At 44.9% G+C, this 288,358-nt stretch overlaps 2 protein-coding genes and 3 long non-coding RNA genes across 10 annotated transcripts in view; 2 read left to right on the top strand and 3 right to left on the bottom strand.

Annotated features, from left to right (window-relative positions):
- Positions 1–22,469: 22,469 nt before the first annotated feature.
- On the bottom strand, positions 22,470–42,594 carry LOC308581756. Its single transcript, XR_014005254.1, has 3 exons — positions 42,578–42,594; positions 25,878–26,073; positions 22,470–23,025 (listed from the first exon to the last, which is right to left on the bottom strand). It is a non-coding gene; the product is annotated as an uncharacterized lncRNA (long non-coding RNA).
- Positions 42,595–80,062: 37,468 nt separating this feature from the next.
- LOC308581684 lies at positions 80,063–110,542 on the bottom strand. The gene is made up of 3 exons (XR_014005150.1): positions 110,348–110,542; positions 89,505–89,657; positions 80,063–81,379 (listed from the first exon to the last, which is right to left on the bottom strand). It is a non-coding gene; the product is annotated as an uncharacterized lncRNA (long non-coding RNA).
- ADAMTS9 (ADAM metallopeptidase with thrombospondin type 1 motif 9) lies at positions 105,481–243,888 on the top strand. Of its 5 annotated transcripts, none has more exons than XM_081183925.1 (40): positions 105,482–107,409; positions 108,528–108,937; positions 112,558–112,720; positions 135,123–135,412; positions 136,581–136,664; positions 140,488–140,612; positions 142,612–142,652; positions 142,797–142,902; positions 144,494–144,640; positions 147,453–147,594; positions 149,034–149,141; positions 151,840–151,985; positions 158,122–158,303; positions 159,081–159,217; positions 161,574–161,691; positions 161,968–162,063; positions 166,191–166,354; positions 166,461–166,590; positions 169,794–169,920; positions 173,777–173,987; positions 174,935–175,099; positions 176,714–176,878; positions 179,437–179,556; positions 182,042–182,137; positions 182,300–182,467; positions 183,280–183,570; positions 184,425–184,586; positions 187,678–187,854; positions 210,185–210,352; positions 221,008–221,181; positions 228,566–228,736; positions 231,893–232,087; positions 233,716–233,848; positions 234,450–234,544; positions 235,324–235,418; positions 235,520–235,653; positions 237,050–237,141; positions 238,690–238,794; positions 241,077–241,171; positions 242,156–243,888. In XM_081183925.1, exons 1-39 carry the CDS (start codon positions 107,304–107,306, stop codon positions 241,164–241,166), a joined length of 5,829 nt encoding a protein of 1,942 aa, XP_081040051.1. In that variant the 5' UTR covers positions 105,482–107,303; the 3' UTR covers positions 241,167–241,171; positions 242,156–243,888. The 5 variants fall into 5 exon arrangements, with proteins under 5 accessions (XP_081040054.1, XP_081040051.1, XP_081040053.1 ...); XM_081183926.1 differs by having other exon boundaries at positions 105,483–107,409; positions 149,037–149,141; XM_081183927.1 differs by lacking the exon at positions 210,185–210,352.
- On the bottom strand, positions 213,651–240,195 carry LOC308581705. 2 transcript variants are annotated; one of them, XR_014005195.1, is made up of 4 exons: positions 239,985–240,195; positions 233,662–233,812; positions 220,991–221,156; positions 213,651–215,242 (listed from the first exon to the last, which is right to left on the bottom strand). It is a non-coding gene; the product is annotated as an uncharacterized lncRNA (long non-coding RNA). The 2 variants fall into 2 exon arrangements; XR_014005196.1 differs by lacking the exons at positions 233,662–233,812; positions 239,985–240,195 and adding an exon at positions 226,299–226,599.
- A 32,078-nt stretch (positions 243,889–275,966) lies between the features above and the next one.
- The window catches only part of PRICKLE2 (prickle planar cell polarity protein 2), a 252,106-nt gene continuing 239,714 nt past the window's right edge, over positions 275,967–288,358 (top strand). Inside the window, exons 1-2 of the mRNA XM_081184051.1 lie at positions 275,967–276,657; positions 277,336–277,421. Coding sequence (XP_081040177.1) covers positions 276,616–276,657; positions 277,336–277,421 — 128 coding nt within the window. The 5' untranslated portion in view covers positions 275,967–276,615. The remainder of the gene's footprint in view (positions 276,658–277,335; positions 277,422–288,358) is intronic.

Genomic DNA, 288,358 nt, shown 5'->3' with positions numbered 1-288,358 from the left:
TGTTGTTTACTACAAATACAAATTGGAAATGTAAAGAACTGAACTTAGGAGTGGAAACAGAGAAACAAAAATGGTCAGAGTCTCCCCACTCCCTCCCATTAAATGTTGCTGATGGTTCTTCTCTGCCTGCTATATCCATTCACTGTGTACTGGCCTATGCTTCACTGTTCCCAAAGCAGCATGTGTTAAGTAAACCGGCCAGCTTATAAACAAGCACATTGGCCTTCCAGATCCATAAAAGGAAAGTTGAGTAACGAGAGTCGGTGATGTGTATCGTCCAGGGCTAGCCCAAGGCATTTTGCTGCCTGAGGTCCAAGTCCGTGTACAGAAGCCAGCCAGGCTGACAGCATCCCTTGCTGCATTTCAGGCCAGCAGGCTGCCTTGGGAGGTGTATGGCAAGCCACGCACAATGTACACAGTCCTGTGCTCCAACGCCTCTTCACCATTCCCTGTCCTCCAGCATCTGCCGTCTGAGGCAGCTGCTTCACTCTGCTTAATGGTAGGGCCAGCCCTGGTACCTTCTTGGGAGCCATCTTGCCTTTTACCTATCCAAATTTCCATGACACAATCCTGTTTCTTCCCCACACTTTGTATAGGTGATTTAATTTTGGCAGATACATCCAATACACTCGTTCCCTCTGCCCTCCCCCCGGTCCCAAGTTAAAACAGAAGTCCCATACGTCCTCCCTGGATTTTCACACATCATTCTTCATATTCTTGGATCGGGGCCACCATCCTCTGTGTGCCAGTATAAACCTCCAGCTTTCTATTTTTCTTTTTTAATTGCATTCAGGGTTTGTTTCTGATTTGCAAAACAAAGTAGGAATCCAGCTGTAGGAGTACAGTACATTTTTGAATGGTGATTTTATTCCAGGAGACCCCTGGGTCCTACTTAGCAATACATGGCAATGTGCTTGCAAAACATGTTCAGACCACATCCAAAAGGAGGAGCAGGCCTTCACTCAGAATTTAATGACATAACAAGCGGTGCAGTATGAAATCAACTAATCACGTGGCCTTCACTTTAAAAAACAGAAAAACAAAGCCCTGCACAATTATTTATTTATTTTCCAGTCATTTCACTCACAAGTCTCCCAAACTACATTCCACTAACTCTTACCATGAAATTATCTCATCATTGGCAGATCCTGTTGAGTGCTGTCAGCTCTGACTGGTTATGGCTTTCTGGGATCTCTAGTGGAAAGGAAGGACCTCCAAAAATTTGCTCCCCAAAATTCTTTGGGTTAGCAGTTGAGCCAAGCAATTTCTCTTCACAAAGCATGTACCCCACCACTGAACTAAGACCCTGCACTAATCAGACTATGGAGCTGGACAAACCTCAAACCCCCAGGCCACCTTGGGGACAGATTTGGGGCTCGTCTGAACCAAAGCAAGACTTCTTCCCCTGCCCCAGTGTTTTTTTTATTGAGGGGGGCCCTGAATGTTCAGAGGGTGTTCGGCTACACCCCCTGGCTCCTTGTGATGTCATCAGGATGCCTCACCACATCACACATATGACACTGGGACATTGCATTGGGTCCCCTCAATCATCTTGAGAAGATTGTGCCTCTGCCCTGAACTATGTAACGCTCACCCACCTGGCACTAACATGCTTGTCTTTTTCCAGCAATTTGCTGAGTATCAACGTTTCCCATGGAGCATATGACTAAATTAACATATGAGGCCGCTGTGTGAGGTTTCCTGGAGTCTTGGATTTTGGTACCCCTAATATGCTGATGACACTCAAATCTGCTTCTCCTCTCTGCCTAGGTTTCAGTGGGGCACAACTAAGGTTAGGGTACCAAGTACACTCTACCGGGCTATAGAGTTTACTGATGTTTTAACTGCCTGTTTGTTATGCTTTTGGTTATTATTTTGTATTTTTACTTGGTATTTTACTGCCGTTAGCTGCCCTTGCTGGGATGACAGTCCACAAATATATATATAAAAAGTACGAAAATAAATATATAAATAAACAAATAGTTCTTTGCCGGGTATTTCCTGATTCCTTCCTTTAAAAGTTGGGGCAGGGGCAACCAGAGAACTTGATGTGATGCGAAAGAAATGTGTATATGTGAGGATTATGTGTACACACTATTTATTGAGGGAAAAGACGCCGCAGAAGAATGTTAATAATGCAAGGCAGCAGTTGGCACTCAACGGGCTTAAATCTAGCTTTCCTTTTGGCTTTCAGAAGCAGCTGAATCTCCACGTTGTTGCTGGGACAGCTGGCTACATGTGGACGATTCAGCCCTCTGAAAAACAACAAAGTATGTGTACGTCAGGCTTTTTATTCAGAGCAAAGGGGCTTGCAAAATGTATACAGTACTCAGAAAATAAGAACTAAATGCTTAGCCAAAGTAAACACCGTGATCAACATTGCGAAACCAAATAAGGCCCATATCCCATTTTAGCATGTACTGTGACAGTCTTCACATAGGTTTGTATGTTTGTTTTCAAACCAATATTGTCACAGCCATTTTGTGATGTGTCTTGGGCGCAGAGCCTCTTTATAGCCTGATTGTCGCCGGTACGTTTAATGAGCCCTTGGGCTTCTCTTCTTTCTCTACATGCCTGGAATGTGAATCACGTCCTCAAGGGAAAGCAGGAAACCATTTTTATCTGAAGGCAACTGCTCATGGTGCAAGAACCGAGGAAAGAAATAGTTTTGCAGTAGGTAGGCAGAATTGTTAAAAGATCCAAAGATATGAGGGGGCCAAATTTACAGATGACAGCAAATTATTTGGGAGTGTGAATAAACCAAACTAGATTCTGAAAAGCTGAGAAAGCATCTTTTTTTAAAAAAGGGGGGGGGTGGATAGGCAAGCAACTGGCAGGTGTGGCTCAATGTAAGGAAGTAGAAGATGGTGTAAAATGGGGTACGTAAATGAATAAATTCTAGATTAGGCCTGTGTGGTGTGATCTGAGATGCCCAGGAAAGAGTTATTGGTATCATGACAAATAACTCAATATATAGATCTAGAGTATGGCAGATATGTGTGTGGGGGGGTGGACTTTATGCTAAGACTCATTTGGAAAGAGATAGAAAATGCAAATATCAAAATGGCTTTATAGAAATCTATGGTGCGGTCACACTTGGAACGCTGTTTGTACAGTTCTGATTGTTGCCTCTCAGGAAGAATATTATAGAGCTGTAAAAGGTGCCCAAAAGGGGAACAAAAATGATCAAAAGGTTAAAGCAATTTCCATATGAGGAAGAGGTACAATGTTTGGGGGTTTTTTTAGTTTAGAAAAAAAGAAGGAACCCTATACAGTGGTACCTTGGGTTAAGAACTTAATTCGTTCTGGAGGTCCGTTCTTAACCTGAAACTGATCTTAACCTGAGGTACCACTTTAGCTAATGGGGCCTCCCGCTGCCACCATGCAATTTCTGTTCTCATCCTGAGGTAAAGTTCTTAACCCAAGGTACTATTTCTGGGTTAGCGGAGTCTGTAAGCTGAAGCATCTGTAAGCTGAAGCGTCTGTAAGCTGAAGCGTGTGTAACCTGAGGTACCACTGTACTACTACTACTACTACTACTACTACTACTACTACTACTACTACACTATGGTACCACTCTATATCATCATGGTTTTGCCCTAACAATTCAGGGAGGTATAGTTTTGTTTAAGGTGCTGAGAGTTGTTAGGAGACACCCCCCCCCTATTCCCCACACAGAAATACAATTTCCAGAGGTACCACTGTATAGTCAACCAGTGTGCCGTGGCAGATGGACAGGGGTGTCGCGGGCAACACTGGCCCCTGGCCCTCTTTCCATTCCTCCCTCCTCTGATGCCCTCTTGTGTCTCTGCCTCCCAAAGACTTGCACAGCTGTTTGTTGCAACAGCCCTGGCTACAAGCTCCCCAGGCGAATGGTGCCTCTGGGACTGGCTTCCAAGGCCCCTGTGGGGCAGTGGGAGGAGGCACCTCTCTTTGGGGCAGGGGGGCAGCTGTGGCTGCCCAGAGGACTCCCGAGGAGAGGGAAGAGGAGAGGATGCTAGGGAACACTCCACAAGGATGCTCTCCAGGCAAGGGGGGACACATCTGGGCTTCTGAGCCCCACAGGGGTGCCGCAGAAAGAATGCAGTTGGTTGAGGGAGCCATGGACTCAAAAAGGTTGAAAACCTCTGGCTTACAGAATTGTGCATGGTTTGTAGCAAGCTTTCCCCAAAATACTTAGAATCATCCAATGAGGCTGGCAGACTAAAGGAAGTACTCATTCATGCAATGCATTGGTAATTGATGGAATTCGCTTCTGTAAAATTTGGTAACAGTCCTAACTTAAGATGGCTTTAAAGAGAGAGTAGAGAAATTTGTGGACGACAAAGCTATTTGTGGCCACTAGTCATGATGTCAGTCTGCTAACTCCCAACTCTGTGTGCTTGTTTCTGTGCCCACATAATGCTTGCGTGACCTAGGCATTAATAAACAAACCAGAGTCTGCTTCCAAAATTATTCCTCCACGTTAAAAAAATAATGCAAGGAGGGGAAGTGAGGCTCTGCACATTGGACATGCCCCAAATGTTTCCATCCATGCTCATCCCACCCCCAACAGTCCTCAATGTGACTGTAAATCCCAGTTCTGAGTTTTCAGTTATGTGGTGAATTCCAAATACCTTCAGCCAAACATATGAAGATTCCTGCATTAGATCTTTTCACTCAGTGCATGAAGGTCAGGAATGGAACTGGCAGGGATGCTGGGCCTGACAGGAACACCAACATTGGGAGTGAGGCATAACTGTGCCCCCACTTGCTCATTCAGACATTTAAGCTGAATGCCTGTAGAGGGACCACAATTCTCCCGCTTCCTGCCCTCCAGAAGGAAACTGGCCTCTTGAAACGCTGGCTCGGACTTCCTACCACTCAGCAAACTGGTGGCATGAAACATTATTCTTAAAATGACACGCCTGATTTTGCCAAGATTGGATTAGAAGTAACACCTGCTTTGAGGTTATCTATGGTTGTTCATAGAGAACTCACAGATTAAATTGCTTGAGCCTAATCTTTCTTGATCCCCCCCCCAGGTCAGCTGAGGCCAGACAATTCACAGAAGCCTCCATTGATCAAAAGCACACATAGCAAAGGACCAACATGACACATTCATTCAAAATGGCGACTCCATCACTTGGGGTGCCTGAGTACTTTCAGCAGTAATTTATGATTTTTTGAAAAATAGGAGGATTTTTAGAGCTAGGGGGTAAAAATATGGCTTCTTTCCTTTCGAACTGAAGACACAAGCTCGCTTCAGGAGTTTGGGCCACGTCTCTTGAATGTCATAGCATGAAGTGTGGTTGAGTTCCAGCTGCCTGCTGTAGACATGTTCTTTGGCATGTTGCAGACATCCCTTCACATGTATACTTATACACACATAAGCAAGCTATACGGACTGCATAAAATAAATAAATGAGCTTTACGTTCAGCTTCTTGTCTTCAGAGACACATTGCGTTTCCGGAACCTGGGTTGGTCAATACAGCTCTCCCCTTTGAAAAACCCCAACTACTTTTCCAGAGTGTAGCTGTGTTATGATAGACCACTCGACATGCAAAGAATGCACGAGGAGAAAAGGGCTAAAAGAAACAGGCTAGGTAAAATCTGATTAACATAGTCAAGTCTCCAGGATTATTTATGAAGCTGCCTGACAATCAAGCCAGAGAATCAATAATTCACTGTTTTACACAAACATCAAAGAACAGGGCCTGAATTTTGAAAACATAACCTGCCTGTGGGATGGGGCTTTCTTGTTTTTGATGTCCTTATGTAAGCCGCTGTGGGAGCCTTTTCACCAGCTGGAGAGCAGGATAAAAAAAAAATATTTCACACCAGCTTTCCCCCCCAAGCTGATGTCCTCTAAATGTTGTGCATTCCAATGTACCCATCAACGCCAGCCAGTAGGATACAGAACATAGGTACAAGCTGTTCTCCACACGTGTTTGTGTGAAAGAGTCTACACTTGTTGATTTGTGCAGGTAAACTATTGGGCGCACCGGCTGCACACATAGGAAGTTACATCTCTATATGTGTGTGTACTCAACTACTGTGTATGCAGGTGCACATGCTCATTGAGTGCACTGTGTGAACACCTCTAATATGGCCCATGCTCAAGAGTTGTGGTCCAGCAACATCTGGAATGTGCCAAGTTGGGAAAGGCTGACTTAAACAACTGAATCAGCTTTTTTGCAACCAAGTGTCCCCAGATGTTGTTGGACTACAGCTCCCATCAGTGCTGGCTGGGACTGATGGGAGTTGTAGTCAAGTTGGCAAAGAGTGAACGAGATAAACCTAGGAGCAAATATTTGCCTGTTACCTCCCATCTGAGGTTTCCTGTTTTCCCATACGTAACAAATGAAAATGTGTATTTTTTATGCTTGCACAATCTAGTATAACAGATGCTCAGAAAACATCAAAGACAGGAAGAAATCCAGCTTGAGGTTGTGCCAGTGCCCTTGTGTGGCACTTCCCAGGTTTCCTGGGGTGTCACCCATTCCTGCCAAATCTACAGCCATTTCTTCTGACAAGCGGGCAGGTGTCTGTATTGTATCTGTCAGGCACATCGAAGACCTTAATCTTCTTCTGTCTGAATGGGAAGGGAGGGCAAAGAAGGTAAACGATGTTACACATCACCTCGCTGCTTGCATCTGATGGACAAAGGCAACAGTGTTGATCTTCTGTGCAATGTCACAGAAACCCTTTCAAGCATGCTGGCTTTCTGCAGTGAGGAGACTGGGTTGAAAGCGGAGAGGGAAATGGTGCTTTTTTTTGTAGGCAGCATTTGCATAATGCATGTCTCATGGTTCAATTAATATCCAAGCGTTTTCAAAGAGGCAATTATTGTTTTCATTTCTAAATCACAAGAGAGAGGTATGGAGCAATTGCCTTGCTTTATGTGGCTTTTGCAAATGAGGGCTGGTTGGCTTCCTGGTGGTGTAATCCTATCTGGTCTCAGCCTTCTGTACAGATTGCATGCCAGTGTGATTAGGTATTTCTCTCTCCCCTCGGCTGCCAAAATTGCACATAGCACAGTATTTGCAATTTGACCTCAAGTACAGGCTATAGAACCGGGGGGGGGGGTCCTTTCCCACTCTCTCCAGACATTCCACATCTTATCCTACCCACAGTTAGTATCTCCCAACAATGATCGTTCCAAAAACCACATGGATTTCATGAAATATGCTAATATGGGAAGGCTGAATCATTCATGGTAGAACCTCAGGTCTGGGTGCAAGAGACTATATGGTCCTGGCTCTATGATGTTCTGGCTGAGATCTAGATGCATGAAACCAATGCGCCTTCTTATAAACCCTGTGGTTTAAGGAACAAGTTTTTGTCTCTCCTATACATTTTGTACTATTGGTTGTGAATGGTTTTCTAAAAGATACAGTAGATTCTCTGTATTCAGACACCGACTTGAACTCCTCCCACCCCACCCCACCCCAGTGCATGAGACCTGTAACATCAAAGGTCACCCACCACAATTATTTTTAAACAAAATAATCTCAGTTCGCACAAACCAGACTGCATGCATGATGAGATGCACAGGAGGCATAGAATAATGTGAATTACCGTCTTGGTTTAAGGAGAGAGCTTCCGCCTTGGGTCTTACATTTTTCAGCTGACATCATGAAAAGGGACAAGAGTTAAGAACGAGCTGTCAAATCAGCACGTGAAATTCAGCCTCGCTGCCTCTGGTTCTTGGCTTTCATTGGCCCCTTGAGTTTTCCAGGTTATAATGCTGCAATGGCAATAGCAACCACAACGGACAGAACTCCCTGCTGATAGGGCTGGGTGAATATGTCAGCTTCTCATTTTTCCAATCTTAAGTTCAGTTTTCCACATCAGTTGAATTTTATTTTAAGGTCCTCATGAAAGTTCACCAGCATGTTAGTGTGGATTTCTCCGAATATACACATTATTTTTTAGGCAAAGGAATTTCCCCAAATATGATGCATTTTGTTATTTTTCCTAATATATACCTTTTAATGCACATTTTGCCTTAATATATGTGTTTTTGTACACATCACTTGGCTGGAGAATTGCACCCTGCTGGAGAAGAGCAACTTTCAAAGGATGGCTGTGTTTTGCTCCGTGCGTCGTTTCAGAAAGCGTGAATTAGGCAGGTTCACCTTGAAAGGTGAACTGAATTGAATTCTTCCCCCATTCCTACCTGCTCAGAGTTCAAGCTTGAAACTTTTGCTTCTCTGCTTCCTTCCTGTCACAGTGCACAACCCATCCTAAGCCCCATATGAATTTTTGTAAAGACCCATTATTGTGTATGCTTGTTCCACCATCTGGGAACCACTTTTCATTTGTCTTCTCAGTGGATTGCATTCTGAGGCATCTTTGCCCCATGAGTCAAGGCAATTCCAGTGCTGTGGAAAGCTCCAGGTGAGCAACTAACTCCAATTTAGGCTGGAGATGCAGTGAGTAAGACCATATGGATGCTTTAGCTGAGATTCTTGCATTACAGGGGGTAGAACCTTGGGATCCCTTCCAACTCTACAATTCTATGAGTTTCCCACGCTCCACTCAGGGCTGGCGCAAGGCATTTTGGCACCTGAGACGGACCCCAAAATGGTGCCTCCCTCCCCGTCAGGGAAGAAGGAGTGAAGGAAGATCTACAAAAGGAATAAAGCGGAGAAAGAAAGATTGACATCAGGATCTGCTGCCCCGGTGGATCCTGCAGTCTGAGGCAGTCCCTCACCTTGCCTCATGGGTGGGCCAGCCCTGGCTCCACCGCTTGCCTGAAGGGTGTGAATCCTTAAAGGGCCAACCCCCTGGCCTTAAGATGAACATTTCACCTTTTTCTGGCTTTCCTCATGCTGTACTACCTGCCAGCCTTCCGATCGGCAAGCCCAAAAGGCTCAGTGGTTTAGACCACAGTGCCACGTGATGGGGTGAGCTCCCGTTACTCTGTCCCAGCTCCCGCCAACCTAGCAGTTCGAAAGCACACCTGTGCAAGTAGATAAATAGGTACCACTGCAGCGGGAAGGTAAATGGTTTTTCCGTGAGCTCTGGTTTCCGTCACAGTGTCCCGTTGTGCCAGAAGCGGTTTAGTCATGCTGGCCACATGACCCGGAAAGCTGTATGTGGACAAATGCTGGCTCCCTCAGCCTGAAAAGCAAGATGAGTGCTGCACCTCATAGTTGCCTTTGACTGGACTTAACCATCCAGGAGTCCTTTACCTTTACTTTTTAACCTGCTCCCTGCACTGCAGGGCAGCTACACTGGGGAAGGGGGGGGGCTTTATTCTAATCTGCTGAATTGAGCTCAAGGGATAGCATCAACAATGGCTTGGCTGCTGACCACTAGCTTCAGGTTCGGTATCAGGAATCCAGTCTAGCTCTTCAGCCAGTGAAACAGCAGTCTTTCCATGGCCAGCTCATCCTCCTTTGACTCAAAGCTCAGGGTCAGGGTCACAACACACTATTCTTTGACTATACGGTAATGTAAAATTCCATCTGCAAAACTGCAGATGACCTATCTCCAGGGTGTAGGACACTCTGAAGAGTGCAAACCTACTTAGCACTTTTTGTCCTCCATAGATGTATGGATTCGTTGTTACAGCTTTCATACTTTTCACCTAATTTGGTACAAAGAGGGGTCAAAATGTCTGAATGAGATCAACAGTGTAATGAAATAATTATTGGAAGCATTAAGCAAAAGAAAAAAGGGAAGGAAGGAATACTGAGAAAATGGTGCCAAACAAGTTAAGCATGGGGGAGGGGGGGTGCAAGATTTTGTTTTCAGGTTTTTTTGATCTAGATTTTTATTTTATACATCTATATAGTGCCCTCCAGCCAAACGGTTTCCAGGGCAGTTCACAATAAAACACAGAACAATACGTTCAGTATAACAAAACCAAATCGCATTGGAAACCAGCAATTAAAAGAAGGAGATAAACAGCTTTATCCACAAAAACTGTTTTATGGAGCACAGAGTTTTGATCCATATGCTGCACATTAAATCCTAAAATGCCCTCTCTCCCCACCCCACCCCTATTGGTATTGTGAAACACTACTCACTTTGCAGATATGACTTTTTATAACATGAAAGAATGGAACGGCTCAGCCATGTTATGTTCCGTTCTTACTTGGAGAACAGCCGCTTTTCTGTTCAGAAACTGTTTTTTGCCATGAGGTTCTGGAGGTTACAAGAGGTCCAGAAAGCTATAGGAGGTATGATAGGTCAGCCAAGGAAACCGAAACCTAAAGGGGAAAATAGAAACAAAAGAAGCTCTGCTGCCCTTCTGGCTGGCCAGGATGTTGGGAGAGGGAGGTACGAGTAGGGAATACATGGAGAATTGGCAAGCAGGGAAGAGATTTGTTGGGAATTTCAGAGAAGAGTAAGGAATCACAACAAGGGAGAGTTCTGTTGCACTCATGCCCTGCTTGTGAATTTCCCATAAGCAGTCGGTTTGGGCCACTTTGAGAACATGGTGCTGGATTAGTTGAGATTATGTAATCTCCTCTACCAGTAGCGGTCCCCAGGAGAAGGAGAAATCAGGCTCCTTTTCACTAGACCTTGGTCTGACCCTACGGGGCTTGAACTCAGTAAAAGTCAGGATGGAAAGCATTTTGCTGATGCCTGTGAGAAACCTGGAGGCAAGACCTGAGCACAAAAGCACTCTGTCCTCCTGTGCTTTCTGGCAACTGGCCTTCAGATACATTATTGCCTCTGACTGTGGAGACAGGGAACCAGGCAGAGGGCCTTCTCCATAGTGGGGCCCGCCCTTTGGAACGCCCTCCCACCAGATGTCAAGGAAAACAACTACCAGACTTTTGGAAGACATCTGAAGGAAGCCCTGTTTAGGGAAGCTTTTAATGTTTGATGCATTACAGTATTTTAATATTCTGTTGGAAGCTGCCCAGAGTGGCTGGGGAAACGCAGACAGATGGGAGGGGTATAAATAAATTATTATTATTATTATTATTATTATTATTATTATTATTATTATTAATTACTTATACCTCGCACATCTGGCTGGGCGGCTTCCAACAAAAGATTAAAAATACATTAAAACATCAGTCATTAAAAACTTCCCTAAACAGGGCTGCCTTCAGATGTCTTCTAAACGTCACATAGTTGTTAATTTATTTGACATCTGATGGGAGGGTGTTCCGCAGGGGAGGCACCACTACCAAGAAGGCCCTCTGCCTGCTTGCTTGTAATTTCGCTTCTTGCAGTGAGGGAACCGCCAGAAGGCCCTCAGCGCTGGATGATGGGGGTGGAGACGCTCCTTCAGGTATACTGGGCCGAGGCCGTTTAGGGCTTTAAAGGTCAGCACCAGTACTTTGAATTGTGCTCGGAAACGTACTGGGAGCCAATGCACATCTCTCAGGACCAGTGTTATGTGGTCTCGGCGGCCACTCCCAGTCACCAGTCTAGCTGCTGCATTCTGGATTAGTTGCAGTTTCCGGGTCCCCTTCAAAGGTAGCCTTATCCCCCATAAAGGTGATTCTTCTCGTACCAAATAGCTGCTTTAGGAACTGGGCAATATTCATGAAGATGGTGGTGCAGGAGCAAAGCATTGCCCCTCCCCCCTGCATGCTGCCATGCTTGTACTACTCCGGCTCCGATACTAGGTACATTCAGAATCAACATTTAAGGGGCTGTATCCAACCATAGATCCACTGAAATGAATAGATATGACTAAGGTAGGCAGATTGGTGCTGTTAGACCACAGCACGACAACTTATTAAAGATAAATTTATTAAAGATAAATTTCTCCTGCTCCTTGGGAGCACTTTCATACCATCCACACAGTGTCCATTGGTCCTTTAGCAAATCCCAGTAATTTCCTTCTGTGCAGGAATAAAGATGAAATTACCACAGAACTGCTGACAGGGGGGTTCAGGTAGAGAAAGGAGCTCCAGAGATTTGGCAGGGAGGATGTTTTTCAAGTCCCACACATTTTGGAAGAATCTTTCTTCTGGGGCAGTATAAATATAGAAAATACACGCACAGGGAATGGGGTAGTGAAGGTTCATACTAAATAAATAGAATGGAAAATTACCAAATTACTTATGGATTATTTTTTTTTAGCTTCCCCAAAACCAGAGCACTACGTCAAGGACAGCAAAATGTATGTAATACACCATATTAATAAACATGAGACTGTAGTATACTTTATGATCCCATTTCCTCTGTATAGAGAAAGAGAGAGAGAGAGAGTATTTATAGCAGCCCTGAAGAAATTCTGAAATGCATCAAGCTTTAAATAAAACAAAACTATGCAACAGATAGTTATAATAATTTTTGATGGCACACTGCTTATTAAAGAACTACAATATGATGCTGCCACTGAACAGAATTAGGCTTGCATCAAAGTACTTTAGAATAAAATTATAAGATATAAAACATATTGGTATGCAATACGAAAGCACCGTACAACAATCAAATCACAAGACATTATAAAATATATTATAAATAAGGATTGAGGTAAAAACCACAAACAGAGTACAGTGGTGCCTCGGGTTACATACACTTCAGGTTACATACGCTTCAGGTTACAGACTCCGCTAACCCAGAAATAGTGCCTCGGGTTAAGAACTTTGCTTCAGGATGAGAACAGAAATCGTGCTCCGGTGGCGCGGCAGCAGCAGGAGGCCCCATTAGCTAAAGTGGTGCTTCAGGTTAAGAACAGACCTCCGGAATGAATTAAGAACTTAACCCAAGGTACCACTGTACAAGTAAACCACTCTTTGCCAACCAGGTGCCATCCAGATTTGGTTGGACTACAACTCCCATCAGCATGTGTTGGCTGCAGCTGATGGGAGTTGTAGTCCAACAGCATCTGGAGGGTGCCAGGTTGGTGCAGGAGTAAAACCAATGAATACATTAAATAACACTGGGCAGAACAACATTTCATTAGGCTCGGCCTCCTAAAGCATCACAGGAAAAGAAGCTCTTGAGATACTTCTGGAAAGATAACCAGATAGGAAGGCCTCCCAAAGTTCAGGAGCTAAAACAAAGAAGACCCTGTGCTTCTTGGAATCTGACTTGACCTCAACATAGGATGGTGTCTGCAGCAGGGCCTTCGATCTTAAATTTCAGGGCAGGAGGCGAGGAGTCACGCTGGAAGGGACATTTCCTGAGATAATCAAGCCCCAGACTGCTTAGGGCTTTGGCACAGATTGGTATCTTGCTATCAAGGGAAAGAATGTGGGGTGGTGCCACTGAACAGCTGGTTTCCCCCCTAGCTATTAAAATATTTGGAAAGGAACACAAACCCACAAAAAACCCCACAACGACCCACAGAGAAGTGGAAAAGCTTTCTTCGTGATGATGAGAACGAAGACACACATAATCAATCCTTCTCACGCTCTATGTGGAAAGAGACAAATCCGCCTTTGAAATCCTTGGCCCTTAGTTTTCTTAACTCTCAGCACTTCTTCTTCACTTGCACCACCCTGGAAGGTTTTAATTGTGTTGGGTGATAGGAAGGAAATTGCCTTAAACTGATCCATCTAGATCAGTATTGTCTAAGCTTGACTGGCGGTGGTTCTCCAGGGTTTCAGACACTTCCGGCCCCACCTGGAGATGTTGAGTATTGAACTTGGGACCTTCTGAATGGAAAGCAGATGTCCTCCACTGAGTTATGGCCCTTCCCAGATCCTAATGAAACAAACAGCTTTCTGTTCCCTCACAGAACCTGGACTGCAAAATGCCGTGTGTCTTGGGCAACTGGTTATTCACACCAGTTCATCCAATCAGCAGATGACATGTGATTCATAGGTCAGGTGCATGTGAGTCACTAACTATAGTTCCCTGTAGGTCCCTCTGGACTGGCCTTAATAAAGCTCCAAATTTCCCTTAACTTTATGAAAGTCAGATTGAATGGATTCTTTTAATAACCGGAAATCATTTTCAGATTTTGCATGGCAAAGAGCCAACGCCAGAAAAAAAATGATCTCATATCAGTGCAGGTTGATAATTTTGGAAGCTTAGCTATGTTGTTATAAAATTCCTGTAAATATCCATCAACACATTAGCTATTGAAGCACAATATTTGCTTTTACATGTCAAAACTAGGAACATTATTCAAATCCTCTTCTTTGCACGTTTTCCTCATTAACTCGTTAGAAAAATATTGCTGCTTCTGTACAATCTGCTTAATTCTATCCTTCCTGATTTTTCATTTTCTTTCCCCATCTCTGCAATCTTCTGAGCAGATTTTGATTTTAAACACCCATATATGTGTATACATGTCCACACATAGCTCTCTAAAAACCAGTGCATTGGACATTGAATGGTTGAGCACCAAAACTGATAGACTCATGGCACTCCTAGGAGGAAAGATAATAAAATCTGAACATCCAGGGTGCTTTCATCAGCCAAAACACCGGAACTCAGTTCTGGCACCTCTCAGGTGGGCACCAATGCCATTGTAAGAGAACAAGGGAGGCATTCTTGGTGATTCCGACACAACTTTTTCTAGAAAAATAGCACTGTGAACATCTACTCTAAGGCAGAGTCCTCTGCACACCACAGACCCAGATTAGCCTATGTAATACAAAATCTACATGCCACACAAATAGAGAGGAGGTGGTACCATGGCAGGGTGCCATGTTTCAAGTGAGTGATCAAATGTGTTCTTTTCACTTAAGCATCACTCCCGGATACCAAGCTAGAGAGAGCATTGGTCTTACCCAGTAAAAAGCAGATTCCTAAGTTTCTAAGGGTGTGCTAAAGCCAGTTTGACACTGAAAGCTTCTACATCAAAAGATGCAGTCAAATATGGTGATGAGGTGATGGATATTAAGGGTGGGGTGTTGACTATTTGGGGGGTTGTGGGTGCGGCCGTAAGGATGGTTTCATGGCATGAATGTTCAGTTGACATATGTCTGGCACATGCTTAGATGCAGCTTACCACCCAACCTGCATCTTCCATCTGAAAGCCATTTCGTCATGTGTCTGGCAAATACACACAGCATAATCTTAGCCTATTGCATCGCCCCTTGCAACCACCAAGCATTGCCACCCAGGATCCTCCACCCAAACAACCATCTTGAGATGTGCTTCTACCAAGTGTTGATGAATAATGAATCCAGATACAGACTGTTGGTCTCTTTAGTCTCCCTCCTTCCATCTGGGGTCCTCTAACTCAGACTGGATGATCGACACTAGTTTTGTGCCAAAACTGTCCTCCAGTTTCTCAAAAGTTTCCTTCACTTGTGAAAGAGCCTTCGGTTTTTCTTCCTCATCTGATGGACACTTTAGAATTTTGAATAATTCTAGTGGGTGAGCTTACTTTATCCTTGTGAGGGGGCTGGTGTGCGTGTTTTACTTTCCGCTACTTATTTCTCCAGGGTTTGGCAGCCTTCCTGATCTGAAATTTCCTGATCTGAAAAAGCTCAGTGGGAGGACTTACCTCATGACACCTTCTCCTGAGTTTTTAATTGAAATGAGGGAAGCCAGGGAGGGTGGCTAAGAAGCACATGAAATTGGTGCACTCACTGGTTTGGGTTTTTAAGGGAAGTTCTACCTTTTATCTGCTTAAAAAAATCTTTCTGTGCTGATTTCTTTAAAAGTAAAAATATGACTTAAAAAATAAATTGTACAGAGCAGCTGCCAGCAAGATGTTAGGCAATCTCCTTGGCTTCCTGTACTTACAACAAGACAGTGTGGTGTAGTAGTTGGACTAGGAGTTAATGGGGGGGGGGGAATATATGTTGAAGTGACCTTAGTCCGAGAGGGACACGGGTGGCACTGTGGGTTAAACCACAGAGCCTAGGACTTGCTGATGATCAGAAGGTCAGCGGTTCGAATCCCCGTGACGGGGTGAGCTCCTGTTGTTCAGTCCCAGCTCCTGCCAACCTAGCAGTTTGAAAGCACATCAAAGTGCAAGTAGATAAATAGGTACCGCTCTGGCGGGAAGGTAAACGGCGTTTCCGTGCACTGCTCTGGTTCGCCAGAAGCGGCTTAGTCATGCTGGCCATATGACCCAGAAGCTGTATGCCGGCTCCCTCAGCCAATAAAGCGAGATGAGCGCCGCAACCCCAGAGTCGGTCATGACTGGACCTAATGGTCAGGGGTCCCCTTACCTTTACAACCTTAGTCCAGGGATAGCCAACATTGTGGCCTTCAGATATTATTGGGCTCCCACTAGCCCCAACCAGGGATAATGGGTACTGTAGCTCAACATCTGGGGCAGTCATTCCTGCCTCTGAATTCACACTCACGTTTCTTGTGTGAGTAAGGAATAGGCACTAACGGTGCAATCCTGTGTCTGTACACCCAGCAGAAAATGCTCAAGGGACTTACTCTCAGACCAGTGTGCATAATACTGCAGCAGAAGAGTTCCCTGGCAGTGTGCCTCAGCAATATTCTAGAGCTTGTGGGTGTGCCGGGGAGCATTAATAATTCTTAAAGCATTAGCATTTGTATCACACAAATGGGAAACACAGCCATGATTTTTTTAAAAAAGCTATTTATTGGAGCCTCTTAGTCCCTCAGCTGTTCTCCCAATATTCCTAAAGTTTAATTAGGATTCTCAACTCTTCACCCCTGCTTACTCCTACGTCTTAAATATCACCATGCTCTGCAGAAATTTAACTTTGCGTGACCAGGCAGCAACCGTCCCAGCCCAAGGGACCACCAGAAAGGAATAAAGACTCATGACAACGTGTTATGGAATTAAAATTTGGCCACAACTTTATTAAACTTTCAAATGTAGGAAGACCTAGGCATTGGGTGTGTATCCCTCCCAGCCCCCCAGCCGGGGGAACTGGGGCTCCTCAGGGTAAATGGAATATGGGGGTGCTCTGCAAGACACATGTGTACGCAGACAGCGCACCCCATATCCCTGCAAGCAGGGTAGTTCACAGACAACCTTTTAGTGTGTGGCCAGTGACACCCATATTACAACCCCTTTAAGAGGGGACCCTGGAATCGCTGCCGTGGGGGGCGTGAATCACCACTTCACACACACACACCCCAATTTAGAGAAGAAAAGACTAAAGGATTCCACCCAAGGCCTTAAACCACCAAAGTTGTGACAAAATTGCTATGGGGAAAACAAAACCTGCCAATGCAGGAAAATTTCTTCCCGGTTCTTCAACAGCAACCAATCCAAAGACCGTCGCAGCACCTGCTAAACAGGAAGAAAAAGGTGAACCTGCAAACAAGAAACATTAAACAGGGAGAGTTGGGTGGGTGAAGCTCCTGAGCCGACTGCCTGGCTGCTGCCGGCTCCACGCCCTATTTATGCGACTGGCCCCACCTCCTAGCAGTGTAAATTGAGTAACTGAGGCTCGGCGTGAACCTCCAATGCATAACACTTAGAGATAGGTCAGCCCATACAACTGGTAAGTTCCCTGGGGTCCAAAGGACCGCGCGCGATCCCACAAAAGGCACCCACAGTGTAAGTGTGAGCACTCATTCCATGACAAAGAGATTAAAGTGTTGAAAAATATATATTGTGGGGGGTCGTCAGATACCAATGGACCCTTTGTTCTCTGTGCACTTGGGCAACAGGTGAAAAGACTCTACGAAGTGTGTAGGGCTTCTCCATATGGGCAACCTGGCCTAATCAGGGTACCTTCTAACAGAGAGGAACTCAGTGTGCAGTAGTGGTTAGAGTGTCGGACTAGGGCCTGGGAGATGAGGGTTCAAATCCCCACTCGGCCATGAAGCTCATGGGGTGACTTTGGGCTGGCCACTAACTCTCAGCCCAGTCTGCTTCACAGAGCTATTGTGGGGATTAAGTGAGGAGAACCATCTACGCCACCTTGAGCTCCTTGGAGGAAAAGGTGGGGTGTAGATACAACAGATAAAAATAAATCAAATTGATTTGGTTCACACAACACAGTGAGCAGACTTGTGGGCTCTCAATGCGTTGAACTAAGGCAAGGTTTGGTTTTACAGTGGTACCTCAGGTTAAGAACTTAATTGGTTCTGGAGGTCCGTTCTTAACCTGAAACTGTTCTTAACCTGAAGCACCACTTTAGCTAATGGGGCCTCCCGCTGCCGTTGCGCTGCCACTGTGCGATTTATGTTCTCATCCTGAGGTAAAGTTCTTAACCCGAAGTACTATTTCTGGGTTAGCAGAGTCTGTAACCTGAAGCGTCTGTAACCCGAGGTACCACTGTATATGTCACCCAAACAACTAAGCTTTCTCTTCACCCAATCATGAGCTGTAAGCAAGACCATAGTTTGGCTTACTGTGTCATGGAAACCAGTTCATTACTATGCCCAGACTCTTTGCACACCAGCCAAAAACATGAACAGCAGGGAGATGTGGTTTCTGGGTGCATTGGTTGGGGCGGGGCTATTACCCACCAGCCCCTCATATCTTCTCTCAGTGCTTAGAGGAGGAGTGATTGGGGGCAGGGAACAGTAATGGGGGCGAAGTATCCTGCTTCATTCTGCACCCATGCAGAGCTGTGAAGAGATAAACAACGCCGGGATGAACCTAAGCTGAACAGAAACGGAGGCTCATTGATCTCAGCCAGGAACTGGAGCTGGTATGGGATGGGAAGTAGAGAAGCGTATAAGCAGAGTTGGGTCTGCTCCTTCCCTCAGATCTGGAAGCAGTAGTCAGGCTTCCCACATCAACACTGGCCCCTGTCCCATCACCAATGGCTGGCTCTGCAGCAATTAGCAGGTGATTGTGTTTATCTCAATGGCCCCAACAGCTTCAGCTGCTGATTTCTGCATATTAAACTTGGATGGAGATACAGAGGCAGAGCACAGCTTCTCCCTCCCTCTCCCGGCTGTCAGTTGGCAACTGTAATAATGCTTGCGAGTCCCACGGCCAGTAATTCACATCTGCAAATACCCCTATTTTCAGCTTTCCTCACAACTCTTATCTCCAGGGGATCCTCCAGACAGCCCATTCATGGCCTCATTCAGAAGCTTATATGGCATTACCAGCAGCACCCGGAGTGAGCAAGCGACTGTATGAAAGGCTCTTTGATTGATAAGCTAGCTTATATCCTCCAGCTATTACCGGACCATTTATTTTGGCCTTTGAAACTACTGGAAAAGTCTGTCCTGGGAGTCATTGCTTCCTCATTGTTTTATGGCTATGGCCTATCCCTTTGGCCAGGATTTCTCCAGTTCAGGCCAACTCTTCAACCACAATTGGAACCAGATATTGTAAAGTTCTCAACACCTACCAATTAAGAAGACATTCTTTCCCCCCTCCCCACCCCCTCTTTTTTTTTTTACACTTCTCAGCACCGAGAGTCAAAAGAAGATCCCTTTCCACCCACCCAAAAGTTCTAGCCTACCAGATTGTGTAAAAATAAAAGGCTGATTTGGGAAGAACCCCAGGCACCCAACACTTTCAATACTCAACCGGGCAAGGTGTCTATCACACACATACACACAACACATTTGTAGTTACACTTCAACCTAAAAAATCCCAGGGTGATACATAACAATCTGTTAAAATACTCAGTTCAATACATAAACCATAGAACCAACCATATATGAGCAGTGGCGTAGCGTGGGTTGTCAGCACCCAGGGCAAGGCAAGTAATTTGCGCCCCCTAACCCGTGGATTTGCGCCCCCTAACCCGTGGATTTGTGCCCCCTAACCCTAACCCCCAGATGTTTCGCCCGGTGTGGCCGGCCCCCCCCTGCACCCCCCACGCTACGCCACTGTATATGAGACAGACATCAAGAAAAGCAAAAAATTGAGAGGGAGAAGGAGGAGGAGACAAGAAGAGGAAAGCCCAAACAATCCAGCAGGACTCTCAGTCTCACATCAGTTTCCATAGGTATGGGAAAACAAATGTGTCTTCATCTGACACCTAAAAACAGAATGAGTGGGGACCAGTTGTAGCTCTATGTGGCTATGTAGCTCCTCCTTGATGACTGAGTGGGATGGTTCTTGGAAGCACCATACTTGGCTGATGCCATTCTTACCTGTGTGGCCAAGTCCAGAGAGCAACATCGGGGGACTGCTCTTCACCCCCCTGGCACTTTGCCTATGGGGTTCCGTAGAGCACCATTTTGTCCCCTTGTGTTATTTAACATCTATGTTTAATTTGTTATTAGTGAGTCACCACAATTGATTATCTGTACATTTTTAAAAACAAAACTAAATTATATTTTATGATTTATAGTGTACACCACCTTGATATATTTTATGAGGTGGAGGTATAGAAATACTTCTATAAATAAATAAAAGTTCAAATTGGTTGACCACAAACTTGACATGAGCCAACAGTGTGACGCGGCAGCTAAAAAAGCCAATGCAATTCTGGGCCTCATCAATAGGAGCATAGCATCTAGATCAAGGGAAGTAATAGTGCCACTGTATTCTGCTCTCGTCAGACCTCACCTGGGGTACTGTGTCCAGTTCTGGGCACCACAGTTAAAGAAGGACACTGACAAACTGGAACGTGTCCAGAGGAGGGCAACCAAAATGGTCAAAGGCCTGGAAACGATGCCTTATGAGGAACGGCTAAGGGAGCTGGGCATGTTTAGCCTGGAGAAGAGGAGGTTAAGGGGTGATATGATAGCCATGTTCAAATATATAAAAGGATGTCACATAGAGGAGGGAGAAAGGTTGTTTTCTGCTGCTCCAGAGAAGCGGACACGGAGCAATGGATCCAAACTACAAGAAAGAAGATTCCACCTAAACATTAGGAAGAACTTCCTGACAGTAAGAGCTGTTCGACAGTGGAATTTGCTGCCAAGGAGTGTGGTGGAGTCTCCTACTTTGGAGGTCTTTAAGCAGAGGCTTGACAACCATATGTCAGGAGTGCTCTGATGGTGTTTCCTGCTTGGCAGGGGGTTGGACTCGATGGCCCTTGTGGTCTCTTCCAACTCTATGATTCTATGATTCTATGATTCTATGATTCATTTTTATAGTGAAATAGTGCCATTTCATTGTAAATTTAAGACGCGGGAAGTGCTATTGGGCTCACCTAGCAGAGGATTGCCCAGTCCACGAGTCACCATTTGAAGTTTCCCCAAATGCCTCAAAGCACACAATGCAATATCACCCTGGGGCATTGTGGGAAATTCAAAGTCAGTAGCAGTCCACTTCGGGAGGGGCCGGTGGGTTCTTCTGGGATGCTGTGACCCCAAAAACTGCATAAAGGTGCTGGTTGTTGATATATTATCTATGTAGCCCGGCGGGTCTGGCCCACCCATGAGGCAAGGTGAGGAGACCGTCTCAGGCAGCAGGACCCACGGGGGCAGCAGATCCCAGCGTTGATCTTTATTTCCCCCTTGTTCCTAATGTACATCTTCACTCACTCCTTCTTCCCTGGCAGTGGCGGGGGGAGCTGCCATTTTGGGATTTCCCTCAGGCGCCCAAATGTCTTGGGCCATCCCTGCAGCCAGCTCAGCCTTGCTGCCACAAAGCTAATGTACCAATCCGTCTGAAGCTTAAGCTACACCACACTTTCTGGATATGAACCATGAATTTTGAGTTGGGCGGCAACTATATACAGAGCGACTGGCGCCAAGAGGTGTAGTGAGGTGGTGGAGACTATTCCTTTCCCGTTCTTCTATACATTCTCATTCCATTATGTGCAACTATCTTGACTTATCCTTTTTCTCACTGACCTGAAGAGGATTAAGCTGTTGATTCTTCGTACAAACTGGAAAGTTCCTCGAACAAGTGTTTGAAGAGCAAAGATATTTTTTAAAAAACACCTCCCTCAGGAGACCCAATCAAGGAAGAGCAAGCTGATTTGTTGGCATTCACACAGCCTTCTGGTAATAATGAAAACTGAGGAAACCAATTGGCTGTCTTTATATCAAATAACTATTGAATATAAAACAAATGGTCTCACTTCATGAACTGACCCCTCCTGCTGCTGGAGAATCTCTTGGCGATGTAGGAAATGGTATTCTTTCTTTGGCAACTGTTGGCTAATCTGTTCTATGCCATTTAGAGTTTTGGGTTGGTTTTTTTTAAGTAAATGGTTTATACATTCTATAAATATATTCACGATTTTTGTGCATTTCAAATGGCATGTTTATCTTTCTCAATTATAGCAGAGACCGTAAAGATTTCTAAGTAATCAAGTGATCATTCATGTACTCATTGCGTAGCCAAACTGCTGAGGTTTTTGGGGTCTTTTTGTAAATCCCACCCATTTTAATTGTATGGTTATGAGTTTGTACAGTGTTATACAATACAATTGTACAGTTCTGCTGCACTGCACTGGATTTTGTTTTAGTGTTTTAGAAATTATTACTTTTTCCTGATACCATTTTTTTTAAAAAAATTAAATTCAACTTTGGGTTCAGTACCTGTTATCATCAATTCTGTCCTCCACCTCATCTTAAAATTTTATTCCTGTTCCTTAATAAAGGAAGCCTGTGTAGCAAGAACATAGCGGAACCACGTTGCACCCGCTTGAATCATTTTATGGAGGACTTAATAAAGGTAACCGACAGGGTAATTGTCAAATAATTTGTCTGCATCATCACAGCTTACACACAAAGAGCCTTTAATTGTTTTCTGGCATCCAAGGAAAGAGGGGGAAAGAAATGCTGAGCTCACAGACAACATGTAATCCATCTGTGTTTGTTTTGGTGCATCCTGGATTTGTGGGAGATGCTGGCAGAATATGTTGCCTGGGGTACAGTGACCTTTGCACACCCGCTGAAGGAATAGCTCACGAGACTAATAGCGTGTAAAACAAGAAGGCTGCTTGTCTTTAGATTATGACCTGGGTCACTCCAAGCATGTGGGAAAAATGTGTTCAGATAAAGGCAACAAAATTGTTAACACTTTTAATTATGCCTAGATTACAGGGGGGCATTATCCAAAGAGTGGAGTTCATGTTACTGAAAACCTTATCAGCTGCCATTCGGTGAATGGTCAGGGCTAGCAAAATCCTTGGAGTTGCTGTCTTGGCATATTCATTCACAATGCCTCTCCATCCATTTAGCCTCTTTTGAAGAGTCAGCCCAATCTTAATCCTGATCAACAATAGCAGCTTCATTCAGGTCTCCATTATCACACGGTGCTTAAAGCAATCACCTCCTTATCGGAAGAACACAGTTTTTGTGTTCTAGGTTATTTGGCACAAGCTTCTGACCGAGCCGAAGAAAGCCTATGCGAAAACAATCCAGTTAGAACCTAAGGTACTATTTCGTTTCTTGGAGACGAATGCCCAATTAACATGTTCCCTTTTCAATTGCACGCTGTAGCAAGATGTTCTAAGCCTGCACTTAAAAATGCAGTATAACAAATGCATCCTTGCAAAAATGTGCATCATACAGGTATGTTCATCGGTCAAACACGATTGGCTCATAGCTGTCAACTTACAGATTTGAAAATAAGGGACCAGCAGCCTCGAAAATAAGGGATCAGCAGCCAAAATAAGGAATCAACAATTACTTTGATAAAATACATATTTTGTTGCTTGCAAATGGCTTTAGATACCTATTAGGTCCATAAATTACCATATAGCATATATTCAACACAAAAAACAGCAACAATTTGTTGTTGACAAAGCACAGCTGGACATAGAAAGGGCCCCATTACCTTCAGTAGCTTATTTAAGGGACATCATCAATAAGGGACAGCAGCGGGACATGGCGCTGATATAAGGGACTGTCCCGCCAAATAAGGGACGCTTGACAGCTATGGATTGGCTGCAGCTCCTTGTCAAATGTGCACTTGGTGCCAAATACAAATTTGCTTCTGTGTGAAATAGAACTAATTGGAGGTGCTGGAGCAGTTCCCAGCAGCCAGGATTGGATATTTGGGGTTCTCAAAAACCCACCTCAGAGATGCAAGCTTTCATAGCCCCAGAATTCCACTGCTGCTTGGATCAAAATCCAAGCCAGAGAAGAATTCCCTCACTTGGCACATTCCCATCAGCCTTCACCATCTCCAAAAGCCCTCCTAGCCAGTCCTTCCCATTTCTGTTCACATAGGTTGCAACTTGTTGAGTCAGTGAGAACAGTGGGGGGGGGGGAGAGAGAGGAGAGAGAGGTTTGCCTCTTCCCTCACTTCCTGTTAATGGGCAAGATGGGTAGTGGCATGGCAAAGCAGAAAGCCTGGAAGACTATGGACTTTTGCACCCTGCACACACTGTAATTTGGTGCTTGGGGGCAATAGAAAGAGGAGAATAAGGAGGGAACCCTCAGACCATGAACCACTCCGCCTGCCTCCAGTGCCCCGTTACTTACAAGGTAAAAGAAGAGCAATAGGAAATGTGTTTGGTGGTGGAACATGAAGAACTAGGAGAGATGGCTGGAGCCTTGGATTGCTTCAGGCAGTAAGTACATTGTCGTGGAAAGTGTTAATATAAGAGTCATTTTCAGGGACGAGGATTTCGAACGTCGTGGTTGGAGATGGACAGCTGCAGCCAACAGGCCTATTTAGTTGTTTAAACCTTTTCTATAGTTGTTGTTGTTTAGTCGTTTAGTCGTGTTCGATTCTTCGTGACCCCATGGACCAGAGCAGACCAGGCACTCCTGTCTTCCACTGCCTGCCGCAGTTTGGTCAGACTCATGTTTGTAGCTTCGAGAACACTGTCCAACCATCTTGTCCTCTGTCGTCCCCTTCTCCTTGTGCCCTCCATCTTTCCCAATATCAGGGTCTTTTCCAGGGAGTCTTCTCTTCTCATGAGGTGGCCAAAGTATTGGAGCCTCAGCATCACGATCTGTCCTTCCAGGGAGCACTCAGGGCTGATTTCCTTAGGAATGGATAGGTTTGATCTTCTTGCAGTCCATGGGACTCTCAAGAGTCTCCTCCAGCACCATAATTCCAAAGCATCAATTCTTCGGCCATCAGCCTTCTTTATGGTCCAGCTCTCACTTCCATACATCACTATTTTCTATAGTATCTGGTCATTTTTTAATGATTATTTGTATTGTTTTGATAGTAGCTAATGCTTTACTGCACCTGTGTCGCCAAAGAAGGAGGATGTTTTGCCGGACTCCATCTTGATATTTTATATGAGGTGGCAGTCTATAAAGATGGTTGCAAATAAACAAATAATATTCTCCAGGCCAGTAGGCAGATTCCCACCATGGCTAGCTATATGCTTCCAAGACTCTCACAAGCAAAGCATGAAAGTAACAGCCATATTCAGAGATATGCTGCCTCTGAAGATGGGGTTCTAACATATGTCATACCCATTGATTGATATGCCCTCCATTTTTTTAAAAAATATAAGATGTGGATTAGGGACGCAGGTGGCACTGTGGGTTAAACCACTGTGCCGCTTGGGCTTGTCAATCGAAAGGTCGGTGGTTCGAATCCCCATGACGGGGTAAGCTCCCGTTGTTCGGTCCCAGCTCCCACCAACCTAGCAGATAAATAGGTACCACTCTGGCGGGAAGGTAAACGGCGTTTCCATGTGCTGCTCTGGTTTCACCAGAAGCGGCTTAGTCATGCTGGCCACATGACCCAGCAGACAAACGCCGGCTCCCTCGGTCTGTAAAGCAAGATGAGCGCCACAACCCCCAAGTCATTCATGACTGGCTTTAATTGTCAGGGGTCCCTTTACCCTTTAAAATGTGGATTATATGGCCATTTAAGCCAACAACCATATCCACATCTTGTGGCAGTGAGTTCCATACACTACAACTACAATTGTGTGAAGAGGCACCAAGGATGGGAAGTCCAAAGTTGCCCGAGGCTAAGAAGTTTGAAAACCGGTGACTGAAACATTTCTTTGCAGAACAGGAAGGCATGTTACGCTGATCTTTTCCTTTTCTCTTCTCTTCATTACCCATTTGCAATATTTCCATACGAGAATACTCTGTCTTTTCTTGGGATAATCTTGTAATGTTCACAAATGTATGTCTGAGAGGTACAAATTGCTTTTCAAATGAAAATTAATCCACCGGGGCTCTTAATCATGTAGACTTTACATACACACAGTTAATCATGCAGATTAAATAATTAGGTGCAGATACTGAATGAGTAATGTAACTGGGAAATGTTTACCTGATTGTGGACATTTCTGCAGTTTAGCATTTCAAAGGCTGAGTGAGTTTTGACCCCAGAGATGATGACTGCTCTTCGAGAATCAATGTGGTCCATATGCCTGATGAATAGCTTTGTCAGGAAGTTGCCTGGAATGGAGTTTCCCAGGAGGGCACCAGATCACAGGATTAGGCAGTGCAGCAGCCAAGTTTGTTACCTACAGGGAGAGAGAGAGTAAAGATCACACTCTACCATGCAGCAGAGTGGATGGTGGGTAAAAGCAGGAGGGGGGCAGAATCCATTGGTCAATGAAAACAAAGAATTTATTGGACTTAAAAAACAAAAACAAAACCCAACCCATACATGCATCTTTTGAGCTGTGCTGCTCTTTATAGAAAGTTAAAACAAATAAGGTGAGTATTTTAACTTGGCTTCGTTTTAAGATTTACCTCAGCGCAGTATGGCTGCAATCCAACTGACCCAGCTCTGCTGAACTCAGTGGGATTTATTCCTGAGCAAATTAACCTCGAGTAAAATTGCTCTATGTGTTTCATTTACTCGTCAGCTCCATGGTTTGCAAAAGGCAGGGAGGACACTTCTGTAATCTATATCCTTCTGTTTGCTCCTCGTTCTCTGTCTCCTGGTGGCATTTTATAGGCCGCTTAGATTTTATGCCAAATTGCAGTCAGGCAAAGGAGCAGAAATATCCTCCCCACTCTGACGTTGCTGTATCTTACTTGAACAGAGCTAGGCTGGGACAGGGTGGCACCGTCGACAGAGCCAATGCAGCATCCCTGCCAATGTGCCCAGGCAGCCTTGACCTCATCACCACTCTGTCCCACCCCAGCCCCTTCCAGGTATGCCCCAAAACCTGCCCTACCACACCAGCTGATTCTGCTAACTTGGCTGGCTAAAATTACCATGCAGCTCATAGTTAAACTATGGAACTCACTCGCACACATAGCTGTCAATCGTCTCTTATTTGGCGGGACAGTCCCTTATATCAGCGCCATGACCCACTGCTGTCCCTTATTGATGATGTCCCTTAAATAAGCTACTGAAGGTAATGGGGCCCTTTCTATGTCCAGATGTGCTTTGTCAACAACAAATTGTTGCTGTTTTTTTTGTGTTGAATATATGCTATATGGTAATTTATGGACCTAATAGGTATCTAAAGCCATTTGCAAGCAACAAAATATGTATTTCATCAAAGGAATTGTTGATCCCTTATTTTGGCTGCTGATCCCTTATTTTCGAGGCTGCTGGTCCCTTATTTTCAAATCTGTAAGTTGACAGCTATGCTCACACAAGAGACAGCAATGGCCACCAACTTAGATGAACTGGACAAATTCATGGAGGATAGTGCTATCAAGGGCTACTAGCTATGATGGTTATGCTCTTCTTCATGGGCAGAAGCAGTATAGCGTCTGAATATCAGTTGCTGGAAACCAATGGGAGGGAGAGCGCTGTTGTGCTTGGGACCTGCTTGAGGGTTTTCCGCAGCCACCTGGTTGGCCACTGTGAGAACAGGATGCTGGACTTAGATGGGCCGTTGGCCTCTTCCAGTAGGATCTTCCTATGTTCTTATTAATGCTTTGCTTCCTGCACTTTTTGTTCCTTGTGTGTCCGTTCTACAATTTTAAGGTTGATAAAGGATCTTAATTTATTTCCATTCTCTCTTTCCTTTTTTTGTACACTGCCTTGGGAAAATGTGTGTGTTGAAAAGCTGCTTAAAATTTATGTGATAAATGAAGAAAAACAAACGTATAAGAAGCAATGCAGTCATCAATGTCCATACCCGTATAAGAAGCGTTAGCCTGCAAGGCTTCCCTAAAAGATATTTTTCAAATGGGTGCATTTAGGCCTCATCCCCTCTACATTCGCCCTCCTTGCTATAATAAGAATAGTAATATTTATTTATTTATTTATACGTACATACATACATACATACATACATACATACCCCACCCATCAGGCTGGGTTTCCCCAGCCACTCTGAGCAGCTTTCAGCAAAATATTTAAATACAATACAGTGGTACCTCGGGTTAAGAACTTATTTCGTTCTAGAGGTTTGTTCTTAACCTGAAACTGTTCTTAACCTGAGGTACCACTTTAGCTAATGGGGCCTCCCACTGCCGCCGCGCCTCCAGAGCACGATTTCTGTTCTCTTCCTGAAGCAAAGTTCTTAACCTGAGGTACTATTTCTGGGTAACCTGAAGTGTCTGTAACCCGAGGTACCACTATAATTCATCAAATTCCAACAACACATACACTTGCCGTGTTTTCTTGAATCACACTCTGTTTGATTCCCTGCTCCCCCCTTTTATGATGCCAGCCACCAGGAGGTGGCACAATTGCCCCTGACCTGAAGAAACTTGGGGCACAATGGAAATCCTAACCTCTGCTCCACACTCTCCCCCATGGCCTTCAATATGGACAGATATGGTTATGGATTAATCCAGAAACATTGAGGTGGTGGGTAGGGTGAAAATAAGTCAGAATTTTAAAGCACGTCGTGCATTAAAGAACTAGAAGTAACTTGGCATAGTAACACCAATTTGGATTCAGACATTAGACACAAGGAGAGTAAGCCTATCTAAAACAAGCAATTCCCTCCCCCATTAACATTTTCCCCCATTCACAACAATTGCTTATTCCTCTCAACACATCTGCTTTTTAACATCCACCAAGTCTGATGCTGCCAGCAGGTAGGGGTGGCTGAGTAAGATATTCCTCAAATAGCTTCAATAATAGCATAAGTAATTGCTGTAAATATTTACATCACAGTTATCAGTAAAATGGAGATATACACATACATGCAAGCAAGCCCTAATAAGAACTGCTGTGCTTTCGTTAAGATGCAGAGCAGCTGTTTGAGAAGTGTTGCCTTTTGACTGGTAGTTTAACCAATGAAAAAATGCTTCTGTTTCCTTTTGGATCCCTTAATTAAAATAATTCTCATAACTTCGTTTTTTGCAAGGAAGCCTTTACATCTGATTTCTGTGAAAATTCCAGTTAGTATGCACATTGTTTCCACCCATCCTGAGTTACACACACACACAGAGAGAGAGAGAGAGAGAGAGAGACAAGTTCCCGCACCCTCAACCCCTGCACACTGGAGTCTTGGCCCATGTGTGCAAATGTAACATAAAAAAGGAGTTCTGATGCCAAGGAAATTCTCGATTTGCATTGCATCTTCAGGGGATCACATTCCGTTCAGTGTTTTTGTCCCTTTCTTTGTTGCCCACTTACTTGAGGCCTTTTCAAGAGGTGGAATGATAAATTAGTGTAATTTAGCAGGCCATTGTTGGGAGCGATTAGATTTTTTAATTACCGCTGATGTAATCCCAGGAAACCACTCAGTGATTCTTCAGCAGTGGTTAATGACCAGTTTGTTAGTGAAGAGCTCTGAGCCAAGTGAGGGGCAGGTTAAACTCTTCTGAAGGGCTTGTTAATCCCCAAACAAGAGCTCAATGCAGCTATTAACCATGTTTGGCCATTTTAGAGCTCCCTCCGAATGGGTGCAGCGGTGGGAAATGGCCCTGGCTGTAATTGCCTTGCATAGCGTTTGCCTTGAGCTTTGATGAAAGGCCACCTCAAAGTCAAGACATCTCGCTTCTTTGTCTTAGGACTTCGCCTCAATCCCACGAGTTTTAAAGGGAGCACTTTGTGGGTTTACGAACCAGCCGCTCCAAGCAGAAACTGAACGATTGCAGCAAATGATTGCCAGAAACAAACTTTGCTCTGGACTGCTCCCACTGTGAATATACTGACTTTCAGTCGATAACTTGCTATTTCTTCTTGCCAGTCCTTTGATTACTGACTAAGCACCTGCTCCTAAGCACACACCAATCATGCCCTTTTAAGATGCTTGCAGCAAATATGGGCTGGGGGATGCCATGAGCTTTCATAGAACCATTGAATTGTACAGTTGGAAAGGACCCCAAGGGTCATGTACTTCAAACCTCTGCAGTGCAGTATCACAGCTAAATAATCCCTCTGTTTAGAAGCCTCCAACGAAGGACAGTCCACCACCTTCCGAAGGCAGGCAGAAGCACTGTAGGCTGCACTTGCCTAGTGAGCAACCACGTTTGTTTGTTTGTTTGTTTGTTTGTTTGTTTGTTTGTTTAGTAGGCCACCCCATCCATAAAGTTTTGGGGAGCAGTGGGTTCAATATGTCTAAAACATACATATAAAAGTCAACTCATTAAAAAAGAATAAATAAAGCCTTATAATCAGGGGTTGTGCTCATACTTCCTGTGGTGCCTGTGAGGGTCTTGGCAAAAATCTCAAAAAATCTGCTCAAATCCTGATTGCACTGACTCAGTCTCTTCTTGCAATGAACACAGCCCTCCTGGATTCAGATATCCAAACAGCCAGACCTGTGTGTAGTACTGTAAGCCAATAAGCAGCCTCAGGCAAGCCTTGCTTTTTTGTGTTTTGCTGGTTTGTGGGAGCCTTTTCTCCAGAAACCATAGTGGGAGGGAAGGGAAGGACAGGGGTAAAGGGAGAGAGTCTGGGCAAATAAGAGAGTTTCCCCCCCTTTCCTTGCTTGCCCTACCTGCCCGCAGACTGCCTTGCCAGAGTGGTGCATGCTCTAGTTATCTCCCGCTTGGATTACTGCAATGCGCTCTACGTGGGGCTACCTTTGAAGGTGACTCGAAAACTGCAATTAATCCAGAATGCGGCAGCTAGACTGATGACTGGGAGTGGCTGACGAGACCATATAACACCGGTCCTGAAAGATCTTCATTGGCTCCCAGTACGTTTCAGAGCACAATTCAAAGTGTTGGTGCTGACCTTTAAAGCCCTAAACGACCTCGGTCCTGTATACCTGAAGGCGTGTCTCCACCCATCATCCAGCCCGGACACTGAGATCCAGTGCCAAGGGCCTTCTGGCGGTTCCCTCATTGCGAGAAGTGAGGTTACAGGGAACCAGGCAGACGGCCTTCTCGGTAGTGGCGCCTGCCCTGTGGAACGCTCTCCCAGCAGATGTCAAGGCAATAAACAATTATTTTACTTTTAAAAGACACCTGAAGGCGGCCCTGTTTAGGGAAGTTTTTAATGTCTGACGCTGTATTGTTTTTGATATTTGGTTGGAAGCTGCCCAGAGTGGCTGGGGAGACCCAGTCAGATGGGCGGGGTATAAATAATAAATGTTGTTGTTGTTGTTGTTGTTGTTGTTGTTGTTGTTGTTGTTGCCTTTTGCAAGGTCTCAGAGGGTTTTATTGGGTTTTCCCACCATTTGGGGGGGCCAGAATTCCATGGTCGTGAACACATTAGAAATTTTTGGACATGAATCAATGGAAATCGTCAACTCATTATGCAAGCTCTTGCCTAACAAACGCTTTCCTGAGAACTGTACATGTACACCACTAGGAGGCTTTATGTTAGCACTACATCAAATTCCTCCCCATAGGTTGAAAAAAAAATGCCTTAATGTGTAACAGGAAGTAGCATTAGGAGGGCAAAATTACATCAGGAAAATGGCAGAGGGCAAGGGTTGCTTCTCCCACACCATAGTACAAACCTCCCACTCCATGGCTGTCTCAATTTTTAAAAAACAAGGAGACCCTGTTACAGATATCCCAGGTTTCATCTTGGTTGGAGCATCAATGTGTGGCTCACCAACCTCACTGTGATGACATAACCCTCTACACCCCCAAGTCCACAACCTCAAGGCTGCTGGTGTAGTGGCAGCAGGACAATGAGGTCACAATTATGATGTTTTCCTTCTTCGGGATGAAATCCAGCTTGTCTCACTTGGGAATGAATTAACAGTCAGTCCCTGGGTTCTCTATTAGTAGTCAGAAGATACAGGTTTAAGTACAGTTCTTAAAGAGGGTTTTTCCCCCCAACCTGGTTATGTGCATATTTCCCCCATGACCGAACTGCTTTTATTTTGGGCTATTAGACGTAGTTGTAACATAGCCAAGCATTGCCATATAACATCCACACATTTCTTAGCACATGTGCTCATTTCTTTTCCCTCGGGGACTACCTTTATGCTGTAATCTGGCCTGGAAAGGAACCTATTATTTAAATGACCTTGGCATTTTACATCACATTTCCGTCAATTATGCCTCTTGGGCTTCTTTAGCTGGGGGTGGCAGGTGGGGGAGAGAACCTCCAGTATGTTGTACAAACTGTAGAACAATGTTGCTATGAAAAATTGCACTTTAAGGAGTTACCAATATAAATGATTTTGGGACTTGTGCCAGAATCACATCTTATCAGCTCATTCTCCCTGTATGGGCATTTATAAAATTATGCTGGCCAGCATCAATGGCCCCTGGAGATGTGAACTCCTTAACATTAAAACCCTAACATCCTAGTCATAGTTAGTTTTTAAAATGCAGGATCCGCCAACTTTTTATGTAGGTTTCAGTTTCTGTGTTTCGTTTCTATATGTTTCCAAACAAGTTTAATAATCAGACATTGCTTTAGGACTGTATTTTCCAGTTATGTGTTGTAAGCTTGTGAATACAGTTGTGGAGTTGCCTTTAGAAAGAAGCACTTTTAAAACTGCAGTTGATGGAGCCCAAAGGTTCTTCTCAGGTGTGATTCTGCACATTAACCTCTGGTGACTATACTTGTTTGCCTCTGATCTCCTTCCTTAGAGCAGTTAACTGAGCACGTGGTCATCCCAGAACATTTCTGGATAAGATATCAATTTTCCCCCAGTAAGATTTCCCATGGGTCTGTGGTTGCGTAATAAAATTGGATTGGCTGGTTGGTTCATTGATTGAATTATGTTTCCGACCAGGCTTAGGAACTGATACTGTTTTGGTGATAATGGTGGAAGACAGAGTTATCTATTTATTTTAGTGGAAGATCTGTGTCAGGGGTTCCAGAGGAGGAAACTACCATGAGAGGAGAGGTTGAACCCTACTGGTTCAAACCAAGGCATGAAGCAACAGCCTGCTCCAATTATTACGTGCTTTCCGTTGCTAATCAGAGCCATATTGTCTCTGAACCTAGAGGATCAATATAGCCATCCAGTTATTAGGAGACCCCTTTTCCTCTCACAATTACTTTAGTAGTTTCACAGACAGGGATCTTTTGGAAAGGCCTGTCCCTGGAGGTTGATGAATTGAACTGGTTTCTGACCATTCTGAAGGATTCGCCAACTAAAATGGCACACCTGTCAAAGCCCTGGCTTTGTGGAACACAAGGATGAGTCAGGTAGTTGATGGGTCTTGACTCTTGAATCATTAACAAGATCTCAAGAATCATTATCAACCCTACTTGGTGCCAGTGAAGACACTTGGCTGCTGTCATTGCATCCTCGTTATACCATCCAGCAGAGCTTTTTGAGGGGATAGTTCTTGGCTTTTTACATGCTGGCCAGAAACAGCAGTGGCCCACTGTGATTTGTTTGGAAAGCATTTCAAACAGGTTCCCTTCCAACGCAACAATTCTATTATAAAGCCACTTGCATCCTCCAGTATATTATAGCAGATGACTCTCAGGAGGAATCCAGAACACAGTCTAGTCCTGTGTTGGAATAGTTCTAGGAGGTGATGCCTCCACTTTGGAAAGTTTTTGTGTAAACTCTTAAGATTTGTTCTGCACAGGAGCAGCTGGTGGGGGTGGCAAAGATATCTCCATCGCTACGGCTAACCTGGCTACTAAACTGCCCTGACAACGTTGAGCCTGCTCAGTCCCTTAAATGATGTAGAACAGAACGAGGTTCATGAGTTCAAGTCATTCCAATATCCCAAGATTTGTCCCCAAACATGCTGCCCCAGAAAAGAGGCTCGACTGAGGATCTCATCTTCTTGAGGGTCTTGTCTGAGACTGGCAGCAGAGAAGTCATCTTTGGGTGTGCAGTAAATATTGATTCAGATCTGGTTTGTGGGCTCTGACTCCTTATCTCACATGGCTTTATCGTTCAGACTTTGATAGGTTATCTCTCCTGGAAAGCAGAAGGACCTCTGTAAATATGTGAAACTTACCTCTAAACACCATTTGCAGATCATTTACATATAACAGTCTTAGGTCAAAAGGGTTGGAGACTCCATCCTAAGTGTATGTCTGGCCGATGATATGAAGAACAGCGGGGGGAACTGGTCATGAACAGCGGGGGGAACTGGTCATGGGGAGCTCAGGGGAGAAGCTGGTTGCTTTCAAATATTTAAAGAATGGCAGGGGGGCGGAAGGGATGTTTGTGGCTGGAATGAAGTGTTTATCTTACACACTTTAGATAGGATAAGAAGTAATGGCCCCAGTACCTTGATCCTAAAGTGTAAGACTAGACTGTGAACAAATACAAATGTGTGTTTGGCTCATTAAAAGAATTTCAGGAGGAATGAACTTCAAATCAATTAAAAATAAATTAAAGTGAGAACTTCAAATAATTTAAGAATAAATCAAAAATAACAGAGGTATATTTCCTTGTCATACTTGTTGGTGTTTGGAAAATTTTAAAGAGTGGGCTATCTATATTCTATTGAACACAGGCTATAGTTTTAGAATAGTAAAGTGATTATCAATTTCAGTAATCCTCTTCCTAAGGATTTACTGAAAAGTTTATTCTATAACATTTGCATAACATTTGTCTTTACTAAGCTGGGGTTAAGCTCCATGGGGTTCAGTAGGATTTACTCCCAAGTAAGTGTATATAGGGTTGTAGGCAAGGGTCCAGAAATACCACATAGAAATTAGTAGTTTTGCTAATAGTGTAAAAATACCCTCTTTATAATTGGCAATGTAAAGAAATAAAAAAGAAAGACTGAAAATGAGTAGAGGCGCTATGATGTTTTGGATGAAATGGAATGTTAAAAGTCAGACAGATCTTGCTGAGCTTTCACTATTGGCTTGGGAAATTCTTTGCTTTTTTAATGGCAGAATCTGGTTGGCTTGTTGAGTGTGAATAGATGTGGAAGTCTACGTCATTCTGCGTCTTGACAATGATGCTGACTTTCGTCAATGTGTGGCATGTCAGAGGCCTCTACGCTCAGCCAGTTTGGAGTGCGGGGGCACAGAAGTGCCCTTAGCCCAACTCAGGCTTCACCATATATATGTGCAAAAACTGCTGTCCACATTACACATAAAAGTGGACCAAAGACGGCATCAGCCCATGCGATGTGCTCAAAGTATCTTATCCAGCCATCTGATGGCCCCTTAGATATGTTTTGCCACCATGCTTGAAGCGTCCAGTAAACCAAATTAATAAGAACATTCTGTTCTGAGTAAGCAAACTGTGCTGATCCCTAGGATAGAGTAGGACAGTTCATTCTTAACTATTCTTATCTATTCCTTATAACAATCCCCCCCGCCCAACAATTCTAGCCAAGGCTAAAATACTTATCCCATTTGTGCAGCCCCCTGTCCTGCCCCTCCCCGGCCAGCCCACATTTACTCTATGGGTTTGTGCTTTTTCATCCGCTGTGTTAATACGTACAGTTTTCGATTCATTTTAAAGAAATAGATTCCTCCCCCCACCCCCAAGAACACCCTCTAATGCTCTGGAGGAACATATGAAACAGATATTAAAACTGTGGCACTAAGCTCTGCCTGCCTGCCTGCCTGCCTGCTGGAAGCAAGGGAGCTGAGACTATAGGCTCTAACATTCAGAGAGACCTTGCCTGAAGACAAAGGCAAGGCTGGAGATTACTTGAGTAATACTTAGAAAAGCTAACAATGTGTGTGTGTGTGTGTGTGTGTGTGTGTGTGTGTGTGTGTGTGTGTTCTTCCTCACAGGCAGGTGTCTGAAATGTATAAATCTGTCTCTATTAAATTCCAGGTTCCATTCATCAGCCTGGATAACTCGGTAGGTTAAAGCGTGGTGCTGATAACACTATGGTTGCAGGTTCGAGCCCTGTATGGGGCAGCTGCACTGCAGGGGATTGGACTATAGATAATCCTCAGGGTCCCTTCCAACTCTACAATTCTATGATTACTTAAGCATCCCAAAATATGGAAAGTAAATGTGTCAATGTACGTGGAAGCAGTCAGGACAGCAGTCAAGGAGATAAACTTAGTGACACAGAGAGGGAACAGCTACCAGAAAAAGATTCAGCATGAGAGAGAGAGAGAGAGAGAGAGAGAGAGAGAGAGAGAGAGAGAGAGAGAGAGAGAACACACACGCAGAAGGGTCAGAGAAAGTTTGGAAATGAAAGAAAGCCTGTTTAAATAAAGCTATTTGTTATATAATACTACTGCCTGATCCTTTATGATAAGGGCTGGGGGTTATTGGTTTGTTTTTGTTTCATTATGTATTTTGTTTTCTTGTTTTGTAGTTTTTCTGTTGTGATCTTCGAGTGAAGGGTGGTATATAAATTTAATAAATAACGGAAACTGTGGAAACAGTCCTTTTACCTGTATGATGGTACTCACCGATATGGAGTACTGTCACGAAATTTCTCCCCATCCCGTCATTCAATGCCAGAAGGGGCATTTTGTAACTAGATAAGGGGAAGAATTTCCTGAGGGACAGCTTTTCATATGATATTTCTATCATGTGGGGTCCCCCCTGGTTTGGCTCCGTGAAGCATTGACCTTATGGCAATCATGTTCCCTTTCATTTGTACCTGATCTGTTTGCCTCATGTTGCTAGCAGGATAGCTCCACCTCAGGAAACATATAATCACATGCAAAATGCATAGAGCTTGCCGCCTTCCTCTTCTCCTTGTCCGTGCCAAGTCTGAAAAGCACTTCTCAAGACAAATATCTTTTTCAGAGCCGGTCACGCTATGCTGGGGCACACAGCTCTCTATTATCCCTCAGACAGATGTGCTTGGTAGCGTTCGAAGGGGGAAGAAGGAGGGATAAAATATCTCTTGTTATGAAATGGTAGGTTTTCAGCACAAGATAAATGATGCTTGCCATACCAGCAATGAGGATGCTAGCTACAACCAAGGTCTCAGCAAAGTACTGGGACACAGAAGACAGTCCTTTTAACTCCCCAAACCGCACATGCTTCTCTTTAGATGTTTGGGTCATAAGAAGAGCCCCACTGGATTCTGACCCTATGGCCCAGCCAGTCCAGCACCCTGTTTTCCAAAGCCAGGTGCTTCTGTGGTGCCCTTGTACAAGCAGGGCGTGAAGGCAACAACCATCTCCTGTTGATGCTCCCCAGCAACAAGTACAGTGGTACCTCGGGTTACAGACGCTGCAGCTTACAGATGCTTCAGGTTACAGACTCTGCTAACCCAGAAATAGTACCTCAGGTTAAGAACTTTGCTTCAGGCGAGGCCCCATTAGCTAAAGTGGTGCTTCAGGTTAAGAACAGTTTCAGATTAAGAACGGACTTCCAGAATGAATTAAGTTCTTAACCCGAGGTACCACTGTACTATGCTGCCCATGAACCTGGAGTTAGCATATACAGTGACCTGATGGGACCTGTGGTCCAAAACATCTGGAAGGCTAGCAGAGACTGGTGCAGCACCTTGCAGCCAATTGCATTACAAAATCTAAGCAGCTACCCCGGCCCTGCAATCTCCACTGCTGCTCTCATGAACAGAACACAAAATCTCATAGAATCATAGAATCATAGAGTTGGAAGAGACCACAAGGGCCATCGAGTCCAACCCCCTGCCAAGCAGGAAACACCATCAGAGCACTCCTGACATATGGTTGTCAAGCCTCTGCTTAAAGACCTCCAAAGTAGGAGACTCCACCACACTCCTTGGCAGCAAATTCCACTGTCGAACAGCTCTTACTGTCAGGAAGTTCTTCCTAATGTTTAGGTGGAATCTTCTTTCTTGTAGTTTGGATCCATTGCTCCGTGTCCGCTTCTCTGGAGCAGCAGAAAACAACCTTTCTCCCTCCTCTATGTGATATCCTTTTATATATTTGAACATGGCTATCATATCACCCCTTAACCTCCTCTTCTCCAGGCTAAACATGCCCAGCTCCCTTAGCCGTTCCTCATAAGGCATCGTTTCCAGGCCTTTGACCATTTTGGTTGCCCTCCTCTGGACACGTTCCAGTTTGTCAGTGTCCTTCTTGAACTGTGGTGTCCAGAACTGGACACAGTACTCCAGGTGAGGTCTGACCAGAGCAGAATACAGTGGCACTATTACTTCCCTTGATCTAGATGCTATACTCCTATTGATGCAGCCCAGAATTGCATTGGCTTTTTTAGCTGCCGCATCACACTGTTGGCTCATGTCAAGTTTGTGGTCAACCAAGACTCCTAGATCCTTTTCACATGTACTGCTCTCAAGGCAGGTGTCACCCATCTTGTATTTGTGCCTCTCATTTTTTTTGCCCAAGTGCAATACTTTACATTTCTCCCTGTTAAAATTCGTCTTGTTTGTCTATTCCTTTCTGTCCTACCATGCTGCTCGAAATACCGCTGGACTCATTGGCAACACAAGGACTGGAAATTGAGCCAAGAGTTCAGCATTTCAATACAATGTATTTCAATACAATTTCAATACAATACATTTCAGTGTATCTGAAGAAGTGTGCATGCACACGAAAGCTTATACCAAGAACTAACTTAGTTGGTCTTTAAGGTGCTACAGGAAGGAATTTTTTTATTTTGACTATGGCAGACCAACACGGCTACCCATCTGTAACTAATACAATGTTTTGTAAGCCTTCTATATAGTGCAGTAGAGAAAGGATAGGGAACCTGTAGCACTCTCTCCATATTGTTGACCTCCAGCTCCCATTAGCCCCAACCAGCATGGTGTGTGCTTAGAGGTGATGGGAGTTGTGGGCCACCAACATCTGGAGGGATGCAGCTTCTGCATCCCTGGGACAGACAGAATCCTTCCTCCTCTTTCCTATACTTACATATTACTTTCTAGGAAAGCAAATGCATATTGTTGTTGTTGTTGTTGTTTAGTCGTTTAGTCATGTCCAACTCTTCGTGACCCCATGGACCCCCAGAGCACGCCAGGCACTCCTGTCTTCCACTGCCTCCCCCAGTTTGGTCAAACTCATGCTGGTAGCTTCGAGAACACTATCCAACCATCTGGTCCTCTGTCGTCCCCTTCTCCTTGTGCCCTCCATCTTTCCCAACATCAGGGTCTTTTCCTTCTCTTCTCATGAGGTGGCCAAAGTATTGGAGCCTCAGCTTCACGATCTGTCCTTCCAGTGAGCACTCAGGGCTGATTTCCCTAAGAATGGAGAGGTTTGATCTTCTTGCAGTCCATGGGACTCTCAAGAGTCTCCTCCAGCACCATAATTCAAAATTCAGCATAATTCAGCAAATGCATACTGGAGAACAAAATACAGAATATTTTGTCTTCCAGAACCCAAAAAAACCCAGAGGGTGTTTCTTGTTTCTTTCTCTCTCTTTTTGGCTTTCATGTTGTGTCTACGAAAGACGGAATTTTACAGGCACAGATGGCATGACAGTTTTGCAGACATTGTTCTTGTATTGAAACAGCTTGTTGGTTTTGCTACGAGATAAGATTTCCTTTTACTACCACTGCAGTGTGCAAATGTAAACATTTCAGGTGGTAACTAAGCAAAACAATGGCGAAGTTTTGGGCAAAAGGACAGTCATATTTCTCGGTATCTGAGAAACAAAGCCATTCTTCAGAGTTGATCTAGTGTAACTAGGGACTCCAGCTTGAACAAAGGTCTAACTTCTTTTGCCAAGAAACTGGATCTCATACATTGCAATCCCATGCAGGGTTACTCAGAAGTAAGTACTACTGTGCTCAATGGTGCAAACGTTCCCATACGCAAGTGTGCAAAAGATTGCAGCCTTAGATGCTTTTTGGCAAGAACGCCATTAAAACGAACAAGGTCTGGAATGGTTAAGGAATTTAAATACATTATGGAAATCCTGCTTTCTCCTACTTGATCTAGCAAAGCAGACACAGGCCGGTCCCTCATTCTGTTTATAGATTGAGGCCTCCCTTGTATCTCTTCATACAGACCCAGACTGCTAGCACTTGTACAAAACAATAATTTTCAATGAATTTCAACCTATTCTATACCTAAATTTGAAGTGTGAGGTGGGAGCACACCTGCACTGATTCAGAGTGTGATGAACTTCACTGGGCAAGTAGAGGGAGTTCATCTCCCACATCTGGGATTAAAGGAAGCACTTCCGGGTCAGAGCGCACTGTTTACAAACAGGGCTAGCCCAAGACATTTTGATTCCTGGAATGGAACAACAAATGCCCCAATCCAAATCAAGATGGTTTGCAAACAGGGTAGCCATTTATTCATCATCAGAGAAGGGAGTGCAGATTCGCATAATTTTTTCATATGCTAATTTATAGAGACAGATGCAAATCTAGGGATACTTGCTATAATTAAGATTTTTAAAATGCAGTAAATCTCACCATGGTGGGAGTAGACTGTGATGGGATGCTCAGTCTGCTGCCTATGTGCTGACTGTTGATGGATACATTCGGGGGCGCTGCTCACCATTCTTATCTTTCAAACAAGCCTTGGGCCAGATAACCTTTAAATAAAGAACTGTCTTCTGTAAAGTAGGACACCCAGCAACCCTCTTTCCAAGCCAGAATTGGAAATGGAGAGGGGGAAAGGAATACTCAGAAAGCCCAAGCCATAGCATTCTACATGGCACTCCTGCATTGCATAACAGTCCCCGGACATATTAGATTTGTAGCAGGGGGGCATGCCCTAAATGCAAGGGAGACTGAAACGCAGCTCCTCAAACATAGCTTGCTGTTCTCTGAATGGAGTTCTGAAGCCTGCCTTTTTCAATGGCCTGGCGTAGGTCAGTTGCAGTCATTAAGAAAGGCATGATCTCATGCTGAGGGAGTTCTGTCTGATCAGTTTAGCGCATAAGGTTTCATCACAGAAAAAGCTTGACCTGCTCTAAATTGGAAGTGTATAAAGGCATCCCAGGGATTGTATTTAACAGAAAAAGCTGTTGAAGAAGAAGAAAAGTTACATAGCAGCAGAAGATCTGTCTTGTAACTCACAGAACTCCAGCCCAATGGTTGCCATTAATCTGATTTGAACTGATTTTATATGGAAATGATATTAGAATGTTGTATCTTTTTACTGTTGTTAGCCGCTCTGAGCCCAGCTTCAGCTGGGGAGGGCGGGATATAAAATATTATTATTATATTATTAATAATATTAATATTCTACAGCCTTTTAAATATGTTTATGGGAGGGGGACTATTGTTTTCTTGTTTCTGTTTGTTTATGTTTTATCTTGTATTTTTGTCTTGTGAACCACCCTGAGAGCTGTTTATGAAGGCCAGTACATAAGACAAACAAGGAAACAAACAAATACATACCTAATCAAGTCCTCCAGAGCAGGTGAAAACAAGCTTGCTCCATCTTCCATGTGGCAGCCCTTTAGATATTTGAAGATGGCCATCATATCACCTCTCAGTCTCCTCTTCTGCAGGCTAAACATATCCTCAACTGTTCCTCATAAGGCTTTGTTCATAGACCCTTTATCATCTTGGCTGCTCACCTCAGTCCATGCTCCATCCTAATTCCATCATGGGCAGGAAATCCCATGGAGAACCCTTCCCCTCTGTTGACTTTTGTGAGAGGTTTAGCTCGAAAGTCAATGATTCACTTAACAGCCATCTGCCAGCTTTCCTAGCAGGAGAAATCGACTGCAGTGAACTTCAGAAAATTTGAAGCTAGCTGTGTACAAAGAGTTGAAAGCATGGCTTCGTTGGGCGGACTGTTGGGAATAACTTGTAGGTGGCATCTCAACCCTGTGCAGTTTGTTAAACAATCAACAGTGATGGCTCCATTGTATTGTTTAAATAAACCTCGGAAATCTGTTTGTTTGTTGCATCTGACATTATGCCACAGAAGGCAAATTGCAACTGAGTTCTTCAGTGCGCAGCAGAAATAAAATGAGAGTCACAGCTGCGGGTGTAGCAGCTGTGCAGTGATTGTGAACATAAGAATATAAGTCAAGGCTGCTGGATCAGGCCAAGGGTCCATCTAGTTCAGCATCCTGTTCTCATGGTGGCCAACCAGATGACTGACGGAAGCTGGGAAGCTAGACATAAACACACCAGCAATCTGCTCACATGCAATTCCCAGAAATTGATATTCAGAGGCATGATGCCTCTCTGACAATTGCGGTGGGACAGAGCCATTGTGGCTAGCAGCCCTTGGGTAGCCTTGTGCTCCATGAATTCGTCTAATCCATCCAAGTTGTCTAAAGCCATCCAAGGTGGCCACCATCACAGCCTGGCGTGAGAGTTCCATAGTTTTGCTACAGACACAGGATGAGTTTGTTCCAAAATGATCGAGACGTCAACTGCAGTGGGCATTGGCTTCATTTCCCCCCTGCTCCCCATACCCTCTTAAGGTTTGCCAGAATCCGAGCATCCTCAGGGCTGATGCAAGGGCAAGCGCTTGATGGCCTTGGTTAAGCAAGGGTGAGTGCTAGCAAAATATAGTATCGGTGATGTGCATTTTATGCACATCTGGCATCTATTTCTGAGCTGCCGTTCTGCCTGCAGAGAAGTGAGGGCAAAAATTGAGAATGTTGGGCAAAGCAATAAAAGAGTGAGAGGTCAAGCCAACCTCCCACAGCTCTGAAACCCTACCTAAATTTCAAGAGCTTGCAAGTAATCTGTGCCAATTTATTTTTGTTGTTTTGGACCCAGGGGCTGCATAGCTGCCTTCCACCCCAAACTTTGTGCTTTGGAACTGGAGTTGATTCCTGTGTAAGACAGGGTCTAAACTGATTCCCCGCCCCCAGTCACTTAGACTTGCACAGTCAGCTGGTTTCCATAGATATAGATACAGATATAGATAGATATAGATATAGGTATAGATGTGCCAGAACTCACCATCTGTCCTCCCTTTGTTCTCTTACAATGGCAATGGAGCCATCTGAGAGGTGCCTGAACTGAGTTCTGATGAGTTCCAGTTGGGGAAAAAATCAGTTGTCACCAGTAAGCAAAAGAGAATTTGGTAGTGGGGAAAGCTCAGTTTAGACAAAATAAGAGCATGTCAGGAAATTAAAAAATGACAAAAATCAACAGTTTGGTAAACAGAATAAATGCAACATTACCAAAAAAATAAAATTTAGATCATGTAGATTTCAAAACCAAAAAAGAAAGTATAATTGTCATTTCAGGCCATTTCAAAATGGCTTCAACCACGTGGTTGCCTGACCACCACATTAGAAATAAAGGGGAGTTGCTCATCATCATAGGGATGCTTGAGGAATTAGAGCTTTGGAAGTTCCTATACAAATGACTGGTTTACAGGACAGCTAGCCAGTGTGCAAGCTTCATTGATTTGCAAAAACTGAGAATTGCCCTCTGGAAGCTACCCGTGTCAAGCTGGCCAACATAAGCCTCTCTGCCAATGGACAACTCTGGTAGGAGCTATGATGGATTTGGGCTCGTGGAAAGACTTCAGCTTTGAGTCTGTTTTCATGTGAGACCATGCGTGAATCTGCTTTTGTGTTTCTGTGTTTGAGTCTGTGTTTCTCATGCGAACAAACATGCGTATTAGAGAGACAGGCTGTAACTCAGTGACTGGACGCAGGATCATAAGAACATAAAAGTACAGTGGTGCCTCGCAAGACGAAATTAATTCGTTCCGCAAGTTTTTTCTTCTTGCGAGTTTTTCGTCTTGCGATGCACGGTTTCCCATAGGAATGCATTGAAAATCAATTAATGCGTTCCTAGGGAAACCGCCTTCAGACCAGGTCCGGGGACAGTCTGTCCCCCGACCTCTTCTGAAGGCTGAGGGGGGGGGGACAAGGGCTTTTCTTCCCACCCCCAGCCTTCAGAAAGCTGTTCTGAAGGCTGGTGGTGGGAAGAAAAGCCCTTCTTCCCACCTCCCGCCCCGCAAGCTCCGGGGACAGGAGGGCTTTGCTGCCGACCTCCAGCATTTTAAAAGCCCCTGCTGTCCCGGGGCGATTTTAAAATGCTGGCGGGCGGGAGCAGAGAAGCAGCCCCCTGCGACCCTCTCCCGGCTGGAGAGGTGACGTGCGCCTATGGCAGGAGCCTCCATAGGCGCGCGTCACCTCTCCAGCTGGGAGAGCGCGCGGGGGCTAAAGCAGCCCCCTGCGACCCTCCCCCGGCTGGAGAGGTGACACGCGCCTATGGCAGGAGCCTCCATAGGCGCGGGTAACCTCTCCAGCTGGGAGAGCGCGCGGGGGGCTAAAGCAGCCCCCTGCGACCCTCCCCCGGCTGGAGAGGTGACGCGCGCCTATGGCAGGAGCCTCCATAGGCGCGCGTCACCTCTCCAGCTGGGAGAGCGCGCGGGGGGCTAAAGCAGCCCCCTGCGACCCTCCCCCGGCTGGAGAGGTGACGCGCGCCTATGGCAGGAGCCTCCATAGGCGCGCGTCACCTCTCCAGCTGGGAGAGCGCGCGGGGGGCTAAAGCAGCCCCCTGCGACCCTCCCCCGGCTGGAGAGGTGACACGCGCCTATGGAGGCAACTGCCATAGGCGCGCATCACCTCTCCAGCCGGGGGAGGGTCGCAGGGGGCTGCTTTAGCCCCACCCCACCCCCGCGTGCTCTCCCAGCTGGAGAGGTGACCCGCGCCTATGGAGGCTCCTGCCATAGGCGCGCGTCACCTCTCCAACCGGGAGAGGGTCGCAGGGGGCTGCTTTAGCCCCGCGCGCCCTCTCCCAGCTGGAGAGGTGACGCGCGCCTATGGAGGCTCCTGCCCCGCTCGGGATGGCAGTCCCGGGACGGCAGACAGCTCTGCGCCGCCATCCCGAGCGGGGCGGGACTTAGCGCCCCGCTCGGGATGGCGGCGCAGATCTGCCTGCAGTCCCTGCAGGCAGCTTTGCGCGGCCATCTGGAGCGGGGCGGGCTTCGCCCCCGGCTCCCGATGGCCGCGCAGAGCTGCGCTGAACCCGGGACGGCAGACAGCTCTGCGCCGCCATCCCGAGCGGGGAGGGACTTAGCGCCCCGCTCGGGATGGCGGCGCAGATGTGCCTGCAGTCCCCGGACGGCAGACAGCTCTGCGCCGGCATCCAGAGTGGGGCGGGACTTAGCGCCCCGCTCGGGATGGTGGCGCAGATGTGCCTGCAGTCCCGGCAGGGCAGACAGCTCTGCGCCGCCATCCCGAGCGGGGCGGGACTTAGCGCCCCGCTCGGGATGGCGGCACAGATGTGCCTGCAGTCCCCGGACGGCAGACAGCTCTGCGCTGGCATCCAGAGCGGGGCAGGACTTAGCGCCCCGCTCGGGATGGCGGCGCAGATGTGCCTGCAGTCCCCGGATGGCAGACAGCTCTGCGCCGGCATCCAGAGCGGGGCGGGACTTAGCGCCCCGCTCGGGATGGTGGCGCAGATGTGCCTGCAGTCCCGGCAGGGCAGACAGCTCTGCGCCGCCATCCCGAGCGGGGCGGGACTTAGCGCCCCGCTCGGGATGGTGGCGCAGATCCGCCTGCAGTCCCTGGACTGCAGGCAGCTTTGCGCGGCCATCTGGAGCGGGGCGGGCTTTGCCCCCGGCTCCCGATGGCCGTGCAGAGCCCGCGCTGATCCCGGCACGGCAGACAGCTCTGCGCCGCCATCCCGAGCGGGGCGGGACTTCTCTGCTGTCCCGGGGAGATTTTAAAATGCTGGGGGTCGGCAGCGAACGCTTCGCTCCCGCCCGCCAGCATTTTAAGATCGCCCGGGGCAGCGGAGAAGTCTCCACTGTCCCGGGAAGGCAGGCGGGGGGGGAGCAAAGACTTTTGCCCCCCGCCGGCCTTCAGAAGAGGTCCAGGACCTCTTCTGAAGGCCGGCTGTGGGCGAAAGTCTTTGCTCCCGACCGCCAGCAATTTAAAACAGGTCCCCGGAGATTTCCCTATGGGCTTTCGTCTTGCGAAGCAAGCCCATAGGGAAATTCGTCTTGCGAAGCGCCTCCGAAACAGAAAACCCTTTCGTCTTGCGGGTTTTCCGTCTTGCGAGGCATTCGTCTTGCGGGGTACCACTGTATGAGAGCCCTGCTGGTTCAGACCAAAGGCCTATCTAGCCCCACAGATGCCTATGGCAAGACCCCTTTCCAGCTTGTTATTCCTCAACAACTGAGGTTCAGAGGCAGTTTGCCTCTGATCCCGGAGGGGCCATAAAGCCATCACGACAAATTGCCATTGCTAGCCTCATTCATCATGAATTTATCTAACTCTCTTTTAATGCCACTTAGGTTTGTTGGCCATCACCACATCTTGGCGCAGCAAATTCCACTGACTAACTGTGTGCTGTGTGAAAAAATGCTCCATTTTAACCAGTGCTGCTTTTTTCAGGGGGTACTCGAGTACCAGCACCATTTTTTGTTGTTAAAAAGTGTGGCACTTACGGTAACAACTCCATGGTGAGTACCGAAGAGCCGTAGCTACAGGAGGGTTAGCCAGGTTTTTTGCCTCAAGTGAAACCTGCGCAGGGCTGCCATTGAGGCTCCCAGACTGCATGTGTATGTGTGCAAATACGCATTGTGGGTACCAAACTGGGTCTTTGACCAGGGTGAAATAAAGCCTGATTTTACCCCTGAGTACCAGCGCTTATTTTTCTAGAAAGAAAAAATAAAAAGCACTTCCTTAAACTGACCTGAATCTTCCACTGCTCGGCTTCACTGGGTGAATTACTGGCAGCCCCTGCTTGTTATATCATGTCTGCAGAGCTAGAAGCCAAAATACACCACGGTACTTTGCAGGAAGGAGTATTCCTAGATGTTGTTCGTTGCCTGGCAGAGATGACAGATTCTACATCCAAATAAAATAAAATAAAATAGACTTGTCTGTTGCTCGGCATAATAAGACTTTGTTTCCAACGGCTGCCCTCTGGAACAATTGCAGTGCCCCTTCGTTAGCAGCGTGGAAGGAATAGGCCTGGGTGGCGATAGAATTTTCTTCCCCGCGATCCCAAGTACCTAAATTCTAAAGCTATTTTATAGCTTTTCACTTCACTGACCTCGCCTTGTGTTTCTCTCTGTCTGTTCATGCATTATGCATCTCTAATTCCAAGCACCATATGAGGCTTCACTGTAATGTGAGTAATCCCATGGGAACCATCGACATAGGTATCTTTAATAGGGGACGGTTCCTTTTTTTTATATAACCGTGTGCGCCAAACCAAACTCCCAAAGTGGACGATGAGGTGACTTTCCTTTGTCTGCCCCCAGCCATAAAAGCTTGCTGATGCTAATAGGTCTCCAGTGCTGTTCGTCAGGGCCTAGAGCCCTTTGACCTGCACAGCGAGGGGGAAACCCAACCATGCCCAACAACCCATCGGAAGTGTAGGGGAAAGGGAAGAGGCTCAGTAGCAGGGAGCAGGCTTTGCCTGAAGAAGGGCCAGGTTCCATCCTATCTGAAATCTTGCAATCCTTGGCCCGTCAGTATAAATCAGTGGTTCCCAATTGCTGGTTCCCCAGGAAGTCTGCGGCCATGTCACCCTTCACATAACAAAAACTACCATGGAGATATCAAAATATCTCCTGCTCTGGAGGGTAGGACTCGAGGCAATGGCTTCAAGTTACAAGAAAGGAGGTTCTGACTAAACATCAGGAAGAACTTTCTGACGGTAAGAGCTGTTCAGCAGTGGAACAGACTCCCTTGGGAGGTGGCGGACTCGCCTTCCTTGGAGGTTTTTAAGCAGAGGTTGGGTGGACATCCATCTGTCATGGTTGCTTTAGCTGAGATTCCTGCATTCCAGATCACCCTTGGGGTCCCTTCCAACTCTAAGATTCTATGATTCCATGAAAAGTCCATGGCTTGGCTTTTGAAAAACAGGGCATTTGCAGTACATAGCTAATTGGGAACCACTGGTGTACAGTGGTACCTCGGTTTATGAACAGCCCTGTTAATGAACTACAGTGGTACCTCGGGTTAAGAACTTAATTTGTTCTGGAGGTCTGTTCTTAACCTGAAATTGTTCTTAACCTGAAGCACCACTTTAGCTAATGGGGCCTCCCACTGCTGCCGCTGCGCCGTCACCGCACGATTTCTGTTCTCATCCTGAGGTAAAGTTCTTAACCCGAGGTACTATTTCTGGGTTAGTGGAGTCTGTAACCTGAAGCGTCTGTAACCCGAGGTACCACTGTATTTGGTTTACGAACTACGCAAAACCGGAAGTAATGTTCTGGTTTGTGAACTTTACCTCGGTCTACAAATGGAAGCCGAAGGGTGGAAGGGCACCGGCGGCGGGAGGCCTCATTAGGGAAAGCGCACCTCGGTTTAAGAATGGCTTTGGTTTAAGAACGGACTTCAGGAACGGATTAAGTTTGTAAACCAAGGTACCACTGTAGATGATATTGACAGAGATGGACACATGGTCTCAGTCTGTCAATCAGCTTCCTTTGCTTCTGTGAGGAGGCTGCAATTTGCACCATGTCAAATGTGTTGCCTTTATCAGTGTCCTTGGTGCTTTTGTGCAGGCACAGGACATTTAGTGGCGTGTGGCGTCCTAGTAATGGACCTACCGCTTCCGTAATTCTTGTGGGACTCCACTCTTTCAAGTTCCCATGAATGCATAGGGGATACATGGATGCACAGAATTGAAGGGGGGGGGACTGAATGGAGTTCTCAATTATATGGGGCACCAACACGGATGGGAAAAGTGCCTCCCTTCTAAAGTTGTTCCTTAAAAACATGAGAGGCTGAGAGGAGCTGCACAATGTCTGGCAGGGCTAAATATGCAGCCCCTTTGGATCCTGGCTGCGATGGGTGCAAAGCATCCCTATAGTTCCACATACAGAGTCAGCTCTGGTTGAGCAACCCCTCCAGTTGTTTCCAATGATCTTTCTGAGTAAAACAAGTTTGCATTTCAAAACCTCTGCTATGGAGTAAAGATGATCTGCAGTGCTATGGCAACCTCACGATCTTCCATGAGCCCTTCTGCACTGCTTCACTTTGAAACAGTAACTGCAATCAGAAAAAGAAGACTTTGACTTCTCAGAATGGATTTCTGAGGCATGGCATTCATGGCTGATCCTCCCAAGTGGCATTTGTTTATATACAAAAAGAAAAAAGAAAAGAAAAGAAAACCTTCCTGTGGTGATCACACAGGGTCCCTGGACATTTGACGGTCTATTGATCCCTGTGCCACCACTGTGCTCGCTTCCCCGCTGCCACCAACCCGTTACTCTCGGGTAAAACACTGAGTCCAGACAGTTGTTAAAATAAAATTAAATCAAATAAACAAGTTTATTTTGTAAGCATTAACAAGTATGGTTTCTCAGTTAATTTTCTTGACAGTTTCTTATCCTTAGTTTCTTTACCAGTCTATACTTTCCTAATACCTTCTGACTGATTATCTCAACTTCACAGTTTCTCTCACATCAGACTAGCCCAACCCACAGACTTATCCTCCGTCTCCCTTCTCTAACTCCAGACTGACTTCTTAACAACTCTAACTCCTCCCCTTGGGTTCCTATTGGTTAGTCATTTTACACTTAGTTAACCCTTTCCTTATGAACCCAGTATGATGTCACACACCTTGGAGGGCAAACGCCACACTTCCTTTTTCTCCAGAGCGTCCAATAATCTCCATTAATCCATCCCCATTAATCAAGTTAAGCAAAATCGACCCCTTTTTTGTTTCGACTAAGAATGCCAGGTTACCATACGTAAATTAACACAATATGCAGCCTTCCCGAAGGGAGTTTTCTTGTGCAAGAGTTTAAACACCAAGTCTGTTCAAATAACATGACTTTACTCTCCTATTAAAAAGGCCTGTAGACCAGTGGTGATTTATACAGATGGATTGTATAAGGGCATGTTCCTCTCACAGCAATTCATTTATCATCATTATTATTGGTGTCATGAGATAGATATTATAAATGTATTGTTACAAGTTTGGCTTAGCCCCTGCTATCTTTCATTCTTCCCTTCTTTTTATCTTGGCCTCTTCTGTATTCAGTCACAAATCTTCTTTTTAAACCCCATTTATCACCTGCTATTTCTTAGCTTCGTCCTTTTTTCCTTTCTTTCTTGTCAAATTGCATTGCTCAGAACGTTCTTCCACCATACAACCAAACGCTTTCTTCTCTTCCGTTAAGATCTTTTTCGAAACCTCTCTCCTCTTATTATTTTCTTTACACTTGCTTTTCCTTCTTGGTCCTTCTTTGATTCCTGGTCAACATTTGGGATGCTCTTGCTCTTGCAAAAGCAGCCCAGTTCCTTTCCCCTTGGTTACCAGACTGCAAGCCTGCATGGAGAATTATATCCCTTTTAAGTTCTGCATGGTGCCTCAAATAGCAATAAGTAAGGCATAAGAACGGCAGCGATGCTCCTCCTTATTCATGCACAAATCCCCCCAAATCAGTGGGACTTAACCCAGGTACACCTATAGGCAGGATTGCAACACACACCCCTCCTGGTTTCTTATTCTTCAGTTGGTAGTTTGCCACTTGTCCTTTGCCTGGGCTCCTCAGGGAGCTCAATATCCCTTTCACATCTTACTGAGATCATGCTCTGATGAGAGGGGGACACTTCCTGAAGTGCTTATTTAGCACAACAGGGGAGAGGCAGTCAGGCAGTACCGAGCGCATGGTTTTCAATTGCACAATTGCAGGGAGAGGGGAGAGAAAAGCAGAAAATAGGAGGCTGGGTTTCATTGATGTCTTACCGGTACACACACACCCCTAGCAGGAAGGAAGCAACATCGATGGCCTTGGGCTGATGTAGGAATCAGTTAAGGAAAGGGAGATATAAAGAGACAGTATCGTTTTTCACCACAGGAGCCTCCAGGGTTGAGAAACACAATTGGCACAGTAGGTCAGAAGACAGAGGAGAAGACACTGTTATCTCCCAAGCTGTTTGTTTTGTTTTCGAAGTTGGGTTGAGGACAGACATCACCAGCATCTCAAATGGTAAGATAGTCCTTTGTTTCTCTCTTCCTTCCTGGGGGAAGGGCAGAGGCCAAACCAGTTTGTTAAGCATCGCATATGGTAGCCACACATGCATTGCCCCCGCAAAAGAAACATATTTGCATGTAAGTTGCCTGTGTTATCTGTATGAATAGATGCAGGTGTACAAGTAAAGGTAAGGTAAAGGGTAAAGGGACCCCTGACCATTAGGTCCAGTCATGACTGACTCTGGGGTTGCGGCACTCATCTCGCTTTATTGGCCGAGGGAGCTGGCGTACAGCTTACAGGTCATGTGGCCAGCATGACTAAGCCGCTTCTGGTGAACCAGAGCAGCACACGGAAACGCTGTTTACCTTCCCATTGGAGTGGTACCTATTTATCTACTTGCCCTTTGACATGCTTTCGAACTGCTAGGTTGGCAGGAGCAGGGACCGAACAACGGGAGCTCACCCCGTCGCGGGGTTTCAAACCGCCGACCTTCTGATCGGCAAGTCCTAGGATCTGTGGTTTAACCCATAGCACCACCCGCGTCCCTTAGGTGTAGAAGTATTATAACTTAAATAGATGTATAGTACAATAGTTTTGGAGTGTGTGACCAGATGACCTGCATGCCTGCTCACCTTGCTCTCCAGGAGCTACTCGTAGATGGACAACTAGAAGGCCCCGGTCTCCATTATGATGGCTCCTTATCTTTAAACCAGTCTTGGACTAGACAGACCTTCCAATGGAGCCTTCTAATGGAGGACTGTTGGAGGAATGGGACACACAGCTACCCTGGGACAGCAAAGCATGACTAATTTGCACAGAGAACTCCAGCAGGATTCTGAACCAAGGGGAGGGATCATCTGAAACAATCCAGTAGCGTGAGTCGCAATAAGGAGTAGACTGAGTGAGGGGAACCCATCTAATGACAACCCTAAGCTATGTGTAAGAAATAACTCTTACAGCAGTGGGCCAAAGAGAAGTTAACCATTTGCCCCCTACAAAGCTATTATGTCCAGCTCACTGACTAAGCAAAGGGTTTGAGAAGGGGTTAGACCCGTTGTTCCCAATGTGAGGCACACACCCCACAGGGAGGCAATTAGATTTTTAAGGGGGCAATTCAAGAATGAATTAAACCAAGTTAATGGCATTTTAGCCTTCCTCCACTTGAATAGGAGTTCACTTTTTGAATAATAAGAATTATATGTCATGGGGGGGCACAATCAATATTTTAGAGATGCTTAGGTGGGGCATGGCCAAAAAAAGGTTGGAACCACTGGCTTAGACAGAAGGACGTTTCTGGCATCCATTGTTGATTTGTCTCTGTGTGTGATTATTTTACAGTTGCGGCACATCAAATTTTGGATTCCTCAAAGTTTTTTACCACCATGTAAGATCCTGCGCAATATGTTTGTTATGAACTGTGCTTGATCTATATAGTTATTCAGAAGTACCACTGAGTAAGGGTTACTCTCTGGTAAGGATGAACAGGTCTTTAATCCTTTACACCGTATCTTTCCACTGGGATCTGCAAGACAACCCAATAGCAAAATGAAAACCACACAAAATGAAAACCACAATGCAAACAGCAGTATCATGTAACCAGAACTGAACTGGGCATAGGAGCAGCTAGCATTGAAGAGCTGGAAGGGACTTCAAAGGACATCTAGTCTATTCCCCTGCCAACACAGGAAATCCAGATATCTAAAAACTAATTGGCTTAGAGTCCAGCTGAGGTTCTGCTCATGCAAGCATCTCATGACAGAAGTTCCAATAACGACAACCCACATGCCAGTGGAAGGGTAGCATTTTTTGCTGATCTGCACCAGAGGGTTGGGGGGTGTTTCAGATAAAGCAGTACCACAGAGCGAAAGGGGTGGTGCTGTGCGTTAAACCACAGAGCCTAGGACTTGCTGATCAGAAGGTCAGTGGTTCGAATCCCCGCGACGGGGTGAGCTCCCGTTGCTCGGTCCCTGCTTCTGCCAACCTAGCAGTTCAAAAGCACGTCAAAATGCAAGTAGATAAATAGGTACCACTCTGGCAGGAAGGTAAACGGCGTTTCCGTGCGCTGCTCTGGTTCGCCAGAAGTGGCTTAGTCATGCTGGTCACATGACCCAGAAGCTGTACGTCGGCTCCCTCGGCCAATAAAGCGAGATGAGCGCCGCAACGCCCGAGTCGGACACGACTGGACGTAATGTTCAGGGTTCCCTTTACCTTTACCTTTACCTTTACCACAGGGTGAAGGCTTCATCAGTGAAAAATGCTGCCCCACCCCTATACTCCAGTGGGACATCTTCTGGATCCTAGCTCCCCCCATGGATGAAAGGTGTCCTGCTCACGGAGGGCTAGTGAGGATCCAAGTTATTACCTGTTATCCCCAAGGTCCTCTGAAACAGCAGGTTCTTAATAAACTATCGCAATAAGATAACTGAAGAAGATGTGCTAGCCTCTCGTAAGAAGGGAGTTGCATTTTAGGCACTGCTACTAAAAGAGTCCTGCCCACGAGGTTACATAGGGACCATAGCATAGTTCAGAAGAGAGAGCAAATGCTTTGCATGCAGAAGGTCCCAGGTTCAATCCCAGGCATCTCCACTTAGAAGGTCGTGGGTGATGGAAAAGCTATTTTGTCTGGGTCAGTTACAGATAGGTAGCCGTGTTGGTCTGCCATAGTCAAAATAAAAAAATTCCTTCCAGTAGCACCTTAAAGACCAACTAAGTTAGTTCTTGGTATGAGCTTTCGTGTGCACGCACACTTCTTCAGATACACAGATACACAGATATTTTGTCTGGGTCAGTCAGAATAAACAACAATGTGCTTGGTAGGTAAATAGTCTGGCCCGGTGTGTGCTAAGATGTGTATAATGACCACAATATTTTCTCATATCTGTGGCATTTGGGAATAGCCTAATCTGTTTTAGAATGGCTCGGTGTCATTCTCATTTAATTCTTTATTTAGGTCCAAATCTGATCTGTTAAACACAAAGTTCTGTTTTGTCCCCATTGATTATAATGGAGAATCTAAACATGGCTGCAACTTTCCCTGCTTTTCACATAAGTGGATGAAATTTGCAGGCAAAAAAACCCCTCCAGAGTGGATTAAGCTTGCCAAATTTCAGGCAGGTCATCCATGGTTCACAAACGCTTACGGTATGTCACAATAAATGTGTGAGTTCTTAAGGTGTCACAAAAAAACCCCTCTTTGCTGCTTTTGCTGCAGCTGTCTAACACAACTACCCCTCTGGAAACTGTAACAAGGGAAGTTATAATGTGGTTTTCTTTGAAATCTTTTTGAGCGAGTGTCTGATACATGATATTTTCTTCTCTCATCGAAGGGGAAAAAAAACATTGTCTTTTCTGTACAAACGTGAGCATAACAAGATAAACATTGCACTTGGCATGGCAACCAAAGGAAAATATCTAGAGGTCAACTGAGATGTGGAGATGGAATTAGGAGACAAAGCATCCTTTGTATCATAATCAGAAGAAACACATCCCATAAGACCCTCATAATGTCATCAGATAAAAGAGAACCTTTGCGTGCAAACACAAAAGCCCCTACTAGTATGGACGTGTTCTTTGTAGTCTTTGCATTGCCAATATCAATACCTCTCCTTTTCTTTGTTCCTTTACCTGCTTGAAAAGCAAAATAAACTAGTGGCCACAGTTTAGTCCATTTCTATGGGGCAACCAGATTTAATTTTTATCCATCTTCCCGGGGTTTAAAATCTTTTGGTTTCATAAATGTGCTTCCCAGGATATATGGGCAATTTGGAACCTTGATTTTATTACCTTTTTTTTAAGGGATCATAAACCAAGCCCTGAAGATCGCCACTAGGGTGAAATAAGCAGTTTAACGAAGCCAGCCATAAACCATCCTGCCACTGGAAGGTGAATAAAACTTGTGGAATAACAGGGTTTGGTTTTGTTGCATGGCAGAAATATGGGTGAGCTGCCCATCCTAGCCAGTGGCACTGAATCTATTTCCTTGGTGCGACATTTGTTTTTACAAACATTCTACGAACAATAAAAATGCACCATCGATTTTATTTGTTCCACTGCTGTCTCCAGCACGGATCGCCATTTTGCCACCGTGATACACATGAGGAGCCATCCCTATTTTTCTAATGGTGGTTACATTGATTTCTCACTGTGGCCATTAATTTGGCCATTAATTTTAATTGTACATAGATGCTGCAGTGCTCACTATTTAGTGGAATCAATGGAGGGAGGGAACAGCTCCAGCAGCAGTTAGAATAAAGGCCCTTCCTTTTGGGACAATTTAATTGGCCATTTTCAGTTCTAGGCTTATCCCAACTAGTGAATTAATCTCCAGGGGAAAATACCAAAATTGTCAGTAAGGACTTTTCTTCAGGACATAATTATGAGCATAAGGAAGCAGCATAAGTTATTCAACACTGAGAAAACTCACCAATTAACTATTTTATCCTCCCAAAAGTTACTTTCCCTTTTCCTCTCCTCAGAAGCAAATGTGCAGAAGTCCTTACTTAAGTTGGAAGGTGTCATATGTAAAAGCCTACTTAAGGCCACATTCACATCACACATTTAAAGCACAATGATAACACTCTGAATTCTCATGGCTTCCCCCAAGGAATTCTGGGAGTTGTAAATGTTAAGGATGCTGGCAGTTATTAGGAGACCCCTATTCTTCTCAAAGAGCTATAATTCCCTGAGTTGCCTGTGAAGAGGGATTGACTGTTAAACCACTTTGGCTACCGTAGCTCCATGAGGGGAAAAGGGGTTTCCTAATATCTCTCAGCACCCATAACAAACTACTACCCCCATGACAGTTCCTTGGGGGAAGCCATGACAGTTAAAATGGTACCGTAGTGCTTTAAATGCATGGTGCTGGTGTGACCTGAGAGCACACAAACAGCAGAATGAAGTCATGGGACCCAACATCACTTCACCATATGCCACATATACAAGACTTTGTTCTTTCTTTATCTAATGAAGAAGAACTCCATAACTCAGTGTATGGAGCAAGTGTGTTAGCCAGAGAGATGGAGATGTTCCTGACTTGTTCCTCAACACTGGTGGGGTGGGGAGGCAGTTCGTATCCTTTCCCCTGCTGTCCCTAAATGGCACTCTTGCGTGAACGACGAGGAGGGATTTGGAACAGGATGAGGAAGTGACTTGACAAATGGAGGTGGTAGGCTGTTTATAGGATGTAGCAAGAGGCCCAAAACAGGAAGGGAAGGAGACAAAAGGACCGATAATCAACCGCTTACTATTCTTTTGTTGTCTTGTCTCTTCAAACAGCCCATACCCAGCACACCTACACAGCAGGTCCAAGGCCTGGCCGTCTTAAATGAATAATAAACAAATCACTCTTCATAAAAATAATGCTTTCTGTGAAGCATAGATGCCAAGTTTTGAACACAAAACCAATGTGGTAGCTCAGTGGCAGACCAACTGCTTTGCATGTAGAAGATTCAGTCCCTGGCATTTCCAGATAAGGCTGTCAGAGATCCCTGCCTGAAGTTCTGGAGAGCCACTGGCAGGCAGTGTAGACAATCCTGAGATATATGGACCAGTGGTCTGCTTTGGTATAAGGCAGCTTCCTATGAGGTCTTAGCACTCCTTGCTTCTGAAAAAATGATGCGAGCAGCCCTAGGCGCCCTTGTGAAATTAATTGTCTCCTTCCACCACACCAGCTCCAGTTTTTGCAGGATCCCTGGCCAAGGCATCCCCTGTGCTTGCCTCTGCCTTGGGGCTGTGACTCCTCCAGGTACAGCAGGTTAATGAATTCCCCAGTTGTTACGCACGTTAGTAGCCATCGCTTTTATTGCATGGGGGTTCCATTTCCTCTCCCTCCCTCTCTCTGGCTTTCTCTAATTTTGCTTCTCTCTCTTTTGACATATCCTGGGAGTGAGTGATCTATCAGGGGACTTTTGAAGAGTTACCCCAGCATCCAGGGATTACTTTAGAAGTTGACTCCTCTGAAAGTATCCGTTGCTTACTGCTGCAGAATGTCATCTGTACAGCCAGGAAGCTGCTATCCGGCCAAATATGAAGCCAGCAGGATTCAATTCAAAGGAATGCTTAGCCAACTTTGGAAAATGAATAGAATTTGTGACCCAGAAACTAGAGAAGTATACAAACGAGTGGTCAGATACAGCTGTACTACATGGCGCTTTCCAGGGGGCTCTGATCTGATACATGTCATGTTTTATGTCATTTAAAAAGATATTGCTTGTTTTGCTTTCTAGATTATTTCACGAAGCAGCCAGTGAAACCGTTGACGAAAATTATCACTGCTAGTTGTTTAAGCTTTGCATAAATGTTTGGGTCCAGAATGTTTAGCTTCAGAAGTTGAGTATGTAGCTTTCCATTCCAAGTTGCAGTCGTATCGCTTCCATGTGTCTGAGAAATCCAAAAACATTTTGAGCATGCTTTGTCTGCTGCTTCCCCAGAAACTCAGTTGTGTATGTCTGCTGACTTGAGTGGGTGGGAGGTGGGGATCACATGTTTGAGATCATCAGTTATACTCACGTGTTGGGATCCCACAAGGCTGTTCATCATGTACAGTGGCTGGAAGCAAGCCCAAAGCGAAAATGAAATGGGCAAGAGTTGATAGTACATAGCGATTCTGACATTCCTGAGCTGTTACGTGGGGTTTGCATCTCACCAGAAACCAAGATGGCCTAGAAACTCAAATCAGCAAGCAAAGGATCACATTCCTGGTGAAGATGAGGCAACAGATCTCCTCCAGCGCTATTGTAAGGTTGCTGCTGGACTGCTCTGTGTTGCATTTTAGAACCACCGATGAGATAGTATTGTGGATACTACAGATGGGAGGCAAATGGGGAAGATGAAATCTGCTCACCTCTTTATGCCTTGCGTCCTTCCACTGCCATTTATTTGGCAGTAGCAACAGCAGGACTTTTCTCAATGCCAACACTCTCCATCCCAGTTGAAGTGTACAGTGGTACCTCGGGTTAAGAAGTTGATTTGTTCTGGAGGTCGGTTCTTAACTTGAAACTGTTCTTAACCTGAGGTACCACTTTAGCTAATGGGGCCTCCTGCTGCCGCCGCGCCGCTGGAGCACGATTTCTGTTCTCATCCTGAAGCAAAGTTCTTAACCCGAGGTACTATTTCTGGGTTAGCAGAGTCTGTAGCCTGAAGCGTCTGTAATCCGAGGTACCACTGTACATGGGTTTCTACAAGGTGAGAAACAGTGATAACAGCAAGAGACTTTATTGAGCTAATAGAACTGAACAAAAGGGGGAAAGCAACTGCTTGTATGTATTTCTGAAGGCCTGGGCCACTCTCATCGTGATTGGCTGTCTAAACCCCCAAGCTGTGAATCACAACTCAGAGCTTAAAAGCCAATGCAAGTAGACCAAAACCTGATAATGCTATGTGATTGGATACCATGTATCAAATTAGAATACCCCCAGTGCTTTTTTTCTAAAAAAAATTGTTTAGGGTACTCTCATTTTGACTCAGGAAAATCACCATTTTATAGGTCAAATCGGGGGAAATAAATACAGTAAATGGACAAAAGTACAAAGATTCACAAAATGTTTAGGGGTATGCGTACCCCCCAGAAAAAAGCACTGAATACCCCTGAAAGCAACAATATATTGCCATCTAGTCAGGTTGGGGAAACTTTTCCAGTTCAAGGGCATCATTCCCCTATGAACAACCTGTTAGAGGCCACATGATGACTGTGAGGCAAAAGTGGGCAAGGCCAGAGTTGCGACTCTTTTCTGTGTAAAATCCAGTCGTGCAATTGCGAGAAGTTTCTACACACAAACATACACATATCTCAGTTGTCTGTCAAGGCAAGTGTCAGGGGTTCAGGAGTAGAGGCAAGGGCAAGGGAGGAAACAGAGAGCGAGGGGGAGGAGGCAGAAGAAAAGATGAGTGATGACGACGACCCGAGATCTCCGAGTCTTTCCAGTGAATCAGAAGATTCACAGAAAGGAGCACCAGTGGCCAGGGCAAGGGGGGAGCCTAGGGGGACACCCCAGGAAGAAGGGTCCAGAGGGGGCTCAGAGGGGAGCAGTTGGAAATCGGGACCAGCGTCACCAACAGAGAGCAGGGGAGAGGAAGGGCGCCAGGTATCAAGCGCTGGCAGCTCGCAACAGGAGGGAGGGCACGAGTCAGGAGTGGCCACACCTCCATCGGGGAGCGAAGAAACGGTCAAGCGGAAAGTGGAAGGTTGGGCGCGCGCGCCAAGTTCAAATGCACAGGAAGGTGGCGCAGTAAGCAGCCCGGAAAGGGAGCCAGGTCCTAAAGCCCGGCGCAAGGAGACAGGAGGGTCCGGGGGGTCAGCGTCAGAAGAATCCCGGAAGGAAGAGACCACGGGGGGCAGAGGGACCCAGAGAAGAACGGTCAGGCGGAAAAGGTGGAGTAAGGCTAGGTTAGTAAGCTGGTGCACAGGGGGCGGAGACTCAGACGGAGCTTCGCCGGTCTAACCCTTAAGACGTAGAGCTGTGCGCAGCAGCTTGAGAATGGAAACTGTAACTCAATAAAGACTTTTACAAGTGACCGCTGGCTAGCGTGATCCTCTGTGAGCTAGGATCTGGAAGCAGCTCTGACAGCAAGCAAGAGGCATTACCTCACTTGAAGGATACATGGCCACTGTGGAGTTTGGTCTGGAGCAGATGTGGCCTGAGAAAGGTCCTGAGGTGTAGATAGAGAGGGCTGAGGAGCTGCATTTGGGCCCAGAGATCTCTCAGAGTATTCCTCTCAGAGGAATACTTTTATCTGAGAGTCAGCGTGGTGTAGTGGTTAAGAGCGGTGGACTCGTAATCTGGTGAACCGGGTTCGTGTCCCCGCTCCTCCACATGTAGCTGCTGGGTGACCTTGGGCTAGTCACACTTCTCTGAAGTCTCTCAGCCCCACTCACCTCACAGAGTGTTTGTTGTGGGGGAGGAAGGGAAAGGAGACTGTTAGCCGCTTTGAGACTCCTTTGGGTAGTGATAAAGCGGGATATCAAATCCAAACTCTTCTTCTTCATCATCTGATTGTTCTGTCAGGACAAGCAGTTCCACTTGCCAGATGGAACAATCCCCCCTCTCCTTCCCCCCTGCACTGTTTTCCCCAACTCACAGAGCAGAATTGGGGTGCAGGAAAGGCCCTTTGCACTAGTAGGAGCCCTTGTTCTGCTTTTCACTAGCATACCAGATTAGTTGAATCCGGGCCTGAGGTTCCCTATCCCTGTCGAATAGCGTCATTCATCAGTAGGACACACCATTTATTTATTTTTAAACCACACAGAAGGCTACCAAATGACATAGCATCAATCACAGTGGCTTGGAACATCTTTGATTTTACAAAGTTACTCGTATTTTAATTTGCCCTGTTTTCCTCCCTCATAATAGCCTCGTAGCAACCCTCTAAAAAGCCATACATTGGCAGAGGGAGAGAAGTCATTTCGTTTTATAGCTGCACTCATTCATTATCCACCCAAACTGGAAATCTGGCAGACATTGCCTTGCTTCTGTCATTCTTGGCTGGTTTCATGTATCTTGTCTTCAGTCCTGAGAACGGCAGCTTTCATCTGGGTTGCACTCTCACATACATATATTTGTACCCTGAAATTAAATGGTTTTCCTTGTTTTGGTTTATTGAAGACTCAAACCACACAACGAACAAACAAGTCATAAATCCTTGATGGGTGTGGGGCCTCTGCCCTAGCGACCGTTTCACCACATTAGATGCAACATCACCTTTGATCGTTGCCTTAAAAACCAGGCTAAGTAGGACTCGGAAGGACACCCAGCAAGCCGCAGACTGAAAAGGAAATGGACTGAACCTCTCACTGATCTCTTCATTTGTATTTTAGGAATCTGTGGCACATCAAAAAGAAGCTTCCTTCCCCACATATTGCAACCAACAGAAAGGGTTCATTTGAAACTCTTTCAATCACAGCGTATTGGTTATTTTTCTGCATATGTGATTTAAAGCTGTAGCCTATGGGCTGTTTAAATCAACATTTCTTGTCCTCAGCTAAGCCAGAGATCCATTCCTGCTTCCGGAATATGCAGGATCTAGCGCAAAGAGAAATTGCCTTCTCATCCCAGTGGTGGGCATTGGTCTGTTCCACTGCGCAATTCATGGACAGCTGTTGCATTACTATTACCATTAATTACATTTGTATCCCACCTTTCTTCCAAAAAGCTCAAGGTGGCTTACATAGTTATCCTTCCCATTTGATCCATGCAACTTCTTACTGTGAGGTCCGTTGTTGGGCTGAGGGTAAGGTCACCCAGTGAACTTCATGGATTTGAACCCTGGTCTCTCAGGTCATAGCCCAACACTCTAGTCACTATGCCACATGGCATGGTTGGGCCAATACATTTCTCTGGCATTGGCATGAAGTAGAGGATCAGGCTCTCTCTATTACCCTCTTAAGGGATGCGGGTGGTGCTGTGGTCTAAACCACAGAGCCTAGGGCTTGCCAATCAGAAGGTTGGTGGTTCGAATCCCCATGACGGGGTGAGCTCCTGTTGCTCGGTCCCTGCTCCTGCCAACCTAGCAGTTCGAAAGCACGTCAAAGTGCAAGTGGATAAATAGGTACCACTCCAACGGGAAGGTAAACGGTGTTTCCGTGCGCTGCTCTGGTTCACCAGAAGCGGCTTAGTCATGCTGGCCACAGGACCTGGAAGCTGTACTCCGGCTCCCTCTGCCACTAAAGCGAGATGAGCACCGCAACCCCAGAGTCATCCACGACTGGACCTAACGGTCAGGGGCCCCTTTACCTTACTACCCTCTTGCAGAGCATTGCCAGGCATCTTTGTTTCCCAAGCATAGGATTGCACTTCAACAACACTGTTGTCTGTCGCTCTTTGCGCTACTGCAGCTTAAGCTGAACCAAAGGATCAGCAAAGAGTCCTTTTGATTGCCTCTAGGCCTGCATTCAGTTATGTCCAATGAAATCAGTGGGGCTCATGTGGGTGTAACTTCCATCACAGCAGCAACAGAAAACTGGGAGTCCTGCCCTTCCCCTACCAACCTGTTTGATTTGCAGAAATGTTGTCAGAATAGAGAACCTGAAGTGAGGGTGTAAGTGCCCAGTCTTTCCTTTTTCAAATATAGCTATGAGAGCCAGTGTGGTGTAGTGGTTAAGAGTGATAGACTCGTAATCTGGGGAACCGGGTTCGCGTCTCCGCTCCTCCACATGCAGCTGCTGGGTGACCTTGGGCTAGTCACACTTCTCTGAAGTCTCCCCGCCCCACTCACCTCACAGAGTGTTTGTTGTGGGAGAGGAAGGGAAAGGAGATTGTGAGCCGCTTTGAGACTCCTTAGGGTAGTGATAAAGCGGGATATCAAATCCAAACTCTTCTTCTTCTTCTTTTGCTTGGGACAGAAGTACCTCCTCACCAGTTTCCATCTGGTCCAAACTTAGCTGCTCTTATGGTTGCTCAGAGTATATAAGAACTTATAGCCTTGTACTGAGTCAGGCTATTGGTCTTCTAGTCTGGTCTTATATACGAGACAATTCCTCCCCAAGATCTCAGGCAGTTCTCACTCCATTGATTTGATAAGCTTTTGGCTGGAAGTGCTGCACGTTTAACCTGGAACCTTTTGCATGTGAAGAAGCTGTGGTCTATCACTAAGCTGTGGTCCTTCCTCTCTTGAGTAGCGAATGATGAGGAAGTGGAATAGCACTCACAGCTTCCTGTTTCTTCTCTTCTACTGTAAACTTAGCAGTGTACCAGTAATGGGTTGTGAGTACTCATGTGCTGGGTAACCACTGGACCAGGAATTGGGGAACCCTGGCCTGCAGGTGTTGTTGGACTGCAACTCCCATCACCCCCTGACTATTGGCCATGTCTCCTGGGGCTGATGGATGTTGGAGTCCAACAATATCTGCAGAGCCACAGGTTCTCTCCATCCCTGCATTAAGTCATCTACATGGGTGGAGGGCAGGGGGACCAACCTCTTTTGGTAGGTTTTGGAATTGCACTGTATTTTGCATATGTTTTTATTGCAGATACTGCCTCATCCAGAAAGAGTTACGGCTCAATGCACCTAGCTTCCCTTCAAGCAAACTCCCAACTTGCACTCCTCTATTTGCCTGTCTTTAAACTTATAAGCATAATGCACAACATTTATGTTATGTTTCAGTCTCGTGATCCCTGTGGGACAAAACATGCATATTTAAATGTATATTTGGCTTCAGCTACTTCCTGGCTCCAGAAATAGAACAGGAGTGGCAGACGGTTTTCTGCAGTGTCTTCCGAGGTTCCACCCAGAGACAGGTGAATCAGCTAATTTCCAGTCTTTGTCACTTTTGCATATACAGCAGTTCATAGAATCATTAGACTAATAGAGGTTGGAAGGGACTGTGAGAGTCATCTAGTCCAATCCCCTGCAATGCAGGAATCTCAACACGCAGTCCCTCATCCAATTTGAAACCATACTTAGCTTTGCAAATGTGCTAGCGGTTTTATCGCTGCACCATTCCCATTTATGCACAGATCTGTTGCTGTTGTTGTTGAAACAAACCATTTGGGGTTGCGTTCAACGAAGCATGTCCCATCAGTGCAAGGATTTCTCCTCGTGCAGCAGAATGTTCTCCCTTTCTCTCCCCCCCCCCCCACAAGCATTCCCCAAATCTGTTCCGGGCTTCCCCCAACACTCAACAGCAGATTTGGTAACAGGATGGGGAAGGAGAGAGGAGGGAATCCCAGTGAGCTAACACTCATCTTTATGCTAGCATGGTGTAGTGGTTAAGAGCGGTGGACTCGTAATCTGGTGAACCGGGTTCGCTTCCCCACTCCTCCACATGCAGCTGCTGGGTGAACTTGGGCTAGTCACACTTCTTTGAAGTCTCTCAGCCCCACTCACCTCACTGAGTGTTTGTTGTGAGGGAGGAAGGGAAAGGAGACTGTTAGCCACTTTGAGACTCCTTAAGGGGAGTGAAAGGCGGGATATCAAATCCAAACTCCTCCTCTTCTTCTTCTTCTTCTAGCACAGATATGTCACTGAATACTGCCCATGGTAATTCACATTTAAATATGTATTTAAACACACATTTCTGAACGTCCTTTCTCTCAGGATATTATTTGTGGTTGTGGTTGTTGTTTTTTGGATTTATATCCTTCCCTTCCTCCCTAGGAGCTCAGGGTGGCAAACAGATATACAATTTAGAAACAAAGTAATGTGTTAAAAAAAATGCTAAAAGCTATTACAATTGAAAGCATCTAAGAGCAGTTAAAAACATTCTAAAGGCAATTACAATTTTAAAAAATGAGTTCAAGGTTGCCAGGAGCAGCATGCTTCAAGCGCCAAATGCCTGGATTTGCAGGGATGTTTTCAAATTCTTCCTGAAAGTTAATAATGACGGAGACAGGCACACTTCTCTAGGGAGGGCATTCCCCAACCTGAGAACCATCACTGAAAAGGCCCTGCCACAGGTCAGTGATGGCACCACCAACAAGGCTTCGCCTGAGGTCAGACAATGCATTTTTGAGCCAAGACCTGTGGCAGATCATATATTTTTTATTTATGCATGTATTCATTGTATACATCCCACATAACTGAGTTCTTTGGTCAGGTTCAATAAGTGTAAAAATCGGTGAATAACAGAGGCTATAATTCTAACCCCGCTTACCTGGAAGTGAACCCCTATGAAGTCAGTGAGGCTTAATTCGGAGTAGGATTGCTACAACATTAGTTTTGCACCTTAGCCTGAAAGGTTCGCACTGGAATTCACAAAGTTCAGGATCCTTGGCTATTCCTGGTCCCTCCATTGTTCGTCTCTGACTGGACTGAGGACCACCAGGGATGAGGGAATAAACTGATCTCCTCCAGTTTACTTAATAATCCTCACACACAATGAAGCACTTCTAGTTTAATAGAAACATAAACGTGAAGTTCTTTCCTCCTCTCGTAATTATCTCTGCCCTTGATTTCCCCACTACCACCAGAGTAGTGTTAGCGCATTGTCACTTTTTTGCGATTTTTTCCCTTTCTCACATTGATGTGCAAAAAGTTACTTTATTCTGGAGAAGATAATTGTATTAGCATGTTGTTCTGTTTCTTCAGCAGCTGATGACAAGGCTGCAGTTTCATGTCTCTTCAGCCTCATTGAGCTCCCTTCTTTTTATTGCCTTTGTCTCATCTCATTGTAGACATGCTGGGATGAAAGAATCCGGTGCCCTATTGTCAAAAGATTTGGGGCTGGCGTTCTCTGTCACTTCTCTCATTAAAAGATCCTCTGGTGATTTCTATTAAAAAACACTTGAAGCTGTGATCTTCAGCACCCTTAGATGAAAGGGACTTCCATTGAAATCAGTGGGATTTATGTCCAAGTAAATAAGTAGCGATGTAGAACAGTAAAAAAAAAAAACACAGCAAGAACAAAACACTCTGATATTTGTTCATATAACTAGGACGTTATACGGATCCATGTTAGATGGGGAAGAAAGCCTTGTATACAAAGAAAACATATGCTCACAAGATATATATTGACCGACTGTGATGCTTCCATTATACAGATACCACAAACCAAACAGCTGCCTTCTATAGCAATCCTAGGCCTGCAGTTGTTGGTCAATGAATAGTATTGATGCTTCTGATCTGTAAGATGGTGGGAAAAGAGACATGACTCTGCTTTTGGGCTCAGCTACCTCACTGGCTTCCCGTTGCTATTAAACGCTGGGAAATTCAGAAATGTTCACATTAGGGACATGGGAAGCTTCCTTATACTTGGTCAGCCCATTGGTCCATCTAGCTGAGCGTTGTCCACACTGACTGGCAGCAGCTCTCCAGGTTTCAGGCAGGAGTCCCTCCTAGCCCTAGCTGGAGATGCTGGGATTTGAACTCTGATCCTGTAAAGCAGATGTTCTACAGCTGAAGGATGGCTGTGCGTTGGTTCTTGTGTTGTTTCAGAAAGTGTGAATTAGGTAGGTTTGCCTTTAGATGCACACTGAAATGAATCTCTCCCCCATTGCTAACCTGGAGGCCTGTGGGTTTCCCATTCCTGCTCTAGTGATGATCGCTGAGTATTCTTTCCTACTCCTCAAAGGAAGGGGGCGGTTTCTCCGGCTTTTTCTTGGAAGGGGCTCAGGCAGGCTGGCAGGGAAGGGACTCCCTTGTTTATTTTACAAACTTTCCTGTTGAATGCACAGAAACAAATTGCTCCTCCCCCCCCCCCATCACACACCTCTAATAGTTCCAGTGGTGGAGGAACCCTCTCTGGCACCTGGGGCGGAGCAGCCCGTACGGAGTGCGCATGTGCAGCATCCCGTACGGAATGCCGCACATGCGCAGTCTGTATGGAATGCCGTACATGTGCACTCCGTATGGGCTGCCGCACGCATGCGGCGTCCATACGGGCTGCCGCGTGAGTGGCATCGCGTATGGAGTGTGCATGTGCGGCAACCCGTACAGACGCCGTGCAAGTGGGATCCCGTACGGACTGTGCATGTACGGCGACTGCACGGGATGCTGCACATGTGCAGTCCGTACGGGATGCCGCTTGCATGCAGTGGCCATACAGGCTGCCACATGAGCAGCATCCTGTACGCACTGTGCATGTGTGGCATCCCATACGGACTGCGTATGCACAGCATCCTGTATGGTTGCCATGTGAGAGGCAGCCCATATGGACACCGCACGAGCAGCGCCCATATGGACTGTGCGTGCCCTCAGCCGCTCTACAGCTGTGGGGAGGCAGGAGGAAAGCTGGTTCTTTCTTTTTTAAAACCCAAATAATTTTTGAGATGAGCAACGGGGAGTTCACCTAATACCATATTTCACACTGCTTTTGGTGTGTGGCACAGACATGGCAGACTTCCCTGTCCCACTGACAGGTCAGAGGTGGTGCGCTTTGCTTGTGCTGACTCTCAGCCTGCACGCTCAGCTTTTTTGGAGAGTTCCAATGAAACGCCTTGAATTCAGAACCGTGAGTTGTACTGTATAACCTCCTACACTTGCCTCTAAGCTCCTTGCATGTTCTCCCTCCCCCTTCCCCCCCACCTGCTGTTTTCACTGCCGCCTCACTTCTCTTGTTTGATGAAAATGGCAACTTGCTCTATAGGGGAAAAAAGGGTAGCTGGAATTAATCTCTTCCGGAATATGCTCCTTCTGTTTGTTAATTTAGCGTGTTTATGCAACCACTTCTGCACAGATTTCTGCCTCATGGCCAAGACAGCAAAGAATGCTAGCCTGAAAATAGCCTCCTAATCCCTTCACTGCAGTGTTTCCTACGCGGTGCGCAGAGCTGTAGAAAGACACTCTCTTCCTCCCTAACTGGGTCTCTTGCACTCTTTGGCAACTGATTCCATGTGGAAAGAGTTTCTAAACTGGGGATACAGCAAAGAATGGAGGTGCAGAAGAAAACACTGAGGTGCCGCGCGGAATAAATGGTCCACTGCGATACATAAGCTGCAGTTCTGCACATACATTGCTTTAGGGTTGTGATTTAAGACACTTTTGTGAAGAAGAAGAAGAAGAAGAAGAAGAAGAAGAAGAAGAAGAAGAAGAAGAAGAAGAAGAAGAAGAAGAAGAAGGGAAGAGTTTGGATTTGATATCCTGCTTTATCACTCCCCTTAAGGAGTCTCAAAGCAGCTAACATTCTCCTTTCCCTTCCTCCCCCACAACAAACACTCTGTGAGGTGAGTGGGGCTGAGAGACTTCAGAGAAGTGTGACTAGCCCAAGGTCACGCAGCAGCTGCATGTGAAAGAGCGGGGAAGCAAACCCGGTTCACCAGATTACGAGTCCACCACTCTTAACCACTACACCACACTGGCTCTCTAGAACTGTGATCGGGCCATGTCTTTCTGAGCAGCAACTCTTTGTTACTAAGGCTTGGAGCAGTTAAGAAGGCTCTCTGTGTGTGGATCCCAGACTGGCAAAACAACTTCATTCGGTGTGCTGTTGTTGGAGCAGCGACAGACTTTGGACTTTCAAATTTCAGTGGCGCACTGTGCATCCCCCACCCTGCCTCTCATCAATTTGGCACCCCCCACCCCGCCTCTCATCTTCCACCCTAAGTCACTGTAGTGGTGCCCGCTGAGGTGACATCTCAGTTCATGTGAGTAAGAAGTGTTCCTCCACTCTGGCTTGAATCTATTAGAACCCTACACATGACTGGCACGTGAACAGGGCTCCTGTGAACTGCAGGTAGATCTATCTGCGATCTGGCTGCCATGGTACCAATAGGCGTTTGCCCCAGTTCACCCTCTGCATCTGGCTTTGGGTTATCCACAAAGTTCAGCAATGGGCCGTGAAGCTGCGTACTCTTTGAGTTAAGTTACATACCATTTGAAAACCTTTCTGTGTTCAGAGTGTTTTGCTCCGTATCTGTCACTTGTCCCTATGGGGCTAATACTTGCAATTTCCATTTTATGGACAGAGCAGAGGAGACAGGACTGATCTGGGATTTGAACTCAGGTCCATCACCCTCCATGACCCTAAAGTTTGGAATTGGCTAGATCAGTCTGGTATGTGGGTGGAAGACCATTCCACTCAGTCTATTGAATAGCATGTTGTAATTTTATGTTGTGAACTGCCATAAGATCTATGGATGGGAGGCAGTATACATATTTTAATAATAATAATCTGACAAAACTATGTCCTTGTAAGTACCACATCTGACAAGACTGAGAGTGGGAGATGGGAAGATGTTGGTGATCCCCTGTACTAGAATTTGAAGAACATGCCCTCAGCTATGTACCACCCAGCGGACATGTGTTTTCCACATGAGAACATACACAGAACAGAACCCTCATTTTCTGCCAATCTGGGTCTAATTTTGACCGTGTCAAAAACACATTTACTTAGCAGTCATGCTACAATTAATCAAAACAATTTCCGTACACACTTTCAGAGTATAAGGTTTGCTCTGTCCCTTACCCAGTTCACATCCCAACAAAAATCCAGTGAGCAATATCGTGACAGTTCCTGTTCTACACATAGGAAATGGATAGACAAGGTCGGGGGGGGGGGGGGCTTGTTACCTAAAAACAAAACAAAAGCTCTACCAAATGTGTTTAAGGCTAAGCAGCTATTAAACCCACTTCTATGTTTCATAGGATATCCCACTGTCTTATGCTATTGCCGTGGGGCAGATTACAAAGGCAACAGCACTATATCATAAAACATGCTGGCAAATACAGAAAATTAGGTTAAAACTACTGTAGGGTGATCTTAATCAAGCTCACTCAGATGTAAATCTCATTCAGATCCAAGTAGTTTTCTTTATAATTGGAGCCTTGAAAACGTCACTCTCTTCCCTTTAGCAAAAACATAAGATTAAGCCAAATATTATCATGTCCAATGTGCCTTTCACAACTTTCTGCTCATCTGATTTAGGGTTTTATGTCTCCCATAACAATTATGGGGCAAGCTTAGCACTTGGCAATCGGTAATGGACTCAGGTTCGGACCAGAATTTACCTCACGGGCATTGATTCCAGTGCACCACCAGGCCATCCATCTACCATCAGAACCACAACAGGCGACTATCAACTGCCATACATGGGCTGCTGATGCCATTGTGAGAGTCATGAAAACAGGCTTTGAAATAAAAGGATTATAAAAAATATATGCTTGCACAACTCCCAACCCACCAAGCCAAGCACAACCCAGCTATGTTGTGGGTCTAGCAAGACCTACCATATTTTTTGCTCTGTAAGACGTACCCGACCATAAGACGCACCTAGTTTTCAGAGGAGGAAAACAAGAAAAAATATATTCTGAATCAAATGTTGTTGAAGAGGCTTTGCGCAGCTATCCCTGAAGCCAGAACACCATAAGACGCATACACATTTCCCCTTACTTTTTAGGAGGGAAAAAGTACATCTTATAGAGCGAAAAATACGGTAAATGATGCAGGCCCCAAGTATCCTTTTTTTTTGCATGGGGGGGCCACATGGAGTACAAACTGGTAACATGGTCCCCCTCCTACAAGCATGCCATGATTCTGTCCCTTACATATGCTAACACAAGTTATGAAAGGAAAGTTTCTATTTTAATTCTGAAATTTCATTTCTGAAATTACACCACGGTACAAACTGTGGCTATTCTACCACGCTGCTTTTGGCTACTTTTGTTTAAAGCTTGCCAACTATTTTACAACTTTACGGTTGGTCCTCATCTGTCAGTGTTTTGATTCTTCTCATTATAATGGATCAACACAGCTGCAAACATTTCAAAATAAAATAGAGCTTTAAAGCTTTATTTTTTTGTGCCCCCCCCTCACTGAAAAATCATGAATTGTCTCCACAAAGTCCATTTCTCTGGCAAGTTCACACTCAGTGGACAAAAATATTCTGTGTGCTTCCTTTGAAATTCTCACATGGATAAACACCCCCCTGCCCCAGGAAAAAAATGCTTCAGATTTCAATTTAGGCAAAGGGGGGGCAGAGGAAATGCCTCCCAAATCCACTGGTAGGTCTGGGTTCAATGGCCCTCCAATTGTGGCTGCCTTCCTGCCTCCAGTTCTGGGACAGTAAAACCAGGATGGCTGTTAAATACTCTTGGCAAGCTGCAATCATATATACCCAGTGGGCTGTGTTAAATTTGCTGGGTCACAATTCATCCAGGCCTGCTTTAAAATATAACCTGATGGGGAGGGGTGTGTGAGAGGGATTAAATCCCTCTGTCCCTTTGGCAAATCACCTCTAAGTAATCTCAGTTTTAATAAGCGTGTCTACTGGCATAGGAAGCTATTCAGATTCATTAACAGGGAGCCTACAGATATGAGAGCCAGCCGATAGGCAGCATGTGAAACCATGCCAGGAAGTCAGTTCTGCTCTGCTACACCTTATGCCAGACAAAAATCTTAGAAGCAGTGAGAATCCTAGCTGTAATCAGTTAAGCATGCTGGGATTAGAGGGGGAAAGTGGGGAGGGCGGAATGGAAATTAAAATATTCAATAAAGGCTTGCCAGCCACAGATGGATATGGCAAATGCCAAGGCAAAAAAAAAATTGGAGGGGTGGAGATCTGCTTAAAGGAGCTGCAGAATAAACATCATCACGGAAAGGAAAGAATCAGAAGCTGAAACCAGCAAAAAAAGGGAAGAAGAATAGCAAATCATAAAGATTTGTGTGGAGGGTGGTTGTAGGTAAATTACAAGGGCCTATCTAATGACACAAGTGGCTAGATTCTGATTTATTCTTACCATTGATGCTCTTGCTGCAATTTTTATCTGCTCCCTGTATTTTTCAGTTTATAATCATATTGGTTTGTTTTCATTTGCATTACCATCCTGGTATCACATTGCTTTGAAGTGGAGGGGTTATAAGAAAGAAGATTCCACCTAAACATCAGGAAGAACTTTCTGACAGTAAGAGCTGTTTGACAGTGGGACAGATTCCCACGAGAGGTTGTGGACTCTCCTTCCTTGGAGGTTTTTAAGCAGAGGTTGGGTGGCCATCCATCATGGATCCTTTAGTTGACTTTCCTGCATAGCAGGAGGTTGGTCTGAACAGCTCTTGAGGTCCCTTCCATTTCTACAATTCTATGATTCTTTGAATTTCAGTTTCTAATGTTTCTAATATTAAGTTCGGTTCTCCACATCAGTTTGCAAAAAAAAATTATCCCCTCATGAAAATTCACCAGTATTTTAGTGCCAATTTCCCCTCACACACACGTTTTCATATACCATATTTTTCGCTCTATAGGATGCACCCAACCATAGGACGCACCTTGTTTTAGAGGGGGGGAACAAGAAAAAAAAATCTCCCCCTCTCTGCGCAGCGCCCCTTCAGCGAAGCGGCAGGAGAAACGGAACCCCTTCCATTTCTCCTCCCGCTTAGCTGAAGGGGCGCTGCGCCTTAGCTGAAGGGGCACCTACCCTTCAGCGAAAGGAACCCAAAGCCTCCGAAGCGCAGTGGGAGCTCCCGCTGCACTCCGGAGGCTTCAGGCGGCTATCTTTCAAGCCTGGAGAGCGAGAGGAGTCGGTGTGCACCAACCCGTCTCACTCTCCAGGCTTCAGCAGAAGGCAACGCGAAGCCTCTGGAGCGCGGTGGGAGCGCTCCCACTGCGCTTCGGATTCTTCGCGTTGCTATCGCTGAAGCCAAGGAGCCTGCATTCGCTCCATAAGACGCACAAACATTCCCCCTTAATTTTTGGAGGGGAAAATGTGCGTCTTATAGAGCAAAAAATACGGTACTCTTAAGCCTAATGTACACGTTTTTTGGGGGGGTTACAAAACAGTGTCCCCTAATAAAATGCATTTGTGTATGTTATTTTCCCTTCAGTATTCATTTCTATGCACGCTTTACCCTAGTATGCACATTTTTGTACCTGTTAGCTGGCTGGTGGGTGGCATTGCAAAATTCAGAGAAGAACAAATTTCAAAGGAGGGCTGTGGTTTGGTTCGCAGGTTGCAAATTAGATGGGGTTCACATTCAGATGCAAGTGGAATAAAATTTCTTCCCCATCCCTAGTTCTAAGGTATATGAGGCTGGTGGGGTTTGTTTTGTTTGTTTTATTTTTGAGGTTGACAGCGTTTGGGTTTTCTTCTGTCACTTATATGTTCATTGTGAATTCATTGTGAAGAGTCTCTTCCTTTAAATTCCTAGGAGTTTATCTCAGTGAAGACCTTTCTTGGAAAATAAATACAACCCAGGTGGTTAAGAAAGCCCAACAGAGACTCCATCTCCTCAGAGTATTGCGAAAGAACGATGTCAATCAACATTTGATGATCTCCTTCTACCGGTCTACAATAGAAATTGTCCTTTCATACTGCATCACGGTGTGGTACGCTGCTTTGACATCAACTGATAGGAAGTGCCTACAGAGGGTGGTAAATAAAGCACAAGATATTATGTGCTGTCCTGTGAATCCGCTGGATGAAATAGCGGAAGAACGTTGCCTCAGGAGAGTGAGGAAAATTCTCAGGGATGATTCACACCCTGGCCAGCACTTTCTTGATCTCCTGCCCTCAGGCATAAGATATAGAAGCTTGATTAGTCACGCCAACAGGGTAAAGAACAGCTTCTATCCGTGGGCTGTTAGGCTGCTGAATGAAATTATAACAACAGGGCAACTGACTTTTGGGTTTGGTGGGTGTGCGTCAGTAAACGAGGGGAATTAAGACTAAGAGAGCTGAGTGGGGCGGTGCTCGTGTAATCTCACTTTATACAAGTTGTACAAGTGACAATAAAGTATTTCAATTTCAATTCCTGTGAGAGCCCAATAGGGCTAATTTTGACTCTTTGGGCTCTGGACGTCCTGTTCTTCAGGTGATGGAGATGCTCTTGGTTGGAAATACTATTACTTCTTTCATTTAAAAATGTAGTACACCAGCTATGCTGTGTTTCGGGGGGCCTTTCGGTTAATCTGCCCCCCAATCCTGCCTTGAAGGCATCACTGGGTTGAAGTGGAGTGTTAATTTAAAACACACACACACATAACATAAAAAAATCCCTCTTATCTGTATACGATGCTGTCCACATAGTTTAGCTCTGAGAAAATGTGCTGTTTGACAGGGGAAAGCTTGTTATGACAAATCTAGTTTACTTTATAATGCTTTCAGAAAACCACACAGAAATTGTGGTGGTGGGGACTGTGTTGATCTCCAGCACTGCCACGCTGACGCTGAGGGCTGCCTGAATGATTGAAACAAGTGTTGAATTGCCCTCTCGCCTTCTTCACACAGGGACCATAACCATGCAGACTAATAACAGAGGCCCTTTTCCATGCAAGTGTACAATACAGATCCTAAAGGTCTGGAAGGGAGACTATGAGGTAATGCAGTCGTCGTCCCCCCCCCCCGGCCTCTTGCATGTTGAAGGATAACTTCTAAAGCAGTGAGCCTTTTCTCTTCAAAGGGGCTCCCTGCACCATTTGGAAACCTGAAAGATTTCTACAATTCTATGATTGCAGAGAGAGTCTATAGAAAAGGCCCCCAACTTCAGAGGTTATCCCTCAACACTTGAGTGGCCAGGAGAAGCCACATGAGCCTGGGGGGGGGGGCTAAATGTACACCATATGGTACTTTAGTATCCACATTTTCATTTTGTGCATGAAGGGAGCTTCTGTCATTGGTCTATCTAGTGACATCCCTTTTCGAGCAGTTGTGAAACCAACCCTGCTAGGGTAGCTAATGGGCTAATGGGGAAGGGGAAATTTGGCAAAGGTCAGTCACCGAATACCTCATCTATACCAGGATGCTAGAAGCCAGGGTAAAACACAGAATTTCTATAGTCTGGTGCCGCTGTTTTCAACACCTACGTAACTGGGGTAGCTGCGTAGAGCAGCACAGCTAGAAAGGAGTCCCAAATGGACTCTGTCTCTTTATCCTTCTTATTACTATTATTAAATAAATTTCTATACCTCATTTCATCCGAAGGGCACAGTATAGTTTACAATATAATAACACAAAAATGCATGCCACAGTAAAAAAACAAAAAAACAAGGCTAGCAGACCTTAGGTCCCATATTGAAAAGAGAGCGTGCGGTTGGGGGGGGGGTGGAAGAGGAGGGGGGTGTCTGTGGAAATGGCCACATCCTCACGCCAACTTAAACAAACTTTATATGCAAGGGCAGGTAGGGTTTTATAATGCAAAGCCCTGAAAAGAAACAATTGGCAGGACCTCCACAGAATCCCCTGCTTATATTTAAAATGTTCCATTTTTTAGATGTAAAGCTTTGGCTTTGTTTGATTTAGAAGAATTTGATCAAGCTTACACGGAGCATTCTCAAGCAACCACAATGTTTTCATTTATTGATTAACAGACTAGACTAGAGCTAATTCTGATCTAAGGCATTCAAACCGCACATCTATGTTGCATTAATAGCTTTTGAAATCTATTCCTTATGTGGAGTGGAGGAGATCCAGGGGCAACCTTAGGACTAAGAACACCACCAGCCCCGGCTTGAGCATCTGCAACTTATTATCCATGATTGTTTTTCTTCTGGCTTAGTAGCTCCAATTAAGACCAACTCATCTTCCTTTGTCTCATTTGCTGAAGATAATGTAATGCCTGCCAACAGGCAGTTACACCAATCAAAGACCAATAAATGCAGAAACTTTCAACTTCTACATGAGGCCACTGGGAACGATCATCTGGAGCGAGCTGTTGTCAATATGCTGATGACACCCAATTCCATTTGTCTTCTCCCCCAAATCCATTCAGAAGAAGAAGCTCTGTTGCTTAACCCGAAGCATGGCCTGGAAGCCCTTGGTAGTTGGTTGAAAACAAACAATTTCTTGGAGAGATGGAGGGAATAAGGGCTGGGGTCTGGAAAGGAGGGAATTAGCTGGTGCTGGTGTCTTCAAAGCTGAACACAAAAGTGTTAATTTCTAACAGCGTTTCAGGATTCTTTGTTGCTTTTGCTACTATAGATTAGTTATAGGTAGGTAGCCGTGTTGGTCTGCCATAGTCAAAACAAAATAAAAAAAATTCCTTCCAGTAGCACCTTAGAGACCAACTAAGTGTGTTATTGCATGCACACTTAGCTCATACCAATAACAAACTTAGTTGGTCTCCAAGGTGCTACTGGAAGGGATTTTTTTTAATTTTGTTTCTACTATAGATTAATAAGGCTACCCTTTTGGAATTTATCCCTCGCTTTGGTTGAATATTTCTGAGTTGCCCTTTGCCGCCGCCTCCTTTTTGCCTTTTATATCATGCCTTTTAGGTTTCTAAGCTGATAGACAGAGGCCTCTTGCTTTTAATCAACTGTATGCAAGCTGCCCTCCAGCCTTTTTAGCAGGAAAGCTGGACTAAATATTTTTTTTTTCAGAAATAAAGTGTGATAGGTTTACAGCTTGGAAGAGAGTAAAGAATTACAGGGAATGCTTTGGGCTAAAGATGTTTTGCCATTTGCACCTTATTCACTGGTGGCCATCTTGTCAGAAAAATAGGAAAGGTAGAAGCTGTCATGGTTGTTGTTTTTTTAATTTAAAAAACTCACTTCAAGGCCTGGCTGCTGCAATGTATGGCTTTTGGAGTTTGGCTGCTACAGAATGCTGCACCTTGCTTTCTAAAAGCTGTTGGAAACTGAGGACGTTACAGTGATGTATATCATGAACTGGTTAGATGCAGAGGAATGACGAGAGGAAGAAGGCTCAGAGCCCGGGGATTGGTGGTGAGACAATGGTGAGTGGTCTGAGGGAGCAGGTGGCAGATGCTGGCCTTAGGGAGTGGAGCGAGTCTGTGGCTGAGAGAAATCCAGAAGCAGGAGCAGGAGAGGAGGGAGGCCAAGAGCCAGAGATGGGCCAGGCTTGTGAAGAGGCATGGCAAGCCATGACAAGCTCCCCTCCTTCCTGGTCTCCCAGAACTAGGAGGGCCATGAACTGGGAGGAGCAAAGACACACAGACCCAGTCTCTTATTGCTTGGGAAACACCCTAGAGAGGAGGAGACGTAGTCAGCTGTGAGGCCCCATTAGTCTTGGCAACTGCTTCATGGGGACAAGATCCTTCGTGGATCCTGTTTTGCTAATAAAGAGTTAACTTCAGCTTGCCCTGTGTGATTTACTGCTGGCCCACTCCTGTCAGCATAGCAGTAAATCTGACTAGGAGGAGCTCTTTTGAATTCTGGTGCTGGAGGAGACTCTTGAGAGTCCCATGGACTGCAAGAAGATCAAACCGATCCATTCTTAAGGAAATCAACCCTGAGTGCTCAGTGGAAGGACAGATCGTGAAGTTGAGGCTCCAGTACTTTGGCCACCTCATGAGAAGAGAAGACTCTCTGGAAAAGACCCTGATGCTGGGAAAGATTGAGGGCACAAGGAGAAGGGGACGACAGAGGACGAGATGGTTGGATAGTATTCTCAAAGCTACCAGCATGAGTTTGAGCAAACTGCGGGAGGCAGTGGAAGACAGGAGTGCCTGGCGTGCTCTGGTCCATGGGGTCACGAAGAGTCGAACACGACTAAACAACAACAACGAGGAGGAGCTCCTCTTGAGAGCTCTCCTACCACCATCAGTCCACCAAGGAGAGTCCATAGCCCAGGAGCAGTATGTCACTGCTCTCTTGACCTAGATGAGGATGGGGCCAGGCAGGTCAATAGTGAGGCTGCGGTTGTACCAGTGAGAGGGATGGATTCGCAGTACAATCACATGACCCCAACACTGCCACAACCCCATCCAGCCCTGTCCAGGTAAACAGGAGCAATACTACTATCAGGAAGGTGGCGTCTACATCTTCACCCTGTGTTGTTCCTGCCACAGCCATGGCCATAATACACATTTATTTAGACTCAGTGCAACTGTAATCCTGTGCATTGTTTCCTGGGAATGAGTCTACCGTTGCCAGCATGGGTCCAGCTTGTAAATCACACTGAACTTTAACAAAAGATCTCCAGCTAACTGAAACGAGCTTTGGCGAAAGATCAGCTGAAACGCAACCTTAAGACGTCCAATTAGAAATGCAAATTAAAACTGCGCAGAAGTGTTATCATTTAAACTGCTAGCATGAACTCGGAATTCCATCAAAGGACAAAACTATCCCGCCTCTGCTTGATAATTTCCCTCCTTATCTGACTTCCTCCAAGCTAATCTCTTACAGACAAACTTAAAAGCCTCGTTATCACCTCATTCCAGGCAAAGGAGAGTCCGCCAGTTGTTCTGGTGCGCCAGCAGATGATGTCATCGCTCCTGCTTTGAAAATGTCCTGTGCTTGTGCACTCCCGTATGCTGTCCTCCACTATACCACTGATGTAATCAGATAACTTCCCTTTTGCTGCATTGACTTCCAGGCTCAAGATGCTGGTGCTTATCTTTAAAACCCTGTGTTGCCTGGAAACAATCTGATTTAAGAAAAGCCACTATCCTATCATCACAGTTTAAGGGCTTGGTGTAGTTTAGCAACATAGCTTATTCATCGTGACCCAGTCCTAGCTTTTGGAAGATAGCCAACATTATTCTTATTTCTTAGACATGGCTTTGGGAAAGAATAGTGTTTTAAAATCTGATTTTAATACTAATGGTCTTAACTGGCACATTTTGCATTTTTATTGTTACGCTTTTTACAGGCCATTTTCTGACAGCAAATTATTTTTAGTTGCCTTGGTTGCATACGTGGGAAGGCTGGGTTGAAATTTGGTAAATGAATAAATGAAGAGCCATATGTTGTGGAAGTGCTCAAACCAGTGTATCAGAGATTTAGGCCAAGGAAGTTCCTAAGGCTGCAAGAGATCTGAAGATCAACTGCCTGATTCCATGCCCTGAGGAAGAATTTTGTGGTACATTTTGCCAACTACACCTTGGAGTCCTTTTTTATATTTAACAAATATTTATTTCCACATTTTCTCAACCTTCTCCATCAGCAAGAGCAGTCTTTCCTCTAAATCCACACATTTGTTTCTTATTTTATAGATTAGGTATGGGGAACCTTTGGTCTTCCAAGTGTTGTTGAACCAAAACTCCCAAAGGTTCCCCAACCCAGTATAAATAGATCTCTTTCAGCTCAGGGTACAGGTCACCTTACCACAAACTGGCACCATTTTGGCAGGTGTGCTGTTACATCTGGTACAGTTTCAGCATCTACCCAATAATTCTTAAAGAACTCAAATGTGAAATTGCTTGTTTCTTAACAAAAAGTATGTAACGTGTCCCTGGGATCAGCCTGGAAAGTGGCTGGAAAGTGGCCAATGTAACATCAATTTTTAGAAAGGAATACAGGAAATGTATTCTGGAAATGACACTAGAAAACTAGTGGCAATTACTGTTAATTACTGTTACTGTTAAAGTAAAGGTAAAGGTACCCCTGCCCGAACGGGCCAGTCTTGACAGACTCTGGGGTTTGTGCGCCCATCTCACTCTATTGGCCGGGGGCCAGCGCTGTCCGGAGACACTTCCGGGTCACGTGGCCAGCGTGACAAAGCTGCATCTGGCGAGCCAGTCTTGACAGACTCTGGGGTTTGTGCGCCCATCTCACTCTATTGGCCGGGGGCCAGCGCTGTCCGGAGACACTTCCGGGTCACGTGGCCAGCGTGACAAAGCTGCATCTGGCGAGCCAGCGCAGCACACGGAACGCCGTTTACCTTCCCGCTGGTAAGCGGTCCCTATTTATCTACTTGCACCCGGGGGTGCTTTCGAACTGCTAGGTTGGCAGGCGCTGGGACCGAGCAGCGGGAGCGCACCCCGCCGCGGGGATTCGAACCGCCGACCTTTCGATCGGCAAGCCCTAGGCGCTGAGGCTTTTACCCACAGCGCCACCCGCGTCCCCTACTGTTACTGTTAATTACTGTTAATTACTGTTAATGGTTAAACAACCAAGCATATAGAAGAACAAGCCATGCTTGAAGCAAAACCAGCATGGCTTCTGCAATGGTATGTCCTGCCTCACTAACTTTTTAGATTTCTCTGAGAGTGTCTATATAGATAGAGGCAATCCAGTTGACATAGAGTACTTGGACTTTAAAAAAAGCTTTCAATAAAGCACTTCATCGAAGATTCCTGACAAAGCAGTTGTGGAATATGAGGTGAGGTTCTTCTTGTGCAGGATATTGTTAGACCGGGGATGTGGGAAATGTGGCCCTCTAAATGTTGCTGGAGTTCAACACCCATTATCCCTGGTCATTGGCCATGCTGACTGGGATGATGGGAGTTTGAGTCCAATGTCTAAAGGGCCACAAGTTAGCCACAACATACAAAAGTTTTGCTAATGCCTCATTTTTGCATAAGATGTTATCAAAAAGAGGGTGGAGATAGACATCTGTGAATTGCCAGAAGGACCACTAGGTCTACAGAGTGGTGTAGTAGACAGGCACACAACTTTTAATGCACAAATGAGTCATCATCACAACTCGGCTCCTCTTTCCCATCAGCCCTTGCTCTGAGCAAAGCTTAGCAGAGTCAGCGCACATTGGAACAAAAGGGGGACTTTGTATGCAGTGGCTGTTGAGTAAATTGCAAGTAGCGTGGGTCCATTTTATTTTATGCAAATGTATAGCCTTGTAATACTATAACAAAAAAGGCACTCCATAACATTTACAAATTCTACCCCCCCCCCCCATTATTTCAGTTGGAAATCCCTTTTAATACATAGAGCCATTTAATTTCCACTCTGCCCTAACTCTTTGGGGTAAATCTAACTTAGGGGTTGCCAATGTTGTGCCCTTCAAATGTTGCCGGATTCCAGCTCCCATGAGTAACGTCCCGGACCACTGGCCATGTTGGCTGGGTTTGATGGGAGTTGGAGTCAGAACATCTAGGACACACCACATTGGTACCCCCCCTGATCTAACTGCTCGATTCTGTGCTCAAAATCATTCCTGTACGGTTTGGCATCACTCTCCAAATGCTTCGCGGCTGCTGGGATTGTTTCCAACATGAAGTAAGAACAGAATTTTTGGCACGAATTCTTTCCAGAATTAAATGCGGCTCCATCATGCTGGAGTTCGCTTCTCGAACAAGGGTATGAGAGTTTTGTGCTTTCGTATAAGGTCCCTTCACAAAACAAAACAAAACAAAACAAAAGGAAAAGAGAAGAGAAGAGAAACTAGGAGGAAAGCACAAAAGCTGATGACAGATGCTAAGCCAGAAAGCCAAAGTTAATGCAGAAAGCAGAAAGGAAGCCAGTGTGACAAACGCTCCACTGCACCATTAGATGATAAAACAAGGACTATGGAATAAGAATCCAAACTAGACACCACAGTGCAACCAACACACTTTTATAGACAAGACCCCACTGCCTTCAAATAATAATTCAGACCCAGGTGGATCTGAGCCCAAACACCTGTGTCTTTTTCTAACTCATGCGGGATAACCCCTTTACTTCCACAAATGGAAAATGGCAACATGCCATCTCATAGCTCCTATGTTAGTCTAGTCACACAAGCACATTTTGCATGAAATGTTTTAACCCCCCCTCAAAAAAAACAACAACAACCCAGCTGCTGGCATATCATTGGAACTGATTCTCATAAAAATTTATTCCTTAGAATGCTAGGTGCAGCTTTTCAATAAAATTGAAGTACCTACATTTTCCTACTTATGCCAAATGGGAGGCTTGTTACTCCACAAAGAACCTGTTTAGCAGGGTTTGAAACTTGGGGTGGAGGGAAAGAGGGCCCTGGATAAAATATTCCTCTGTTGTCCCCTTGCCTCTGTCAGTGGTCCTCAAGGTGTTTACCTGGCTGTGGTGGTAGTGCTGCAATCAGAACCAGGCAGCTGGGTCTAGATACCATTTTAATTCCCCATAATCCCCTGGGGTGATACTAGGTCAGGGGCATTGTGGGAAATTAAAAGGGTGTCTAGACCCAGCTGTCTGATGCTTCTCAGAGTACTGGACCAACGGTGAGGGACGCACGGCAGGCATCAGAAGTGGACCTACTTCTCACCTGCACTGAGACCTTGGCAACTGCCTAAGGATGCCTTGTTGTTGTTGTTGTTTATTAAAAAATTATTTACAAATTATTAACAATTTATTAAAAATTTCCAATCAAACCAAATTATATATTCCAAATTATACAAATTATCCAGTAATCAAACAATCCCAATGTTATGCCTAATTATAAATTATTATTTTAATATATATATTATTTTTAGCTGACTTCTCATGCTTTGAGATCAGAGGGAATCCTAATCATCTCATAGTTTTACTGCATTTCAAAATATTACAATAATTCCCTTAATACATTCTGCTGTTAATCCTCCATTCTTTTCAACAGCCTCTGCGTTCATTCTGCAAGTGAGTTGAAGTCCAAATAAAATGTTTCTGTGTGGATTTTATGTCTTTACTCTTCTTCTTTATAGTCCAAATCTGTAGTCCAAGATTCCCCTCTGTAAATTCACATCCTCTCTTCCCAAACTGGTGTTTCTGCCGAATTAGTCCAGGAGCCTTCCACTGCAGGTAGCTGCCTTATCGACACACAGTCCCGATAAAATCAAATCATGGCGTCTGCCCAATGCTGTTCCTTAACCAGCTGCTATTCAAACATTAGCTTTTCCCAGGGAGGGAGGGTATCAAAAACTGGAAGTATCAAAAAGTAAAATGTTAGAGATTTACCACCACCACCCATAGCAATATAATTTGATTCAGCTAGCTGGTCAGTCTACTTTTGGTTTCACTCCTGGCTCCTTGCTATTATTATTATTATTATTATTATTATTATTATTATTATTATTATTACCCCACCCATCTAGCTGGGTGTCCCCAACCAATCTGGGCAGTTTACAGCAGCCCTGCGGTTTAAGGAACTCAGATTGGCAGCAAGGTTTAGTAAGCACAAAATCCAGGGTAAATCTCAGGCCTGCTTCAGAACCATGTTCAGCATGCATCAACATCGAGACCTGCCTTTTGGATCTGACCTCACTGCCTTGCACAAGGCCCACTGGCATGTAGCGAAGCAAATCTAAACATGCTGCTAGATTCACTGAAGCAGCCTAAAAGAAATTTGCCCCACTTTCAGCCTCTCTTCAGAATTGTTTCTCAATAACAGCAACAAGTCCTTGGCTCCAGAGTCCTCCTCAGCAATAGCTTCCAAGAATCCCCATCGAACTTGAAAGCAGAGGTCAGCCTGACTTGCCCATTTTAGAAAGCTGGAGTAGAAGGGAGCTTAACCCGCACCAGTGAAGACTGGGGCAGCGTGCTGACAAAAAGATAAAATGAAATTGCAGAGCAGGCCTTTGTAACCACAAACTGAGTAGTAACCTTGCCAGCTTCTGTCTCCTCTCCTCAAATTCCTTATCAAGCAGTGGCTTCTGCATTCTCAAAGTCTGCTGTGTGAATTATTTGGTATCTGTATCTGTGCAGGACGATACATGTTGTCCTTCTCTTCGCAAAGCCCAGTCCCTAGTTTGGTCTGGAGTTGTTCTCATCCTTATCTGCCTTCTTGTTAGGCATCAAAATAATAAATGAATCTATTGCTCCACAGTTTCTTTTTCTCTGTCTTTTTAACTACCATGTTAAATGTATATTAATGTGAATGGTGTTGAAGCTGGTGCTGGCACAAAGCCTACTTTTTTAAGCCAATCCAATGGGCAGTAAGGCCTACTAATCACACACCGCAGTCTGGAACTGAAGACTTACTGAAAACCCAAGTCCTCTCTGGCTGGCATTGGCTTGCCAAATTCATACTGAGTTCCTTTAGTTAGGGATTGCTTGCTGACTTCCACAGGCATCTGGCTGGCTACTATGAGAACAGGATGGGCTACTGGCCTCATTCAGGAGGCTCTTCTGATGCCCTCTCCTTATGTTCCTACCAGTGACTGAAGCTGGGGAAAGGGCCTGCCCAAGACAGTTTGCTGCCTGAGGTTCAATAGCAAATGTTACCCGCTCCCTCCCCAAGTCAGGGTACATGGCATTCAAGGCTAGCCAAGTTGTTTGGGTACTAAGGCCACATCTACTGCATACACGTAAAACACTTTAACAGTCACCTCTTCCCTCAAGGAATCCTGGGATTGTTTTGGCTTGTTCTTGTTTTTTATTATGGATTTTGTGTCTTTATTTTGTATTTTTATGCTGCAAACCACTCTGAGATCTTTGAATGAAGGGTGGTAAGGGATTTAAGTTGTTGTTGTTGGGGAACCATTCCTCTCACAGACTTGCAATTCTCAGAGTTCCCTGGGAAGAAGGATCCGTGAGGGAGCCTTCCCAGACCCACTGAAAGAGGCGGTTATTAAACCGCTTCTTAAAAAACCATCTTTAGATGCGGCCACGATGGCCAATTATCGCCCAGTCTCAAATCTTCCATTCCTGGGCAAGGTGATTGAGCGAGCGGTTGCCGAACAACTCCAGGCACGCCTGGAAGAAGCGGACCATTTGGATCCCTTCCAGTCGGGATTCAGGCCTCATCATGGGACTGAAACTGCCTTGGTCGCACTGGTTGATGATCTCCGGCGGGCTAGGGACAAAGGTGAGAGCTGTTTCCTAGTTCTGCTGGATCTCTCAGCGGTGTTTGATACCATCGACCATAGCATCCTTCTGGACCGTCTTGAGGGGCTGGGAGCTGGGGGCACTGTCATACAGTGGTTCCGCTCCTTCCTCCTGGGCCGTGTTCAGAAAGTGGTGGGGGGGGATGAGTGTTCAGACCCCTGGGCTCTCACTTGTGGGGTGCCTCAGGGTTCTGTCCTCTCCCCCATGCTTTTCAACATGCAGCCGCTGGGAGAGATCATCAGGAGGTTTGGGCTGGGTGTTCATCAGTATGCCGATGATACCCAGCTCTACCTCTCTTTTAAATCAGAACCAGTGAAGGCGGTGAAGGTCCTGCGTGATTGTCTGGAGGCGGTTGGAGGATGGATGGCGGCTAACAGATTGAGGTTGAATCCTGACAAGACAGAAGTACTGTTTTTGGGGGACAGGAGGCGGGCAGGTGTGAAGGATTCCCTGGTCCTGAATGGGATAACTGTTCCCCTGAAGGACCAGGTGCGCAGCCTGGGAGTCATTTCGGACTCACAGCTGTCCATGGAGGCACAGGTCAAATCTGTGTCCAGGGCAGCTGTTTACCAGCTCCATCTGGTACGTAGGCTGAGACCCTGTCTGTCTGTGGACTGTCTCGCCAGAGTGGTGCATGCTCTGGTTATCTCCCGCTTGGACTACTGCAATGCACTCTACGTGGGGCTACCTTTGAAGGTGACTCGGAAACTACAACTAATCCAGAATGCGGCAGCTAGACTGGTGACTGGGGGCGGCTGCCGAGACCATATAACACCGGTCTTGAAAGACCTACATTGGCTCCCAGTACGTTTCCGAGCACAATTCAAAGTGTTGGTGCTGACCTTTAAAGCCCTAAACGGCCTCGGTCCAGTATACCTGAAGGAGCGTCTCCACCCCCATCCTTCTGCCCGGACGCTGAGGTCCAGCGCCGAGGGCCTTCTGGCTGCTCCCTCATTGCGAGAAGCAAAGCTACAGGGAACCAGGCAGAGGGCCTTCTCGGTAGTGGCGCCCGCCCTGTGGAACGCCCTTCCAGCAGATGTCAAAGCGATAAACAACTACCTGACATTCAGAAGACATCTTAAGGCAGCCCTGTTCAGGGAAGTTTTTAACGTGTGATATTTTACTGTATTTTTGGTTTTTATGGAAGCCGCCCAGAGTGGCTGGGGAGGCCCAGCCAGATGGGCGGGGTATAAATAAATAATAATAATAATAATAATAATAATAATAATTATTATTATTATTATTATTATTATTATTATTATTATTATTATTATTATCGGTTGTTAAACCACCATGGTAATTGTAGCTTGTGTGTGTGTGTGTGTGTGTGTGTGTGTGTGTGTGTGTGTGTGTGTGTCCTAACAACACTCAGCACCTTAACAAACTACACTTCCCAGAATTACTTGGGGGAAGAAGCCATGACAGTTTAACATGGTGTGTTACTTTTTAAGTGTATGGTGCTGATGGGGCCTCAAAGTAGACCGACTGAAATCAATTAGATGAGGGGCATACACCCAGGCTAAACATTACCAGTAATGTTAAGATTTAGGATGGACACCAGGAACCTGTGGCCTTCCAGATGTTGCTGGAGCCATTGGTCATAATGGCTCAAGGTGACGGAAGTTGGATTCTAGCAGCTTCCTGGGGACCACAGGTACCCCATCCCTGATTTAGGACAATGGCTGAGGTCCCTATACTCACCCTAACAAATAGCATTGGACTACTGAATAATATTAAACACAGTTATATAACCTTCTGCCTTTGGAAAGATGCAATAGTCAACTGATTAAACTTATGTATCACGAAGTGGGGGAAGAAATGCGGCTTCTTTGAGAAAATTGGTTGTATCCTTTGGATGCATCTGCTCTCATTATCATGGACACCATACTTGCCCCCAGCTGAAGAGGTTTATGTTTTTCTATAGCCCCTCTCTACGGATTGATTAAAAATGTGTCCCATCTATCTCAGTCTAAACAAATCTTGTGCCTCTGAAGATATTATTAGTTCCTCTGTGATTATTTGGTTTACTCTACTTCCTTAAGCTATTTCCAGATTTAAGCCATTGTTAATCGGTGTGTTGAATTATTGTTATTTTAATTTATTTTAATCTTTATTTTTTTTAATCTCCAGAACTGTACTATATCATCATTGTAGAACTGGAACTAAATAAGTGAAGTTTATCTTGGCTTGACTTTTTACAACTGTGGCTGGTTCTCTGGCACCTATCCCTTGTGGAAATGTATTTATGCAACTGTCAGTCCTCGTAGTTGCTGAAGATTAGATGGGAGCCCTTTTGTTACCAGAGCTTTTGTACCTGATGCGTGATAAAACCTCATTGCTACCTGCTCAGTGTAACAACAAGCACACACTTGGCATTTATATGGCACTTTGGAATGTTCTGAGAGTTGTGTTGCATTTTCTCAGTATCTTTGCAACGAGGGTCAATGGCAGCTCTTGGGTTGTATGATCCAGTGGTGTCTGTTGAACTGCCAAAAGTATCTTTTGATCCAGCAGAGGCTTTTGTCAGTAGTATGGGGAGCGGTTCAAAATTGGTTCAAAATTGGGAAATGAGTACTACAAGGCTGTATATTGTCTCCCTACTTATTTAACTTATATGCAGAATTCATCATGTGAAAGGCTGGACTAGATGAATCCCAAGCCAGAATTAAGATTGCCGGAAGAAATATCAACAACCTCAGATATGCAGATGACACAGCCTTGATGGCAGAAAGTAAGGAGGAATTGTTGTTGTTTAGTCATTTAGTCGTATCTGACTCTTTGTGACCCCATGGACCACAGCACGCCAGGCACTCCTGTCTTCCACTGCCTCCCGCAGTTTGGCCAGACTCATACTGGTAGCTTCAAGAACACTATCCAACCATCTCATCCTCTGTCGTCCCCTTCTCCTTGTATCCTCCATCTTTCCCAACATCAGGGTCTTTTCCAGGGAGTCTTCTCTTCTCATGAGGTGGTCAGAGTATTGGAGTCTCAGCTTCAGGATCTGTCTTTCCAGTGAGCACTTAGGGCTGATTTCCTTAAGAATGGATAGGTTTGATCTTCTTGTAGTCCATGGGACTCTCAAGAGTCTCCTGGCGTGCTCTGGTCCATGGGGTCACGAAGAGTCGGACATGACTAAATGACTAAACAACAACAATGGGGAGGGGGGCAATGTCTTCTGATTCCCCTGCCCCCCAGGTCAAGATGTCCCAAAAGGTTCATCTGGAACTGATTTGGTGTGGGAAGGCTACAGGGGAGAAGGGGAACCGACAAAAATAGCCTCACTCCCCATTCCACTGACAGAAATCTTCACTGGATCGAAAAGCCCTCTGGGCCTGTGAGGAATACCACTGAATCCAACCTAAGGGAATGGGCGGGTGTGGTCTGGTGTGTATTGTGTATGTGTATATATGTATCAATAGATCCTAGTGCTGCATATGCAGCATACATTTAAAGCACACACACCCAAAAAGAATCCCAGGAACTGCAATTTACCCCTCACAGAGACACAATTTTCATAATTCTTATATAGTTCCCAATATTTTTGAGTGGGTGGGTTTTAAATCTTTGGGGTATGAATCCTATGTCCCTGGGTTTGTTTAATGTGGGATGTTACTCCTTTGAAAGTGTTCTGCATCAAACCTTGTTCCTTCAAGAGGCACACGTTCTTTTTCAGGTACATTTTGTCATGCGGCACAGACAGTTTTTCTCTGGAGGGTCCTTTCAAGCAAGTGGCTGACCCTGGGGGACAGTATCCTGCGGTCTTAGAAAGCGACTGTTTGAACTAGGAGTCTCTTCTAAATGTTATCAGTTTTGTGAACTTAACAGGAGGCACAAACCATTTGAGCTCCGCACAGTTGTCTCTTTGTCTTCAGAGGAAAGGGGGCAGACAGCAAGCCCCTTCCTTACCAGCCGACCTTTTTTATATTTAGAAAATGCCCTGGTTCTGTGTTTCCCTTTTTATTAGTCAGCTCACATTTTTATAGTGACTAGAACTGACGATATGGACAAATTTTGCCTCAAAAGAAATGCTCTGTTATAAATATAAACACAACCCCTAGATGAATTTAGGCATGCCAGGAGAACTTGTCTTCTGTTTAATATTCTTCCAAAACCATCTGGTATCTTACATTCATGGCCAAGAAACACAGTCATTTTATTTCTTTTAGAAGAAGATTCTGCTTCTAATCTTAGACTCTCTTGGGTACTAGTTCAGACAGAATATTTCAAGCAGTACAACAGAGCCTAACTAGAACTGGTGGGTGGTTTGTGTTAGTCTCTTAGTGATCCCAACAAAAGCAGTTGTGGTCTCGCTGACCACTAGCCAAAATGCTCTCTCTTTCTTCTTTTTTCCTTTCTTTAAGAAATTAGGCTGTGTTTGGGTGGGGTGCTGTACTGTTCCATTTGCTTTCCACACCCATTATTTTAAGGGTTAGCACTCCTACTTCATTAGCGTTCCACAGGAAGCCACAGCAGTGAACTCAACATCTCAAAATGGTGCCTATTGTTGTGCTCATGTTGCTTGGTTGTGGAGAATGTAACTATACAGAGGGATGGGGAATTAAAAGGTTCATGAAGGCAGGAAAAGGCACCCATAGCCTATCTCAGAATGTGGCTTTTTTCACTATACAGCAATAAGTGAGAGCTACAACAAAAATGTTACATTGCAGAGTGCTCCTGTTCAGAGTTCTGGCCAGCCATGTCTTGGTCGACGGTGTGCCAGCACACATCCAGCCATCCATTTTCCATCCTCCCCCATCAGAATTCCACGCCCATGCAATATGCTCAGTTGTCAATGGGCTACTTCATACCCTCTGTGTGTTTGGAAAGAGTCTTTGTACTCCTGCAAATCTTCAAATTCCCCCAAGCAGATATCTTCCACTCACGTCCAACTGGTGCCATTTTGGCTTTCTAAGGATCCACACTCAGAGAAAGAGTTTGTTGTGAACATATGAGTTTGTGTTTAGCATATACAGTGGTACCTCAGGTTACATATGCTTCAGGTTACAGACTCCACTAACCCAGAAATAGTGCTTCAGGTTAAGAACTTTGCTTCAGGATGAGAACAGAAATTGTGCTCCGGCGGCGCGGCAGCAGTAAGAGGCCCCATTAACTAAAGTGGTGCTTCAGGTTAAGAAACAGTTTCAGGTTAAGTATGAACCTCGGAACGAATTAAGTATTTAGCCTGAGGTACCACTGTACCACGCTGTATAAACCCCATCATACTCAGATCCTGGTAGCTGCAACCTAGAGAACTCCATTGTCTCTTTGTCAACAAAGCTGAAGGAAAATGTGTAGCCAAGGTTACCTTACCCCTGTCCTGTCATTCTTCCTTCTCTCCACCTGCTGGACCTGGTAGAGTTCTCATTTAGTGGCCCAGCATATTTGATGGGAGCAGACAATAGCTCCCTCTTCCTTCGTGGTTCCAGAATTACTAAAGAGACAGAGGAGCTTCTCCAATCTGGTAAGCCTTTGGAAAGGGAATTCTCTAAGGCAGGAGTGGCAGAATGTAGATCGGAATATTGACAGATTCCAGGTGAGCTGAAGTAGATTGGCAAAGATGCCTGAGGTATAACAATAAAGTTACCTCCAATAATAACCTGCTGAAATAGGGTGAGGTAACATGGGGATGTGTTTTCAGAGACTTTCCATTTAAAAAAGTATTTCTAGAGTGCCTCCATCGCATTACAGCAGTGTACTCCATTCAGTTTTGGTACTCAAAACAAATTCCTGCACTCAGAATTTCATTCTGTGTAGTTTTTGCAACAGGCTTCAGTTGGTGGATTAAAAAACAAAACACCAAGGTAGATCCTGCAAGCCTGAAATCTGCCTTCCTCTGCTCTAAGGTATGTTCTTTAACCGTTCAAGGCGTCATAGGTTAAAATGGAATTACTCCATCACTGACCTGGCTGGAATAGTAAGTTATTGCATACTGTAAGGAGTGTTTTATGTAGGTAGGTGTGGCTTATTTCGTCAACTGAGGCATCAGTCCTCTGCTATGCAGGAAGCCTGCACCACAGGGTTCCTCGCTGACAAGGAAGAGGTGACATCCTACGGGAAAGCTTCAAGTTGTTTTCTTCCACAGTGACAACCTTTGAGATATAATACAACTAACACGTGCCAAACTACAAGAACAAGTGTGCGGGAAGGAAGCAACTTGTCAGGGTTTCTGAGGTCTTATGGTGTGAATAAATCAATGGGAACGCATCAGGTTTGTCTTCACTTTATGCGGGTGCAAAGGTATTGAACACACAGTGTCGGCCCATTTTCAAAGAAAGGAAAAACATGTGTATTTAGAAGTCTGGTCCTCTTGGGTTCCATTGCTGATGGATTGTGTGCCTTTGGATAAAACATCTGATTGCTGCAGGTTTTCCAGCTGAAAGAGAAAAACAAAACAGAAAACCAACCCGCCTTTCCTTATGGGCTTGCTTGAGTGATTACTATTACTTCATGCTTTATGAAATATTTGGTGTAAGAATATATAGCAATAGGGCTGAAAGCTCTCTGGTCTTGTATATAACCTCTACATTTCACAAGTCCTTTTCTGGCTTTGAGACAAGAAGCATCTGCTGTTTTTGCTCTTAATTGGGTACTATTTATAAATTTATTGGCAAGGACACCTGGGTCACACTCCCAAGTGCACTTGTTCCTGCAGCTTCATTACCGTGTCATGGTATAATAAGCCCATGCTTGCTTACTTGTGAGGAAACCACACTGATTTCAGTGGGACTGAACAAGCATGGTAAAAACACCTCCTGAGATAACAATAAGGATGAGTGTGTGTGTGTGTGTGTGTGTGTGTGTGTGTATACACACACACACACATACTAGGCAGTGTTTCACAAGCTTGGGCCCCCAGCAGCTGTTCTATTACAGCTCCCATCATCCCTGACCACTGGTCCTGCTTTGGGGACTGCATGATGACGTTCTTACATTTTTGTTATATAGAGGGATATAACAACATTGAAAAAGTATTTGAAAAGAGTTTGGCTAGGGTCTCCAAGGGTTGCTGCACACTAGACAAAAAAATATCGCTCAGTGAAATATGAGTTGAAAGATGTGAAATTGCTGAAAAGGCAGAAATAAACTGGGAAGCATCCACAAGCCATTGCAATTCCTCCTCTGTAAGATTCTTTCTCAAGAATCTTACAGCAGTCCCGCAGTCCATCCACACCACTGAAATCTACGGGCCTTCCACATTAGCATTCATTTTAGTATTTATATAGTATGTCAGAGCAGGGACGGGCAAATGTTTCAGCCTGAGGGCCACATCTGAGTACAAAAATTGTATGGTATTTCACGAAAAGTATTACTGTCATCTGCAAGAGGGCTGGTACTGTGAATTATGAAGGGAGGAGAGCGAAAGGAAGTGAATGGACATTTGTTTGTTTGTTTGCTTGCTTGTTTTACTGAAAAAGGCACCTAAAAATAGCCTTTTCTGTATTTCAGGTAACATGAGCTCTTTCTTTTGCATGTCAAACTATTATGCTTTAAAAAGCGGACACTCACATATACACGAATCTTTGCAACAACCCCTAAATGCAATGTTATTTAATCAAGTATTCCCCCCCCCCCAAGCTGCAGACCATACTACTTTTCCAACTTTGGTTGGCACATCTGTGTTGTTGGCACAGAGACACACTCTCCTCTGACTGCATGCGTGAGGCTCCTGGATGCAGAGGGATTGCAAGGGTTGTCTCCCCTTGGCCTCCCATCTTTGGCAGGCAGCACAGTCCTGCAAGAGGCAGCTGGTCTCCAAAGAAGCATCTGGATTGTGCCTCCATCACCTTGGCAACATGCCAGCTTCCTTGGGCCTGGCAACTAGATCAGTGCACCCAGAAGAAAGCCTCTGGATTATCCTGTCCAGGGTGGTTTGTTGCATCAGACCAGAGGCCTATCCAATTAGTCCAGCGGCATCGTCTCACAGTGGCCAACCAAATGGTTATGGAAAGCTTGCACACAGTAGCCATTCTCCCACTTGTGATTCCCAGAAGCTGGAATTCCAAGACAAGGTTCCTCTGACAGTGGAGGTAGTAGAGCTACCTGCCTTTCAAGGAAGCATATGAACTTTTCCTGATCTTCTCACTGAGGAACCCATGATAATATTCCAGAGGATGGTGTGCAGCTAAGGCCACATCCACACCATATATTTAAGACCGAGACCACATACCACATAACACCGGTCTTGAAAGACCACATAACACCGGTCTTGAAAGACCTGCATTGGCTCCCAGTACGTTTCCGGGCACTATTCAAGGTGTTGGTGCTGACCTTTGAAGCCCTAAACAGCCTCAGCCCAGTATACCTGAAGGAGCGTCTCCACCCACATTGTTCTGCCTGGACACTGAGGTCTAGCTCCGAGGGCCTTCTGGCGGTTCCCTCACCGTGAGAAGTGAGGTCACAGGGAACCAGGCTGTTATGTACTGAGTTGAATAGGATCCAAACTGCAGCAGTCTGATTGGTCCTAGAACAATAGGATCCAAATTGCAGCAGTCTGATTGGTCCTAGAACAATAGGATTCAGAATGCAGCAGTCTGATTGGTCCAAGAACAATGCAGCAGTATGATTGGTTGGCAGGAACCACCCAATCATACTCCAGATACAAGTGAATCCACAACCTGATTGGCTTACAGTAGAATTCCAGAATTAACCAATCATGTGCAGCCCATTGTGTAAATAATGTATATAAAGCAGATACTTTGAGGGGACTTTCATTCATTCCTCCTCACCACTATGAGCTGAATAAAGAGCATGAAATCACTTTGCGACTCTGAGTATATTTCACAGGCAGAGGGCCTTCTCGGTAGTGGCGCCCGCCCTGTGGAAGGCCCTCCCATCAGATGTCAAGGAAATTTACAACTATATGACTTTTAGAAGACATCTGAAGGCAGCCCTGATTAGGGAAGCTTTTAATATTTGATGAATTATTGTAGTTTAATATTTTGCTGGAAGCCGCCCAGAGTGGCTGGGGAAACTCAGCCAGATGGGCAGGGTATAAATAAATTAGTATTAATATTAGTATTAGTATACTGTGGTACCACTCTATATCATCATGGCTTTGCCCTAACAATTCAGGGAGGTGTAGTTTTGTTTAGGGTGCTGAGAGTTGTTAGGAGACCCCCCCCCCATTCCCCACACAGAGATAAAATTTCCAGAGTTCCCTGCAAAGGTGGATTGTTTATTAATCCAGAGAGAAGGGAAGGAAGTCCCATCATGCTAGTGGTGACCCTTGCGCTGGCAGGGTGTGGTAGGAATATGGCCTTTTGAATGATGACCATTGCAACTATCAGATGCTGTGAAAAATATAACACATCTCTTTTTTTTTTTTTAAAAAAAGAAAGACCTGACAACGTCACATTCATCATCTCTAGAATTGGCAGGATGGAAATAGATGTTCTTTCCCCTCAGTTTTATAAGAGTGAACCACAATTCGTAAATTGTGTAACAAGCTTTCTAAGCCTCCCAATTTCAATATTGTAATAAAATAAATAAATAAGTGTTTTGCTTGTTCCAATTAGTTTCTGCTCTGCTACAAGGAGCCATTTCCCACCATGTAATGTAAAACAAGTACACCTATTTTTGTCTGGCAAATATTGGAGGGCACTGAGTTATAACTAGTTTCCAACATTCTGCAGACACTCGCTCAAACACATGCACTGCCCCCAAATCCCTGAGCGCTATGTGGGGCCAATGAGATATGGGGGGAACGGAGAAGTGGAAGCCAGAGGCAGAAGAACTAGCTACTGGGTAAGAGTTTGGTCACAAATTAAAAACCCTTCAACCAGTGCATGATCAAAAGCTTTTGCTTGGCAGGCAGACTTTTGAAAATTAAATGTATGCCAAGAACCTGCAGGTTTTTGGCTTCCTGACTAGGGCTGAAAATCTTGGATGCTGTAGGGTTTACAGCAAACGCTCTGACATAATAACTGAAAATATATTTGTAAGAGATAACCCTTCCTGTAAAGATAAGACTCACTAAATTCAGAAAATAGTAGAACCTCGGAAGAAAGGAGCAAAATCTCTGTTGAATACATGATAACTAAAGGGTGTAATGCCAAGAAAATCTGGATTGTGCCCATAATTTAATAGTGCAATGCTATACAAGTCCACTCAGGTTTAAGTACTCCCAAATAAGGGAGAATAAGATTGCACCCTCAAATGACCAATCCAGAGGATAACGGGGAAACACCTTTCTGTAGATTATTTTCATTGGCAGAGAGTCTGAAACAGTTCTGACTCTGTAGAGACAAAGACATTTTGCCTAGTATAACATTTCAGATGCTATATTTGCTCTCTGAAATGTACTGGGTATGTCCCGTGGTTGATAGTTAAGAGTCAGTTAGCATGAGGGCCAAATTCTGTTCTGGACAACCTCCCTAGGGCCAAATACCAGAGGCAAAAGTCTGTGGAGCAAGGAATGGAAATTTTGCCTTTGTACAGTGGGCAAGTTTCTATAAACACACCTACCTGTCTCTACCCTCTATTTAGGCAAGCAAGGGGCATTACCTCAGTTCACGGACACATTCCCACTGAGCCAGTGAGGGGTAGGGCCTAGGTTGACTTACGTTAGCCCATTAATTTCAGTGGGATTTAGGGCAGGTTCAAATGGTGTTTAGATCCACAAGCTGTAGAACAAATTTGTTCATTCAGATACCAAGGTATAGTGGTACCTCGGGTTACAGATGCTTCAGGTTACAGACTCCACTAACCCAGAAATAGTACCTTGGGTTAAGAACTTTGCTTCAGGATGGGAACAGAAATCGTGTGGCGGCAGTGGGAGGCTCCATTAGCTAAAGTGGTACCTCAGGTTAAGAACAGTTTCAGGTTAAGAACGGACCTCCAGAACGAATTAAGTTCTTAACCCGAGGTACCACTGTATACTCTTCAGTGAAGTGTCATATTGAGCCCATGAAAGTCAAAACAAAGAAAACCATAGTGACAATGGTGAAGTTCTATTACAGCAAAGGAGCATTTGCTCCTGGTATTTAGGCGCTTGCTTAAAGGATCGAATCCATGCCCTCCCCAGTCTGAGGTTTTACAGAACATGGGCTGCAGCTGCATTCATGGTGCTCATTAAATTCACTGGCTCTGATCTAGCTGGCTCTGATTTGAAAGCTGAGGGACTCACCAGCTCATTGCAACCTAACGTTTTTCACCAGTTCTTTTCACCACACCTAATGTTGGGAGGACAGCATTGCAAATTTGGGAAAAGTACAAATTCCACACGACAGCTACCTTCAATTCGCTTACTGATTCGCGAAGTGAAAATTACCCGATGAATTTCTCCCCATCTCTGCCTGGAACTGGCTCACATGCAGATCCGTTAATATATGAACCAGGTTTAAACGCTGGTGAAAATCATCGGGCAAGTTAGCTGTTACTAGCTTAAGTCTCTCTGATTTGGTGGATTTTGTCAGGATAAAAATGGCAAAACTTTTCTAGGCTGGGCCAATACGTCCAGATATTTTGAATGGATATTCAAGCACATAGATTCCTCACTCGGTAATTAATCCGATCCTATAGAGTGGGAAGGATCTGGATTTCAGACCCACATAAATGAAACGTTCCTCTCTTTATGTGTGTGTGCGTAGTGTAATGTTTGCACTAATATTATATCCAGAGCTGTCTGTAAGTAAAAACAGATCCTTCATGATAGGGAAGCTATTTGCTGAGTTGGTATTTAGGATTACGGCTCCATTCCTTCAGATGTTGCATATCTATTCACTTAGGCTGCGATTTTCCTCCGGGCGTCCCATCTGCAAAGATTCACAACGCCAAGCTGTACGAGACTTGTCTGTATATCATCCAAACTGCCAATAAAAAGTCATTCAAACCCTATACCACCCAGGAACTGGTGGCCACAGCAGGGGCTGATCTATAATACCATTCCTCAGTTGATGGCTCTTTTAAGTGTAAGCATAAAAGTATGTTGATTAAGCCTGGAAATACAAACAACAGCAAAAGCATTTATTGTTTGACCTTTTAGCATTGAGTTTGGAGCTGGTTTTAAAGAATACAGAAGAAAAAAGCTAAGGGATTCAGATGGCCATCATTACCCTCAAAGGATGTATCTTTCCCCCCTTAACCACAGTGAAAGAAATGGGTTTGCCAATGTAGTCTTGTCACACGGCATAATATTATTTCAAAGGATTTAATGCCGAATACTGTTCCTTAAAGAAACCATCCCACTATCATATCCTTTCTCAAAAACGTTGACGCAATCCTAAAGACTTCAGTCTTAGACACTTACATGGGGGGGGGGGAGCGCCAAGTCAACACAGCGGAAATTGTTTCTGAGTAAGCAGATAGGATTGTGCTATAAAAGTCACCATTCGCTTTACAGGCTTGGGATGAAATATTTTGGTTAGATCCTGGGGTTTCTTTCGCATGATTCTTTTTAGGTTGTCCAGGTTTCCTGTGTACTCTTCAGAATCTGGAGCAATCTGAGGATATGACCCCATTGGCCCTCTTTAATGCAATTTACAGACAATCATGCCATTATGTTTTACATCTTACTTGCATTCAAATTATTTCTTTCTTGTTTAATTTGAGCCACCCAGATAACTTTGTGTTATGGGGCAGAATGCATATGTCATGAATGAATGGGCGGACGGACGGACGGACGGACGGATGGATCCTAGCCATGTCTACTCAGAAGTAAGTCCCATTGGGTCTAGTGTGATTTACTGTCAGATAAGTGTGTATACTATAGAATTGCAGCTTTACTCAAATAGATACCACCAGTAATATGTACAGCCTGATCATAACACTATATGGCCTGCTTGTGTACAGACTTTTGAGAGCTAGAATCAATACCTCACAGAAGGCAGCAACTTTACAGTATTTCCTAGCGTCTTTTCAGATACATATTTCAGTTTTTCCTGCCACTTATACTTCAGTTTTTTGTGGCTAGAATAAATGCAAAGTTTTCACTTGGCCATTGCAATTTCATAGGCTGTGAGTCATGTGATTGCCATGCGTACCTATTGGCTAGTGCCTGTGACATCACTGGTGAAGAACAACCATATACTCTGTTCTCATGCATGCAACGTTCTGAGAATACCAAAAGTGTTTTGATTTCCTTTTGGGGGTTGCACTGATCCAACAGAAGCCCTGAAACAGCCTTCTAAAATAAAACAAAGCACACACATAAAACCTAAGCTGCTGGATACCAGCAACTATCCCTCCCTCTCATCCCACCGGCAGTTTCCTTCCATTTCACAAACAGTTTTTCTGTCTCTTTAATTATTTGACATGCTGTTTTTCTTTCCAGTGCTATAGCACACTTTGGCCATGTTTGATTTTTTTTAAAAAAGGAAGGGGGACCTGTGATGAGGCCATTCTTCTGCAGCAAGATGGTGGTGTCCTTATTGCCATCCAGTATAAATCTGGGCCAGAGCAGAACACTGCTCTAGCATGAACGGTGAAGGTGATGTGAAGAGGTTCTAATGTTAGTAATATTTATTTGGACAAACATTTGTGGGCTCCTTCTGGCCTGCACATTGACCCAAACCACATCTGCACCTGATTGTGCAAATAATAATAATAATAATTTTTATTTATACCCCGCCCTCCCCAGCCAAGGCCAAGCTCAGAGCGGCTTACAAGCAATAATAAAAACAAATTGAATGATTACAACTTAAAAACAAGATTAAAATACAACATTAAAATATGGAAACATTAAAATATTAAAATGTAGCCTCATCGCAGGAGGAGAAGGAAAGGAAAAAAGAAAGAGAGGGAGGGAGGGAATCAAATTGGCTCCAAGTCAAAGGCCAGGCAGAACAACTCTGTCTTACAGGCCTTGCGGAAAGAAATCAGATCCTGCAGGGCCCTGGTCTCATGAGGCAGAGCGTTCCACCAGGCTGGAGCCAGTGCTGAAAAGGCCCTGGCTCTGGTTGAAGCCAATCTAGATGTTCACCTATCCATCCTCTCTCCACAATAGGAGGCACTGTCCAGCCTTGTGTTCTTTCCCCAACTAATTTCCCACAGGCTCACCTATTTTCTGCAGTCCCTTACCCAGAGCAGGTAACGTCAGAGCTCCACCATCGTAGACGTGGTTGACCTCCCTCAGCCTTCAAAGGCCTGCTTTCATCCCGAGCCAGGGCAGAACGCAAGAACAATGGCTTTTCAGGGAAAGTGTGCCCAACAGACTGAAGTAATTTTAAGAACGGATTGGCCTCTTTTGTATTCCCGGGGTTTATTTTAACTTGTTTGGACATGTATATTACATTAGTTACTAATAGGCTGATGTGGTTTACAAAAATTGGACCTTGCAGGGTAGCGCTAGCTAGTGGCTGCAAAGCATGTTGAGAAACATCCTGACATGTATCCAGGAACATACCTAATTCTGCCAAACATGCTTCTCGCACTCAGCTTCCAGCTGGTCTGGGCTTGTTGCTGGGGATGGGGGGGGGGTTTAACCACGGTTTGCCACATAATGACCATATGCGCAAAGTATAGTAGTTTCTCTGCCAGTATTTGCACTAAGGGCTGCAACTCAGTGGTAATGCATCCGTTTTGCATGCAGGAGGGCTCAGGATCAAACACACACACACACCTGGTGGGGCTCGAAATATTCTTTGTCCTGGAGAGCTGCTGCCAGTCAGTGTAGGCAAAATTACATTTCCCAGGGCTTTTGCTGTCTGGGATGTCGCTAATGCAAATTTTAAGGCACCAGGGAATGAGGTTGGAGGTTGTTTTTATCTGGAGTCAGAAAACAACTTTTGAGGAACATGCAGCAGTATTTGCAATGCATCTGAACAGTGGCAGAGCTTCATGCTCCAGCACCGGGGGCGGAGAGCAGGTGGGGGCGGGGCGTACTGCCCAAAGAGGCGTGGCACGCATCCTGGGGGCGGGACGCGCTGCCTGTGGGGGTGGGGTGCCCAGCACGAGCGGGGGAGCAGCCGTGATGGAACCCCACCGGGATTGCGCTGCCGGTGCATCTGAACCCTGCAAGTTGTACAAGTCCATGTTCTTCAGAGCCTTTTAAATACACAAACCCACCAGTCCTCAAGGTTCTTAAATTAATCAGCTTAAACAAGATTGTTTCCTGCATTTCACGTGCTTGAAACCTTTCTCTCTCTCCCTCCCTTACATTGTCCCCACTCTGCATTTCTGTAAATGTTGTTTTATTCACAAAGGAGTTTCCCTTATTTGTGATGAACTGAAATATTTCAATAAGGAAAGATGGCTAAAGTATTGCATATCAAGTATTGCGGGTTGATTGAATAAAACAACAAACTTTCTTATATAGACACAGACTTGGTAAAAACAAAACACTAAAAGTACATATACACCGTTTTAAAATATATCATAATTCTATTAGCCAAAGACAGACACAAACTGAGATAGAATAAATTTAACAAAATCCCTTACCCTAGTCTTTGCTGCAGAAATGAGAATTCTAGCAATTATTTGCATTATTATTTTGTGTCAGCCAATAAGAAACGGGGTGTTATTAAGAGAAAGTAGAAAACAGAATCAGGCATACATGAAATTTCCAAAAAATATGGCAAGGTGATTCATATTACTGTAAACTCTGATTTTACAACCATTGTTTTGATACCTGCAAGAGGAAAAAAAATCATTTCGCGGGATTGTTGATCTGGAATCACCAAGTGGCTTTTCAGTAGAATTTTCAGACCTGTGGATTGTTTCGTGGATTTATTATGTACTGCATCATGGGACTTGCAGTGTCTGAGTTACTGAGCACATATAGGGTTCATAGGCTGTGCTGGTCTTATTAATTTCTCTTGCGTCCCTTCAGACTTCCTCAAACATTTCAGCTGAGGTTTACTGCTAAAATCCAGTAAATCTAGGTAGCATCTGTTCTGCCAAAGTACAGCAGTGCCCCGCAAGACGAATGCCTCGCAAGACGAAAAACTCGCTAGACGAAAGAGTTTTCCGTTTTGGAGGTGCTTCGCAAAACGAATTTCCTATGGGCTTGCTTCGCAAGACGACAATGTCTTGCAGCAGATAAGCCGCTAAAAGCCGCTAATAGCGCTAATCCGCTAATCCTTCAATGGGCTTGCTTCGCAAGACGAAAAAACCGCTAGACGAAGAGAATCACAGAACGGATTCTTTTCGTCTTGCGAGGCACCACTGTAACAGGGTTTAGTAATGATCCTATCCGGCCAAGGAGACATAATTTGAGCATACGATTGTAATGAAAGGGATAGGAAGAGTATCTCAAGAATGGCGTCCTTCATACAAACCTGCTCAAAGCGCTTTATTCAACATTCAATGCCCTGCCTTTGGTCCACCCACCATCAGATATATGGTTGGAGGATCCTTGGAAGGACCAGACTTTGGGAGGCCCTCAGCTCTGTGCTACACACTCTATATGGTTATGCAGTCAAGCATGGATCCCATTTGAAAGTGGCGTCACTGGCTACCCATTGCTAAAATGGTCATCTGGGGGCAAGCTGAGGAGTGGCAGCATAGTTGGGTTGAGTCAGTATGAGGTAGTAGACACAGAGCGCCAATTGGATCTAGCCAGGACTCCAACGTTTACTGCCACGGAATCCACCTTGCCTCCCCTATGGCATATCTAACTAAAATCGAAGTGTCTAAACACAGAAGGGCTTTCACCCTGCCTCGATGTCATGCCCTCCCCTCGGTCGTTCTTGAAGGCTGATACTGGAAGATTGACTACCCAGAAGACAATGCTCCTGTGACTTGGGACAAGTAGAAACATTAGAGCATGTCCTTCTCCAGTACCTGTACAGCGGTACCTCAGGTTACATACGCTTCAGGTTACAGACTCCGCTCACCCAGAAATAGTACCTCGGGTTAAGAACTTTGCTTCAGGATGAGAACACAAATCGTGCTCCGACGGCGTGGCAGCAGCAAGAGGCCCCATTAGCTAAAGTGGTACCTCAGGTTAAGAACAGTTTCAAGTTAAGAACGGACCTCTGGAACGAATTAAGTACTTAACCTGAGGTACCACTGTATTCCAGAGTCATCCTTACTAGCCTGATTTCCCCACTACTTCATAAGTACCCAGAGCGCACAGGACAATTTTACACCTCCCTGCTGCTCTCAGATACCGATCCTGCTGCGACGTATAGTGTTGCTAGGTTCTGCACAGCAGCGCTTGAGATTCGTAGGATGACCTGTGCCACAAATCAGCTTTAATGAACATATCAGAGTGCTCTGTAAATGATAGTTAAAGCCTTTATATATCAACCTTTTGTGCTCTTCTACACCCACCCAATGTTCCTGACCCTTCTTTTTGGATTCTTTTAGCTTCTTTTAAATTCTTATAGACTTTTATATTCACCTTGTCTAAACGCTTTTTAGATTTTAAATCTAAAGGCTTTTTAGATTTTAAATGTTGGTCTATGACCGTAATAAAGATTTATATTGAATCAGTGTGAGAGGTAATACAGTGCCAGCCTGACTCCTGGTGCTGAGCCTGGTACTTGGGACAGGGCCTTTTCATCTTAAATCTGAAATAACCTTTCTAAGGAGGTCTATTTGGCACACAGCTGTTTGCTTTTAGATGGGCAGGGAATACAATTGTACAAGCTTTCCTTGAGCACTGCTCTTAAAAGTGTCATTTTGATTGCTGCTGCTGCCATTTAACCTGCTTTTAGTTTTAATTATGTGGCTTTATTGTGCTGCTGATTTATACATTATTGTAAGCCTCCTTGTGTATATTTATGAAGATGGGAAAGGAGTGCAGAAATAAAAAACTTTTTAAGATAGGAATATTTTCATGTGGGTGAACAAGGGATTATTTCAATGGCTGATTTCTTTCTGCACCCCTTGAAAATACATTGTTAATTTAACAACAACAACACCAGCATTTTGCTTACTAATGTAAATGCTTGCTCTAAGCTTTCAGCAAGCTAAAAAGCCCAAGGAAGCATAGCTAATACTTAGCACACATATTTCGAAATAATCTGGAAATAAGATTGCAATAGATTACAATGGCGCGCTATTAGATTTTATTGTGCTTTTTCACATGGAGCGCCTTATGTTCCAATGGACAGGAGAAGCTATAAAAGCAATACTGTTACAATTATTGTTTGAACTATCCAGGCAAAGTTAGGCACTTTAAAATCCTGCTCTTCTTCAGAGCATTGTATTGTCCTCGTCATCACCAAAAGTTAATTCAGTCGAGATTAATTCCGTACCGATATATAAACCATGTGGGTTGTGGAAAGTCAAAAGCGCATTAACTGGGCATGTTGGCAGTGGCAGTCAATCATCCCTGTACAAGAATGACACTGTGAATTGCATGTCCTTCTAGTTTTTCTGTGGCATAGCAATACTGTAGCAATAAGGTCAACTGAAATCAACCACAATTACTTACCACATTAGTAAACTGGTTACAATGGTAACGTACCATGAAGAGAGGGGGTCAAGCAATACTCATTTCCACATTTGTAAGAACTCGGCCATTTGGTGTGGCAGCACCTGAACTTTGGAACTCCCTGCCTATTGAGATCCAGCAGGCGCCATCTCTGTACTTTCTGATGCCTGCTAAAAACATTCTCATTTAGACAAGCCAACTTAGATTCTTAGAAAGTTGAGGTAATTTTAAACTGGTTTAGTATTTTCACTTTTGTGTGTTTCAAAGTGTGGTTTTGAATTTTTCTTGTTTTGTCTTTTTGTAAACTGAGGTTGTTAGGGGTTTTGTTTTTACAGTCAAGTGGAGTATAAATTTTATGAAATAGATAGATTATGGTCTCTCCATGTTTCCAGTCTTCAGTTCTCCATATTTCCACACCAATTCACATTTTTAAAAGTCCTCTATAAATTCATCAGCCTTTTGGTGCAATTTTTTCTAAAACACACATTTTCCAATGCTATTTCCCCTAATATACATTCACTAACGTATGCATTCTAATGCACTCCTTGCCCTACATGCATTATTGTGCATGTTACCTAGCAGGAGAACTGCACTGCAAAATTCAAAGAAGTGCAAATTTTGAAAAGTAGCTGTGTTATGGTTCCCATATTGTCTCAGAAGATGAAGATTCTCCCCTATCCCCAATACCATATAGATATATATGGCATTTTCCAGCCAGAACTCAAGGGAACTCAGGTGGGCTCCATTGCCATTGTAAGAGAACAAGGGAGGTGTTCATGGTGAGTTCTGGCACTCTTTTTCTAGAAAAATAGCACTGTAGAGTGTGTGTGTGTGTGCACGCGTGCGTGCGATAAAAATATAGATAAAAAACCTTGTTACATTAATTTACTGACCTCCCTTCACCCTAAAAACAGATTTACCTAAACTCTGCAACTTGGATTATTTACTAGAAAAAACAAATACTCTCGCTTGGGACTGCATACTGCTTGTTCTCATTGTATTTTATTCACTGCTTTTATTTTCTTCCATTTACTGCCCACCCCCCCATTAAGTTTAACACGGAGAGCAGAGGGTCAAATACCCTTGCTTGAAATGGCTGGTGGAAACCGTTTCCCAGAAAGGCAAATTTCAGCAAGTGAGGTTTTCTCCCCTCAGGCCTGCTCTACAAGATGAGAAACGGCACCTATGAATAGGACCCTTGTCCTGCATTGAAGCTGCAAACCTTATCAAACCACACCTGCTCAACTTGTGACCTATACGCAACTCACCAAAATTGTGTTGGTGGGCTATGGGGTCTTAGTGCTTGATGACCCTATTGTTGTTGTTTTTCCAGTTTAGGCAGGTAGAAAAAGCAAGCCATTGACTGGGTCTGTAATATTAGGGTATTTAGAGCCCTGTTCACCCATTAATTGCCTGAAAGGGCAACGTGGGTTGTTGTTTTTTTAGGGGTTTAGTCCTGTCACCAAGGTTACATGGCTCCACCCAACCTCTCCCATGTTGAGGCTTAACTTTTCGAGGACACCTTTTCTATCCACACCGGCTCCCCATGTGATTTAGGACTCTGATCTTTCAAGGGTCTAAATCACACAGGGAATCTGTTAAAACAGCAAAAAATGTATAGAACAAGTTCTAATAAGTGTTGGAAGTGTAAAGAGAAAGAAGGCATGTTTTACCACATGTGGTGGAATTATAAAGTAATCAAATGCTATTGGGAAATGATTTATAATGAAATGAAAAAAATGTTTAAGATAACTTTTGGGAAAAGGTCCAGAAGCTTTTCTGTTAGGCATTACAGGCCAGGACTTGCCGAAATAATGGAAGAAACTCTTTATTTACACTACAACAGCGGCGAGGATGCTACTAGCTAAACCCAAATGGAAAGATGACAAGATACCAACAGAAGAAGAATGGCAAGAAAAGCTGATGGAATACGCTGAAAAGGTGAAACTTACTGGGAAACTAAGAGACAAGGACAATAGAGACTTTAAAAAGGACTGGGAACCGTTTATGGTGAATCTACAGAAACATTGCAAAGAAGTGAACTCACGAGCAGGGTTTGAGTAAACACTTACAATTAAGAAAATAAACAAAAAAAGTTAAGAGACAATAAAGGGGTAAATAATAAAACATAAGATGTGACTTGGGAAATAGGGCATAAAAGTGATAAGTATATAACAATATTTAATTAAAAGATCAAAAAATTAAGGTACAACAAATTAGGCAGGACAAGCAATATTTAAAGAACGAGAAGGGGAAGCTGAGGGAAGCCATTGGAGGGGGGATCTATATATGCTATATGTGATAATGATTTTGTTGAATATAAAATTGTATATATATCACACAGGGAATCTATACAGAGAGGAAGGTTCCCCACCTCGGAAGTTAACCCTCAACAATGTGAGGTGGGCAGAGGACTGCGCAGCCTTAGGGGTGGGACTAAACACAAGGCCCCACCACAGCCATTTTGTGTCCATGTTGCCCCTTCACACAAGTAACACACTAAGAAGGTTTTTAAGAAGCCAAACTCCTGGTCCTGTTCACACCATACATTTTAAAGCACTCTACGGTTTCCCCCAAAGGATTCTGGGAGCTGTAGGTGGTTAAAGGTGCCAGGACTTGCTAGGAGACCCCCGGATTCTCCTCAGAGTTACAATCCTCAGAATGGTTTTAACAGACAATCTCTTTTCACAAGGAACTCTGGGAATTACAGCACTGCAGGGGGAATTGGGGTCTCCAAACAACTCTCAGCATGTTTAACAAACTACAATTCCCAGGATTCTTTGGGGGAAGCCATGGCTGTTTAAAGTGGTTTCATAGTGCTTTAAATGTACGGTGTGGATGTGGCCTTCTTGTCTCTCCAGAATCTGTGGGGTGTGTGGCTGTCTCCCACACCACTTGTCCCTCTGAGTCAACTGTGCTCTAGGGCAGGGTGTCCCAGCCTTTAAAGATTTTTGTGGGGGGTGCTGCAGGCCTCTGGCCACCTCTGATACAAAGGAGATTCCCCCCCCCCACTGCCATGCTGCAGTTTGGGGTCATCCCGATCACAGCTGGGGGAGAATGGAATAAGCCTCCCCACACGCTGTGATCCCCAAAACAATTGGGCTTCCCCACACCTACGATCAATTATAGAAAACCAGAATATACAGCTGCACACTATGTATTGGGATAGTGTGAAGTTTGGCTCCTTGGGAGCTGAAATATACTACAGTGCTGTCAGATGGGTGGCAGAGGTTGCTGCCGCAGTGTTCTGCGGAGTTTTTTTAAATATTTGAAAAGGAGGAGCGGTTGTGATCTGAGCTTTCTGGCAAAAGTGACAAAAGGGGAGAGTGTTGGGTTCTGGTGCAAGAGGTCAAAGGGGCACAAAGGGCTTAGCCAGAAGTTCCCAAGATGATCTCTAGCAAGACGCTTCCAGTATAACCAAGCCTTCATCAACCCAAGCACTTGTTGGAGGGCTGGAGGAAGCTATAGTCCAGGCATAGGCAAACTCGGCCCTCCAGCTGTTTTGGGACTACAACTCCCATCATCCTTAACTAACAGGACCAGTGGTCAGGAATGATGGGAATTGTAGTCCCAAAACATATGGGGGGGGGCCAAGTTTGCCTATGCCTGCTGTAGTCCAAACTCTGTGGTGAGGCAGGTCTAACCCACTTTATAGAACTGTTGCGAGGATGACAAATATATACTGCCCCGCCCCCGAAAAATGTGAGAAAGAAAATAATCAGCATGTTTCAGCTTATATTGTACTACAAGTTCATACTTTAATTCAGGCATAGGCAAACTCGGCCCTCCAGATGTTTTGGGACTACAACTCCCATCACCCCTAGCTAACATGACTGGTGGTCAGGTATGATGGGAGTTGTAGTCCCAACACATCTAGAGGGCCGAGTTTGCCTATGCCTGCTTTAATTCACCATTAACTACCATTCTGGTTTGAGTGGCATCACTTTGGTGTTCCACTGGTGCCATATGGTGATTGGCCAGTGGGAGCTGTCGCCAGCTTTTGATTGGGCCCACATATGTATTGGTATTGTGGTGATATCATCAGCGTATGCCATGATAGGAATAGCTGGGGGTGGCTGTCATTTTTCATTGTCCCCCCCCCCTTTTTTTTTTTTTGCTGCTGCTGCTCTTTCCTGTGCTTTAGACAGAGCTTGGAGAACCTCAGGCTCCCTAGTAGTTAAATCACTGTAGGTTCCTATAGGTATAGTGGCAGCACCTAGCTGGGCCATAGGATCACCCTATCAAGCGTGAACTTTGGCTTCCTTTGAATTATGCAACTCATGTTGTGGAAGTTTACTCCAGAGTAAATCACAATGAATGGGGCTTACTTCCAAGGAAGTATATCTTGTTCTAAATAAAGCTTTACTTTGCAAGAGGTCCTGCGGTTTCACTAAGAAAAACTAACAACAACAAAATCCAAATAAGCAGAGAATAAACAAAAAAGCAAGGGAGAAAGGTAAGCTTCTTGTGGCTGGTGACCTCCCCCCCCCCTTCTTTCTCTCTCAGTATCAAGGGAAGCGACAAAGGGTTTTTCCACACTCCATAAAGTGTTAATAATGCGCGCGATTGTTCCAGATTAACTCTCAGTCCAAGGAACGATAAATAGGTGCGAAGCTTGCCTGCTGCCGCCTATACTTTTCAAAGTAGCTTCTCCCTTCTTTTGGAAGAAAACAAATTATAGAGAAGGGGAGTAATTGAAGCGGGCAGTTTTGGCTTTCAGCAGACAGGGGTGGAGAGAGAGAGAGAGAGAGAGAGAGAGAGAGACGAAGGAGGAGTGCACAAAAGGAAACCGAAGAGCCGGCCACCAAAAACTTTTTGTGGAAATGATTATATTGTGCCACATTTATTGGCAGCCCAGGCTGCCGAATTCAACCACCCCCACCCCCAACTCCGGCCCTGATCGCTCTTCCAAAAACTTAAGATCTCGGATCTCTCGTGCCTTTGGGCTCGGTTTCGGAAGGAGGCCCAGCCCTTTCGATTTTCCACCCGAACCTGCAAGAACCAACATTTCATTTGGAGAGGCGAATCCCAGAGCCTCGCTGCGGGACACTCTTCTTGCAAGTAACGCGGGGGACACGGACGCACGCACGCAACTAACTCCTTCTCTCTCAATCCCCTCCTTAAAGGGAGGCGGGATCTCCGGGCATTTGATCTCTGCGATCCCGCCCCTACTCCGGTATCCTAAAGTGGTTCCCAAGCACTCTCTAGTCCGGCAGGCAAACGGGGGGGAGAGGGAGAGAGGGGTGGGTGGGAGAGCAAAGGAGGCAGCCCACCAAAAGTGCAGCGGCGTCTTTCCCGCCCCCCCCCCCGCACGCCAGCCCCTCTTCCCTGCACTATGGTGCACCCGATCCACCGCGCTCGAGTCTTTCCGCTCCTGCCGATCAACAACTCTCCAGAGCGGGCAGTGGTGGCCACAGCAGAAAGCGACTCGGATCGGAGGGATACCCACGTTTAATAAAAGTGAAGTTGCGGGAGGTGGAGGAGGAGGGAGGGAGGGAAGAAGGAGAGAGGGAGGGAGGAGGGGAGGCAGCCAAGGAGAGTGGGGGAAAAAGCTCTCTCTGAAGTTTTGGCTCCAACACCCCCCCCCCCGCTCTCCTCGCTCCCCCCCAGCCCACCTCCAAGCCGCAAGAAGGCGAAAGAAGGGGACGAAACGGGGGTGTGGAAAGGCTGACCCGCTGCAACGGAGCGGCACAAACCACCATGCAGCTTGTGTTATGGGCAGTGGGATTAAGCACGCTCTTCCTGCAAGACTTCTTGAATGTAGCCGGTGCAGCAGCAAGGAAAGAAAGATTGCATCTGAGACAAGGTAAGATACAGCAGCGCCTTTTTAAAAAAATAAAATAAAAATAATTTTCTTTTTCTTTTTAAGTTTGGCATTGCTTGGCTCGTGGCGGGGTGGGGTGAAGGGGTGTCACGCTTTTCTTTTCAACGCGGGGAGGCAAATCTGCAAAGCGCAGAAAGCGTTCCTAAGCAATTGGAGCTCCAGACGTATCCAGTCTGCTAGCAGCTCCGCCTACAAATATATGTATGCTGTGCTTAAGATTTCGAAACACTTGCAGCCCCGCAACATTGCTGTCGGTAGTTCAGCCTGCTTTGCTTTTCTCTTTCGCTGCCTGTGGCTGGAAAGCAGCCTCCCTAAACATTTTTTTAAATAAAAAAACCAAAAACCTAAAACTCCAGCTCTTGTGCCATGTGTACTTCTGCTGCAAACAGCTGGACATTTCTGTTGGCTCTTTTTGTGCTCAGTGTTTAAAGGCAAAAGTTTTGCATTGGGGAGGGCGGGGGGAAGGGAGCTCCTGTTAGCAAACCTGTTAATTCGCTCACCTCCTGAACGTTTCCTTGGGCTGAACTGAACTGCTTGGCTCAGACTCAGAAGGATGCTATTTGCAGTGGCCCAGAACTAAGTGCTTTCTTTCCAGAGCAGCATAGGGTTTTAGGAGATGTCAACCTTGCGGTGCACATACATTCATATATACCTGTGTGCATTTTGCGGTGGTTAAGGAATTTTACGTCTCGTTTGTGCAATTGCTGCCGAGTGCATGTGCTGTTCGCAGTGCTTAGCGTGGTTACATAAGAGCGGAAAGTTTTTTTCCCCCCTCACAGGCAGCCTCTGCCTTATTGCTCTAAACCGCCAGCCTCCTTTACCTTTGTGAGCGTTTGCAGAATGCACATCAGATATTTCAAGTGAATGAGGCAAGTTAAAACTCTTGAGAAAGATGGGCAGTGTTCAGAAAAAGCACGTTCCACAGTCACTTACTGTGTCTTTCCCACAGATAAGGAAATGGCCCCGCTATGGGGCAGTTGCTGGTTTCCCTTGGTACTGGATTTCTCACAGTCCCACGGGGTGGAAATAATATTGTATAGTGCACAGACGCACACACTTGCATCCGCTCACAGGGGATCTGTTTTGTTCCCTCTCGACAGCCAAACTGCTGGAGACTCTGAGTGAGTACGAGATAGTGACCCCCACCCGGGTGAATGAGTTTGGAGAGCCCTTCCCTCCCAAAGTCCACTTTCGAAGGAAGAAGCGGAGTTTCCATTTGGACGCTGAGGCCTGGGGCCCGGATGCTACCTCCTCCTCCTCCCCATCTTCCAGTGCCGTCCAAGCGCACTATAGGCTCACAGCCTTTGGGCAACACTTTTTTTTCAACCTTACAGCCCATTCGGGATTTATTGCTCCTCTCTTCACTGTCAGCTTCCTGGGAGTACCTGAGGTTAACCAAACAAACTTTTACACCGAGGAGGAGGAAAGTGACATTAAGCACTGTTTCTACAAAGGACATGTCAATACCGAGCCCCAGCACACAGCAGTCATCAGCCTCTGTTCTGGGATGGTAAGTTAAGTGGCCTTCCTTGCTGGTCTCGGCTGTGGATGGAGTTTTGTTGTCACAAGATGGACAGCCCTTGTTGTTGTTTATAGGGGCAGGGGTGGGGTGGGGTGGAATGAATTCATTCTCAGCCCTTGATTCTGAACCACAATTGGGGATGCTTGGGATTATGTCACACTTTTTTTAAACATCCTTGCCCCGTGGCTCTATTGGAACCTGTCTGCATGTAGGAGGAGTGCTGAAGTTAAAGATAAGGCTTTTAAACAAAGCAAAACTCCTGTTTGTTAAAAGTTGTTTGCTGATGGATATCGGAGCTGGCTGCTTCCCTTCCTTCAGCATCTCTCTCTCCCCCCCCTCACGCCTTATTTACAAAGCACTCTTTAAAAAAAAAGTGAAACAAAAGTTAAGGAATTGCCATTGTGGTCCGAGGCTAGAGCAGTAGATCAAAAATCAAAGGATTCACTTTTGAGGAGAGCTCATTTTGATTGATGGGGAAGAGGGAAAAGCGATGCGGGGAGGGAGAAAGGAGGGTTGGGGGGGGCAAGGATCTGCCAGGAACAAGCAGTGATCATTAGCAAATTCTGGGGTTTTTTTCTCCCAAAGGTCATTAGAGCCAAGTAAGTCCTTCTCTCCCCCCTATTCCCATTGACAAACACATGAGCAGTGTCCAGCCAAGGAGACTTAACCGGGGAACTGCAGGGCTCTGACGTGAGACTGGGATTGCGATGGGAGAGGAAGCTGGGAGGTGGGGTTACCCCAGGCGGCTTTTTGGAGGAGGGGACAGATGGGTGGGTTTGGTGGGAGGAGGATTCACAGTCAGAAGAACCCCAAACAAGGGTGGTGCTCTGAGCCGGAGAGCCATTTAAGGTGGAAGGAGACAAATAGAAGCAGCATGTGTTTTCCCCTTTTCTTCCCCCTCGCTCCCCCTAGGGACGAAAGTTTACTGCTCTACAGCTCTGCAACTTGGAAGTTTCTTGAAAAGTGTCCTTAAAGCCGGCAGGGCTCCTCTCTAGTTTAACAGGTTTTAAGTTGAAAAGCATGGCACGGTGTCAGACAGTGTGCGCAGTTCTTGCTAAGGAAGCCTGCCCGAGGATGGGGGTATATAGTCAGGATAGATACTACTACTTTGATCCAGTAGGTGGGTTTGCGGGAAGAGTGGTACGGTTCCCAGCTTTCAGAGCACCAAAAGAGTAATTTGATTAAGCTGTCATTTCCCCACTTGGAAGAAGTCCTGTTTTAAGAAGTTGTAAGAAAGCTTTGGGTCCTGCTGTCAAAACCTGACGCTCATCAGCTTTCTGTCCCAGTTGCATGGGGAAGAAAAAAGATGAGAGGTTTTGCTTTTCTCCCCCTTCCCCCTCCCCCCCCCATTCCAGAGAGAGAGAGAGATGCAAGCAGCTAAGTTTTAGCCTTACTTACCAGGCAGAACTGTCCTGGTGTTGGGGTTGCCTGGGGCAGTGCCCTACAGGTGGGAAAGGGATGCAGTGACACGTAGCCCGTTTTCTCCCCCCCCCCCCCGCAAAACCATATTCCTTTCCTCCAAGATGCTGCTTGCGCAGTTGTAGTAAACCTCTGTGCCATTGTTGTTGTTGTGATGTTCTGATGCTTAGGGGGCGGAGGCAGTGGAGGGGAGGGAGGGCCCAGGACTCTGCGGAAAGAGCCACCAGGGGGTGGGAGTGTGTTCTGCCAGGCCTCTAGACAAGCATGGCTTACCAGAAGAGGAGGGGAAATACCACTCATTTTCCTAACTGAGCTCAGGCACTGTGCCTTCCTACTGGGATCGACCTTAAGGGACTCCAGGAACTTCCCATTCTCTTCAGCCTGCTGGAAACTTAAGGTGGAAAGGCAAGGAAGACGTCAAGAGAGATCTTCCCTCCACAAGCCCCTGTGGGGAATGGTGGGAATGGGACTGAGCAGGGCCCTTTTTGTAATTTGATTGGATCCGTAAGAGGGGCCACCTCTGCAGCGAGTGTCTTTAAGTGTTCCTGAGATGTGATCTCTTGTGCCACCTCCAATCTTGATCGTGTGTGAGAAATCCAGGATGATAACCTACAAATAAGACGTCCAACAAAGCTGCATGTTGGAAGGTTCGGGACAGATGAAGCAGAGTGCTTCTTCACTCAGTGCATATGGAACTCCCTCCAGAAGGAGGCAGCGATGATGGCCACCAACCTGTATGGCTTTAAAAGAGGTTTCTTTTAGATGAATTCATGGAGAAGAGGGCTCTGATGGCTCTGCTGAGCCTCCACAGATGGGGGCAGTAATTCCACTTGTTGGAAACCGCAGGAGGGGAGAGTGCCCTTGTGTTCGAATCCTGGTTTCCCACAGGCATCCGGTTGGCCACAGGATGCTTGGACTGGATCAGGACCATTGACTTGATCCAACAGGCTCTTCTTGGCTCTTTTGTAGCTTCTTATAGAAATCCAGCCTGAGAAAAGAGAAGTTTCTCTCTCAGTTCACTGATCCATGCCCAGTGCTGCCGGTTAGTCCAGAAAAAGTGCCCCACCTCCATCCAAGAATACATAAATACCTCAAGGTGCAGCTTGTGGATGGGGAGAAATCTGTGATGAGTAAAAGCAGAACATCTGAGAAATTCCCTCCTGCTGGCCTGCTCATTTGATTGCACCACAGTGGTAGAGTTAGTGTGTGGTTTGCACAATTTTTTTAACAGTTCAAGGAGTCAAAGAGCAGGACAAAGTCATCTGCTTACTACTTCATTGTGGTACCTAAGATTCTTTTTGGCCGTTGAGTTTATATTCAAGGAGCTGCAAGCGGATGTTGTTCCTCTGTGGCCGGGGTGGGAAACTTGTGTGGTCTCCAGATGCTGGTGGACTCCAACTCCCATCAGCCCCAGTCAGCATGACCAGTTGTTTGGGGATGATGGGAGTTGCAGTTCACCGACGTCCAGAGGCATGCAATTTCCTCATCTGCAGGCCTTCGAACACGTCACGTAGTATTCACCTTAAGGAATCTTGGGAAAGAGCCAACGATGCAAAGCAAATACTATACATGCCATGTGTACCAAAGCCACCCAAAATATAGGTAGACAGTCATGCAAATGCAGCCTTTGTGCAAATTCCCATTCTTAGCAGAAGTTTAGAAACAGAATGGCCAGGTGTTTTCATGTTTTGGAAGCCACCCAGAGTGGCAGGGGCAACTCAGCCAGATGGGTGGGTTATAAATAATAAAATGATGATGATGATGATGCAAGCCGTGCCTGTTGGAATCCCTTCTTCTGCAAAGCTCTGAAAGGTAAGGAGTCCCACTGGAGGGCCAGTGTGGTGTAGTGGTTAAGAGCGGTAGTCATGTAATCTGGGAAACCGGGTTCGTGTCTCCGCTCCTCCACATGCAGCTGCTGGGTGACCTTGGGCCAGTCACACTTCTGTGAAGTCTCTCAGCCCCACTCACCTCACAGAGTGTTTGTTGTGGGGGAGGAAGGGAAAGGAGAATGTTAGCCGCTTTGAGACTCCTGAAGGGGAGTGAAAGGCGGGATATCAAATCCAAACTCTTCTTCTTCTTCTTCCTCTTTCCCCCCCTTCTGCCCTGTTTCAAAGTTGTTGAATGAATCTTCTCTCTCCTCAGCACAGCTCTGTTGGAAGCTTCATTGTGTTATTTTCATTCCTTCTCAGCTCGGCACATTCAGGTCTCATGATGGAGAGTATTTTGTAGAGCCACTGATACCGCCTGACCAGCAGGAGTATGCAGAAGAGCACAAAAAGCCACACGTGGTCTACAGACACAGCGTACCTCCGACAGCCGTGCCAAGGGACAAGCAGACTTGCGACACTTCAGGTAATCCCATATTTTGCTTTCCCCTGACCTTTAGCATTTCGTTTGCAGGAGGTAAGAATAATTTTGAAACCATCCAGGATAGCCCACGGGGATTGGAATCCTAAATTGGGGATGAAGAATTGATGGATGTGGGCTGCTTACTTTCTAAGAATATCTCCCTGGAATGGATAACCTAGTTGAGTTGGCTTTGGGCTCTAGCATTATTGATTGCCCCAAGGCAAAGCTCAGCTCCTTTCAGGTCCGCCTTGCATCTCTTGTGCTTGAATTTTCCCTTTTTGTTTCACACTGCTTGTGGAGCTGTGCCCCCTTTCTCCTTCAAACTACAAGGGCACAATATTGCATGGAACTCAGTCCATAATGCAGGAGGCAGGAGGGAAGGGGAGAGCTCCTCTGGCCTTCTCTCTCATAGTGTTTGTGCACAAATACATTTACTTATAATGTAAGTAAGGGATGCGGGTGGCGCTGTGGTCTAAACCATTGAGCCTCTTGGGCTTGCCGATCAGAAGGTTGGCGGTTCGAATCCGCACAACAGGGTGAGCTCCCCTTGCTCTGTCCAAGCTCCTGCCTACCTAGCAGTTTGAAAGCACAGCGGTGCAAGTAGATAAATAGGTACCGCTGTGGCAGGAAGGTAAACAGTGTTTCCATGTGCTCTGGTTTCTGTCACGGTGTTCTGTTGTGCCAGAAGCGGTTTCGTCACGCTGGCCACATGAACCGGAAAGCTGTCTGTGGACAAACGCCGGCTCCCTCGGCCTGAAAGCAAAATGAACTCCACAACCCCATAGTCGCCTTTGACTGGACTTAACTGTCCAGGGGTCTTTTACCTTTACCTTACATTTACTTATAAGAATAAATACATAAATAAATTTTTTAATGACCCTTGGGGTCCCTTCCAACTTTACAACTGTATAATACATGCTTAAAACTGAAGATACAGTTAATGCATTGCAGGCTGGCATTGCTACTTTCATTAACATAAGAATGTAAGGAGAGCCCTGCCTCCAACAGTGGAGATAGATCATAGCCATGGTGGACTCTTGATAGCCTTACTTTCTTTTGCCTTTTGTTCTTACATCTCTGCTGGCTCTTCCAAGATTTAGCTTCACTGGATGTCACTGAGTTCTAGTATTAGGTAAAGGTCCATTTTCTTCACACCATGCATAATCTTATACAGTGGTACCTCGGGTTACATACATTTTGGATTATATACAGGTTACACACTCTGCTTCAGGTTAAGAACTTTGCTTCAGGATAAGAACAGATATCGGGCTCCGGTGGTGGGAGGCCCCATTAGCTAAAGTGGTGCTTCAGGTTAAGAACAGTTTCAGGTTAAGGACGGACCTCCGGAACGAATTAAGTACTTAACCCGAGGTACCACTGTATACTGATTTGGAAGACAAGATTACCACTGAATGATACAGGCCTATAGAACCTTGCAAAACATCTCAGATGAGACCTCTTGGTCACAGGCTGATGTTGATCACTAAAACGACACTCCAGGAGAAACGCCCTGCTCCACTCTCCACTCCCATCTCACACACTTCACCAGCATCTGGCGTAAAAATCCATAGTGGGTTTGCATGGGGGGAACCATCCACCGCTGTGCCAGGAGACAACTACAACGTTCCCGCCAGTTGCTTCATTGCAATACATCCGCGCGTTTATGAGAGAGGCATGAAGAGCCATATTTGCCTAAAACACATGTATGGATTTTTGTGTGTGTGTCCACATATATTTGGGGAGCAGGGATGCCATTGACTTATGTTGCGCTTTGCTGTCATTATAGCATCCTTGAACCCCCTGCAATGCAGGAATATGCAACTGTCTCATGCAAGGGTTGAACCATGGCATGATCAGCACAAACGCTCTCTGTCTATAACTAGATTCCCCCTGCCCCAACTTCAACACAACATGTCTTTTTCTCTCTGTGCGTCTGTTTGCATCCAATACAGTGGTACCTCGAGTTACATACGCTTCAGGTTACATACGCTTCAGGTTACAGACTCCGCTAACCCAGAAATAGTGCTTCAGGTTAAGAACTTTGCTTCAGGATGAGAACAGAAATCATACTCTGGCAGCGCGGCGGCAGCAGGAGGCCCCATTAGCTAAAGTGGTGCTTCCGGTTAAGAACAGTTTCAGGTTAAGAACGGACCTCCGGAACAAATTACAGTGGTACCTCAGGTTAAGTACTTAATTCGTTCCAGAGGTCTGTTCTTAACCTGAAACTGTTCTTAACCTGAAGCATCACTTTATCTAATGGGGCCTCCTGCTGCCGCCACGCCGCCGGAGTCTGATTTCTGTTCTTATCCTGAAGCAAAGTTCTTAACCTGAAGCACTATTTCTGGGTTAGCGGAGTCTGTAACCTGAAGCGTATGTAACCTGAGGTACCACTGTAAGTACTTAACCCGAGATACCACTGTAATTTACTTCTTACTGTCCCTGTATTCCAACTGCCTGGGTGCATTTCGGCCTAGTGCACCAGCTCCATGGCATGCAGGAGAGAGGCAACCTGGAACAGGAGAGATTTGGGAGCTGTGAGATGTTCAGAGACACAAACTACAGTCCGCGGGATTATTTGGCGAGGAAGCCGTGACTCTCAATGCGGAATAAGCGCTTTAAATGTGCGCTTCTGCAGAATGAATACTGAACCTGAAACCCCCAGTGCTGGTCCTCACACTGAGTAGGATTGTGTCAGAATTTTGCCTGTGAAATAACTTAAGTCTCTCTTGTTCCAGGTCCCCTCTCTTCTGCTCCAGGTGCCATCTTTGATTGCTATTCGTAACATGATTCCAGCTTGTCAAATACCATGCTGGGGGTGGTCAGGCAAACCTCTCACATATTTAAATGCCACATGGAGGGGGTGGCTGTTCCCCGAGACTGCTCACCACACCTGCCTGTAGCAGCGTGTTTGGCGAGCGGGTAAAGAGGTCCCCTGCGCGTGTACTAGCTATGCACATAAAACAACCTTTTGCAAGGGTCTTTCTGGGTCTTACAGAAGAAGCCCTGTTTGCATACATCAGTACATGTCTCAGGTCCTTTGTGCTCACTGAGCATGGAAGTGAAAAGCATGACTGGCAGATGAATCAGTGACCAGGGAGTGGGCTATCCCTTGACCTCAGGCATGTTTAAGATGCGCAAAGGGGTTTGTTTATATGCAACGATGCTACCGTATTGGCCCAAATATAAGCCGCACTTTCCCCCCCAAATTCCGACTGAAAAGTTAAAGTGTGGCTTATATTCGCGGGCTTATGATATCGCTGCTGAAACAGCCTAGGATGCCAACCACGAGGGCTGTTGGGGGTGCAGGACAATGGTGCCCGCCTTGTCCACTGCTCCCAAGCCTCCCCCGAGCCGTCAGAGCGAAGAGGGGGAGGCCACGGGCAAAGTGGGCTTGAGCGCGGGGCAGTGGCGCACAGCCTGCCCGCTGCTCCCAAGCCTTGTAACTGCTGCTGGAGCCCTAGCAAACAGGGTGGCGGACTGCTGGCGGCTGGTCGCCAGTGCCGCCACTTCCCACTGTGGGCCTCCGTTGTCGGGGGGGGGGGGTGCCCGCCCAGTGCCGGGAGCAGCGGGCGGTGGGATGGCGAGTGCTGGCAGGGGCTGCCGCACCACCACTACCATGTGATCTCCTTCTGCCTGCCTGCCCCGCCACTGTTAATGTAGTGGGGGACACCTTCCTGGCACAGAATGTCTTTTCTTGCCCAGTTGGCCCCTGCCACCGCTGTTAGGGAGCAGGGGGTGCCCACCCAGCATGGAGGGGGCAGCCAGTGGTGGGTTGCAGGTGCCCGGGTAGGCCACCTCCACCCTATGCCAACCTATCCCAGCTGCACTGTGTAAGGCTGGCACTTTGGAGGAGTGTTGGGGCCTCTTTGACAGCCCCCCATCATTTCCCAGTGCGCTGTGCCGGTCCTCTAGGGCCACAAATTTTTGCTTGGACCACGTGGTTGCTGCTATGTGGTCATCTTATATTTGGGTATTGTCTTTTCTTCTCTCCCCGCCCCCCCTGAATTTTAAAGGTTTGGTTTATATTTGGGGCAATACTGTATGTGAGAATATCACTAAGGCGAAATGAAGCTGATCATTTGCCTTCACTATGAATGTTTGTGTTGCGGGGGGGGGGGGGACACGTTTCCGCCTTTTTCCTAATGCAACTTGGTCACTTCTTTCTTACTTTCCATATTGTGCTGTATTTGCACCCCCACTCATTGAATTCAGCACCAATCCTTTTTAAAATCAAGCCTAGCTCAATACATGGTTCAAGTTCAAGCTGATTGACAATTCTGAAAATGATTTAATTAATATCCATTTTATATGGTTGTACCCAGGAGATATACTCCAGGAGATAGGCACCTCCGGAAGCTGTGGGCATTTATAGATAATTTCAAATGAAGATAAACCTTTTTTTAAAAAAAACTTTTTGTTTTTAATCATTTGTTACCCATTCCAATACTCAAGTGGAATATTCTGGCATACAATTTCCCCCCTAGCAATTACTAGGGGGGAATGGGGGTGGGAGAGAACAGTTTGCCAATACAGAGCAAATAATTAAATAATGGGAAAAAAGAAAAAAATCTATACTTGCACACCATTATTAACGTCTTTGTTATCGCATAAACAGAGAAAATAAAGTACATGATGTTCCTATGCTACAGGAAAAGGGTTAACAGCTGCCTCCACCGCTCTTGCAATTCTTATGAAACACTATCTTAATAATAAACATTGCTTTGATTCTTAAACCACTCTCAATACCTCTTTTCCAATATTTTTATATAGAACTTTTACAAACCTGTAACGGGATCTATTTATGCCAACATTGTAAAGAGACTTCTTTCCCCCCAACTTACCATAGTTGCTTCCCACAGTTTCTCTTGTGATATTTTATGTATTAATATCCTGTGCCAGATGTCTGTGTACTATTCCCGTTAGAGATGACATTCATTGTTTTGATGTTCTTTTAAACGGTATTTGGCTCTCAAGGTCCAGGCATCTGCCACAGCACTCATCCCGAGCTAATTCTCTTTGTGTTGTGGGCAGGTAGTCTTTTGCCCAGGCCATCATCTTAATCATAGCTGCTTTGTTGTGGTTTTTCTTTATCGTTAATCGTTCATGTTCATTGGTGTGTAGCGGGCTTGAAGCAGGAATTCATTTGATTCCAATTTACTTAGCTGGGTTGACTGGAACTAGTGGTGCAAAAATTAGTATTATGGGTAAAGCGATCGAGCGAGTGAGGGAAAACCCCTTGCCAGGAGTTGCGTTAACATGTAGAGGGCTGTGGGGAGTAAGCTTGCCAGCTCTGCTGTCCACCACTCGTTCCGATGGCCTGCCATGAGTTGGGAGCCGAAATCCTGGAGCAGGGATCTGCATAAGGAAAGCCCTGCAGGATCAGACTACAGGCCCATCTAGTCTAGTTTCCTGTTCTCACAGGGGCCAGAGGAAACTCACATGCTGGAGCTGAGGGCAACAACATTCCACCGCCCTCAACAGCAGAGGAGGCTTCTCATGTTAGCATCCTGATTTTCCAATGTGGGGACCTTCCACAAGTACATGGGGCTCCCCACTTCAGTCAATGCCCCTTCAGTTCATGGGGGAGGCAGGTGGAATAGTAGTGGGGGTGGAGTTAACACATACCTCTCCCATGGAGCACCCACCCCATGTTAATTTAATACAGGAAAATTATGGCTGAAGAGAACTAGAGAAAGCATGAGAGATCTCTTAATAGCAATCAGTAGGGCTGGGCAATATATCAATAAATTGCCCAAAACCGGTTTGAAGTCCGTATTGTGATATCGGTTTCATAATTTTTGATCTGGCAGTATATCATGAATCATGGTGTGTGTGCTATGCAAAAATCACAATGCGGGGAAAACTGTGAAGCCAGCCAGTGCTTCTCTTGATTCCTGCAGCCCCTTTTATCTCTGCCAGCTCAGCTCTCTCCTGCCAGGAAAAATCACAATGTGGGGAAAACCATGAAGCCAGCCATTGACTCTGCATAGCTCCATCCTTATTTCAGACATCGTGATATATCAATGTATCACAATGTTGAAACCAGATATCGCCCAGCCAGGGCTGGATTTAGGTTTGATGAGGCCCTAAGCTACTGAAGGTAATGGGGCCCTTTATATGTCCAGCTGTCCTTTGTCAACAGCTGCTTTTTGTGTTGAATATATGCTATATGGACCATGCAAGCAGTCCATGCAGAATGTAGGCACCCTATATATAGAAATGAGCAAACCAGTGATATTTTAGGGAGCAGGCTAGCAGGCAGGTCCCATTACTTACATCACAAGTAAGTATACCTGAAGGAGAGGAGCGTCTCCACCCCCATCGTTCAGCCCGGACACTGAGATCTAACGCTGAGGGCCTTCTGGCAGTTCCCTCGCTGTGAGAAGTGAGGTTACAAGGAACCAGACAGAGGGCCTTCTCGGTAGTGGCACCCACCCTGTGGAATGCCCTCCCTTCAGATGTGAAGGAAATAAGCAGCTATTCCTATCCTATCTGAAGGCAGCCCTGTTTAGGGAAGTTTTTAATATTTAATGGTGTACACTTGATTGGGAGCCGCCCAGTGTGGCTGGGGAGACTCAGCCAGATGGGCAGGGTATAAATAATAGATGATGATGATGATGATGATGATGATGATGATGATTATTATTAGAGCCTACACAACACAAAACACTTGCTGTATGTAGGTTTTATTTTATTTGCTTTTTATCTTATATTTTGGAAATGTACATAATAATAATAGATTATTATTATTATTATTATTATTATTATTATTATTATTATTATTATTATTATTATTATTAGAGCCTACACAACACAAAACACTTGCTGTATGTAGGTTTTATTTTATTTGTTTTTTATCTTATATTTTGGAAATGTACATCCAGGTTCCCCCCCCCCTTTAATTTTATCTTGGGGCCCCTCTTAGCAACACTCGCCTAGAGGTGTAAGAAGGGCTGACTTCTCAAGAGAACGGTACCTCTGACAAGGCTTTTTATTGTTTGTTCTTCCAAAGGTTGCTGCTGGACTATGCCCCTCTGGTTTCTCTCTTCCAGCTGTCTCTGCTCCCTTCTTGGAGATCAGATGCTGGAGACTCAGAACAGTTGGAAGGAACCATGGGATCTGGCACATTTGATCAGCAACCCTTGGGAGAGTGGATCAGCAGAGCATGGATTCCGCTGAATCAAAGGTAGTTGGAGGGAGCCTGGAAAAAAAAACTTGTTTGGGGATCCTCCTGTTAATCTCCCTCCATTCTTTCACCCATCCAGTGGTCCACACATCTGGGGAGGATGATGAGGGCCATCTTCTAACTAGCCTCACATTGCTTGGCTTTCTTTAGTAACCCCAGGGAAGACTCAACCATTCAAGATGGTTGAAACCTGGCTTGAGAGCAGTATATGTGAAAAGGATCTAGGAGTCTTGGTTGACCACAAACTTGACATGAGCCAACAGTGTGACGCGGCAGCTAAAAAAGCCAATGCAATTCTGGGCTGCATCAATAGGAGTATAGCATCTAGATCAAGGGAAGTAATAGTGCCACTGTATTCTGCTCTGGTCAGACCTCACCTGGAGTACTGTGTCCAGTTCTGGGCACCACAGTTCAAGAAGGACACTGACAAACTGGAACGTGTCCAGAGGAGGGCAACCAAAATGGTCAAAGGCCTGGAAACGATGCCTTATGAGGAACGGCTAAGGGAGCTGGGCATGTTTAGCCTGGAGAAGAGGAGGTTAAGGGGTGATATGATAGCCATGTTCAAATATATAAAAGGATGTCACATAGAGGAGGGAGAAAGGTTGTTTTCTGCTGCTCCAGAGAAGCGGACACGGAGCAATGGATCCAAACTACAAGAAAGAAGATTCCACCTAAACATGAGGAAGAACTTCCTGACAGTAAGAGCTGTTCGACAGTGGAATTTGCTGCCAAGGAGTGTGGTGGAGTCTCCTACTTTGGAGGTCTTTAAGCAGAGGCTTGACAACCATATGTCAGGAGTGCTCTGATGGTGTTTCCTGCTTGGCAGGGGGTTGGACTCGATGGCCCTTGTGGTCTCTTCCAACTCTATGATTCTATGATTTTGTTTGTTACTTGACTGAAGATTCAGTAGGATAAGGTTCAGATCCATAGCTCAGCGGTAGTGCATCTGTTTTGCATGCAGAAGGTCCCAGATCTCCAGAGAGAATGCCTGAGTCCATGGAGAGCTGCTGCCATTCAGTTCAGGCAGTGCTGAGCTAGGACAGTGGTCTGACTTGGTACAAGGCAGCTTCCTCTGTTCTTACGTTCCCTCTTCTCCAGAAGATGCCTGCATTGCCATTCATCATTTCCTATGATCATCGCAGTGTATCTTCTTGTGCTGGTGTCAACCGCCTTGAAGTTGTATGGGAGGCAGTGTGCTCCTTTGCTCATACTCCCCTGCTCTGACCTTTCTATTTGGAGAGAGTGGCTTGCCATCAAAAGAGGAGTGGGGGGCTGGCGGGGGCTATTGTCAGCTTCATCATTGCAACTTGGCTCGCCCCGGTCCTTTTGTGTGGGCCGGCTCCATCAGTCACAGTTGCCAGCCAACCAGAGAAAAGAAATAATCTCGTGGAGTCTTTGAAGCTCAGCTGTATTCCAGAGGCATGCTTGGGTTAGCTTTTACAGCATTACTGGAGCAAACAGTTGCATAAACGCCACAACTTTTGCAGCAAAGGGGTGAAGTGGCTCGAGGATAAAAACGGCAAAACTTGCGGCAAGATCTGCAAGCCGCATTCTTAATAGCTAAGCTCTGTGAGACAGGGAAGAGCTTAGTGTAGCTTAACTGGAAATGAGGGTTTCTGAGTACCAGTATCCAGTAAATATTTCTTAAACAAGATGATTATTTAGATGGTGTATAAGAACAGGGACCTTGCAAGGGAAATTAGTCTTTGTTTGGAACACCACCTGCACTCAAGAAATTATTTCGCTTTGCCTCTTCTTCCAGGGGGCTGTGAAACACCACGTCCTGGTGAATTTCCCATGACTCACACAAAATCACTGATCACATTCCCAATCCTCCCGGCCGAACGCCCTCCCTCCCTCCCCCCCTTCCTTCCTCTCCTCTCATGCATGGCTTAACAGGCCATTTCCTGATTCCTTCCAACACGTGTCTCAGTGGAACACTTCATCCATCCCTCCTCCCCAATGTTGTCAGAGTCCCAGGTATGCCACACAGCAAGCCTGGGAGGGGGCTGGGCAATAGGGACATAGAGGGAGTGGGCAGGAGACATCGCAGAACTTCTGATCTCCTGCTGCCTTGGGAGATCTAAAGGCATGTATATGTTCTCTGGCTTTCAACCCAGCAACCCTGGTTTGAGAGAAAGCTTATACGCAAGAGAGCTGGCCAAACATTGAAATGAATGGTTAAAGTCACTTGTGTGAGATCGCCATTTGTGCATCACAGTGATTGTGGAGCTTGAGATTGGGCTAAGGGGCCAAGGTCCAGAGAAGCCAGTAGCGTACATGCCAGATATAGGGAGCTTTTCTTTACCAGAGTCAGGCCGTTGGCTCAGTACTGTCTACAACACTGACTGGCCAACCAGCTCCCTGTTGTTTCATAGGGAGCTGCCTTAGACTAAGTTGGACACATTGGCCTTCCACGCTCAGTAATGGCTCTCCAGGGTTTTAGAAAGGAGTGCTTTACAGCCTGGGGAGACCTGGTATTCAACCGAGGATGCCCTAACGTTGAGCTACGGCCTCATCCTGAAAGGTGTGCTTTCCTAGCTTGTCCTCAGAATGCCAGAGATTGAATCTGAGGCCTTGTGGATGTTCTGCCACTGAACCACAACTCTTGCCACATTTTAAAAAAATGGTGTGGTGTTCAGCTTCAGCAGGTCTTGCTGAAATGTTAAGCAGCCCCCCCCCTCCCCCAGTTCCATGCACCTTCAACCTTGAACAAAAAGGTTAGGCTATTTAAACGGGATTGTGATGCAGAAGGGTCAAGACGGCAGCAGCAGTGTGCAGGGTTTTGTGTCGCTTAGCGCTCCTCTAATCAGAGGCAACTTCGAGTGCTTTCTCTGCTGGCGTGTGCCAGCATCCCTGTTGAGTTGGCCTTTCAGATCCCAGCTTCAAATAACATTTGATCTAAACATTTCCAGTTATTGTGGGGAGGGGATGTGGGCAGGGAAGCGAAGGAAGAAGGAGGGACTGGGAACTTAAAAATAATCTGTAATAAAGAAAGGAAGCACTGCAGAACTCGGGAGCCTCGTCTTTCCTGTGAGCCACGGAGGAGGGTGGGCTTGAGAACGAGGCGGAGGGAAAAAATAAATTGGCTCAATAGTTCAGATGCTCGCTTGACTTGTGGGAGAGGAGGAGGAGGTGGAGAATAGTTTCAAGGGCAGGAGGTGTGACCCTTTGGAGCGGAAAAGGTCATAAAATGCTACCGAGTCATGCTGTTGTAAAATGCCGGATGCTCGTTTCATAACACTCTCATCGTTCCTGGTTAAGAGTTCTGCACGTATTTTCTTACAATGTGTCCCAAGTATTCCGTGCCGGGAAAGCGACGTCACTCATCTGTTCTGCATGCAGAGGATCCCTGGCACCTCCCGGTAGGGCAGTGGAGGAACCCTGCCTCATATCCTGGGGAGCCACTGCCAGTCAGCATAGACTAGATGGCCTAATGGCCTGAGGCAACATCCACTGTTCCTAGATTTTTATACTACTGGTGGGTTTCTCCCCCTCCAAATCTACCTATAGGAAAGACATTATGGCCTGATGCACCCTTGCCTTTCTAGTTCCTGGTGGATGATACCTGTTGTCATTATGGTCCAACTGTTTTCCAGAATGGCAGGATGCCCTAAAATCTAGCATATACTGTCCAAATTTGGACCACAAAATCTGAGTTTGATAAGCCAAGATGTGCGCTATCTTCACATACAGATTCTTTACAGCTCCCTTTCCACATACAAGCCGCAGTTAACTATAGTTTCCTGTTACATCTGAACCAGGTCAATGGCTTCCAAACAAGGTAAGATGTTGCCGTATGAAATTGGTTTTCTGATCCTTGATAGTTGTATCCAGTTGGCATTCCTTCACTGGCAGAAAGCTTTTGCCACCAGTAGAAGATTCCATCAGCGGAACAGAAAGGGAGGTGATGTTTGTCAATAGCCCCTTTATACACCCTGCAGCCTCCTGCAACCCATACCATACTTCTTTGGTGGCTCCCCCCCCAAACTTCTGGAGCAGATTTGGGGGAGTTCAAAGGGAAAGGGGATTCTTGGCTCCTCCCCATTCCACTGACGAAAGCCAAAGAGCCTTACCAGTTGCTGGAAACCATAGGAAGGGAGAGTGCTGTTGTGCCTGAATCATGCTTGCTGTTTTCCCACAGGCAACTGTTCATCCACTGTGAGAACAGGATAGTGGACCAGATGCTCTTCTTAACAATCTTCTGTTCTTCTGTTACATGCCCAAAGTGGATAGGCATTGCAATTCAAATGGTGTGGTGTGAGCCGTGTCTTGTGATTGATTATGCAGGGTGGGGTTTAACCCCCCCCCCACACACCCCAATATTTTATTCAAGTTGGCAGCCCTGAGTATATACATTTGTATTCTGCTGCATAACAAAAAGTTTTCTGGGCTGTTTACAATAAATAATTAAAACAACAACAACAATGAACTGCAGCAAGTCCACAACTTATGCACATTTAACTTGTGTGCATTCAGCTTTATGTGCTTGGCAAAGAATAAAAATAACAATAAGAACGGGGGGCAGGGTTCCAGGAAAAATGACTTGGGCAATCCCAACCACCATTGAACCCTATGGGTTTTGACTGCACGATTTTGGCTTTAGGTGCAAACCCCAGAATGTAACCCTCACGTAAGTTGCAGCTTACTGTACAAAGTGAAAAAGATCAAACAATTAAAAAGGGGCGGGGCAATCCCACATAAATAACAACAATACAGAACTTGCCACACACCCAAAATTAAAAACAGATTTGCTATGTTTACGATATAGCAACACTGAAGAGTTAGAATTCAGAATAAAACCCAGGCAAAGTTGAAATGAAATGAAGTAACGTACTGGGACTAAGCAGCAAAGGCTAGGAAACATAAATGTCACCTTAATACTCACTGAACGTTAATAATAATGGAGTTTGGCTAAGCTCAGAAGGGGTCATATCCCCACAATAAGTGTTCCATCACAGACAAGGTCCTCCCTGTCGCTGCCACCAACCAAACTTCCAAAGGTTGTGACACAACCAAGAAGGCCTCATAAACTTTGTAACATTCATACAAGGCAATTAGAGAAAAAAGAGCTCCTTCAGGGTTGTTGTTTTAAAAAAGAACAGAGGCCCACATTACCTAAATTATTTAAAAGGACTGAGTGAACAAAAAGCTCTTCACTTGATGCCAGTAGCTTCCCAGGAAGGCTATTTTATAACTGAGGTGCCGCCACTGAAAAGTCCCTGTCCCTGGTGGTTACCTGCCTTGCTTAAGTCGTAGAGGGCATCCAAAGAGGATTTTAAGGTTCTGGTAGTCCAAGGGCCTTTCTGTAGAGAGGTTTGGGGGAAATAAGCTGGACTAGTGGGTGACTAGGTGACACAGGATCAGTATGCTACAAGCAGTATTTAAATTTGTTGTGGAAGCGCTGAGGAGGGAATCCACGAGCCATTGAGTACAGTCACACCCCCTCTTCTGAGGTAACTTTAGTGGTAGGCATTCCCCTTTCTCAGGTGTTTCTCTAGTACAGGCATAGGCAAACGCGGCCCTCCAGATGTTTTGGGACTATAATTCCCATCATCCCTGACCACTAGTCCTGTTAGCTAGAGATCATGAGAGTTGTGGTCCAAAAACAACTGGAGGGCCGAGTTTGCCTATGCCTGCTCTAGTACAAGAGGAGGGTCATAGGTCAGTAGAGTGCTACACATCCTTTGTATGTATGTTGCCTCATGTTGAAGGCCCAGATATCTCTAGTCAGTAATAATGGGCTTGCATGAGAGATACAAGACACAGAAAGTGCTGCTCAGCTCCTGATTACAAAACCTATGGCTGGTGTTCAGAAACTTGTAGATTGCGAATGAGTCAGCCAGTGTCAAGGGGGGGGAAGTGTCAGGGAAAACCAGCCTTAGGAACCATTCTGTGCCAGCCTTGCTTACCAAACGAAGTGCGGAATACCTATGGAATACCTTCATATGTGATTGTTGTCACGTTTGCAAGTAGCTTGCAATCTCAGGCTGCTTCTCTGTCTTGATCGATTGATTTTATTTTCCAATTTTGCATGCTCTCTTCCTTTTTTTATTGCATTCAGAGGCTGGATTTTTAATTAGCTGTTTCTGGTATTTCCTTCTCAATGTCACGAATGGTTTTAAACTCTTGTTTTCTTATCAGTTGACCTTTCCTTCGGCTTACTCGGTTTCCTTCCTGGCCTCACCTTAACGATTCCCAACCACCCCCACCCCCCAAAAAGAAATGTAATCCAAGTTGCCCTCATCGTGCGCCACACCGCTTCCCCCTTGACCTTTGTTTGGGATTGCGGCGGGGTCTGCCTCTGGCTGCAGCAACTGATAAGGGTGGATTTCTCATATGTCAAAATGGGAAATGAAAGCAGTTGTCTGGGGCCAACTTTTCCTCCTTTTTTCCAAGTGGAATGTGAGGCGCCTTGCACTTCTTGTGCCTTTTAAAGCAGCTGTGGTGAGGGCAGGGATTGCAACAGATTAGATCTGAGGTCAATTTCAATCCTGATGTGTCATAGTTCCACAAAGGCTTGACCTCTCCAGCGACCTAACGCTGCACATTTCGTTTGTGGCTAGGAAAGGTGACCAGAGACCTCGCCTCCTTGAGAAGAGGCAAAGGGGTTGTAATCAAGGAAGGAAAGGACTTCCGTCGATTCTCACCGTGGTGGCAAGAAGCTGAAATGGTTCTCAGCACAGTGCCAGCCTCTGGGAGAATATATAGGATCTGACGCCAAAGTCTTTCTTCGCCTCTCAGCAGTGGCTGATAAGGTAGAAGGGAAGACCAAAAGTAAGGGCTTAGTCTGAGATCCTTTATCTCTTCTGCACTTCCATGAACCCTCTTCACTGAGGCTTCACTGGAGAAATCAGCTGGCAGATTTCAGGATATGTGTGTGTGTCGGATGTGGTTTGCAATCCAAATGGCATTTGATTGAAAGAAGCAAAAATCGGGGGAGGTGGGGCGGTAAAGATGTAATTCCACTTAGGGTTCCACCTAAATGATATTTTTCATAATTTTTTAATTTGATTTTAAACAATGTAAACAAATTACAAACAACAATTTAGAGTCCAAATATTGAGATTACAGTACTCTGATTCTCCTGACTTCCCCCAATCCCTTCCCTGGGTCCTAATGATAATGTTTACAACTGCATTTCAACATTAATCCAATTTTTTATCCTTCTAACTTATCCATCCTTTCTGTTACTTTACAAGTGTGGTTAAAATCCTGCTTGCAGTGGTCTCTTAAGTAAATCATAAACTTTTCCCATTCTTTTTTAAAGTTTTTGTCTTCTTGATTTCTGAGCATCCCAGTTAATTTTGCCATTTTGGCATAGCCCATCAGCTTGGTTTGCCATTCTTCTCTAGTCAGGGTTTTTTCTTCCTTTCATTTCTGGGCTAGTAGCATCTGTGCAGCTGTTGTCGCATCCATGAATTTTCTGGTCCTTTGGTACCTGTAATTCCAAATAAAAAGGCTTCTGTTTTTCCCCACAAAAGTTATTTTAAACATTTTTTTCAATTCATTATATATCATCTCCCCCCAAAAAATAATTAATCTACACGTCCACTGTTTAGTCACCTCTCTCTTTCCTCCGCCAATATAAACTTGGATGCAGTGGGGCGGGAAAAGTAGGCTGTATTCAGAGATCCCTCTAATTCCTGGATCCAGCAAGAGTTACAATCTAATCAAGGCTTCTGATTCTTGGAATGGGCAGGCTAGCCTGTTTTTGAGGTGTAAGGGGAACCAAGGAAGGGGCTCTGTGGGAGACGGCAAATGGGTGGGGCCTTTCCCTCAACTCGCAGATATTCAGAAGGGCAAAAGCCAGAGTTTAGAGTGGAGAGATTACAGTGGTGTGACCTAGAAGCAAAGCAGCAGGCACACACAGAGAGAGAGAGAGAGCCATGCCAGATTTCTGCTTGAATCCAAGGAGAAACAAGACCCTTTTGGGGTGTTCATGCTGTGAACCCCTCCATCGTGGGCTCAAGATCTATATATGTGTAAGTAAACCATATATCCTAAAGACACTGCAGTCTCCGCTGTGCCTTGTTCCAAAAGGAAGCACGAACTCCAGGGTAAAGGCCTGGAACCCCTGGAATCTCGCACTGCTCGGAGATGGGGTGGCGTGCAACACAAACGCTACCACTTAGCGTCTTTGAGCGCATCCCCATAGAAAGGATTTGGTGTAAATGCCTGAAATAAAGAAATAACAGTGAGAGGCGTGCTTGAGTGGAATCTTTCGAAAAGGACGGGGGCGGGGGGCGGGGAGCGCTGGCATATTTCTTTCCAGCCTTGCCTTCGTGAAATGCTATCAGTTTCAGAGTCCACTTTGAGAAAGCATCGACCTGAGTTGGCGGCCTTTGTTGGCTGTGTGCACTTGACTGGGCATAAGAAATGGAACTCTTCGTAAAAGCCCCCCATGAAGTCAAGGTTGAAACACATTAGCAGAATATGAGGAGCTTGGGTTACTGCAACTCGTACTATGTAGCTGGGGGCAATTTTTTTCTTTTTTAAAATGCCAGTGGCAGTAGAGCTTTGGTTTCCACTATCTCCAGCCATAGCAGCTTTCATTAGTTTTAATCAAAGGGTCTTTTGAAATGATGGAAACTTATTTATAATGGGTGCATTTAGAGATAAGCTGAACTGAAAAGACACCTTTGTTGTTATGGGTGATCTAGGACTAGTTCCACCTAGCCAGGATTTTCAGAGTTGTGTGCCATGGTGCTGTCACCTCCTATAGTGCCCTTGAGTGACAGGAAGCGGGGAAATGCACTTCTTCCTTCCCTGATAAATCCATTTTGTGGCCTTCTGGCTTATACTGGGGCTGCTTCCTCAACTGGAGGTAAGAGCTACACCTTGACATGATCTGAAGCATTGAGTTAGGCTACAGCCTTGACACTTCCTGTAGAGCGCCCAGATTAGGAAGAAATTCGACATTTGAAAGCAAACCTTCCTAATTTGCCTTTTCCAGTACAGTGGTACCTCGGGTTACAGACGCTCCAGGTTACAGACTCCGCTAACCGAAAATAGTAGCTCGGGTTAAGAACTTTGCTTCAGGATGAGAACAGAAATCGTGCTCCGGCGGCGCAGCAGCAGCAGGAGGCCCCATTAGCTAAAGTGGTGCTTCAGGTTAAGAACAGTAAGTTCTTAACCCGAGGTACCACTGTACAGTAACACACATTGAAATACAGCTGTCCTTCAGAATTCGTACTTATCCAGATTTTGCAGCGCAGTTCTCCAGCCAACTATTGTTTACAAAACTGCAGATACTGGTGTGCCTATAAATGTGTATATTTGTGGAAAATAACGTACAAAAATGCATTCTGTTAGGGGAAACGACATATAAAAATTATTTATTTATTTTCTTGTATTTATATACTGCCCTCTGGGGTCTCAGGGCGGTTCACAGAATAAAATCAAGATATAAAACCACAAAAATACCTAATGAAAATAAAAACAGCAACCAATAACCCCCCCCCAAAAAACCCCCACATTTTAAAAGGGCATAGGATATAAATCGCATCAACCAAATGCCTGGTTAAAGAGAAACGCTTTTGCCTTGTGCCTTAAGGTGTATAATCAAGGTGCCAGGCGAACTTCCCTGGGGAGAGAATTTCACAGATGGGGAGCCACTGCCTAGAAGGCCCGTTCTCATGTTGCCACCCTCCAGAACTCTCGAGGAGGAGACACAGAAAGGAGGGCCTCAGAAGATCATCTCAGGGTCCGGGTAGGTTCATATGGAAAGAGGCGGTCCTTGAGGTATTGTGGTCCTGAGCTAATGTGTATAGTTGGAATAATTCACGGGATAATGCTGATGGATTTTCATGAGAACATCATTTCCCATGGAAATGGAGCCCTCAAAACCCTGAAAAGGTTGACCACACCTGCTCTCATGCATCTTCTTCTCTTGCTTGCTGTTGCTGTCCAGGCTCAGGTAGACGGAGGAAGGACCATGCAAGGACCATTGGAGGAAAGGGTCGGAAGGTGCACAATACCTTGGGGCAGTTCTAACCTTTATGTCCTCAAATTGGGTGCTGAAGCTGCAACCAGCCTTTAGGATTTCCAGATTTTTACTGGACCTGCTGTTGTGCCATAGCAGTACTAACCAAATATTTTGTCTGTTTTTCCTGCTGTGCCTTTGACTCTTAATTTTTTGTATGTCGCTTAGAGACTTTTTTCTTTGATATTAAGTAACTAACAAGTTACATTAAAACTACCATTATCATTAATTAATAGCAATAATAATTAATACTCTGGCATGCAGAATATTGCAGGTGAGGACTGCAGCGAACTTCTTGCAAAATCAACAAGGGGTGTGTTATGACAGGGTTCACCTAAGCGGGGGCTGGTGGCGCTGTGGTCTAAACCACTGAGCTTCTTGGGCTTGCTGATCAGAAGGTCAAAGGTTCAAATTCGTGCGATGGGGTGAGCTCCCGTTGCTCTGCCCCAGCTTCTGCCAATGTAGCAGTTTGAAAGCACGCCAGCGCAAGTAGATAAATAGGTACCACTGTGGCAGGAAGGTAAACAGTGTTTCCATGCGCTCTGGCTTCCGTCATGGTGTCCCGTTGCACTAGAAGCAGTTTCGTCATGCTGGCCACTTGACCCGGAAAGCTGTCTGTGGACAAACACCGGCTCCCTCGGCCTGAAAGTGAGATGAGCGCCACAAGCCCGTAGTCGCCTTTGACTGGACTTAACCGTCCAGGGGTCCTTTACCTTTACCTCACCCACATGGTGCCCTCCAGAAGATGTTGGGCTCCATCCAACTCCCATCAGTCCCAGCCAGTGTGGTCAGGGACAGAGAGAGTTGGAGTGCACCGGTCAGAGAAATGCTGTGCTATGACAAGATACTTTCTACAGAGATACAAGATGCTTTCTACAGAGATGCAGACAAAGTTCTAATGGGCATCTGTTTGGGGCATCCATGCAGTATATACCGTAACAGCTCGCTGCGGCTTACTGAGAGAACAGGGCCGATGTGACAGGGAGGAAGGTGAGGTGCAGAAACATTGGCACCCTTTCCCTGCACCGACCTCCCCAATGCCTCCCCTTTCTCCCTGATTGTAAGCACCAGTGATCCACTTGCCAGAAAGCCAGCACAGCTTCCCTGCTGGATAGCAAGGGTAAAATCCCCCTTTCCAGTTTAGGTTTGCCTCCATTGACAGCTCTAGAGATGTGTAGCTCCGTGGCAGGAACCCCATGTTGTTGTCTTGCACCCTCGCTTACATGACAGAATGTCTTGTATCGTGAGGTAAAATCTATTTTTGCTGTAGTCATACACAGCACCAACCAACACCGTTTCGGATCGTGCCAATTGCTTGAAACAACAACAACAAACAAACCTTTGTTTTTAGTTCATAACATGTGTATCTGCCTGAAGGTATATTGGTTAACATTTGATCAGCTCTGCAAAGGCCTGTGAAATAATTAACTTCCTAGTTACTGCACGGCTGGCTGAGAGTAGCTATAGAAACTGACACCCCCCCCCAATCTGTCATGAGCCTGAACTGGACTTGTGTCCATTGTCACATGTCCCATTAAATAGTGCAAAATGGTGTCTCTTCTGAAGGACACGTTATTGTGGAAACGAAGGGGATTAGAGTGACTCACCATAAGTGGTTGCCCTCTTTCAATTTCTCAGTTTAGCATAACAATGCTTGTGGACACAGCGATTATGCATCGTGTAGCGTTTCCATATTGCCCAGAGAGCCAAATTTTTGCCGGGATTCTAGGCCTGCCATCTTGTGCCTGTTTGGGGCATTAGCTGCCTGCCCTGGATTCACGTTTTCTTTTGTTACAAAATACATTTCTGTTTTCATGGAATTGTTGCATATTTTGAGTATGTGTGTTTATATTTTTTTGAAATCGGTTTTATAATTGCAGATTGCCCAAGTCTATTGGGCAGTCAAGCAGTTAAGTGGTATATAAATATTCTATTATTATTATCATTATTGTTGTTGTTGGTATATAAATAAATTTATGATGTTTTATATATAGAGAGAGGGAGTGAAAGTGCCTGAGATATAAGGAGACCTTACAGGCAATATTCTGCTCAATTGTTTAGTAAAGAAACAAGGCTGTGTTCTGCGTTCCACTGTTGTAACTAACAAGGAAATTCACTGCTAAGATTGACAGAAGGTCATTGGAACAACTGCACATAAGGAAAGTGACAAGATTTCTGTACTCTTCTCTCCGGTTACAGCTTTTGTGTGTGTGCTCAAGGTTTCTGCCTTTTGTTTGGTATGTAGGTATGAGTGTATAGAGTTCATCCTCCCTTTCTTCCAAACAAGGGCCTTACGAGTTAAGGTGCCCTGAAGCATATATAAATGATACTTTTTTCCTTTGTAAGGGAATGGCCCAGGGTATGGTGTGAAGGCACGTTAGACCACCACTTTGCTGAAGCTAAGGGGGCCGGGTCAGTGTGATTTTTGTCACAGCTCATGTCAGAGGGCAGAGTTTAAAGGTGCATGTCAAGATCACAAAAGAGGAGCGTAAAGTTTAAGTTGTGCTTAGTTTGGGAAGTGCTTCCTATTTTAAATTCTAAAGTTTGCAAAATAATACTAGCGTGAATCTTGATGCACGCTTCTGTATTTTTAATATCTGAATTTTTGAGAACTCCTCACAGGAAAGGCGCTCTAGCTCTTGTTAGATGTTGTGCCAGCTTATGGGATTTCTTAATTCCATTATATGACTTTGCATGTATTCTTCTCCGTGGACGCAGTAGGGTGCTGAATATTTTCAGCCAGCATGATGTAAATTACAGCAAATCTTCAAAACAAAAAGGGACTGAGATTCTAAAGATTAAGCCCTTGATCTACAGCGACCTAGATACTCAAAGGCATAGGTGGAACGCTTGTGTGAGCATTTCAGTACCTGTGGAACGTCTACTTCAGAAACGGGAAAAGAGAAAAAACCCTGTATGCGTGGAAGCTCTGTGGCATGGAAGGAAATTCTGGCTTCAGGAAGAAACAATCGCAGTCTGAGAGAGTTTGCTCGATGAAACTGCTGGCAGATTGCTGCCGGATGTTAGAAGGGAGAGGAAAATTCCTAGCCTTGGGTACTGGGAGGCAGCAGTGGAGGTGAAGATTCTTGCAGAAAATCCCCTTGTAAGTTCTCAACTGGATAGTTGCCTAGAGGCCCTCTAGATATTGTAGGAATACAGCCCCCATCAACCCTAACCACTGGCTGTGTTGGCTGGGGCTGATGAGAATTGTTGTCCAATGACATATGGAGGGCCACAGGTTCCCCAACTGTTACAGAGAAACTCCAGACAAAGAAGTCTGCAAGGAACCTCTAGACACCATTACATGGTCCTCAATTCCACAGAGGTGTTCTCTTAAAATAAATAGAAGAAATTGTGTTCAGGGAATTTAGTGACTGGTGTACCTGCAGCAGCACAACTGGGCACCTTCACCTGCCCCAGCTGCAACAAAACATGTCTCTCCCATATCGGTCTCTGGATCCACAGCAAGCCCTACAACCTTTCAACAATTTGACTTCCCCACCCAGAGGTGCATTCCTCCGTTGACTCCTGAGACAGGCAGATGTCAACAGTTTCCTGCTTGGCAGGGGGTTGGACTCGATGGCCCTTGTGGTCTCTTCCAACTCTATGATTCTATGATTCTAAGTAAGCATTGAGTCCAGGGACTGGGCTTAATAACCAAACCAAAAACAATGTTTGCCAAGCCCATACCCCTTCCCGGTTTGGCTGTGAAAGCCACTTCCGGAAATCTAGCACAACCCAGCAGACGTTTCGTGTTCATTTCCTTGCTAATGGTTTCCAGAAGAAAATAAATGTTAGCAAACTTGGGGCGGGGGGTTGTGTTGTGTTGCAGTTTACCTTTGTTTTGCATTTATCATGCTGCCCCTGTTCATGTGATGAAATTCAGGGTGCTTTTCTGGCACACAGTTCTTCCCTGCTGTTTAAAATTTAGCATGGCATGGCCGATACATGTTGCTCAAAAAGCCACTGTTCCATAACGTAACAGGTAAGGTAAAGGTAAAGGGACCCCTGACCATTAGGTCCAGTCGTGACCGACTCTGGGGTTGCGGTGCTCATCTCGCTTTATTGGCCGAGGGAGCCGGCGTTTGTCCATAGACAGCTTCCGGGTCATGTGGCCAGCATGTGCACAGAAACACTGTTTACCTTCCCGCTGGAGCGGTACGTATTTAACTACTTGCACTTTGATGTGCTCTCGAACTGCTAGGTTGGCAGGAGCAGGGACCGAGCAACGGGAGCTCACCCCGTCACGGGGATTTGAACCGCCGACCTTCTGATCGGCTTGCCCTAGGCTCTGTGGTTTGGACCACACCGCCACCCACTTCCCTAACGTAACAGGTACTGCAGTGTAAAAGGAACATTAGAAACACTGGCATTATAACTAGGAAAACTTAACCCAATATACCCCCACCTCTGAATGGAGCCATAGTGATCTGGGCTGCAGTCCTAGCCCTGGCTGTTGCCTGCCTGGCTGGACTTAACATAATGACAGTGCCACCTCTGCATCTGTAGCTCTGCCAGCTTGGACAGAACATGGGTGGGCAGGCAGATTGCTTTGCTAGTCTAGGGTTGGCATGGTAATCAAACCTGGATCTGCCCTGGCACCATTGCTCAGGATCAAAATGTCCTCCAGAGCAAATTGGAAGAACATACTGATCGGACGGGCAGTTTTGCAGAGGTGGTGGGAGAGAGACTGTGCTTGTGCTTTACATTAAAATTAAAGGCTTTTGTGCAACAGCAAATGGAGTGAAGCATCGTGCATATTTTGACCCTAGATGACAAGGAAGCCATCTTGCGCAGGGGCTTCATGTGGGGGTTTCGACGAGTATACCTGAAGGAGCGTCTCCACCACTACCTGAGGTCCAGTGCTGAGGGCCTTCTGGCAAGACGTGAAGTTACAGGGAACCAGCCAGAGGGCCTTCTCAGTAGTGGCGCCTGCCCTGTGGAACGCCTTCCCATCAGATGTCAAAGAAATAAACAACTATCTGATGTTTAGAAGACATCTGAAGGCTGCCCTGTTTAGGGAAATTTTTAGTGTAGGGTGTTTTAATGTATTTTTAATATTTTGTTGGAATCTGCCCAGAGTAGCTGGGGAAACCCATGAATGAATGAATGAATGAATGAATGAATGAATGAATGAATGAATGGATGAATGAATGAATAAAAAATCTTGGTCTCATTCAGGCATATTTTCAAGAATGTCTCTTGTCTTCCTGCCTTCTTTAAAACTGCAGGGCATGAAAAAAGCCACAGAAAGTTTAAGAGGCGGAGCAAGACGGGACAGTGGCCCACGGTGAGCATATTGTCCGACGTGGAGGCATTGAAACGTGGCCTAGCCTCAGCGCAGTCTCCTGCATCCAGTAAAAACAAGACTAGCAGCGTGAGGAGGAAAAGCACGCGCCGAAGAACCAAGCGATTCCTCTCCTACCCTCGATACGTGGAGGTCATGGTGGTGGCAGACAGTCGGATGGTTGCTTACCATGGAGCAAATCTACAGCACTACATTTTGACCTTAATGTCCATAGTAAGTATTAAAATCCCACTGTGGGGATTTTACGTATGCCAGATCTGTGCAATTTAATGCTTGCCTACGGAACAAGCGGTTGCAGTGCTCCTGCTCAGAGTTCCAGACAGTCCAGATGGAGACTTGGAGTGTTGTTGTTTAGTCATTTAGTCGTGTCCGACTCTTCGTGTCCCCATGGACCAGAGCACGCCAGGCACTCCTGTCTTCCACTGCCTCCCGCAGTTTGGTCAAACTCATGCTGGTAGCTTTGAAAACACTATCCAACCATCTCGTCCTCTTTCGCCCCCTTCTCCTTGTGCCCTCCATCTTTCCCAACATCAGGGTGTTTTCCAGGGAATCTTCTCTTCTCATGAGGTGGCCAAAGTATTGGAGCCTCATCTTCAGGATCTGTCCTTCCACTGAGCACTCAGGGCTGATTTCCTTAAGAATGGATACGTTTGATCTTCTTGCAGTCCAGGGGACTCTCAAGAGTCTCCTCCAGCACCATAATTCAAAAGCATCAATTCTTCGGCCATCAGCCTTCTTTATGGTCCAGCTCTCACTTCCATACATCACTACTGGGAAAACCATAACTTTGACCTTTGTTGGCAAGGTGATGTCTCTGCTTTTTAAGATGCTGTCTCCCAGGCATTTCAGAGGGCACTTTCTTCCCCCTCCCCCCATGGCACTTGCACACAATGAACCCGAGTGTTTTGTTGCTGTGTTGTGGCAGAGAGGAGGAACCTCCAACCTGGAGTCCAAAGATGTGACTCTTGGCTTTGTACAACAGGCCAGAGGTTTCTCTGCAAACATACACCTCTCCATCCTCCATCCAGGCAACAAGAGGAGTTATGGGGGTTCAAGGGCACATCCTAGCCAGGCAGAAGATATTGAGGAAGGTGTGGTTCTCAGCAGGGCACAGGAAGACCTCTAAGGGCTAGATAAGGAGACCCGCAGGGCTGCATTTGGCCTTTAGGTCTGAGATCTCCCACCCCTTCCTTGCTCTCAGAATCTGTTGCTAACAGAACGTACTTCCTGAGGTCAGGATTTAATCAGCTGTAGGCCAGTAGCTGTAGCTTTTTGCACTGCAGGTGTTTGTTTGTTTGCTTTTTTTAAAAAAAAAGTCAATTATTTGCTTGCTTGTATAGTGTTAACGTTAACTTTTCAAAATTTATCCTTTTTTATGCAGGTAGCTTCTATATATAAAGACCCAAGTATTGGAAATCTAATTAATATTGTTATCGTGAGATTAGAGGTCATACAAAATGAGCAGGTAATTACTCCTTCCCTCGTTCTTCTCTCTCACTCTCTTTCTCGCCTGGACATATTTCTAGGAATATCTTATTCTTGATCATTTAAATGCTCTAAAACTGAGAAAAAAACATGATATGTCCTTCCCAAAAGCTCATTTAGATTTGTATTGCTGAAAGTTGGGTGTATGGGGCAGGCAGTATGAGGCAAGCTTGTCTCAGCTTCAGAGGCCCACAGATTTGTGTGCATGGACCAGCAGTGGATTTCTAGAGTTCTGGACAGGAGTCTCTACTAGATGTTCTACCACTGAGCAATCACCCTTCCCTAACGATGTAATCCACACTTGTGTGATTGGGATAATTCCAGAAGATTTATCCATATCCTCAGGTGCGGGAGGGGGTCAACGCTTTGCCACTGCTGCAATACCAGTCAGAATCAGGGGCCTTGCCCCCACTATTTGCAATGGCAGAAACACTCCCACTTATTTATTACCAGCAGCCTTGTGTACAACATAGATCAAAATTCTGAGAAGCCAAAACTTCAGGGCAGTTTTGAAATCGGTGGTTGAAATCAGTGTGGTTTTGAAAGACTGACTCTGCCATTTTCAAAATTGTGCATCCAAGCATAGATGGAAACCTGCTACTTGGTCACAGGAGCCATTGTGCGCAATTTGGTTACGATCAGTGTGAGGTTTTGAAAGGTTCAGTTCAGCCATCTTGATTCAAAATGGCGTCCAACTGAATCCAAACATCTCCTCGCCGTCTGCAGGAGAGTGACAAAGAACCATCCGTGCCTTGTATGCTGGAAGGTGCTCTTCAAACAGCAGCACCACATGGAAGATCCTCAACACTCCTCATGAGCTTGGAGCCAGGGAGCTCCCTCCCCAACACAGCTCCTCTGCCTCTGTAGATCAGGCTAAATGCCCCTGTATTCCAGCATCCTGTTCTCAGCGGCCAATAGGGATAATGAAATAGGATAACAAATACTTTAAAGAAATATATATGTCAAAGATAGATGCCTCAAAATAACATGTATGCACAAGGGGTACCATTTACTCAATTAATCACCCACCTGGAAGCATCCCCAATCGGTGCAAACAAATGCTTCCCTACTAAACAAGCTATTGCAGTGTTTTCCCATTTCCTAGCAAAGCAGTTCCTGATCAGGGTTCCATACAACCTAGACAGAGCTTCGTATTCTCGCTGAGGATTTCAGAAGGAACGTTCTCCCCCCCTTTCTCACTGCACTTGCCGTATTTTTATTTTTTTTTGTTATATTACTGAGCGAATGGGAATATCATGGGGAGAAGAGGGCTGTTTATTTAAATTTTACAGCACCCATCAGTCTCACAATAGTGTTAATGTGTTTTTGGAGGAGGGGAGAGTGGAAAAAACAACAACAACAACAATGCTACCTTATTGAAAGTCATTAGGAATTTGAAAGTAATCCGTCCGGGTTAGCGCCTCCGGCAATGGCGGATTTCCTCTGACCGGGAGGAATCCGCTCCATGGAAATCAGGGTCGGGACCGCCACGGCGAGGCAGAGACCCACTAAAAACCACAGGCGGGAGAAGCCTGTGGACGTGGGATTCGGCTGGCACCTTTCGCGCCACCCCTACTCGCGGGGAAACCCGGTTTCGGGGATCCGGAGCGACGTGGGGTGAGCGGCGCAGTGCTTCAAATCAACTGCTTCTTTCACGGAGTGAAGCCGCATTGCTGTTGCCGGAGAGCGCTGACTTTTTCCTGTGGACAATTGGACTTTAAACAACTACCCGTGAGTAGAACGGAAAATTGGATCTTTAAACATCTTAATTTGGCACCGAAACGGGAAGGTTTCAAACAGGAAGTCCGCCTTCCTCTTTTGTAAATAGATTGAAGCAAAGGCGCTGCAAGCTAAAGTCTTGGAAAGCCTTTTCTAATGGATTAAATTTCCATCGGTTAAAACTACTAAACCCCCCTTGGAAGCAGGAGAAGAGGGGGAAATTTTAGATTGCCTAAGCCTGCAGGAGAGAGAGTGAAGAAAGATAAATTACCACAGTTTTGAACCTTGGAACGGGCTGCCAGTAAGATTGACGTTTTGGGAAAGTTCATTGACTGTGAATAAAACGTATGTTGACAGACAGTTAAATAAGAGAAATATATTGTTTCCATTGTTTCCTTTTGCACTTAAAAAGGAGCAAAAGTAGCTGAAAATTGAAACTAATTTTGTTGCTGGATCTGCGTTTAAAAGGACAGATACAAATAGAAATTGTTTCCTCTAGAGGGAGCTTTTGAAACTGTTGCAGGAGTGGAGCTGGGGAATTTTTCAGCTGCAGAGATTAAAGACCGTGAGAATCAGAGATTGACCTTGGACAATAATTTCGACAGAAGAAGCCTTAGTGATTGCATTTTGCAAGATAAGTGCTTTATTGGAACAGCTTCATGAGAAGACGGATGTGATGACTGCTAAAATTGATAATTTGGGACAAAAAATGACTGATTTGGGACAAAAAGTGAACACCTATACAGAAACTACTCAGGAATCGATTCAGGAATCCACTTTGACATGGCAAGTTGTGGAGAAGACAAGGGAGAAAGCTGTTGTTGAACCCCAAGTAATACAAGTGGAGAGAGCCCCAGCCGTTCAGAGGCAATTTGATGAATATAAGCTGTTGCCTTCTACGATTGAATTTAGAGAAAGCCAGATTTGGAGGGATGGAGTCCCGCCTGGATTGGGGAAGGAAAGTTGGATAGATCCCCTTATGCAGGGATGCTCTGGCTTTTGGGATCTGGATTTGGGTCAGGGGGAGATTGGAGTTGTGGGGGCCTTTAGCTTCGGAGGGATTTTGAAACACGCTCTGAAATATCTTATGGACTTTAGTTTTGACTATGGAGAATGGGCTGACCTGTCGAGAAGGAATAAAGACATTGGTAGGTTGGAGTTTCCCCGAGATCTACTCCTCAGCGCCAAAGGAAGGAAATTAAGAACAAGATCAGCAGAAGATAAAGTTAAGTGCATGTATAAATATGAAGAAGATCTGCAGAAGGGACATGAAAAAGAGTTAAGAGCCTCGGACAGAAGATCACCAGGTTGATGGACCATATGGAATTGATAGAAAGGACTGACAGAATCCGAGACCAGGGAGAAGAGACGGTGAAAGAAGATTGGAAAAAAGTTTAAAATTTATTTAGAGAAATATTGTAAAATTAATGAGTGTTAGAAAAATGTTGGAATGAAATTACATGGCTTTAGTAGAAACGTTATAAGGAGTTAAGTTCAAATAAGTTTTAGGGTTTTAATGGTAAGATAAGGTTAAAATAAATCAAGATAATTAAATGACAGAAAACAGTGAAAGATGGAAAGGATTTGCTGAAACAATTAATAACTAGAATACAAAAAAGGGAGGTGTGAGGAGGTCGATGAAACAAGTTAATGAAAGACAAAGATATGGAAATATTGGATGTGTTTTTAATTGTTTTTGTTTTGATGTATTGTGTCTTTTGTTTTTTTAATGTATTGTAATGTATTGATTTGTATTGTTTACTTTTTCTCTTTTTTTACTTCTTTCTGTAATCTTTAAACTTTTAATAAATATTATTATAAAAAAAGGAATTTGAAAGTAATCCACAAGTAGGATGCCGGTGCTGAATGCTTTTGAGCAGAGAGAGATGGTTTGCTGTTTTTCTGATGACTACATTCAGTGTTCTTTCCTGCGGCCGTCCATCTCTGAGACATGTTATCAGGTAGAAAGGTGGCCCATAAGGTAAAATAAAATGGTCAATAAATAAAAGGCACTGCAGATGGAGGGATAGGAACTGGGGAGGATAAAGAGTCGTAATCCTTTGACATGTTTGCTTTATACCTAGGATGGCCCTTCCATATCTTACAATGCTCAGACGACACTAAAAAACTTCTGTCAGTGGCAGCAGACCCAGAACCACCCTAACGAAGATCACCCAGAAAAGCATGACACAGCTGTATTGGTGACAAGGTATGTCACGGGCAGATTTTTTGGCCTCACTGTAATTGCCACTAGAATGCAATGTTACAAATCACAACTGAACGACAATGCATGTTATAGTCAAGGGTAATTGAAACGTTGAGGCATGATGGGGAAAGGTATTATATTGCTGTCTAATTTTTTGGCAGTGATGAGAACAGGAGCTCTAAGGGCTACGGATAGGGGCATCAGGAATTCATTTCAATTTGCAATTAAAGGCGGATCTACTGAATATCCCCCTTTTGGAAACGATAATGCAAACAAAGCACAGCCTTCTTTCAGAATGTGCAGCGCAGTTCTCCAGCCAAATAACGTACTGCATACGTGAATGGTAGTGGGTGCGTAAAAATGCATATATTAGTGAAATCAAAACACAAATGTGTGTTACATCAGGGGGAGTTGCGTGCAAATATTTCAAATTTGCGCTAGACTTTTGTTGAAATTTCATGAGGGCTTTAAAAATATATATATTTAAAAACTGGTGTGGAAATGTAGAGAACTGAAATTAGCCCATCCCTACCAGGGGATCAATTTTTTATTTTTATTTTTGAGTGAGAGTATACAATCCTATTACTCAGCCGTATGGTCATTGGCTGAACCCAAAGTGAGGCTTTCTGGAGTTTTGGTGCTAAGTTTGCAATGTCTGGGAGTTTCTTATTAAGCCCCACCAGTTAGCAATAAAGGCAATGCTTTCTCCTTTTCAGAAAAGGAGAGGTCTTGTGGGAGGGATTTCAAGCTGGGATGGAAGTGGCTTTATGAATGCATAAGCATTTGCACTACAGCTGTGGCTGGAGGCCGTGATCTAACACGTGCACATCTTCTTTTCATTGTTGCTCTCACAGCCTCCCTGTTGCACACTATGTTTTAGATGTGTAGGGTTCTAAAACACAGTTCGTCAGCTGGGGGGGGGGGGCAGGTGGGGGCAAAGCAGCTGGGCCAGAAATGAAAAAAGAAATAAAATCTACTTACACAAGTAGTCATGTATTTCAAGTGGTGACCTAATTGAGCCTCGGCTGTAGATTCAAAGTGGGGGAAATGGCAGTAGGTTTGTAAAAATGTTCTAATAAAGCACCACAGCCTATCCGGTGTTTCCCAAATGTGGGTCTCTAGCTGTTTCCAGACTACAATTCCTATCATCCCTGACCGCTGGTCTTGCTAGCTAGGGATGATGGGAGTTGTAGTCCCAAAAAACCAGCTGGAGACCCAAGTTTGGGAAACAGTGGCCTGTACTAGTGACATAAGATAGTAAAAACATCAGCTGTTTTTAGTAGGCGCTTATTTCTAGTCCTGCCTGCTCCAGCCAATGCCATCTAGAGGTTTTGGCCTACAACTTGCATCATTGGCTATGCTGACTGGGGGCAGTGATGGGGATTGTATTGCAAAACGTCTGGAGGGCACCAGGTTGGGGAAGACTGCTCTTACTCAATATTATGAGCCACCTCTGGGTTAGAGGATACTAGCGGCTGCCTCCATGACTTCAAATCTGGCTAGATGCCAAGTGGATGGGGAGCATTGCCTGCTACCTTCAGAACATTGCACAGTTTGAATTTTACTCCAGAACGCATAAAAAAAAAGTGAATAGAAAGACCCATTTGGCTTCTTCTTCATTTCTGCTATTAGTTTAAAATAGCTACCGGTTATGAGCAATGCACAGCACTCAGTCAAGGCAGGGCCTTGGAGTTTTGCATTGAAATTTTCATTAAAGTGAGCGCTCATGTCTCTTATTTATAATGCCGCAAAATATTTTAATGTGAGATTATTAGGCCTTAATGATAGTCCTTTGAAAAATCAAATTGGATTTTTATTCCTGCTTTTTAAATCTACTATTATCCCCGTCATGAACATTTGGAATTGGGCAGCCTACATATTGAAATTAATGCCAAGCAAGAAACCCAAAGCCATATAATTAAATGGTGTTATGTTTATTATTGTGTGTTCTGAATGCTAACTTGCATGGAAATTAAAAGCATCAAGTCTGTTTTGCTTTCAGACAGGATATTTGTAGAGCTCACGACAAATGTGATACTTTAGGTAAGCCTAATCTCCTTTTTCTTTTACTCTTTAAGGTGTCAATGTTAACATGTTTTTGACAGAATGTTGTGCGCGCCTTTATTTAGAGAGCAAACTCTCTCTCTCTCTCTCTCTCTCTCTCTTCTTCTGCTCTTGATTTTCCAGGTCTGGCTGAATTGGGTACAGTCTGTGATCCATACCGGAGCTGCTCAATTAGTGAAGACAGTGGACTAAGTACTGCTTTTACGATTGCACATGAACTTGGCCATGTGTATGTTCTATAAAAACATAGATATATTTTAAAAATAACAGCATTGAGAGAGATATGTAAACCATATAGCTTACATGGGGATGCAAGTGATTGTTCCGGTTTACGAATATTCTTTTGGAACCCGAACGTCTGATGGGGCTTCTGTGGCTTCTGATTGGCTGCAGGAGCTTCCTGCAGCTGATCAGAAGCCGTGATTTGGTTTTCAAATATTTCGTAAGTCGAACGGACTTCTGGAATGGATTCCGTTCGACTTCCAAGGTACAGCTGTATATGCCAATATTGGCTTGGATCCAAACTTTCCCCTTGTAAACTGAAGAGTTATAGAACAGGGCCTTCCTCTCCCCTCTGCGTCCCCCTGACCTCTCCAAAAATCTGATTAAGGGAGCTGGGGGACCCTTGAAAATGGTGTGTGATATGGCACTGGGAACTGTCAATAGATGGGAGAGTTGATTTGATTATTTAATTTCTGTACCACTTAATTTATTAAAAACAACTGTAAGTGGTGTACAGAAACCTGAAGCAAAACCAGACAACTTCAACAGAATATTACAAAAATAAACAGTTACATATGATAATGGTAAATTAATACAGAGTTGCTAATATATATAAATCAATATTAATTCAGTTCCCTTCTGACACTCCCTCCTTCTCAGCCACCAGGGTCGAAACAAACTCTCCACTGCCAGATGGCAGAAATCAACCCACTGCTCCCTTATGTGAATGAAGGAGCGAGCTAGGGTTCAGGGCAATGTTTTCTCAATGTTTGAAATTGTGGTATGAGCATTAAATACTGTAGTGGGAAATTTTTTGAAAAGTTAGAAAATGAATACTAAAATTTTTGGTAATGGGTGACTGTAGACTATTATTTACTACACTATTGATGCTGCTAGGCTTATTAGCAGAGCATGTTGCCACATGTAAAGTTGGTGACACTGTCCTGCCACAAGGTGGGACAATTTTTGCTAAATTTTTGCTTTTCTGGATTTCTGATTGGGTAATGCAATAAACAACAGTTTCCCCTTGTGGTTGTTTTGGTAAAGCATGCAAAATGTCTTCCCTTCTCCACCGCCCCAGATCATTAGTTACGTGTCCTGACAGTGCTTCATCAAGAATTTTATATATATTAAAAATTCATTTGCATAGCTTGCTTTACTGCTTAAAAACCTATGGAGTGTCTACGCACTCTGTTAGGCATATAGTCACCCTTTGATTTCCAAAGCAGAAAGTCCAAAACATCTGAAATAATATTGCTTGCTTGCCCATGGAGAACTGGGAATTGTTGTTTTGGAGATGAGGCAGGAGACCCCTCACATGGGCCGTAATCTCTGAACACAGCCCTAGGAGAAACCCCTGTTTATGTAGGAATTCTATAAGCCTTTGCTCCATAATTCCCACCCAGAGCACTCTGAATGAAATGATTTTACTAGATGACCCCTTTCATTTCTAACATTCTATGATTCTAAGTAGGGGAGTTGGCAAAGCTTTTGGCTCCCTTCCGCTGAAATCCCTTATGTGTGCAAGTGTTTTTAACTTTTCCTCCTTTTTAAAATTCACGTTAAACACATTGGCCACTGTATGCTGTCTCTTGTAGATTTAACATGCCTCACGACGACAACAATAAGTGTAAAGAAGACGGAGGGAAAAACCAGCAACATGTGATGGCTCCCACCCTGAACTACAACACCAACCCTTGGATGTGGTCAAAATGTAGCCGGAAATATATCACAGAATTTCTAGAGTAAAGCCTTAATGACTACTTCATAGATTCCGGAGTTTGTGTGAAATTGCCTGGATATGAATGCATGCTTAGCAGAGGGGGTGGAGCAGCGGGGGGGGGGGGTTGGAATGCAAATATACATTACATGCACACTGTGGATTCGTTTGCTCATATTACGAGTTTGTGAATCAAAAGGTCCCGGCGCTTGCTCCATTCATACCGCATTGTCGCAACTTTTCCGTGGCAAAAATATAAGAATACAAGAGGAGGGCTGTGCTGAATCAAGCCCAAGGCCCAACTAATCTAGCATCCTGTTCTCACCATAGCCTGAAAGATGCCCGCGAGAAGCCTGTAAACAGGACCCAAGACCTCTCCCCGCTTGTGATTCCTAGCAAATGGTATACAGAGGTAGACTGCATCTGACATCATGGCCAGCAGCAATTGATATCAGTGCTGCTCTCCATGATGAGCAGAACAAAAGAAAGGGAGGGTGTTAAAGGTACAGGCAAAGTGTACTAGCCACAAAAGAGAAAAATCTGGTGATTGCAAGCAAAAAGCCTTGTACTGTGTCCTCAAATCCTAAAGGAAGTGTTCCTGTTCAAGGTTCCTCCTCTCCTCCGTCAGGCCATTCAATCGCTGTCTCCCTTTCTGTTTTCCTTTTCCATCTGATACTCGACATTCCACAACTGTTGAGCATGCTCAGTCCTTAATTGGGCCTTTCCTAGTTCCTATTTGTGTTTTTCACCTTAAGGCTTTCTTGCACTTCTACAGCCTCTGGGGTTCCCTTGAGCATGCAGATACAGTACCTCCCTCCCTCTTGTCCCCCCCCCCCCCCGTGTCCTTATTTTGGCTATAATCCTGTCAACACTTGAGTTTGCAGTTAGAAGGAGTGATAAAGAGGTTCAGTGGTTTGTGATGCAAAACACTCTTAATTGTAGAAGTGGGCAATAAAAAAACAATCACCGTGAGTGATGGCGAAAGTGCAAAACCCACATGAGTGTTGTATCCAGCAACTCACCAAAGGAAAAGGAGCTACTGGGTTGTATTACTGGGTTATCATCTGATCCTCTTTCTTCACATGTGTACAGCACTCTTCCAAAAGTGCCACATGGGGGTGCTTTTCCAACATGATTCCATATGTGAAAATTTAGCGGGTGGGAAACAGGCCAAAATTATGTCGTGAGGCTGCACACGCAACATACTTTTAAAGCACACACGCATATCTCACCCAAGAATCCTGGGGACTATTTTACCTCCTCACGGAGCTACAATTCCCTTAACACACTACAGTCCCCACAATTCCTTTGCGGGGAGGAAAATGTGCTTTAAATGTATGGGGTGTATGCAGCTTCCCCCCCGACCCCCCCCCCCAGTTTTCCAAGCCCTACTGTGCACATTACTAAGATGCATTTGAGAACAGCAGCCAGCTGTTTGCTTTCTGCCAGTCTAAAAGCAATATTCTCCAACCCTAAAAGGCAAACTCTACAACTGTACATTAATTTATATAATAAAGAAATCAAAGTTTCTTTCTCAGGCGGAGTTTCTCATCAGCATAAGAGGGTGACAGGTGATTTGAGGCAGCTTGCACTGCCTTTAGGTTCTCTGTTTTAATTGTGGAACGATGCAGTGCTAGATGGGAGGGTTGGCCTCATAGCGTATGTCTGATGCTGTATTGTTTTTAATATTCAGTTGGAAGTCGCCCAGAGTGGCTGGGGAAACCCAGCCAGATGGGTGGGGTATAAATAATAAATAATAAATTATTATTATTATTATTATTATTATTATTATTATTATTATTATTATTATTATTAGCTGGGGGGGCTGAGAAGAGTAGGATGTTATTTTTACCTTCCACTCTCACTTAACTTTTGGTTCCAGCCTTTAGAAGAGAGCCTTGTGCACCTCTTAAACCCCTCTCTACTGCTATAAGTTACAGTGGTACCTCTGGTTACATTCGCTTCAGGTTATATACGCTTCAGGTTACAGACTCCGCTAACCCAGAAATAGTACCTCAGGTTAAGAACTTTGCTTCAGAATGAGAACAGAAATCGTGCTCTGGCAGCACGGTGGCAGCAGGAGGCCCCATTAGCTAAAGTGGTGCTTCAGGTTAAGAACAGTTTCAGGTTAAGTATGGACCTCCGGAACGAATTAAGTACTTAACCCGAGGTGCCACTGTACAGAAATATTATGTGAAAATTAATTTTTTGTTGGTCTTTGTGAGCAAGTGGTTATCATGCAGTGAAGCAACTTTATGGCACGACTGTGGTCCTTTAGTAGATTACTCTTTTTATAAATGGGCTTTTTGAGGGTTGGTAAACTTAAGTGGGACGCGGGTGGCGCTGTGGGTAAAAGCCTCAGCGCCTAGGGCTTGCCGATCGAAAGGTCAGCGGTTCGAATCCCCGCAGCGGGGTGTGCTCCCGTTGCTCGGTCCTAGCGCCTGCCAACCTAGCAGTTCGAAAGCGCCCCCGGGTGCAAGTAGATAAATAGGGACCGCTTACTAGCGGGAAGGTAAACGGCGTTTCCGTGTGCTGCGCTGGCTCGCCAGATGCAGCTTTGTCACGCTGGCCACGTGACCCGGAAGTGTCTCCGGACAGCGCTGGCCCTCGGCCTCTTAAGTGAGATGGGCGCACAACCCTAGAGTCTGGCAAGACTGGCCCGTACGGGCAGGGGTACCTTTACCTTTACTTTTATTAAGCTTAAGTGGCCTTATGCTGTATGTTACTATTCCGTGCTAATAATACTCTATTCACTAACCATTGAGAGATTTTTAGAATGATCTTAACCGACTTCTCAAGTGCAGCTGTGGAGATAAATGTCACATTTTTCATTCTAGCACTGGTTATGGGGAGTGTTTGCTTGATGAACCTTCACCGAGAAAGTATGCGTTGCCTCAACAACTTCCAGGATACATATATGATGTTAATAAGCAGTGTGAGTTAATTTTTGGGCCTGGAGCTAAGGTTTGCCCCTACATGGTAAGAACACTTTTTTTAAAAAACAAACAAACTTACTTTGAGTATGAAATACTGATAGGCACATTTCGAATAAGATGCATGCATGTGTTTTGTATGTGAGATTCCTAAATGAGACAAATCCTTGTTGTTGAAAAAGATTGCAGCCTTTCAGTCATTTTGGATTCGAAGCTTTACAGTGTGAGTCTTACACACACACACACACACACACACACACACACACACACACACACACGAAAACCACTTTCCCAGGTCCTCTCACATGGCTGTGGTATTATTATTATTATTAGTAGTAGTGGTAGTAATAGTAGTATTAATACTTACAGACCACCCTTCACGAAATGGCTCCAGGGACGTTACAAGAATTTAGAATTAGAATTAGTAATTAGAATTTCGAATTCTAATATACTAACATTAAAATCATAAAATTGCAGCAAGAAAACCAATAGCAAATACTGTATGTGTTTGAATGCCACAATGCATGGGTCGGGTCAATCTTGTGGACCTTTCTTACCCAGTCAACACCCTACTTCCTTACAGAGTGCTGATCAGATGTTGGAAATCCATGCAGTCTGCCCAGTCCCTATATTTGAGTTCATGTACATTACACAGCCATGTGAGAGATGCCTCTGGGTAGGTGTGTGAATGGGGCCTGCTTGAGCAGCAACATTTAAGCTTACAAGCAATATTAGGTAACTTCAGTCTACAAGCACAATATGTGGTAAAACTTGTGCCCCATTTTAAATTTGCCGGGTGAAGGGAGATTAAACATGATAGGATTTGGAAGGACTGATGTCGCAGAAATCCCTGTTTATATCACTAAATTCTGACCTAGAGCAGGTTCTGCGTGCTGCTACAGGAAGAACTTAAAATTTTATATAACTGTTCCAAATTAGGAATCACAGAGGGGAAAAGGCTTATCCACATATTTTAATAGTAATAGAGTTGGAATGTAAGACAGTCTCATTGTTAACTGTGATTGCCAACCTGATTTTCTTTCTACACTTCAGGGGCTCCATACTGCAAATGATATTGCTGATCTCTCCTTGCTCTCTCCTGCCCCTAGAATACTCCCTTTTTGACGCTTTAATGCTTTAAGTTCCCTCAGCTGAGCCAGGGTGAGTGTCTTACACAGCAAAGCCCCAGCTGAGCCAGGAAACCCAAGATCCACTGAATCCAAACTCTCCCGCCCCAGTGAATCTTTGGTTTGGACTGAGCTGTTGGCTACTAACCCAGCCGCTGAAATCCATGGTTAAGGCACTTAAGCAGAAAGCTTCTCCGTTTGCAACCAGAGCCCGAGTCATCTTCCCCTGCTTTATTGCGTTCGTTGTTTACACACGATGGTAACAACACCAGGGAGATAATCTAAACTATGTCTCTGGGCTATGATGTATGTTGGGTTGGCTGTTCAGTAATGCTGAGACTTTTTGAACTCACTTAAGCAGAAGCAGTGCAGGAGACTCTGGTGCATCAATGCTGATGGAGCACATAAAGGATGTCGGACTCAACACACGCCATGGGCTGATGGGACGGAATGTGGCCAGGGCAAGGTTTGTTTCAGGTCCTTGACTCTTTCTTGCTAACCCCAAACACGTGAGCCGTAATGCCTCCAAGCATGGCCATGGAACATTGCTAGCCTTATCCGCCATGAATTTGCCTAATCCTCTTTTAGAGGCATTAGATGATGATGGGAATTGTAGTCCAAAAGCAGCTGGAGACCTAAGTTTGGGAAACCCCGATCTAAACTAAAAAGCCCCAAATGTTGTAACCTTTGGGGAGTTGCTCCATCTCCTTGACCATATTTGGCTGCCATTTTCCGAAGCTTTCTCAACTCTACAATACCCTTTTTGAGGGGAGGCGACCGGAACTGTACACAATATTTCAAGTGTGATCATGCCATGGTTGTTGTTGTTGTTTAGTCATTTAGTCATGTCCGACTCTTCATGACCCCATTTACCAGAGCACGCCAGGCACTCCTGTCTTCCACTGCCTCCCGCAGTTTGGTCAAACTCATGCTGGTAGCTTCGAGAACACTATCCAACCATCTCGTCCTCTGTCCTCCCCTTCTCCTTGTGCCCTCCATCTTTCCCAACATCAGGGTCTTTTCCAGGGAGTCTTCTCTTCTCATGAGGTGGCCAAAGTATTGGAGCCTCAGCTTCACGATCTGTCCTTCCAGTGAGCACTCAGGGCTGATTTCCTTCAGAATGGAGAGGTTTGATCTTCTTGCAGTCCAGGGGACTCTCAAGAGTCTCCTCCAGCACCATAATTCAAAAGCATTGATTCTTTGGCGATCAGCCTTCTTTATGGTCCAGCTCTCACTTCCATACATCACTACTGGGAAAACCATAGCTTTAACTATATGGAACTTGTTGGCAAGGTGATGTCTCTGCTTTTGTTTTTAAATCAGCATTATTTCAGATTCATCTGATTCACACAACTAGATGTAGCACTCACCTGCAGTTGCCATCGTTGGATTACACCAGTTTTCTCCAGTGAGGCTTCCGCCTTTCACTGCTGGCTCAAACATGTGTAAAACGTGCCACGTCGTGTGAGTTCTAGGCGCTCTCAAGCCAAATTGGTCTGTTCTGCGCGGAGCGCGATTGCTATTCAATATTTTCACTGCACACGGCAGCTGTTCTGCAAGATGTTCCTCTTTGGGGATAGCGCTGTCTATATTGATGCCATGTGTATCTTTATTTTGACAGCTGCAGAACCTCTGTGCTCTTGCAGAAGGTTAGCTAGGAATTGATGCTGCCGTTCTTAAATTCTCCGAGCTTCCCCTTCGCTGGGAGTGATGTGGTTGCACATAAGTGGTGCAGGATCTTTTCAGAAGGGGAACATATTGTGCCTAGGGCATCCAGCTTGACAGGGCAGAGACATGAATCCACTCTCTCCTTCCTCCCCACCCCTGTTATTTACATCATCTTTTTTTTTTAGCCTTCAGTATTTGAAAGGTTCTTTCAACATGTCTGATCTGCAGATGCATCTTTTCTTTCTACGCACTGTGACATCTAACCTGTGATCAGAAAATCAGCCAGGCTGCTTTCCTCAGAAGCTGTAACAGCTTTCGCTTCTCATCCTGGATCAGCAAATGAGCAGAACTCAATTACTTGGGGAGTTGTCACTCCACTGTCCTCAGCAGACTGATTGTCCTTCATTGTTCAAAGATTCAAAACTCATTCATATCTGCAGTAGAATTTGATGGGAGTGGAAGCTTCTTAATCCATAACTAAAAACTGATTATAATTTCACTGCCCTGGTTCAGATACAATGGGAAACTGAAGTTTCCTGCTACACGAGCATCAAGATTGTGCCCTCCCCTCCCCTCTTCCATGCACCAGACAGAGAACATTGAAAGCACCCACGTCTGATTTTAAGCAAACTTTGGTTCCTTGTGATGCTTGAAGTTGAAAAACTGTGGCTTGTTTAAACTATATGTTCTTGAACAAGTCAGCACCTGAAACAATGTCTTTATCTTGGCTTATCCTCACTTACCATAGTTTAACCAACCCCCTCGATAAAATAATGAGTAGAAGAATTTCATTTTAGTAGGATGGAAAATATCAGTTTATCATAGTGTTACAACCAGATTTTGAGCAGCAGCATAAAAGCAAATGCAGCTCCCCACATCACAGTAAACTGGAAAATGCCCCCTGCACAACTTGGGTTAGGAGAGAAGGTTGATCTCTAATATTGTGTTCTGACAGGTGCAATTTCTTTTCCTGCTAAGTTTGACAACATCACATTCAGGTGTAAAGCTAGACTGGTGACTGGGAGTGGCCGCCGAGACCACATAACACTGGTCTTGAAAGACCTACATTGGATCCCATTACGTTTCCGAGCACAATTCAAAGTGTTGGTGCTGACCTTTAAAGCCCTAAACAGCCTCAGTCCAGTATACCTGAAGGAGCATCTCCACCCCCATCATCTGACCTGGACACTGAGGTCCAACTCCGAGGGTCTTCTGGTGGTTCCCTCACTCCAAGAAGCATAGTTACAGGGGACCAGGCATCTGAAGGCAGCCCTGTTTAGGGAAGTTTTTAATGACTGATGTTTTAATGTATTTTTAGTCTTTTGTTGGGAGCTGCCCAGAGTGGCTGGGGAAACCCAGCCAGATGGGTGGGATATAAATAATAAAGTAGTAGTAGTAGTATCTCGGATTCATTTTAGAATGCTTGGATCCAGATCATAGCAATGAAACAATGTTGTGAAACTCTTTCTTTTTCTATTGCCCTTTCTGGAGTGTAGCACTGCAAATATGGCCACTGTGTTCCCAGAGAGCGAGAGATATCCATGACAGACGGAGCATGGGGCACATGGAGTCCCTTTGGCGCATGCTCACGAACATGTGGTGGGGGCATAAAAAATGCTGTTCGAGAATGCAACAGGCCTGAGTAAGTAAAGGAGTGCTAACCAACTGTTAAGCTTACTGATGAAAGAGTAACAGCCATTGTTGGCCTCCCTCCCAAAATGAAAAAAATGTTGCTAAAATGCTGATATCTCTAGTGCTGTAGTAAACCATATGAGGATGTCTTGTTCTTATATCATAAGGAAGTATTTCATCTAAGGATGGATGGATCAACCTATTTCTTAGCCCTCAGTTATATGTATAACCCATCTTCGTTTTGCATTTAAATTACCTTCATTTTATATATATATTCTTACTCTGAAATACACATTTTGTATGTTTTTCAATATTCTCCACTAAAACATGCATCTGTATAAACATCTTTTTCTTTAAAATATTCATTTTTGGTGTATTTTTTTGAACGAAAGCTACACCACCCAATTTGGAGAAGTGCATAGTCTGATTTGTAGCTGCATTATCACCAGCTTATGAAACTGAAACTGGCCAATTAGGTCACTTAGCTTTAAAACAAATTTCTTTTGTGTTGCGAATTTCAGTCCTCAGTTTCCAGCTGTGGAAGTCATACAATTGACGATGAAGATTTTTAATCAGTACTGATCTCAAATAAGCAGAATGAGAAGAAGTAATGCGTCAATTGTTGAATGCTCTTCCACAAGAGAGGGTAACATGGTGTCTGATCTAATTTTGGCATCAGTCAAATACCTTGTTTGAACTTTCTCAAGCCTTTTAATTCAGTTTGCTGTTGTGGTTTAATTTTTGTGTTACTCCTTTTAAATTTACTGACGTGTGTGTGTGTGTGTGTGTGTGTGTGTGTGTGTGTGTGTGTCTATAATCAGAAGCCACTTAAGGAATTATCTAGAGTGCAAATTTCTTTTAAAATGCTGTTTGTTTTTAATGTCATATTCATTTTGGGCCAAATAGTACTTGTAAGTGATATTGTCTCACAAGGCAACCATAGACTGCTCTCATTCTCATACGTCAGTAGATTTCGTAAAGAGCTTGGGGGTATGGTGTAGCAGTAGGCATGAGGGAGAAATAGGACTCCATTCACATACAAGACAAACATAGCAAATTTTCACTTTCTGAATCAACATGCTAACCGAACCACAGCCATCTATAAAAGTTCACACATCTCTGAATTTTGCAGTGCAGTTGTCTAGCCAAGTTAAGTACGCAGGAATGCGCAAATGCATAATGAGTGTGCATAAATATGCATATATTAGTGGGGAAAGTTATATTGGGGATGCTTTGTAAGAAATATGCGTAATTACATACAACAATGTGTACATTACCTGAAGGAGTGTCTCCACCCCCATCGTTCAGTCCGGACACTGAGATCCAGCGCCGAGGGCCTTCTGGCGGTTCCCTCATTGCAAGAAGTGAGGTTACAGGGAAGCAGACAGAGGGCTATCTCGGTAGTGGCGCCCACCCTGTGGAACACCCTCCCTTCATATGTGAAGGAAATAAGCAGCTATCCTATCTTTAAAAGACATTTGAAGGCAGCCCTGTTTAGGGAAGTTTTTAATATTTAATGCTGTACTGTTTTTAACACTTGATTGGGAGCCGCCCAGAGTGGCTGGAGGGGCTCAGCCAGATGGGCGGGGTATAAATAAATTATTATTATTATTATTATTATTATTATTATTATTATTATTATTATTATTATTATTATACATTAGGAGAAATTCTCTCCCTAAACTGCCGATGATTTTTCATGAAGACTATTTTTAAAAAAGAAAAAGGAGTTGCAAACTGGTGAGGAAATATTGGGAACTGAACTTAAGATTGGAAAAATGAGAAACGGGACGAAATAGAAAATGGCAGATTTCACTCCTCCCTAGTTGGCCGTGTCGAAGGACAATGGTACGAAGAGTGAGCTGGGAGAAGAAAGGGAGGAGGAGGCCAAGTGAAGCCTCTTTTCCCGGGCTTAGTGCTGCCTCCCCATTAAACTTGATGGTGCTCATAAAGCCCAAGACACTCACAGCCTTATCCTGAGCTTTTGCTGCCAGTGGTTCTTTTTTTATTTTATTTAAAATGAATTTATTCTGACACATACATGGACCAGCTCTTTTTAAGAAGATGTAAGTGGCTTTGCAAGCAGACTATGCTTTCATAGCAATCAAAGGAATGAGCAGAGCAGACCCCGTCTCACCGCGATGCTCTGCTGAGTCCCCAAGGCAGAAAAAAGGCTTAAGATAAGCCACTGATGGATGGGATTGGTGTACTTACTGGATGCCACATGGGGAAGACGCTTTCAGCAAAGCAAGAGTGGCCTCGACCACCGTTTGCAAATCTATGTTGGCAATCATATACGTCGTATATGTCTAAAAATGTTTGTATCCCATCTCTTCGACATAACTGATTTACAAACTGGCAAGTAGGATAGCGTCACAGCAAAACAATAAAAGCAGCAATTAAAACAATGGTCATAATTTCAACAGTAAAAGTAAAATTGGAGTAAATATGGCAGAAGTATAAACTCACTTTAACAGCTGAGACGTCTGTTGTGGTGGACTTTCTTATATGACATTCTTTCATCCTTTTAATATTTTTTGCTTTCTGTGTTTTTAGCTATAGATTTTATTTATTTATTTATTTTTAAAAAATTAAGGGAGCAATCCTGTACTTCCTTGGAGACGCCACTAGGCTAGGGTTTCCCAAACTTCGGTCTCCAGCTGTTGTTGGACCACAATCCCCATTATCCCTGACCACTGGTCCTGCTAGCTAGGGATGATGGGAGTTGTAGTCCAAGAACAGCTGGAGACCCAAATTTGGGAAACCCTGCTCCGGACTATACGTTCTTAAGGTAAAGGTAAAGGGACCCCTAACCATTAAGTCCAGTCATGGCCGACTCTGGGGTTGCGGCGCTCATCTCGCTTTATTGGCCGAGGGAGCCGGCGTACAGCTTCCGGGTCATGTGGCCAGCATGACTAAGCCGCTTCTGGCGAACCACAGCAGCACACGGAAACGCCGTTTACCTTCCCTTCTACTTGCACTTTGACGTGCTTTCGAACGGCTAGGTTGGCAGGAGCAGGGACTGAGCAACGGGAGCTCACCCCGTTGCGGGGATTCGAACCGTCAACCTTCTGATCGGCAAGTCCTAGGCTCTGTGGTTTAACCCACAGTGCCACCACTGGCATAAAGGCTATTCTATTGACCGATGGAGGTCCACCAGTAAACGCCCCCAGAGGTCCCCTAGTATGCAAAATATGAATGCCTGCTAGCACTGGTGTTCTGGCCACAGGAGTGGGAGCAGAAACAGGTTGTGCCGGGGCTGTTTCCCTGACACAAACAATCAGAACTCTGTGTCACCTCCTGTCCCTTCATGTTGCTCTCATGCCAAGTCCCTTAGCTTAAGATGAGTCTAGAAAACCTTCTGACTACAGCTGCCTATATTTTCCCGCTGTAGAGCAGAAAGTTTGGGTTGATAACCCAAGAGTCTTTCCAACTGTCTGAATGCAGAAAAAGATTTCATTTCAGATATCTATTGAAAAAACAGAATGGAATTTGATTGTATAAGAAAAGAAATGTCCCAAATGGCAATTGTGAACAAGGCATGGCAATATTGGAGACAGTACTTAATTGGGAACATACCCTCTCTGCCAGTGGGTACTTCTTCTGCTTCAAAGTAGAATCATAGAATCATAGAGTTGGAATAGACCACAAGGGCCATCAAGTCCAACCCCTGCCAAGCAGGAAACACCATCAGAGCACTCCTGACATATGGTTGTCAAGCCTCTGCTTAAAGACCTCCAAAGTAGGAGACTCCACCACACTCCTTGGCAGCAAATTCCACTGTCGAACAGCTCTTACTGTCAGGAAGTTCTTCCTAATGTTTAGGTGGAATCTTCTTTCTTGTAGTTTGGATCCATTGCTCCGTGTCCGCTTCTCTGGAGCAGCAGAAAACAACCTTTCTCCCTCCTCTATATGACATCCTTTTATATATTTGAACATGGCTATCATATCACCCCTTAACCTCCTCTTCTCCAGGCTAAACATGCCCAGCTCCCTTAGCCGTTCCTCATAAGGCATCGTTTCCAGGCCTTTGACCATTTTGGTTGCCCTCCTCTGGACACGTTCCAGTTTGTCAGTGTCCTTCTTGAACTGTGGTGTCCAGTACATCGAGCCAGGTTTAGATCTGTCTCTGCTTGCTGCTGAGAAAGCTAGTACAAAGCCTTAACGGCTTCAAAGTTTTCATAAATTTGTTAGAGTGGTAAAGGGCTAGTTTGGAAAAGAAAAAAATCAATTTCAGAGCTGTAAGTATGTTTTAACCCCAACATCCTGATTGAAAGGAAGTTTCATTATGGTACCGTGAAGCTAATGAATGATAGCTTGGCAGCAAAGCCCAGCTTCCTGCGGTTTGTGACAGTACCATATGTGCAGTGTGTTGCCTCTGACATCAAAAATTGCACAGGAAAATGGCTGTGAGCAGCCTTCAAAAACCTATTGTGAGCAGCCTTCGAACCCAGTTTCGTGTGGATTGGAATCCATACATTGTTGCTTGCTGACTTCAAATAATAAAAGTACCCTCCTCATTAAAACTTGTTTTTGGTGTCATGGTTTGAAAAAAATCTGTACATGCCTTGTTGTTTAGCCATGTCCGTATTGGAGCCTCAGCTTCAGGATCTGTCCTTCCAGTGAGCACTCAGAGCTGATTTCCTTCAGAATGGATAGGTTTGATCTTCTTGCAGTCCATGGGACTCTCAAGAGTCTCCTCCAGCACCATAATTCAAAAGCATCAATTCTTCGGCGATCAGCCTTCTTTATGGTCCAGCTCTCACTTCCATACATCACTACAGTGGTACCTCAGGTTACATACCCTTCAGGTTACAGACTCCGCTAACCCAGAAATAGTACCTCGGGTTAAGAACTTTGCTTCAGGATGAGAAGAGAAATCATGCTCCGGTGGCGCAGCGGCAGCAGAGGCCCCATTAGCTAAAGTGGTGCTTCAGGTTAAGAACAGTTTCAGGTTAAGAACAGACCTCCAGAACGAATTAAGTACTTAACCCAGGGTACCACTGTACTGGGAAAACCATAGCTCCAACTATACGGACCTTTGTACATGCCTACTCAGAAGTAAATCCCACTGAGTTCATCATAGCTTACTCTTAGAAAAGTGGGCATAAGGTTGCAGCCTAATTTTCTTTCAAACAGTTTTGGATTAATTTATTAGCTTTTCACAATAAAGGGGGGGATATTTCCTGTCATGTAATTAGCTCTTAAATGGATCCTGCAGTATCTTGTTGAGAACCAAGATAGTCCAGCAGACTATGTACTGTTTTCAATCCAGATTTTCATATTAAGTGACTGGTTTGCCTTGGCTCTTGGTCTTAACATGGCTTTATTTGTGACATTTTATTCTGCACAGATCATCTCCGCTTGGGGAATGGTATGTATGTGCTGTCACATATGAAATGCAGTGTGCAAGCTTGTTTTGCAAGGAGAACACCCACGTGCTTGACAGTTCTTACCTCATCAATCCTTATAACAATATGGAAGGTCATGTTAGTGATTCATAATCAGAACGAAGCAGCTCTCTCTAATTCTGTTCAGAAACAAGGGAGCCAGCCTGCACAGTGTGTGACCCATCACTCTAAATGAAGCCCACCACCCGTATATTGTGGCCTGCCTGGTAATCTGTATCAGTCTAGGCAAGCAGTGAAATATTAGCTCCTGTAGGCATGTCATACAAGGCTGGTGGGTTGTGTTTGCCACGAGTGGCAAAAATATTTTGGAGGCCTGAAGTCAGTTCAGATAGCTCATCTTCTTCTTCTGTGCTGAGAAATCCTGACCATACAACACCAGTTCAGACATAATGATCTCAGTCAAATGGACTATTACAGGTGTTCTTAAACTGGTCCACAGACCACCAGTAGTCCGTGAGCTTTGTTTAAGTGGTCTGCGGATTTGTGGCTGAAGGGGAGAGATGGCACATCCATTGCATTAAATATTCATATTGATTTTTAATTGGATTTTTCTTGCTGCTTTCATTTCATGCATTCATTTTATTGGGTTATAATTTGAATTATATGGAATTCAAATTGCAATACATTAAATCACAATATATAAGAAATAAAAGAAGCAACAAAAATGCAATTTAAAATTATACAGTACCTAGCACAATGCATTGTATACTTATCCCATCTCTCTTTTTTTTCAAGACCCAAAAATGGTGGAAAATACTGTGTGGGACGACGAATGAAATTTAAATCCTGCAACACTGAACCATGTTCAAAGCAAAAGAAAGATTTCCGCGATGAGCAATGTGCAGTCTTTGATGGGAAGCATTTTAACATTAACGGTCTACCTCCTAATGTGCGCTGGGTTCCAAAATACAGTGGAAGTAAGTATATCAAAACAATATAGCAATTAGATCAGGGTGGGGGAGCCCAAGTCCAAGAGCTGAGAAGTTGCCATGAAGGAAATGAAGCCCTCGAGTTTAATGGGTCCCTCATCTGTGGACTAGATGCAAGGAACACATACTTTGCAGCTTAATTCTGTGTATTGTTCCTAGTTCCAGGGTTGATTCCCGCCACCATTTTTAAGAGCAAAGCCTTAACATGAGGCCTCTCTGCCCCCACAGAAAAGACATTAACAGGGCTAGTTTGGTTTGACAAAAGCTCCCTTACATTATTTAAATAGCAAGTTACAATATTGGGAGCGGGGGGCTGTCAAATGAAGGCAGGCAAGATCTCTAGAGATTTTCAGGATACAGTGATTTCAACCGTGCAAAATGACAGTCTAAGGAGGAATTTGTGGGGAGCCGCCTCATGATGATTTCCTACCGCTGTTCCTCACTGGAGCCCTGCCTCCGCTGTCCAGTTTACTTTTACCACCTGGCCTAGTAGAATCAGTCACCTGCCTGCAGCCATAGGCCCCTCCACCACCGCCACCAACCTGCTGCCGCCATGGCAACTGAGTTGAGAGCAACCCAGCTGGGCAAATGAGTGCCTCATTTGGTCAAGGCGGTGCTGGCATCTGATTTTTGACCTGTGAGGGAAGGGACATTAGCTCAGAGTTGTGGGAGAGTGAATAAGAGTGATCTCTCACCATACAAAGTAAGCAACCAGCACTAAATTAACTTGGTTTTCTCCTCTCTCTCCTTTCTTTCTCTTGGCAGTTTTAATGAAAGATAGGTGCAAGCTCTTCTGCAGAGTGGCAGGAAACACGGCGTATTATCAGCTCAGGGACAGAGTTATTGATGGCACTCCTTGTGGCCCAGACACAAATGACATCTGTGTACAAGGACTTTGTCGGGTAAATACAGCCTCCTTCGGTTTAACTGGCTAACGCTCTTCGAGGAACCAGCTCATTCCTCTTCCATGAGTTGGATCCTGAGCGCCTTCCTCCAGGTTTCACAGGTGGGCGCGCCACCGGTCAGTCAGTCACCTGTGCTCACGACGACCAGTTTCTGCATAGTGCTCTGCAAATATGACATCAGATATAGGGCATGTGGGCATGACTTGGCCCAAATGGCTTTGTGGGCCAAATGGGAAGGCCTGGGAGCCCTAATCAGGACTAAAAGCTCTATTCCATACTCTTTATCTTAAATTAAACCCAAGAGCCTTGTTATCTGCTTTAGACTGTAATATATCCCCTTTAGGGTTCTGTTTTGTATCACCCAGCTGCCTTAACAACCGCGTTTGGTGTATCTTGCCAAAGCCCCAAATCACAAAATAATGAGGGGTTTTAAGTGTATGAGGAGTGAGGTTTCATTCCCCACATAATAGCCATGATAGGGATGGATGCTGTGGGGCCCTGGTGCATGCCTGTGTGTTGGCTTTGTGCCAGCACCTAGAGGCTTCATACAGTCCAGACAGAATCCACTTTGGATGGGAGAAACAGGCCAGTCAGTTCCCAAAATGGATCTGTGGGATATGAACTCCACAGAACCTACGGCATCTAAATCATATAACAGATTTTGCTGCTTCCTCTACCATTAAAGTAAAGGATTGTAGTTTCCGTGCCAAAATTGGACCTAACCCCTGATTGAAATGGATCTAGAAAATCATTTTCCCTGAGAGTGCCTGCCTTCTTCGCTCTCTTCACTGCCACTAGGTAGTCTCGATGATGAACCCTCACCAGTCTTTGATTGCATTTGACTGGAGTTTTCCTCCACCACAGCAACTCCCCATCCCCGACCTTCAAGTATGCCCTGAAGCTACACCAAGTTCCCAGGTGGGCACAAGTGGCGCTGTTGTCTAAGCCACTGAGCCTCTTGGGCTTGCCGATCAGAAGGTTTGAATCCCCGCGACGGAGTGAGCTCCTGTTGCTCTGTCCCAGCTCCTGCCAACCTTGTAGTTCGAAAGCACACCAGTGCAAGTAGATAAATAGATACCGCTGTGGTGGGAAGGTAAATGGCGTTTCCGTTCGCTCTGGCTTTTGTCACAGTGTTCCATTGTGCCAGAAGCAGTTTAGTCATGCTGGCCACATTATTTGGAAAGCTGTCTGTGGACAAACGCCAGCTCCTCGGCCTGAAAGTGAGATGAGCGCCGCAACCCCATAGTCGCCATTGACTGGACTTAACGTCCAGGAGTCCTTTACCATTACCTTACAGCTAGGTGAAACCAACTCCACCCTGCTCACCCATCCAGGTCTCAGTGATACAGACCAGACCGGTCTCCTCATCCACAATCAGATTGTGGCCAACCTCAGAGCCAGCCTGGCATTCAGCAACAGCAGCTGCAGACCCGAGGGCTGGTTGACAGCACAACCACAATTCCTCAGGTCTGGCACATGGCCAGGTCACTAATCACCTGTGCTGTGTCCTCCTCCTTACCCAGCCTGCCCCACCTCCCACACAGTCAAAACAATTTAAAACAGGAAAAAACATTTGTTAGAATACAAAGCCTGGGAAAAAGCAACTTTACATTAAGGACCACCTGACTCCTTATGCCCAGCCTTGATCACTGAGATCTTCTGATGGCCCTACATCTGACGCTTCCCCACTTCTCTCAGGTTTAGCTGGCCTTCACTGGGAACCAAGACTCTAGTGTGGCAGGTTCAGGCCTTGCCAATGGTGTTTCCACAGGAACCACCCCTGCCTTCTTTTAGGCGTTTCCACTTCACTGTGTGGTTTAGGCAGGCCTTCACAATATGAATTTTCCCCTTTAACCAACCAGTATCTATTTACTGTTTTATTGATATTTTAATTATGTCTTAATGGATGCTTTTGTTCGTTTTATTATAACTTTGCATGCTGTGCTCCCTCCTCAGTATGCTTTTATGAAAAGAGCAGTTTACAAATACTTAATAAATGCACAAATGCCATTTTGATAATGACCCTATCCCACGTCCGTGTGACTTTTAACCACGGTGTAATCCTGCCCCCCCCACCGCTCCTTAGCTCTCCCCCCCCCACACCTTTTCTCCCCGCCGCGCTGAGTGGTTTTGCTCTTCACATGGCGGGCCTGGAAGAGACTCGTTTTTCAAGTCCTAATTGGAAGATGGCTATAATTATAGCTTCAACAGAGCACGTTGGGAAAGAAACGGATGAGCGAGGCAGTCGGAGGCCTTCGGTGGCAGATGCATGTTTTCAATTTGGAGCCCTGCTAAACGCTATCCTGTTTTCCGTATTTGTTCAATCTAGTTCTGAACTTTTCTTTCTCTAAAGCAAGCTGGATGTGATCACGTGCTCAATTCGAAAGCCAGGAGAGATAAGTGCGGTGTGTGTGGCGGTGACAATTCGTCGTGCAAAACCATTGCAGGGACATTCAACACGGTGCACTATGGTAAGAATCAGTCGCAGAAAACTTTACCCGGGCAGTACACCAGGATGGAAAACCCCTTAACACCTAACACTTATAATAAGCAGGAATTCCCTTTAGCTACCGGAAATGTGAGTTTCTTGCTACTTCGTGATCACACCAAACAACTAATTTAATTGATATAGCTCCACATTTTTACATTGGTTTCCTCCCTCTTTACTAAGATGATTTAGAAGGAAAAAAAGGAAAGCAGAGGACACAAATGCATGACAAGCTTGACTTTCTAGTTTATTTCCCCAGGTTATAACACTGTGATACGCATACCAGCTGGTGCTACAAATATTGATGTGCGGCAGCATAGTTACTCAGGGAAACCAGAAGATGATAACTACCTTGGTAAGACATGGCGCTTGTTAGCAGTGGCAAAACCATGCTGTTTTCTTGACGTGCTTATATTTCCATCGGGCTAACACAGGACTTCCAGTATGGAAAGAACTCAAAGGTCATCTGATGCAAAGTTCCTTTGTGCTGGATGTTGAGTCCTGGTGGTTCTGTAGCAAAAAATGTGTATTAGCTCCATCTCAATCAAAACCTAGCATGGAGCAAAAGAAGGAAACTCACCCACAGCTGCCTTCAGAAGTATTTAATAAAATGCAGCATTATTATTATTATTATTCTGCCTTTCATCAAAAGATCCTAGGACGGCTCACAAAGTAAAGATATAAGATAAAGACAAAAATAAGCAGGTAAAACAAAAGCAACAAAACAATAGCCCCCTGCTCCCACAAGCACATTTAAAAGGCTGTAGAACATTAATCAGCCAAAGGCCTGGTTGAAGAGGAATGCTTTTGCCTGGCACCTAAAGATGGACCTCGCCGGGGAAAGCATTCCACAAATAGGGAGCCACTAATATACTTTATGCTAGCCTTTGCCTACCTTGTGCCCTCCAGATGCTTTGTGCTACAACTCCCATCAGCCTTGTGCTGGCTGGGGCTGATGGGAGTTGTAGTCAAAAACATCTGGAGGGTAACTGCTTGGCAAAGGCTTCCTTGCACAAATAAGATGGCGGCACGACTCCTACCTGATCCAGTGTGTCTTACTTGAAGCTAGTGTTTTATTTCCTCTTGCCCCGGGAACTTTTCATTTCCTCTAATGGTGGCCTGTTTGTGTCAAAGGTGACATTCATGCTTTAGGAAGTATCCAACCACACCTTCAACTGAGAGGTGTACCTTTTTTGTCTCACTGCTTCACCCTCCCGCGAGAGGAAGGACTCAGATTTGTTGTGGGTTTCAGTGTCATTTGGCACCGTAAGAGCCCACCCCTGCATGAAAAGCAACAGTGGCTGGATTCTGTGTGCTTTGAAAGTTCCCCTTCCTTGTCCCTTTGCAGTGTGATAGCTTTTTATCTCTTGCAGGCCTTTTCAGAGAACACCTTCCTTTCTGTGCAACTTGAGTACTCCTTTAGGGCTAATATAGTAGCTGTGATGGGTGAAATGGTGGGGAAACTAACTTAGGAAATTAACTACATAATCGCATTAGTGTGAATTTGTGCAGCAGACTGCTGTTTTCAGGAAACCGTCCCTTTTAGAGAAAGCTTTTAGACTTTTAAGCTTTTTGACATTTTTATGTGTTGCTCATGTTCGGCATGAAGCAAAACGCAAAATACGGTGCTGGCCAAACACCTCTGAATCTCCCATTTGGATGGCCAGCTGTAGATGGTTTAACTAGATCCTCTTGTTTTAGTATTTCTTTACAACTAAATCAAGGTGTTGTGTGGTAGAGTTGACTTCCATCCTACAAGTGTGTGCTATGTAGGAAGATAAGAGAGAATGAACTGATACAGGTGTGGGATGTTCACGTTTGCATTAGGAAGAGTGTTGAAGTGTCTCTGTACTGGTTGTGTCAAAGGTTGGGTTGACGTTAGAGGATATAGACGTTTGTGTCCATGAGCATAGTAGAAATTTCTGTCTTGGGGTTTGTATGCTGCATGCTTGTAGACTCCAGATTTTGTACACAAGCACGTGCATGTTTGCTGATTTGTGTATATTTGATACATGTATTTGAATCTGAAGCAAGCACGGTCCAGGGAAATTTGAAAAAGAGGCCAAACGGATGCCTCTGTTGCATTCCTTAAATGCAGTATTTGGGTAAAGGTAAAAGGTTAAGGGACCCCTGACCATTAGGTCCAGTCGCGGACGACTCTGGGGTTGCAGGGCTCATCTCGCTTTATTGGCCGAGGGAGCCGGCGTACAGCTTCTGGGTCATGTGGCCAGCATGACTAAGCCGCTTCTGGCGAACCAGAAGAGCGCAGGGAAACGCCGTTTACCTTCCCGCCGGAGCGGTACCTATTTATCTACTTGCACTTTGATGTGCTTTTGAACTGCTAGGTTGGCAGGAGCAGGGACCGAGCAACGGGAGCTCAACCCATCGCAGGGATTCGAACTGCCGACCTTCTGATTGGCAAGCCCTAGGCTCTGTGGTTTAACCCACAGCGCCACCCACGTCCCAGTATTTGGGTAGAGTAAGGTAAAAGGTAAAGGACCCCTGGACAGTTAAGTTCAGTCAAAGGCGACTATGGGGTTGCTATGCTCATCTCACTTTCAGGCTGAAGGAGCCAGTGTTTGTTCACAGACAGCTTTCTGGTCATGTGGCCAGCATGATCAAACTACTTCTGGTGCGCCGGAAACCAGAACGCATGGAAACGCCGTTTACCTCCCTGCTGCAGTGGCACCTATTTATCTACTTGCACTGGATTGCTTTCGGACTTCTAGGTTGTCAGGAGCTGGGACAGAACAATGGGAGCTCACCCCGTTGCGGGGATTCGAACTACCAACCTTCTGATCAGCCAGCCCAAGAGGCTCAGTGGTTTCGACCACAGCGCCACCCACACCCGAGATTGTGTGGAGTAAACAGTGCCAGATCTACACATTTTGCTGCCACCCTCTGCCTTGCCATCTGCAAGAGCAGGTGGCGGGATAAAAAATTGTGTCCCATGCAGGCTTCTGTAGAAAGGCTCAGCTCTTTGCCCCAGGAAGAAAAGCTGTGGGAGACAAAGGGGGAAACTCTCACCTTTGTCATCCCACTTCCTCTTCTGGTGCTTCTGGTCTTCCTCTTCCTGAGGCAGGTGTTCCTACAGCACCCATCACTTGAAGTGCGAGGGCTGCAGCCAATCATGCCACGTCTGGCATCAGGGTCCAGCAGGAACGTGAAGGAGGAATCAGGCACCTTTTTATGGTTGCTGGTTCTCCTGACTTCACTGTGAGGAGCTTGACATATCCCTCCATATTTGCACCCTTTCAAATTTTCACCATTCCAGAATTGTCTTTTTTTTAATAACGCCCTCTCTCCAAGCTTGAGATGCATGTCCTCCACAGTATTGATACAGAAAACCTTTTACTTTAGAGCTTGCAACACAGACAGCTGCCTTGTGCAGAGTCAAACAATTGATCATCTAGCTCCATATTGCCTATGCAGCAGCTCTCCGGGATTTCTGACAGGACTTTATCCACTCCCAACTTGGGAGGTGCCTGGGATTGAACCTAGAACCTTCTGAATGCAAAGTGGCTGCTCTACCGCTGAGCCAAGGTCCTTCCTTATACCACTGAGCTGCAACCCTGGCCGGAGATGCAGGGGATCAAACCTGGAATCTTTCCAAGCAGAGCATGTGCAAGCGCTATGCCATCGGCATCTTGCATTCAGGGACTTCAGTAGCTCCTTAACAAACAGGGCCAGCCAGTGCCCACAACAACCCTTTGACGGCTACTCGGTTGCAGCAGCCAAAAAACAAAATGCGATGCAATCGCCATTGCCTTGCCTGAGTTGCAGTGACTAACTGAATTGGTCTCTACTGTTGCTTACCTGAAGAACAGCCTTTAGTAGGGGCTAATTATTCCTGGATTTCCAACTATTTGGTGGATTTGTGCTGATTTTCCAAGTCATTGTTCAAGGGTAGTGGGGAAGCCTTTTTGGACTTTGGCCTGTATTGCCAAGGTGGAAAGCTGTCAGGGGTTAGGCTGCAGTAGTGTGAGAACTAGATACACACACACACTTGTATCCCCAGTGGGATCACAACATGGAGAAGCATCTCCCATCATTGTACAAATGAGGTCAAGTGTGGGAGCATGGGGACACCAGCGCTGCAAGGAATTCAACTTGAATTTGAATTTGACTTGGTTTATGTTTTCCTGTCTGCCAGGTTTCATTATATTGACAGCCTGATACTTTTGTATTAATCTAGTTGCTTTTGGTTTTGCTGTTGGCTGCTTTGGGCTTCTGTCAGGAAGGGACAGTGAGACAGAAGCAATAAAGGGAACAAAATGAATAAGGAGTACATAAATCAGTGCAGGCGGTCTCTGGTTCCCTCCCAGTCTTGTTCTGTCTTGGTTGCTTCTGGAGATAGACATCCCCGAGTTCATTTTGAGCATTATGTAAATTAGATGGCTTTCGAATAACGTCCTTTCTTATCTAGGCAAGCAGATTACACTGATTCCGTGTGCCTGCTTGTTGTTCTTTCTATCTGCGCAGCATTGTCGAGTAACGAAGGCTTCATATTAAACGGAGACTACGTTGTCAGCATGTTTAAGAAGGAAATAAAAGTTGGAAATGCGGTGATAGAATACAGCGGCTCAGACACCCCCGTTGAAAGGATCAATTCTACATACCGTATTGACCAAGAAATAGTTCTTCAGGTTAGAAACAGCTCGCTTTAAAATGAAAACCTCATAAATACTGTTCTTCTAAATTGTAATAGCTGAGATAATTCTTTTCACCTTATGCTTTCCTCCTCCCTCTTAGGTTTTATCAGTGGGTAATTTATATAACCCTGATGTTCGATACACATTCAATATCCCCATTGAAGATAAACCTCAGCAGTTTTATTGGAATATCTATGGCCCTTGGCAGCACTGCAGTAAACTATGCCAAGGTATGTGGTCTTAGGGGGGTTTTTATTTTAAAAAATCATCATCATTATCACCATCATCTTCTGTATTTAATGCTTTATCTTCGATTCTGGTGGTGATGACAACTATGCTTCTCTTGTCTGCCTTTAGCTTCTGATAAAATTCAAGCAATTTTGTTTTCTGAGAACTGTCATAGTGGAATGATGCATACTATCTGCAAGTCACTTGATAATGCTGAGGCCCCTCCTTAATACTTCAGATTTCTTGCTTCCTCCACAGACTAATGGCTGACCATTCTGCTGGCAGGTGGCTCCTTATCTTACCCTGCTCAAGGTGAAGCGATAGCATAAATGGTTAAGCGTGTGCAAGTAGACACTGCAGTTTTGCTTGCAGAAATCTGAGCCCCCCTTTGGCTCTGTCCAAAGGCAGCTCGGGCTGCTAAGTGAAGCGTATGGAACGGAACGTGTTTTGTTTCATCCTGGTGTCCACCTGTCTTTAGAGCATCGTGCAGACTGTTCTGCTATTGGAGATTACACAGTTGATCGTAAGAGTGGGGTGGAAGAAGTGAAAGCAGGAGCAGGAATGGGTTGCTTCTCCTTGAACAACATCCCAAATGATGTATGAATCAGCCCCAGCTCCTACAACATCTGAGCAATGTAACTACTGCCCGTAGCCATTATAGGTTTCACTACTGTATGAACCTATTTGTGCATACTTTCTACTGATCTTTAGAGGTTTAGAAATGTTTTTAAATGAATGAATTCCCCCTGCCCCTACAATTAATTTAGATATCACTTGGATAGCTCAGTGGGTAGAGTGTGATTCTCCTAATCTCAGGGTTGTGGGTTTGAGCCCCATGTTGGGCAAAAGATTCTTGCTTTCTTTGTGACGTCCTGGTCACTTTCAACTCTGTGATCCCATGATTTTAATTTGCAAAGTGGAACATAGGAAGCTGGCTCATATAGTTACTGGCAGGGGCTCTCCAAGGGGTTCAGAAAGGCGCCTTCCCCAGACCTACCTACAGATGACAGAGATTGAACCTGCACAGCAAGAGTGGGGAACCTTTGGCCCTCCAGATGTTTTCTGAACTACAACTTCCATAAGCCCTAGCAAGCACGGCCAAGGGCCAGGGAGGATGGGAGTTGCAGTTCAGCACACATTCGGGGGCACAGAGGTTCCCCCTCTGCCCCAGTGTATAGAAAAACCCTGTGAGGAGGCGTCAAGGCTGAGCCATAAGCAACTGTGAGAAATGATCCAAAGCTAGGGAAACAAAGGGCAGCAAGTCAGAACTGAGGATCATGCAGAAAAAGAGCCAGGGAAACCTCGTCACTCAGGAGAGATCCAAGTCCCTATGGGAAGTCTTTTACACCACTTCCTGTCCAAGAGGCCAGCCTGAGTTGGCAGGGCCAGTCCAGAGCCATATTCCTGCTAGAGACAGGTACCAGGCTGCAGTTCTGATAACTCACAACCCAGAGTGCGCAGTTCTGGCCCTGAAAGCTCCAGATAAGAAAGTCTTCATTAGTCTAGTTTTTCAGCTAGGAAACTGAAACTGAGAGATAGCGACTCACCCAAAGCCATGACAAGTTTCCCATGGAAGACTAGTACTCTATTTCCTGGACCACTCTGGCTCTCACTGTGAAGTCAGAAATCCTGCTTCCTTGGTGAGTGGCATTGGAGGGGAGGGTAAGTGCCTGTATTGAAAGAACTGCTAATGAGCAGCTCAGCAGGGCTGCAAACAATTTGGCAAAGAAACACTTGTTGAATTGTGAAGGACCCTGCTTGTCTTGATAGCCTACTTGCCTTTTCCAGCATTGTGATTCTCTAAACCCCATCTTGAAGGCTGTAAATTCTTTGTCAGCTCCACAAATTGGACTTGCTCATAGAAAAGTCTATTCCCCCGTCGACAGTGCTTTTTCACAGGTTCTGGCTGTTCCTCTTTAGCTGGAAGCACAAGTTCTTCCCAGGATACCAAGCAAAGTCACCCCAACCTCTTCTGGCCTAGCATAATCAGCCATTAGCTGAATCCTCTTTTCACAGCCAGGTACACAGCAACTGCATCTTGGGAAGAGCACTGAATACCCCAGGGCTCAGGATGCATAAACAAAACGGCCTGCAGTTTACTGAGAATGAAAGATCTAAATCTTGGTAGTCAGGATAACTAGATGTCAAGATGTATACACAGCAAGTAGAATGAATTATGGACACTGGCCGAAGCATTCTTTTCCATTTACTTTACTAGACAGAAACTCCAGCATTGGTGCAACCATTCACTATTACAAATTGGCCATTTTGGCCTTAATGAGATGTGGAACAGGATCTATCTTAACAAAGAGAGGCCTGTCATACCCAGGCCTCTCTTTGTCATTAACCAAGCCTCAAAGCATAGTACTGTACACAGAATCCTGCTTCTTGAAGGCAGCATTTGAGTTCGGATAGCCACCAAGGCAGAAATCAAGGTCTCCAATACATTCAGTCTTTAACAACCAAAATAAGTCTTGAAGCCATTGTCCTACTTTTCAGCAGGGGTGGAGAACCTATGTCATGCCAGATGTTGTTGGATTCCAGCTCCCATTGGTGGCCAGTGCAGATGGATTATGAGAGTCGTGGTCCAGTAATGTAAAGGACACAGGAAAGGCCTAATGTGATGCCCTAACAAAGGACAAAAAGAATGAGGAGTTAAAACTACAGCTGAACCAAAGTTTGTCAGACATCTTTCTGAGAAAATGTCTGAGGTTTTCGTTATCCTCACCCACCACAACCAAATAAAAGGCCACTTTTGTAATAGAATATTTCTCTGGATATTCTCTACAGCTGCCATCCTCCTGTCCTCCCTGCACACTACCTGCAGTTATGCGGAACAGACACATTGTGGAGCATGTAAAATGATGTCCTGGCTGCCAACATAGTTGCTCCTGCGCTCACTTTCCTTCCTAACCAAGGCGGGGGGGGGGGAGCAGCGGTGCTTACTGTCATTGGTAATGGAGAGCATCGTTCCCCCAAACCTGGTCCTCCCAATTTCTCTGCCCACAAACAGGGAGGAGGCTTTCGAGAGACAATTTGCACACATATATAAAAAACTATAGGACTTCGTTGAAGCGAGGCCTGTGTGCAGCCTGATGCAAGGACATGTAAACCAGTTTGTGGAAGACGAGCAGTGAAGTTTTGAGAAATAAGGGGTATGTATCTCTTTCCATAGGCCTCATAAAACTATGCTTTTCTATTTTAGGGGAACGAAAAAGGAAACTTGTTTGCACCCGAGAATCCGACCAGCTCACGGTATCTGACCAAAGATGTGATCGGATTCCCCAGCCGGACCCAGTAACGGAGTTGTGTAATACAAACTGTGAATTAAGGTATTGACACCCCTCTCCCCTGCCGCTGCCCCAAAGATAGTCTGTACATATGGTGCATCATATATTTTAGGCCTTGTCTTCTTTGCTAACATCTGTGTTTTCATGGTGGATTTTTGCTAAAAATCAAAGTGTGCAGTGTTGAGGTTTTCCTTGGTTTCTGGAGAGTCCGTTTCTGCTGCCCTTGCCTGAGCAGGGACGAGGGGAAAATCCATACTTCTTGAAACAGTGCGCAAGCTGACACATAACTATCCTTCGAAATTTGGCATTCTCCAGATTTTGCAGTGCAATCCTCCCACACAAAAATGTGTGCGAAAATGCATTTCCTTTTGCTGAGAATTGTCAGGTAGCCTGTTCTCCGAAAGGATAACAAGTGTCCCTATTTTAGACGGGGAGAGAGCACTTGCTCCCAGGAGTCTGTAGCCCATTGAGACTGGTAGGGCAGAAGGCAAGGGAGGCCAACAGTAGGTGGCGCCAGAGCCAATGACTGACAGGGCCAACTCATTCTAGTTTGGACCCCATCCTCCGGCAGCAAAACAGAGACTAAGGAAGAGGAAGCTGACAGCTAGGGTCACCCCCTGGATTCGTTGTAGGTTGGAAGGCAGGCAGGTGTAGCCTGACTGGGGAAAGACTTAAGTTGGTGGAGCTATTGCCCATTCACTCTAATGGACCAACCTCCATTGTGTTTATTCTCTTTTTTTCCTTGAGAGCATCATAGTCCCATAGAACACAAATGATTCCTCTGGTTTCAGAACACTTAAGCTCCACAAACAAATGACAACAGTCTTTCTCTGTTTCGCTCCCTCTCCATTTTTTCTCTCCCTTAGTTCTGCATCCATCTGGCAACCAGAATTGCATTCACTTGAAAAAATCCCTATTTGTCATGGGACAGTCCCTTTTTTCCTGGCGCTTGTCCTTGGCAGATCACACACACACACACACACACACACACACACACACACGTTTTGGCTTTGGGGAAGACTTAGGGGATGCCTTTTAGAGCATTGTGTTAGCAAGAACGCATCTGCATTCACTCCTCTTCCTCGTCACGTGCCCTCCCTTCATAATGGTCCACCCAGATAGCAAATGTTGCTGGATGTGCATTCATCCTAGAACAAGCACAACCAGATCTTTTATGAGATTAAAATTCTGCTATGTATTCTTTCGTTGTTGTTTTAAAGAAACTTGTTATTGCAAGTTTACTAACCTTCTTTAAAAGCCAGTGCAGGACAGCATTGCTACACCTGCTCAGGACACTTGTCTTGGGCAGAGGTATCCTTGGTATAGGAAATGGGCAGAACATTATTATTATTATCATCTTCATCATTATCATCATCATTATTACCTGCCCATCTGGCTGGGTTGCCAGCTTAAGTTAAGTAAGTCACCCCTGTAGCATACTCCATTCAGGGGCAGTTCTACTGCCGGAGGAGCTGGCCCAGTCCTGGCAGAGGGAAAACAAGCCTTTAAAATAGCATTGTGAGATTTACTCTACTCTGGAGTGTTTCATTCCATGCTCTCTTTATGCAGTTCCGTCTGCCAGCCACTTACTTGTTAATGCAGTGGACATGAGAGCCTGTTGATGGAAAAAAAGTCTGTCTATCCAACAGCAACAGTTACACCAAGTCTGTTCCTTATTTCGTGGAAAGTTTTGTTGTTTAAGGAGCCTCTTCCAGTGAAAAGTAGCCCCACCTTCCTCTGTGTTCTGCGCTTGCAGCTGGGGGGCGTTAAAATGTTTCCGAATGTGTTGCAGATGGCAGCGTAGAGGCCTGTAATGGCTGCTCCCGGGGTGTCAGAGTGTTCCTTCCGCTGGAGCATTGCATGCCATGCTCTGGTTTTGCCAAGGAAAGGAAGCTAGCAAAAGCTTCCAAACTTCGTGACCGCCACACTTCCAGGGCAATGTCCGGTGGCTCCTGGCACTCTTTGTTGTTTGTGTGCTCTTTAGGCTCCTTCCCGAGGATTGTGAGATTACAGCACTAAGGTTGTTCTCTCCATGTATCCGTAAAACACCAGCTCCTCACTGGAGAGGCTGCAATGTGAAGCAGTTCCATGGTTCAAAACCTTGTATCAAACACTTTGTCTGTGTTTTTGCTCTGCTCCATTCTTTTGTATTTTGTGGTCTTCTACTCAGGCTTAAAGGGGATGTGGGTGGCGCTGTGGTCTAAACCACAGAGCCTAGAGCTTGCAGATCAGAAGGTCGGCGGTTTGAATCCCCGCGACGGGGTGAGCTCCCGTTGTTCGGTCCCTAGCTCCTGTTGCTCAGTCCCTGCTCCTGCCAACCTAGCAGTTCGAAAGCACGTCAAGTGCAAGTAGATAAATAGGTACCACTCCAGCAGGAAGGTAAACGGCGTTTCTGTGCACTGCTCTGGTTTGCCAGAAGCGGCTTAGTCATGCTGGCCACATGACCCGGAAGCTGTCTGCGGACAAACACCGGCTCCCTCGGCCTGTAGAGCGAGATGAGCGCGCAACCCCAGAGTCATCCGCGACTGGACCTAATGGTCATGCGTACCTTTACCTTTACTCATGCTTAAGGACAGGTTAATATGCAGTTGAAGGTGATGGATGAAGGACCCTGTGTGTGATAGGCAGGGGAGGGATGCTCTCCCAGGGTGGGAGGCTGGGAGAAGAAAGGGAAGCTGGCAGGTGAGAGCTGGAAGGGCTCACCTCTCTCTGTGTGGGACAGGTTAAGATTTACCTGCAAAAGAGGACTTTGCATTCTTCCTTCCTTCTTCTTCCTTTGCTTTTGTTCAGGGTTTTTAAAAATTGTAATATTTTATGTCTTGATAAAATATTGTTTAAGTAAAAATAAGGGGGGAAAGAGGGAGCATAGCCCTCAATGGGAAAAAATGGTTGCTTGCTCCTGGAGCAGGCAATTACCAAGGCCCGAGGCTGGAATCTTTCCCAGCCTAAGGGGCATATTCCCTTCTGAACAATCTTCAGGGCCCATATGCCAGTGGTGGGTGGAGACTGGCAAAAGTGGGTGGAGCAAGATATGTAAATTTTGCATGGTAGACTAGTTTCTGTGTTCACCCCTCTCTGCCCTCTAATCCAGGCAAACAAGAGGCGTTAAAAGAGCGCAAGGGCACATTCTAGTCAGGCAGAAACACTCCAGGAGGGGATGATACAAGACTGCCGAAAGCTGTGACTTTGGGCGAGTTCCAACAACTAGGCAGAGAGGCCTGGTGGGCTGCATTTGGCCCCCAGTTCTGAAGTTCCCCGTGTCTGTCCTAATCTCAAAACACCTATTAAAAAATCCAAGGTCTAAAGGAAGTTCAGTGAGGTTCTATAGATTAGTGGTAAAAAGCACGCGGTTTGCGTGCAGAAGGTTCCAGCCTCAGACTCTGCCATTTCCATTTAGCAAAAAGTTCAGGTAGCAGGTGATGTGAAAGGTCTCCACCTAAGTCCCCCAAGAGCCACTGGCAGTCAGAGCAGGCAGTACCAGGCTACACGGACAATTAGTCTGCAGCTTCATAGAGGATTTTTTGCTTTTTGAGAATATAGTCATGTTTAAGATTGGACTGTAAGTCTTCTTTGGTTGAGGCTCAGTGGGAGAGGGTCTGCTTGCACGCAGAAGGACCCAGGTTCAAATCCTGACATCTCACAGAATCACAGAACTGTGATGTTGGAAAGAACCCACTAAGAGCCCTCTGCAGGAATTGAATCTCCAGGTAGGACTGGGAATGTTACGTGACTGAAACCTTGTAGAGCTGCTGCCAGTCAGTGCCAAGGGGCTGTGTGGACCCGTCTGGCTTGGGTGTTAGGCAGCTTCCTATATTTTTGCTTCTCTTCTCTGTTTCAGGCTCCTTTGTCACTGTCTTGTCAGTGTTTTTTCTAACGCGGTGCCCTTGGTTGTCCCTAGGTGGCACGTTGCGAGAAAGAGTGAATGCACTGCTCAGTGCGGATTGGGGTACCAGACACTGGAGATATCCTGCACAAAGTACAGCAAGCTGGAAGGGAAAATCGAGAAATTTGATGACCGGTACTGCAGCGGCATCCCCAAGCCAAGCTCTAGAGAAAAATGTTCAGCGGAATGTAACACTGGGGGGTGGCGCTATTCTGCCTGGACAGAAGTAAGTGCTGCCACTTACTGTGGCTCCTTCCACTGATGCTTCTTTGTACTGAATGTGTCTGTGTGTGTACACACAGACAGACATATATGAAAAGGACAGGGCCTTCTTAGTTGTGGTTCCCTGTCTGTGGAATGCTCTCTCCAGTGCAGTCCGCCTGGCTCCCAAACTGACATCTTTTTTGGCACCAGGTAAAGACTTACCCCCCACCCCCAGCTTTTGATGAACTGAGATGGTGTTGTTTTGTTGCCAGTGTGCCGCTAAACATTCTTGTAGCTGCTGGTGTGTGTGTGTGTGTTTGCACGACTCTGTTAATGACGAAATGTTTTTGATTTCAAACATGTTGTTAGTCAACTGGAGGCTAGCAAGCCAAATAGCAATAATTGAATATTGTAAGTTTGTTAGGTTACATACCATGTACAGAAGTGAAAGGGGCTCATCATTTTCACCGTTTCCTAGAATGGATAAATTGGGTCAGCAACATTTTTTTCAGCCATGGGCCGGTCCACCATCCCTCAGACCATGTGGTGGGCCGGACTATATTTTGAAAAATAATAATGAGCAAATTCCTATGCCCCACAAATAACCCAGAGATGCATTTTAAATAAAAGGACACCTTCTACTCATGTAAAAACACACTGATTCCTGGACCGTCCGTGGGCCGGATTTAGAAGGTGATTGAGCCGCATCCAGCCCCTGGACCTTAGGTTGCCTATCCCTGTGATAAAACCTTTTGGAGACCAAACTTAAGAACATTCCCCCGATTGCTTAAAATTGGGGAGAACTATTCATTATAGATAGGATTTTCTGAAACGAGAGTCCTACCTCGTTTTTTCTGAACTACCTCCTGGCACTCCCTGACAAATGGGAGCTCATCACTCCTGACCTGAGGCAAGCAGGGAGTGGGCCTTTCTGCTGCTGTCTGCTGACTCTGCTTTTCTTCCTTCCAGTGCTCCAAGAGCTGTGGGGTTGGCACAAAGAGGCGCCGAGCTGTCTGCATGAACACCTTCAACGACGTCCTGGAGGACAGTAAATGCAGCCAGCAGGAGAAGGTGACAGTGCAGCGATGCAACGAACTCTCGTGCCCGCAGTGGAAGACCGGCGATTGGTCAGAAGTAAGGAGCTTATTGCTTTAAAGGTGTAAACAGCACGGTAGATTTTGATCACGGGAAAGCTGCAGTGCAGTAATGTCAGAAGCACCCCGAATCAGTTTTCCACCATCATTAGGAAAAGGTGTGCATGCTGCTTTATCCCTTTTCCTTTCCTTCTCACAAGTCTGAGATTTACTTTGCTCACACCCTCCTCCTTGATTAGTGAGGGATGGTAGTCAAGTTGCAATCCTTAATTCCAGGTTGGAATTATCCCTCACCACCTAGAGATAATGCCTTAGAATCTGAAGCCCAGTGGAAAGCCCATTGAAGCTTTTCCTGAATGGTAGCTGCTGCATGTGGCAAGCCATTTTGTGTTACATGTTTGCAGGTCCAACTAAAACATCATATCTTGTGGACCTTTCTGGTTTTCAAGGTTTGTGCGATCAATATTTGCACTCACAGACAAAAAAAATATATTGAGTTGGATTGCAAACGTAACCCTATACATGTCTTCAGTGAGACTTAGTGCCAGGTAAGTGCTGAGGATTATAGCCTAAATTAGTTGCACTTTAGTCCAACATTGAGAAACTTTTGGCCCATGGGCCTAAGTAGCGCTGTGAGACCTCTGAATTTAGTCTGTGGGGCCATTTTGGGCAAACCACTGCTAACAGTTGTGAAACATGAGTTACAGAGACCTGTTATCTCCAATATAAGCTCTAAAATCGGAGATAAAAAATCTCTTATCCATAATCTTGGAGCTAAACACCATTGCAATAAGATAAGCTTCTATCTGATCTTAATGGTGTCAGACTACAGCGCTAAGATCAGAGATCAGCCACTGCCTGTTGTTTGAAAGGCAGCAAGGAGGAGAAAAGGGCAGGAGGCAGGAAAATCCTCCTCCTGCTCATTGAAGGGCAGCAGAAAAGGGGTTTTCCCTGGTGTTAGAACTGCAGTGCTATATCAGGTTAAATCCAGACCAAGTTAATCAGGCTTTTAACTCAATGATACAAGTTAGTCATGATTTCTATGGGACTAAAGCAGGGGTGAAATCTGGAAGTGACCCACCTCCTGTTTTGACACGCGGGAGAGGCTTTAATCCCATTGAAGTCACAACTAACTGGAATGGTTGTCTATTTAGGATGAAGGCAGTGCAGTTGTGGGTTTGTGAAGGGAGACTGCTATCAAGTTCTGGGAGTGGCTGTGGAGGACAGAGACATGTTCCACTGCTTTGCTCCGGGGAAAACTGCTCTTTAGCCGCAAACAGGCTTTGAGCTAAAGAGTAAGCTTTTCCTGGGAAAGGGACAAGGGGAAACCACTCGGAACCATGCTTTCTAGGCATGGGACAAGTGGAAGTATGGGTGTGTTCTCCCTGTTCTGCAGGTCCATCCATTCTGCAACCAGTCCTGCATATTTGGCAGCTCTTCCTTGGTCCCCTAAAGCTGTCTGCGGACAAACACCAGCTCCCTCGGCCCCTCGGTATTAGTAGAGGCCAGAGTTTGCTGTCCTTCAGTTCCAATGTCCCAGGGGCAACTGCATAAAAACCTTACCAATCTTACTTAGCTTTTCAGTGATTGTTGCACTGGCTTTGGATGAGCAGCTGCTTATGCATGCCTAAAGCTTGCCGTTTCCTTCCTTTAGTGCTTGGTAACCTGCGGGAAAGGGCACAAACACCGCCAGATCTGGTGCCAGTTTGGAGGAGACCGATTGAATGACAGGCTTTGCCATCCTGAGAGCAAACCAGTTTCTGTGCAAAGTTGTCAGCAACAGGAGTGTGCCGCATGGCAAGTAGGACCCTGGGGCCAGGTATTTGAAGCCATTCTTCTCATTTTTACTGCTATGGGGCTTTTCATGGACTCCAGCAGATGTTGTTTTGGGGTGGTGTTTTTTAAAAAATGCAGGCTCTTTGTCATGACTTCTGTCCCAGCACCCAAAAAGAGAGGCTCAAGGCTTCCAATGGTACAGGTGGAGCCACAGGTGCAGCTGCAGAATGCAACTTTTTGTTACTTGGACAAATAGCCTATGGATGAACACAGATATAATATTCGTAGAGCAACGTGGCTGGTTAACTTCCTGGGACACCCAACTGGTTAACTTTCCGGGACAACCAACGTGGCTGGTTAACTTCCCATTGGATAACTTCCCGGGCCTCACCCAGATTCCTCCCTTCCATCTCTGGACCACTTTTGCAGTTGCTTTGGAAACATTTATGTTTCTTTAAAATCAGGTGTTGTACATATAAACTGATGAATGTTTCTTTGGGTGGGCTTTTGCATTTTTTACATCTGGGAGCCTCCAGGAGGAGGAACAAGACTTTGAGCTTACTGAGTTATTTCATTTATATCCTGCTTTTCCTTGGGGGAGTTCAAGGCAACGTTCATGGCTCCAGTTCCCATTTTACCTTCACAATTGCCCTAGGTTAAGCAAAGAACAAGAGTGAGTGACCCAGCGAGCGGTGATTTGGAGCCACATCTAGCCCGGCATCCAAACTGCTCCACCACAATTACTCATAATGTAAACCAGAGGGGAGCCAGCCTCATGCCGCTGTTGAAGTGCTGTGCCTTCTCTTTAAATATTTACATCCATTGCCGTCTTATGTTTATCACAGAAATGGAGGCTCTTGGCCTTAGCTCGCTTGCTGACCATAATAATAAAGTGTTCTTGGACTTCCAAAGAACTCATGCCTTCTGCTGAATCAGACTGTGGGTATTTTAGACCAGCGTTGTTAGTGCAGACTTGCAGTCCACCACTTAATGTGCTCTCAGGGAGAGGTGGTTCCCAGCCTGGATACCAGTTGGCAAGGATCCCTATACAGTGGTACCTCGGGTTAAGTACTTAATTTGTTCCGGAGGTCCGTACTTAACCTGAAACTGTTCTTAACCTGAAGCACCACTTTAGCTAATGGGGCCTCCTGCTGCCGCCACGCCGCCAGAGCACGATTTCTTTTCTCATCCTGAAGCAAAGTTCTTAACCTGAAGCACTATTTCTGGGTTAGCGGAGTATGTAACCTGAAGCGTATGTAACCCAAGGTACCACTGTACACTGAAATCGTGCTCCGGCGGTGCAGCGGCAGCCGGAGGCCCCATTAGCTGAAGTGGTGCTTCAGGTTAAGAACAGTTTCAGGTTAAGTATGGACCTCCGGAACGAATTAAGTACTTAACCTGAGGTGCCACTGTACATGCAAAGCATACAGTAATGGTGGTGCAGAGCAGCAGCACCCATTTCCCAGAAGGCGTGCCAGTGCTTCTTACTGGTGGGGAGAGAGGGGTGAGGTGGCGGGTAGGATGGCATGGTGCAGGTGCGTCTGCAGAACCTTGCACCACACCAACCTCCTGCTACCTCAGGCCTCCCTGGAAACCAGCACTGAAGCTCCACCCCACCTTGTGAGCCACTGCTGAAAGTCCATCGCTCTGCAATGCAGCTGTGATCCTGAAAGCAAGTAATCTAGCTAAGAATAAGCACTGGAAAGGAAAGGCAGGTTTTGATAAATTCTGCTTTAGAGCTGGCTTTAAGGATCCTTTAAAAAAAAACAACCCACACGGACACAACTTTTTGTGTTGACCTTTTCCTTTTTAACAATACATCATACACAGAATGAGAACTTCCAAGCAATCTGTCGGAGAGACTTCATTTGCCGTCTCCAGTCTCCAGTGCAGCAACAGCTCTCATCTAATTATACTTTCAAAACAAGTAAATGAATAAACCTGTCCAGACCACACAAACTTCTCTTCAGCCGGTCATGCCTTCCTGTCATGATCGTGTTCTATTAAGGTTGTTGCAGTAGTCAATCGGTAAAGAAATGTGACAGAGATTATGTGAGGCTCGTAATCCACAGTATGGTAAATGATTTAAACACTTGCACATGTATATTTGAAGGGAATAAATGAAGCATGGAAGATTCCAGCGGAAGCAGCGCATTTTAACCGTTTGACCTAATTTTAAATGGAAGCGACTGAAGAAGGAGAAAGGGCTCTTTTTTATATTTTAAATCACTCTGGATTTGGCCAAATAAGTTAGGTGCTTTGAACTTCCTTGCCTCTTTTTAATGCATTTAGAACTAAGGCAGGTGCATTATGAAGCCTGGGACACAGTGCATATATTTGAACTGGTTTGATATTAATTCCCTCCCTGTGGGAAACTATAGAGGCAGGCTGGGGTTTTCTGTGTCCTATAAAAACTATAGTTCCCATCTTTTGGCAATCACAAAAGCACGTTCCTCCTGCTATAGGTGTCTAGTTGGCCACTGTGAAACAGGAAGCTGGACCAGATTGGCTTTTGGCCTGATTCAGTGGAAGCTGCCTTCTCGCATCCTTAGGCTTGCTTGCCGTATAGCTATCCCCACAGCTTTCTTTCCTTTCCCGCAGTGCACTGCAACATGTGGGCAGGGCTATCAGATGAGAGCGGTGAAATGCGTGGTCGGTGCCTACGTGTCCGTGGTAGATGACAACGAGTGCAATGCTGCTACGAAGCCAACAGATGTACAGGTAAGTGCGTTGATGTGGCAGCCACATGAGAATCTCCATTTATATATCTGTATCTCAATCAAAGGGCGAAAGGGGGTGGATGCAGTGTGTTGTCAGTCAAGAAAAGTGGAAGGGCATGCAGCCACCGATGTTGCCTCGACTGGGAGGGGGTGAATTAAACTTGCTGGGAAATGATTGAAACACACGTGGTGTGATGGAGGGGTCATGGAGAAGTATGGTGCATGGTGGCATGCTGTCGCAAGCATTCGCTCCCAATGAAAAATGAGCATTTTAGGGGCAAGGATTTCAGCTTAGCCTAATAATAATAATAATAATGGCGATGATGATGATAGTAATTTATTTATACCCCAGTCACTCTGGGCGGCTTCCAACAAAATACTAAAAATACATTAAAACACCAGTCATTAAAAACTTCCCTAAACAGGGCTGCCTTCAGATGTCTTCTAAAAGTCAGATAGTTGTTTATTTCCTTGACATCTGATGGGAGGGCGTTCCACAGGGTGGGTGCCACTACTGAGAAGGCCCTCTGCCTGGTTCCCTGTAACTTTGCTTCTTGCAGTGAGGGAACCACGAGTAGGCCCTCGGAGCTGGACCACAGTGTCTGGCCTGAACAATGGGAGTAGAGGTGCTCCTTCAGGTATACTGGGCCGAGGCCATTTAGGCCTTTAAAGGTCAGCACCAACACTTTGAATTGTGCTTGGAAACGTACTGGGAGCTAATGTAGGTCTTTCAAGACCGGTGTTATGTGGTCCTGGGCAGCGACTCCTAGTCACCAGTCTAGCCTTCTTTCTGGTATGCTAGCTTTTCACCTGGAGGGTGGGTTTTTGAATGTGTAGGGGGTCCTTCGCCTGCAGCAGGAACTGAGTAGTACAGTCCGATCATACAGTGTTCCTGTATGTTATTACTATTATTCATAGTAGTAGTACTCTGCCTATCTGACCGTATTGCCCCAGCATCTCTGGGAAGAATTGTTCTTTAGTTCCTTCATCTCACTCCCTCGCTGCTCCCCTTCCTCGCAGGATGCGTTTGCCAATTTCTCTTCCTCAGTACCTCCAGGGCCCTGCTCAAGAACTGCATTTTAACCAAACCTCAGCTGCTCTCTAAAGCAGGAGTGGAGAGCGGGGGTGTTCTTGCACTGCAACTCCCATCACATCTGACATTCTGGCTGAAACCGATAGAAACTGGAGTCCGATAATATCCGGGGTGGGGGTGGGGGTGGGGGGTGGCACAGGTTTCCTATCTCTCTCATCTAAAACTTTCCCCTCTGAGCCCTTCTATTTATTTGCCAGTACTTAATCTGTCAGGTTCAGAGCATCATGCCAGGAACCAACCTTTTTCTCCCCCCCCCCCCCGGGCTCAGGTGTCCCACTCCTCCTCTGCCATGGCCACAAGGAGGAGCTCAGAAGCAGCTTGTCTTTTGGTCTGAACTTGTCAAAGTGTGGTCAGTCTGATTTCTTCGAAACAAGCCCTCTTTGAAGCAGTAAAAAGGAGCAGCAACAACAAACATGATTTACAAAGCTGGCTTGTTTTTAACAAACCATTGTTAAAATTAGCCATAATCCGCAGTTTAGATGTAATACTAACGTTGGAAGAGAAAGATTCTGATCTCCTCGTGAGCACACTGGCGGAGAGGAGGGGGAAGCATGTGACCTTGAGGGGAGGGACATTCCCTTCACATTAAATCATGGCCAGTGTGGTGTAGTGGTTAAGAGTGGTAGTCTCGTAATCTGGGGAACCGGGTTCGCGTCTCTGCTCCTCCACATGCAGCTGCTGGGTGACCTTGGGCGAGTCACACTTCTTTGAAGTCTCTCAGCCCCACTCACCTCACAGAGTGTTTGTTGTGGGGGAGGAAGGGAAAGGAGAATGTTAGCCGCTTTGAGACTCCTTAGGGTAGTGATAAAGCGGGATATCAAATCCAAACTACTACTACTACTACTACTACTACTACTACTATTCTTCTTCTTCTTCTTCTTCTTCTTCTTCTTCTTCTTCTTCTTCTTCTTCTTCTTCTATTGTGACGTCCAAATAGTCCCCACTAATTCCAGTCTTCTCTTCAGATTGATTTTGGGCCTCATCCCAGTGGCACGGGTTGTAAGCCCTTTGTGATTTATACAGGACATGGGGCAATTTGGTGCTATGTAAGTGATTTTCATAGTAATGATGGGTGCTTCTGTAAATTAGCATGCTTGTGAGGGCTGGCATTTTGTTAGTGGGAGGGAATGCAGCTAGAGCAAAATAATCGAGGTGACAGCCTTCAGGCATGTATATTCTCATCTTGGCAGATGCCCCAGGAGCATCCGCCTTTAGGGTTAAGATGAGCCATTTGTATCAAACAAAAGATGTGATGACAAATGTAATGGGGGGGTTCCTCCCTCCAACCCCCCTCTCCGCTTCCGTCACTGCATCGCTATAACCATCTAACCTACACTGAAATCCCTGTGAATTGCTGATAGCTTGCTTTTCCCTGTTCTCGTCTATTAAATAGGACTGTGAGACAGTGCCATGCCGTCTCCGCCCAGGAAGCCCGGAAACGAAGCAAAGCAGCCACAGAACCCAGTGGAGATTTGGATCCTGGACTCCCGTACGTTAAACTGGTCAGCGTAGATTACAAGGAGATCCCTTGATAACCCCCCCCCCCAATAGTCCTGCAACTCCAGGGGGCTTTTTTCCCTTCTTGTCAAAAAGGGGGCAGCTGCTTCCCCCCCTCCAACCCCCATTGTCACTCCTTGTCAATCTTCCTTAGTGCTCAACTACATGCGGGAAAGGCACCAGGATGAGATACGTCAGCTGCCGCGACGACCAAGGCTCTGTGGCTGACGAGGCCGCCTGCTTCCACCTCCCAAGGCCATCAGCGACAGAAGCCTGCTCTGTGACACCGTGTGGACAGTGGAAGGCCATGGAGTGGAGCCCTGTAAGCAGCTTCCTCTTGTTTAGGGGTAGTCTCTCCCAGATGCCTGTTGCTTATTCAACATTTGTCAGGCCTTCTAAAGATAACGCTTGGCTCAAAACGGAGGCAGCAGAATTTCCTGTAATCGGGAACCAGTAGAAGTAGTTGTTGGAGCAGAAGTTATAATAGTGTGCTTCTGCCCTTGGGAGTGGCGGCAGCAGCAGCAGCAGCAGAGCTTTTCTTTGTTCAGCAAAGCTGGGGACTAAGAGGATCAGTTTATACCAACTGACACAAGTTAAGGAAGGGGCTGGAGCTTGGTGCATCCACAAAGTCCTGAGTTCAACCCCTGCCATCTCCAGCTAGATGAATCACCTCTGCCTGAGGTCTTGGAAAGTGAGAGTGAGCAGTGGGGAGGGCCTTCACCGCCATGGACCCTATCTTCTGGCAGTAGCATTGCTGCTACACGGCCAGGATGGTGAGGGACTAGGACCAGCGGCAGGAGTACTGGATTGCCTCCACCAGTGCCCCCAAACCACCCCAACTGTGCTCCCCCCACCCATACCATCCTGCACTCTCACAGCAGTGACACTGCTTCCTGGGGGACAAGTCTGCTGTACCGTCCCTCCCCTCTGGTTGTTCCTGCTTGAGAACTAGACGAGCGAATGGGATCAGGCAGCTTCCCATATTCCTAATCACGTGAAATCAACAACCACATGGGATCCGCATACATTAAAAAAAATAGTTTTACGTAAATATGTTTCGTCCTGCGATTCTTAAAACTTGTGCCTCATTGCCAAGGACGTTGATCTCCCTGTTTCCCCCTCTTATTGACGCAGTGCTCTGTAACCTGTGGGCAAGGCAAGGTGACCCGGCAAGTCGTCTGCATCGATTACAGTGACCAGATGGTTGACAGGAGTGAGTGTGATGCTGAGGACGTCCCTGCAATGGAGCAAGATTGCTCCACGCCTTCGTGCCAGCAGATTAGCCCTGAGTACAACAGGCCAATCCCTTCCTTCCCTTACCCTGACTATCGCCAAAAGAACAACCAGGGTGGAAGCGTGAACCGAAACCAAGGCCGTGCACATGTGCACGGAGGCAACCAGTGGAGAACTGGCCCATGGGGAGCGGTGAGTAGCTGGTGGAGATACTCTTAATCTGTTGCAAGTTGGGTTACAGCCTCCTCCACTCCTAAGGGTTGTATCTGATGTTAGTCCTTGTCAGAGTAGACCCACTGAAGTTAATGGGCAGGACTAACTTAGGTTCATTAATTCTATTCTAGAACTAGGATGGATACAACCCCAAGACACCATCAAGGCATTTTACTATATATAAATATTATCAACGAGGATGGGAAGAGTTGAAGGGGCCTAGTTACACAATCACTAGGATTAGAGGGGCAAGGAATAATAACCATGGGGTGGTGGTGGTGATAGGAACCTATCATCTGTCCTCCCAATGTTGAGAAGCCCTGTTCCGGCACTGTCCTAATTTTTTAGGCTTTGCAAAGTTGCCAAGATTGTCCTTGTCATTACAGGGACTAGCAACTTGCCTCTTTAAAAAAAAAGAAAGAAAGAAATTCTGTTGTGTCTACATTCTGTGTCTCTTCTCAGACAAAATGCACTGATTTAAATGCAATGGCAATCTGTTTCTTCTCTGAAATCTCCCACTGGACTTCCCCTCGTTAGTACCTTCATTGATAAAAGTGGACAGGGTACTCTCTGCCTAAAACGCCTTTGATGTCAAAGAGAAAAAATTTAGCGGCTGTGCTAATGCTACCTCAAACTGAATTTTTAATGCCAAGAGTCTGATCTTACAGTTTTAAGGAACGGCACTGGCGCTCCATCAAGAAGACGGCTTTTCGATTATGGCTGCAGGTTTCATAGCCATTGGGACTCCTCACTTTACTAGGCTACATCGCTTAAGTTAGTTGTGGGCTAAGATCGATGGAGCCTCCTCAGTCATATGAAAATATGTTTTGTAGTGTTCCAGTACATGCGCTGGTGGATTCCAACGGCGGGTTGTCGTGTGCCAGGATGAAAATGGATACACTGCCAGTAACTGTGATGTAAGAATGAAACCAGATGAGCAAAGATCATGTGAATCAGGGCCCTGCCCACAATGGGCCTATGGCAGCTGGGGTGAGGTGAGCATATTCTACTTTATTTGGGGTTGTTGTTGCTTTTTTTTAAAACTAACCCATTCCCAAGGCAAAGCATTCTTAACTGTAGATTTTAAAGATGTGGCTGTATTTGAATTTCCTTGAAACCCTTTTTTAAAAAATCAACAAAATAGCATAAGCCAATAGGTTTCGACAGAAGATCTGTTATCCAGAAGTTCTAATTATCCTGCTTGTTTACCTTTCCTCGTTGGAAATAATAACACTTATTTATCCAGTAGTGCTGAAAGGACTGTTGAGACATAGTTTAGACTTACTGTTGTTCGTCTGGATAAACTATGGTTATTAGACCAGGAGCAAACCATGTTTCTGTGGGCTTCCTCCTAGCCGTATGTCCTCTCACCATAATTCAAGGTTTCCAAGATTTTGCTAAAGCTACCTTTTCACATTGCATCCAAACTGGGAAACAGGTTTAATCTCTGTTTACTGTTCACAGGAAGTAAAATCAAAATCCCAGTCCCATAGCCTGGTTTGCAAAGGTATATTAAACCACAGTTTCCCCGTTAGGCTATAAGAGGAAACTGTGGTTTAATAAACCATAATAGAAGCCCCAGATTTGGGTATGCAAAGAGCAGGGAGTCTGGTACATGCGGAGTCTGGTTTTCGCTCTAATCAGCAGTTCATAAGACATTACACCTGAATCAGTCCTAAAACTAAGAGGTGTAGATAGATAAAACCAGATTTTAGCAACCTTTGTGTTTTCCTTTGGGATGGCTCTCTAACATTGGGGAAGAGTCCCAGAAACTATGCATATGTCTTATTATTCCCTGCTCTACCTTCCCACCCACAAAAAAGACCTACCGTATTTTTCGCCCTATAAGACGCACTTTTTCCCCTCCAAAAATGAAGGGGAAATGTGGGTGCGTCTTATGGGGCGAATGCAGGCTTTCGCTGAAGCCTGGAGAGCGAGAGCGGTAGGTGCGCACCGACCCCTCTCGCTCTCCAGGCTTCGCGGACCTCTCCTCAAGCAGCGGGAACGTTCCCACTGCTTGGGGAGAGTTGCCGGCATCCCGAAGCCTGCAAGCGCTGATCCCAGCACGTGCAGGCTTCGCGGATCTCTCCCCAAGCAGCGGGAACGTTCCCACTGCTTGGGGAGAGTTGCAGGCATCCCGAAGCCTGCAAGCGCTGATCCCAGCACGTGCAGGCTTCGCGGATCTCTCCCCAAGCAGCGGGAACGTTCCCACTGCTTGGGGAGAGTTGCAGGCATCCCGAAGCCTGCAAGCGCTGATCCCAGCACGTGCAGGCTTCGCGGATCTCTCCCCAAGCAGCGGGAACGTTCCCACTGCTTGGGGAGAGTTGCCGGCATCCCGAAGCCTGCAAGCGCTGATCCCAGCACGTGCAGGCTTCGCGGATCTCTCCCCAAGCAGCGGGAACGTTCCCACTGCTTGGGGAGAGTTGCCGGCATCCCGAAGCCTGCAAGCGCTGATCCCAGCACGTGCAGGCTTCGCGGATCTCTCCCCAAGCAGCGGGAACGTTCCCACTGCTTGGGGAGAGTTGCAGGCATCCCGAAGCCTGCGCGCGCTGATCCCAGCACGCGCAGGCTTCGCGGATCTCTCCCCAAGCAGCGGGAACGTTCCCACTGCTTGGGGAGAGTTGCAGGCATCCCGAAGCCTGCGCGGGCTGATCCCAGCACGCGCAGGCTTCGCGGATCTCTCCCCAAGCAGCGGGAACGTTCCCACTGCTTGGGGAGAGTTGCAGGCATCCCGAAGCCTGCGCGCGCTGATCCCAGCACGCGCAGGCTTGGCGGATCTGTCCCCAAGCAGCGGGAACGTTCCCACTGCTTGGGGAGAGTTGCAGGCATCCCGAAGCCTGCGCGCGCTGATCCCAGCACGCGCAGGCTTCGCGGATCTCTCCCCAAGCAGCGGGAACGTTCCCACTGCTTGGGGAGAGTTGCAGGCATCCCGAAGCCTGCGCGCGCTGATCCCAGCACGCGCAGGCTTCGCGGATCTCTCCCCAAGCAGCGGGAACATTCCCACTGCTTGGGGAGAGTTGCAGGCATCCCGAAGCCTGCAAGCGCTGATCCCAGCACGCGCAGGCTTCGCGGATCTCTCCCCAAGCAGCGGGAACGTTCCCACTGCTTGGGGAGAGTTGCAGGCATCCCGAAGCCTGCAAGCGCTGATCCCAGCACGTGCAGGCTTCGCGGATCTCTCCTCAAGCAGCGGGAACCACCGCTGGGCTCCCACGGCTTGCAGAGAGCTGCCTGTTTGGGGGCTGGGGTCGGGGGAAGCTCGGGCTGCCCCAGCCCCGCGCCTGGGGGGGGAAATAATTTTTTCCCTTTATTTCCCCCCCAAAAAACTAGGTGCGTCTTATGGGCCGGAGCGTCTTATGGGGCGCAAAATACGGTAATCTGGAACCTGCTCCCCAGTTTATTTTGAAACAAATAACAAAGGTGTCATTCACTTCACTCATGAGAGCAAATTTAGATGCTTTCTCTTTCCCAGATTGTACGGTTGTGGGAGTCCCTCACACATCCACAGTCCCAGAGGGGAAATAAAGGCATGTGGAAAGTAGCAATACATTGAGGTCAGATCAGGACGCTCTCATACACATCTTAACATACAGATCTCACTGCCTTCATTTTGAAGAAGAAGAATCATAGCTCAATGGTAGGGCATCTGCTTTGCATTCAGAAAGTCCCAGGTTCAGTCCCCAGCGTCTTCAGGTAGGGCTGGAAAAGAGTCCCTGCCTGAGACCCTGGAGAGTCACTGCCAGGTACTTTAGACCAGGGTTTCCCAAACATGGGTCTCCAGCTGTTTTTGGACTACAATTCCCATCATCCCTGACCACTGGTCTTGCCAGCTAGGAATGATGGGAGTTGTAGTCTACAACTGGACTATAGAAAATACTGAGCTAGATGGACCAATGGGTCCAGCTTGGTATAAGGCATATGTTTGTATTCCCCCCCCCCCCCCCGGAGTCTAGAGTTTTGAGTCTCTCACATCAGAAGGAAAGCAGCATCTAAATTGGCTGTGAGTCAGATCAAAGAAGACAAAAGTAGCAATAAATGAACCTAGCCATTGCTAATGTGATCTCCACCTACTGCCTTCCTCCCCCCCAGTGTACAAAGCCATGCGGTGGAGGAACCAGAACAAGACTGGTTGTGTGCCAGCATCCCAATGGGGAGAGATTTACTGATCTGAGCTGCGAAATCCTTGACAAGCCACCAGACCGTGAGCAGTGCAATATGCAGGACTGCCTTCGAGATGCCGCCTGGAATACTGGTCCTTGGAGCTCGGTACGGCCATAACATACTTCTGTTGTTGTTGTTGCTTTTTGTTAGTCATTTTCACAGATGTTTCATAGGAACGGAATGAGTGCCCTTAATGTCAAGGTGCTAATACTTGGTGCATGTGCACGTGTTTTTAAAAAAGGAAACTGCACTTAAAGGTGTTTAAAAAACAAAACGATGCATTCCAAATAAATAGGCATTCAGGAAGAGCATCAACTAGGAAATCTGTTCGTTTTAAAAGGCACTTTCTGCTTGTTAATGAAGTTTGTACATTTTATTAGCCCATGACAAGTGCTGCACGATACTGATCTTCACTATGAAGGAAACCCATTGCAAGCAAATGAGAGTCGTCGAAGTATTCGACTGTTTCCAAAACATTTTCTTCTGTCTTCATAGATCTGTTTTAAGCTCCTGTTTTAACACTTAGCAAGCCACCTTCAAAGCTACTATAGTTACGGGATAATTCCAGTGCTAAGCTGCTGTCATCCATGTAGCTCTTTCTGTATATTTAGAACTGTATAGTACAAACTTACTTGTTCAGATGAAGGAACATCCTTTTTAGCAACAACAACAACAAAAACACAACCCACAACAATAAGTAAGAGTGACACAGAAAGATGCTGCCTTTGGGCTCCATCAAAGGATAGCTAATATTTTTAATAGCAACATATTGCATAATTGTGTATCTGGGTGTCTGTCTTGTATGTCAGTGATGAAGACCAAAGGGGGATGCTTTTAACACTGGCTTCTTGCCTTTCAGAGTAACCTTACAACAGCAGATGGTTTTGATTTAAAAGTTCTGTGTTACTTGTCCCAAGCCCTTTTGATTGGACGGCATAAACATATTCATAAGCTCATTGCGCAATGCTTCTTAACCCACCAGAAAGATGGGGGGAGGGGAAAACCCCCAACATTAACCATCCCTAAGAGATTGTCAAAATACCTAAAATCCTTCCCAGTCACAAAGACACAAGCGGGTAACAAAATAGAGATCTGGAGCATTTTTGTTACCGTAGATCAGTGTTGCCATGTTGGTGTGAGAAGCTACATCAACACAATCTGTTGCCAGGATGGGGAAACCCGTGGCCATCAATATGTTATTGGACTACAGTTCCCATCATCCCTGATGATCAGCTGTGCTCATGGAAGTTGGAGTCCAGCAGCGATTTTGAGAGCCACAGGTTCCCCACCCCTGATCTTCAGAAATTCAGGTATGCCTGAGAACAGTTGCTCACTTTAGAATTCCTCACGTACACCACTGTCCAAAGAATCAAGCACGTAGCATCCGTCTTGGATCCATAGTTTGGAAACTCTTGGACAAGATGCTCAAAAGGACCACTTCTCCTTAAGTTTCCCCATCTGCTCCTCATTGCTGCTGCCTATCCACTTGCCTTGTCCCTCTGAACGCTGCCATAAAATGGTTGCACAGATATTTTTTTAGGTACATTTCCCAGGCCCACTGTGGAGAGGAGAGGGAAGGGGAAGATAGACCTTTATTACAGCTGCCCTTGTCTCACAGGTTCCACCAAAGGGGTTAGGCAGTCTTTTGATTCCTTCTTCTTCCACAGTGAACTTCCCCACAACAGAGATTATGCTTCTTCACGAGCATCCCATGGGTGCTGATTCTCAAGAAACCACTGCAGCTTGGAAAGTAGGCATGGGTGAATGTGAGTTGACAGAAGGAACTCATCCCACCTTCTCCTGGGCTCTTGAAGCCCATGTAAGTTAATTCCCTGCCTCCAGCCACATAATTTTAAGACGTTGGCAAATAATGGCTGGATAGGAAACCATAAGTGTGCCCGATTCAAAGTCTCATGCAAATCAGCCTCCAAATATCATTATTGTGGTATAATGTAATTTAAAGGGTTTTGGGTTTTTTTAAGTCCTAATCTGACTCTAAAGCACTTTATATAAAAGAAGCTCCTTTTCGTCCAATATATGAACTTCCAAAACTGCCATAGTCTTATTGCTGGAATAGTCCTTCCTTTGTTCCGTCCTTCCCTGCTGTTTCTATGGAGAGTTCTGTGGCCATTTTTCACTTTCATACCTCAGCAAACAATGTCAATAGCCGCACATTTGCTCAAGTTGTATGTCTATGGTGCTTTTTATCATTACAAGGGACAGTGCTATAAAACACTTTCATCCAAGGTGCTGCTGTAGCCCTTTCTATGTTGAGGGGGCAGAGTTGGTGCTAAATGCAAATGGGCTCTGTGTGGCTAGGCATCTGCATGCCTTGGACTTTCTCCCCAAGCCAGGGGCGGCCAACATGACGATCCTCCAGATGTTGACTGCATCTCCCATCGTGCCTCTCTCCTTTGACCATGCTGGCCAGGGCTGATGGGAGTTGTAGTCCACAGCTTCTGGAGGCACAGTGTGGGTTATTCTAGCCCAAAACTATGTACCAAAGACTGCTGTTGACACTGGATTACACTTGCTTTGAACATTAACAAACAAATAAGGTTATGACATTGAGATTGTTCTGGTGTATGATTCATATGCATTCTGGCAATTTCCTCCTTCAGCAGCAGTCCCTGCAGAAACTTCTAGATCCATTCCAATGGAGTTCTGTCTCACCATAGTAAGACTTCCCTTTGAATTTAAAATACAGGCTTCAGTAAACCTCCTTCACTGGAGGTATTTAAGCAGAGGTTGGATGGCCATCTGTCAAGGATGAGTTAGTTCAGACTTCTGCATTGCAGGGGGTTGGTCTAGATGACCCTTGGGGTCTCTTCCAGCTCTACAGTTCTATGATTCTCTGATTCTCTGATTCCTTAACTAGGCAGGCCACAGTTCCCATTATGTTGTTTTAAAAAGAATCAGGGAAGCACTTCCAAAAGTAAGCATACTTCTATCTCTCTGTGTGTGTGTTTGTGTGTATAGGATAAGCCCAAATGATATTTTCATCTTTTTTATATATAAACAGCTCTGAGAACTAGACATCTAAACATCTAAATTGTTGGTACAAAGTGTAGTTAAATGTAGTGCTGCAGTTTTTTTAAACAACAACAACACAAATGTCTGCTAGCTTGCCATAAAAATGTAATCAACGTAGTTTATAAAGTCTCGTGCACAGCGCACGGCTTAACGTGCACAAATGAAAGCTTGCCAGATCCTGAAATGGACAAGACTCTGTGGTGCAGAAGTAACATGTGCCCTAAGTTGCATATCTGTGTCCTCTTGCTCTGTCTTGCCACACACACACACACACACACAGCACAATACAACTGCAATCTCTTGGCCCATTCTCTTCTGCTGCCCACTCACCATGCAAGGTCCGAAGGTGAGAGGGCAGGTAGTATCAGAACTGAACTAAGTTCTGGGTGTCCTGCTCAATGGAAACATAGTTCCAGGTTCAGATCTTCCCCCCATTCTTTTGAAATGATGCATGGAACAGTAAACTGTCCTCCTGTTCTTAACACAAATGGTCTTTGGCTCTTCAGTGGGGAGTCTTGTGATCCGAGTATTCAGAGTTCCTTATTAAATTCCAGCCATCCGTTCAGATGAAAAATCCCCCAGAGAAAAAGTCTGCAGGGCTGAGCCACTTTATTTGCAAATCATGATTTATTTTTTTTAGAGAGAGAGTGTGAAAAAAGGACATAAATTTCACACAAACTTACTTTAAGCTGCTTACAGTTTAGATGACCAATGCTTCAAATGGTGCTGAGTGAAGACAAAACTAAAACACTGATAAATGAGCTTAAACTTAAGATTTCTCGCTTCACCTGAAAAATTCAACCAATGATGTTTGTCTACCTCGTTTTGAAACCATGTGCTACTGCTGTAGGTAGTAGAGGACAAAAAGAAGTTGTCTTTTTGTTTCATGTTGCCACACACTTTCTCCTGGCTCTGACATTTATCACCACCTTTCTGCTGTAAATGTTTCTACTTCGTCTGTCCCAGATGGAGTGTTGCTTCCATGTTTTTGGACACTTTTGAAACAAGAGTATAGTATTGACTGAAGCTTTTTTTCTTCAGCAGAATGGATCTCTTTATGTATTTATGTTAATGAAGTGTATTTATTTTTCAACTATTGTTATTTAATTTTATAAAAATGTCGCATTGCATTTACAATGTTTGAATGCTGGCCAAAGGAGACAGAGAAATTAAAAGTAGAATGTAATCATCAATACGTTTCGCAGAATGATTTCTTGGCTTTGATAATCATAGAGTCATGAGGCGTATTTATTTTCTGAACACAAGATCGATAGGCTCTGCTTTAGGCCTGCTGCAGCGGAACTGATCCGTTATATAATGAAGTAATATAAACATGAATTTGCATGCAAAGGCTAAGTGTTCAAAAGACCACTGCAGTGGTACCTCAGGTTACATACGCTTTAGGTTACATACGCTTCAGGTTACAGACTCCGCTAATCCAGAAATAGTGCTTCAGGTTAAGAACTTTGCTTCAGGATGAGAACAGAAATTGGGCTGTGGCAGCAGGAGGCCCCATTAGCTAAAGTGGTACTTCAGGTTAAGAACAATTTCAGGTTAAGTACGGATCTCCGGAACGAATTAAGTATTTAACCTGAGGTACTACTGTATACTGTATAGCCTCATGGCAGGTGCATTCAAGCTGACAGAATGCAGAACTAGTGTGGTGCCATAGTTAAAAAACTGAGGACCGGATTCAGCTAAGTAGGTGCCAGTGGCAGCCCACACAACAAGTCCTGTTGCACAATGGGACCTCTTCCTCTCTTTCTTCCCTCTCGCTCCCCCCACAATCCACTCTGGGAGCCCCCAGAACCTGGTGTGAGGGGAAGATAGTGGAGAGCATTCCCTCTGGCCAAAATATTTGTGCTGGCATAACAATCAGATTATCATTTTATTTTATTATTATTTATTGAATTTATATACCGCCCTATACCTGGAGGGAGGTACAACGTTTAATTTCTCTCCAGACTTTGGGCTTCAGATTCTGTCTCTTCGATGAAAGCACTTACACAAACCACTGTCTCTCCTCCATTTGTGGTAATAGTACTGACCCCCCCCCCACTGGGTTGTTGCGCCGATTACTGTTCTAACATATGTGAAAGGCTGTGAACACTCAAAAATGGCGGCACAAGTCACGTCCGTGTGCCCCACCCCAAACCTCTCCATCCATTTTGGCATTGAACAGGAAGGTTGGAAGAGGGCTTCTAAGTGCCTTCAGCCAGGCGTGCTTAAAAGCTTTCCTCCAATTGTCAAGAGAATCTTGTGTTATCAGACTTCTATTTGTGTTCGGCTGAACGTGCATAGAGCTCTCCTTCCAGGTGAATGGAGAAAAGCTTGAAGTTGGCAGATGGGGGCATCTTCATGGCCTCTATTCATGTTGGCATTCCTATAACACTCGAAAAAGACGATGTTTGTGTTAAAAGTATTATCAGTTCATTCCAGTCAACATGGGAATGTTCACACAATCCACATTGATCCAAATGCGAAATGTTTCTGGCCTGTTTTTTGGCAAGTGCTTTAGCAGCCAGGGTAGGCCTTTTGAGACCCAATAAGTTGAACGTAACCTATGGGCTGTGTATCGTGACCCATTTGCGGGTATGAACACCGCCTGGTTTTGCTATTTACGATTAACACAAAAGCTGTCGCAGGAGGACAGACCCTCCCCAGGCCATTTCTGGCAGGCTGTGTGCAACTTGATGGGTCACAAATTGTGCATGCCCAAGATCACAGCTTGAGTAGAGGCACTTATACTAGCTCTTGTACAGTTGTACCTTGGCTCCCGAACGCCTTGGGAGTCGAACGTTCCGGCTCCCAAACGACTGAAAACCCGAAGTGAGTGTTCCAGTTTTCAAACGTCCGACGGGGCTTCTAATTGGCTGCAGGAACTTCCTGCACCCAATCAGAAGCCGCGCTTTGGAAATCAAACATTTCAGAAGTTGAACGGACTTCCGGAACGGATTCTGTTCGACTTCGGAGGTACGACTGTATTGTTGATCTTTATTCCTTTCCAAGAAAGTAAGAAATAGTAACCTAGAGATCCACAGTAGCTAACAGTGATCAGGGATGATGGGAATTGTAGTCCCAAAGCAGCTGGAGGGCCAAGTTTGGCCACCACTGCACTCCTGAATACCAGTTGCTGGAAACCACAGGCGTGTAGAGTGCTTGAGGGCTTCCTGCTTGAGGGATTCCCACAGGTGTCTGGGGTGGCCACTGTGAGAACAGGACTAGATGGACCCCTGGCCAGATCAAGCAGGCTCTTATGTTCTTAAATGTTTGTCTATTACTCCATCTTCGTATCTGTGCTTAAAGGATATAGGATGAGCAAGTTCCCACCAGCCCCATATATTTGTATCTGTTTTAACTGATCGATGGAACAGAGTATAGATCTGATCTTTGAGCAGAATTGCCAGTGAATATCTTGCAAATAACCGAGTATACCTTCCTGCATAAATTGATGGGACCGGGGCGAGGTTTCAGTTTTGATTATGGTGTTTATTATGGTGTTTTTTTTGCTTCCCTGTTATCTCTCCTGTGGGATATGAGTCGAAAGCACAGAGACTGTTGTGTCAGACATGGTAACGTTTGAAGGCTCTATACAGCTATACAGAGAGCCCTGCAAATATGCTTCCTATTTCTGTTTGGGTGACTTAAAATAAGGTGTCGCTGGTAGAACTTAATCTGTAATAGAAGCAGGCAATTTTTTCTCCAGCATGTTGCTCATAAATTTGTCAATGCTGGCTGAAGACCCAGAGGGCATACCTTAAGTGGCAGGTAATTGACATACACTGCATATCATTCACAGTAGCTTGGCAGGAACCAAACTTCAACTGAGAGATAAACTGAACTGACTGAATCATGTTCTCACTTGGAAAATTGTTAACTTGAGTCAGCTCTTGGTATACTGAGCATCCTTATCAGGAAGTGACTTCCTTTAAAAGCTGTTGGACTTCCTGCCAGTTAAACCATGTTTAGCATTGACTCTTAAATCGACAGTGCTGAGCATATTCACTTGGTAACGTTCAACCAGATCAGTGGGAATTAGAGACACTTTGTACTAGAGATTAAAAGGACTAAAAACAGAAATGGAAAAAACCCTCTGGGTTTTCCCTGGGTTTTCATCCTTCCACCCCCATTCTTTATATCTCTATTTGTACATGACCATTTTTGATCAGTTTACATGGCCAGGTCCCATCTGCACCAGAAAGCAGCAGGGACCAAATGCTATGAGCAAAAGCTCATAGTTATTTACCACAACACTGCCTCCTGAGGAACCGAAAAGTACCAACATTATCAAACCATTCCACATCATTCCCGTACACAAACATTACCCCTGTAGGGCCTGATCACATAGAAGCAGTGACAAAGCTATATTTAGTAGTTATTGTTATTCTTATTTTGATGAAATTAGTCCATCGGGCATGCCTGATTTGTTTAGAACAATATGTGTTCTATGCAATATGTGTTCATGCGCATAGCACTGAGTGTCACAGCTGCTTTCAGCATGCTAAATCGAACTTGTGTGTCAGCCCTTCCTTCCTGTATGCTTAGGATTATAGTCTTAACACTCAGCCAGAAAAGACAGGATGGAATTTAGTTTTATTTACTTGCTTCTTTGTTAGGAAGAACATAGGAAGCGGTCTTAGGCCCTTTAAGACCATTGGTCCTTCTAAATCATTACTGTGCACATCGGTTAGCAGCATCTCTCACACACGACTCTTTCCTAACTCTGCCTGGAGATGCTGGGTGTGTGTGTGTGTGTCTAATTTGGGACTTTCGCTCCTGCAGAAAACTGCTCTGTAGTTAAGCTGTGGTTCTCATTCGGCCTCATTACACCCAAGATGCAATGGCTGTTAGCACAGCGTTTGCTTTTTCCTGTTCTAGTGAGCAAAGCACTGCCGTCTGTTTTTCTTTTGCTACATTCTTTTGCTGAGTATCTTAAGTTATTCCGCAGTCCGATTTTTACCTCCGAAAATGCACCCAAGCATGCATTTCCCATCTACCACAATTTTTATTTTATTTTTTGCAAGCAAAAAAACGCAATGTATACATATGGCTGCCATTTATCAAGACACATTTCACTGAGGAATTGGCTCCCAGATACAAAGTATTCCGCCTGACACAGCTTTAAATAATTTATTGAACGCTTAAATGAATCAGAAATTTGAAGTGAGTTCACATATTGTTTCTACCTGAGGGCCTAGGAGTGGTGCTTGATTCCCTGTGCCACTCAGGTTCCTTCCATCTCACATTATTCCTTTGTACATCTGTGGCATCAGCAAGGATTTATGAATGTCATCCTTTGTCTCTTGCCCAAGCTTAACATAGCAACATTGGTAATATTCAACATTAAGCCTTTATGGACCATCAATGGACTTGGTACTTAAGTATTTCTACTCTGTGGCTCTTTTCTGATTATGACTTTGTTGGATATTGCCCTCGTTGAAAATATTTGTTTATTAACCCATTTTCCATTTAGGGAAGAGCAAGTAAATGCAATTACTGTTAACAAAAGTTCTGTACATCTAAGGTTAACTCCACCTGGGAGAGATTCGTGTTTGTCCTTAACATGCTTGAACGCCACATTTCTTTGCCCAGGCAAAGGGCCTTCTCGGTAGTGGCACCCTCCCTGTGTTACGCCCTCCCTTCAGATGTCAAGGTGATAAAGAATTACATAACTTTTAAAAGACATCTGAAGTATTGGGAGGTTTTTAACGCTTGATATTTCTATTATGTTTTTAGATATGCTGTAAGCCACCCAGAGTGGCTGGGGAAACCCAGCCAGATGGACAGGGTATTATTATCATTATTATTATATAATGGATGCCTCTGTCCCTCTAATCAGCTGTGGGAGTACATCTGAATAGGTCATGTAAGTTAGGCCATACAGGCAGTGCTTTTTTTTCTTTCTTGTTAAAAGTGAGGTGCTTGTACTCATTGATAAAAGTGTGGTGGATGCCAGCACAAAATGGCCGTCATGGGCAGCAAAAAAAGAAAAGGGGGGCAGGGGGGAAGAGGTGCTAGTACTCCATATTGGTGAGTACTGTCACACGCAAAAAAACCTCCTATGTATAGAGATAAGTTGTCCCTGGGAACCAGGACTGGAAATGAAACTCCTGCTTATAGGCTTTTATAGACTGTGGCAGGTATCACATGCTTGGGCTTCAGTGTATTAAGAGAACATGCAGATCTAGGGCTGGGCTTGCCCATGAGTTTGCCTGAGGCAGCTGCCTCAGGTGTCAGAATCCTGTGGGGTGGCAGCCCACCCGCCGCCACCAGAGAAGTGAAAAGTGGCGGCAGCTTCCGGCAAAATCTTGTGGAACTCTTGTGATAGCTCCATGAGAGATCCACAGAGTATTGCCAGAAGCTGCAACAGGCATGTGACCCTGGTAAGCGTGGCTTTGGTGTGGGTGGCACCTCCCCGTTTCTCCTCAGGTGGCGAGACAGGACAGGCCGCCGCTGTGCAGATCCACTCTGAAGCATTGGCAAGAGAGAGAAAGAGTCCTAACGCATAGTGGAGGTTCTTGTGGCATGGGCCTGAGCAGACCCAGTGAAATAAGAATGTTAGGACTATACATTTCCAATGGTTATATGACGCCCGCAGAGGTCATAGCTATACCTACCAACAGATTTGCAATTCTTTTTCTAAACTGGCAAATATGAAGCTGTCTTTATTGAGTTGGGCCATTGCTCCATTGAGCTCTGAATTTTCTACTCTTCTTGGTAGTGGCTCTATTAGGGTCTCCAGCATTCCTAGCTTTGCAGTCCGATATCCTTCAACTGCAAATGCCAGGGGCTGGACCTAAAGATTTTAACCTGCCTCTTTTTAAAAGCCGTTTGCCCTAGTGAGCCCTACAGCTTGGTAGTTCATCCTCACTAGCAGTTTAGTGAACAGCCTCAAGTGTTTGTATGGGGACATAAATTGTCCTTTACCTTTTATATTCAGTTCCTTTCCTAATAATTCTGCGCATCATGTTTTGAATTTCTCAGTGCCGTAAACCGAGGGCCTGATCCCAGAACAGAAGCAGTTTGCAGCTGCCGTCCTTGGGCGTAATGATGGCTGCATATATGCGAGAAATACCTGAATATGCTAGGGTGCTGCAGACATGGACTGGCAAGACCTGAAGGGGCCACTCTGATGATGGCCTCTTCCCAGGGGACCAGAAAGAGAGCAGGAACAAAATTATTTTCTAACACTACTTCATAAGCTGAAACTCCTTTACTCCCTAAGTAATTTTTTCATTCTACAATAGTGCCAGTGTCCGGAGGCATTGCTTACACATTCTTTCAACACATTGCTCTTGGTCTCTCTTCATTTTTATTTCTGCACGGGTTTCCTGCACTAAAATGCCCATGAGAATTAGGCAATTTTCTCTTTCCTTCTTCCAGAGAGCTCCTAAGTCTGCAATCTAACCCTGTTACTGGTGCCTAGTAATTTGGTGCATAACTACCCAGTTTCTCTTCTACTTCGAAATGCATTAGGGAGAGAGTCCTCAAGCGAGGAAGGCATAATTGCTGAGTGCGTTTAACTTCGATTTAGCTGAAACCTATAAAGTAAGTGCTTTACCGGTTCACTTTAAAAAAAATAAAAAAATCTTGATATCCCTTTTCCTAAGAAGATGGGCATCCTGCGGAAGTATGGGACTAGTACTTGTCAGGCCTTCATGAATATCTGTTATAAAGATCTTCAGCTGGTTTTCAAAATGCAGAAGTGTATGCAATTTTTCCAAAGGGTCTGGATGTCATCAAACATAGTGGGAAATTTGAAGTTTGCATAAGTAGCAGTGTTAGTTACGCAAATCTGGAGGAAAAGGGAGAATAGCAGATACAAATTGAAGTGTGATGTTGCCTAGAAGAATGTTATTTAAGTTATTCCATTGACGCCATACAATGTCTTGACTCCTTAAAGATCCTGCTACCAGAGAATGTGAGGGGGTCGCAAAGAAAACGTGGCCATGGCAACTTCTGTTTAAGGATACAAAAGGATGCCATGTTGTTTCGTTGGAAGAAATCCAAAAGCCGCAGTAGGATACTTAATAGCATGTGGCTCTACTGTGGCTTTTCTAGTTAAGGAAACATCTGTCTTCCCCCAAAGTACTGATTCTACAGGTAGTGATTTAATAACATGTTCCCTTATAGGAGCCCTATGTGGTTGATGAAATGTCTAGTCTTTGAGCTGGAATGGCTATAGCAAATTGTAAAAACCTGTCCAGATTTTTACCCCAATTAAGGATTGGATATGTACGTATGATGGGTGGAATTCAATGTCACACTGTGTCAGACCTTGTGTCTGCACAAGCATTGCAGCTTCCCAAATGGAACAATTCCATCTGGGGTTGCTCCCACCCCCCAATTTCAGGGAGAAGGGTAAGGAAGTGGGAGGGAGGGTTTGGTTGTTGTTCTTGTTGTTTTAGCTATTTATTTGTGCTTTTACCTTGTATTTTTATCCTGTGCACTGCCCTGAGACCTTGTGGTGAAGGGTGCTATAAAAATAAAAATAAATAGTCCCATGGTGCAAGTGGGAGCACTGTCAGGGTCCATTAAATGAATTGTGTCTTATGTCTTTAAACGTATAGGACACTGTGATGTAGAAGTATATGTGCTCCAAGCTCATGAATTTTCACAGTACACTATTGGAAGTAGATTCTTTTTAACTGATACACTATAAATAATGCACCAGAAGCAAATTCTTCAGAAATAAATGTTGAGCCAGCTGGTATTGAGGGGAAACTACAACTAATGATCCGTCCTGTTCAGCAAACTTGCTGTCTGATTCCGGCACCCCGTGGTCCAGATTATAATAGCAGGATGAAGAAGGTCCTGATGAATGAGTTGAACAATACAGATCTTAAGGCTTGTAATATTATCCAACTCTACAATCTATTATTCTTTTACAGTGCACAATTCTCTGTTTTGTGATTAGGGCAAAGTACTTAACCTAATATGGGTAGCATCATCTCCAGAAAACAGCTACCACTTCTGTTGTTATGAACAGAATTTGGTTTATGATGTAATGTGCAATATTTGATTTATTAAAAACCAAATAAATATTTGTATGGTTTTACATGGTTTATTCTGTCCTCAGAGCACTTGATAGAATTTGGCTTGCTGATTTAGTTGGCTGGCTTCTTTTCCTCCTGATCGGGTGCCAGAACATGGAGCTGTTCCATGTCTGAGAGCACAACTAATGCAGATAAGCAAATAAGTTGCTAACAGTTGGTCCAGTTTGTTCAGGAGCAAATGGTTTCAGACAATACAGAGCTGCTTGATATTTAGCTAGACATGAAGGGGCAGCTAACACAGGTGGAGTTTTTGGTAATTTGGACTCATGTGGTCCAGCTGGGACATATTCACACACATCCCAATCTTGGTTTGCAGCCAGTGAAGTCAGTCCCCAGAGCAGATTTGGAAGGGGGAAGAAGGGAAGGGGATGTTCCATTGCATGAACAGAAGTTATTCCACTCATTCAATGAGTTCATTGGGCTCAGCCCTTTGTATACAGTTCCACTTGTGTTCAAAATTCAGGCCAGCTTTGCCCACGTATCTTTAAAAACCAAGGTCAAAATGCAGGTCTTCCAATCAAAATGCTTGTTAAATTATCTCTAAGGCAGCACTGTATGCAGAGCTCTTCCATAATTTTTAAAAGTTGCTTTGTTTTATTCGGAGGGGAAAGAAGTTCATGTGAAAAGACCTTCAGAAGCTTCACTCTTAAGGGATCTAGGCATAATGTTATAAAGCTGATTTGTTAAACACCATTGTGCATTCAAACCAGGATGCTTTGTTTGAATGCAATATTAAGTCAAAACTTTTTAAAGGTGAAACTGAATTCTATCAAAATCCTCTTTCCAGCGATGCAGGAGGAGGAGAGGGAAGCAATGGGAATGGGAACCAAGACTATTCTTGAGCTTGTTGGGACTCATCCAAAATCATGATTTGAATTTCTCATGAATACAATCACAGGCTTCATGTTAGGAGTAGTGCAGTTGTAGCAGAAAGATCACTTAATATCTGTCACCATAGTTAAGGTAAAGGTAAAGGGACCCCTGACCATTAGGTCCAGTCGTGGCCGACTCTGGGGTTGCAGCGCTCATCTTGCTTTACTGGCTGAGGGAGCCGGTGTACAGCTTCCGGGTCATGTGGCCAACATGACTGAGCCGCTTCTGGCGAACCAGAGCAGCACACGGAAACGCCGTTTACCTTCCTGTTTACCTTCCCACCTATTTATCTACTTGCACTTTGACATGCTTTCGAACTGCTAGGTTGGCAGGAGCTGGGACCAAGCAACAGAAGCTCACCCCGTCGTGGGGATTCGAACCGCCGAGCTTCTGATTGGCAAGCCCTAGGCTCTGTGGTTTAACCCACAGCGCCACCTGCGTCCCTAGTTAGTCACCATAGTTAACTTGGCCTAAAATTATGTTTTCAAGGTACAGCGGTGGGGAGCCTTTTTTTGGCCTGGTGAAACAAATCTTTATTTCTCCAACCTCCTCGGACCAATTTTGATAGGTGGCTTGGACAACCCACTGATAAATTATCTGACACCACAATAACGGGAGGTGTTTGACACATTTCAAAGTGCCAAGCATAGGGCTTGAAAAGGGAAGAGCAGTGACTGGAGTAAACAAGGCTATCTAGAAATGAATTAGAAATGCCTTTGAAAAAAATAAAATAAAAATAGGTTGCAAAAGCTAGGTGAATGTTAAAAATGTGTGTGTGGGGGGGAAATAGCAGACCTGAAAAATGCAGTGCTCTTTAAATTTGCAAGTCAAATATGTGAACACTCTTCCCATGTCATCAACATGAATTTAAGCACACGGAAGAACTTGAATTGGCATTCGTGTGACTGTTCCCTTGTTTTCAGAGGTTGCTAAAGAGACCCCGTGAATGGGGCCCACATGACTGGTGAATGAACGAAGTTTATCCAGGGAAATAGCAATTCATTTAGGAGCAAGCAAAAATCTGGTGTATATCAAAACTGATTTAAGTCTCACAGGGTTGTGATTCTAACCAAAAGAGCTATAGCAATATAACAAGCTGCCTTGGGAAGTTAAGGAAAAAATTAGACTAGCATAGTTCAAACATGCTTTTGAATATAAACTACCGGTAACTTAGAACAGAATTCTGCTGCTCATGACTTCCTTCTAGCGCCCAACAACTGGGAGTGTTCCTGGATCCAGCTTGTATTTTGCAGGGCAAGGAATGCGTATTTTTAATTGCCTTGACAGGACAGCTAAACTCCACCAAATTTCTGGCACGTATTATTCATGCATTGACAGCTTCACGAATTGACTACTGCACATGTTATAAATTATTTACTAAAATTAACGCCTGTCCCCCTCTCCGTAAGTGGTAACTGGGAACCTGTCACACTGATGCCCCAGCTTCCAGGTTAAATTCAAGTTTCTGGTTTTTGAGCTGTGATCTCTATTTGGCTTGAGTCCAGCATCCATACCTTGTCACTTATCGCAGGGGTGAGAAACCTCTGCTCTGCGGACCAGTCTTGGACTGCCAGGCTTTTCCTGCCAAACCACACCCTCCTGCCCATCAGCTGGCATCATGGAGACATCAGCTGATGGGCAGGACGACAATGCTTAATCCGCACTTGACTGCATGCCGGCTCCCAGCAGGGAACAGAACCACACAGCCATGGCAACAGGATTTAATCTCAGCTGATGGTCAGTGATTAAATCCTGCTCAGATGCACTGTTTGAAGTAGCTCATTTGCTTCTGTTGCAAGTGGGCAGGCAGGTGGCAGATGAGTCTCTTCCACCTTTCCCCCTCTGCCTCCTGTGTTCTTGCAGGAGGAGTGCGCAAGCTGCTTCAGACAATGCTTCTAAGAAGCAATCTAAGACATCCCCCCATCTGTGGGGGATGCTTTCAGGAGCTTCTCAAAAGCACTCTTTGAAGCAGCCACCCCTTCTCCTTCACTTAGAGGAGGAGATGGGTGGATGCTTCAAACAGCTTTGGGAACCCAGCGTTAAGCAGCTGATGCAACAGGACAGCCATCCTGCTAAGCGCTGGGCTCTCCTGCACAACCAAACTCACCCCTTAGCTGGACCCTGTCCCCAAATCAGCTAAAGAGAAGGGAGAGTGATGCTGCTTCCTTCATTCGGGTGTTCACAAGCAACAGCAGCAAGCAAAGCTTCTCCACTTGGCTGCTTATGCTTGCAAAAGATAGCTTTTTCTCCCCTCTGTGTAAGTGGTGAGGAGGGGGGAAGCAAGTAGCTTGCCAGAAGTATGCTCTGAGCTCCCCAGTCTGCTGCACGTGAGGTTGGCAATGGACCCCTCCCAAGTAGGAACCCCCCCCCAAAAAAGCGGCTGCCCCACCCACCAGCAAATATGTGATGTACTATGCGATTGACAGCCGTGCTGTCCACCTTCCAAATTTGGTCCACAGTGCTTATTTGGATAAGAATCAGGCTTGTGGAGCTCCAGAAGTTTTGCCACCCCTGTTCTGTTGCAATGTCTGTTTTAGGCTGCAGCCTATATGAACTTACCTTTGAGTAAATTCCATTGTACTCAGTGTTGGATACTTCTGAGTAGGCATGTATAAGGTGATGCTGTTGAACTTGCTAAATCTTTAGGACTGGGCAGGCTAAGACTATTAATGAGTTAAAGTCCCCCCCCCCAAGCCTTTCTGTGTTATCCAAAACCAGGGTAGTAATTTTGAATATAAATCCAGAGGTGATGCTGATAGTATTAACTAGCATTCTGACAGTATTTACAGTACATTGCAATCCTTACCCATTTATCATCACGGGAACCTTGTAATGGGAAAAAGTAATGGTATTAATAATGATGGTGGTGTTGAAATTAGCACATTTTTATGAGTTGTTGCCTGAGGACTACACTGACTTGCCCCAGGCTGTAAATGAATACAGATTAAAAAAGAAATTCTTACATCCATATGTAAAATTCATCTGTCCAAAGGGCCATGCTGGCTATAACTACTCTGTCTTAATTAATTCTGATGAGAAGAAAATGACCTTGAATGAATACCTGTAGACTCAGTTCCTAACATTTTGCTGAGAGTGGCAATGAAATAGCGCAGTGGAGAAGCAGCGTGATACTCTTCACTCAACCACACAGAGCCTCCAGCATGGAAGCAGGCCCTCTGCATAAAGCAGCTGTGCAAAGAGTTGGTTCAATTTGCAAAGAGGAAATCGAATAATTCAGGCCTCTGCAGTCAGGCAATTGTGTGTGGAGAGTAATATTTAGACCAGTCCTACCACAAAATATTTCTCTTCCACTGATCTCATAGTTCATATGACAGCTCCGATTGCATTGCTAGACCTGCAGGTTTAAAAGATTGTGAAATATTTGGAGTTCAGTTTTAATCCTAAGAAATGAAATCGTTTCGAGGGTTTGGGTTTTTGTGTGTGTTTTGCTTGCCATGTTGTAATTTTCATCACAGCTTTCCATTCCTCTCTGGGTCCTTCAGTCTTGGTCTCTCTGCTTTGTTGTATATATTGCCCATCTAAAGTTGCATATATTGTATATATTGCCCAATCCTAAATCTATGACTAAAAAAAGGAAAGCAAGTATTTCTAATTACCTAATAATAATTACTAATAACTACCAATTACCAAATACTACCATTGTTGAACCCACAAAAATCTCCCCATCAAATACATATATATTAACTTGATAGAAGTAAATGTGCCTAATCTGATAAACTTAGTAACCAGAACTTGTTTAGCACAGAATTCCAAAGCTTCTGCTGTCATTATTTTTTCCATGTTCCTCTTCTTTGGAGTCATCATTTCCAGAATAGGAATATCAAGAAATTGGCATGTGCACCACTGTTCCTTTGCATCCATCATCATAATACCATATGCAAAACATACAATTACTAAAACATGCAGAGGAGTTATAGCTTTCTGCAACTCATAATGTATTTTACAATTCAGTGCACAGTGTAAATTAGGTTGTCTACTCCAATTGGACAAGTTTGTGTTGTCACTGTTCAAAAGGCACACTTTAAAACTTGAATGGGGTTGGGGGTTTTTTACTTTGAATGTTTGCATTTGACTTTGAACTTAATTTGAAATTAATTGTCCATGGCAGGTGTGTTGAGTCTTAAGTGAGTTAATGATTTGTATGGCATTTTTCAGTTTATAATGTGTTGTGCAGCTGTTTTATACCCACATTAATTTTGATAGGTGAGTTAGATTGTGTGGTATTGTTTTAGTATCGGCTTTGAGGATCTATAGAGATTTGGATCTTCATTTTCTTTGCTCTAAGACAGTTGGCTGTCAGTGCTAATACATTCAGCTGACAGTTGTCTTACTACTTATTTAATCCTCGCTATCGATGTTGAGAGTTTGGCCTGCTTTGTTTTCCTCCTTCAAAGTCTCTAGCACATATTCCTAGGGCAGGGGCACTTGGGGGATGTTAATTTTCCTATATACTTGTCATGGCCATTCAGAAGTTATTTCTGCAACTCATATTTCATGAGTAAGTTGAGTTGAAATTGACCTTTAATATCTATACCAACTAACTGGCATAAGGAAGAGGTCAGTGGAGTGACTTACTTGAGTTCCTCAAATGAAATTGATAGAGAACCTTTCTCTCAAGTTCACAGAGCTTAGAGCAAGGCAGTTGAGTATCAGAAAGAGATTGTAAACACTTCAGTTCAAACAGATAGAAACAGAGATGCATTTGCTCTGTTCTTCTTTTCTGTGTATTCAAGAAGCCCAGGGTCAAAGCTTGTCTCACTATGGAATTGTTAGAGATGGAAGTTACAAACAGGACGTGTAGTTTGCAGCTGTAAAAACAGGACTTAGAGTCAGCCAGTGACATGAGAAGTTCATGAAAGAAAAATATAACATCAAGAGGAGATTGTTTGGCCTCTTTGTATGACCCATGCAAAGTCAACCACATGCTATAGCAATCTGAACTCTACAACTGCCTTTTGTATCTGAACGTGGCTCATACATTTCTGTCAGGATGGAACTCACTGTGTATGAGTATGCCAGAATAAAAATTGTGTGGGAAGTAGGTGAAATTTCTAGTCTCTGCATAGGGAACTCAAAACATGGTTTCACCACTATGGCTCTGGCACCTGTATGTGTATGTGGTAGATCTGGTATAACTGAGTTCCTTATTATTGATGCTATTTACATTAATTTTATTATTTATTCTGTGGTTCTGTAGATTAATAAACATAGTTCACAAACAGAACAATGGGCCAATTGCTATGGAGTGATCCATAGGTAGGTATGAAGGCAAGATTTTGCTGGTGGCTCTTACCCTCATAATTTATTTTTTTTAAAGAAAATTGAGTTTTGCTTTTTTTAATGTATGTGCTGTTTTGTTGTCTGTCTTTTTATAATTAGGAAAATAATGTTGTGTTGAAAATGGTATGAACATTTTAAAAAAATAAAAATCGGGGCCTGTCTTTAGGTTAAACAGTCAGATCAGGGTTGGGGAATTGTTTTTCTCTTTAGGGCACATCCCCATGGGGTTAATGTGTTGGGGGCAGCATGCCAGCAGGTGGGTAAGGCTGGAGTCAAAATGAGCAGGACCGCCCCACAGTGATTTGCACCCTTATCCATACATTCAACCCATCCATCCGATGATTCATAATCCCTGACAGCACATCTGAAATTTGCATTGCAAAAAACAACAACCCTCCAATGCAAAGGGTCCTGGCATGGTAGAGGGATGACTTTAACCCTTTGCAAACTACTGGGGGCAGACACACCCTCCATTCTCTCCAATGGGAGTTCCCCTCTGCAATGCAAATTGTAGGAAACAGGGGTCCAGTGCAGATGTGGACCATGGTGTGAGGAACAAGAGGGCTTTAAACCAGTGTTCAAAACTCTCATTGTCCTAGGCACATTTTGCGACAGGAAATTTCATTAGCATGAGCTCAGTGTTGCGCCTAAAATTTCAGATTAAAACTGCAGAGTGGAAGGAAAGGAGGACCTTTTTCTGCCTCCCCACTTCTAGCTACTCTGAAGATTGGAGAAGAGATGCTCTTAAGAATATTAGGGGGTGGGCAGGGGAAGGACTAAACTGTGTGAAAAATGAACATATTTTAGCTGCAGTTCATTCATTTTCAGCTTTGTATTCTTGTTATTTAAAAAAGTGTGCCTATAGACATTCCGTTGTTGCGCCCATAACCTAGGTCTAAGGTGCCATTTAGCTCCTAGCTTTCTTATCTCAGTTTTTAAACACTGCTTTAAATCTCCCCCAACCCCTGTTGTGGTCCCAAGGTGATCCCAATGGGATCCCAGCAGATAAAATTGGATTCACAAAAGCCAAGGAGGAGAGGCTAGATGGAAGTCTTCTGAGAGCCATATTTGAAGTGCAGGCCACGATGGCCTCTCCCAGTTTCCCGCCTTTGTGTTTCATGAACATTATATCAAGTAAAATATCTACAATGCGTGTTTCTGCTTCTGCAATTGTTTTGTGCAATAATCCCAGCAATAATTGCTGTTAATTCCACATATAAAGTGCAGAGCCCTATTAATATCATCCCACCAGTAGCAAATGAGCATTTAGACGGGAGCAAAGCAAGAGGAGAGCTGCTCTGCCAACCCTACAATACTTATAGCCGAAGGTCATGACATCACTTTGCCTTGCAATTTGGCAGGGCTTCTTGTGGAAAGTGGGCGAGCATGTGTAGCAGAAATATATGCCAGTGAGGGGCAGTTGCCAGGTTTTTTTGTGAATGGAAATGTTGAATGTATTGGCGGTAATGGCATTGTAATTATAAGAGGTGGCTAAGGTGCAGTTAATAATGTGATAAATAGATAATCTGAAGGTTTCCTAAATCCCCAGACAAAATGATGGATTCTCCCAACTCCTGTATCCACCTCTTTCTAGCTACCTTAAATCTTTGGAGGCGGGGTGAGGGTATAGAATCAAAGAATTGTAGAGTTGGAAGGGACCCCAAGGGTCATCTAGTCCAACCCCCTGCAATGCAGGAATCCTAATGCTTGGGGGCACACGCATAATTGCAATTTAAAGCCCTGCACAGAACGAGGCTTCTGTAAATCAAAAGAAGAGCCTGAGAGGCCTGTTAGATGTTAGTGGTCTGCATCCTCCTCCATCGATTCAGCTCTGAAAAGAAAACAGGAGAGTGTTACTTTCGAAAGATCACCACAGAATGTGTTTGTGCTAAAGGATTAAGCTGACATTGTGTGTGATATAACATGTAATGACTTGTTTAACATGTAATGAAGAAATCGAAATTGAATCTCTCCCTGCGTCATGCTGAGTAAGAGGCCCGTTCGGCAAGGAACTGTCATATTAAATTCTTGTTTTGCTTCCAGACCCCTTTTGATTCCTAAATCTTTTGGTGGAGACTAATCTAAAATCAAAATGGTTCAGGGGCCCACATGCCAGAAGTGGTCACATTTGTAAAAGTTCAATGAACCTGCAGAAGGAGGTTGAAATTTGTTGCTTTACTACAAAGCTTGCAGCCAACGCACCTGCTGGTTTGCTTTTTGCTTGGGCTTGTAATGTCCTGTTGTGCCCGCTTTGCCTTCTTTGGAGCTGGCTACATAAAGTGTAAAAAATACTGAACCCCTTCTGGTTAAATACACGTGTAATTAACAAGCAGCAGCAAGCCACCAACCCACACTTTAAAAGGCAGCACTAGTAACATTTTCAATATTAAATATTTGTAGTTGTCCTTCCCTCTGTTGTTATGGTCCTTAAAGGACAGGTTTCTGCAAAACAGAAGGTGAAAATTATGTGCCAAAATATGTCAGGCTAGTTATCCAACTAATTTTATTCCATGACCTGCTATTCGGGACTATTTGTACTTCCAACAAAGTTCTGTAGCTCTTTCCTGTTTATATAATCCAGCACCTTTGAATTGCCACTGCAGGAGATAGATCTTTACAGTTTCCACGATGATGTTTGCCCGCTTGTATAACAAAACAATATACTTAAGTAACACAGAATCAATTCATACATCTCACTCTGTTAACATCTAATCTTCCTGCTTCTGACACATTTCTCCATCACTGCTGGAGGCAGCAGTGACCACTGAGGCTGCTGGCAGAAGCGTCTATCATAGTATTGCTAGCAGGTCAACTGGTGCGTTTGTATGGAACTGACTAAGGCATTTCTACCCTCAACACTGTCTCCCAGCATGCGTTGGGGTAAATCGTGGTACAGAGGAGGAAAAGGGGGCAAACATTCTTATCCCACTGGATCAGTTGCATTCCCGACGTTTGCCATGAATTGGAAGGTCATCATCTGTAGTGGGGAGCCAGCTTAGTTAGGTAAGATTTGGAAAATCTGAGTTCCAAAGTGCAGAGGGAGCCTACACAGCAGTCACCCTCTAATGGGTGTAGAGAATGACCTGAAATGCAGTAGAAGCCGGGGAGCAAGTGTGTTGCTCCCCATTTCTGCCATGATTGACAATGTTTGGAGGAACTTGGTTAGGATTGCACTGTTAATCCTCCCTGTGTTCTGTCCAATTGCTTTTCATGTTCTTATTTGGACTTCAGGAGCTCCTCCCCACCCAACACCCCAATTCTAGCATAATATAGAAGTGTAAGGAACTGATTCCTGTCACCCCTGATAGTGAGGGGTGGCAGATGCTTGCCCCAAATATTTTTTCCTACCCTCTCCACCACCACCGTTCCTCAGTATATTTCAGTCTTCTTTCTCATGCTATCTTTGCATTTAACATGTACAGCAAAACTCTTGCTCCCCTAATAACAATCTTTGCTTCACCAAACTTTTTTTCAGTCACTCTTTAGTCCTAGCTACTTGAAAAGCCATGCAGTTCAGTTGTGTTCCCTCATCATTGCTCCTTTGCTAATCTTAGATATTTTTTTTAAAAAAATGTTGCATTTCAGAACTTTCTAGAGATTATCGAAATGCCCGTTAAGTTTGACACAAAATGTTTATATTCACAGCAGTAATTTTGGTAAAAAGACCTACAACCAGGGCTTTTTTCAGGTGGAACTCACTGGAACTCAGTTCCGGCACCTCTCAGGTGGGTGCGATTGCCATTATAAGAGAACAAGGGAGGCATTCGTGGTGAGTTCCAGGACCTCTTTTTCTAGAAAAATAGCACTGCCTACAAAAGATCTGATAATATAGTGTGGAAGAGGCAGTTTTTTTCCACCAAATCTCCTCAGTTGCCACTTCTCTCTCCTTCTCATTTGCTATGCTTTGGGATAATGACCTGTGCTGTATTTATGGGAAGGTTGATAGGGAGAGACCTGGGGAGGTAGAGGTTGAGGGACAGCTATTGCTTATTATTATTGCAAAGCAGCCTCAGGGTACTCTGTTCTCTCTCGTTCTCTGAGTGGGGGACATGAAATCCACTTCCTTGCTCACTTAACACCCAAATAGTCTTATGCTGTATTTTTCGCTAAACATGTAGAAGGCCGTAAAACTAGCTGTATAAGATATATTTGTCTTTACCTTTACATTTCAGTGTTCTGTCTCTTGTGGACGAGGGCAGAAGTATCGAGAAGTTTATTGCTTGTCGAAGGATGGGACACATTTAGAAAACAATCTTTGCAAACACCTGGCTAAACCGAATGTGCAAAGAAAGTGTAGAGGTGGCAGGTGCCCAAAGTGGAAAACAGGAGACTGGGGACAGGTAAGGTGTGACATCCTACTTTTTGCGCCAACAACTATGGCTGTTAATAAACATCTGGGTGTTGTGGTTGTTTTAAGGGAGGGGAATCATAGCTCAGTGGTAGGACACGTGCTTTGCTTTCAGAAGGCACCAGTTCAATTATCACCCTCTCCAAGTAACAAAACTGAGATTGACCTCTGCAAGAGGCCTTGTATAGTTGTCACCTGAAAGTACTGAGGAGTACAAGGGGGTTGATCTGGATTTTATTGGATTTTATTTTCCAGTTTATTAAAGCTGCTTCTCTCCTGGATATATGGTGTCATTGTTCAAGATGGAAGGGGCATGTAGACTTCCCTTCCCACCCTACACACACACACACACACACACATTTAACACACGGAGGGGAGCAGGATCATGCCTGCCATCTCTCCCCTCCCCTCTTCCCACTTCTCATATGTTCAGCATTTACGTGAAAAGTATTGTGTGCACATAAATTTCCACGCTAATACTGAACAAGCAGAAGTTGAGAGACAAGGTCCAAGGGCATGATCCTGCTCTCCCTCCACACGTTCATCATGCAGGCATGGGATGAGAGGTGTCTGCGTACCTCTGGGTTGCAAATCTTCCTTGGTTTCCCAGCAGATGGCCGCATTCAGTCCAGTCTCTCTAAATGGGACAGTCAAAGGCAGATGGATCTAACGTTGGCTGTAGGAATCCTCCACTGTGGCATGTACCGTATTTTTCGCTCCATAACACGCACCCGACCATAACACGCATGTAGTTTTTAGAGGAGGAAAATCTGTAGGCATGCCACCCGTAGGCATTCCCTCCATAACACGCACAGACATTTCCCCTTACTTTCTAGGAGGAAAAAAGTGAGTGTTATGGTGCAAAAAATACGGTAAATTCAAGCTTTAACCTTCCTCTGTAGCTTGACATAGAATTTTGCCTTTTTAATGTACAGTGGTGCCCCGCAAGACGAATGCCTCGCAAGATGGAAAACTCGCTAGACGAAAGAGTTTTCCGTTTTGGAGGTGCTTCGCAAAATGAATTTCCTATGGGCTTGCTTCGCAAGACGACAATGTCTTGCGAGTTCCTGCTGGTTTTTCCCCCTCCCCCCCTTTTTCTAAGCCACTAAGCCGCTTATCAGCTAATCCGCTAATCCGTCAATGGGCTTGCTTCGCAAGACGAAAAAACCGCTAGACGAAGAGAATCACAGAACGGATTCTTTTCGTCTTGCAAGGCACCACTGTACTTTACAGTACTATACATATTTGTTAGGCTTTTCAATAGTGGCCCCCTGTCTTCGGAACAATGGACCAATGCTGGCATTTTGTTTGCTTGGTCGTCTCCCCCCCCCCCCCAATCACCTTTTATTTCTCCAGGCATTTTTGAGCATTAATTTTCTGCAGCCATTGAATATTTTTTTGGGGGGGGGGGGAGGAATCAGTGTTCGAAACTCCCATTGCTCTAGGCGCATTTTGCAACAGGGAATTTCATTAGCGTGAGCAGTTTCTGAGCTCTGGGTGCAGTACTGCGCTTAAGATTTCAGATTAAAACTGCAGAGTGGAAGGAAAGGGGGACTCCACCCACTCTCTGAAGACTGGAAAAGAGACCCTCTTAAAAACATTAGAGGGGTGCACAGGGGAAGGACTAGGCCATGCGAAAAATGAACAGTTCATTCATTTTCAGCTTTGTATTCTTGTTATTAAAAAAGTGTGCATAGGCACTCCATTGCTGCGTCCATAACCTAGGTTTAAGGTGCCATTTAGCTCCTAGCTTTCATATCTTGGTTTCTAACACTGGGGGGTGGGGGTGGATATTTGGTAGTCGAGTCCGTGTTGGGACATAGATGGATGTGCTTTATTGTGTGACCCCCTTAATACTGTTTTCAACATTTTACTATGTTTTGGATTTTTAATTTTTGTAAGTTCCTTTGAATCTTTTGTGGGAACATAGGAAACTGCTTTCTCCCAACTCAGACCATTGTGCATCTAGCTCAGCATTGTCCGCACTGGCTATCAACAGGTCTCCAGGTTTGCAGGAAGGAGTCTCTCCCACCTGGAGATACTGGGAATTGAACCTGGAATGTTCTGCATGCAAAGCAGATGCTCTACCACTGAACTATAGCCCTTCTCCAACAACTCACAAACTGTGGTGATGATGATGATGATTTATACCCCGGCCAGAGTCGGGCTCAGGGCGGCTAACTTCAGTAAAATTACAATAAAATCATAATGGGGGGGGGGAACCAATTTAAAATACAGGTTAAAATGCAATTTAAAATGCAGCCTCATCTTAAAAGTAGCCCATAGATCAAAACCGTAAGGGGAGGGGGAAACATAAGGGTCAGACTGAGTCCAAACCAAAGGCCAGGTGGAACACCTCTGTCTTGCAAGCCCTGTGGAAAGATGTCAAGTCCCGCAGGGCCCTAGTCTCTTGTGACAGAGCGTTCCACCAAGTCGGGGCCAGTACTGAAAAGGCCCTGGCCCTAGTTGAGACCAATCTAACCACCTTGCGACTTGGGACCTCCAAAGTGTTGTCATTTGTGGACCTTAAGGTCCTCCGCGGGGCATACCAGGAGAGGCGGTTCTGTAGGTACGTGGGTCCTAGGCCGCATGAAAATGATACTCAGAAGTAAGCCCCCATCAGAGGGCATTAGAATTGCACTGCTAATACCTTCCTTGGATACATTTCACAACCCCTCTTGTAAAGCCTATTGTGGAAGGTTCCATTAGTTAACGGAAAGAGAGAAGGAAGGGAGGATGTAAGAAATCATATGTCAAATTCCTGTCACTCTGGATCAGTGATCTCCTCCTGTCCCAGACCTTCGCTTTTATCTATGCTGTGGCCTTTCCAGTTAGCATACTTCCAGCTAATACAGTACAGCTCCTTTTGTAAACAAAAGTGGAGGAGATCGGCCCTTGCGGTTGCTAAGCAACTGTGGGCTGCCGTCAGAGCCAGGGTCATACATAAGCAACCTGGGCCATGCAAAATATCCGGGCCTGTGCTTCAGCAGTTGCTTCGGGGGCTAACTGAGGGAAAGGCGAGGGAATAAAATGAGGTTGTGCAAGGAGCGGGCAGGGGGTATGGTTGAAGGACATGCAAAGGCAGATGACAAGACGTGAGACTCTTCAGGCAGCCATCAACCTGCCACAGCTTCTTACCTTACAAATCGTTGGCCGCCCCAAAGGGAAGAGTAACAATGTCAGAGAGAAAGTGTTGCGCCTACCTTCACTACAGACAGGAGTGCTTTTGCTTGCTGTCAAGCCTTGCCATTTCTGCATCAGTTTGCTATTAAAAGAAAAAGTCCGCACACACAAAAATTCCTCAGCATTTTAGTTCATGTTGCTCCTAATACGGTATACACATCTAATGCGGAGAAGTGCAAATTTTGAAAGGTAGCTGAATTTCAATTTGCGTATTGATCTGCAATGTGCAAATCGGCTATGTTCACATTAAAATGCAAACCAAATTTCTTCCTATCTCTCTGGCTGGACTAGGAAGGCAGGTGATTTCTCTCCTCCTTCAGGACCCCAAGAACCTGCCAATAATCATAATGCAAATAGGCAGAGGGCCTACAGACCATGAGAATCTTAACATGGAAGGACTTCTAAAACACAAATGCATACACACACGGTGTCTTCAGCTTTCCTAGAGCCAAGCTGCTGAGTTGAGTCACTCGCCATCGCTGGCTTGGGGCAGGCAGCTTTAGTTCAGCTTTAGTCAAATGTATAATTTGGTTACTCCTTAACATTCTGTCGCTGGTCTTTTAACTTAAGCAGACAGCTCTCTGTGGAACTCATATGATTATTGGCAGATTGAGGAGAATGGCCTTTGTAAGTGTGGGAACATCATTTTTAAGAGGCCATACTATTTTTGGGCCCAGGATTTTTTTCTTTCTTTTTTGCACTTCTGCTTTTGAAATCACATCTTGCCCTGAAAGCAATCTTTGTGGCTAATGAAGGCATGCCAGCCGACGCACGACGGCCTGTCAGATGCTTGAACTTATATAAAAACAGACGTTCTGAAATTTCCAAGTATTATCTCAGATGATTGGGGCCCAATTCAGAAAGGACGCAAATTAATAAGGATGTAGTATGATTTATGGCCTGCGATAATCTGTTGTGACTTGGCAATTAAAGGCTATGATTGCAATGCTCTGCCTGGTTGCCTGTGCTTCGCCCCATTGAAACGAGTGGGGTAAACAGCTAATCTGTATGCTAATGGTTAGCCCATGAACAGGCCATTGAGATCTAGACTTTGTTCTTCAGATGGTGTAAACCGAAATGTCTGTCACCTTAGTATAGTGAGTGGTACCAATTTAAGCCATCTGGACATCAAGCTGTGGTGATAGTGATTTGTTTTTTGGTTTTTATTTTCATTTACAAATATATATCTAATGACACCCACAGAGAACTTTTAAAAATCTGCTGTCAGTGTTCCAACAGTAGTTCCTTATATAGTCGGGTCTAGAAAGGGCTATCATTCATCACCATGCCATGTAATGACACATTTTGTCTAGCTTTGCTAGAGTACAAGAGGGTTTGAATAATGCCTCGTTGGAATGTCATGGCTCTTTCTGCTAGATGCCGACATTTTTTGGAGGGGCAGGGATTTATTAGCTGCTGCAATGTATTCTTCATACAGTATTTTCATTGGATGTCATCGAGAATATAAAAGGGATTTCAGTGCACCCAAGGTTTCGGGGGCTCCTCTTACGTCAAGGGAAAGGAACTTGGGTGTAAGATAAGGAAAAAAAAGATGTGGATGGTGCCTTGCACTTTAATCTCAGGGAAGGAAATATGCAGCCTTGTTGTGTTCTTTAAGGTGCCTGGAGGCAGGACTTGTGGGAGGGGGAAATGCCTGCAGAAAGTATGGTTTGCCCCGTAGGTTTCCAGAATTGTCAGCCTATGGGAGAAGGGGAGAAACAGGCAAAAACTCACGACAATAAGTTATGCGTGACTCAAGTTCTCACTCTCTGTGGTTTTAGTCAGCAACAAATTTTCTTGAAGGGTCACTATGGCCTAGTTTACACAATCATATCTTGGGCTACATAAGTCAGGATATGCATAGACTGCATGCCCTGAGTTGTATATTGCAGTCACCAGCCAGATGCTTATGGAAAGCCCACAAACAGGACTGCTTTGGTTCCCTGGTGGCTGGTACACAGAGGCAGGCGGCTTCTCATCCTGGAAGTGGCAAATAATTATCAGGACAGTGAGTGACTTGCCAGGGTCCCATCCTGGTTTCCTAAGCCATGATGTAAAGGAGAGGTACGCGGTCATATACAACCATTCCCCGATGCCTTGCTTTGCCCAGTGAGTGAGTTCCTAAACCACTGTTAACCACAGCTTCCTGTTACGTGCGAACCCAGAAATTACGGCTAGTAACCTACGACAGAAGGAGCTTGCATGGTGCCATCCAGCTGTATTTCACTACAACTCCCATCAGGATAATGGGAGTTATAGTCCACAGCAGCTGGTGTTAGCTAAACTGACCCATGATATTAAGCCATGGTTTAATTATGGCATAATATCCTGACTCATCTGTCAAAATTTTTTTTAATCTGTCAACATTTTTTTTTTTAATTAGGGGTAAAGCACATTTTAAATTAAGTTTTGTTTGTTTGTTTTTAAAAAAGGGCAAAGCAACATTTTTCACAATACTGATTTGTACCAGGTAAATACTAAAGGCAAATTGCATTTTCTTCTTTCAGGTAAAGTAGTTATTTGCTAGAATTGTGACAGATCTCACAAATATCAGTTATGTACATTGAGATCTGAACAGCAAGATTGTTTTCACTGTATACATGATAAGAACTACTAACATCTGCCTCTAAGGAGCTATTACTACCTCGCTAGGATATTGACTCATTACTAATAGGGAGAAGTCCTCCAGTTCAATTTAGCTTAACTCATTTTGTATCAGTCTTCTATATCATCATAGCATTCTTGAAAATGAATGCCCTTAAGTATGAGAAACAAGGGATAAACTCCTTTTTGAAATACACTAAAGGGAACAGTTTCGTATAGATTCCTCTGGCTGTGATTCTGCTATTCAACTATTCCATAAGGATTGCAGAGGATAAGCAGTGTTATTAATCACAATACAAAGCACCACACCACATTTGGGTACGGATCAAGCTCTCACTCGCTGTATCCTCACCTTGTCGTGGTGAGTGGGCTTGCACGTTCCTATGACCCTTGTGAGCGAAGCCGTCAGGAATCTCGTACTCCCAGCAGGATTACCCAAGGCGGCAAGGTCAAAGGGAAGTGTGCTGCACATATCGTCAAAAGTAAGATTCCATTCTGGTTCTGTTGCCAATTCCTTCTTTCCCAATATTCCCAGGCCACAGATCGAAATCTCACCCAACTTTTGCATTAAAATCACCAAGAAGGATAATTTTATCTTCCTTAGGCGTCTCTGATAGGACGGTATCCAGCTGAGAGTAAAATTTTTCTTTAATGTCTTCATCGGCATCCAGTGTTGGTGCATAAGGGCTTATAATAGTAGCTTGCTGGTTTTTGGTTAGTGTTATTCGAAGGGTTGAGAGTTGCTCATTAATGCTGGTAGGGACTTCTGACAGGAGCTTCACCAGATCGTTTTTGATAGCGAAGCCTACACCATGTATTTGACATTCTTGTTCAGATACATCTTTCCAGAAGAATGTGTAGCTTCCTTTTTCTTCCTTCGGTTGTCCCTCGCCTGCTCTTTGAGTCTCTTGAAGTGCTGCAATATCAATGTTAAAACATTGCAGCTCTCTTGCAATGATGGCAGTTCTGCATTCAGGACAAAGTCCATATATTCCAAAGTCCATATATTCCATGTTCCAAAGTTTGATTGTCTTTTACAACTGCTGGGTGGTGACCCCACTGGACGCAGTAATACAGTCAGGGAAAAAGGGAGGCAGACTATGTTTAGGGCACCTTTTCTAGCCCCTCCCCCTTTTGGGGGTGAGCAGTGGATCCTAAAAAAGCGCTCCAATTGGAGAACCGCCTTTACCAAAGGTTTCATGGGCTTTGAAGACACTCAAACTCAAGACACAAGGGAGAAACGTGCTAAGAGGAAGGCACGCTTGGCAAAACCATACCGTGATCAATTCCTGCCCGGAAACCAATGTCCCCACTGTGGAAGGACGTGGGGATCCAGAATTGGCCTCCACAGTCACTTACGGAATCATTGTTAAAACCATATTTATGGAAGATAATCTTACCCGGCTACGAGTGATCGCCAAAGAAGAACAGATAAAGCTGCATTGTGCTCCCTTTTTTCAACTTATAAAACTAGCCTTTCATAACTGTTTATAACCCCCCCCCCAAAAAAAAAAAAAAGTCTGAAGTCCATTTGCTCTTTGGGTCTCTCCACTTTACGGGGCATACCAACACTAAAGCGTGCAACACTGAAGAAGTCCTTTTTTAAGTTGTTTACTCAATAAAGAATGGTGATTTGCCAGGGGGCGCATTGTAATTGACAACTAGCTGTAAATGTAAGAAAATGATATGAAATTGTTATTTGCAGGAAAATGATAATTTGTGTTGAATTCAAGGACATTTTGCTTTGATAGATACAATATTATTGGGTTTATAAAGTTGTTTTTAATAACTCTTATATTAACAAGTGCTCTAAAACTTGTTAAACTAATACTTGCAAATGTTATTCATGATCTCTGTATTTCAAGTATCTTATAAGTTCAAGGAAGCTTAAAGATACTACATTACTGGATTCTAAAGTGTTGCTTAATGGCCCTTGCATTATTAGCAAAAGCCAATCTTCAAAAATGCTAAATGTCAGCCATAATATCTGTGTTTTAGCTACAAACCTTCTTGACTTTTAAACTTTTTTCTTGGTAAAATTAATTATCCTCTTCTGCACACACTCAAACTGCCTTTCAGGATCTACTAATGAACAAAAAAGGGACATGGGTGGCGCTGTGGTCTAAACCACTGAGCCCAGGGCTTGCCGATCAGAAGGTTGGCGGTTCGAATCCCTGTGACGGGGTGAGCTCCTGTTGTTCGGTCCCAGTTCCTGCCAACCTAGCAGTTCGAAAGCACGTCAAAGTGCAAGTAGATAAATAGGTACCGCTCCGGTGGGAAGGTAAACGGCATTTCCGTGTGCTGCTCTGGTTTCTGCGGACAAACACCAGCTCCCTTGGCCAGTAAAGCGAGATGAGCACTGCAACCCCAGAGTCATTTGTGACTGGACTTATCTGTCAGGGGTCCTTTACCTTTACTTTTAATGAGCAATAATATCTCATCCATTTGCCATATTCAGGCAGCAATTCCATGTATACTTGCCAGGAAGAAAGTCCAGTTGAGTTGTGGGACTTACTTCCCTGTAAACAATGTGTAGGATTGGACTGGAATACTATCAGTATGTCGTTGGTAACACATTCCCTGTGAATAAGTGAGCTCAGTGAGGCTGACTCACAAATATAAGATTGTTCACGTACTCCAGACATTATTAATGCTTGCTTTTATATGATTTTAATGAATCTTCTAAAAACAAGGACAAATGAAACTATTTTTCCTAACCTTCATTAGGATTAGCTTTAGACTGAATATGTTAAAATAATTCCAAAAGCAATAGCAAATTAGGATGGGGGGGAATAAAGTGGAAAGATAGTTAGCTATGGAATTAGACATACACTTAAGTCTGCTTTAGTAGCTGTGGGAAGCTTGTAGCATGATGTGGGAAGAGGGACATATCCAGCAACCTGATAATGATCCTGTTACTCCATAGTTTTCAACAATGGCAACCTTTCTACCTCTCTGCTTTGTTTATCTGCAAGTGCCACCTTTTGCCACTCTTGCAATTTTCTAGATCAGCTCCATTCTTCATTTTTCTATGGAGCTGTTGGAATCAGTTGTGACATTCAATAAGTTGATAATTTCACACAGGTCTTCTCTATGTGACTGTGATCTGTCATTTACCTCACACAATGGAAGGAGAAAAACGTTTGCACAAGGAGTTCTGTACATGTAGCTGTGCACTGAGTAATTCTGCTAGAATCCCATAGCTGGAAATGTTTCTTCTTGTTTCTGTAAGGCCTGTGGCCCCGCAACATGTTTCCTTACAAAAAGATGAATTCGGTGGCTTAAAAGCATGGCTGGCCCTAATGTGATACAGAATTGAGGTGGCCGCCTCAGTCAACAGATTCTCAACAGCACTAAATGGTAGCTTTATTGTCAGTTATATTCTTCTTTTAGGGGGTGAGTTGGAAAAGTGATCTTGCGTATTGTGCTATTACCCTCTGTCCTGTAGAAAGTAATGCACACTGATTTTGAGTGAGTTGCCCTAACGGAAAAGGTGTGAAACAACTGAGATTACTTCAGTCGTATCAGTTATCAACACAGCATAAGAATTTACATGCATCATTATTTGTGTTATGTACACTGCCCTGAGATGGTTTATATCTTTAAAGATAGCATGAAGACATTTTTAAATAAATACTGCATATGTGGAAGCGAGGTGCCACTCAGGTCCACAAGGGTCTTGGTCTAGTCCTGCTGAAAACCACTGGCATGTAGCATTTCAGCATTTCGTACAAAACAGCAATGGGAACCATCTTTCGTAGGATTCAGGCCACTTCTAGACTGTTGCTGTTTTGCTGGTGAGATTCAGTCTGCTCGAGTCAAAGTGTGATTGGCACTCTGGCGCAACAAACATGCTTTTTTTTTAAAGGCCTTTGTGACAAGGAAAGCACTGGGGGGAAAGTGTGGGGTAACAGTTGTATTATGCAATATCATATACAGGGCCAGATTTAGGTTTGATGAGGCCCTAAGCTACCGAAGGTAATGGGGCACTTTATACGTCCAGCTGTCCTTTGTAAACAACAAATTGTCGCTGTTTTTTGTGTTGAATATATACTACCCAATAGGTATCTAAAGCCATTTGCACATGTTGCCCTGCAACCAGTCCATGCAGAATGTAGGCAGCCTATACAGTGGTACCTCTGGTTACGTACTTAATTCGTTCCGGAGGTCTGTTCTTCACCTGAAACTGTTCTTAACCTGAAGCACCACTTTAGCTAATGGGGCCTCCCGCTGCTGCTGCCCCGCCGGAGCACGATTTCTGTTCTCATCCTGAGGTAAAGTTCTTAACCCGAGGTAATATTTCTGGGTTAGCGGAGTCTGTAACCTGAAGCATACGTAACCTGAAGCGTAAGTAACCCGAGGTACCACTGTATATAGAAATGAGCAAACCAGTGATATTTCAAGGAGCAGGCTAGCAGGCGGGAGCCATTACTTACATCATAGGAGCCTACACAACACAAAACACTGTTGCTGTATATAGGTTTTATTTTATTTGTTTTTCCCCCTTATATTTTGGAAATGTACATCCAGGTTTTTTTTCCTTTTAATTTTTTTGGGGGCCCCCAAGAGAGTGGGGCCCTAAGCTATAGCTTGTTTAGCTTATACGTAAATTCGGCGCAGATAATATAACCTCCACACAAGCAAATCATAATAAAAGCTCAATAAAGAGCAGAGGTTGTGTAACCTTCACACAAACTTGTGAAAACAAATCAGAGTGAACGCTCAATGAACAGGTTGCCTGGAGGAGACCTCACAATTTTTATTTTTTTTAATATCTGAACTAAAAACTTCCAATGTTGAAGAGAGACTGGGGGTGAAAATAGGCAAAACTTTTGAGCCTTACTTTTTGTGCCTCTTCAGTGCTCAGTGTCCTGTGGGAGAGGAGTTCAGCAGAGAAGCGTTGTCTGCCACCTTGGTACTCACAAAACAGCTAGCGACACTGAATGCAGTCAGTCCAGCAGGCCAGCTTCTGAACAAGAATGCCAAATGGCGGGATGTGCCTCTTACAGCTGGAAAACAGAGGATTGGCAAGATGTAAGTAGACTATTTATTTGTTTGTTCGTTTGTTTGTTTGTTTGTTAGTTAGTTAGTTAGTTAGTTTGTTTATATAAAGCTATTCATTACGCTTTGCCTTTAATATTTATATATTATTAAGGTGATTTCAGCTAAAATAAATAGAGTGATACAGGAAAAAAAAGAAGGGAAAGTGAGAAGGAGAACAACAACAACAAAGATACATATAAAAGCGAAAATATGGGGAGGGGGGCAGTATGCTATATTACCATATAAAGGTAAAGGGACCCCTGACCGTTAGGTCCAGTCGTGGATGACTCTGGGGTTGCGCGCTCATCTTGCTTTACTGGCTGAGGGAGCCGGCGTACAGCTTCCAGGTCATGTGGCCAGCATGACTGAGCCGCTTCTGGCAAACCAGAGCAGCACACAGAAACGCCATTTACCTTCCCGCCGGAGCGGTACCTATTTATCTACTTGCACTTTGATGTGCTTTCAAACTGCTAGGTTGGCAGGAGCTGGGACTGAACAACAGGAGCTCACCCCGTCGCGGGGATTCAAACCGCCGACCTTCTGATCGGCAAGACCTAGGTTCTGTGGTTTAGACCACAACGTCACCCGCGTCCTGGATATTCCCAAATATTCTTGTATAAATTGGTACAGTATAGTGTTATTGCCCTAGTGTTTATGTAAACGCTAATAGCCTACTACGTTTTCCGTTGTGCCATTGATAACTTCCATAAAAATATTCTCCTCTGAAAGATTTAACTTTTTCTGCCTAGTCATAGTTACACAGTCCAGCACATTCTCCCCAAACTTGTTAAGTAAAGAACACTGTACAAACATGTGTTTCAGAGAGGCATTGTCCTTACCACATCTCCAACACTGAGCTACCTTAGCTAACCCTTTTTTATACTACTGTACGTGAGTCCAATAAACTCTAAATATTGTTTTCTGTTGTATTAATCTTAATTTAAAATCTAATGACACCTTAGGTATTGAAGCTAATACATTTTCCCACTGGCTGGGTAATAATGTAAGGTCCAATTCTTTATTCCAATCATCTCTTACAGTCTGCATATTAAACTTGTGTGTTGTTAATAGATACCTATAAAAAGTAATTGCTGGCTTTTTATTTTTGAATGAGTTGTCCAATTGCTCCAAAATCTCAGGTATCTCGGTAGCTGAAAGGGCTGACGTCCCAAACACACTTGTTAGAAGATGTTGTAATTGAAGATATCTCCATTGGGCTGTGTCTGATAGGTGATATTTTTGTCTTAAAACAGCAAAAGTATAAAATTCATCTTCGCTATCTATATCAGTTGGTCCAGTGTCAATACACCTGCTTCCATCCAGTTTTCCCATATCACCATCTATTTTTGCAATTCATGGTGTGCAGTTTCCCCACAGAGTAATTTAGCATGTAAAAATGGATCAAATTTGTTTTTATTAGCCAATATGTTCCATATTCTTCTAAGTGATTTAATTGTTTCCAGATGTAAGTAGACTGTAATGTGGTGGGACTATGCTGACACTGAATCAGAGCAAAGGTGTTCCTGATACTCTTTGCCATCAAATTTCTCTTTATGGGGAGTTAGACAGCACAGAGAGATGATGGGATAGTTGGCCAGTTAAAAACACACTGTCACCATGCTTCGTGTATCAGGTCATTGCAAAGGTTGAATCCTTGAGTGGGAGGGGGGACACTGAGATCCCCAAAGAACAAGTGGGGTACAAAAAGACACAAATAAGTAGCACTGAACAGATTAGCCATCAACTATATGTATAATAAGGGACGCGGGTGGCGTTGTGGGTTAAACTACAGAGCCTAGGACTTACCGATCAGAAGGTCGGCGGTTTGAATTCCCGCGACGGGGTGAGCTCCCATTGCTCGGTCCCTGCTCCTGCCAACCTAGCAGTTTGAAAGCACGTCAAAGTGCAAGTAGATAAATAGGTACCGCTCCGGCGGGAAGGTAAACGGTGTTTCTGTGCGCTGCTCTGGTTCGCCAGAAGTGGCTTAGTCCTGCTGGCCACATGACCCGGAAGCTGTATGCCGGCTCCCTCGGCCAATAAAGCGAGATGAACGCCGCAACCCCAGAGTCGGTCATGACTGGACCTAATGGTCAGGGGTCCCTTTATCTTTACCTATAGGTATAATAAGATCTCCCTCCAAGTTCCCGCACCAGTGTGGTGGCTTTCTCCGTTCTCTAGAAACCTTGTTTATGCTTTCTACATGACCAAGTCTGGAGATACGCTATGGAAAATGAGCCCATGCTTTGCAAAATGCCCCCTTTTTAATGCTTACCAAGTGTTCAGTGCTACAGCATGAGCCAGTAGGAACACATGTGGCAGATTTATTACAGAAGCACTGACACACACCTGTTGGACCTAGCATGCAGTAAGAAAGTTTATCGGTTCTGCTGTGCTAGCTAAATCCTGCATTAGCGCTTTTCATTTGGCAAGCAGGCATAGAGTAGACGTGCTGCTGTGGGCAAGAGTCGGCTCGATCATCGGAATGTTAGTTCAGGCAAACGCTAAGCATTAAGTTCTTAAGGAAACACCAGGACATGTTCACAAACCTATTAATGCTGGTGACTTGGTTTGTTAATTAAAGCAGGAAGCTTAATTTTCAGAAGGTAAAAGGCAGAGCTTTTTAAATGAGAAGCGTTTGATCTACCCCACATAAGAAGTGGACGGCATAAGCAGATTTAATTACCACTATGCATGGCATATGATTACCAGGGTTGTTGTTCTTTTCATCAATATAATCTACTGAGCTGATACAGGATAATTGAAGAAAGCAAGTTTGTTCTATTAAAAAAACGCGCCTCTTTAAATAATTTTAAATGTAAGATCACCTTCCTTTGAATACAATTACTTTGTTTTTAATTTTGCTATTCTAGAAACAGATTTCAATACTGTCCCCATTGGTAGTGCATAGCTATTGTAATGGCAGATATTTTGGTCCACATCTCCCATCGGCACTGGCCAGGGGCCACACTGGCTGGAGCTGATAGGAATTGTAATCTAAAACATCTGGAGAACAACGTATTAGGAAAAGGCAATAGTGTATATATTTTCGATATATGCTAAACCTAGGATACATCTGGATGTGTCTGGGCAGAATCTAGAAATGGTCATTCTCTGAGTGTGTCTCACACTGGCTGACTGGAGGCATGGTTCTGGGCAGTCAACCAGCTCTAGAAATGACTACTTAGATCCCCAAATCGTTCATGTCAGGCTGGCCCTTTTGAATCCAATGGCTACATTCACACGAAAATTTTTTCTGTTTCCCCAAGTTTCCCTAATTTTCTGCATTATTGTTCAGCTTTCAAATGACATAAAAGCCACTTACAGAAATACATCAGAATGTGGCACAAATTTAGTGCTTATTTCCCGTTTACTTGGTCCAGAAAGACACCTGTTTGCAAAAAACAAAAAAACAAAAAAAAAAACACATAAATGAGCACTAAATATGTTCTGTTTACTCCACTATACTTTCAAAAGCGGTTTTCGTGTGGTATGAAAGCTCAGATATAATGGGGGAAATGGAATAAGCTGCTGTGTGAATGCAACCTTGGTCTATTCACTTGTGTCTGAGCATATCCTGATGTATCCAAGTGCTTGGAATTCACCTGGAGAATTCACCTGTAGCTCATCTTTTGCAAACAGGGTCAGGCATCTTTCTATGTGAATACGCACCATCTAGTACAAAACAGTGATGTACCAGCACATGTGCTGACATGTGTGGTTAGAAATGAACCTAAAAACAAATGTCTGCCTTAAAAGTTTTGTTGTGGTGCTTTTAAAAATGTTTCTCCAGAGCCTTCTAAAAATGGATCTGATTATGGAAAAGGTTATAAGGTGGAGAATAACTTGTCGTTATTCAGAAGCAAGGAGAAGGGATGTACCAGAAAGTTCTGGGTGTCTGTGGCTTCATAGCAGCCGGCATTTGTTAACCTTGCCCTACACGGTCAAGATTTCACAGCAGATTAGTAAAAGAAAGCAAAAGCAAAAAGAAACTTCTGCTAGCTTGTATAAATAGAGAACTCTCCTTGTTGCCCCTCTCTTGTCTTCCCATTCCTTTGTTTCGTAAACATTTTCTAGACAGGTAGATCAGATGCTTGTGGGATTATGAGGCATATATGAGAAAAGGAAAGCAAGAAACAGAATATTTTTTAAAAAAAATATTAAAATCAAACAGCCTGAAAAGAAGAAGAAACAGTGTGTGTGAGAAGGTACATTGTGGGTGTATAGTAGTATTTGTTTCAAAGGGTGTATAGCTCTTAACAGATTAAAAGTATACATTTGTAATACATACTTGAGTTACGCAAACACAGAATAAAGTTGTAAGTGAGTCTGAAGGATTGTTTGCCTAACACACTCTCACACAAATATATACACAGTATATTGTGTGTGTAAAATGTTAGCACCATGAGGGCACTTTTGCAGTAACTGGTAACTGGGATGGTCTGCTCAGGTTGTTGAATTCCCATGTTCGGTATATCTTTCCTTCTAGCACATTTACAGTTGCATAAAACACTTCCTTCTTCCCCCTTTACTTGGGAGAGAAAGGAAGAATAAAAAGCAATTCCCAGTTCTTCAGATTCTGAAGGAACAAACTTTCCTCAGAGAGCAGAGAGAATGTTCAAGGTGAAGTCAACAGCTCTCCCTCCTTCAGATTTGCTTGTCATCGAATTCCCACAATATGTTGCATTAACAGCATACATGGCAGAGTTTCTTACCCTCAGCTAACTCCCACATCAATTGTGGGCCCCGGGGATGATTTTTATATATAGAAAAGGTACACATTCTGACATTCTGCTGCTGTCTTAAGGTCCAGAGATACTCCAATCCTGTGCAGTGACAAGTGAGGATCAATAGAAGCTCCAAGGAAACACTTACTTCAAGTGTTGTAAAAATTTTGTGGCTTGAGCTTGACTACAATGGCTCACAGCCTAGTTCTTTCTGTAAGCAAGAAACAAAGGAGGACTCAGCCTTGAACTGCTGTCTCCTGCAGAACTGCTTGTAAAAAGATGGTGTGGAAGATTGTAGGAAGCACAGTGTGAACAGAACACATTGAAACAGATCCAGGTAGCACATTTAAAGATCACCAAATAGCATGCACTGACAGAACTTACCCAAATCGGAGTAACTTTGTTCCCAAAGCAACTGCTCCTTTCTCTCCCCAGTCCCTCACTCTCTTCTTTCTTTCTCCCTCTGTCTGTTTCTCGCAAATTTTGTTATAACTTCTACACAACTGGAAAGCATTAGGGACCCCTCCCCCACTCACACTGCCGGCCCTTTTTGTGGGAGGTGAATGTTTGATGGGTCACGCTGGTTTTCTAACGCTTTCCAGGCTCCCCGTGTGCTGGTTTTGTGTGAGCGTGTGTGTGTGTGTGTGTGTGTGTGTGTCTATGCTCTGTAAATCTCTACCATGTGACAGAACAGACTTCAAGGAATGCTTAAAAAAACAACAACCCACCAACCTTTAAATCCCTGACATCTTCCTCATAAGAAATCATGAATGACAGTCCAGATCTTGCACCCATTAAACACTTGGTCCTTCGGGTATCTTTTTTCCAGCAGTCCTACACCACTTCCAACCCGCAACCCCCTCTTTTTCAAACTGATAAACTGCCAAAAAAGGCACCTTGTCTGCCATAGAACTAGTTTTCATGTTATTTATTGAGGGATGAGGTGCAGGCTGAATTAAGCCATCTGGTAGTAAATCCAGACTGACACGAAAAGCCTGTTGGAAACAAGGTTACAACCTCATTAAGGCCTGTATTTGAACCTCTGTCCCTGACTGGTTCAATTTTCCGCGGTCCTGTTTACAATTCTCATTGAGTTCCAGTGAGCTTATTCTACTGTTATTTAATTGTTTGCAATGGCGTTCTACGTGGAGCAGCCCTTGAAGATGGTCTGAAACCTTCAGCTGGGGTAAAATGTGTAACCTGGCGCCAAACAGGGACTTCCTATAGGGACAACATCTTGCCAGTGCTGAAAAAGTTGAGCTGGCTGTCAGGTTGTCTTTGGGCCTAATTCAAAGTGCAAATTCTGGCCTTTGCCCACCTAGGGCCTAGTCCTTACTACCTTAAAGTTGTGGTGTGAAGCCATTTGCCCTGCCTAAATTCTCTTAGCAACCTTGAGGTATATATGAAGCCGGCTAGCTCATCGGTAGCATTCAGATGCAAAGCAATTCATTGTCGCTTTTTCCAGTGCAGGCTATGGGTCTTGTTCTTTCTTCGTTGTCTGTATTTTTCATTTGCTGTGCTTTATGATTATATTTGCTTTGTTTCATTGCGTTTTAAATTGTGGGGTATTTTTTTCCAACGTCAAAAACATACCTCGAAGGCTGAACGATGGGTTACACATTTCGATTAATTAAATAAACGAATGAAGTTACGGCATACCGTGAAACACAAACCCATTTTCTTCCCCGCTGCTTGCTTAGAAGGATCTTGTCAAGTAAGAAACACACCATATATCACATGCAGTGCTTATATATCCTAGGGCCTCTTCCACCTCCTTGGTCCGCAGAACTTTATTTTGTCTCTGCCACCATGGTTCTAATATATCTACCTAAACTTGACAGCTATAGAGGCTGGCAGAAGGAGGAGTGACACTGGACCATGTGTTGGTGTGAATCATATAGTAGACTTACCAGCATATTCCTATTAATTGGGTAATTGTATGCTTCAAATTGGGACGCGGGTGGCACTGTGGGTTAAACCACAGAGCCTAGGACTTGCCGATCAGAAGGTCGGCGGTTTGAATCCCCGTGACGGGGTGAGCTCCCGTTGCTTGGTCCCTGCTCCTGCCCACATAGCAGTTCGAAAGCATGTCAAAGTGCAAGTAGATAAATAGGTACCGCTCCAGCAGGAAGGTAAATGGCATTTCCATGCGCTGCTCTGGTTCGCCAGAAGCGGCTTAGTCATGCTGGCCACATGACCCGGAAGCTGTACGCCGGCTCCCTCAGCCAATAAAGCGAGATGAGCACCACAACCCCAGAGTCGTCCGCGACTGGACCTAATGCTCAGGGGTTCCTTTACCCTTTATGCTTCGAATTAGGCCTCTCTCCTTTTGGCTGTCCCTCAGATAAGTTCCACTCCAAGCCCCAGTCATGGGTCATGTGGTGGTGCAAGGTGGAGCCATTGTCATGAGGGCGGCTTCCCAGTTCCACCCCATGGCATGCACCACTAGTGTTCTGAACCTCCCTCCTAGATCCAGCACAGAAGGAGGGAAGTGGGAAGCAGCTGAAGCTTTTTCAAAACTTCAAAAAGCAATGAGAGGACATCTCCCTCAACAGCCAACACCAGTCCTGCCGTCCACCATATTTCTCCCTTGCTGCATCAGTTCTGCCGCATGGTCAGCAACCTCTCTTTCCGATCTCTTCTTTCAACAGTGTAGCAAAACATGTGGCGAAGGCTCCAGATATCGCAAGGTGACCTGTGTGGATCAAGATATGCAAAAGGCCGACAGCCTTCACTGCGATTCAAGCAAGAGGCCACTTGATATTGAGGCCTGCAACCCGGCACCGTGCGAATACATTTGGATTACAGGGGACTGGTCAGAGGTAAGTCTGCAGGAAGGCAAAAAGAGGGAGCCTCTGCTTTTGTGCTCTGGTCAATTGCATCCACCCAGAATGCCAAGAATAATATATGCAAATCATATACAGTGGTGCCCCGCAAGACGAATGCCTCGCAAGACGGAAAACTCGCTAGATGAAAGAGTTTTCCGTTTTGGAGGTGCTTCGCAAAACGAATTTCCTATGGGCTTGCTTCGCAAGACGACAATGTCTTGCGAGTTCCTGCTGGGTTTTTTTCCTCCTCCCCCCTTTTTCTAAGCCCCTAAGCCGCTTATCAGCTTATCCGATCAGCAGATAAGCCGCTAATCCGCTAATCCTTCAATGGGCTTGCTTCGCAAGACGAAAAAACCCCTAGACGAAGAGAATCACAGAACGGATTCTTTTCGTCTTGCGAGGCACCACTGTATTATAATGCTCCTTGATTTTCTCCAAGAGCTGATGAGTGGTATTCTGCAAAAATAGCACTTTACGTTGGTTGATTTGTTTGCCAAAAAGTGGGTCAGGATGGGGAACGATAGCAGGAGAGGTTACTATTCAGTCCCTATATTTTATACCCAGCAGAGGTGCCCACTGTTGGTCCAGTTGTTGAGGAAACAAAAAGAAAATTAGGCTGGGAGGGAGAAGGCTAAGGAATTACCTGACAACTTTGAAAATAACAATTCCTTCTCGTAAATACAAAGATCAGATTTCTACTTCTTGAGCAAATCTGGGCTGGCAGTTCTGCCCCCACAACGCTGAGCACACCTGTCAAGAGAAATCAGCTGCTTCCCATGTATGCCCAAGCTCAGCACAGAAGGAAACAGACGGATCCTGGCCTGTTCCTTCTGCATCATATGAAGAAGCATTTTGCACCGGGGAAAAGCCCCATCGAGAAATGGCAGTGCTATTGCTCACCTAGCAGAAAAGGGAAATTTTTTTAGAGCAGAATGGAGTTGAAGCATGAAAAGAAAATGCATGTGGATGTCTGGTGCAAGGAGCTAAGAGATTCAGCTGACCCCCCCCCCCATTCCACATTTCTTTGGGCTTGCCTATATCCCAAAGCTAGATTATTGAGGGAGGTGATGGTTCTTGGTACGTTCCTTAAATGGGTAAAAGAGAGACCTGGCTATACTTCTGTACTACTAATCTAAATGGTGCTGCCATAATAAATTAATAAATTATCCAGAGCAGGTGGATTTTGCATAATATTCCCTAATTACTCTATAGTTTCAGATTCTGGGTGGGCAGGGAATGGAGTGATAAAAGAGACACAGGAGTTGGTAAAGAGTAAGGGAAAGGGATTGGGTAGTCAACAGAGATTGTGCCTTTGCCACTGGAGGTGCCTCCATTTTGTTTTCCGGCCCTTTACCAGAAATGGTGCTGTTCCCAAATGGCCTCAAAGCAAATTTCCATAGCATATTCTTTCTTTAAATTGCCATGGTTCCAGTCCTGCATACATAGTCATGCTTCAGTTAGGTTCATGAGGCCTTGCCATCTATATATGAAACTCTTCTTCAAAGATAAGATTCAAGCTCTTATAGGGCACTGATGCTGAAAGGGGGGGGCGTATAAAGGCAAAGAACTTCTATTCTTTTCTCTTTTTTAGCATTGCAGGCAAATCTTCATCTGCTTCTTTTGCAACCACCTTGTTTTACTTTGGTTTGACATCCCGTGGAAACATTTCCTGTGTAGAATTGTTTGCAGATTACAGTGTGTGGCCCATAGACTCCCTGATATTACGCTACAGGGAAACCACAGGATATTCGATCCAGCAGTAACTTGTAATATATTCTTCACCACGGGAGTGTGGGGAAATGCACTCTCTTCAATGGCAGCACATAATAGCTTATTCCCCCCATACCATGTAAAAACAATGTGATTGTGTGTGCATTGCTAGATTATAACAGCAAATTATACCAAAATTCCGATAAAAAAGTCTTCTGCAGAATCTCTGTATTAATTTGTTTTAAGTCTTTATGTGTGTGCTGCAATGATCGTCTGCAAGGGAATTCCCCACATTTGTTCATATTTTGATGGAATAGTTCCCTTAAAGTGGGTTGTGCTAAGCTGTGCTCATGTGGGGAGCAAACCGAAGGAGGAATGTGGTGACAGAGACCACACATGGAAATGTAATCCTACTTATTGCAAACCACTCACTGAAACATTGTGCTAACAATCTTCCACACCAGCAGTGTTATTTTTACATATATATATATATATATATATATATATATATATATATATATATATATTGCAGTAAGAGGAAATCCAGACTAAACGTTTGAAAAGGGCTGGCATTTAGATGACAATAACGTCATTTGGGCAGTGTGGGGAGGAAATTGCATGTGGGAGCAGCTTTACTCCTTTTCATCTCTTTGGCACACTCTGAATTTTCAGACTGTGTCGCAGAGACATAATACTAGCAATCCTGTCTGGGGATAAGAAGGGAATAGCAAATTTGGTGGCCAACTTCCTTGGGAATAGAGGACAATCTTTTTCCGATCCTTTACTATCTCATTTTTGGTGCCTGCTCCAAAAGGGGGAAGGAGGATATATATCACATAAAGTGGAGGTGCTGACTAGGGTATAAGGTAGTGGCCTTAAATATCAGAGGTAGGAGTGGTTAAGGGCAGGAAGGGAATAATGGTAAGTATTACCAAGGGGTGGTAGTAATAATAATAATAATAATAATAATAATAATAATAATAATAATAATAATAATATATAAATTATCTATACCCCACCCATCTGGCTGGGTTTCCCCAGCCACTCTGGGCGGCTTCCAACAAAATATTAAAATACAATAGTCTATTAAACATTAAAAGCTTCCCTAAACAGGGCTGTCTTCAGATATCTTCTAAAAGTCTCTGTTGTTCTCTTTGACATCTGGTGGGAGGGCGTTCCACAGGGCGGGCACCACTACCGAGAAGGCCCTCTGCCTGGTTCCCTGTAACTTGGCTTCTCACAGCGAGGGAACCTCCAGAAGGCCCTCGGCACTGGACCTCAGTGTCCGGGCAGAACAATGGGGGTGGAGACACTCCTTCAGGTATACTGGACCAAGGCCGTTTAGGGCTTTAAAGACTAAGTCATTTATTCTTTTGTCAGAAGCTTACTTTGAGCGTCCCTAATGTTACCAAAACAAATTGATTTTCTTTCTTCCCATAGTGCTCCGTGACATGTGGCAAAGGCTACAGGCAAAGGCTGGTTTCCTGCAGTGAAATTTACACAGGGAAGGATCATTATGAGTATGGTTATCAGAACACAGTCAACTGTCCAGGAACACAACCACCAAACGTGCAGTCATGCTATCTAGGCGAGTGCCCAGTTTTGGCATCATGGAGAGTTGGAAATTGGGGAAGTGTATGTTTCTAATCTTACTCCTTTTTTATTATTTGTTGTTTAATATTAATGTGTAGCCCACTCTGCTCTAAGAACAGGAAAATATAGGGGGTGGGGAATATTATCTGTCTTAAAGGAAAGGTACCTTGAAGAACCAATAGGAAATGAAGTTTGGGGGAAACCACATTAATCTGCCACAGTCTTTCACATCTGAATTTACTCATTTTTCCCTGACTTGGAAGGACAGGTGGGGAAAATCCATGATTTTTCATCCCCTGCTCAGCCTGCATCGATTGGGTGGCTTAACAAAATTGCAAATTTTGCTGATGAGCTGTAAATTGAACAACCAGTTGCTATGAACAGGAAGTAGCAGCCAACGCACAGAATATGCTCTGAGTTTGAGTGCAGCTACAGGGAGATTCTCCTTCCATCACATAGGTGTTCTCTCTTTGCCAATAATCCCCGTCCTCAAGGAGAACCAGTGCAATCCTTTGGCAGCTATGGGGCTAAATCGGGCGCAATTCCCCCCACACACACCATCAAGATGGACCGCAAGCTCCCCCACCTCTGATGGGTGACTGTGATAGGTGGGCAGGACTGCTCACCTGTAAAACACCTGGCATCACCATGATGATCCATCATTTAGTTCAGTGGTGGGAAACCCATTTTTCTGATATGGTGTGGTTCGGGCTGATAGTTGACTGGAAACTGGAGTGTAGCCAATCCCAACAGCCCTTGAAGTCACTCCTGAGCAGCACTTGAAATTAGGCAGCGCTGACTTCAAGCCTCACTTTTAGCAGGGATTGGCTTCACTCATTTGCTCTGATTGTCTTGCATTTGGTGCCAAATTTATAAGCAACAAGTCCAAAGCTTTTTTTTTAAGGCCCCCGCTTGTTCCTTCGCATTCAGGTCCCACACTTGATGTACGTGGCTGGGCATGGCTTGGATAAAACAGCCTCACAGGCCAAATGAGGCCCATTGGCTGGACTAAATGAAGAGAGGAGTCTCAGGGCACCATTAAATGGACTACTGTAAATCAAAATGTTCTCAGACCCCAATGCATTGTTGTGTGGTCCTAGTGTGTCTCAGAACTATTTTGCTACTGGGAAATCCACTTACAGGATCACGTACAAATCTTTCTTTTTAACACAAACCCTTCGCAATCAGAGAGCTTCTGGCATTTGTTTGGAGTTCAGACGGATCTAATCTGACTGTGACCAACCGTTTGTACGCTTGGATACAAAAATAAAATCCAGCCCATATGACTTTAGACAGAAGCATTTCCAGCAGAGTGAGTGAGTTTCATATTTCTAAGATAGATGTTCACCTGGCTTCAGAAATTGCATTGTGCATGGCCTTTTATTGCACATTTTTGCTGATGGCCAGGGGAGGAGGGGAGTTAATCCATTGTACTGAACAAGTGGAATAGTGGACCGTAGTTCTTTCCTTGCAGTGATTATTATTGCCTTAAGATGCGGGAATTGTGGGCTTCAGAATAAAGTATATTTCCACTAGAGCAAAATAGCATTGCCAAACCTCTGGTCTCTTTGCACCCATAACCTGGGAATCAGAATGGAGGCTGCTTGAGGTCTTACCTACTTTCGGGTGTTTTCAGCAGTTGAACTGAACTTACTTCCTTTGCTTTCCAGTGTTCGGTGAGTTGTGGAAATGGAGTAATGCACCGGTCAGTTCAGTGCCTTACGAACAATGACCAAGTGAGCCCCTTGTGTCTTGATGAACTGAAACCTGAAGAAAGGAGGACATGCCACAATATTCATGACTGTAAGGGCCTTTTGCATTTTTATTTTTTTTTAAGAACCTGAACTTTCCCTTTAATGCTATAACCATTCCTAGCACCAGTCAAGCGCCTATAGTTCTGTATTCCTGTACCCACTGAATTGATGTCATGAAGCTTTACACAGGTGGGTAGTCATATGCCCCCATTAGATGCCGCTGCTGGTGTGTGTGTGTGTGTGTGTGTGTGTGTGTGATTCTGTTTTTCAGTTAGGGGAGTTGTCATTGGCTGGCAATAGGAGCACATAGCCTTCCAATAACTAAACGCCATATTTTAAAAATTACCAGGCCACTGCTGAAGGGAAATGAGAGCAGTATTACTGGTGTTCGTCTCATAGATAGATAGATAGATGATAGATAGATAGATAGATAGATAGATAGATGATAGATAGATAGATAGATAGATAGATAGATAGATAGATAGATAGATAGATACAGATTAGGGCTGCCTATGTTCAGATTTTTCCAGGCATTACCAGGGGGAATTTCTGTCCTGGATCTTAGGCAAGTCAATCGAAAAATCAGCTGTTTAGAGCTTGCATTCTGAAATTTTGTATTATTATTATTTACTGATAATTCTTTAATTTAGGTGAATTACCAACAAGCTGCAAAGAAGTAAAAAGGCTCAAAGTCACCACTGAAGATGGAGAATATTACCTTCAAGTTAAAGGAAAGCTCCTCAAGGTATGGCTCAGCCACTTCTGCATCGTTTCTGTGTGAGCATTTCATTGAATTTCCAGGGCTGCATGAGTTCTCAGAGATCAAATGACTTTGGAGAATGACTGTCCATGGTACATTTCTAGAGAACTAAAACTTGGATGCTTATAGTGTTATAATCCCTCCTTTGGAAATATTGCATTCCACATTTGGCCTCATGGTCAATAGAACTCCCTGGTTCATCCAGTACATTCAACCTCTTGATTTTAAGGGGGGTGGGAAGTACACAATCCCTTTGTGTCCATGTGAGGATGTTTGCATGTGTTATTAATCCTTTGAATTTTAATTATGTGCATGCATGTTGACGCCAATTTGCATTTTGATATACACACACACATATATATGTACACACACACACACACACACACACACACACACACACAGTGTCATACCTCGGGTTACAGCCGCTTCAGGTTGCGTTTTTTCGGGTTTCGCACCCGCCGAAACCCGGAAGTACCGGAACAGGTTACTTCCGGGTTTCAGCGGTTGCGCATGTGCAGAAACGCCGAATCGCAACCCGCATGTGCGCAGACACACCGCTGCAGGTTGCGAACGTGCCTCCCGCATGGATCACGTTCGCAACCCGAGTGTCCACTGTGTGTGTGTGTATGAAAAACTAATAATTCATATTCATTTCAGTTCTCTTGTGACTTCTACCTGTGTGTTTTCCATCCTTTGATTTCCTAGTGATTCATTTAACACCTAGCATTAGATGTTTGATTAAACTGAAGGCCTGTTTCTCTCAGATTTATTGTACTGGCATGGAATCTGACAGACCAAAAGAATATGTGACTCTGGCAAATGGCGAAGCGGAGAACTTCTCAGAAGTATACAGCTACAGGTAAGAGCATCAAGGCACTCTGCATTTGGCAATGCTTTGTTTTCTCATCCTGGTGTTATGTTTCTTGTCATGAGTAGAAAAGGGCTTTTCTTTTGATTCAGATTACATAACCCGACCGAATGTCCATATAATGGAAGCAGAAGAGAAGACTGCCAGTGTAGGAAAGATTACACAGCAGCTGGGTTTTCCGCCTTCAGCAAAGTTAGGCTGGACCTGAACGCTATGCAAATAATAAGTGAGTAACAATAGGGCTTTACCCTCAAAATGCTCTGTGGTGTGTGTGTGTGTGTGTGTGTGTGTGCATGCACGTGTGCACAATTTTCAATTTAAAGCTAGGGTAAGGTCCTTACAATACCTGGGTTAACATTTTATACTACAGCACTTTGTACTTGAATGGTCGTGTAGTTTAAAACCACCAAAAAATGGATTTCTCTTCAGTTCACTTGAAGCAAGAAAGAACAACTCTTCCTTTTAGTCTGAATTTGTTCACTTTGTTGCACATTCAGGTTGTTCCCTTCTCCCCCTCCTCCTGAACTCAGAAGCAGAATTTAAATCATAAATGTTTGCCCTGCAAGTTATGGTTTATATATGACTCCCCTGCCTTTTCTCCAGTGGCATGATAGACCCTCAGGATAAAAGGTCTGTAGTCTCCCCAGAGCTCCCTTCAGATTTGAGCCCCTCTGGAAATAATAGAAATTCCACTGAAGCAGTGTGGTAGCTTATTTTTTTATTTCTACCACAGTTGGAACTGGACACAATTCCTACTGATTGAAGTAGAATTTGAGCCAGGCCAAAGGAAATTAGATTCTTTACACATGGTAGGACCCTATCCAAAGCCTGTTCGTGCCATGGGAGCGTCTCTACCCCCATCGTTCTGCCCGGACGCTGAGGTCCAGCGCCGAGGGCCTTCTGGCGGTTCCCTCATTGCGAGAAGTAAAGCTACAGGGAACCAGGCAGAGGGCCTTCTCGGTAGTGGCGCCCTCCCATCAGATGTCAAAGCGATAAATAACTACCTGACATTCAGAAGACATCTTAAGGCAGCCCTGTTCAGGGAAGTTTTTAATGTGTGATATTTTAGTGTATTTTTGGTTTCTGTGGAAGCCGCCCAGAGTGGCTGGGGAAACCCAGCCAGATGGGCGGGGTACAAATAATAAATTATTATTATTATTATTCCCAGAAGAACTCAAGAAGCATTTCTGAATTCAAGTCCTCTGCTTTACGCCCAGAACAATCCTAAGGTGTCAAACGTGATGCGAAACATAATAAAGGAATAAGCCCAAAGGTGGTGGTGGTCGGATATACCATCGGTGCCCCTGTGGTCCTGAGCATATTTTCTCTATGTAAAAAATATATTGTTAAAAGACTGGCATCCTGCATATTTAGAATGCCTCCGCCTTTAAAGATAAATGAGTTGTTCCTCAATTTTAACATGCACACGTGTTACTCCGAGTGTCGCATTTAATGGCCAACCTTATTGTTTAGTGAGGATCCCAGTGGATTCACAAGATTAATGTGTAAAGGCAGGTGTGCCATATTAAATGGGGATCAGATAATGCATTCGGTTTTCCTTTCCCTTTCCCTGCTGTTCCGTTCCCTTTGTCTCTCTGGTTCTTACCGAATATTTTTCACAGCAACCGATTTGCAGTTTGCGCAGACGCTTGATGGACGACCTGTACCTTTCGCCACTGCTGGGGACTGCTACAGTGCAGCCAAGTGCCCACAGGTATCTCCACAACAATATTTCTCAAACCATGATTCCATTTGTTATATTCTAGCGTTATATGAATTGCTCTTGATCGGAACAGTCGCTCTCCAGCCCCTCCAAATCTAGCACTTCCCTTTGTCAGCATGGCAGGCATTGGTTTTGTATAGTCACGTTGCACCCTTTAACCACAAAGGATTGTCAGGACAGCAGACAATTAGAACCATAATTTACTGTTCAAACAACATGAACATTAAAAAGGACAAAGAGATTAAACAGAAGAGAAACAGAAAAGAGACACTAGTGTAAAAACTCATGCCTAGAGAGCTGTTGTTGGCAACCATCTCTCTTGGGAGACAGTGGAGGGGGGGGAAGTCAGACCATTGGAAGGTTGCTGTGACTATAGAGAGCGATATGGGAGTGACATGTTTTGTTGCAGCCGGAACAGATGAAGGCGTCTGGTTGTGCTGCTGCAGATGCACCATGGCATTTTTTTCTTTTTACTGTATGCTTCTTCCAGTGGTCATTCCTCCTGTGGTCACTGCTATGGGTACACAACCTGACTGTCTGTCTCCAGGCACTGCTGTCATCTGCAGGGGATTGCCTCATGGCGGAGTTGACGTTGTCATGTCACTTCATGTCATGTTTGCAGACATCTTTGTAACGCAGAGTTGGTCTGCCAAAAGGCCTGCTGTCTGAAGCCAGCTCCCCGTAGAGCACGGGCAAACAAATAAAGGTCTTCTCTGGTATCTGAAAAGATATCAAAATCCGTTGCTAGGCAAACCTTTATGGGGTGTAACTCCAAAGACTGACCACAGAGAAAACCCTGCTTTTGGCCCTACCCCTGCCCTTCAGCTCAGATGCCAGTGAAACTCAGAAAAGGGTGATGGAGGACGATTTTGAGGATCTCTGGGGAGGTGTGTGTGGGAGCAAGCGGTCCTTGAGGCACAGTGGTCCTAAGCCATTTAGTTGTACGCGTGATTACATTGTTTCCTAAAGATATCGAGAGTCCTGCACAAAGACCCATTTCTTTTGTTGCAAGCGGGGGGGGGGGGGGAGCCAAGGACGATTGGCGTTCCAGTGAGCAAACAAGAGTGTGGCAGATGCTACAATTTATTTATTTTTTAAATTGAATTTCCCCCATCCAGGTTAAAAAGGGGGGGGGGGAGGAATGATGTCTCTTCAAAAGTGGAAAGTTGACTTTCTCCAGTGAGCAGCAGAGATTACTAGGGAAAGGACAAGGATGCCCTCAGCTGGCGATCTGCAGCAAAAACAGCCTTTCCTCAGGAAGCTGCAGAGGGGAAGAAATGCTTAATCTCACTCCTGCTGTGATTTGTACAGTATGTGCTAATCGCTATGAGGGCTTGGAACAATTGAAAACATTGCCGGGGAGATCTTGTTAGAATAATGGCACAATGGCTTGTTGTTGCAGGGTGGGGTTGCAGGGTTGTGGCAGTGGAGAACAGCCCCGTTTAGAATTAGGTTTTCTTTCTCTTTCTTCATTTCAGCGAATTTTATTACGTAGCTGTCATTTCAGACCTGATGCATATCCTTTTTTCCATTTTCAAGGGCCGCTTTAGCATCAACCTCTCTGGAACCGGCCTGTCCGTGACACAAACGTCAAAATGGCTTTCCCAAGGGAATTACGCGGTTTCTGAAATTATAAAATCACCAGTAAGGAAAATCTTTTAACTTGCAGCTAATTGTGACATCGTACCTGTTAGCCTATCAAATGGTATTGTAATGTACCTTTGTAAATTGTGCCTTGTACATATGGGGCGGTGGAGGGGGGAGAGTTTAAAATAACCTCTTGAATTCTAATGTGAAGCATAAGAACTGTGAAGCATGGTCTGTAATTGGTGGGTTTAGAGCCACAGACTGGAGTAAATTCAACTTGATCTGTATTATTGCAATTAATTAGTGGGTCTGCTTAACCGTGAAGCTAAAAACACTGAGCACAGTGGTGCAGACACTTCTTTAATTAGTTGTCTGAGTCCTCAGGAAGCATGCAGTTGGGAGCCTGCTCTAACAGTGCTACTGAGCATAATAAAGTACCAAAGAGATTACTTTCCAGTGCCTGCGGTTCTTCACCTCCCTCCTCCTATCCTTGTGGATCCAGGTACAACAATAGCACCGTAAAGCCTCTATTTAGCACTGGTTATGTGTTAGTATGTTTGCCACATCTGTGGCACTTTTCAGCACACAAAATGCAATAATTGTAAAGGGGGGGGGAGTCCTTACAATGTCCACTGGACAAGGGTAGGCTGAGGGGGTTTCTCCTTCCCCAAACCCACCCAGCGAATGCTATTGATAAGCAGGAAGTTGGGAACCACAAGGCAGTTCATACAGCTTCTTGTCAAAACAAGGACCTTCATTTTCCCAGAATACCAAACTGGCCTTCGTACCTCATACCTAGGGCCGTTTCGAACACGTCAAACCGATTAACGCGAATACTGGGCTTGATATTTCCGAGAATCAAATGGGTTTGCCACATGCTAGCAGACTCCATACAGAGTCCCAAGCATGCAAGGCCGCAGAAGATGGAATGGCCCAGAGAATGTATGTGTCTACCTTGCTGTTAGTGGCTGGCTGCACTGTGCTGGCATCTGAACCAAGAGAGCTGTTGGCCCGTTTGAGCCATTTGCCATCTCAGCTGCCGCAATTAAAATGGCAAAAGACAAGTGAAAAATAAAAGACATTGGGCTCATCTGGAAAGGGACAGCGCAGAGAGGGACCTTTCGACGGGAAATCTGAAGCAACCGAGATGAGTGCTGAGCACAAAGACCGAGGGAGTCCCGACTGACCAAATTAAAGCAGAACCGAAGAGGCAATCGATGTAGGGCAGATCACGTTACCTGGCTCACCTGTGAGGCACAGCTCTTGAAGCGTAGGTGGCAGGAGAATATGAGAGCAAAGATGCTCTTAGGAGGTGGTAGCAGCATCAACAGATCAATAGTATCAAGCGCAGAAGCTTCATACACCACAGCGTAACAACAACAAAAAGGCTTGGAAAGTCGTCCATTGAGCTTGGTCGATCTTTGATATATTTTGCTGCTTCTGAGTGTAAAAACATACGAAGGTGCGGAAGGCTTTGCTGTGGTTTTACGTATGCTAGCGTAGATTACACTGGCCAGAATTTGATATCCGCTGAACTGCGGAAGGGAGAGACTGTGTGTTACTTTGTATATATTAGAATTTCATTAATATTCACAATATTTTAAAACGTTGGCACGGGGATCAGTTTAGGATGGGCTGGCGGTTTTTCTTGCATGTCCTTTTTGTCTTCAGTGCCAGGTAATTGCTTCCCACCCTTCCAACCATTGCAAAATAAACACATATTTTAAAAGCAGATATTCCCTACATTGTGCATGCGTTGGGGAAATATCAGTAACCAATACCCTGTGGGTTCAGCCTGGGCGGCCAGTTAGAGCCTGACTCCAGTTGTCAATCAAGCAGGATGTTTGTTTAGCCATTGCAAGGCCAGTGTGACTCAACCTTAAGCAAAAAGTCATTGAGGGGTGGCACATCAAGTATGAAAATAGCACAAGCATTTATACACTTAAAATCAAAGGGGGAGTTAGGACCACATATGGCAGTGCTTCCTTCTACTAGCTTCTGTTGGTTTAACCACAAGGCAAAGCAACTTTCCCTCCTTCCTTTGTCCTCAGCAGTTATAAGCAATAGCTCCTGCATACAAGTTGTTCCAACCTTCTGTCATGGTTCTCCTGCAAACACAATGTTCACGTCCCAACCTTCGCTTGATCAGCCTTTCTCACACACATTTCAGTTTTTAATTGTATTTCCAATTTTTAACCTAGGCTTACTCAAAAGTAAGTTCCATTGTCTCTAAAAGGACTTGCTTCCCCGTTAACGTGTTTACGGTCACAGTTCTAGTCTTACTTGATACAGATTTTGGTTGCTTTCTCCTGAGATCTGCTTTGTGATTTTACTTACAGGATGGTACCAAAGTAATAGGGAAATGTGGCGGCTACTGCGGAAAGTGTACTCCATCATCTGGAACTGGCCTCGACGTACAAGTGTTGTAGCAATGGTAAGTTCAGATTTGTGCATTTTACTATAAAGCACTACATTTGTGGTGGTAACCTGGCACCAAATCAGGTAAACATTTACTTCAAGTGAAACTTGGTTCCACGGATTCAGGCTTTGCATCATAACCCCACAGCTCAAAACTATGGTGCATTGAGCGAGCAGCTAAGCTTTAGGCAGTTGGATATAACGATCCCAACTGATTCAAGCTTAATGACATAATTGAACTTAGCACAGCGGGATAGCAACCACCAGCTACTGCATTGCCCACATAGGAGGGATGGGGAATGCAATTTTCTCTGCATTGTTGGAGAGAGGAAATTCAGTAGGTTAGCAACACACATCACAGTACCCTGGGAACTGAAAAGAAAGCTGGTACAACCCTGTGTTTTCCCCCTTGTCCAATGCTGGGACCTCGCTTTAGCTTTAATTATAGTGTGTCCATTGCTAATTTAGCCCTCAACATGTGCAGAAAGTAGTGCCACTGAACTCCTTTCATGCAATAGCTGTTAGGCTTCTTCATGACGCAGCCAGGTGGAAATAGCACCAGCCATGAGATTGCAGCCATCTTGGCAGCTCCCAAAGTTTGCACCAAGCTTGTGGGAATGGCTGCCAGTCCCCTGAATATTATGCATTGCTGGGGGGCGGTTGGACTAGGTGACCCTCGAGATCCCTCCCAATTCTTCCACTCTTGTGTGCAGCCCATGGAGAATAATCAGCATTACAGAGCCCAAGCGAAATGGCACAACAGTGATTTGGTAACACCAGGGCTTACTCTTGAGGACGTTACTGTTCAAATGGAAATCAAAAGCATTTGGCCCTGATTTAGCTGTGCAACAAAGAGTAGAGGGAAACAGTGAGCCCTGTTCATATTCCTTGCTGTGCAGATAGCTGCCTCTGTGAAGGGCTGGGTTGCGCTTTTCTTTTAAATGCATTAATAGTGCTGAAAGTAGAGATGAGAACTCTCCATTATGCTTTTAATTCCCAGGGTTTCTGATTGCCGGGAGCTGAAGCAAGACAGATGAAGGACAATGAAGCAATACCTCTGCCTTCCTTTTTGTACTTCTTCCTCTGTGCGTGTGTGTGTGTGTGTGCACATCCAAATATGTGTGTGTGTGTACCTGTGTGTGCAAGTGTGTGCGTATATGTGTGTGTGTATATATATATATTGTATATTCTTAATGTTGTAAAGTATAATATTTATGTCTCGAATTATTTATTTTTGATTTAATATTTTTGTACGTAAAATGTTTATATTAAGGCTGCTTATCCTGTGTGTTTTTTAATTTTTTAAAAAATCTTGCAGTCACACCACTGCATTTTACGTACTCTACATTATATGTAGCATTATGACAAAAGTGATACTTTTACTGTCACTGTACTCAATTGTTTACTTTCAATCAGTAATTTCTCTTCCTGTTACAGGCTGCACTGATATTTGCAAGGTGCTAAACGGTTTGCATTGGGGTATTTTTGGCATTTTTTTCTTATGAGCAAAAGAATACAATGATGATTGCGATGATTATTTTTTAAACTCACAAGGCAATCAGCGCTACACAGGGACTCAGTGAACACACATTATGATACAATGGTTTTATCAACAATTGTTTCTTAGGTGTGTTTTTTTAATGGCATGTGACCTCTTTTGGCCAGTGCTAACAGCTACTGGTTTGGTGCTAACATGGTAATATTTATTAGTATCCTGTAGGCTTTAAAAGCTGAATCCCGTACCATACTATATAGCCATGGAGAACGAGTAAGTACATTAGGGAAAATTGAGGGTGCATTCAGATATTTAGTCTGAGGCAGCATTTAATAAAACAAAGTGTTCTATGGAATCCTAGTATTCTCAGTCCTTCATAAAGAGCTCCTTCCCCAAAGGAAAGATACATAACATTTGCCTGAAACTATTAACCTTGCATTGTGCATCCACAGGAGACTACTGGTGTAATACTAGGGTGTACTTGCAGTTTGGATGGGGCAACAGCCCCTAGTCCTGTGACCAGCACCCCATTGTGAACCGTTTGTACTCCCTTCCTTTGTCCTGGAATCCTGTGGCAGACACAGTGATATAGAAACAGATCTCTCCTCAAGTGGAGGAGGCCATCGAGACTGGGAAATGTCCTATCTTCCAGGCCTGAGATGTGTTCACCTTGCATTCTTCTGGATGAGTTTCATCCCCAGTTGACTTCCTGCACCATAACTGAGAGGCAGGCTCCGTTGAGGCTCCAGGAGTTTGAACAAGAACCAAGAAAGAAATCTACAGATTGGGAAAGAAGCAGCAGCACCAAAGATGATTACAAACAAGTAGCCAAAGCTTGTAGGGAGAATGTCAGGAAGGCTAAACTTCAGAGGGATCTTGACCTTGTGATGTTAAAAATAGTTAAAGGGGATTATATTTTTGCTCTGTTTGGGGCAATAGGAAGAATAAGAGAAAGATAGATAAGCTGAGTAGAGAAGATGGAGCAATGTTAGCGAGTGAAAGAGAAGGCAGAGATATCCACCCCCAACTTGGCCTCACCTTCTCCCTCAAAGAAACCTGGAGAAAGTAGATCAGTCTTTGAGTTTTTGAAGGACTGTGACATAGATGATGGAGCAAATTTGTATTCTGTTCCTTCAGATGGTAGGACCTGAACCAGTGGGTTCAAATTGCAGCAAAAACTGTTTATCCTGGCCCAGCATATTGAGGGACACTTTGGAAAGACCATAGGCTACAGCTTCTCAGTCAGTAAAGATGCCCACCCCAATCCACTCATGCACAAGGGAGAGCAGAAGCTAGGTGGGGAAACGCTGCTGAGATGGGGCCTGACTGCCCTAAAGGATCTCTGTTGCAGCAGACCAAAGACTCTCCTGCAAGAGGATATAGCAATGCCTGGCAGAAGCCTCCAATATTGCTCCCATGGAGCAAAAGAGTAGAGATGTTTGCCAGCTGGTCTGCTCCCCCTGATGGAGTGTCACGCCCTGGCAGGCAATGGAATGTCCCTTTTCCTAATCGTAGCAGAAGGAGAAGGCCTCCACCGCCAAATTGATGAGGTGGCTTAAGGTCACAGTCAACTGCTGTCTTGGTCAAGCTCATACCAGAAGCAGGGGCTGCAGATCACTATTTCCCTCAGTCACAGGGTTGAGTGCTACACCTGCAGCAAGTCCAGGCTAAGGCCTAGGGCATAAGAAGTGTTCCAGAAAAAACTGAAATGGTTGCTGCATGGGATCAGTGTTAGGTTAATCCCACAAATCATAGTTGAAGCCGAATAATTAACCCTGGGTTCAGTTCCCAAAATGAATCCTATTTTCTTTTTAGTGAGTGCTTCAAGGTTTGGGAAACGAACGTACTTCTGAAAAAATATGAATTATCAAGAACTCCAGTACTCCCTGAAAGCATAACACACATTTCAAATGTGTACATAGAAATTCATTTTTTTTAATGGTATCAAAATTTGATGTTTTTTATGCAGAGTGAACTGTGTGTTTCCTCTTCCGTGTCAGAAATTCAGTTTTAGCCAATTTCTTTTGGAAACCCAAAGAATGCTTGACTGTTCTTAATTACCTTGACTCCAGTCAAGCTCTATTCGTGCCTCACTAGTAGCATGCAAGTACAAATGACCCAGCATACTGATTCATATCCCCACCCCTGTTAAAGGAGAACCCAGCACTAATGAGCATAGATTACAGGTGGATAATATGGATTCATATATGCCTCTGTATGCATGCTATGGCTGTTTCTGTGAAAGGTTTCTCCCATGTCTTGGATCTTCTAGCTGTATTACCATCTAATCTCTGTCAAATTGGGTGTGGGAAACGCCCTCCCATTCTCAAAATTTTTAAGTTTACATGTAGAAATAAAGATGCCTTTCATTTGTTAGATTTAAATCATGCAGAATATAATTCCCACTCTAGATAAAGCCATCTGTTCAGTTCAGTTGGCTGCGTAGGAATGGGGGAAATTATTGGATTTCTCTCCAGAAATAGGACGGTGGTTGCCCCCGAATCAAACTCTTAGCAAGGCTCAAGCATGGTATCCAGTTGGCAGAACAAAATAGGCATCATATGTTGAGAAGGTGCCTTCAAAATGTGCTTTGTTATCTGCAAAATTAGTATCTCTATTCTCCCCCTTTCTTTTTTACTAATTTTACACACCTTTTTTGGCTTCATGGGGCCCCACGATGGTCCCTAGTTGTTGTGCACAATTGCTTCCACACAATTACAGTTGGATCAAGGACAACTCGTGTGGAAGATCCATAGCTGTCAACGTTTCCCTTTTCTTGCAAGGGATCCTATTTGGAATAAAGGAATTTCCCTTTAAAAAGGAAAAAGTTGACAGCTATGGGAAGATCTGGGGGACAGTTTCATGTCTCCTCTGAAATGGCTCTTGGGTAGCAACAGTAGCATAAAACTGCCCTTAGGAGAATTGCCGTCTATCTAAGTAAATAATATTGAGCACAAGGCAGTTTTGTATGTTCACTCCCCTGATCTAAACTTCAGACTAAATGTTTTTGCTTTCTGCTGTTCAGATGAAGGAGGCTGCACTTCATTTAGCTCCACAGGTAGTAAAACTATTCTCTGCATAATTCATGTTAGCATAAGTCTCGCAAGAACTGAATAAATCCATATCTCAGGCAAGCTAAGCTCTTCAGATACATGGGGTGTTTTTTTTTGTTTTAACGAATGCATGGTGGTAATGTTTGTGTACTACTTTGAGAAAATGCCAAAAATACCATTTCAGAGTACATTCTAGGAAAACCATGAGTAGTTTAAAGGAGTAGTGATTTTTTTAAAGCCCACCACTTATCCTTAAAGATCTTCTTTCTATAGGGAAAAGGGGAAATTGCACTATAAGCATTAGGACAGAAACAATGGTGCTTAATTGATATTTAGAAAATTGCAATCTGCTTTTTATTTTCAGTAATGAAGTGACTGAGTATTTATACAAAGAAATATTATTAAGGGGGGGGAATCTATACATTCCTTTATACTATGTAGTATCATAATGGCTATCAACAACAGTGCAAAGAGGAAGCCTTAAAATTATAAAATGAAAGGAAACTGTTGATAGATACTAATTTGTAGTGTGCCTGATGCGGTTTGTTTGTTTTGCAAAAGGAGGACCACTGAATGATTAGACACTTCCTGTAAAGTAAATATATAATTATTTTTCTCTTGTTGTACCAATGCCATTTTTTAAAATGAAAATAACTTTTGCAAGCACTTTCGTTATTTTGCTTCCTTTCTACCTTTTCTGTTCCTTCTTTCGTTTGGACTATCAGAAAGAAAACAAAAATTGTGTTTTTAAGTTTGTGTGGTCTTCCTTTGTTCACCAGCATCAACCGTAATCGCTTGCGTGGTATCCTAGAGACAAAACACACTGCACACATGGGATTAATAACATGGTTTTTTTCAAGAATACTGTCAGATCTTGCAATGGCTGTATTCCTGAGGAAGTGAAAGAAGATCAGGAAAGCACTAGGTGATGCGAGTAGATTTTTCAGGAGAAGATTCAGGGCTGGCATCAGAGGTGGTTATAGCTGGGCACCTGCCACTATCAATGTTCCAATAGGAAATCCCCACACATCTCCGGAGCCGCCTGACCAAATGCTTCCAGACCTCTTTGGCCCTTGAGACTCTTCTAGGCCATGTTCTCTTTTGGAACATGTTGTTGAATTGTAATGTCTCTGGCTTGCCTGGATACGAAGCTGGTGGGTACGTATCTGACTTTTGCACGGCTGGAATGCAGACTAATTTGCATCTGTTGCTCCACCTACTTTTGCCTTACCCTGCCTCTATGTGCCTATTAGAAATTGCAGCCCACAAGCTGATAATCCTTAGAAGCTTTTTGGGTCTGTGTTTCTGTTTTGCCACTGACAGTAGTGGCCAGTGTGGTTGAGCAGAGTCTCAGTGTTACCGTTCCGACACCCTTGTTAATGCAGTGTACCAGGGCAGCACTGGTATGCGCAGGGGGGATGAGGTCTATGCTACCACTCAGTGGATTTGTAACTGGCTGACTGACCGAACCCAAAGGGTGCTCATCAATGGTTCCTCTTCATCCTGGAGAAGAGTGACTAGTGGGGTGCCACAGGGTTCTGTCTTGGGCCCGGTCTTATTCAACATCTTTATCAACGACTTGGATGATGGACTCAAGGGCATCCTGATCAAATTTGAAGATGACACCAAACTGGGAGGGGTGGCTGACACCCCAGAGGACAGGATCACACTTCAAAACGACCTTGACAGATTAGAGAACTGGGCCAAAACAAACAAGATGAATTTTAACAGGGAGAAATGTAAAGTATTGCACTTGGGCAAAAAAAATGAGAGGCACAAATACAAGATGGGTGACACCTGGCTTGAGAGCAGTACATGTGAAAAGGATCTAGGAGTCTTGGTTGACCACAAACTTGACATGAGCCAACAGTGTGACGCGGCAGCTAAAAAAGCCAATGCACTTCTGGGCTGCATCAATAGGAGTATAGCATCTAGATCAAGGGAAGTAATAGTGCCACTGTATTCTGCTCTGGTCAGACCTCACCTGGAGTACTGTGTCCAGTTCTGGGCACCACAGTTCAAGAAGGACACTGACAAACTGGAACGTGTCCAGAGGAGGGCAACCAAAATGGTCAAAGTCCTGGAAACGATGCCTTATGAGGAACGGCTAAGGGAGCTGGGCATGTTTAGCCTGGAGAAGAGGAGGTTAAGGGGTGATATGATAGCCATGTTCAAATATATAAAAGGATGTCACATAGAGGAGGGAGAAAGGTTGTTTTCTGCTGCTCCAGAGAAGCGGACACGGAGCAATGGATCCAAACTACAAGAAAGAAGATTCCACCTAAACATTAGGAAGAACTTCCTGACAGTAAGAGCTGTTCGACAGTGGAATTTGCTGCCAAGGAGTGTGGTGGAGTCTCCTACTTTGGAGGTCTTTAAGCAGAGGCTTGACAACCATATGTCAGGAGTGCTCTGATGGTGTTTCCTGCTTGGCAGGGGGTTGGACTCAATGGCCCTTGTGGTCTCTTCCAACTCTATGATTCTATGATTCTAGGTCAAGGCTGCATGGATTCACCTGCAGGAGCATTGGATGGGCACTGCCTGTGCATCTGCCCACCCCCAAATTCACCACTGGCTTGCCTCAGCACCATCCATGTAAGCCGCAGCAATGCTGGTGTTTGGCCGCTCTGCACTGGCTCTTCCTGGTCACTGAGGTGTTCCCCCATTGCCCAAAGTAGATGTTCCTCATATCCCTTCTCTGGAGACCACACCTTTGGAAATGGATGTACCACACTCAAAGGGATCCAATTAACAGTGGCTGTGGTTATCTCTAGAGCTATCCTAAGGGTGGGACGCGGGTGGTGCTGTGGGTTAAACCACAGAGCCTTGGACTGCCGATCAGAAGGTCGGCAGTTCGAATCCCCGCGACGGGGTGAGCTCCCGTTGCTCGGTCCCTGCTCCTGCCAAGGTAGCAGTTCGAAAGCATGTCAAAGTGCAAGTAGATAAATAGGTACCGCTCTGGCGGGAAGGTAAACAGCGTTTCCGTGCGCTGCTCTGGTTCGCCAGAAGCGGCTTAGTCATGCTGGCCACATGACTCGGAAGCTGTACGCTGGCTCCCTCGGCCAATAAAGCGAGATGAGCGCCACAACCCCAGAGTCATCCGCACCTGGACCTAATGGTCAGGGGTCCCTTTACCTTTACTATCCTAAGGGTATCTGCAAGCTTGGGCCTTTCTAGCAGATCCTTCCCCCTTTTGAACAGCAAGTCCCCCATGCAATGCCACAAACCCCTTTGGGAACAAAAGAAGAAGCAAGGGCTTCCTTGGGCATGCAGAACAAATCGTTCCATCTGTTGGACCCAGGCTTACGCGTTCCAAATGATTTGGGCGCTTCAAAAAACCACATGCAACCCACATTATGAAGTTCTTTTATTTTTCAGATGTTGTAACGATTTTCTGCTTGAATAAAGTCCATTATTTTCTTTCTTAGTTTGGAAGCCTGGTCTTCCATTCACCATCAATTTAAACCAGAATGAATAATATAGACCACAAGATTTCCATTCATTCATTCATCTTTATTTGACAAAGCCTTGGTGCCAGAGCAAAACCACTAGGGTGGTCAAGTGCAAAGGCAGACAAGGCTTCTGCAAAAGGGGGAAAGGTCACAACCTTGCCACAAAGTAGGGGAAACCTGTACATGCTGCAAGTCCTATCTTCTACACCAGTCATGTAGAGGAGGCAGAATACAGGGGATCGCGGCTCCAGTACTTTTTTCAGTGATGCCTTCTGCTGGAGCATGAGGGAAATTGGCAAGCGAATGAAATGATAGGCTTTCGAGTTCTTCAATATACAGTAATACCTTGGAAGTTGAACGGAATCTGTTCCGGAAGTCCATTTGACTTCCAAAACGTTTGAAAACCAAATCACAGCTTCTGATTGGTTGCAGGAAGCTCCTGCAGCCAATCAGAAGCCACGGAAGCCCCATCGGATGTGCGGGTTCCAAAAGAATGTTCGCAAACTGGAACAATCACTTCTGGGTTTGCGGCGTTTGGGAGCCAAAACGTCCAAGTTCCAGGGAGTTTGACAACCAAGGTACGACTGTATATTATTATTATCATCATCATCATCAACATTTATTAAATTTGTATACCACCTTTCATCCAAAGATCACAGGGCAATTTGCAATAGGAAACTACAAAATGAGAACAACATACATAATAAAACCAAAGCAAACCAATAACCCCTCTCTCACACACATTTAAAAGGACTTAGAGTGTTTGTGCAATTTAGGTGGTAATACCTCTGCAAGATGGTTTGCATTTCAATTTAAAAACTTCAATTTAAAACCACAAACCAATGTGGAGAAGTAAACATAAGAATAGAAAAAAGAAGCTGAGAAACTGAAAGAAACCGAAATGGATGGATTCGCTGATCGCTACTTTCATATGAAAATTTACCATTACACAACCATTCTATGTAATCCTGTACAGGTGCTCAGATCTACTTTCCTGCTTCCGCTCATTTCTAATAAACTTCCAGTACTTCCATAATAGTAAACTCCAAAGCAAGCTCTCTTGGGGGAACGAAACCTGAGACTGGGGTTGCAGATAGATACTGGAGCCAAGCTATAAGGAAAGGAGTATCCAGCGGAAACATTTGCAAAGTATGATGATGATAATAATCACTGAAGAAATTCAAAGAAAAGAAATCCGTCAAAGGAAGATAAAAAGTTTTGGCAAATGCTTCACACATTTCGGCTGGATTGCAGTAACGATTTTCCATGTACAGATTTATAAAGGAAGTTAATGAGATGAATGTAAAAATAGCCTTCCCAACCCCCCAAATTCTGGAACCCCCAAATGGCCTTTCTGGTCAATTTCCTGCTACACATGGATTAACTATTTCCTCCTCCCGTCCCCTCATCTCCCATTATGAACCTCCACGGTGTTTATTGGCCAGGCTGAATGTGTTCAGGGATGGGTAATCCCAATGATCATAATAAATCAGGGCAAGAAAAGCAAGGCGACCACAGCCACAAGTCCCTGGATGTTCTCGCAGCAATCCCTGACTCCTGGATAACCTCCTTGGCTGTTTCTTCAGCACACTGTCACGGTTTCGCTCTCTTTCAAGTTAGTTAGCGTCTCTGTTAACCTTTCCTGATATATCCCTTCGGCGATAGCAAAGCGTCTGGAGGCGGGTGATGTATTGGCGATAATGCCAAGTGTGTGAACTTTGTATTCTGCAAATTGCTTAAATGCACTGAAGACATTAAGCACATGCCTTGTAGGAACCTTGAGGAATTGCACTTAATCAGCTGAAGATTAGACCTTCCTTATGGTCAGGAGATGTAGGTTGTGATAAGCCTGCTTCTCGAGGGAAACGGAGATGCGTTCGTGAAAGGTGGTGCTCATTATTCATCACTCACCCCCTCCCCTTCCTCTGCATCTTTCTTGCTATCAAAACTTAGAATATAACCTCCTCGCGGGCAGAAACCTATGTGTGGGAGAGAGGCGTGCTTGTAAAATCAAGAAAAGAAAAACCCCATACTCCGCTGTTCCTGCAATGGGTGCAGAAGTCAATAAATTGCTACTGCCTGCAAAAAATGCCACTTATAGAATTATAGAGTTGGAAGGGCCATCTAGTCCAACCCCCTGCGATACAGGAACTTCAACTAAAGTATCCAAGACTTCTCTTACTTCCTTCAAATCCCTCCTCAAAAGTCATCTTTTCTGTGAAACTTTTGGCTTTATACACGCACACATACACACACACCCTGTTCTCATGTCCTACTATAGGGATCAACAGTGTGGTCCTGTGTTTGTTTGTGTGTATGTGTGTGCGTGTGCATGAGTGTACAATGCCAAACTCAGATTTCTCCCTATTAACATTTGGGGATCTTCCTCTGTCTGCTTCACCCTAGACAGAACACAACGGTGCACACCGTCCAGAGCAGTATCCAGAGAAACCTCTTTCAACAGCCATTCTCCTGACACACACAGAGAGAAGAACAGAAAACAGTTAAAAACGACAGTCACAGGAATAACAGTCACAACAGAACGGAATGCTCCTCTTATGTGACTCACAGTCAGCCAATCACATGAGAGAGCTACTGCCCAAGGAAAACCCCATGCTAAAAACAAAAAATACGCAGCAATTCAACACAAGCAAACATTCCCATTTCAGGACATTAAACCATTATCCTTAACAGTTCCCACTCCTCCCCCCCCCCTGCAAATGTTGAGGTGTGCAACACCCATCACCCCAGACAGCATAGCCAATGGTCAGGAATCATGGTAACTGTAGTTTAGCAATATTTGGAAGGCACTACATTAGCCACCTCTACCCTGCTCCAGTTAACCCAGTCGTGAGCCAAAGCATGTGTAACTAAAACAGTCCCACCAACTGTCCCTGCCTCCGTTTCCCTTAGTCATCCATTGTGTCTCCTCTGTAGGATTTTTAGATTGTATAACAACAACAACAACAACAACAACAACAACAACAACAACAACAACAACAACAACAACAACTTATTATTTCTACCCCGCCCATCTGGCTGGGTTTCCCAGCCACTCTGGGTGGCTTTCAACAAAAGAGTAAAAATACATTAAAACATCAGTCATTAAAAACTTCTCTAAACAGGGCTGCCTTCAGATGTCTTCTAAATGTCAGATAGTTGTTTATTTCCTTGACATCTGGTGGGAGAGCATTCCACAGGGCAGGCGCAACTACCGAGAAGTCCCTCTGCCTGGTTCCCTGTAACCTCACTTCTCACAGTGAGGGAACCACCAGAAGGCCCTTGGCGCTGGACCGCAGTGTCCAGGCTGAACGATGGGAATGGAGAAGCTCCTTCAGGTATACTGGGCTGAGGCTGTTTAGGGCTTTAAAGGTCAGCACCAATACTTTGAATTGTGCTTGGAAACGTACTGGAAGCCAGTGTAGGTCTTTCAAGGGATCTGTTGGTTGTTCTTTTTTTGCCCCTGCACACTGAGCTGATCAAACTGTTTCTACATCTTCTGTGTTAGCAATGGCCCACCTTTCCCTAAGTCTTCAGTGATGTCCATAAGCACTAAGATGCAACATGGAACACCTGTATGTGAAAATGCTTCTCAGCTTTGAAAACAATCCTGCGAGTGGTTTTTAAATTTCGCGATGCCACTTTCTACCTGCTCATCATGGGGAGCAGCTATTTAAAAACAACCTTAAAATATCCTCATCAAACCCAGGGACACCAAGAGGCCATGCATTAGGTCATACACCACAAGTGTCCTGGAAAAAAGGGACATCCTTTTTTCCTGCGAAAGAGCATGGCAGCCATTTCAGGTGCCTTGAACTCCTACACTTTTGTGCCGAGATCTCATGCACTTTGGGGCACTGTGCAAGCACTGCCTGAAGAAAAACATGCCTCTTTGGGGCTCTGTGATCTCACATAGGTCACGTGACTCATGAAGGAACATGGGCAGCAAGACCCACATCCCGGTTTGGGGACTCATGATGTCAGAGGGTATGGTAGGTGCAAAGAGCTTCTCTCTCTGAGTGAGCCTGGTGGGGGCTGGTGCCTTTTGTCCCTGTTGATGGAACTGATGTGGGGTGATGATCATTTGCTTCTCTTTCAGCCTTGGCAGCCATTTTGTGTTGTGCCAAACACACACACCTACACTGCAGACCCGCCATTTTGTGTTAAGCTGCTCACCTCATGGCTGCCATTTTGTGCCTGGCACCCACAGCAATTTCTCAGAGTCCTAAATGTACCCAGTGGTCCAAAAATCTGTGTGACCTCTGCAGGAACCCAAAGAAGGCTCGCCTTTGACAGCAACTGTTTCTTGAGAATAATGGGACCGTGTGATATTAGGCTAGAAATTAATTTTGATCTAAAATCATCTCTATTTCATTCTTCAGTGTTATGTTGGAAAGTAGGCATTATCCATAAAAGAAATATTACTTTAGTGCTGTTAAATAGTAATGGTAGCTGCACTGACTGACATGTAAAGGAGACTAAAATATTCCTCGCATTACAAAATTATTATTCTGTTAATAGCCTAGTGATATTTCTAATCACAGATTCCACTTAGAGGCCTAGAAAAAAACACCAGTCAGCTCCTTTATAAGAATTTAACTAAAATCATGCATTAAAAATAATTAAAAATAATACTTTGGCCTTTTTTCTCCATTTCTGAGGCTTTAATACATAATTTCTAGCTCTTTTTCTCTAGGATCATGAGGGCTAGAAAAAAAAATGTGCCTAAAATGAAAGCAGTTATTAGCACAGGTTTCTTGCAAAAAGACACAGTAATTCAGCCAGAACACTTAAATGTTTAATGTTGCACATTAAATGCTAAAGGGTGCAATCTTATACACGCCTAGGAGTCAGCCCCATTGAACGCTGTGGAACAAATGTCCACAGCGCTGTTCATGTAAGTTTTTTGAGTCAGATCTAGGAGCCTTGAGAAAACAATTGACACTGTTCTCTTCCATGAGGTCTGTGGAAGAGCATAGAATCATAGAATCATAGAGTTGGAAGAGACCACAAGGGCCATCGAGTCCAACCCCCAAAGCATGTATTTGCAAATTCTAACAATCTTGGAAGCCCGCTCCTCAGTAATTCAGAGCAGGGTTTTTTGTGTGGTTTTGTTCTGTGAAATAGCAATCCTGTCGCAATACGACAGCCACTCACTATCGGCCCTTTCTGGAAACTATTGAAGACATTCATTTGTTTCCCACAGGCATTCTCCGTTGGAGAAATGGATCTTTACCGCAAGTGTCTACTTTGTTAGGGTTTGAGTCTTGTTTTAAATGTATTTGGTGTTTTTAACTGTTTTTATCTACCTTACATAAGGGAGGAGGGACCACAATCTGGAGATCCAGACCATGAGTCCTGCTGCCCCAATATCACTCAAGCACCACTACCTGCATACTGGCACAACCTGGAGCAAAACACTCTGCCAAACAGGGATGCAATCCAAGGTTCCTAAAGTCTGCTCACAGTCTGCTCAGCTCACTTTGGACTTGGCCACACTTCCGCTTGACCTCTCCCTAGAAAGCATGGGTCTGAGAGGTTTCCTGCTTTCCAGGCACCGTTTTCTGTTTGCCCCACCACTTTCCCCCGGGAAAACCCGCTCTTTACTGCTGAATCGGAGCAAATGTCAATTCACCAAAAACCTGGTTGACATTTGCTCTGATTCAGCGGTAAAGAAGGGAGTTTTCCAGAGGGAAAGCAGTGGCACAAGCGGAAATGTGGAAAAGCCCTTAGATGCAGAATCACAGAATCATGGGGAGTCATGCATTTCATGGTACTGTTTATTGGTTGTTTTAGATTGTATGCCCTTCGGGGTACATCTTTTAATTGTGTGCAGAGCCACGTACGTTGATGGAAGTGTAGAAGGGCAAACAACAGAAATCACGCCCACTCCAGACATTTGAAGCACTTTGCACTGCAACGGGGAATCCTGGGAACTGTAACTTGTTAAGGGTGCCGGAAATTGTAGTTCTGTGAGGTCAGCGCCTTAACTACGGTTCTCATGGTTCTTTGCGGGGAGGAGCCATGACTCTTAAAGTTGAATGAGAGAGCTTTAAATGTACGGTGTGGATTTGACCATAATTAATAATTACAATGATGCTCATCTTTTCATTGAACAGGTAGCAGTTGGAGAAGACACTGCTGGATCAGCATGTTATGTATTCTGCAATGTTGTTCTTTTGTTTACACACACACAGGTTTTAAATTGCATTTAGGTTTGCATTTTATTTCACCAAGTTGCTTTGGGATGTTTCGTTGCATAAAAGCAACTGATAAATGGAATTATTATTGTGATTACAATGATTGTGCCATTAGCCTCCCTAACAACCGGGAGTCCAGATTACGTTTCCACATGCCCAGAGGATGTGCAAGGAATTCATTTGGCTCCCCTGGATTATTTTTGGAGGAGGCAATCTCTATGATGCACAAAGGCAAAGAGTTAATGCAGCCCTGGTTATGAATTAACTGCATGACATGCAACCCATTTGAACATTTTGAGAGTGGTGTAATAAGCATATTAATTGTTGGCTGAAACAAAGCGGCTCAACACACTGACGTTTAATCCTTGCCTGCAAAGCTTCCGTAAGGTTATCTGCCCGCCTTCTCCCTTACATAAAAGTGATTATTACTCAACTCCTTTCATATGTTGATCGTTTTCATCATCCGCTTCCTCTTCTTAACTACCGTGCACAAGAACAATTCAATTAATCAGCGCATTGTGACTTGGTCCCAGAGTAATCCATTCTTTCCAGCGGCTGGTGACCTTCTCATTTGACACCTCCTTCTACTGCACTGGGGAAAAAAAAGTATCATAAGTAAAATTCTTTGGCTGTTCTTCCCCATTGTAGTAGACAATGATGGCTGGCTTCAAGGAGTTTAACAGGCAACAGAGAAGTGCACGTGTTTATGTATTATACAGACTTTGTCACGTGGAATAAGTTAGAAATTGCTCTCTCCCCCTTTGCTTTGAAGGTCCTCTCACGCATCAAAATCAAGATGAAAAGTTATTTTTTAAAATTTGTTTTACCAATCCCACACATTATAAAGCAGAACCGTTTCTCGGCATTATTTTTTATTGGGTTGCAGCCAGTCATAGTCCTATCCAGAGTTGACCCAGTGAAGTTAATGGACATGACTAATTTAGGTATTGTTAAAGCTATGGTTTTCCCAGTAGTGATGTATGGAAGTGAGAGCTGGACCATAAAGAAGGCTGATTGCCGAAGAATTTATGCTTTTGAATTATGCTTTTGAATTATGGTGCTGGAGGAGACTCTTGAGAGTCCCATGGACTGCAAGAAGATCAAACCTATCCATTCTGAAGGAAATCAGCCCTGAGTGCTCACTGGAAGGACAGATCCTGAAGCTGAGGCTCCAATACTTTGGCCACCTCATGAGAAGAGAAGACTCCCTGGAAAAGACCCTGAAGCTGGGAAAGATGGAGGGCACAAGGAGAAGGGGACAACAGAGGACGAGATGGTTGGATAGTGTTCTCGAAGCTACCAGCATGAGTTTGACCAAACTGCGGGAGGCAGTGGAAGACAGGAGTGCCTGGTGTGCTCTGGTCCAGGGGGTCATGAAGAGTCAGACACGACTAAATGACTAAACAACAACAACAATTTAGGTTCATCAGTTTCAACAGATGCCCTCCAGGTGGGACTAGCACTGAGCTAAAGAAATCCTCTACATCTGCTAGTATCCTCAGCTGCAACCCACTGAGTGGTGTTCAACAAAGAATAGGCCCATTGAAGCTAATGAACATGGCTACAATCGGTCCATGGGTTTCAACAGGTCTGCTCAAAGCGATACTTAGTTGAATGCCACCCGCTGTGTTCTAAAATTATTATTAAATGTATTGCTTACTAGCTACACGAAGAGTCTTTGAGCGACTTACAAAATCTAGAAAATGTAAAGTATAACATAAAATCAAGTATGTGTGTGTGTAGAAATCAATACATTCCGTGCTGCTTTTAAAACTTACAGGAGACTTGCTAAGCATTACCTCTGATCACCTTATTAAGCAGCTGTTACTTCTGCAGGTGGCGCTGTGGGTAAAACCTCAGCGCCTAGGACTTGCCGATCGCATGGTTGGCGGTTCGAATCCCCGCGGCGGGGTGCGCTCCCGTCGTTCGGTCCCAGCGCCTGCGAACCTAGCAGTTTGAAAGCACCCCTAAGTGCAAGTAGATAAATAGGGACCGCTTACCAGCGGGAAGGTAAACGGCGTTCTGTGTGCTGCGCTGGCTCGCCAGATGCAGCTTGTCACGCTGGCCACGTGACCCGGAAGTGTCTGCGGACAGTGCTGGCTCCCGGCCTATAGAGTGAGATGAGCGCACAACCCTAGAGTCTGGCAAGACTGGCCCGTATGGGCAGGGGTACCTTTACCTTTTACTTCTGCAGCACATTTCTGTGCAAGAAGCCAAGAGGTTGCAATTTGTTAACATACTCAAACAGCCCTCCAGTGGCGAGAAGAAGAAGAAAGCTGGTCAGCCCTGATCAGCTCCAACAGTAAAAAATATATATTCAGATTTGAAGAGAAGGATGCTTTGGCCCCAGCCACTGAGCAAGGGCTATATCAGAGGCTGAAGCCCCTAACCTTTCAGGCAGAACATCATGGCAAAGGGAAAACCAGCCAAAATCCATGGCACTTCAGTGGAGGAAGGAGGAAGAGAGACCTTTCTGACTCACTGCTGCTGCTGGGTAAATTTGGGAGGAGGCCAGGTAAGGGATGGGAGATGAAACAGTTCATAGGCGAGCAGGGGAAGGGATTGTCTAATCCACTCGTTGCTTTTTTTTTTCCTTGGAAGAGTTGGGAAGGTCAAAGTAGTGACTGTGTTTTAACATCCACAAGGGTTTTCCCCTCCTTTCCTTTTTTAAGCCAGTGACAGTTTGCTCATTGCTTTGTTGTTGTTCCTTAGTTGTTTAGTCGTGTCCGACTCTTCGTGACCCCATGGACCAGAGCACGCCAGGCACTTCTGTCTTCCACTGCCTCCCGCAGTTTGGTCAGACTCATGTTTGTAGCTTCGAGAACACTGTCCAACCATCTTGTCCTCTGTCGTCCCCTTCTCCTTGTGCCCTCCATCTTTCCCAACATCAGGGTCTTTTCCAGGGAGTCTTCTCTTCTCATGAGGTGGCCAAATAAGGACTTGCTCATCGCTAGTCCTTCTCATAAAAGACATGCTCAAAGTGATTCATTATTTTAAAGGCATCTTCTTGTTGTTTTTCATCAGTTTCCGGTGGGAGCTATTATCCCGTTTCTTTGGCAAGTACAAACTTTTGACTTACAAACTTTGCATGCAAAGAGGTAAAATCGAATCTTGGCATTGTTGGAGAGGTCAAGCGATTCCGTGTAGGATGTAGAAATCTGCCATGCTGGGAGAATACTCCGAAATTCTAAAAACAAACATTTATCTGAAGTGGCACCAGGGGGCGCGAAAGAGCTGCTTTTGAAATGCTGCAACTTTTTCTTTTCCAAAAGAAGAAGCCTTGCAAATGTTCTGCTCTGAATGTTCTGCTAGAAGAGTTCGGGGTACATTTTGCTCCTTGTCGTTCTTCCAAATTGGGTTTCCAGGTCTTTTATCTCAATGTGATGAAACTAGCTAGGAGGTTTTATGGCATGCTGTCCTCTTCCAAATTCTTTAATTTATTTTTTTATTAACAGCCATAGCAAAGACCAGCCTTTCCAAATTAACAATAGATGACTATAAATCTTGCTCAGTTCCCTAGCAACTAACACAATAAAAAAAATAACAACCCCCAAAGGTTAGAAGGAGGGAGTTTGTTTAGAAATACCTCGATGTGTACATAAGGGAGGGGCAAACAGAAAACGGTGCCTGGAAAGCAGGAAACCTCTCAGACCCATGCTTTCTAGGGAGAGGTCAAGCGGAAGTGTGGCCAAGTCCAAAGTGAGCTGAGCAGACTGTGAGCAGACTTTAGGAACCTTGGATTGCATCCCTGTTTGGCAGAGTGTTTTGCTCCAGGTTGTGCCAGTATGCAGGTAGTGGTGCTTGAGTGATATTGGGGCAGCAGGACTCATGGTCTGGATCTCCAGATTGTGGTCCCTCCTCCCTTATGTAAGGTAGATAAAAACAGTTAAAAACACCAAATACATTTAAAACAAGACTCAAACCCTAACAAAGTAGACACTTGCGGTAAAGATCCATTTCTCCAACGGAGAATGCCTGTGGGAAACAAATGAATGTCTTCAATAGTTTCCAGAAAGGGCCGATAGTGAGTGGCTGTCGTATTGCGACAGGATTGCTATTTCACAGAACAAAACCACACAAAAAACCCTGCTCTGAATTACTGAGGAGCGGGCTTCCAAGATTGTTAGAATTTGCAAATACATGCTTTGGGGGTTGGACTCGATGGCCCTTGTGGTCTCTTCCAACTCTATGATTCTATGATTCTATGCTCTTCCACAGACCTCATGGAAGAGAACAGTGTCAATTGTTTTCTCAAGGCTCCTAGATCTGACTCAAAAAACTTACATGAACAGCGCTGTGGACATTTGTTCCACAGCGTTCAATGGGGCTGACTCCTAGGCGTGTATAAGATTGCACCCTTTAGCATTTAATGTGCAACATTAAACATTTAAGTGTTCTGGCTGAATTACTGTGTCTTTTTGCAAGAAACCTGTGCTAATAACTGCTTTCATTTTAGGCACATTTTTTTTTCTAGCCCTCATGATCCTAGAGAAAAAGAGCTAGAAATTATGTATTAAAGCCTCAGAAATGGAGAAAAAAGGCCAAAGTATTATTTTTAATTATTTTTAATGCATGATTTTAGTTAAATTCTTATAAAGGAGCTGACTGGTGTTTTTTTCTAGGCCTCTAAGTGGAATCTGTGATTAGAAATATCACTAGGCTATTAACAGAATAATAATTTTGTAATGCGAGGAATATTTTAGTCTCCTTTACATGTCAGTCAGTGCAGCTACCATTACTATTTAACAGCACTAAAGTAATATTTCTTTTATGGATAATGCCTACTTTCCAACATAACACTGAAGAATGAAATAGAGATGTTTCGTTGCATAAAAGCAACTGATAAATGGAATTATTATTGTGATTACAATGATTGTGCCATTAGCCTCCCTAACAACCGGGAGTCCAGATTACGTTTCCACATGCCCAGAGGATGTGCAAGGAATTCATTTGGCTCCCCTGGATTATTTTTGGAGGAGGCAATCTCTATGATGCACAAAGGCAAAGAGTTAATGCAGCCCTGGTTATGAATTAACTGCATGACATGCAACCCATTTGAACATTTTGAGAGTGGTGTAATAAGCATATTAATTGTTGGCTGAAACAAAGCGGCTCAACACACTGACGTTTAATCCTTGCCTGCAAAGCTTCCGTAAGGTTATCTGCCCGCCTTCTCCCTTACATAAAAGTGATTATTACTCAACTCCTTTCATATGTTGATCGTTTTCATCATCCGCTTCCTCTTCTTAACTACCGTGCACAAGAACAATTCAATTAATCAGCGCATTGTGACTTGGTCCCAGAGTAATCCATTCTTTCCAGCGGCTGGTGACCTTCTCATTTGACACCTCCTTCTACTGCACTGGGGAAAAAAAAGTATCATAAGTAAAATTCTTTGGCTGTTCTTCCCCATTGTAGTAGACAATGATGGCTGGCTTCAAGGAGTTTAACAGGCAACAGAGAAGTGCACGTGTTTATGTATTATACAGACTTTGTCACGTGGAATAAGTTAGAAATTGCTCTCTCCCCCTTTGCTTTGAAGGTCCTCTCACGCATCAAAATCAAGATGAAAAGTTATTTTTTAAAATTTGTTTTACCAATCCCACACATTATAAAGCAGAACCGTTTCTCGGCATTATTTTTTATTGGGTTGCAGCCAGTCATAGTCCTATCCAGAGTTGACCCAGTGAAGTTAATGGACATGACTAATTTAGGTATTGTTAAAGCTATGGTTTTCCCAGTAGTGATGTATGGAAGTGAGAGCTGGACCATAAAGAAGGCTGATTGCCGAAGAATTTATGCTTTTGAATTATGCTTTTGAATTATGGTGCTGGAGGAGACTCTTGAGAGTCCCATGGACTGCAAGAAGATCAAACCTATCCATTCTGAAGGAAATCAGCCCTGAGTGCTCACTGGAAGGACAGATCCTGAAGCTGAGGCTCCAATACTTTGGCCACCTCATGAGAAGAGAAGACTCCCTGGAAAAGACCCTGAAGCTGGGAAAGATGGAGGGCACAAGGAGAAGGGGACAACAGAGGACGAGATGGTTGGATAGTGTTCTCGAAGCTACCAGCATGAGTTTGACCAAACTGCGGGAGGCAGTGGAAGACAGGAGTGCCTGGTGTGCTCTGGTCCAGGGGGTCATGAAGAGTCAGACACGACTAAATGACTAAACAACAACAACAATTTAGGTTCATCAGTTTCAACAGATGCCCTCCAGGTGGGACTAGCACTGAGCTAAAGAAATCCTCTACATCTGCTAGTATCCTCAGCTGCAACCCACTGAGTGGTGTTCAACAAAGAATAGGCCCATTGAAGCTAATGAACATGGCTACAATCGGTCCATGGGTTTCAACAGGTCTGCTCAAAGCGATACTTAGTTGAATGCCACCCGCTGTGTTCTAAAATTATTATTAAATGTATTGCTTACTAGCTACACGAAGAGTCTTTGAGCGACTTACAAAATCTAGAAAATGTAAAGTATAACATAAAATCAAGTATGTGTGTGTGTAGAAATCAATACATTCCGTGCTGCTTTTAAAACTTACAGGAGACTTGCTAAGCATTACCTCTGATCACCTTATTAAGCAGCTGTTACTTCTGCAGGTGGCGCTGTGGGTAAAACCTCAGCGCCTAGGACTTGCCGATCGCATGGTTGGCGGTTCGAATCCCCGCGGCGGGGTGCGCTCCCGTCGTTCGGTCCCAGCGCCTGCGAACCTAGCAGTTTGAAAGCACCCCTAAGTGCAAGTAGATAAATAGGGACCGCTTACCAGCGGGAAGGTAAACGGCGTTCTGTGTGCTGCGCTGGCTCGCCAGATGCAGCTTGTCACGCTGGCCACGTGACCCGGAAGTGTCTGCGGACAGTGCTGGCTCCCGGCCTATAGAGTGAGATGAGCGCACAACCCTAGAGTCTGGCAAGACTGGCCCGTATGGGCAGGGGTACCTTTACCTTTTACTTCTGCAGCACATTTCTGTGCAAGAAGCCAAGAGGTTGCAATTTGTTAACATACTCAAACAGCCCTCCAGTGGCGAGAAGAAGAAGAAAGCTGGTCAGCCCTGATCAGCTCCAACAGTAAAAAATATATATTCAGATTTGAAGAGAAGGATGCTTTGGCCCCAGCCACTGAGCAAGGGCTATATCAGAGGCTGAAGCCCCTAACCTTTCAGGCAGAACATCATGGCAAAGGGAAAACCAGCCAAAATCCATGGCACTTCAGTGGAGGAAGGAGGAAGAGAGACCTTTCTGACTCACTGCTGCTGCTGGGTAAATTTGGGAGGAGGCCAGGTAAGGGATGGGAGATGAAACAGTTCATAGGCGAGCAGGGGAAGGGATTGTCTAATCCACTCGTTGCTTTTTTTTTTCCTTGGAAGAGTTGGGAAGGTCAAAGTAGTGACTGTGTTTTAACATCCACAAGGGTTTTCCCCTCCTTTCCTTTTTTAAGCCAGTGACAGTTTGCTCATTGCTTTGTTGTTGTTCCTTAGTTGTTTAGTCGTGTCCGACTCTTCGTGACCCCATGGACCAGAGCACGCCAGGCACTTCTGTCTTCCACTGCCTCCCGCAGTTTGGTCAGACTCATGTTTGTAGCTTCGAGAACACTGTCCAACCATCTTGTCCTCTGTCGTCCCCTTCTCCTTGTGCCCTCCATCTTTCCCAACATCAGGGTCTTTTCCAGGGAGTCTTCTCTTCTCATGAGGTGGCCAAATAAGGACTTGCTCATCGCTAGTCCTTCTCATAAAAGACATGCTCAAAGTGATTCATTATTTTAAAGGCATCTTCTTGTTGTTTTTCATCAGTTTCCGGTGGGAGCTATTATCCCGTTTCTTTGGCAAGTACAAACTTTTGACTTACAAACTTTGCATGCAAAGAGGTAAAATCGAATCTTGGCATTGTTGGAGAGGTCAAGCGATTCCGTGTAGGATGTAGAAATCTGCCATGCTGGGAGAATACTCCGAAATTCTAAAAACAAACATTTATCTGAAGTGGCACCAGGGGGCGCGAAAGAGCTGCTTTTGAAATGCTGCAACTTTTTCTTTTCCAAAAGAAGAAGCCTTGCAAATGTTCTGCTCTGAATGTTCTGCTAGAAGAGTTCGGGGTACATTTTGCTCCTTGTCGTTCTTCCAAATTGGGTTTCCAGGTCTTTTATCTCAATGTGATGAAACTAGCTAGGAGGTTTTATGGCATGCTGTCCTCTTCCAAATTCTTTAATTTATTTTTTTATTAACAGCCATAGCAAAGACCAGCCTTTCCAAATTAACAATAGATGACTATAAATCTTGCTCAGTTCCCTAGCAACTAACACAATAAAAAAAATAACAACCCCCAAAGGTTAGAAGGAGGGAGTTTGTTTAGAAATACCTCGATGTGTACATAAGGGAGAGGGAGAAAGAGAGGTGGACGTCTGTGATAGATAGCAGAATTTTGCCCTGACTTAGTTGCAGCAGATGATTCAGACATACGAAAGCATTGCTCATATGTTAGTCAGATGGCTGGCGTAACTTTCGTCGGTTGAATGCAGAGCGTCGCACAGCAATTTCAGCACAGTGATGAACACGTGAGAGATTGGCAGACTGGCCTGCTGGTTTGATCTGGTATCTGGCTGAGCTATTCTGAGTTGTTGTTTTTTATTCGTTGCAAAACCTTTATAAATGGCACCAAGACGAGGCTAATGACAGGGACATCTCAGAAGGCCAGACGAAGCCAGCTAGTCCTATAGCCCTCGGCTCCCTGCCCTCCCACGCCTCTCTGACGAACAGCGGAGAGCTTCGCAAATAAAACAGAGGCATCAGATTGCACTTTCGTATAAAGGGCCTGATGGGGGAGATTGTGAATAAAGTGGGGGGGGGGGAGAGAGAGAAGCAATGTTGCAGAGCATATACCTCCGTTTTATTAGACTCCGTCTTTCATCTGGAGCGTTGGCTGACATTTAAAGGGTTTGTGCCAGGTCTCCTTTCATCACTGAAAGGGCTAGATGAGAGAAGCTGTGTTTTCCAGATGATAGTTGTCTGCAGGGCAAATATAGGCCTACACTACTTCCAAGCCAAGGATGTGCAACCTGCGGCCCGCTAGATGTTGTGGACTCCAACTCCCATCAGCTTCAGCCAGCACGGCCCATGGCCATGGGCGATGGGAGCTGTAGTCTCCCATCGTTCAGCCCAGACACTGAGGGCCAGCGCTGAGGGCCTTCTGGCAGCTCCTTTCCTGAGAAAAGTGAGGTAGCAGGGAACCAGGCAGAGAGCCTTACCGGTGGTGGCACCCTCCCATCAGATGTCAAGGAAATAAACAACTATATGAGCTTTAGAAGACATCTGAAGGCAGCCCTGTTTAGGGAAGTTTTTAATGTTTGAAGTTTTATTCTGTTTTTAGTGTTCTAGAGTGGCTGGGGAAACCCAGCCAGGTGGGCGAGATATAAATAACATCATCATCATCATCATCATCATCATCATCATCATTATTATTATTATTATTATTATTATTATTATTATTATTATTATTATTATCATCATGAGTCTATCGGCACCTTGATGACCACAGGTTCCCCATCCTTGATCTAAGGTGTGCTAGCTGCTTGTGGGAATTGACAGTGGCTGTGCACGACTTCCCTCAAGGAATCCTGGGAATGGTAGAATTGTAGCTTTGTGAGGAGTGAACTACAGACCCCATGATTCTTGGGGGGGGGGAGTCATGTGCTTTAAATGAATGGTGTGCATACAGCCTCTGTCAATTCCCAGAATCCCCTAGCACTGCTTAGATCAGGGAGTTTACACCCAAGTAAATTGATACATATGAGATAGCATCCTTAATATGTGAGATCCAACCCCCATCAGCCTCAGCCAGCACAGCCCATGGCCATGGGCGATGGGAGCTGTAGTCTCCCATCGTTCAGCCCAGACACTGAGGTCCAGTGCCGAGGGCCTTCTGGCGGTTCGCTCATTGCGAGAAGTGAGGTTACAGGGAATCAGGCAGAGGGCCTTCTCAGTAGTGGCGCCCACCCTGTGGAACACCCTCTCATCAGATGTCAAGGAAATAAACAACTATCTGAGTTTTAGAAGACATCTGAAGGCAGCCCTGTTTAGGGAAGTTTTTAATGTTTGAAGTTTTATTCTGTTTTTAGTGTTCTGTTGGGAGCCGCCTAGAGTGGCTGGGGAAACTCAGCCAGATGGGCGAGGTATAAATAAATTATTATTATTATTATTATTATTATTATTATTATTATTATTATTATTATTATTATTGCTGCAGAAATTATATTCAGTGAGTTACTCCTCTTTCCTCCCAGCTTTCTTCAAGCACTGCTTCTAGCTTTTTTAGTAACTCAGACCGTGTGGTACTTGAACATGGTTCACTGGGTTGCATCAAAAGCTGCTGCTGTCACCTGTCAGAGATTCTTTAGTTGTTATTCCTGCATTGCAGGTGGCTGAGCCAGATGATACTTGGGGTCCCTTCCATGATTAATAATAATAATAATAATAATAATAATAATAATAATAATAATTGTGGTTGTGGTTGGCATCCGTCTGTCTCGAGAGACAATGGAGTGCCCCTCTGGGGCAGAAGTCAAACTGCTGTGTTAGCAGAACTGAAGTGACCTTCCCTGGGGCACAAGCCAGGGCAGTCTGTCTGGAGGTCCTAGGCGACAAGACCCCCCTCTCAGCCTCGCAGATGTGGTCCAAAGGAAAGCAGAGAAAGATGTTTGGCTGCAGGAGCATAATAATAACAGTAGTAATAATCATCCTGGGGCCACACCTATGAGTGAAAATGCATAAAACCACACTTTTTGTGGGATATTAAAACGGAAAAAACCAGCTTCTTAACACACGCTGTGAATACATCACTAAAATCTGGGAAGGGGGGGGACTCTGCAAAAGTCCCACAAAAGAGCTTGCCTCTGAATACACCCTTTATCAGTTACATTTTGGAACAAGTTATCATCAAGAATCTGAAACGAGAATGGATACTGGGAAATCATTCAGAAGCCATTAATTCTGTCAGAATATTTCAAAGCCGCCACACCATTAACAACCCGAATGAGAAAGAAAACTGTTTAAAGAGGAAACAATAAAACTATATTGCCTCATCTTCATATTCCGCTACCCAGATTTCCCCACCGCATTTTTCATAAAAGTCTGTCCTAAGAGACGACTTGCATTTCTTTCGCTTCCTCCCAGATCCCAAAGCTCACGCTGAGTAGATGAGGCTGCTGCAATCCTCATTACTCAGGGAGTAAGTTTCGCTGAACACAATGGAATTTGCTTCTGATTAAACCTGATCAGGACTGCATTGTTTGTTGCTTGTTTAGGTTTGTATTAGGACAGGTGAGCTACAGCACCATAAATGTTACAGAGAGGTATAACTGTTGGCATCCGTCTGTCTCCAGAGACAATGGAGTGTGGCTTCTCCCCAAGGTGCAAGCCTTGGCAGTGTGTATGGAGGTCCTGGCTGCCCAGACGACAAGATCCGCCTCTCAGCCTTGGTCATGTGGTCCAAAGGAAAGCAGAACAAGTTGTTTGGCATGAGCTTGACTGCAGGAATTCCTGGAAGGAGGTGTAGAAGGCACTACCCAACCGCCTTAGGGACTCCACTCCAAATTTGTGTAGGGTTTACTCCTTAGCCTTTTCATCTTCCAAAGATGTCCTGCAAGGCAGTGGGCAGAGAGGTATAATACGGATTGTGAAATATCAAAACCTATCAGTCTATTTCTGATGCTTTGGCTGTGCACTCCAATTGCTTGTGTAATGAAAGAAGTGCCACCCTATGAGTAAGAGAGTGACTGGCTTTGAGGGGAGATCTTGAGATTTGCAGAAGTATATATTTTTTTATTCCCCCAAAAAACAAAAGCCTCAGAAAGGGAGGAAATGTCCTTAAAGTAGCAAAAGCCCCGTGGCACAGCAGTGCAAACGTCCTGATCACTTTTCCCAGCTTTTTCATGCAGATATTAAAAGCACAGGAAGTTTATGGGTCACAGTCAGCATCTTCAGTTTAGCCAGTTATTAAGAAATCAGTAACTTGGACTATTGCTGTTAATACAGGCTTTGTCAACCTGGTACTAGACCATGGGTAGGCAAACAAAAGCCCAGGGGCCGGATCTGGCCCAATCACCTTCTAAATCTGGCCCGCGGACAGTCCAGAAATCAGCATGTTTTTACTTGAGTAGAAGGTGTCCTTTTATTTAAAATGCATCTCTGAGTTATTTGCGGGGCCTGCCTGGTGTTTTTACATGAGTAGAATGTGTGCTTTTATTTAAAATGCATCTCTGGGTTATTTGTGGGGCATAGGAATTCATTCATCCACCCCCCAAAAAACAATCTAGTCCAGCCCCCAACAAGGTCTGAGGGACAGTGGACTGGCCCCCTGCTGAAAAAGTTTGCTGACCCCTGACACTACAACTCCCATTGGGGCTGGCTGGCGCTGATGGGCGTTGTAGTCTAAGCCATCTGAAGATCACCAGGTTGACCCAGGCTGCTGTAGTGAGTTACCAGTTGTCCTCTGATGGTAGGAAGTGACCTGCCAGCTTCTCATTCTTTGAGAATGTTCCAACACAAAGAACCCTGAGCAACTCCATTGCATTGCATGCCACATAGAGCATGAGACTCTTAATCTCAGGGCAGTGGGTTTGAACCCCATGTGGCCAAAAGTTTCCTGCGTTTCAGGGGGTTGGAATAGATGGCCCTTGAGTTCCCTTTTAGCTCTACAATTCTATGTGACTCTACACTGTGAGCTGTCCATTCCTGTTTTAGCTGTTCATTTTAGCCCAGTAGTTCTCAAACCTTTTTCTCTGTGCCACACTTTCAGAATAAAATTTGCCCAAAACACACTGAATCTTTTATTGACAAGAAATATGTTGGAAAACAAAAAGAAACAGCTCCAACATTGCTTGATTCATGACATAGAATGCAACTACTTTATAATACGATCACGGGACATCCAGAAAGTAGAAAAACAAGGCAGCTACATAAGAACATAAATCATTCCCAAAATATAATGATAAACCAGCCTTGTACATATGTACCTTAAGCATATATACAAACTCAATGAGAGGCATGAGCTTGCTTTTGCCACGCAATCTCATTTACATCGGGTCTCATTTGAGACAGTCCAACTCTCTTCAATAACACAAGGAAGCCTTTCTCTTTTTTGATCTTTCATATTTGTCAGAGTTGAAAATCCCTGTTCACTACAGGATGTCATGGGCAACTGTAGAAGAAGAGCTGGTGCGCATAGACTCATAGTAGAGTCGGAAGGGACCCCAAGCAGAAAATTATATGAAAATGATATATTGATGGTATCTAACACAGAGTAAATTGACAAAAATGTATAAATCTAAATCAAAGAAATGTTGGAAATGTAAAGAGAAAGAAGGTTCTTTTTATCGTATGCGGTGGTCTTGTAGTAGGGTTAAAGCTTACTGGGAAATGATATGTAATGAATCGAAAAGGATGTTTAAAATAACGTTTGTTTTAAAAAAACCACAGAAGCTTTTCTTTTGGGAATTATAGGAACAGAACTAATGAAACGGTATAGAAACTTATTCATGTATGCAACTACAGTGGCAAGAATGTTACTCGCCCCAAAATGGATAGAAGCAGAAGTTCCATCAAGGGAAGAATGGATACAAAAACTTATGGAATTTGCAGAAACGGCGAAATTTACTGGAAGACTAAGAAATCAAGATAACAAACTTTTTATAAAAGAATGGAAATGGTTTATTGAATGTTTACAGATAAATTGTAAACAGTTAAGAACATTGGCAGGATTATTGTAATAAGCCGCAGGTTTATAAGAGTGTATATTTAAAGTAGATGAATAAATGAGCAAATTAAGTTCATTTGTATATGCAGAAGGTATTAAAAATAAATTTAAGGAAGCGCAGAAAGAGGGGGAAGGAATTCAAGTTTTGAAATGTTAAAATGATTGTAAAATTAGTGAAATGTATAAACCTAAAAAGCAGAAATAAAATCCATACCACACTGAAATGTTGAAATGTTTGGTTATCCTTCAGTCTTCCTGCCACACTTGCCACCCTCTCCTGCCACAAAGGTGTGGCGTGCAGCACCCTTTGAGAACCACTGCTTTGGCACGTTTAATCCTTCTGCACGTATTTTTCCATCTTTGGTTCATTGGCATCTTTCAGGTCTGCATCTCTCTGCAACAGTGCTGTAGAATTGCCAAGCACAGCATAATTGCCCCCATATAAGATCTATTAAAACAGAACAACCACTATAATTACGTGTGGAGAGAGCAACTGAGCACCTGAGCATCTGGCCGTGAGGGACTAATACAGAAGCCCTCTTGAAAGTTGCCTTCCTCTTATGGCTGCTTCCAAGTTATTAGTTCCGTAAAATAATGAGAATCGTAAGGCTACGGCAGCAACTGAAAGGAAGCGTGCTCTCCATTATGGACAGGCTTAAGAAAATATTCACATTCCGAAGACAGCCATATGGGAGGAATTAATAGCTGGAGGAAAATCATGTCTTTATATACAGTATGAGTTTTTGTTGTTGTTACAAGCATTTGTCCTCCCGCTCTTCATTCCTAGGATGCCATAATTCCTTGTTTAAATGAGGGGTGAGCAACCTCAGGAGACCAACACCCCTCTGTCTGGCCCTCAAGACTTGCCTCAGGCCACACCCTCTCTTCCCAGGCCACACCCCCTCATTGGCCTGGCTTCACACCTTCCTTGGGTCTGTTTACCTGTTTGGAGTACGTCCTTGGATTCTGATCGTGCTTCTTGCTTGCCTGGATGTAAAGGGTTGTGTGAATGTGTGCAGAACCTAGGCTATTGTACGGTATATTTACATCCATTGCTTTGCCCACTTTTGCCTTTGGACGTGCCTATCACTTAACATTTTTGTTTAGTCGTCTTAGTCGTGTTCGACTCTCCATGACCCCATGAACCAGAGCATGCCTTGGAAGCTCTCACTTCTCCTTTTTTATATCCATGGAGTTTTCTTGGCAAAATACTGGCGTGGTTTGCCAGTTCCTTCTCCACATCACTAACATATCATCACCCAAAAGGTTGCTCAGAAAGGAATGAAAAGTTTCACCACTGACTCTGGGCAGCTCCCAGGAGAATAGTAAAAACACACTAAAACATCAAACATTAAAAACTTCCCTAAACAAGGCTGCCTTCAGATATCTTCTAAAAGTCAGATAGTTTATTTCCATGACATTTGATGGGAGGGCGTTCCACAAGGTGGGTGCCACTACTGAAAAGGCCCTCTGCCTGGTTCCCTAAAACCTCACTTCTCACAGTGAGGGAACCACCAGAAGGCCCTTGGTGCTGGACCTCAGTGTCCAGGCAGAATGATGGGGGTGGAGACGCTCCTTCAGGTAACAAACTGCGGTTATCTGAAAGCGGAATTGGTGGTTCCAAGCTTCACTTCATGACTGCACCTGAGGGGGGAAAGTGGGGTGATGATAGCACGATGATGGCACTACCAGGCAGTGGCGTAGCGTGGGTTGTCAGCACCCGGGGCAAGGCAAGTAATTTGCGCCCCCTAACCCGTGGATTTTGTGCCCCCTAACCCGTGGAGCACGGCCCCCCAGATGTTGCGCCCGGTGTGGCCGGCCCAGCCTGCACCCCCCACGCTACGCCACTGTAGCACAGAACACCATCCCTAATCCTGCAACTGCAAAAAGTTCTGCAACACAGCACAACAGACCGTTCAAAAGGATCGTTGTTGATGCTTTTATTAAAAAAATGTAAACAACAGCCATCTTTATTTACACTATGAGCTAACTGTCTGAGATGGGTAAAACCAATCCCAAAGGGCCCTTACAAACAGTAGATTATGCTACATTTTCCTTGTTTAAATCCACAATGTTTTGGTTTTTTTAAATGCACTCTACCTCCCCACCCTTATACCCTTTCCACCCAAGACCCTTATACCCTTTCCACCCATAACCTGATGCCTTTGTCACACATTACATGCACCCAACCCCTTCCCTGCAGTCAGCTAGATTTCCCTCGCAATAAACGTGGGTGGGTAGGTACCGGAGAAGGGAAACCTGAAAAGAGGAAGTGGCTGCTTTCCTGCATTCTGCCTCAGGGTCTTACTGCCCACCCTGCTCTGTTTCGTTGCTGTGTTTGCTCAAACGGAACAAAGAGCAGGGAAAGCCCCTCCCCTCCAGGCAGAGAGAGAGAGAGAGAGAGGCGCCCTCCACGAGTTGTCGAGCTTGGGCAACGGCTGCGCGGCCGACGGCGAGGCGCTAAGGCGCCGGCTCCCCAGGCTGCAGCGCTTGGCCAGGCGCTGCGCTTGCATGCCTGGCCGCGCCCAGCTCGCCTCAGCGCAGCGGAAAACAGAAGCAGTGGCGGAGACGACGACCCCCCACCCCAACCAAGCCTCGATTGCTTGTCCCTTCCCTCTGGACTCGCGCCCCCCCCAGGTGTTGCGCCCGGTGCGGCTGGCACCCCTGGCGCCCCCCACACTACGCCACTGCTACCAGGACAAGATTTAGGGGCAGAAGTGCTGGGTTCGACTCATCAGAACGATCAGGAGAGAGCCCCCCACCCCATCCCCAATTGTAGCAGACATGGTTCACCACATTCTGAAAAAAGTGAGAAAAAATATCATCTAAAGAGCAGCTTCTACCATAACAGTCTAAAATTATCTAACTGCACTGCTGGTGAATGATCCCAAGCTTCATTCACATAGCACTAAACAATGCTTCAGTGTGACGTCTGATTAGAAACATTTTCTTTAAAAAAATCTTTCTAAAGATAGTTTCCCCTTGTTCATCTTTTTAAGCAGCAGCATTTTCCAGCAGCAACGGCACCCCACAAAATACATTCAGGTGGTCCACAGCATGCCCACATTAAAATATTCATATTGATTTTTAACTGTATTTTTATTGCTCCTTTTATTTCCTGTGTTGTTTTCTGTTGTATGACCGTCTGAATTCTATGGAAAGCAAATTGTAATGCAATATAAGGAATAAAAGCGGCAATACAAACATAATTAAAAACCATACAGCACCTACCACGGTGCATTACAATTAGTACAGCAGGCAGAAAAATCCTTACACGGTCGGCCAGGGCACTCAGCAATTTTCAAGTGGGCAGGGGGAGTGAGAGGATCGCTGATCAAGATACATTTAAAAGCCCTTTAAGTACCAAGAGTCACTAAAAGAAGGTTTGAACACTGCAAAAAGCTCTCCCAACACCACTTCTGGAACTGATCAGTGAGAAAGGCGCCTCAACACTTGAACTCTGTGCTTCCAGTTCCCATCACATACTGTATTTTTTTGCTCTATAAGACTCACCTTTTCCCTCCTTAAAAGTAAGTGGAAATGTGTGTGTGTCTTATGGAACGAATGCAGGCTGCGCAGCTATCCCAGAAGCCAGAACAGCAAGAGGGATTGCTGCTTTCGCTGCGCGGCGATCCCTCTTGCTGTTCTGGCTTCTGAGATTCAGAATATTTTTTTTCTTGTTTTCCTCCTCCAAAAACTAGGTGCGTCTTGTGGTCTGGTATGTCTTATAGAGCGAAAAATACGGTAATTAGTCCGGAAGGAAACGATGGTTGATGGTCTCAGAAACCACTGAAACACCTGGGAGAACGAACAGGGTTTTTTTTTTTTGGTGTGTTACATTTGGTTAGATTTGTTATGTCCCTCCGTGGTTCTCTTCTCACCTATTTTTAGAGGAAGGGGGGGGTATAAATCTGAGAAAATATTTTATACTCACAACAACCCTGTGTGTAGGTTAGGCTGAAAGATAGTACTGGCCCGAGTTCTCCCAGTGAGCTTTATGGCTCAGTGTGAATTACTTTACCCTGTAACTTGTGTCGGAGATACATACAGATTGTTATGCGTGGCACACAGCAATCCTAGAGCCATAGAATTGTAGAGCTGGAAGAGACCCCTGTCATCTAGTCCATCCCCTGCAATGCAGAATCACAGCTGAAGAATTCCTGGCAGAAGCCATCCAACATCTGCTTAAAAACTTCCACTGTAAGAGAGTCAAGCACCTTCGGTGACAAGCAGGAATGGAGTAGGTCAAAGTTGTTTGAAAGAGTCCAACATGCACAACTGGACTCCATGACTATCATAAATGGGCAAGCAAGATTTTGGAACTTGTCCACAGTATGGGGTACAGCTGTCAGGTTTCGCTCCTAATTCCACTTCACCTCTAACATTTGGAATATATCTCCATAATTATGCCTGAGGGAAAGCACGGCTGCCTGAATCCGTCCTGCGAGGGTGCAATTCCTGACCCTGGGATCATGATTAAGGTAAAGGTAAAGGACAGTTAAGTCCAGTCAGTTAAATCCAGTCGCGAACGACTCTAGGGTTGCGGCGCTCATCTCACTTTACTGGCCGAGGGGGCCAACGTTTGTCCACAGACAGTTTTTCCAGGTCATGTGGCTGGTACGACTAAGCCGCTTCTGGCGAAACCAAAGCAGCGCACAGAAACGCCATTTACCTTCCCGCCGGAGCAGTACCTATTTATCTACTTGCACTTTGATGTGCTTTCGAACTGCTAGGATGGCAGGAGCTGGGACCGAGAAATGGGAACTCAGCCCTTTGCGGGGTTTCGAACCGCCGACCTTCCGATCGGCAAGCCCTAGGCTCAGTGGTTTAGACCACAGTGCCACCCGCGTCCATCATGACTACCACTCTCTTAAATTTCCTTCAGAGTCAATGCCAGCTGTGAACAAAAACATCTAAGGCACTTACTACATTTCCTGGGAGATGGAAGCTTCAAACAAAAGCGAAGAAGATGGCTGGAAGTGGAAAGGGGTCTGCCATTTCACCCTAAATCAGGGCCCGATTTACTTTTGATGAGGCCCTAAGCTACTGAAGGTAATGGGGCCCTTTATATGTCCAGCTGTCCTTTGTCAACAACAAATTGTTGCTGTTTTCCTCGTATTATATGCTATATGGTAATTTATGGACCTAACAGGTATCTAAAGCCATGTGCACATAACAAATAGGAGCCTACACAACATAAAACAAAACAAAACACTGTTGCTGTATGTAGGTTTTATTTTATTTGTTTTTTATCATAAATTTTGGAAATGTACATCCAGGTTTTTTTCCCTTTAATTTTTTTGGGGGCCCCCAAGAGAGTGGGGCCCTAAGCTATAGCTTGTTTAGTTTATACGTAAATCCGGCAATGTCCTAAATAGAGACAAACTTAGCAAAAGGAAGTAAAGAGATGTAGTGTGTGTAGCCTTTCAAGTCTCTCTAGTTCTAAGAGCTCAGGATTTGGTACATAGGAATGAAGTTTCCCTGGCCACTAATTTGTCTCTGGAGGTATTACGGAATGCTAACAAACATTCTAAATTGGACAGAAGTTTAGATTCAGACAAGGTGGTGGAAAAGTGCAGCCCCCTCTTTTCATGCACACAATTTGCCTTTGGTGGGAAGGGGTTGAAGATGCACTCCTTAGTCTTTCTCCCACTGAACACAGAGCTACAGATCTCTCCTATGAACTAGGATCCTCCCAAATAGATTCACTGTCTCTTTCTCGCAAAATCTGGGAAGGTGATTGTCTGCTCCTCCCCATACGAACTGACCCGGACCCTGTGATTGCCATCTGAGGCCTTCTTCACGTGCCTCCTCCACAATAGGTCTTGAGGGCAGCAACACGAAAATGTGCCTTTCCTGCGGTGGCTCCCCGCTTGTGGAATGTTCTCCCCAAGGAGGCTTATCATATATCATTACCATTCCTTTTCTCACAGGCCAATTAAGCAATCTATGGGCACTAAGGAGAGGTGGTGTTTTTGTTTGTTATTATGGGATGCCTTTTTGTGCGTGTGTTTTATATTGTAGACAGCCCTGTGCACTTCACATGAAGGGTGGCCTGGAAATTTAATAAATAATAATGGTAATAATACTAATTATTATTATTCAGTGACCACAATCACCAAGGTTATTCCTGAGAAGATGCTGCAGCCACGGAGATCCCAGCCCATACCAGACATTCTGTAGCCCAGGGGTGGGGAAATTTTTATCCTCCAGATGTTGCTGGACTCCAACTCCCATCAGTCTTGACTATTGGCAGTGCTGGCTGGGGGGGTGGGTAGGGTGGGATATGTAGTTCAGCAACAACTAGAAGGACAAAGGTTCCCCACCCCTGGAGATGGCATTTCTCAGTCTGGCTGATTACTTGGGGCAAAAGTGGCCTTGTCCACATGGACACAGAATTGACCCTACAAACCAGTCCCAAGCAATCCTGCATGCGCCAGCTCCCTCTACCCATGGCTGCCTGATGCAAAGTACTATAATGGTAGTACTATAATGCAATGTACTGCCTAATGTAGTTGGGAACCTTCCGAGAAAGTGAAGACAGGTAATGCTTTCTGCAGATGCACGACCTGCATTTTATGACGCCATAATTTTATGGTGTTTTCGTGACTTTATTGCATGCGGCCATTACTGTTATTCGATGAATTGGCAGTTGACTCTTATTTGTGAATAAATCAATGCATTCCTACAGACTGAACGGGCCTTACTGTCTATTGAAGCATTACCTGCGTACAGCACATCTATCTCCTTCTCTCGCCTCTCTCACGCCCCCACCCTCAAATCGGATCGAAGCTGGCTTTGGACACATAAAAATACATTATTTCCTAAGACGGTGCAGGAGCTATACCGGACAGAGACGGATGGTGCGTGCGGACTACCAACGCCGTGCGCAAACCCGGCTTCCCTAGCCAGCGGCGGCGGCGGGAGCGGAGTCAAGGTGGGAGCGAGAGTTGCAGGGCAGGTGGGCGACCCCCACCCCCCAATCCCACGTGGGCCGCGTGCGCGCAACCCGCAAGTGAGTGAAAGTGGCGCCTGGAGAAAGCGAAGGCAGAAGGGGGAGGAGGGGGGACACTGGAGGCGCCAGGTGCCAACTAGCCAGAGCGCAGGAACGCGCTAAAGCGCAACGCAGGCGAGGTGGTGGTGGCCCCCTAAGGAGATGCCAGAGGAGGAGGAGGAGCAGGAAGGCGGCAGGACGCGTAGGGAAGCATCAAGGCGCTAGAGCGCATTGAGGAGCAGGCGGCGGTGACGGCACGCCCGGCCCCGAAGGGCGCCCGAGACACGTGAGGGGAAGCAGCCGGGGGCCGAGTGGGAGGCAGGCAGGGCTGCGAGGGGAGGGGACAGCCTGCCGGGGGGGGGGGCGAGGAAGCAAAAGCGGAGCACCAGCAGCTGCGCCGCGGCCCCTCGCTCGGAAGGCGCAGCAGCCTCGGCTCGCCCTGTGCGCAGCGCGCGCGGCCACCCTAGCCAAGCCGAAGCGCGCCCGGGCCGGCCGGACAGCCCCCTTCTCGCCGCTGCCATGTTCAGCCGGAGCGCGCGGAAGCGCCTCTCCAGCCGATCGGTGAGTCCGCGACGATCGCGTGGTCTGGGAGACCCGGTGTATGGGGGGGGGAGAGGGGGGGAATCTGCCGCGGGTCTAAGGTGATGTCGTGGTCTGGGCGGGGGGAAAGAAACGTGTCCCGGAGAGCGAGCCCACCCTGGCAAGCGAGAGAGAGACCCCCCCCCCCGTGCGCCCTGGCCAGGGCATCGCGCTTCACTGGGCACCTCCTCTCCAGCCCCTCCACCCTTTGAACAGGTTGGTCCGGGACCCCCGCCCCACTGTGGCGCCCACCCGCTTCCAAAGGCAAAGCCCCAGCCATGGCTAGGTCACAGCGCCTTGACTTGCTGCTCCCTTTGTCCAAGGCGCGGGGAGAACCGGGTCAGTTTCCCACCAGCTGGACCTTTTCAGATGCTAATCATCTCCTTCCACCACCCAGCGCTACTCTTCCGTGGAGGGAGATGCCGTTTCCCGATGGAGCGATTTATTAAATTTGTCTTTAGATAATAAAAAAAAAAATGTTTGCAAACAGATCTACTCCTCATTTCTCCTCATTTTATCAATGGGCAAGCAATCAGCTGGTGCGTCTTTAACAAGGTTGGGTCTGTCCCCCCCCCCCTCATTCTTGCCAGGGAGGTGGGAGAGGGAGACTGAGAGCATGTTGTTTGTATTCATGGGGTTCCTTCTTTTTCTTCAATGAAGTTGACCGCCTTGGGTGAGCTGGAACGAGAGCGGCCTTGCAACAACTGCGGTGACCAGTGTCCGGGCTTCGCACTTCATAAATGGAGGTAAGGAGACAAACGTTTCACACACACACAGAGTCCCCAAGGAGTTGTGAAAACAATGAGAGGCAGAGTGCAAGCTGCTGGAAAGCTTAACACCCTGTGTGTGTTTGTGTGCTTAAAATGTGATCTCTGGACGTATAATAAAACTTGGTGGTTGGTGTTGTTGATTCCTCCCTGTCATATCGGTGTGCTGTTCTGTTGGGTTTGTTCAAGACTTCTTTCCTTCTTGTGATCATCCTTTCCTGCAATCGTTCTCTGTGGCATTATCTGCCCCAGGTCTCACCACAAAGTTCCATAATTATTACTCCTGCTGCTTCAGTTTTGACGAACAACATTGAGTGACATTTCTCTGCGTGCTTCATTTGTGAGCAGGACCTGCCCTTCGTTTGTAGGTTTTGAGGTACTGACAGATGCATCTGATTTTAAGAAAAGCAACAACTCCGAAATCCACAGTCGGGCAATACTGACCAAAATGTCACTAAAGATTGTGCAGTCTTTTGAATTTTCCGGAAGTCGTCTTCAAGCTAGATGCTCTACAAAGCAGAGGTTGAGAATTGCATTTGTTACCGAATAATTGGTAGGCTGTTGACGCCTTGAGGTCTATATTTTGTCGCAGTCTGAAGATGGTTACCTGACTTAACCATTAACAAAAAAAAACTTCCTTGCATTAGTGATGTATTGTCTTCCTAGCGATAGTGTGGTGTAGTGGTTAGGGTGCTGAACTAGGACTTGGGAGACTAGGGTTCAAATCTCCACTCAGCCATGAAACTCACTGACCTTGGAGACCAGTCCCCATCTCTCAGCCTAACCGACCTCACAGGGTTGTTGTGAGGACAATATGGAGAGTGGGGAGAGCCATGGATGCTACCATGAGCTCCTTGGAGGAGAGGAGGGATAAACAAGCAAAATCAGCCAGTAAAAATAAAATGAGTGCTGAAGAGAGCAATGGAACTGTTACAGAAAGAATTCACACAGATGGAAGCTGTCTCTATGCATATAGAAGTGTGGAGAAGCAGTGGCAGACCTTTGGGGTCTCAAATTACAGCGGTGCCACGTGCTACGCTAAAATTCACCCCCCTGCCTCTCTCCCTTCCATTCTGCATCATAGTTGTGGTGCCCCTTGTGACACCCGCAAGGCTCTGTGCCCAGTGTGACTGAACTGGTTGTTGTTGTCGTTTAGTTGTGTCCGACTCTTCGTGACCCCATGGACCAGAGCACGCCAGGCACTCCTGTCTTCCACTGCCTCCCGCAGTTTGGTCAAACTCATGTTAGTAGCTTCGAGAACACTGTCCAAGCATCTCGTCCTCTGTTGTCCCCTTCTCCTTGTGCCCTCTATCTTTCCCAACATCAGGGTCTTTTCCAGGGAGTCTTCTCTTCTCATGAGGTGGCCAAAGTATTGGAGCCTCAGCTTCACAATCTGTCCTTCCAGTGAGCATTCAGGGCTGATTTCCCTCAGTTTGATCTTCTTTCAGTCCATGAGACTCTCAAGAGTCTCCTCCAGCACCATAATTCAAAAGCATCAATTCACACTCCCCTAAATCTGCTTCTGGGAGGAGGGTACACTTGTTGATTTATACAGCTCAGTTATTGTGTACAGAGGCTGGTCACCTGCTGAATACAACGTGTGAACCCCTCTGTGGCCACTTGAGAGGAAAGTGAATTCCTAAAACTGCTGTGGCTACAGTTGTCAGGTGAGCTTTCTTTTCTCTTCGTCTGCTGGGAAAAGCAGTGGTCCTCTCGAAGCACCAGTGCAGTTCTGGACTCTGCTACAGACTTTCTGGATGCGCTGAGAGTGCTTCACTGTTGCGCTGTTCGAATGTGCTTGCTTTACTGTATTTTTAAATAACGTGGATGCTTATTTTAATGTTTCAATGAAATGGTTTGATTGGGCATTTTTATTTACATGCTTTTACATTGTTTTGCAATTGGTTTTGATACTTGTAAGCTTTGGCAATCAAGCACCATATAAATTCATGAAGGTCAATAAGAATACACCAGCCTTCCCCAAGCTGGTAACCCTGCCTGCCCGAGATGTGTTTGGACTAGAGACATTAATAGTCAGGACTGGTGAGAGCTGAAGTCCAGCACCTGGAGAGAACCATGTTGGCTACCCCTGTCATATACCTTAAGGATTCTGACCATGCCTGCCTTTCCCTTAACTGTGACCCAGAACTGTAGGATGGCAACAACAGCTTTTGTTACAGGGAACCAGGTAGAGGGCCTTCTTGGTAGTGGCACCCGCCCTGTGGAATGCCCTCCCACCAGATGTCAAGGAAATAAACAACTACCAGACTTTTAGAAGACATCTGAAGGCAGCCCTGTTTTAGGGAGGCTTCTGGCGGTTCCCTCATTGCGAGAAGTGAGGCTACAGGGAACCAGACAGAGGGCCTTCTCGGTAGTGGCGCCCGCCCTGTGGAACCCTCCCATCAGATGTCAAAGAGATAAATAATTACCTGACATTCAGAAGACATCTTAAGGCAGCCCTGTTCAGGGAAGTTTTTAATATGTAACGCTGTACTGTTTTTAACACTGATTGGGAGCCGCCCAGAGTGGCTGGGGAAACTCAGCCAGATGGGCGGGGTATAAATAAATTATTATTATTATTATTATTATTATTATTATTATTATTATTATTATTATTATTATTATTTAATGTTTGACGCACTATTGTATTTTAATATTTTGTTGGGGTGGACAATAAATAAATAAATAAATAAATACATAAATAAATAAATCCTACCCAGATGCATAGTGTGTGTGTGGGGGGGGGGGGGAAGAGGCCTAACAGGACAATTGCTTGGGGTACAAAAAATTTTAGGGACTCATATAATTGTAGAAGTGGAAGGGACCACAATTGCCATCTGGTCCAACCCCCTGTAATGCCGGAATCTTTTGCCCAATGCGGGGCTTGAACCCACAACTTTTAGCTTTAGAGTCTCATGCTCTACTGACTTGAGCTATAGAGCCAGGAGCCATTGGCTGGTTTTAATTTAGTTTTATTGTATGACGTTGCATAAGAAAGTATATTAGTGAAAACCGTAAGGCATCGTGCAATTATCCGCAAGCTGATTTATTGCTACTGTATTCTTTGAGAGGTGGTCATGCACTCTACATTTATAAAACCCGTTTTGAAAATCAGCACTGTACATAAACATTTAACATGATGAGCCACTGGTTTTGTGTGGCACCTTTGTGTGGTGAGCCATCAGAACCAGAGCTTGGGACATCTTATCAGTGAAGTATTTTCAACTCCCCACCCCACTGGGCCCTTTTGGACGGGAGGGCTTCTTGCGTGAATAACTTCTTCCTGGCTCTGCTTCGGTCCTTTAACTCTGACTCACCTCTGACAGCTGCTTGCAGCTCAGCCCTCGCATCTTTTTGCAAGATCTGCATGTTTCTGTGCAAGAACGCCTTGCAACCGCCTTACCGTAGGGCGAGAAACTCCTGCAACCCCATGGTACAGCCTGTCTCATTACATGATTCACCCTGGGTTGAGTGGGTGCATTTGCAGTTTGCTGTAACAGGACATTTTCTACTGCTGGCTGCAAGCCCTGCTTAGATGAAGGAGCCATTGCAGCCTTGACTATCCTGGCAGTGCTGTTGAGAAATCTTAGGGAGAGAAGCTACCATGGACCTTCTTGGGGGGGGGGGTTAGCCAAAAGACACAGCCTTTTCTGTGGTGGCTCCATCCTGACAGGATGCCCTTATGCAGGAGGGATTCCTGGCAACCTCCTTATATTTACTTATTATTATCATTGTTATTATTTATTGCATTTATATACCACCCTATACCCGGAGGTCTCAGAGTGGTTCGTAGAAAGGATCAGCATAAAACCCAATTATATATATATCTTCAAAAGCACGTCAAGTGCAAGTAGATAAAGATGATTTTCCTGTTTCTCTTTTTATTTGGTAGACGATCTTGAGGACAGGTTTTTTAAAACTCATGTTATTTAAAAATAAAAATAAACAGTGCATGGTTCCAAGCTTTTCTTCCAATTCCCGCACTCATATTTGATGGCACAGCTGCCCATGGGTAGCCAAGTTCATGCCATATATATATATATATATATATATATATATATATATATATATTATATATATCCTTAGATTTATTCATGCCAACTCTTAATTGCTCTCATGGTCCTAGAGACCATGGTTGGACTACAGCACCTATCACCCCGACCCCTGGCCATGATGGATGGAGCTGCTGGGCATTAATTATAGTCCAACATCATATGCAGGCCACCAGGCTGCACCCAAGAAGTCTATAGTCCTTTTCAGAAGTTCCCCTCATGGTGTATAGGGCTAATATGTGATAAAGAGGAGCCACACTAGGGTGAAGGTGTTGTCCTGCCTCCCACACACTTACAAACAAACCACAGCCAACCAAATGCAACCAACGAAGCTCTGCAACCCTCTAATCTCTTGCAATGCCAAAAAATTTACACACACACACACACACACACACACACACACACACAAATAAAGGAACTACCCACCTGATGCTGACACAGAAACCTTGCTCGAACACTATGCAATAGCACGAAAGAACATGATCCACCGTCTCTCTCTCTCCTCTCTTACCAGATGTAAACGAACAGTGAAAAAGACTCTATGAATCAAAAGGAGACATGCTCTATGCACTTTTCCATGTTTATTTGTGTTTTGTTAACACAAGGGCTAATATTTGGAGAGGGGATGGGCAGTAGGGTGACCTCAGGCTGATACCTAATTCTCCTATGGTCCAGGGCTGAGGCTGTGCACATGGGAGGGCTTAAGAGACCTCACAGGGCCCCTTCTAGCTGTTGCACTTGTTCTCATCCACGGAGCTGACCAAAGGGACAAAAAGAGACCCAGAGAGGAGACCTTTTCCAATATGCAGTGTGGAGGTATCAGAGCTGCACGGATGTGAGAAGATCTATTTGCATCCCGTTTCGTAGCAGTGCTGCAGTTCTGTTGGGCTGTCTTTGCCTCTGCAGGTGAAGACAAGCTGGTGTGGTGCAGTGGTTCAAAGTGTTGGACCAGCACCTGGCAGACCAGGGTTCAAATCCCCACTCAACCACGAACCCCAGGAGATCAAGGTTCAAACCACCCACTCACCAGGTGACCTTGGGGGCCAGCCACTGTCTCTCTCAGCCTAACCTTGTGGGGGGCTAAATGAGGAGAAGACCCTCCAAGACGCCCTTTCTTTAACTATATTAATGAACCAACCCAAGACCTTGTTATACCAAGCGCCATCACCCAACTGAGCTTCATCTCTTCCATCCAAGATGACATATGTGCCTAACCTGTGTGAACATGTTCTGGTTCATTTTTGAAAGCCACCTAAACCCGCAGTATTAAATTGGAGGGTTTTAAGCAGAGGTCGGATGGTCATCTGTCATGGATGCTTTAGCTAAAATTCTTGCAATGCAACTCTACAATTCTGCGAATTTTGTATGTTAATTATGCATTGTCTGAAGTCCCTGGATCAACAGCCAACTAGTTTCACTGTGAACCCTTGAGATACGATTCCTTCACCCCCTTGCTTCCCCCCACCCCCACCTCGGAAACCAGCCAAAATATGCCATTGCATGACCCTCTCCTAAGGAGGAAGAGGCAGAACATCATCTCCTATATTACACTGCGCTTCAGAGGCCTTTGGGACACCCCAAAGCCCAGCATCTCTGCAGGGGACACCCCCTTCTCCCCAGTAAAGAGGATGGGGACCTGCTTTTGTGGTCATGCTGGCTCGCTAGAGGAGATAGGGACACTCTTTGCGGATTCCCTGTTTATTTACTTCTGTCATGGGCACCTGACTAGCCACTGTGAGAACAGAATGCTGGACTAGATGAGCCATTTGCCTGAACCAGCAGGGCTCCTTGTATGTTCTTAGGATGACTTACTCATGGCCTGGAGGCCTGATTGAATCCCCCCAGCAAATTTTTCTAATCAACTAAGGAGGGGAGGCAGACTGTGGGTGGGTGGCCACTCCCAGCATGTGGACTTTAGCGGGTTGGCCAAGGTTGAATGCTGCCTTTGGGCCAAAGAAGGCAGCCTTAGTCAGAATCAAGTTCTTTACTTATTTATTTATTGAGCAATTACACTCTCGTTTACCCTTAGAAATATATGTGCCGAAGGAAATCTGATGTTGGGATTATGCGCCCCCATTGGTGACTAGTTATTCCAGTGTGGATGGCTTTATACTTTCTGTGCATCTAATCTATAATTTGCCATCTTGCTCACTTACCTTGCCTGAAAAGAGTTTTTTGGGAGGGGAGTTCTTCACAGCCTGTTCTGGTGTTCAGAACAGCCCCGAATAATTTGGCTTTTGTGGTTTTGTACACAGAGGAAAAAGCTACAAGCCTGTTTCAGCCACATTAAAATGCTTGATAAAGCTAAAAGAAAACAATAGGTTTCAAGGGAATGTACAGCTTAAGGAAACAAGGCTAGATCAATTAACCACTGGGGTTCTTAAGCTTCTTTCTCGTAATCTTTTAACTGTACAGTTTTTGCTGTTAAATGTAAATTGGACTTGGGGCTTCAAAGATGGGAATTTACAAGATACCTCGGGGAGGCTAGAGTTCTAAGCCTGTGATACATTCAGAAAGCAAATCGTCCCAATTGCTGATGCAAGCGTTGTGCATTTATTATCATTATGTGGAACCTTATGCTTCCTAATTAGCCATGATTTCTTTTTCGCCATGATCTGTGCTGCCGTTTTATTAACCCGGGCAAAAATTGCTGTGGCTAGAAGATCAAAGGGGATGTTTAAAAGTCCTTCGTGAAAGGAGGAGAATGTCTTGACTGACGATTGAAAAATATTCCTGGATCTATCTTTCTCTCTTCCTTCTCTGTAGGATGCATCACTTAAAAGGAAAAAAAGAAAAATGGAATTCCAAATGTTCTCTTCGGAGACACACATTTCATTTTATGTGATTTCATTCCTCTCCCTTTAAGAGCTAATTTGCACCGTACTTCTAGTTCGTTATTTTAATTTACAGGATGTGGCCTGTTTTACAATCTGTCCTTTCCTTAAATTGCTTTCAGAAACATTCTCCTGAAAGTACAGTTTCAATTAGAGCAATTAGCCATACAAGGGGGGGGGGGGAGAGAGAAGAGACCATGTTATAGTCCAGCCAATTGGCAGCAACAGGAAGTTGCCCTGGGGGCCTATCAGCACCCCCTCATCAATGATGGCTCCTCCTTTTCCCCCGCCCCTGCCATCATTGCCCCTTCCTCCTCTGTGTCTGTGCCGGCAACCACCTCTACTCCCTCCCTGCTGTTTGCTAGGAGATCCCACTGGCCTGCCGACCTTCCAAAAGCTGGCTTTTGATAGAGTAGAGAGGAGGGAAGATGGGAGAGGAGCTGGAGCCACCCATCTCCTGTCATAATACTGATGTTGACAGAAAGAGGGGACCAGAAAGATGTAAGGCCCTCTAATTATACAGCAGAGCCGAAGAATGAAACATAATACAATCTTAAATGGGATTAAATACAAAATACAGTCGTACCTTGGAAGTACAGTGGTACCTCGGGTTAAGTACTTAATTCGTTCCAGAGGTCCGTTCTTAACCTGAAACTGTTCTTAACCTGAAGCACCACTTTAGCTAATGGGGCCTCCCGCTGCCGCCGCACCACCAGAGCATGATTTCTGTTCTCATCCTGAAGCAAAGTTCTTAACCCCAGGGAATATTTCTGGGTTAGCGGAGTCTGTAACCTGAAGCGTATGTAACCTGAAGCGTATGTAACCTGAGGGACCACTGTATATATATTGGGAAAGCCCTGTCGGACGTTCAGTTTGCAAAAATAGTTCGCAAACTGGAACAGTCACCGGGTTTGCGGCGTTCGGGACCCAAAATGTTCAAAAACTAAGCTGTTCGAAAACCAAGGTACAACTGTATGTATATTGGGAAAGCTTCCATAAAACACTTGGCCTTAAGCTTTGTGGGGTGGAGGGTACCCTTCAGTGATATTTTGCTGAGCATAAATGGTATTCTTAAATGGGCACTTACTGCTGACTTTGGAGCACAGTGGGAAATGACTTCTTATTAAGGTTACCAGATGTCCCCGTTTCCTGGGGACAGTCCCCAGATTTACAAATCCGTCCCCATACAAAATCCATTGAAGTTGAAAAGTGTCCCCAGATTCATTGAAAAAAATCTGGTAACCTTATCTTGGGTATGTAAGTCCAGACCAAACCATTTCTTTAGCAGTCCCACTCAGAGACATACTCAGGCTCCCATGTACCCTTGAAGAGTTTGGATTTGATATCCCGCTTTATCACTACCTGAAGGAGTCTCAAAGCGTCTAACATTCTCCTTTTCCTTCCTCCCCCACAACAAACACTCTGTGAGGTGAGTGAGGCTGAGAGACTTCAGAGAAGTGTGACTAGCCCAAGGTCACCCAGCAGCTGCATGTGGAGGAGCGGGGAAGTGAACCCGGTTCCCCAGATTACGAGTCCGCTGCTCTTAACCACTACACCACGCTGGCTCCCTTGGCAAGGAGATGTATTGGTGCCCCAGACTGTCAGAGGAACCAAACGAGTGGAGAGGCGTGATTTTGGCGTCCCCTTGGGTGACTTCACTGACCCCTAGGTACACCTCTTCACCCCCTTTGGAATATGGGGGTTCAGATATTTCCATCAGGGAAAATGGCCCATTTCGCAAAACTGTCTTGTTTTGACTCGTAGAAGCTCTCTGGGGGTCTCGGGCTGAGTTCTTTCTGAGACAGTTTTAGGGGAGATGCCAGTTATTGAGTTCCTACCACAGTGGTACCTTGGTTGTTGAACTTAATCTGTTCCAGAAATCTGTTCAACTCCTGGAACAGTTTGAAAGCCACATCCCTGGCTGCAGGAGCTTCTTGCACTCAACCAGAAGCCGTGGAAGCCCCATCGGATGTTTGGCTTCCAAAAAATGTTCGCAAACCGGAACATTCACTCCCGGGTTTGTGACGTTCGGGAGCCAAAACGTCCGAGTACCAAGGCAACCAAGGTATGTCTGTACCTCAGTGCAGATGCTCCACTTCTGAGCAATAGGCCCTTCCAATAGCTCTGAACTGCGACACTCACAATGTTTTTACAAACCTCCAGGCTAACGTTATGCCCCCTTTTTCTGATGTTCAGGCTATGTGTGGCATTGCTTATGTAGCTGGAATGGCACCAAGCTGGCCCAAGAGCGAAGAACAGAAGCAGGCTGGCGGAACTGCAAAGTTTGCAGAAATACACACACACACACACACACACATAAATATGGGGAGTGGGACTTAAATGGAGGGGGGAGCCTCAGAACGCATATAATGAGGACTGAGCATGCTCAGTAGCCATGGAACGCTGGGGCAACAAAAATGGGCTTGGAGAGAGGATTGAGCACAGCAGCTGGAATCGTAAACTTGTAATGCTTCTCGCTGCAACATTCTGTTTCAGTTCCTTCTTGTTTGGATTAGCTAGTGGTCATTGTGGGTGTTGCTGAAGCTCCTGTTAGATTTGTTGCTGTTGGGCATCCTGAATTCATAATTTGAAAAGAAAAGAAAGATCACTTGGAATTGCCCCTAATTTCTCTGAGCTTGTTTTGAATCTCTGGAGATGTTCCTTTAGTGTGTGTGTATTTGTATATGTCAGAATATCTGAATACCTGTCCGCGCCATAGCAGTTGACTTGCGATGCTTAGATTTCATAGCTAACCAAAGCGCGTTCTTATTTTAAATACCTGAGAATTTTCCACACAGAAGATCATCTGCAAACCAGCTGAGATCCGAACGGTGTTGAAATATTCATCTGCGTATGTTGTGGAAAGTCCCAGGGATGTCCTTGTATCCCCCCCCCCCTTTTTAAACAGATGAGGAGAAGTAGCTGTGGTGGCACTTGGAGAAGGTGGCATTGTGTGTGCAAGTGAAATCCTGCTAACTCCTAGGGAGTCAGGTTGCTGTTTCCTAATCAGATCTGCTTTGCCTTAATCTGCCTTCCATTCAGCTTGTTAACAAGCTTTGGGCCTTGAATAAAGCTGTCATTGGAGCTGGGTGGCTGAATGGCTATTAGGAGTGCCTTTTGCATAATGCTCTCCTCTCTCCACAAAAAAAAGGCCCAGGGAAAAAAGCGGTGGTCTGCTGAGAGAATAGGACAGGGAATTTACAGCCTGTCCCTAATGCAATTAGGATGAATATCTAAACCTTTAAGGGCAACAAATGGTTACTAGCTAGAGATGAATGAGGCAAGCTGCATTTGCCATCCTGAGGCCTTTTGAGGATGATAATAAATGGCCTATTCAGGTGGACATGATTTGAAGTTAAATGCGCCACTGCCTTTTGTTGCGGGCCGTAAAATATTCTGGTTGGGGCCTGGTATTTTCTGATCAATGTGTGTGCAGGCACCTCATGGATCTTTATTGCATTCTTGTGTGGGAGGAGGGTGCTGCCGCTAAAACTCTCCCGGCTAGAAATGTTGTTGCCATAGTTATGTTTCCTTTTTTGCAGTAGCTTAAAATATCAGGGTGAGAGTGCGGAAGACTCTTGACTGGCACGTGTAACAATCACATTAGAGCTCCAGTTTCCTGGGTCCTTGCACACTTGGCGGAGGGAGCGCTGGGATCTGCCTCTCACTGCCATTCCATCATCTTGGACTGTCAAGAATTCACCATCCCAGGTGCCTCCTATTGTGTCATGCAACTTTCCCCTTGTCTTCTCAAGTCCAATCCAACACGCTTAGTAGGTTACAGTGCGTGGCATCCAATTTAGGCTGCAATCTGAACTCTATTTACATAGAAGTAACCTCCACTGAATTAAATGAGACTTGCTTTTGAATAGACATGGCTAGGATTGCAGCCATAGTTATTAAATTGTTGTTGTTGTTGTTGTTATATTCAGTGTTTTTTTCTTGGGGGACGCATAAGTACGCATACTCCTAAACATTTTGTGAATCTAAGTTTCGCCTCATTGAGGGGCAGTATTTCAATATGAGTAGA

This window comes from Podarcis bocagei (genome assembly GCF_964188305.1).
Source record: "Podarcis bocagei genome assembly, chromosome: 2".
NCBI classification, from domain to species: domain Eukaryota; kingdom Metazoa; phylum Chordata; class Lepidosauria; order Squamata; family Lacertidae; genus Podarcis; species Podarcis bocagei.
Note: the sequence above shows the minus strand (reverse complement) of the source record. Positions and strands in the feature narration are given on the sequence as shown.

Excerpts from the sequence above, each read along its gene's own strand:
- ADAMTS9 (XM_081183925.1), top strand. The coding sequence starts at position 107,304 with ATGCAGCTTGTGTTATGGGCAGTGGGATTAAGCACGCTCTTCCTGCAA. Across the intron at positions 187,855-210,184 it reads ATACTGGTCCTTGGAGCTCG|TGTTCTGTCTCTTGTGGACG; the intron begins GTACGGCCATAA and ends TTTACATTTCAG. Across the intron at positions 232,088-233,715 it reads GAGTTGGAAATTGGGGAAGT|TGTTCGGTGAGTTGTGGAAA; the intron begins GTATGTTTCTAA and ends TTTGCTTTCCAG.